This window comes from Nycticebus coucang, chromosome 11 (genome assembly GCF_027406575.1).
Source record: "Nycticebus coucang isolate mNycCou1 chromosome 11, mNycCou1.pri, whole genome shotgun sequence".
Taxonomy (NCBI): Eukaryota; Metazoa; Chordata; class Mammalia; order Primates; family Lorisidae; genus Nycticebus; species Nycticebus coucang.
The window spans coordinates 33,987,705-34,276,062 of record NC_069790.1 but is presented as its reverse complement, the minus strand read 5'-3'; the positions used below and the strand labels follow the sequence as shown (position 1 = coordinate 34,276,062).

The 288,358-nt window shown below is 39.0% G+C and overlaps 2 protein-coding genes and 1 non-coding gene across 9 annotated transcripts; 2 read left to right on the top strand and 1 right to left on the bottom strand.

Moving 5' to 3' along the window:
• Window positions 1–65,739: 65,739 nt before the first annotated feature.
• Window positions 65,740–210,847, top strand: PALS2 (protein associated with LIN7 2, MAGUK p55 family member). 5 transcript variants are annotated; one of them, XM_053608875.1, is made up of 13 exons: window positions 65,740–66,460; window positions 66,895–66,989; window positions 149,191–149,312; window positions 172,662–172,814; window positions 176,973–177,125; window positions 177,822–178,049; window positions 191,056–191,187; window positions 193,207–193,306; window positions 193,648–193,716; window positions 195,712–195,873; window positions 204,045–204,247; window positions 205,451–205,579; window positions 210,405–210,847. In XM_053608875.1, exons 3-13 carry the CDS (start codon window positions 149,196–149,198, stop codon window positions 210,579–210,581), a joined length of 1,623 nt encoding a protein of 540 aa, XP_053464850.1. In that variant the 5' UTR covers window positions 65,740–66,460; window positions 66,895–66,989; window positions 149,191–149,195; the 3' UTR covers window positions 210,582–210,847. The 5 variants fall into 5 exon arrangements, with proteins under 5 accessions (XP_053464850.1, XP_053464852.1, XP_053464849.1 ...); XM_053608877.1 differs by lacking the exon at window positions 66,895–66,989; XM_053608874.1 differs by lacking the exon at window positions 65,740–66,460 and having other exon boundaries at window positions 66,667–66,989.
• Window positions 202,611–202,717, top strand: LOC128560526 (U6 spliceosomal RNA). Its single transcript, XR_008373024.1, has one exon. It is a non-coding gene; the product is annotated as a U6 spliceosomal RNA (small nuclear RNA).
• A 9,089-nt stretch (window positions 210,848–219,936) lies between the features above and the next one.
• On the bottom strand, window positions 219,937–268,636 carry GSDME (gasdermin E). Of its 3 annotated transcripts, none has more exons than XM_053608878.1 (10): window positions 268,511–268,634; window positions 260,422–260,651; window positions 255,423–255,615; window positions 240,155–240,326; window positions 238,414–238,534; window positions 231,332–231,496; window positions 229,235–229,362; window positions 227,373–227,556; window positions 224,237–224,310; window positions 219,937–220,613 (listed from the first exon to the last, which is right to left on the bottom strand). In XM_053608878.1, exons 2-10 carry the CDS (start codon window positions 260,630–260,632, stop codon window positions 220,383–220,385), a joined length of 1,479 nt encoding a protein of 492 aa, XP_053464853.1. In that variant the 5' UTR covers window positions 260,633–260,651; window positions 268,511–268,634; the 3' UTR covers window positions 219,937–220,382. The 3 variants fall into 3 exon arrangements, with proteins under 3 accessions (XP_053464853.1, XP_053464854.1, XP_053464855.1); XM_053608879.1 differs by lacking the exon at window positions 268,511–268,634 and adding an exon at window positions 264,221–264,305; XM_053608880.1 differs by lacking the exon at window positions 231,332–231,496 and having other exon boundaries at window positions 268,511–268,636.
• Between the last annotated feature and the right edge of the window lie 19,722 nt (window positions 268,637–288,358).

Below are 288,358 nucleotides of genomic sequence, written 5' to 3'. Positions count from 1 at the left end.
AGGTCAGCCTGGAGCTAAAACAGAAGAAGCAGAAGGTGAGCGTGTAGCTGTGTCTTCAGCAGCAGCGTCCAGACTTGTTGTTGCAGCCCAATGGCTTAAATGAGTATATTCACCTCCCATAACTTGATGACACCAGCATTAATTTCCCCCTGCCTAGTAGACATTCAATAAACAGTTGTTTGTGGTGAATTGGATTAAATTGGATTCCATGCTCACCAAGCAATTTCTGATCACAATTGGCTTCCTGCAAATCTTCTCTATGAGCATAAAATGTGCTGATTAGCTGGCACACACTTTCTGGTCTGGCTTACGTGTCTATTTTTGCTATAAATGATTAAGTTGGCATTACGATTGACAAATCATCTCCTTTGTGTTTGGTCAGAATAGCTGCCGCTTGTGGTTGTTTATCTAGTATTCATCTCCCCTTTCTCCTTCCCATCAGGAAATCTTTTTTCCAATAAGTTATTGATCCCAGTCCTTGTGCTTCTGCACTAACTGACCCCACCTCCAGCCCCAGGTGGGCCCTGACTGTCTTATGCCAATCATCACATTTCACCACAGTGATTGGTTTAAAGTTTGGCACATAACTTAACCCAGTCTAATCTGAGTGAAATATAACAGTCTTAGAAAACTGGAACAAAGATGATTTATAGTCCTTATTATGAAGAAGGAAGAAAGTAGCTTCTGGACATCCGGAAGCCAGTGTGCTACTGTGATGGTCAATTTTATGTGTCAATTGCACCAGGCTATAGGGCTCCATTGTTGGGTCAAACACAATCTAGATGTGGCTGTGAAGGTTTTTTTTTTATGTTTGATTAACATTTAAATTAGTAGGCTTTGAGTAAAGTAGGTTACCCTCCATACTATGGGTGGGGCTTTAAAAGAGAAGAGTGAGGCCCTCTGAGGAAAAGGAATTCTGCCTGTAGACTGCTTCAAGACAAGACTGTAATATCAACAGTCTTTCCTTGGCTCTGCAGATTATGGACTGGCCAATCTTTATTATCACATAAGCCAAATGCTTAAATCCCTCCCCCACCCCACCCCACCCCCACCATTCTGTTTTTCTGAAGGACCCTGACTAACATGGCTACCATTAGGAAAGTCAGTCTGAGAACAAAGCAGACACACAGGAGAGAACAGAGCCAAGACAATGATCACGGAGGACACAAGCCAGAGCCCGAATCAAACCCAGTCTGAAACCCACGTGTAACAATGAGGATGATTTCTATAGCTTATAATGGAAAACCCAACTACCTTAAACAATGTATAAAGGTACTCCTTACAAAGTAGAAGTTCCATTGGTAGAACAGGCTTCTGATGTCCTCGTACTTACTGGCTGACATTGATAATATTGATAACAAGCAGTGCGATCCACTTCTTCCATCACATCCCATGGAAGAGATTATATTTCCATGGTTCTTTTCTCAAAAATGAGTATGATTCTTTTTTCATAGTATATTAATCCAGACTGACATAAGTTTACCCATCCCTGAACCAATAATCAGCAAGGGGACAGGAAGAAAGGGGATTATCATGATTGACTTAAAAGACCAACCCTCAAAGCCTGAGCAGTCCCTCAAAACCTGTACTGAGGCTTCACAATGAGGAGGGATGGAATGGATGTTAGGGGGACAAAAGTAACATCTACTGCAAAACCCTACTACTGCATTTTCAGATATATGAGTTAACAAATTGCCTGTTCAAACTATTTTTTTATTTTTTTAATTAAAAAATTTTTTTATTATTAAATCATAGTGTGTACATTAATGCAATGATGGGGCAGCATACACTGGTTTTATATACAATTTGAAATATTTTTATCACACACTGGTTAACATAGCCTTCTTGGCATTTTCTTAGTTACTGTGTTAAGAATTTATATTCTACATTTAGTAAGTTTCACATGTACCCTTGTAAGATGCACCATAGGTGTGATCCCACCAATTACCCTCCCTCCGCCCATTCACCCCCCCTCCCCTCCCCTCCCTTTCCCCTTTCTCCATATTCTTAGGTTATAATTGGGTTATAGCTTTCATATGAAAGCTGTAAATTTGCTTCATAGTAGGGCTCAGTACATTGGATACTTTTTCTTCCATTCTTGAGATACTTTACTAAGAAGAATATGTTCCAGCTCCATCCATGTAAACGTGAAAGAGGTAAAGTCTCCATCTTTCTTTAAGGCTGCATAATATTCCATGGTGTACATATACCACAATTTATTAATCCATTCGTGGATCAGTGGGCACTTGGGCTTTTGCCATGACTTGGCAATTATGAATTGGGCTGCAATAAACATTCTGGTACAAATATCTTTGTTATAATGTGATTTTTGCTCTTCTGGGTATATACCTAGTAGAGGAATTGTAGGATGGAACGGCAGGTCTATTTTTAGACCTCTAAGAGTTCTCCAAACATCTTTCCAAAAGAAATGTATTAATTTGCATTCCCACCAGCAGCATAGAAGTATTCCCTTTTCTCCACATCCACGCCAACATCTCTGGTCTTAGGATTTTGTGATACAAGCTAATCTTACTGGAATTAGATGATATCTCAAAGTAGGTTTGATTTGCATTTCTCTGATGATTAGGGATGATGAGCATTTTTTCATGTCTATAGGCCGTGCGCCTGTCTTCTTCAGAGAAGTTTCTCTTCAAGTCCTTTGCTTACCCTGATCATACTGGTTTTGATTTTCAAATATTCTCATTTTTAATTTTTGATTTTGTTCTGTACTATATGGACTTTATGGTCCAGGGTTAAAATGTAAAACATGGACTTGAAGAGACCCTGCTTGCAGAGGAGAGCTGCCTGCAGAGATCCAGGCAGATGGCGGACCACACACAGCACCAGCCGGGTGGCACTCAGAGCGAGTCCTATACCACAGGGGGCGTTCCTTTCTCTGCCGCATCCTCCCTGACCTGGTGCCGATGTGAGTATCTCCTCGGGTTACAGATACAGGATGTCATCCTTGCGTTTGTGCGTGTCCCATCCCTGAACAGGTCATTGTTTACAATGTGGCTGTGATAACTCATGTCCATCTGTCTCTGGAGCAGGTCCCTGGGTAAGGGACCTTGAGCGCAGATGGCCTCGTCACTTTTTTTTTTTTTTTTTATTGTTGGGGATTCATTGAGGGTACAATAAGCCAGGTTACACTGATTGCAATTGTCAGGTAAGTCCCTCTTGCAATCATGTCTTGCCCCTATAAAGTGTGACATACACTAAGGCCCCACCCCCTCCCTCTATCCCTCTTTCTGCTTCCCCCCCCATAACCATAATTGTCATTAATTGTCCTCATATAAAGATTGAGTACATAGGATTCATGCTTCTCCATTCTTGTGATGCTTTACAAAGAATAATGTCTTCCACGTCCATCCAGGTTAATACGAAGGATGTAAAGTCTCCATTCTTTTTAATGGCTGAATAGTATTCCATGGTATACATATACCACAGCTTGTTAATCCATTCCTGGGTTGGTGGGCATTTAGGCTGTTTCCACATTTTGGCAATTGTAAATTGAGCTGCAATAAATAGTCTAGTACAAATGTCCTTGTGATAAAAGGATTTTTTTCCTTCTGGGTAGATGCCCAGTAATGGGATTGTAGGATCAAATGGGAGGTCTACCTTGAGTGCTTTGAGGTTTCTCCATATTTCCTTCCAGAAAGGTTGTACTAGTTTGCAGTCCCACCAGCAGTGTAAAAGTGTTCCCTTCTCTCCACATCCACGCCAGCATCTGCAGTTTTGAGATTTTGTGATGTGGGCCATTCTCACTGGGGTTAGATGATATCTCAGGGTTGTTTTGATTTGCATTTCTCTAATATATAGAGATGATGAACATTTTTTCATGTGTTTGTTAGCCATTCATCTGTCGTCTTTACAGAAAGCTCTATTCATGTCTCTTGCCCATTGATATATAGGATTGTTGGCTTTTTTCATGTGGATTAATTTGAGTTCTCTATAGATCCTAGTTATCAAGCTTTTGTCTGATTGAAAATATGCAAATATCCTTTCCCATTGTGTAGGTTGTCTCTTTGCTTTGGTTATTGTCTCCTTAGCTGTACAGAAGCTTTTCAGTTTAATGAAGTCCCATTTGTTTATTTTTGTTGTTGTTGCAATTGCCATGGCAGTCTTCTTCATGAAGTCTTTCCCCAGGCCACTATCTTCCAGTGTTTTTCCTATGCTTTCTTGGAGGATTTTGATTGTTTCATGCCTTAAATTTAAGTCCTTTATCCATCTTGAATCAATTTTTGTGAGTGGGGAAAGGTGTGGGTCCAGTTTCAGTCTTTTACATGTAGACATCCAGTTCTCCCAACACCATTTATTGAATAGGGAGTCTTTCCCCCAAGGTAAGTTCTTGTTTGGTTTATCAAAGATTAGGTGGTTGTAAGATGTTAGTTTCATTTCTTGGTTTTCAATTCGATTCCAGGTGTCTATGTTTCTGTTTTTGTGCCAGTACCATGCTGTCTTGACCACTATGGCTTTGTAGTACAGACTAAAATCTGGTATGCTGATGCCCCCAGCTTTATTTTTATTACTAAGAACTGCTTTAGTTATACGGGGTTTTTTCCGGTTCCATATAAAACGCAGAATTATTTTTTCCAAATCTTGAAAGTACGATGTAGGTACTTTGATAGGAATGGCATTGAATAGGTGGATTGCTTTGGGAAGTATAGACATTTTAACAATGTTGATTCTTCCCATCCATGAGCATGGTATGTTCTTCCATTTGTTAATATCCTCTGCTATTTCCTTTCTGAGGATTTCATAGTTTTCTTTATAGAGGTCCTTCACCTCCTTCGTTAGGTATATTCCTAGGTATTTCATTTTCTTTGAGACTATGGTGAAGGGAGTTGTGTCCTTAATTAGCTTCTCATCTTGACTGTTATTGGTGTATACAAAGGCTACTGACTTGTGGACATTGATTTTATATCCTGAAACATTACTGTATTTTTTGATGACTTCTAGGAGTCTTGTGGTTGAGTCTTTGGGGTTCTCTAAGTATAAGATCATGTCGTCAGCAAAGAGGGAGAGTTTGACCTCCTCTGCTCCCATTTGGATTCCCTTGATTTCCTTGTCTTGCCTAATTGTATTGGCTAGAACTTGCAGCACTACGTTGAATAGTAAAGGTGACAGAGAACAACCTTGTCTGGTTCCAGTTCTAAGAGGAAAAGCTTTCAGTTTTACTCCATTCAGTAAAATATTAGCTGTGGGTTTGTCATAGACAGCTTCAATCAGTTTTAGAAATGTGCCACCTATGCCTATACTCTTCAGTGTTCTAATTAGAAAAGGATGCTGGATTTTATCAAATGCTTTTTCTGCATCTATTGAGAGGATCATGTGATCTTTATTTTTGCCTCTGTTAATATGGTGGGTAACGTTTATGGACTTGCGTATGTTAAACCAACCTTGCATCCCTGGGATGAAGCCTACTTGATCATGATGAATGACTTTTTTGATGATAAGCTGTAATCTATTGGCTAGGATTTTGTTGAGAATTTTTGCATCTATATTCATGAGTGAGATTGGTCTGAAACTCCTTTTTGTTTGGGTCTTTTCCTGGTTTTGGTATCAGGGTGATGTTTGCTTCATAGAATGTGCTGGGGAAGATTCCTTCTTCCTCAATTTTTTGGAATAATTTCGGCAGTACAGGAATAAGCTCTTCCTTGAAGGTTTGATAGAATTCTGGAGTGAAGCTATCTGGACCAGGCATTTTTTTAGTTGCAAGCTTTTTTATTGTTTCTTTGATCTCAGTGCTTGAAATTGGTCTGTTCAGGAGTTCTATTTCTTCCTGACTAAGTCTAGGGAGAGGGTGTGATTCCAAATATTGATCCATTTCCTTCACATTGTGAAATTTCTGGGCATAGAGTTTCTGGTAGTATTCAGAGATGATCTCTTATATCTCTGTGGGATCAGTTCTTATTTCCCCTTTATCGTTTCTGATTGAGGTTACTAGAGATTTTACTTTTCTATTTCTAGTTAGTCTGGCCAATGGTTTATCTATTTTATTTATTTTTTCAAAAAACCAACTCCTTGTTTCATTAATTTTCTGAATGATTCTTTTGTTTTCAATTTCATTGATCTCTGATTTGATTTTGGATATTTCTTTTCTTCTACTGAGTTTAGGCTTAGATTATTCTTCTTTTTCCAATTCCATAAGATCTCTTCTGAGATTGTTGATGTGCTCTCTTTCTGTTTTTCGAATGTAGGCATCTAAAGCAATGAATTTTCCTCTCAAAACTGCTTTTGCAGTATCCCACAGGTTTTGGTACCTTGTGTCTTCATTATTGTTATGCTCAAGGAAGTTAATGATTTCCTGTTTTATTTCTTTCTGCACCCATCTGTTAATCAACAGAAGATTGTTTAATTTCCATGCCTTTGGGTGGGGTTGAGCATTTTTGTTAGAGTTGAATTCCACCTTTAGTGCCTTATGGTCTGAAAAGATACAAGGTAAAATTTCAATTCTTTTGATTCTGTTGATATTTGTTTTGTGTCCCAAGATATGATCAATTTTGGAGAATATTCCATGGGGTGATGAGAAGTATGTATATTCTTTATCTTTGGGGTGGAGTGTTCTATATGCGTCTATGAAGCCTAGTTGTTCTAGGGTCTCATTTAAATCTCTTATATCCTTGTTTAATTTCTGTTTAGAGGATCTGTCCAGCTCTGTAAGAGGAGTGTTAAAGTCCCCTATTATGATGGTATTATCAGATATCATATTGCTCAGACTGAGTAAGGTCTGTTTCAAGAATCTGGGAGCATTTAAATTGGGTGCATAAATATTTAGAATTGAAATGTCTTCTTGTTGTATTTTTCCCTTGACCAATATAAAATGACCATCTTTGTCTTTTTTGACTTTAGTGGCTTTAAATCCACATGTATCTGAAAATAAGATTGCAACTCCTCTTTTCTTCTGAATTCCATTTGCCTGAAAAATTGTCTTCACCCTTGACTCGGAGCTTTAATTTGTCTTTTGAAGCCAGGTGTGTTTCTTGCAGACAGCAAATGGATGGCTTGTGTTTTTTAATCCAGTCAGCCAATGTATGTCTCTTCAGTGGGGAATTCAAGCCATCAACATTTATTGAGATAATTGATAAGTATGGTAGTATTCTATTCATCTTATTTGGTGAGAGTCCATTGCTTAGTTTTATCTTTTGCATCAGTGTGGAGGTTAGGTTCTGTCCTTTGATTTCTGAGTTCTTACTTTGCTGCTGATCCATTGTGGTGGTCAGTGTGCAGAACAGGTTGAAGTATTTCCTGTAGAGCTGGTCTTGTTGTGGCGAATTTCCTCAATGTTTGTATTTCCGTAAATGATTTGATTTCTCCGTCAATTTTGAAGCTTAGCTTAGCAGGGTACAGAATTCTGGGCTGGAAATTGTTCTGTTTAAGTAGATTAAAGGTAGATGACCATTGTCTTCTTGCTTGGAAAGTTTCATTAGAAAAGGCTGCGGTCACTCTGATGGATTAGCCCCTGTAGGTCAACTGGCGCTTACTCCTGGCAGCTTGCAGAATCTTTTCTTTTGTCTGGACTTTGGACAGGTTCATCACAATGTGTCTTGGAGAAGCTCGGTTAGAGTTGAGGCGACCTGGGATCCGATAGCCCTCTGAAAGCAGTGTGTCAGAATCTTTGGTAATGTTTGGGAAATTTTCTTTTATAATATTCTCTAGTATAGCTTCCATTCCTCTGGGGCATTCTTCTTCCCCTTCTGGAATTCCTATAACTCGTATGTTGGAACGCTTCATAAAGTCCCATAATTCTGACAGTGAACGTTCTGCTTTCTCTCTCTTCTTTTCTGCCTCTTTTACTGTCTGAGTTATCTCAAGAACTTTGTCTTCTACCTCTGAAATTCTTTCTTCTGCATGGACTAACCTGTTGCTGATACTTTCCTTTGCATCTTTAAGTTCCCTAATTGACTGTTTCAGTTCCTTCAGGTCTGCTATATCCTTTTTATATTCTTCATATCATTCATCTCTTATTTGATTCTATTTTTGGATTTCCTTTTGGTTATTGTCCACTTTATTAGCAATTTCCTTCATTGTTTCCATCATTTCTTTCATTGTTTTCAACATGTGTATTCTAAATTCCCTTTCTGTCATTCCTAACATTTCTTTACAGGTGGAATCATCTGCAGTAGCTACCTCATGGTCCCTTGGTGGGGTTGTTCTAGACTGGTTCTTCATGTTGCCTGGAGTTTTCTGCTGATTCTTCCTCATGAGTGATTTCTTTTATCTGTTTCCTTGCCCTAATTTTCCCTTCACTTCCTCTTGCTCTATAAGTTCTTGTGCCTGTGGACTAAGGGTTAGAGGACCAGAAGGGTGAGAAGGTGAAGAGCAAAAAGGGATGAAAGAAAGGAGGACTGAGTGATAAGAAAAAAAAGACAGAGAAAGGAGAGGGGGTGGGTATAAGGAATATTGACAAAAAGAAGAGAGGCACAGAAAGAGGGAGACAGGGCAATATAGGTGTACAGTAGGGTACTTTCACACAACCTTAAAAAACCCCACCTTCTGGGGGTGCCCAGTTGGGTGGTTGCCTTGAGGTCAGCAGCTCTTTGCTAACCTGATCAGACACAGTACCCCACCTCCACCAAGTAGAGAGGAAAGACAAAAATGCTACAAATCAAACCAAAACAAGCAGACAGAAAACTTTACGGGGATAAAATTGGGTGAAAAACCAAATGATAGCGGTAGAAACACTAGCAAAAATGAAGTTCTAGTTATTGAAAAAGGCAGCAATGGGAAATTATAATTAAACTAGAAAAATTGAGAAAGAAAAAGGGGTCTATATGGAAAAGATTGAAATTAAAAACAAAAGAACAGCAACGTCAAAATAAACAAACAAAAAAAACAACCAAACAAAAAAAAAGAAAAAAATACACAACCAAAAACAAAGCAGTTTGTATATGTTATTGAATATTGTCTGGGCAACACGTGGTCTTCTGGGGTATGAGATGTTAATTACAGTTCTGATACAACTGGAGGCTGCTGATTTCTCAAACCCCAGCAGGTAGACACCCTAAATCCCTCTTCAGCCCACTTAAAAGGCACTTTGAACTTGTAAACTTTCTGAGCAGAAGCTTTCCCAGCTTTCTCGCTGGAATCACTGCTGAAGTGGCTATCCACTTACCCAGTGTGCCAAAACCAGTCTCACTCTGCCTCTGAGGGTTAGGGCTGCAAGGCGGCTCAGACCCCACCCTTAGGCTACTTGGTTACTGGGTTACCAGCTCCCACCCATTTCTAGCTCTGCAACCCTGAGGGCGGAGCTTGCCGGGGCAGATCACTGACAATGGTTCCGTGTGACCCACCGCCAAACACTATTAGCTCTGTCTGGCTCAGCGGCTCAGACTGGGTCCCTAGACAACGGCCTACGTTCTCCGCACTCCCGCTCAGGCCCTCCCCAAGGCAGTTCAACTCAGTGCCAAGTCCAAGGACACCAAAACAGTTCATAGGTAAGGCCTTTCTGGTTTGCAGTCTCGCTGCTACTGAACTTACAGTTGTGGGCGGGTTTAGACGAATTGAACACACGCGACCACTTGCCGGTTTTCCACTGTTTTAGTCCTCCTCTTGGGGTCCAGAAGTCTCTCGCTGACTCCCTGTATCCTCATAGGAGTGATGATAGGCAGATCCCACCAGCCAGAGATGCCTGGAGTCCTATCTCCCCAGACTCACGGTGCCCAGATGCAAGGAAGCTTTTACTTGGCTGCCATCTTGCTCCGCCTCCGGCCTCGTCACCTGTTCAAACTATTTTAAATTGGATTTCTTGTGATTTACTACCAAAGCCACAAACTGCTGCAGCAGCTAGTGAACCCATCCTCAAGGTCTGATGGCCTCTATGTACCTTGACAAAATCAAGTTCCTGGGCCTTCAGGGTTGAAGATCAGACCCTAAATCATGATGAGTTCCTGGGCTACGTCATGCTAAAAGGTCTTATTTTCCTAGTCCACGTCCTGAATTACCTACATCCTTCTTTTGCCCATCTCTTTCCCCCAAACATCCAGCTCATCAGCACCTTCTGAGCACTAGACTCCATACTAACCACCATGGAGCATCCCCTTCCCCCCGACTGCTGACCTTGTGTCATACATAGTACCCTGTGTGTGGGTCACCAACCTAGGATTATACCGATCACAAGCTTCTCTTGCCACTATTACTGGGCTCCCAGAGGACAAAAACTAACAATTAACTGTTACCTTACTTATCACCAGGTAAGATGCTTTCTAATAATGACTTTAAGAAAAGTGTATCAGAATTATTAGCTCATAAATGAGGAAATTGGCCCCGTAAGGTTAAATAATTTGGTTAGGATCATGCTACTAGGAAGGGGGTTCATGGTGGTTGATCTCCCAATCTTGCACTCCTTCCGTTGCACCACGAAAAATTGGCCTAGTCCACAATAGTATTTTATGGCCCAGTTTCAATCTAAAGTTGCATTCACACTACACTATAATCAGTTAAGTTTGCAATAGCATTATGTCAAAAAAAAAAAAGTAGAGTTTTACTAAGCATATTATCCTGCAAATTTTCCTCACTTGACAAAAATGTCCTTTGATGATATACTGAATTTTTAATGATTATACAGTATTCTTTCTAATTCAATAGTCTCCTATAGATAATCACTTATTCTTCCCATTTTCCTCTGTGACAAATAATGTTTCAATGAGCATTTTTCAGACATTTTTGGTGGTATGCTGATAAATGTTTAGCAGTTAGTTATCTGAATTTTTAGAAAAAGACAGCCCTAATCTGTGACATTTGTTGATTTCCATGGTGTTAAGTATTCCCATTATTGGTGATTTCCGGCTACCTACCAATGTGATACCACAGAAGGCAGAGATAGGAAGACATGTGTACAAGCAGCTCGAGCTGGCCAGTCAGCTGCAGCACAGCACTGCAGATGTTATTGTGTATATCTCATTGAGTGTTTTACAACACAGGAAAGCATAATATTAAAAGGCAATTATGACTTGCCAGACAGGGGAAATATAACTAGCTTATTAGCTATAATAGAGTCGAACCATGAATTAAATGCATTCCTTTTGAATTCCAAAGAAGGTTCTCTATCTGTTCCCTTAAATAGGTTCTGTTTCAAAGCCAAGCATTTTTCAAAGCTTTTCTTTTCACTTTGCCACCTGAGAAAATTATTTAAGGAAAGCAGACTTGATGTATGACTAAAATATGTTTTAAAAATTCAATAGACTTGCTATATTAAATTCACGAATTAGTATGTTCAGACCCAAACACATACATGATGAGAAAATGCTGACCTTTGATTTTTGGGATACTCACACTACCAGGGCTGAATTACACACAGGTGCACAAAAGAACCTTGTCAAACTTGAGGGTGCATCAGCATCACCCCCAGGGCTCATTTTACCACTTTTTGCTGGGTCCCACCCGCACTTTCTTATTCCAAAGATCTGGGATGAAACAAAGAATTTCTGTTTCTCTCAAGTCCCTAAGTAATGCTGATAATGATAGGGATGCCACTTAGAGAACCACCACTCTATACAAACTCTGAACCCAAACCTCAGTGAACCTTTTTTCATACTCTGCTATTATGTGAATTTCTACCCCAGATCAATTTCTTTCAACTAGAGACCTTCTTCCTGTTAAAACACAGACAAATTTAGAAATATAGTAAATTAAGTTCTTACCTGCAAGCCCCTGGTGTTGGCTAGTGCCTGAGGCCCTCAGTTCTCCAGGCAGTCTCTCCCCAGAGATACCTGAGGGATTTGCATGGTGCTGTCTTCTCTCAGAGAAAGCAATCCAGGACACAGAAGCAGAAGCCAAAGTGCCTGAACTTTGGAAGTCACACGCTGGTTGCTGATTGTCCATGGAAAGGGATTCTACGGGCAGAAATACTAGGATATGAGGCTCACTGGAAGCCAGATTAGAGGCCGGCTAGCAGGCCACTGCAAGGTCTTTAGCTGGTGCTCTGAATGAGGATGGAAACAACTGGAGATTTGGAACAGAAGAGTGATATGATTTGCTTTATGTTGTAGGATTGTTCTGAGTTCTGTGTGGAGAAGACCATGGAGGGTTGCGTAGCAAGGGTGGAAGCAAGAAGGACAGCTATGAAGCAATCTCAGGAATACATGTGAGAGATTATGGTGGCTTGGACCTGATGGTAGGTGGTAAAGGTGGTAAGAAGTGGTCAGATTCTTCTGGATATAGTTTGAAGTTAGAATCAGTAGAATTTCTCAGGGATTAAATGTAGGCTGTGACAAAAAGAAGCATCAAACGTGACTCCAAGGTTCTTAGCCTAATGGAGTAATCATTGCCCTCTGCTATATCCTGGTACCAGGCCTATCCCTTGCCCTGGAAACTCATGGAATTAGGTGAGGCTGCCAGGATATTGACAGAATGCTACCCAAAGTCTTTCTAACTGACACTAATACAACACTCCAGCATTTTGCATGAAAGGATCCAAGTATCATTTCATATGAAATACAAAAATCAAAATTGTTGTACATTATTAGGAAATTTTAAGGCACAAATGTTCCCAAAACTATGGCTAAGCTAATTATAATTTCTCTGCCCCAATTCCCCTATCTAGAAGCTTTAGATGACAAAATATTGCTCTTCATTTTTTGTTTTAATTTTACATTAACAGAAAGATTCCTGGAATCTGTCAGCAATAAAACATGTTCAACTGCTACACAATTTTAAATAATCTTCTTTGCTTTGTAATAAAATCAATGTTTATTTAAAATGTTTAAATTTTCCAAGCATGAAAAAATTGCTCATTTGATCTCATGTCAGAAATTTTATGCTGACTATTTCAAATCATCAGAGAGATTAGTATTCTACAGAACAAAATGAGAGTTATGGATCAGACTTGCACCTTTATTACCTGGGAACTGATCTGTTTTCAATGAAGTTTGTCTTCTAGAGGCCCTGAGTTTTGAGGCCCTTGCAAACTGGCAAAACAATCTCAACCCAATGATCACTCTGGCTGTAGTGGAGAGCTTGGACTTGAGGGAATGAAGTGGAATCCAACCTTTCCTCCACTTCCTCATCCAATCACCATAGTTATGTGACGCTCATCTCTCTCTGATATCAGTGCTTCAGTCCTCCAAAGAGTCTCCAAGTCCATTCTCATGAGTCAACTAAAAGTGCAAATCATATCAGGTCATTCCTCTGTTGAAACAATGCTTTGCCATCCCATTTCCCTTACACAGCTGCCAAAAATCTTAATAGTATTCACAAGTCCTTGCTTAACCTGGTGCAAGGAGCCTATACAATTCCAATACTAGCTCTACTTCCTTAGCTCTTTCTATTCGCCTATGGTGAGTCTTCCTCCAGTTCCTCCAAGGAAGCAGCTCTCATTTCTACTCCCTTAGAGCTCCAGATGACCATTCTCTCTCTGCCTAGAACATGAGACTTACCTATCTGTGACTAATTTGTGCATTTTATTCAGGTTTCAACCTAACCTTCACCTTCTCAGGGCTGTGGTCCTTTCTCTCCAAGACTAAATGAAGCCCCCCTCCCCACTACACTCTGGACCCTCCCATTATACCTTGTGGCTCTCTTCTCCTTACACTTGATTGAATATGCTTGTGGAATACCAGTCTTTCCCTTTAGATTGAATTGTCCCTTCCCACCCGTCTTTCTGGTCACTCCCCAACACCTAGCACAATACTGCTCAGTGTATCACCCAATGGTTACATACTGAATAAAGAAATGAAAGCAAAGAGTTAAAAGTGTTGCCTAAACTGAAGGATTAGAGAGAAAGGGTAGATTTGAATTTTGAATAGTAGGAGTGACTAGATTTGAAAATCAACTGTAGATGGGGTAGGTAATTAGGGGAAAAGGTAAGCGCTTACGTGTCTGGTTCCCCGCTGTATTGCAAGAGCCCTGCATGTACTCTGGCACAATGTTAGAACCCTCCAATATGTGTGTCAAACGAATGAAGTTGGAGGTTAGGTGAGCAGAGGCCATTGCTCACATTTCTGGAATGGGCTAGTGAGCAGCTCCTCTCTGAGATAGGGAAAATGTGAGCAAAAGTGCTTGTACCGACAGTGCCTCAAAACTACTCAGCTATTTGTTTTCACAGGAGACAAGTATTCAAAACAACATTCTATCAATAGAAAGAAAAACAAAGCACAAGTGTGTATGTCAAGTATTACTGGGGAGCATTCAATATTTTGCATTTAGTATTTTAATACTTTATGTGTTAACCAGTTATTTTCAATAGAATAACTTTATCTAATTGAACTCATTTTCTGGTAAAAATAGACAAGACGTGATTTCAGTGGGCTGTTTCTGAAACTTGTGGCTGACAATTGCAAAAAATTACCTTCTTCTTCAAAAGGAAGAATGATAAAGATTCTTTAAAAACATCTCCACTGTGACCTGCTATGCATCTTTTAACTTCAAAAATGTAACACACAAGTTTTCCATTTGGAATAATGAAAAATTTCTGGAACCAGATAGTTCCAGATAGTGGTGGTGGTTGCACAACATTGTGAATGTATCAAATGCCCCCGGAATATATACTTCAATGTTGTTACATATTTTACCACGAAAAAAATTAACATGAAACATGTGTTCCCCAAAGTCAAAAGTTTGACCACCTTATGCAACTTCAGATGTTTTAGAAATGTGAGAAGCTTTGCTCTGCTTATGAAATGTTTTTGAAAAACATAGCAGCGTAATGCTGTGGAGATTTTTTCTGGCAACAAGATTTGGAGCCCAGCATCTCACAGAGGAATGAAATTCAGGTTGTGTGTGACATGACTTTGAAAGGAAGAAAAAGAGAGGCTAAATACTAACAGAAAACAATCGCTTCCAAGGTCTGTATAAGAAAAGGGCTGTCTTTGATTCTCTCTCCATTTAATTCTATTTGCTTCTAGAGAATTGTTTTTTTAGAGACAATTCTGTACTTAAGAAATCCATGGATATGGTCTATGGAGTAGTTTTCAGCTTTGTCACCAGTGAGAACACATGTATTTATTATTTTCCTTCAGAGATTGGATGTTTTTGAAAGGTAATATCCATTAAACAATATCAAATCACACTTATTAAATAAAAATAAATTCAATTTCCATTTTCTACTTATTATGTGTACTTTTATCAAAGATATGCCTACCCATCTCAGTCTCTGATCAGCGTGAGGCCACCAGTGTTACCACACTCAGTTGCTGTAACTCCAGGTAAAAGCAAAAAATTGACTTTCTCTTTTATCTGCCAGCTTTTATTTTTTCATCTACAAATGCCTTTAGACACATTAAAACACTGAAAGTTTGTTAGGTTTTTAGGAATACTGAAAATCTCCATTGCTATCTTCCAGGGCCTCTAAATAAGTTCACCAGTCTAATCATTAGCATTTATATCAGTTGATTTCAACAGAGAAGAGGCAACTACCTTGAAAGGGCTTATCAAAGTCACCTCAGGGACTTCTTCCAGCTGTAATGGATGTTTCCTTGAGCCCCTGCAGAGAAACTGATATGCCCTCTGAGTAGAGGGACGGGGTGGATATCACTTTCCTCTCCCCTCCTAAGGACTGTGTCCTAGGGAACCTCTCGCCCTGGTCACAGTGTCTTGTACCTCTCAAGTGGATTAGGGCCTAGAAAAGACTAAGAATCAAACACTGATTTATGTAACTGTTCATGTGAGGCTTTCACAGCAAAAAAAAAACTTCTAATGGCATGTCATTAGAAACAATATGTAAAGCTCTAACAAATTAATGAGAAAAAAATTAAATTTCCAGAGCGGGGTAACAGCTTCCTTTCATCTGGGCACCGTGAGTCTGGGGATATAGGACTCCAGGCATCTCTGGCTGGTGGGATCTGCCTATCATCACCCCTGAGAGGATACAGGGAGTCAGCGAGAGACTTCTGGACCCCAAGAGGAGGAATAAAACAGTGGAAAACCGGCAAGTGGTCGCGTGTGTTCAATCCATCTAAACCCGCCCGCAACTTCCACAGGCACGAGAACTTAAAGAGCAAGAGGAAGTGAAAGGAAAATTAGGGCAAGGAAACAGATAAAAGAAATCACCCATGAGGAAGAAACAGCAGAAAACTCCAGGCAACATGAAGAACCAGTCCAGAACAACCCCGCCAAGGGACCATGAGGTAGCTACTGCAGAGGATTCCACCTATACAGAAATGTTAGGAATGACAGAAAGGGAATTTAGAATACACATGTTGAAAACAATGAAAGAAATGATGGAAACAATGAAGGAAACTGCTAATAAAGTGGAAAATAACCAAAAGGAAATCCAAAAACAGAATCAAATAAGAGATGAATGATATGAAGAATATAAAAAGGATATAGCAGACCTGAAGGAAATGAAACAGTCAATCAGGGAACTTAAAGATGCAATGGAAAGTATCAACAACAGGTTAGACCATGCAGAAGAAAGAATTTCAGAGGTAGAAGACAAAGTTCTTGAGATAACTCAGATAGTAAAAGAGGCAGAAAAGAAGAGAGAGAAAGCAGAACGTTCACTGTCAGAATTATGGGACTTTATGAAGCGTTCCAACATACGAGTTATAGGAATTCCAGAAGGGGAAGAAGAATGCCCCAGAGGAATGGAAGCCATACTAGAGAATATTATAAAAGAAAATTTCCCAAATATCACCAAAGATTCTGACACACTGCTTTCAGAGGGCTATCGGACCGCAGGTCGCCTCAACTCTAACCAAGCTTCTCCAAGACACATTGTGATGAACCTGTCCAAAGTCCAGACAAAAGAAAAGATTCTGCAAGCTGCCAGGAGTAAGCGCCAGCTGACCTACAGGGGCAAATCTATCCAGAGTGACCGCAGACTTCTCTAATGAAACTTTCCAAGCAAGAAGACAATAGTCATCTACCTTTAATCTACTTAAACAGAACAATTTCCAGCCCAGAATTCTGTACCCTGCTAAGCTAAGCTTCAAAATTCACGGAGAAATCAAATCATTTACGGATATACAAACATTGAGGAAATTCGCCACAACAAGACCAGCTCTACAGGAAATACTTCAACCTGTTCTGCACACTGACCACCACAATGGATCAGCAGCAAAGTAAGAACTCAGAATTTAAAGGACAGAACCTAACCTCCGCACTGATGCAAAAGATAAACTAAGCAATAGACTCTCACAAAATAAGACGAATAGAATACTACCACAATTATCAATTATCTCAATAAATGTTGATGCCTTGAATACCCACTGAAGAGACATAGATTGGCTGACTGGATTAAAAAACACAAGCCATCCATTTGCTGTCTGCAAGAAACACACCTTGCTTCAAAAGACAAATTAAAGCTCCAAGTCAAGGGTTGGAAGACAATTTTTCAGGCAAATGGAATTCAGAAGAAAAGAGGAGTTGCAATCTTATTTTCAGATACATGTGGATTTAAAGCAACTAAAGTAAAAAAGACAAAGATGGCCACTTTATATTGGTCAAGGGAAAAATACAACAAGAAGATGTTTCAATTCTAAATATTTATGCACCCAATTTAAATGCTCCCAGATTCTTGAAACAGACCTTACTCAGTCTGAGCAATATGATATCTGATAATACCAGAATAACAGGGAACCTTAACACTCCTCTTACAGAGCTGGACAGATCCTCTAAACAGAAATTAAACAAGGATATAAGAGATTTAAATGAGACCCTAGAACAACTGTGCTTGATAGACACATATAGAACACTCCACCCCAAAGATAAAGAATATACATTCTTCTCATCACCCCATGGAACATTCTCCAAAATTGACCATATCCTGGGACACAAAACAAATATCAACAGAATCAAAAGAATTCAAATTTTACCTTGTATCTTCTCAGACAATAAGGCACTAAAGGTGGAACTCAACTCTAACAAAAATGCTCAACCCCACACAAAGGCATGGAAATTAAACAATTTTCTGTTGAATAACAGATGGGTGAAGGAAGAAATAAAACAGGAAATCATTAACTTCCTTGAGCATAACAACAATGAAGACACAAGCTACCAAAACCTGTGGGATACTGCAAAAGCAGTTTTGAGAGGAAAATTCATCACTTTAGATGCCTACATTTGAAAAACAGAAAGAGAGCGCATCAACAATCTCACAAAAGATCTTATGGAATTGGAAAAAGAAGAACAATCTAAGCCTAAACTCAGTAGAAGAAAAGAAATATCCAAAATCAAATCAGAGATCAATGAAATTGAAAACAAAAGAATCATTCAGAAAATTAATGAAACAAGGAGTTGGTTTTTTGAAAAAATAAATAAAATAGATAAACCATTGGCCAGACTAACGAGGAATAGAAAAGTAAAATCTCTGGTAACCTCAATCAGAAATGATACAGGGGAAATAACAACTGATCCCACAGAGATACAAGAGATCATCTCTGAATACTACCAGAAACTCTATGCCCAGAAATTTGACAATGTGAAAGAAATGGATCAATATTTGGAATCACACCCTCTCCCTAGATTCAGCCAGGAAGAAATAGAGCTCCTGAACAGACCAATTTCAAGCACTGAGATCAAAGAAACAATAAAAAATCTTCCAACTAAAAAAATGCCCTGGTCCAGATGGCTTCACTCCAGAATTCTATCAAACCTTCAAGGAAGAGCTTATTCCTGTACTGCAGAAATTATTCCAAAAAATTGAGGAAGAAGGAATCTTCCCCAACACATTCTATGAAGCAAACATCACCCTGATACCAAAACCAGGAAAAGACCCAAACAAAAAGGAGAGTTTCAGACCAATCTCACTCATGAATATAGATGCAAAAATTCTCAACAAAATCCTAGCCAATAGATTACAGCTTATCATCAAAAAAGTCATTCATCATGATCAAGTAGGCTTCATCCCAGGGATGCAAGGCTGGTTTAACATACGCAAGTCCATAAACGTTACCCACCATATTAACAGAGGCAAAAATAAAGATCACATGATCCTCTCAATAGATGCAGAAAAAGCATTTGATAAAATCCAGCATCCTTTTCTAATTAGAACACTGAAGAGTATAGGCATAGGTGGCACATTTCTAAAACTGATTGAAGCTATCTATGACAAACCCACAGCCAATATTTTACTGAATGGAGTAAAACTGAAAGCTTTTCCTCTTAGAACTGGAACCAGACAAGGTTGTCCACCTTTACTATTCAACGTAGTGCTGGAAGTTCTAGCCAATACAATTAGGCAAGACAAGGAAATAAAGGGAATCCAAATGGGAGCAGAGGAGGTCAAACTCTCCCTCTTTGCTGATGACATGATCTTATACTTAGAGAACCCCAAAGACTCAACCACAAGACTCCTAGAAGTCATCAAAAAATACAGTAATGGTTCAGGATATAAAATCAATGTCCACAAGTCAGTAGCCTTTGTGTACACCAGTAACAGTCAAGATGAGAAGCTAATTAAGGACACAACTCCCTTCACCATAGTCTCAAAGAAAATGAAATACCTAGGAATATACCTAACGAAGGAGATGAAGGACCTCTATAAAGAAAACTATGAAATCCTCAGAAAGGAAATAGCAGAGGATATTAACAAATGGAAGAACATACCATGCTCATGGATGGGAAGAATCAACATTGTTAAAATGTCTATACTTCCCAAAGCAATCTACCTATTCAATGCCATTCCTATCAAAATACCAACATAGTACTTTCAAGATTTGGAAAAAATGATTCTGTGTTTTGTATGAAACCGGAAAAAAACCCGTATAGGTAAGGCAGTTCTCTGTAACAAAAATAAAGCTGGGGGCATCAGCATACCAGATTTTAGTCTGTACTACAAAGCCATAGTGGTCAAGACAGCCTGGTACTGACACAAAAACAGAGACATAGACACCTGGAATCGAATTGAAAACCAAGAAATGAAAGTAACATTTTACAACCACCTAATCTTTGATAAACCAAAAAAGAACATACCTTGGGGGAAAGACTCCCTATTCAATAAATGGTGTTGGGAGAACTGGATGTCTACATGTAAAAGACTGAAACTGGACCCACACCTTTCCCCACTCACAAAAATTGATTCAAGATGGATAAAGGACTTAAACTTAAGGCATGAAACAATCAAAATCCTCCAAGAAAGCATAGGAAAAACACTGGAAGATATTGGCCTGGGGAAAGACTTCATGAAGAAGACTGCCATGGCAACTGCAACAACAACAAAAATAAACAAATGGGACTTCATTAAACTGAAAAGCTTCTGTACAGCTAAGGAGACAATAACCAAAGCAAAGAGACAACCTACACAATGGGAAAGGATGTTTGCATATTTTGAATCAGACAAAAGCTTGATAACTAGGACCTATAGAGAACTCTAATTAATCCACATGATAAAAGCCAACAATCCCATATATCAATGGACAAGAGACATGAATAGAACTTTCTCTAAAGATGACAGACAAATGGCTAACAAACACATGAAAAAATGTTCATCATCTCTATATATTAGAGAAATGCAAATCAAAACAACCCTGAGATGTCATCTAACCCCAGTGAGAATGGCCCACATCACAAAATCTCAAAACTGCAGATGCTGGTGTGGATGTGGAGAGAAGGGAACACTTTTACACTGCTGGTGGGACTGCAAATTAGTACAACCTTTCTGGAAGGAAATATGGAGAAATCTCAAAGCACTCAAGCTAGACCTCCAATTTGATCCTGCAATCCCATTACTGGGCATCTACCCAGAAGGAAAAAAAATCCTTTTATCATAAGGACACTTGTACTAGACTGTTTATTGCAGCTCAATTTACAATCGCCAAAATATGGAAACAGCCTAAATGCCCACCAACCCAGGAATGGATTAACAAGCTGTGGTATATGTATACCATGGAATACTATTCAGCCATTAAAAAAATGGAGACTTTACATCCTTCGTATTAACCTGGATGGACGTGGAAGACATTATTCTTAGTAAAGCATCACAAGAATGGAGAAGCATGGATCCTATGTACTCAATTTTGATATGAGGACAATTAATGACAATTATGGTTATGGGGGGGCAAGCAGAAAGAGGGAAGGAGGGAGGGGGGTGGGGCCTTGGTGTGTGTCACACTTTATGGGGGCAAGACATGATTGCAAGAGGGACTTTACCTAACAATTGCAATCAGTGTAACCTGGCTTATTGTACCCTCAATGAATCCCCAACAATAAAAAATAAAAAATACACATTACAAATATCAAAAAAAAAAGAAGAAAAAAAGAAAAACAATGGAAGACTGAGAAACTTCACTGACCAGAGACACTAATGAAACATGACAATGAAATATAATGTGGTATACTGAATTGGATTCTAGAACAGAAAAAAAGACATTCATGGAAAAACTGGTGGAATCTGAAATAAAGTTTGGAGTTTAGAACATAAAAAAAAAAAAGAATTTGGGGGATAGAATAATGAAAGGGAGAAAGCTGGACAGATTCAGAAATCTGTGCAGAGAGGTTCCCTGTCCAGTCTACAACCAAAGACTCATCAGTACATGTGCATCAGGAGGCCAGCAGAGACCAAGAGAAGAATATCCTCAAAGGACTGAGGTAAACGCTGCCTAGCGCTCACACAGGGCGTATCCCACCAGCCAGACTGAATCCGTGTGGCATCATGTGGTGTATTCAGAACAGACCTGCCCCCTGTAGTGGAAAATTAACATATTTTGCTATGTATGTATAATACACCCACATTTTGGTCCAAACTTTTTTATTTTAACTTTTTTTTTTGTAGAGACAGAGTTTCACTTTATTGCCCGTGGCATCACACAGCTCACAGCAACCTCCAACTCCTGGGCTTAGGCAATTCTCTTGCCTCGGCCTCCCAAGTAGCTGGGACTACAGGCGCCCATCATGACGCCCAGCTATTTTTTTGTTGCAGTTTGGCCAGGGCGGGTTTGAACCCACCAGCCACGGTATATGGGGCCGGCACCCTACTCACTGAGCCACAGGAGCCGCCCTATTTTAACTTCTTAATTCAAAATTTTATTTGTTTATATTTTGGTACTTGTTTTTTGTATCATAAAGGAATTTTGGCATTTATTTTTTAACATATTAGGGTACAAGAAATTTTATGTAACAATTACAAAACACAAAAATAAATGCAAGGTACAAGAAATTTTATGCACTGGCAACAAATTTATAATACTTATGCGTTGTAGAAGGCCAAGAGCTCTTCCTCAATGTAAGTATCAGAATTATCTTCTTCAATTTCTACATTACAAGTGTCTTCTGAAGATTCACTTTCCTCATCCTGGTAAATTTCATTGTCTTCAGTTCCATCCATAGCATGGCTTATGCCACATTTTTTAAATGATTTCACAACCTTTCCTTCTTGACAGCATTTCATAATCTTAGGATCCAGTCACAAACCTGGGCAATGGATGCATTCTTGATTCTGCCTGTAGGAGTTTAATCATTACCAGCTGACTGCATCCATGACATTCCCTCTTTCTTCATTCAGGCCTAAAAGGGCTTACTGACATGTATTACATGAACAATGTCTTGCAGTTGGCTGGTTAGCCCAAGTATCATAGAGAGTTGAGTTTTCAAGTTCATTGCAATTGGTTTCATATTTTGTGTAACATGGGCTTTCAAGTGATCAAAAACAAGCAAAGGGTTTTTTTTTTTTTTTTTTTTTTTTTGAGACAGAGCCTCAAGCTGTCACCCTGGGTAGAGTGCTGTGGCATCACAGTTCACAGCAACCTCCAACTCCTGAGCTCAATTCTTCTACCCAGGTTCTTCTGCCTCTGCCTCCCAAGTAGCTGGGACCACAGGCACCTGCCACAACGCCCGGCTATTTTTTGGTTGCAGCTGTCATTGTTGTTTGGCGGGACTGGGCTGGATGCGAACCCACCAGCTCAGGTGTATGTGGTTGGCGCCTTAGCCGCTTGAGCCACAGGCGCTGAGCAGAAAGCTATTTTTCAAGTGATCCTTGAGGTCTTCATGACCAGACTTTGTTAAAACAGATTTTCATACCTTCTTCATTCATCCGTCTTTTTTACTACGTGTGAACAATAACTCCACTTGGAATCTTTTCTTTTGGAAATGTGTTTTTTTTTTTTTTTCTTTTAATGATGAACATAGGTAGTAGCCTTGTCTGATCTGCACAATAGGCTAGAACAACAGTGAAATGTGTTTTCTCATGTCCACCAGTTTTAACAGCCATAGTCTTTGCTCCTTTGACGACCACCATTCTATTGGATGGCACATCAAATGTGAATGGGACCTCATCCATATTGGTGATTTGGGACAACTCCAAGTTGTAAGTCTTTCGAAGATTTTATAACATAAGAATGAAATTCCAAAACTTGACTCTCATAGGCTGCTGAGAGTTTGGGGCAAGTTTTGTTGCTGTCCTCGTGCTCAGACCTTCTCTCTTCATCATTTAGATGTCCCTGAGAATTTGCCAAGGTTTTTTCTTTTATCCTCTTCTTGTATCATCTTGGTCAAAACAGAGATCCCAGGATGATACTGCTCCAGAATCCAGGTCTTCACCTCCCATTCCACCTCTGGCCGCTGTGGAGGTTTCCCTCACAATGCCTTCTGTCTTGCCATCTGAAGAAGCTTTTCTTCCTGTTGCCTCCACAATTTGATGAAACTTTCTGTGGGAGGAGGTCCAAAGTGTCTCTCAGCAGCTCTGTTGCCATCCTCTCCAGAATATTTAATAACTGTTAGCTTAAATCTTGCAGTGTATGAAAACTGTCTTGACATTTTTCTAAGGGATTTTCCAATAATTTTTGTAAAAATATCAACTAGATTGTTAGCTCCCACCAAAACAGTACAAAAAGAAAAAGATATCACTTTTTACTGGCCAAAAATGCTTTTGCTGCAAATTCATTATAAGTTCAACAAAACCAATTACCATCTTCCAGGATATTATTTTGCATATGGATACCATTATTTTTTGCTAGAGTTACACTTTTAATGCATTAGCATAAATTAAAAAATTTAAAACATTTTTACAGATATGGAATTTGTACTACCCATGTATGATGCCCATCCTTATCTTTCCCTTAAAAATGTGGGCCAAAAAATGTGCATTACACATGGCAATGTAAAGTAGTCCTTACCTGAAACAGTGCTCTGGTCCCATCTAATAAACCTCAAAAGCAAGATCTAAAAGTATCAAATTGTTTCCAAGTAATTAAACTGCATCCTGAATATAAACCCAAGACCTATAGGTGAATACGAGAATATTCACTACTCAACAAGGTCAACTTCACAGTGTCTAGAATCCAACCAAAAATTAAACAGTTATGCAGCCAAGAAAGAAACTAAGACCTATGATGAGAGAAATTAATCACACAGGTAATTAATCTAATGCAGGTGTTGGAATTAGCAACTAAAGACAGTAAAACAATTATTACAACTATATTCTGTAGATTTAAGATGCTAATTAGAGACCTAGAAGATACTAAATAAAAGACTCAACATCAAACTTGTAGAGATAAACCCTGTAATGCGTGAGATGAAAAATACACTGGATGGGATTAACAGCAGAGTACACATTGCAAAAGAAAAATATTGGTGACCTTGAAGACACAGCAATAGAAACTATCCAAACTCTAAGTGAAAATAGAATCAGAAAAAGAAACAGAGAATCAGGGAGCTTTGGTACAACATCAAGCAGCTTAATACACATGAAATGGGAGTCACCTAAGTACACATGGAGAGGGGAGGAGAGAAGAAAATAAAGCACCAAATTTTTTCCAAATATGATGAAAACTATAAATCCACAGATCTAAGAATCTTAACTAAATCCAAGCACAAGAAATAGGAGGAAAATTCTAACAAGGCATATCATAACAGAATTATTTCAAAACCAGTGATGAAGAAAAAAATCTTAAAATTAGCCCGATAAAAAGGATATGCTATATACAGAAGGGGAAAAAAGTATGACAGCAGCAATGTCACTGGGAAAAAATTCACATGAGAAGAAAATAGAGCAGCCTCTTTAAAATACTGAAGGAAATACGCTGTTAACCTAGAATTCTACACCCAGAGAAAATATCTTTCAAAACTAAAAGCTAATTAAGGACTGTTTTAGACATGTAAAAGATCAAAAAGCTGAAATTTATTATCAGGTCCACACTACAAAAAATGTCAAGAAAGTTCTCAGACAGAAAGGAAATTACACAGATTGGAGAGATTAATAAATGAAATTATGGGGTAAATGTAATTTTTTTCATTTAAATCTCCTTAAAAGATAGAGGCTGTTTAAATTAAAATTGTAATAATGGAATATGAACTTCCTACCATTTGTACAAAACTCCCTAACCCTAACCCTAACAATAATTGCACAAAAGGTAGAAGTTATCCTCTATCTCAAGTAGTCAAATATCACTTTAACATAGACTCTCATAATTAAAAAAAAAAATCAGAAAGAATGTGGAAGATTTGAAGACCATGATTAACCAACCTGACCTCATTGATGTTTATAGACTACTGCAGGAAACAAATGCAGAATACACATTCTTCTCAAGTGCACACAGAGATATATTAACCAGGTCAGGCCATTTTCTGAACCAATAACACATATCTCAATAAACTCAAGGACTATGTTTGTGACCACAGCAGAATTAAATTAAAACTCATAAACATGCTTGGAAAATCTCCAAATATATAGGAACAAAACAATACACTTCTAAACAACTCATGAGTCAGAGAAAAAACTAAAATTAGAAAGTATTTTCAACTGAGTGAGAATGAAAATACAAAGTAACAGAATCTGTGGAATGCTGCTAAAGTAGTATTAGGAGGGTAATTTATAGCAATATTTAGGTGGAAGCTTATGCCTATATCAGAAAAGAAGAAATGTCTCAAATCAGTGACCTCAACCTTAACCAACAAGAAAAAGAATAGCAACTTAAGCCCAAAGTAAGTAAAAGAAAGGAAATAATAATATAGATCAGGGGATAAATTAATGAAACAAAAAATGATAAAAGAAAAGCAATAAAACCAAGAGCTAGTTGTTTGAGATCAGAAAATAGATTAACCTTTAACCAAACTCATCAGCAAAAAAAAAAGAAGTTACAAACTACCAATATCTGGAATGTAGAAGGTGACACTACTACAAATTCTACAAATACTAAAAGATAATGAGGGAATATTATAAATAATTGATGCCAATAAATTCAACAACTTAGATTAAATATACAAATTCCTCAATAGACACAAACAATTGAAGCTTATTCAGAAAAAAAACAGATAACCTGAGTTGCTTTACATCTCTTTAAAAAAACTGCAATTGAAGTTCAAAACACTCCCACAAAGAGAACTCCAGGCCCAGATGGCTTCCTTAGTGAAATCTATCAAACATGTGAGGAAGAAATAATACTAATTCTATATAAACGTTTTCAGAAAACATTACACTAATACCAAATCCAAGACATTACTAGAAAACTTTAGGCCAATATCCCTCATAAACACAGATGCAAAAGTTTAGCAAATCAAATTCAACAGTGTTTAAAAAAAAGAATAATACATCATGACCAAATGGATTTTATACCAGGTATGCAAGTTTGGTTTCATATTCAAAAATTTTTAGGTATAATTCACCTTATTAGCAAACTTTAAAAAAACAACCTTTGATCATCTTAAACGATACATTTCCAATACAAACTCTCAGCAAATTAGTAGTAGAAAGGAACTTCTTCAGTCCCACAAAAGCATCTACTAATACAAAAAAAAAAACCCTGTAGGTAAGTATCACATGTAACGGTAAATGAGTGACTTTCTCCCACTAAGGTCAGGAACAAGACAAAAGATGTCCAGTCTCACCACTTCTAAATAGCATTTTACTAGACCTTCTAGCCAGTACAATGAGGCAAGAGAAGGAACTAAAAGCCATCCAGACTTGAAAAGAAAAAGCAAAGCTATTTTTAAATCAGAGGACAAGATCTTCTATGAAGAAAATCTAATAGAAACTATAAAAAAGGGCGGCATCTGTGGCTCAAAGGGGTAGGGCGCCGGCCCCATATGCTAGAGGAGGCGGTTTCAAACCCAGCCCCGGCCAAAAAAAAAGGCTGCTAGAACTAAAACATGAATTTAGTAACCTTACAGGATTCTAGGTCAATATACAAAATAGAGTGTATTTCTATACACTAGCAACATATTATCAGAAACTGAAATTTTAAAAATGACCATTTAAGGTGCATCAAAAAGATGACAGATCATTCCAAGTACCAGCAAGGATGTGGAGAGACTAAAATTTTCACATACTGCTAGAAAGAATATAAAATGGCCCAAACACTTTAGAAAAATAGCTTGGTAATCTATCTATTTCTTTTCTTTCTTTCTCTCTCTTTCTCTCTCTCTCATGTCTCTTTCACCCAGGCTAGAATATAGTAGCATAATCATAGCTCTCTGCAGCCAACCTCAAACTGCCGGGCTAATCAATCCTCCTGCCTCAGCCTCCTGAGTAGCCGAGACTTTATGCACCCACCACCATGTCCAGCTATTTCTCTAAACCTTTTGCAGGGATGAGGGCTCCTTATAGTAATTTCTTAAAAAGTTAAACTCAGGTCAGGCGTGGTGCTCCTACCTGTAATCCCAGCACGTTGCGGATTAGCTGAGACCAGCCTAGGCAACACAGCAGGACCTCAACTGTACAAAAAATACAATGAAAATTAGCCAGGCAGGCACCTTTAGTCCCTACTACTCAGAAAGCTGAGGCAGAAGGATCAGTTGAGCCCAAGAGTTTGAGGATGCAGTGAGTTATGATCATGCCTCTGCACTCCAGCCTGAGTGACAGAATGGGACCCTGTCTCAAAAAAAAAAAAAAGTCAGCTTACACACTCCTAGGTATTTGGCCAAGAAAAATGAAAGCATATATGTGCAAATATTTATAGCAGCTTTATTTGTAATAATCAATATCGGAAAGCAACCCAAATTATATCCACACAATGGAATACTTACTCAGCAACAGAAGAGAAAGAACTATTGATATACACTATAGCATGAAGAACTCTCAATATTATGTTTAATGAAATAAGCTAGATCAAAAAGAGTGCATACTCTATGATTTATTTCAACTGTAAAACTTTTAGGAAATGCAAAGTAGTGTACAATGACAGAAGCAGATCCATTGGTGCCTGGGAATAGTGTAGGGGTACAAAGCAAGGACAGGCAGGCGGGAGAGAATACAAAGGAGCACCAGGAAACTTTTAGGGCTGATAGGTATGTTCATTGGTTCATTGGTTCATTGGTTGGGGTTTCATAGATAATTCATATCTCTAAACATATAAAATTACACCCTTTAAATTTGTACGGTTCATTGTACATAAATTATACCTCAATAAAGTGTCAAAAAAAATTATACTATGATATTTTTGTCAATGGAAATAGCAATTATTATTAAAATAATTACACTCAATGCAGGAAAGATTGCAATGAGAAGGGCACTCTTATATACCACTGTTATGAGCACAAATTGGTATAATTTTTCTGTGGGGAATTTGGGAAATATAAAAGATATTATAAATGAATTTGTATTCTGTAATTTAGTAATACCACTTTCTAGAATGAGTTCATATTGAAAACATGAAAATAGGGACAAAATATAAGTAAAAAGATGTTTCCATACTGTTATTTATAATAACAAGATGTTTTTATTTTTTATTTTTTTCATTTCTCTTTTTTTTTAATTGAATCATAGCTGTGTACATTAATGTGATCATGGGGCACCATACACTGGTTTTATAGACTGTTTTGACACATTTTCATCACACTGGTTAACATAGCTTTCCTGGCATTTTCTTAGTTATTGTGTTAAGACATTTATATTCTACATTTACTAAGTTTCACATATACCCTTGTAAGATGCACTGCAGGTGTAATCCCACCAATCACCCTCCCTCTGCCCATTCTCCCCCTCCCTCCCTTCCCTTTCCCCCTACCCCCTATTCTTAGGTTATAACTGGGTTATAGCTTTCATGTGAAAGCCATAAATTAGTTTCATAGTAGGGCTGAGTACATTGGATACATTTTCTTCCATTCTTGAGATACTTTACTAAGAAGAATATGTTCCAGATCCATCCATGTAAACATGAAAGAGGTAAAGTAAGGAAGTTGCAAATAAATGATCACAAAGCCACTCAAGGGAATATTATTCAAACATTCAAATTATGCTAAGAAAGAATTTTAATAATAGAGGAAACTAAAATATATTTCAAAAGATAGTGACTTTCTGAAAGGTGATTTGTTCCTTTATACATTTTCATACTTTCTATACCAAGCATGTATTACTTTTATAAATTAAAATAAATACTCTTCTTTACAAGAAGTAAGAAGGTAGCTCCAAAAATATTGGCAGAACAAGCATCTGGTACTCATCTTACTAGTATGTTTGCTGCTAACATGGCTATTGGTAGAATAAATGTTTCCCAAAAAGAAGAAAGTTTTAACTGCTCTAAAATGTTTTCACTTGTGTTTAAATAACCAGTCACTCATTTCTGACTGATATAGTCAAACAACTACTTTCCTTTTTCAAGCTCTCATTAAAACCTCATCTTTTAATTTCAGCACATCTTCTCCAAAGGAGAAGACAGATTGTAAAAATTTAAAGAATAAAATAAAAATGTTTGCAATAAATATGAAAAAAGTAATATATACACAATCTGCTATCACTAATTAATAAAAATACTGATCTTGCCAAAAAAGTAAGCAAGGAAATAAAATAGGTCTACAGAACTATAAATAATCAATTAATATGTTAAGGAAGTCTATCTGAATTAGCAATCAAACAAAAGCAAATTTAAACATTACTGTCATTTTCAATCTTTCAGTGAGTGTCATTTAAATCTTTTCAAAGTTTGAAAAATAATGACTCTTGAAATTGACAAAGATGCAGTGAAATCAAGCACGTCCCTGTACTATCTTTGTCCATCCATACTGCTATACCAGAATACCACAGACTGGATGCTTCTAAAAAACAGAAATTCATTTATTTGGGAAGTCCAAAATCAAGGAGCTAACAGTCTGGCAAGAGCCAAGTTTCTGGTTCATGGATGGTGCCTACTTGCTATGTCCTCTCATGGTAAAAAGAGTGAGGGAGTCTCTCTGGGCCCTGTTTTATTAATGTAAGGGCACTAATCCCACTCATGAGGGCTCCATTCCTTGACCTAATCATTTCCCAAAGACTCCACCTTCTTATACTACATCACCTTGGGAGTTAGGATTTTAACCTATGAATTTTAGGGGGACACAAACTTTCACACCATAGCAAATACCATTGTCAGGTGGGCTAAAATGGTACAAATTTTCTCAAAGACAATGACTCAAAGATTTGTGCAAGAAAACACGTTCATGAAAGCATTATCTATGGTACCAAAAAGATCAGAAATAACCTAACTGCCAACAATAAGGATGATTTAAAATAATTATGGTGAATATATGCAATAGAATATTCTGAGGCTGTTAAAAGTCAGGTTTTTAAAGAATATTTAGAAACAAAGAAAATGCTTATGATATAAAGCTGAATGAAAAAATGACTATATAAACACTCAATTGTGTTCAGTATGAGGGGGAAGCAATGGAGACAGAGAGAGAGAGTAAAAAAAAAAAGGAAATATCACATGTATTAACATCATGAGGAAGGAGGATAATATTATTAGCAATTTCTTTATATAGTGCTTTTCTATGTTTCTAATTTTTTTCTATCATTTATTATTAGAAAAGTTAACGTTACTGAACTTCAAGGAAAAAATATAAGAAATAGGAGAGTTAAAAAAAATAGAGAAGCTAAATGACTCTCAGATAGTCACAGATACTCAAATTAAAAGGTACACAATTAAGCTCATCATCTTTTCCCCCAATTTCCATTTTGTTTAACAATGTTACCTCTTTCACTAATTTCTCTATTTCAACAAATAATATATTGAGTGTGTACTATAAGGTAGGCACTGTGGTAAGCAACAGGGGTGCAACAACAAATAAGATGTGGACCCTGCCTCCTGCCTGCAAGAATCTTCTGGTACTGTGATGGAGATAGACAATCATGCTATATAATATCATACAGCATAAGTGTTATTTAATGAGAACTTGAACAAGTGCTACAAGGGTACAGATGAAAGAAAACTAACCTGGTCTTGGGTGGTCAGAAGAGTCTTTCTATAGCAGATAATATGTAAACTGAGTCCCAAAGAAAGAGAAGAGTCAGATGAAAAGGAACAGTTCATAGCATGTGTTTCATTCAGGACAAGAGACCTGTTGGTACAAAGGCCAACAGGCTCATTGTGGGAACTGCAAGCAAACACGTGAGAATGGACTTTTAGCATAAAAATCCTTGAAAACCCTTAAGGAATTGGGACTTTATTCTGCATCAATGAGAAACCACTAAAGGGTTTTCACTAGCACCAAGTAAGTACCCAACATATATGCAACTAAGATTCTGAGAAACAGAGCTCCTCTCCCACGCACATCCAAATATTTTTCAGAGTAGAGCCACATCATTCATACATGAGTGCAGGCATTGCTTGCTCTTACCACCATGTCTGGCCTCTGCCATTTTGAAGCTTCAACACACTTACTGTGAACTATGTCAAAGATCATTGTTGTTACCACCTGCTTTGGGGCACACATTCCTCTTGTTGATGACACTTGCCTCTGATGCATTTAACCCTTTGTAATACCTCTTCTGCTGGTCAATGTACTGTGAAATAAAGAAGAAAAGTTGTTCTCCTGCGGTTGTGCTTTGTTGGGAGGGGTTTGTGGGAGAGGAGATGATGTCCTGCAGCAGTGTGGCATGGGTAGAGATGTCACAGAGTTCAGTAACACTGCTCTATTGTTTCTAGGGAGCCCTTTTGTCCAGCCCTTTTGTTTCTAGGGAGTGCTCCCATCAGAGTAATTGGATCAGAGGTTTCAAGTAACAACTTTCATTATATCACCCAAGACTAGTTGCTGCCTTCCAGAGTTTAGAAACTACTGCGTAGTTTGGATATTTATGCTAGTTTCTTTCTTTCATTGTGTGTGGCTCACTCTCAGGAAATCTTCAGTCATTCATTCTGATTTGACTTGTTTTAGGTATCCCAGATATCTGCCACATGAGATATTATCTAAATGTATCCCAGATATCTGTCACATGAGCTAGATCTAAATGCCACTTGCAGAAACCCTTTGGATTCTTTTTCTAGCAGCTTCTGCAGCCCGCATTACATCAACAGACCTAAATGGATACCAGAAATTTCAGTGGAGTGGATCCACCTATTCATGTGTTCCTCAGTTATATCCCTACCAAGGCAAAAGTTGCTCCTTACACAGAGAAGGCTACAGACCAGATGGCAGTGGAATTTAGGGTAATTTTTTTTTCTAGTTTCTTATTTTCATTTTCTAACTTTTTTCTCAGAAGCCAGAATTACCTGTAAAAAAAAAATCATCATAAAAATACAAGTAAATCTTCTTTGAAGGCCATTAGGCAGTATCAGACAAAGCTTTGCCACACCATATACACACAGATATATTCCCTGAAAGCTACACAAATGGAAGAATAAGGATGTACAAGGTAGTGTAATTTGTAATAGCAAATATCCACAAATATCCTAAATGTTTATCAATAGGAAAGATTAAGTTCTGGTATATTCATCTCAGGTGCTAAAAATAATGAAATAGATTTCTCTCTCTCTGAGCCCATTTTCTAAAAGAATACATGAAACTAGGTAATTTAAAAAGAAAATAAATTTATTTCTTACAGTTATGGAGGCTGAGAAGTTCAAGGTTGAGGGGCTGCATCTGGTGAGCACCTTCTTGCTGGTGGGGACACTGCAGAGCTCTGAGGTGCCACAGGGCATCACATGGCAATGGGCACTATTAATAGCTTAGGTATTTCTTCCTCTTCTTGTAAAGCCATGCACCCCACTGCCTTGATAACCCATTAATCCACGCCTAGATTAATTCATTGATGACGAAAGAACACTCATCACCCAATCACCCTCTAACGGCCCCATCTCTCAATATTGCCAGGTTGGAGATTAAGTTGCAAATTGATTTTTGTAAGAAACAAACATTCAGAACATAATAATGTCTATCTAATGATTTATATTATATTTAAGTTGTATGAAAAAAACAGTTGCAAAATAGCTATCTGTAGTGTGATATCATTTGAGGAGAAATATGGGTGGATAAATTGATAGATAATAGATGGGCAGATAGAAGGACAGATAGGAATATGCATAGCAAATGTCTGGAAGAATTTGGTGGGATACTGTGATCTTTCACTTATCATATTGTGCTATGTGCACTGCAAGCTTCTTGGTACTCATCCCATGAGACCCATGCTCAGGCCAACATTCCCCAAGATACCAGGCTCTTTTATGAACCCTGACACTTGCTATTTTTTTCTTCCTTCTCACTCTCCTTTAATTTTACAAACTACTGTTTTTCCAGGAAAGATTCCAACTCAGTGTTATTCCCCCAGTGATGCTGGCTTCAGAGCTCTCTCTGTTTTCATTATCTGCTAGCACTTTCCACATTTTATTGTCATGTATGTGTCTTAACATGCCTCCTTCCCTCACTAAAAGGTAAGCTTCTTGACGTCTTCGTACTTCAAAATCTAAAGCCATGCCTGGCACCTAATGAATACCTGCTATATGTGTGCTATTGAAGAAAATAAGCGATCTTTCTAAATAAAAAAGCCTAACCTCCTAGAAATAGGGAATTAGCATCAACACCCTAATCTGTTAATAAATCCAGAATTTCTTTTAAAACAAATGCCTATTTTTTAAAAAAAATGTGAGATAAAAAGACATTGAGGCCTCATATTATTAAAATAAGGTTGTAAGCTAAATGGATGCTTTGAAACAAGTGAATATCTTGAGCAAATATTCAGTCTTAGTCATTACTTTAAGGAATTATTCTGCAAATCTTAAGAATCATTTTCCATTTCAACTAATTTCCCAACTTTTCTTTATACAAGGAAAAGATACAAATGACTGGTTTTTAATGGGGTTTGTCAGGTCTAATTATAGATCTTATTTTAAAAAGACTCAAACGATCATGGAGTTGGTTAAAGATCATATATTCCATGATGTTTTTATATTAAAACTTCTATTCTTGTCTGCTTCTGCTATAGCTCAGACATAAAAATGGGTAAGGAAAGGAGCAAAATTTGATTGACACCCAACACTAATGGTAACCAACCCTCTCCAAAGAGACTACAGCGGAATGTGAATAATGACATAAATCATAATAGAAAGTGAAAATCAGTTTGTTTCCACATAAGGCATGTGCTGCGCGATTTCATCAATGCAGGAAACATAAGGATGATTGATGGATAGCATGTTGCTTGGATCACAGTGTTGTGCCTCAGAGTCGCTTCTGCCTTTAGCGAATCATAATAGAGTGATTTGTCATTTTAATAATGGTGGAGGCAGGTGACTATTGTGATACAGAGAAATGACAATGCATTTTATTATAAAACTCTCATGGACAGATGTGGTTTCAAGTATTTTCTTCTATTGTCCCATGGATATATTGTTCATGCCATGTGCCCCAACTTTTATTTCTGAAACCATTGGCTATTAAAGTTATAGACTAATTTTATATAAGTAATATAGGAAGATTATGTGTTGTTGGGGGGGGAGATTAAATCAGTCCTGTTAAGTCTTCAAAATAAACTGTAGAACTGTTCTATAATAAAAAGTGACTTTCATGGAAAAAATGGACTACAGGTGACTATTGCTTCTCATTTATCTAACTACCTACCTACCTCATACAGAGAGAGAGATATGAGGAGAAAGAGAGACAGCAAGAGAGAGAGATCAATCTCAGTACCTGGTACCATTTCTTATGCAAAATAAAAGACTGAATAAGAAAAAAAAAGTCTTTAGGTCCCTCAGCAAAATTACATTTCTTTTTCTATTAGTAATCTAGTTTTGCATTTGCCTGAAGTTGGTGATTTTCAGGGGTGGTTTCACACACCCTCTAAGATTTAGAATTGAGGTCTTGCTCAACTTCTTTCAAAGTCAACAAAGAAGCTCTTGAATTTTCAACATACCAACACCCACAAACTCTGCCATCCACTGCCCACACTACCCTCTGGACCGCAAATCATTTCTTTGGTTCTTTGGTACTCCATTTGTTTGCTTTTGTGACATCTGTCCTGGAAATCAAAAAGTGCCTTTGTTCATGTTTTTATTGGATTTCGAACTCAAATGTTTGGAATGAGGAAAAATATAGCTGAAAAACAAACTTTCTATGTTTCATCCCTGAATAACCCAGATGAATGTGATGCTTTACTAATCATCTCTTATAAAGAAGTTTTAAGTTTCATCTGAATTGTGAAAAATTTGAAGTATAAACAATGTAATTGGATATCAGTATTGGATATCATATACTAGTTGTTTCCATATAAAAAAGTATGTATACTTTGATTAAGTAAAATATATATAGGGTACATATATATTTATTTAAGTATGTGCACTTACATAGTTAAAGTAATAGGTTTATCAAGATATGACTCATATACCGTACAATTCATCCATTTAAAGTATACTATTTAAAGGTTTTTTTTAATATATTAACAGGGTTGTGCACAATTTTAGAACATTTTCAGCACCCCATAAAAACTCCTGTGCAGACTAGTTGTCACTCCCCATTAACCTCCTATCCCCCAGCCCTAAAGCAACCATTAATTGACTTTCTGTCTCTATAGTTTTGCCTATTCTGGACATTTCCTATCATGGAATCATAAAATATGTGCTCTTTTGTGCCTGGTTTCTTTATTTTAGTATAATGTTTTAAGATTCACTCATTTGGTATTACCTATCAGCACACCATTCTTTTTCTAGCCAAATAATACCTCATTGTATGAATATGCTACATTATGTTTACCCATTCATCAGTTCACAGGTATTTGGATGGTTCTACACTTTGGCTATTATACATAATGCTGCTATGAACGTTCATGTACAACTTTTTTGTGTGGGTATATATTTTAACTATCTTTTAGATATTTACCTAGGATTGCTAGATGATATGGTAATTCTGGGCTTACATGTTTGAGCAACTACCACTGCCAAAATTTTCAATGCCTAATGGCTACACCATTTTACATTCCCATGACAAGTATATGAAGCTCCAATTTTTCAGGATTCTCACCAACACTTTTTTTTTTATAATGAGTTTTTCTTTGTCACTCCAGGAAGAGTGCAGTGCCATCATCATAGCTCACTGCAACCTCAAACTCTTGGGCTCAAGTGATCCTCCTGCGTCAGCCTCCCATGTAGCTGGGACTACAGGCATGCACCACCATGCCTGGCTAATTTTTTCTATTTTTAGTAGAGACAGGGTCTCATTCTTTCTTAGACTGGTATCAAATTCCTGGCCTCAAGCAATTATCCTACCATGGCTTCCCAGAGTTACAACTATCAGAGATTAATGACCAGTCCATCTGCCTTCTAATGTTGTGCATATTCTACAGGGATAATATTTCCTGGCTCAACCAGGATGATGCAGTATAAAATACCACACCTACCATCAACCTAGTTGTGTGGACAGACCCTAGGCTGGTAGGGTCTGTCCATAATTCCTACCTCCTGGTGTCTGCACCTCTGTAAATACTCACCACCTGAGAGGAGTAGGTGGGACCTGTCACTTGCTTCTGATTAACAGAATGCAGCAAAGGTAATGAAAATCACGCCTATAATTATGCTATATTATATGAGACTGAGTTCTAGTGGCCTGGTGCAAGCAAGACTCTCCTGCCAGCTTGAAGAGGCAAAGAGCCAAGTAGTGAACTAGTAGAGAGGACCACAAAGACCTCTGTAAATGGTCTGTGAAGGAGCAGCAAACTTAGAAAGACACATCAATCACAGGCATGGCAAATTCTCACTGCCAGATTCTAACTACACCGTTTATTGTTTCATCCTGGTACTGCGTCTCTCAATCTTGGCACTGTTGACATTTCAGATCAGATGAGGGTTTGCACGGGGCTGTCCAGTGCATTGTAATAGCTCTGGCTGCATCCTGGCCTCTTCCCACTAACTGCTCGCCACTCTCCCTGAATTGTGACAATCAAAAATATCTCCAGACATTGCCAAATGTACTCTGGAGTTAAAATGCCCTGCTTGAGAACCGCTAGGATAAGAGCTACTGCAGCACTAAGTTTTGTTGGCCAAAGGGAAATCTTAAAAAGGAGAAAAGATAAGCTTTGGGCACAGTTAATTTGCACACTAGAAAGTGGGTTTTCTAACTATACATCCCCAGCAAAGCTGGTGTTTTGCAGCCCGATGGTTTTTTTTTTTTTTTCACTTTTTAACAATATAGAAGCATTTGACTTGACCATTAAATAACACAGTGTAGATGTGTGTTCTATTCGAACAGTTTCCATTCTGTAGGAGAATCCATGAAAAGACAGATCTTGGGAGCCTCTTTATAAACAACTAAGTATAAAGAGGGTCTTCTGAAAATATTTGCTTAGAGTTCAAGAATCTGTTCCCATTATATGTTAGCATAAGCTGCTGCGTGGAATAAAGTATTATGGCCCACGTAATATTATGAGATATTAATGCCAATAAGATATCATGTAAGTGGCACCACTTAAGCACAGAATTATTTCAAAACAGATGCACTATACATAGTTTTACTAGCATAACAAGTCCTCCGGTAACAGAGCTATTTTTAAATGAAGTTGATCAGAATAAGAATAAATGGTACATTCTTGCCACCAGTGTTTATAGTGCTAGAGACACAATAAGTGAAGGGAAAGATTCAATGGCTCTAGTTACAGACACAACAGGCTCATTGTCTAATGGGAGAGACAGAAGACTAGATGAATAAATAGGTGAGGTAAATATAATGATATGGTGCACACAGGCACTGTGGAAGCTGATAGACAAGGCACCTAACTCGGCCTGGAAATCAGTGAAGCTCCCATGAGAAGTGAAGAAACTGGATACTTGTGCATCAAGCAGAAACACGGACAGAACTGCGACTCAGGTAAGAATGAAAGAGAGAACAGGTGTATCCCAGGAAATGAGGCGGGGTGGGCAGGAGGGGCCAGCAGATGAAGTTAATGGTGACTTTTATGACACGCTTGAAAATTCAGTGAAAGGAATCACTCCAGATTTCATGGTGGGCTGTGACATAATCACATTTACATTTCTGCAAGCACTGACCTCTGCCAGGGGCGTGGACTGGGAGGGGCGGATGACTCCTGAGGCAGGAAGACTTTAGAAGGGTGAGGTACAATAGTGCAGAAGATATTCATCAAAGCAGGAATGCGGAGAGAGGACCAAGGGTTTGCACACTTTCACCTCCTTCCTCAGGGCTGAGCCCAGAGAAGCAATAGAGAAAGAAGAAGTAGGCACCTTTATGAAGAGAACTTTCTTTTTCAGGAAAAGGACAGGCTGGAGTAATGGCTTAGCTCAGGGAGATAAACAGGACTCTGAGCCCCATAAAAGCAAGGATTTAGATAGGGACCAGCCACTGACAAAGACCTTCAGATCCTGTCTCTCTCAAAAAGGAAAGAAAGGGTGAAAGAACCTGCCCACTTGGGTTCTGCAGGAAGGAAATTAACCTTTCTAAATGTCTATATAATTACTTTTATGATATGGAGCATAAATTTACCACCCTCATAAGAGATGTTGTTTGGAACACATATTCATTAAAAGGAATTATCATACTTTAGAAAGTCAATCTGTCTGCTATTGTCAAATATTGCCCTTAGTACCTCTGAGGAAAATCACCAATGTAGATGTGCATGTAAACCACACTTCATTTTTCTCCCCTAAGCCTACCTTGTAGACATCACTCTGTTTGGCAAACAATAAGTAATCTATTTTATACATTTGTGCTGAATAAAAACTGCTGGATTCAATTATATTGCAAGTGGCAGAGCAATAACCCATAAACATGGAAAGTGGCAAGATGCTCAAACTACAGACTTAAACACTTTCCGGGCATATATTTATTGTGAATGTCAAGGTGCTCTTCTATAATAAAAATGTTCTTTAGGTGTGTCATGGTGACGACTTGGCACTAGCTTGCAAGTTTAAGCAAAGACTCATTTCTCATCCATTTCAGGCCCAACAAATGGGCTAATTTTTAGATGACAGGAAGCAGAGATAGAATGTGATAGCCTTGCTTATATAAATAGAGCCCTGAAAGACTCAAAAATTTAGAGTTTGTCCAGAAACTAGAACTATACTTATCATTGCCTACATCATTTAAAATAAAACACACTCTAGATTGAATGTGAACTGGCAGAACTGCTCTGATTATTTCTATTTTCAAGTTATCTAGGCTGATCTAAAGTTTAAATACATTTTTAAGGTTAATTAAATGAAACACTTAAATTATACAAGCATTTAATACTTAGTTGGAAATTGAAAAACAGATCCCATGAAATCCCTAGGTAAAAAGAAATATCAAGCAACATCTGCTAGTCCCATTTCTCTATCACATGGGATGGATGTGTTTATAAAGACCCGAATCTTTAAATAACCAAATGTCTCTGCAACAATTGAAAAAAAAACCTTTTTTCACAGTATTGCTGGTTGAAGAAAAGGCCTGGAGATCCCTACAGACCTATTGCCAAGAAATTCTCATTTCATGGAGACATCAAGATGGGACAGCACCCACCACAGTTGTTCCAATCTTCGCTTCTTAGAACTTAGAAACTCCTAGGAAGGTAGAAGGGAACCTAACTGCTGGTTGGGGCTGTGCCAAGAATGAAAGAGTGCTTCCTATTTTGTATGAGTTACATAGTGATATGTTTCTGGAGGTTTTTCTACCTGACATTCAGCAGTTCTGTTTTATAAGGATGAAAAGTGATTTTAATAAGTTATGGGAAAATTAGAGCAGTGTGCCTTACACAGACTCAACAAAAAGTGCTGAATGAATTAATAAATGGAAGCACTCTGCCTCACAAAATAAAGCATCAGAAACAGAATTTGAAAGCTGTAAGAAGCCTTAAAGATCATCTATTTTGGCATCTTGTGGCACCAAACACATTAACTTTTAGAGATGAGTAAGAAAAGACCAGGGAGGTTAAATAAGCTTTTTGCACAAGCTTTGGTGGTTAATTTAAAAGTGAGAATTACAAGCCAGGTGTGGTGGCTCACGCCTGTAATCCTAGAACTTTAGGAGGCTGAGGCAGGTGGATTGCTTGAGCTCAGGAGTTTAAGATCAGCCTGAACAAGAGTAAGACTCTGTCTCTAAAAATAGCCAGGCATTGTGGCAGGTGCCTGTAGTCCCAGCTACTTGAGAGGCCAAGGCAAGAGAACTGCTTGAGCCCAAGAGTTTGAGGTTGCTGTGAGCTATGATGTGACAGCACTCTACCAAAAGCAAAAAAAGAAAGAAAGAAATGAGAATTACAGATGCAACACAAATGAGAAGTTCTTATTTATCTGCTTACTCACTAGACAGTCTGCTGACTTATTTCTCTTTATATGTACTAGGACTTTCCTTTGGCATGTACATTATAGGTACTCAGGAAATATGCATGAAATTAATTTATTATTTATATTATTTATTTATGCATTCATTGACTCCTCTATATCTAAATACCTGTGTCAGGCATCAAGTATATCATCATTTAGATGATGCTATCCTTCCAAATAAAATATACTAGAATCAAATACATATGTTTGTTTCTTGCAGAAAAATTAATATTCCTACATAAAATCATGTCATTAGCCTGTCTAGCACTACATTCTGCCTCCAACACAATTCACTACCTAGGATTTCTGTGGGGAAATGTAATCTCCCATCTCAAAGCCCGTTTATCCCATTACTATGGGGTTCTCAAATGACTGACTACCTCAGGCTGTCAGTTTCATGAGATTTGTCCACCCTTGTTATAGTAGTTTACATAACCACGAATGTTCCCGAGTAACTGCAAAAGAATTCAGCTTATTCAAAATAGCTGTAACTGTCAACTCCATGAACAGCTCACTGAATTCCATGGTGAGCGTAATATAGAATGCTTCTGTTTACCTTCATATAGAATGCTTCTGTTTACCTTCATGTTATTTATGGCATGTGCCCTTCTACTGAATTACTTTTCTTTTATCCACTTTACCTTTTAACTTGATAAATTTTCAGCCCAGAAGTCCAGTTTCAGCCTTTCAAGTATCAGATTAGCCTAGTTTAGGACTTTATTTTAAACAACATTAAGTACTTTTTATTTGTCCTTGTAGTGTTCCCCACTGCATCCTTGTGAGATTACTATAAGCAAAGAGGGATCATACTTCATCCTGAATCACAGGCAGCCTACAGATTAATTTGTTGTATCAAATATAGTTTAAAATATTGTAAAAAGAATTCTAGATCTGTCAAGATGACAATCAATGCACTTTTATTTCCTGTTAGCCAGAAGTTCTCAAACTTAACTATGCATGAAAATTTCCTGGACAGCTTGTAAAAAGACATATTGTCAAGTGGAAGCAACTCCATAGATGACTGGATAAATAAAATGTGATGTATACATATAATGGAATATCATTCAGCCTTAAAAAGGAAAGAAATTCTGATCTATGCTACATAGATAACCCTTTTATGTTAAATGAAATAAGCCAGTCACGAGGCAAGTGTGTGATTTCATTTATATAAGGTACCTAGAGTAGTCAAATTCACAGAAACAGAAAAGAGAATGATAGTTGCCAGGGGTTGAGGGGAATAGAAACTGGGGAATTATTGTTAAGGGGCATAGAGTTGTAAACGATAAATATATACAATTTTGTCAGTTAAAAATGAATCTTAAAGGGCCAGGCACAGCAGCTCTGGCCTGGAATCCTAGAGCTCTGGGAGGCTGAGGTGGGTGGATCACCTAAGCTCTGGAATTCAAGACCAACCTGAGCAAAAGCAAATCCCTTCTCTATTAAAAATAGAAAAAGTAGCTGGGCACTGTGGCAGGCACCTGTAGTTCCACCTACGAGGGAGACTGAGGTAAGAGAATCACTTGAGGCCAAGAGTTTGAGGTTGCTGTGATTGAGGAGCTATGTGATGCCAAGGCACTCTATCCACCTCAGAAAAAGGGGGGAAGTCTTAAAAATGGTTAGATGGTAATTTTTCTGATATTCTGTATATTTTACCCAATTACACACATACACACAGAGAGAGATTGCCAGGTCCTATACCCAGAGTTATTGATATAGTATAGATCTGAGATGGGGCCTGAGAATTTGCATTTCCAATCAGTTCCTGGGTTTTTCTGATGCTGCTGATTCTAAACCTGTAGTCTGAGAACCACTGCGATGAACAAAGTTAGTGACAACTCCAAAAATTCTATATAAAAGAGTTTTTGGGTAACAGCCTAGTTAGGAGAAGGATGAGGGGATGTGACTTCAGTTAGCATAGCAAGCAGCTTGTCTTTAGATCGTATGTTTATTTAAAGAAGTTTTAATGGGAGCGCTGAAGAAACAATGACCAGCTGCACATACCTCCAAGCCACCTCTTTGTGACACAGCTGTACCTAACTAATCGTTCAGGGCATCTCATAAGTCCTCAGCATAAGTGGAGGGATATAAGAACTTGACATTTTTGTGCTTAGATGCATTCTCCTTTCTTTTATTCCACAATTTTTCTTTTAAATTGGAAGAAGAGTAAATAGGCATCCACAAAAAGAATACAGGAAAATATGAAACATAAATCAAGTGAAGAGCTGTGTATTGAATACTATAAACAGAACGGCTGTGTATTGCTTTCCGCAAATTAAGCATGAAGCAAAGTGATAACCTGTATCAAATTAAAATTCCTAATGCTCTCTGGGATGTGGTAGAATGGCACTCCCATCAGTTGCTTTTGAGAGTATATGTTACTACATGCACCCTGGAAGGATTCGAGATTATGTGAAATTCGAGATTATGTGAAATCTCCATAGCCTTTCACTCAGTAAATCCCACTTGTAGAGATACATCCTAAAGAAATAAAAGTGCAAACTATAGAAGTATTTATGATGATAAATCCTAGCAAAACCTGGAAACAACCTAAATGTGAGGGTGAACATCAGTGAGAGGCTAGATTATAATAGTTACAGTACATTCAGACAACAGAATTTGTAGCTGTCCCACAACCTTTTCTCAGCTTCTTTCATTCTCTTTATTTCTGATAGTACTGTCAATCAAAGAACCCCCACTTTTCAGGCACAGATGAGGTAGGTATTCATGATTCAGTCAGAGCCAGAGTCTTTTTATGAGGACAGATGTGGATAATTGACAAGAGAAGGCCTCTTACTTTGTGAAATTGCACACTGTAAAGGCAATGAAAAACTTCCACTAGGGGAAGCAGGGGTGATAGATGGAGAGAGAAGGATTCTTATCAATATTGGTCGAGTCCCTGGATCCTACCATACCTAAGGCCAGTAAGACTACCTTTGACCTCCCAGTCATAGGAATCAATGAATGCCTCACTTTTTTTCTTAAACTTACAACTAAGACGTTCTTTACTAATATGCTATCACTAAAAACCATATTTTACCTGAATATATAAGAATACAGGATATATGTATTCCTGGCTTGTAGCCAGAGTAGTTATTTCCCAGCCTGTCATAATGGCCACTGTAGCCTGACACCATTTCATGAGAAATAAGCTCTTCCTTTTTAAAAATATATGTTAAAAATACATATTATTAACTTAATTTAATATATACCCACCTAAGGAACATTAAAATGCCTTATGAGATTGTAGTGTTATAGATAATTGAATATTTTACTTTTGAAGGTTCTTCACTTAAAAAAAATTACCAGTATCTTAATTCCCTGGCTATTAAATATTCTAAGAGAAAAGGTTTATTAAATATAAGCACATGTTTCACAGGTCACTTTTTGGAATATGGTATAATTCCTATGAGGAGAAATATGGCAATATTTAATAAAATTACATATGCATTGTCTTTGAGCCAGCAATGCCAATTCTAAGGATCTATTCCAAAGATAAAGTGGCAAAATATGAAAACATTAATGCACAGCCTATTAATTGCAGTATATTTGTAATAGGAAAGTTTAGGAACAACCTAAATATCTGCTAATAGAAGACTGATGGAATAAACTAAGGCATATCTACACAATTGGATAGTATCACCTGTAAAAAGAAATGGGTAAGATGTTGATACAGTATACTACATAGAGATCTCCAGGATATATTTAGTGAAAAAAAAGCCGTGTGCAAAGCAGAAAACAGTACATACTGAGAGCATTATCATTTGTGAAATAAAAGGGCACATAAGTTCATTTTTAAAAAAATAACTAGTACAAATAATTAGTCAACATTGAAAAGCAAAATAAAAGCACAGTGAGATACCAGAATGGGTAAAATTAACATACCATAAATTATAAAGTACTGGCAAATATAAGGAACAAATGAAACACTTATACACTGTTGGAAGCATAAATTGGAACATCCACTTTTAGAAATTCTTAGGCAATATCTACTAAAGTTTGAACATACACATACCACATGACCCAGCAATTCTACTATTCTACTATTTATTAAAAAGTGTGTAGAAAACTGTATTAAGAAGCACTACTGGTTAAAGCCAAAAATGAGAAACTCATATCTCCATCAACAGCAAGATGGATCAATAAATTATGGTGGACTGTATATGCCATTCAATAGAACATGTTAACAGCAACCAAAAAAAAGTAAACACTTCTACTACACTCAATTTGGATGGATCTCATAAATACATTGTTGAGTGAAAGAAACCTAGCACCAAAGAACATATACTGTCTTATTCCACTTACAGTTGAACATCTGGAAAAACTAATAAATAGTGCTTTAGGAGGGCAGTTGAGACACTCTCTGGGGAGAAGGTGTAGGGTGTCTGGGGTGCTGATGATATTCTATTTTTATACATGGATAGGGGATATGTGGGTGTGTTCCATTTATGAGAATCCATCAAGCTATATATTTATGGTATGCTTACTTCACTATATATATATATTACACTTTTAAAATGTTTAAAAGCATAACTAGATCTGAAGGAAGGGAGGGAGGAGGGTAAGGGGAGGGGCTGGAAAGTAAGACTTCTGTAACTTTGGCTTGTTACATAATTTTGGCTTTGGAATCCAGTACATGATTTACACATTCAAAGAAATAAATTCAATCAAAAAAAGGAAAATATTTAGATGCATGTATTAAATGGAGGTAATTAAAACTATATCAGGCCAGGTGTTAGATTCTAAGAGAAGTATGTGTGTGTGTGTGTGTTTTAGAGTTTAACATAAGTCTGAAAATGGATGAGGTCAAGTCCTCTGACATGCTAGAATGATAATTCTAGATTTGGTCTATCAGCTTGAAAAAAAAATCATCAATGCTAAAAGCTCAAGCCCTAGGGAAGCAAAGAAAGAAGGTAGAAAAATGGACAGCTGGAAAAGCGCTTGTCATTATCCAAAACAAACAGATGTACTGTGGTTAGGCATGTACTAACCTAATGGCTTTTTGGAATTGACGAAAATGTGTTTGAGAAGTTATAATATCAAGCCAGGCGGCTCTGTGAGCTGAGCAGTAAACGCAGTGTCCACACAGAGCCCCTGCCCATTTGGCCTTGGGCTGAGTCAGTTATTCAGTTATGTTTAATACTAATGACCATAGAACTGAGCAAAATGGTGAGGGAAAAGATAGTCGAATGGTTCACAAATGCTTTTTTTTTTTTATCATGAACTACTTTGTAGTCAAGAGTTTCCCAATGGTGCTAACTAATGGAGGGTGGAGGATAATGGGAAGTATACTAGAAACTTCAGGATTGAGAGAGAGTCAGAATTTGAGAGAGTCAGGCAATGTGATTAATTATACAGGTGTGTATACTGGGCAATCCAAATCAAATCTGTAGACAATTCTGACCCACAGTGGATCCTCTACCACAAACAGGGTCAGAAATCTGAACTCTCTTCTAGTTGTGGGGGTTCAAATCTAGCTCTGCAACTTACTAATTTTGTTACTTTGGCTATGTTCCTTAAGCCCCTTAGGCCTTAGCTTTCATCATCTGTAAAATGATAAGACACCATCGGGTTGTTCTAAGATTAGATCAGAGAAGGCACATGAAGAACTTAGTACACAGTCTAAGTGTTTAAGACATATTAACATAATCCTGCTTTCACCCTATAGCTTATCTTTTTAACTAGAAAAAGAAGTGAATGGGATTGATAAACATTTATTCAGCACCTACTATGTGTTAGTGCTTCACTAACCATTTAAATGGTTATACAATTTTATTTATTTAATCTTTACAAAACTCTTCTGAGGTTACAAATAAAGGAATGGTATTTGAAGTTATATAGCAAATAAATAGCAGAACAAGGATTTCAGCCCAGAGTTCACTGGCTTCAAAAATTATTTTTCTGTTACTATAAGAAAGCAATTATCAAGATGAAAAAAGCATTCATCAGCCTCGTAAATTAGCTCCCGTACACATATCAAGAACTAAGCAAAAGGGCTTACTCTTACTCAGAATGGACAGAGACAGTGCTATCTGGAAGATGGAGGCAGCTGGAATGGATCAAGCGTGGGTGAGCTGGAGTTGGTGGCCTGGAGAACAGTGCCTAGCACCGTAAGTGTCTGTTGAGTGAATGAGGGCGTTTAACACAGGAAAAATGTTTCCTGTTACTATAAGTCCCGAGGTAAAGCTAAGGTAAGAATTTAGGGAACCAGGACAAACAAGAGGACTTAGGCCAAAGGAGCATATATTCCAACCAAAGCCAGGGATCATAGAACAAAAATATAAAAATGTCCAGAAAAATTTAGAAAAGACAAAGAGTTGTTATAGATACAGGCAAAAGGTGGGCTCCTATTTGATGTTCAGAGTTCAAGGTCAGCCAGGGATCACAGGTGGAGAAGAATATATGTGTAAGACCTGTATCAATGCAGTTCAGGCTGGTCAGCAGAAGAAGCAGGGAGAGAAGAAAATACAGACTAAGAGGCAAAAACAGCTTTCTTCTGTGGATCCAATGACAGCGGCACTTGCCCACTCTTCTGGTTTTAGATAATATAGTAATTAGGTAGTATTTCATGAAACTTTCAATGTGTGATCTGGTTCACATTGTAAATTTTATTTTTCTTACTGTGGGCATAACCAAAATACTTTTAAATCTTCTGCTTTAGGGACTAAAGGACATACTCGAAAAGTATACTGTTGTCAATGGCAGTTAGGGAAATGAACTACAGTTATGGATTAGGAAATAATCATGGTCCAGATATGCCCCAAGGGGCAATATTACCTTGATAGAGTCACCACATTTGAATGTTTATTTCACAGTACCATGGGTAAAGAAATTTGATTGTGTAACCCATGAATAGATGGTAAGTATTTTAGGACTCATTCATTTATTAATTTCGAAAGAGAAACATGAATGCACAAAACTATTTTGATCATTCTCTCCCTCTGGGGAAAAGCTGCCTGAGATGGCAAATGAGAATGTAGCTTGGTGTACACTGAATTGGAGTCACAGTAAATAGTTTGATAATGTAAGTGGTAGTCATATCTAGGCAGGAAACCTTTCTGTGGTAATAATAATTAATAACAGCTGGCCCAGTGCAGCTCACACCTGTAATCCTAGAACTCCAGGTAGCCAATGTGGGAGGATCACTTGAGCTCAAGAGTTCAGGAAAGAGTGAGACCCTATCTCTACTGAGAATAGAAAAAATTAGCCAGGCATTGTGGTGGGTACCTATAGTTCCAGCTACTCAGGAGGCAAAGGCAGGAGGATCACTTAGACCAAGAAGTTTGAGGTTGATGTGAACTAGGCTGATGCCATGGCACTCTAGCCTGGGCAACAGAATAATATTATTCTATTTCAAAATAATAATAATAATAATTAATAACAGCAAACATTTACTGAGAGCTTAGTGCATGGCAGGCACTGTACTCAATACATCTCATTTAATCCTCACCCTATGTGATTTTTCACTTTGGAGATACATTTGCCAAGTAGGTGACATGCTGATGTCAATTAGTCAAGCTGCCCTTCTTCTAAGACATGCTAACATTCTCTTTGACTCTATTTTTGGAGACTCTGCTAATCCTACTCACTAACACTGTGTTCCCATCCTTGCATAAGCATGCTCCTAAAAGTACATAAGGAGTGCCAGTGAGCACACAAGCCGCACAATAACATGCATTCAATCTTACTTGATGATAAACAATATCAAATATTTTCAATGAAATAAACTGGATATAAAGGGTGCCATAAAGTTCATGTGAAATTTTAAATTGCATATGAACTTTATGGTCACCCTGTATTATGAAACACAATGCAAAATTTGAGTGAAACATTGAAGATAAACCTCAAAGAAATTTCATGCACTTTGGGAGGCTGAGGCAGGAGTATCACTTGAGTTTGAGACCAACCTGAGCAACACATTGAGCCCTCATCTCTACAAAAAATAAAAATTATCTGGATATAGTGATGTATGCCTATAGTCCCAGCTACTTGGAGGCTAGGGCAGGAGGATTGTTTGAGGCAAGGAGTTTGAGGTTGCTGTGAGCTATGATGGCACCATTGCACTCCAGTCTTGGCAACAGAGACCCCGACTCAAAAACAAAACAAAACAAAATATAGTGCTGTCACACAAGGGCAACACAAAACAGCTGACTAGGCTTAAGTTTCTTGAATTACCATTACATATTTGTCAACCTCCCTGTAATGCTGCCCAGTTCACCTTGATTGAATTGGACGTTTTAAATCTCATGAGCCCCATATTGATAATTAGTTCTTAGGTTCTGTTTATAAATAGCTAATTTTATCCATTGAAATTAAAAAATTAGAAGGTATGCTCTTTCTCTGACTAAAAAAAAAAATACAAATTTATTATAGAAAGTTTAGAAAATCTAAAAGAATATAAAGAAAAAATGTTAAATGCCTTAAACTCAATCAGAAATTAGACTGTTAATTTACTATGTTCCCAATAACTATTCTCAACAATGGGATTACATTGTGAACTAAATAGCCAAAATCCTTGTCCTCAAAAATATGCTACTTCTTTATTCTTGCAGATATGGATATAGACATACACATAGATAAACTAATATATAAACACACGTTGTTATATGATTGGGATACTACTACATATATTCTTTTATTAGGTAACTTTATATGATAGGATGTCATAAACATTATTTCATTATTACATTTTCATCTACACCAGAGCTGTTAAAAGCTGCAAAGTAATTATTTTGGAGACATGACATATGTTATCTAACAAAACTCTTATTGTTGAAGGTTTAGTTTGTTTTCGATTTTGTATTCTTATGAATGTATTAAGATGAATTTTTATACACAAATTTTTATACATATCTATTTTTTACTTCCTTTGAATAATTTTTTTTTTTTAAGAGACAGAATCTCATTTTGTCACCCTTGTTAGAGTGGCATAGTGTCACAGCACACAGCAACCTTCAGTTCTTGGGCTTAGGTGATTCTCTTGCCTCAGCCTCCCAAGTAGCTGGGACTACAGGGGCCTGCTACAAAGCCCGGCTATTCTTTGTTGCAGTTTGGCCAGGCCTAAATTCAAACCTGCCACCCTCGGTATACGGGGCCAGTACCCTACTCACTGAGCCACAGGTGCCGCCCTTTTGGATAAATTTTATCTGAAGATCAGCATGATCCTCTTTCTGGGTTAAAGATTATGGATATTTTTAAAACTTTCTACACAATGCTGAATTGTATCCCAGATTTAGACCAGTTTATATGTCCAAAAGCAGTTTATGATATCTATTTCCCCATACTCACAACAACATTAGTTATTATCAAAATTTTTAAACCAATTTGTAGGTGAAGATTGGTTTCTTATTTTTTTTTCGATCTCTTGTGAGGGCAAGCATTCACTGGCTTCTTTGGTTTGTCTTTTGTGAATTGCCTTTTCTTGTCTATTCTGGCAACTTTTCTATAGGGTGGTTATCTTTTTTCTCTTATATTTGTAAGTTTTTAAAAGTTAAAATATGTAGTTATTTTTTGTCTGCCATAAATATACTGCTATATTTCACAATTTATAACTTGCTTTTTAAATTTATTTACTGTTTTTGACTTTGCATTTTTAAATTTCATGTGGTCACATTTATAGATAATTTTGTTTTATAACTTCTGCTCTGATTTGTAGCTTAGAAGGTCTTCTCACCTCAGCATCTATTACCTTTTGATTCTTCCTAACTCGAGTAACATCACAAAATGTGTTAGACACATTCTGAGTGTCTCCCAAGTTTAAGAGAAGCAATACGATTTTTCAGTTTTCAGAAGAAGTAATAGAGGGGTAGGGGAGGTGAAGTATAAGGATAGAAAGAGGCCAAGATAGAGATTAGGGATAGGCGATGCTTTAAGACATACATACCCCTGGCTTTTCTTCCTTTTTAAGGGACAAGACTCAATCCAATGGTTTTAGGTAGGGCCCAAGAATCTGCATTTCTAACAAGTTCCAAGTTGAGGCTTTAGGCTGCCCTATGCTATAACAATAAGTGAAAACAATGGAATCCTTTAACATAACAACCAATTTGAATTCATTTATTTCATCCTTTTCTAACCTAATGGTTTTCTGTAATCTAATATATTAAGATAAATTTATACTCTGAGCTAACATTGTCTGGCATGCCTGATCCTACTTAATAGTAAACACTCAGTGTCTAACCAAGTAAGGAAAATCTTGTGCAGACAGTAAGTTTCCAGAAGTTCTCCAGGACTTCCCAAACACCTAAGGTGCTCCTGAGCTTGGTGGCCAGATCTGGCTCTGACTGAGTACTGGTGGAGGGGCCGACCTATGCTGCTTCAGTAAATAACCTCTGTGGTGAATGTTGGCGCAAACTATCCTCCAAACTAAAAAGTGGTCTTTTTTTTTTTTTTTTTTTTGAGACATATTGTTGCTCTGTTGGCTGGGCTAGAGTGCAGTGATGTCATCATAGCTCAATGCAACCTTAAACTATTAGGCTCAAGTGATCCTCCTGCTTCAACCTCCTGAGTAGTGGAGACTAAAGATGTGCACCACCGCACCCAGATGGTTTTTCTATTTATTGTGGAGATGGTGTCTTGCTATGCTGCTCATGTTTATCTTCAACTCCTGGCCTCAAATAATCTGACCACCCCAGCCTCCCAAAGTGCTGGAATTACAGGCATGAGCCATCTCAGCCAGACTAAAAAGTGGTTCTTTTTAAGTATTGAACAAAATTCCTACTTCTAAGATTTATGTGTTTTAAGAAAATAAAGAATGATGGCAAGTCAGACCTGAGAGCCGGTTAATACCACCCTGCCCCTCACCCCACTTGCCTTGTCTAAACGCAAGCCTCTTGGCCTTAATCTTCAGTCTACACTGTGTGTCCTTCTCAAAGACTGCTTTGCTTTTTGTCCATGAGGCTTTTTGAAATCTCTAGTTCTACTCCAGTAAGCTCCTCTACGTTTTTCCATGTTTTTGCCCTATCTGGGTGTCATCCCAGACCATTTCCTCATCCACAACATCCAGACATCTAATCTGGGAGATACATCATCTCAGTATCTCTCAGACGACAAAGGCATCATTGTGATTGTCTTTGTGCTCTGTCCTCTGGAAAGGCAGCACAGTGCAGAAATAAATACACACACAATTAGGTATCAAATAGACCTCTGCTTGAGTCTCACAACCACTGTTTATTAACTTTCTGATGCTGGGCATGATAACTTGACATTTCTGAGGCTGCGTCCTCTTTAAAATGGGAGCCACATCCATCTCATGGGCCTGCTGTGAAGGTTAATAAGACAGCACAAGGGAAAGCATTCACATGTTGTCTCCACCAAGCGTGTCTCCAACAAATATGGGTTTCCTTCTCCCACCCATTTTGGGCTCTGCAGTTTTGATGAGTGTTTTCTAACAGGTCCTTTGACTTCCAAATGAACATCCACATTATCACCAGAGCAGCCTTTCTAAATCAGAGATCTGATTTTTTGGAAAAAGGTGATTAGATCTTACGATTGCTCACAGGACAAAGCCCTCCACAAGCATTCCATTCCTGGTCTTACCCTGTCTTTACATCCACCTTCTAGGTACTTCCTTCACTGCACACACCAAGCTGTTTCATGTTTGCCTGACTTCCCAGGTCTCTTCTCATCTCTATCGCAAATATCTTTCCCTTTCCCCAACTTTGTCCAACTAACAACTCCTTGCTAATCATTCCTAAGTCCCACTTCAAGAATTTCTAGCTCTCAATTTTGATATGAGGACAATTAATGACAATTAAGGTTATGGGGGAGGGAAGCAGAAAGAGGGACGGAGGGAGGGGCGTGGGGCCTTGGTGTATGTCACACTTTATGGGGGCAAGATATGATTGCAAGAGGGACTTTATCTAACAATTGCAATCAGTGTAACCTGGCTTATTGTACCCTCAATGAATCCCCAACAATAAAAAAAAAAAAAAAAAAAAGAATTTAAAAAAATAAATAAATAAAAAAAAGAATTTCTAGCTCTAAGAAATTTTCTCTGAATTATTTTTACATAATTCGTCTTAGATATAGAGACATCTTTTTGTCTCTATATACTTTGTATATAACATAATTACATTCTATAACACTTAGTATGATTATGATTTGTGTGTTCATTTCCCTACCAGACTCTGCATTGGTTGAGGATTAAGATTACAAACCTTACGTAGCCAGTAACTAACAAATAGACTGCATCATAGTTTCTACTGAATACTTTAAAGTGAATTCTCATTTCACAAGTAATATAATTTTTTTACTATATTTGGAAAGGATTTTACAATTTTGCTTTGAAAATAATTTAGCTACAAGTAACTGGTTTAATTTTCAAAGGGCTATGATGTCTAGACAATCATTAATCAGACAAAATTTTTTCTAAGGTAGGAAGCCTAACATAGAAATTATTTTTAAATATAATAAAATGCTAACTTAATAATATTTTGCAGATATTTAACCAATTACTTTTTATTTTAAATTTGCCATGTTTCCTCCCATTTTTTGACCAATAATAACTTTTCAAGTATCAAATATTTTCCCCCTTTTTTTGAATCAATAATAAACTTTTCAAGCTCCTGGGTCATAAGAACTGTTCCTATGTTATATTATTGACCATAACAATGGTTCTGCTGATAAATTTACACACTAAGTAAATAATAAATGTTTTGAACATTTCATAAATAGCTAGGTGGCTCTTTTGTATATTTAAATTTTTATATTTTTATATTTTATATTTTTATATTTTATATATTTAAATTTTTGCTACCAATTATTTAGCCTTTGGCAGCTGCCTGGTACTGTGCTAATTTATTTTTATATATTATTAATAACTTAATGCTCACTATTGTCTCCATTTTAACAGATGAAAAAACCTTATACTCAGGGATATTAAATAAATTGCTCATTCAGTTAATTGATGGCAGAGCCAAGATTCACCAGGCCAACTCTCAGGACATGTCTTAACCACTACACTATGTAATCTTTATAAGTCTGTTAAACAATCTGACTGATAGCTTCCTCATTCATAAACTGGAAATAATCATATTTTTCTCAAAATATACATACAGTATACATATATAAATATATAGGTACAGTATACGTGTATAAATACATGTACAATATATTGTATATTGAACAAGAAGTAAAAAGATGTTTAGTATAGTACAAGGACATAGCTGGGATTCAATAAATTCAATAATTTAAATAGTTTGTTATAGATTGAAAATAATTCCCCTAGGGTGAGATAATAACAGGTGAGCTTAGTACTCCTATTATGTGGTCCCAGAGCAGCCTAAACTTTCCCTATTGGAGCACCTGAATTGAATCTAATACTATGTACACTTTTTTGTTTCATTTTCTTCCCCATCTAGACTGCGAGCTCCATGAGGCCAAGGATTGTGTCTGTCTTAATCACCTTTGTACCCTTATTCTCAGCATACTATCTGTCACATATATTAGGTACTTGAAATAAATATGAGTTGGATTGGTTAATTTAGTAAAGTGTACTTAATATTCACTATAACCTTCATTAAGGAACTTGCAAATGAAAGAATAGAATCAAGTCTTGAATGAATCAAGTCTTTGGCCAGTAAGTAGCTTATGCTCTGGGTGGAATTTAAAAACCATGGGATGGTATTTACAAAGCGATATGCTGTTAAATCAGTTACACAATAACAACTATACACTTTTTCTATGTGTAGAATCTCACAAAGAACATAATATGAAAAAATTGCCATAATTCTGCAAATATTCTTTGGGCAAACTAAGATATGATTAAGATGTAAGAACGAAAAATATTAAACCCATAATGATATGCAAATGATACTGATCTAATCAGTCATGTTTGCTGTCATAAAGAAGTCCACATGATTACAAAATATTTCACATGTTGTGTGAACATTATTATAGTGTACATCATCATCATTAAACACCCATGTGTATAAAGCACCTGCTAGGTGCCATGAAAAAAAAACTTTAATTAAAACCAGTTCAATCCTTACACTTTGTGAATCAAGTTTACTCAAATAATCCTCTCAGCTCAAAAAAAGGTCCATTGGATTCAATCCTATTGACACTTCCGTAGCCTTCATAAATCACCAAGTGTAAAACTAAAGAACACTAATTCAACCAAGCTTGTATTTGTCATTTACTCAAACCACGTCTAGTTATTTATATTTATACTGACTTTTAGATATTCTTTACATCTGATGATGCTTAACACTTTGCCACAGCTTTCGATTTTATTTCTAAATTTATCATTTGATTTTCAACTGTTTATGGTGCCTTTTTTTCCAAAAAAAATTCATAGAGTCACAGTTTTTAGTCTTTTGAGGATAGTTTCTTCCTTGATGTAATGGTGTATTTTCACTTAGCTCTATCTTTTAGATTCATCTTCAGTTCACCTAGAATTTAGTTTTGGATGGCAATTTTTAAATGTTTTTCCAGTTATCTTCACAACATTTATTGGGTGAGACAAATTTTACCAATTGTAAATAATAACTTTTGCAGTCCTAAATTTCCATATATCTGTGGATCCATTTCATGACAATTTTGTTTCCCTTAATTTGTCTATGCTTTCACCAATACTGTATATTAAAATTACTTTGGCCTTACATTTCAATTTCTGATATGGCACATTTTTGTTGTAATTGTGAATGGGACATTTTCTTTTTCCATCTACTTTTCTATGTGGTTATTATGTATATGGAAAGTTAATTGCGCCTTATAAATTTTGCTCAGATCTCACTTTCAAAATTTTCTTTTTAGTTATATTCGGGGTTTTTTTGTTTGTTTGTTTGTTTTTGTTTTTGAGACAGAACCTCAAGCTGTTGCCCTGGGTAGAGTGCTGTGACATCACAGCTCACAGCAATCTCCAACTCCTGGGCTCAAACGATTCTCCTGCCTCTGCCTCCCAAGTAGCTGGGACTACAGGGGCCCACCATAATGCTTGGCTATTTTTAGGTTGTAGTTGTCCTTGTTGTTTGACAGGCCCAAGCTGGATGTGAACCCGCCAGCTCTGGTGTATGTGTCTAGCGCCTAACCTGCTTGAGCTACAGGCACCGAGACTAGAACTATTCACTTTTTTAGTTGATTATCTTGGATCACCAAGAGACACAATTTCATCATCATTAAATAGTAACAACTTTGTTTCTCCCTTCTAACATTAATACCATTATTGCTCTTATTTTTCTCTCTCTCTCTTTTTTTTTTTTTATGGCACTGGCTAAAACTTCCAGTTCAATGTTTAAGAATAGTACACAAAATGGAAACATTCTTTGGAAGGAAAGATAATTTAATTAAGAGCATTCTTAGGCTGGACACAGTGGCTCATGCCTGTAATCCTAGCACTTTGGGGGACCTAAGTAAGAGGATCACTTGAGGCCAGAAGTTCAAGACTAGCCTAGGTAACATAGTGAGACCCTATCTCTACAAAAAAAAAAAAAAAAAGTTAGCCAGGCAAGGTGTCTGTAGTCCCAGCTACTTGGGAGGCTGAGGTGGGAGAATCACTTGAGCCCTGATAGTGCCAGTGCACTCCATCCTGAGCAACACAGAGTCTTGTGGGTGGGGTATTCTTACATCATAATTATGTACTCTATAACTACAATATTGTGAAAATAATAATATACATAGTCAATAACTATACTCTGAGAAATCAACTATATCATGTATTAACAGGTTTAACAAAATATCCTTAAAGCACTCTGTAAGTCTTTTTTGGCTGGGGCTGGGTTTCAGCCTGACACCTCCAGTATATCCGGCTGGCGCCCTACTCCTTTGAGCCACAGACACCGCCCTACACACTCTGTAGGTCTTATTATGCCCATTTGCAGAAGAGGAAAGAAGGATTCTTGTATATTAAAAAACATATCTAAGATTACTCAGCTCATAAGTGAATCCAGAAATAGAGCCTAGAGCTCTCTAATTCTAAACTCTTCTTTAATACCTTATCACCTGCATTATACAAATACCATAAAGACTTAATTCTGGCATATATAAATGAATATCTCTGGGCAATTGGTATAGGGTTACAACAATATACTTACATCTTAAGTATTCAACTTATAGAATATATATTGACTTAGAATGAGATGAATAATGATCATTACTTCTTAATTTAAAAAATTAGAATGAATCAAATAAATATTAAGCACCTACAAAACATGACTTCATAATTATTTATCTAACTATATCATATAATTAATACAGATTAAGCATCCCTTATCTAAAAATCCAAAATTTGAAATGGCCCCAAATCTGAAACTTCTTGAGTGCTAACATGCCACAAGTAAAAAATTCCACACAGAAGTACTTAACGCAAACTTTGTTTTGTGCAAAATATACTTAAAATATTGTATAAAATTACCCACACTCTATGTATAAAAGGTGTATATGAAATATAAATGAATTTCATGTTTAGACCTGGATTGCATTCCCAAGATATCTCATTTTATATATATGCAAATATTCCAAAATCTGAAAAAATGTTACATCTGAAACTCTTTTCATCTCAAAGATTTGGATAAGAGACAGTCAATTTATATTGATTATATTGTGACTTACCATTTCATAAATGCATAAATTCATCCCCAAATATATTGTCCACAGTCAGAACTCTGTTGATGACAAGTGACAGAAACTCAATTCAGATTTGCTTAAATTAAAAACAATCTAATGAATTTATGTAACTAGGAAAGTCCAGAAGTAAGGCTGGCCTTGGGCATGATTAATCTTCCCTTTTTTGAATTTCTTCAAATGTTGCTTTAAGAAATCAAAAAAACAAATTAGCTTTCTTCCTGTGGTAGTATATAAAAATCCAAGATTTTCTTGATTTAGGTAACATGCTACTGGCTTGGGTCAACCCCTGTGGCGGAGGGAATGGGGTGCTCTGATTGGCCAGGACTGTGTCACATGTCCACTCCTGTGATTTAAAGGCATGAGAAGGGTATGGTGATTAGTTGCTCCATCAGAATCTAATGCAATGAATAGTGAAAGAGAGGTTCCCCCAAGGGAAGAGAGAGGCTTCAATTATCAGAAGACGGGGAAAGGAGAATTAGTTGGATAAACATAACAGACGCCCATCATAAATTGTAAGCTCTTTCCAGCAATCTATGTGTTTCCATCCCTACCTTCATAAGTTGAAACCTAACCACCAAAGTGATGGTATTAAGAAGTGGGGCCGGTGAATTTGGCTATCCTTACCTACTTTGTTCACCCAAAATTCAGCCACCTACTAGACCTCAGGGTGGGCATTCTTCTTTCTTTCTTGGACATGCCACACTGTTTTTTACTCCTTTTCTTTCCTTCTTTTACTATCTTCCCTTCTCTCATTCCTTCTAAAATATAAAATAAACTTATACTTTTATATCCTAAAAAAAAGAAAAAAGAAGTGGGGTCGGGGCCTCGCCTGTGGCTCAGCGGGTAGGGCACCGGCCCCATATGCTGAGGGTGTCGGGTTCAAGCCCCGCCCCGGCCAAACTGCAACAAAAAAATAGCCGGGGGTTGTGGTGGGTGCCTGTAGTCCCAGCTACTTGGGAGGCTGAATCGAGAGAATCTGCTAAGCCCAAGGATTTGGAGGTTGCTGTGAGCTGTGTGACGCCACAGCACTCTACCGAGGGCGATGAGGTGGGACTCTGTCTCTACAAAAAAAAAAAAGAAGTGGGGCCTTTGGGAGGTGACTAGGCTTCGTCAGCATGGAGCCCTGGTGAATGAGATTAGTACCCTTATAAAAAAGCCCTGAGGGAACTCTATTGCCCCATTCACCACGTGAGGACACAGCAATAAAGTGCCATTTAAGAAGCAGAGAGCCCTTATCAGACATGAAAACTGCTGGGGCCTTGATCTTGGACATCGCAGCCTACAGAGTTGTAAGAAAAAATTCTGTTGTTTATAAATGACCCAAAGATGCCTTTATAGTAGTCCGAGTGGACAAGAACACTCCTGTAAGTCAACAGAGTTTCTCTCAGGTAGCTGCATTCCTTATAGTGACCAGCAAAGTGATTATCCATGTGAATAGAAGACACCCAAACAATGTATAAATTCATACAACATATACATACAAAGAAATAGTTGGCTGGGAACCTCCTTTAAAACAATTGAACTATCACATAGGACTTGATTATGTTTTCTTTCTGAAGTAAAAAAATGTGATGTATGAATCAAAATGTGCCTCTTTTCTGTCATCTGGTGGGTTCTCTAAGAAGCAGACCCTGAGACAAACTTTAGTGTGCAGATTATTGGATCAAGAGCTAAAGAAGGAAGGGGATGGATGCAGGACTGGGCAGAAGGAGAAGTCAGTGTGTGACGAGGGCCTGAATTCCAGCCTCAGCAGACCACACAGGGAACTCTGGAGCTAAACTGACCTGTCAGGCTGGCTGCATTGGGCTGAAGTGGCTAAGCCTTTATAACCCACTTCCATGATTCACTTGATGGGGACCATCTGAGGACAGGGTTAGGACAGGTCTAGAAACATGGTGGACTCTCTGCAGCCCTAGAGACCCCAGATGGCTGAAGGCTCTCCTGCAGTGCAGTGGGCGAAAGAAAGCCTTGAAGACAGGTCTTGGCAGTGCATCTCTGCATCCAACACGTTCTCTAAGGGAGGTGAAGCAAATAGCACTGAGAGATAAAAAGCTAAAGTAATAGTTTTTGCATGCTGTAGATAATTTATATAACGTGCTTCCAAAGCATTTTGTTCAATCCCAAGGCTATTATTTCCTTGTGGAGAAGTGGATTTACACATGATGAGGCTGAAACAGTGCCCCTTCCTTTCTTACTTACTAGTTTGTGTACTGCAAAACCATTAAGCAATGATCGTGTCCTACTTGATGAGTAAAAGAAACGCTTGTCTTACTCTTTTTTAATGTATTCTTTGTTTATCAGTTTACTTATTACTCTTTTATTTCTTGTAATAGTTCAGAAAAAATTGTACTTTTCTATCACATACTTAGTTCTACTATAGCATCAACACAAATAGTCTTTCCACAGATTTTACATCATTAAAATATACACATACGGTAAGCTTGCAGATCCTGGTGAGGTTTCTGACTTAAATAACATGCTACAGAGAACCCTTAATTGTAGTGACTTGTACTATAATTCATTCTGGTTGAATTGCCCTGAACACACTGTGTAGGAAGTGTGAGAATGTGCAAGAGCTTGTAGATCCAACTGAAACACTTCCTACTACTGGAGCCTAGCAGGTTAACATGATCCCCCCATTCACTTGATCCCCGAGGGATGCTCTAAGGGAAGGAAATAGACTGGTGTCTGCTACATAGAAGTGAGTTGTTATTACCAAAGCAGGATTTTTAAAAGACCTGGTCTTTTATATCAATAAACAGTTGATTATTTGAAGGAAGAATTAAGTATCCTGTACTTCCTAGCATGAAGATGGTGTCACTTTAAAATGGGCCATTAACTTTTTGGAATTTCGCAACCAAAATAGCTTGCTCTGGTTGTCCCCTATAAATGCACATTTATTTCCATCTTTGTTTCTAGTTTCCTGATTATAACCATCTTTCATTAATTTATTTAGCAAAAATGTCTTAAGAACCTCCTATGCATCTTCATGATTTGATTTTACCCTCCCCTGGAGGTGCAACAGCTTCACAGTGTAACATGTTGCTCTTGTGTGTAATTATTTTATTTATTTATTTTTTTTTTGTAGAGACAGAGTCTCACTTTCTAGCCCTGGGCAGAGTGCCGTGGCATCACACAGCTCACAGCAACCTCCAACTCCTGGGCTTCAGCGATTCTCTTGCCTCAGCCTCCCGAGTAGCTGGGACTATAGGCGCCCGCCACAACGCCCGGCTATTTTTTTTTTTTGGTTGCAGTTCAGCCGGGGCCGGGTTTTGAACCCACCACCCTCGGTATATGGGGCCGGCGCCCTACCCACTGAGCCACAGGCGCCGCCCCTTGTGTGTAATTATTATTGGTACTCTTTTTGTCTGTCATGCCATAATACTCTTCAAAAAGGCCTCCTTTGCCCTCTTTGACTTCATGCCTCTCTTCCTCTCCAGTGAAATCAGGGCACTATACTGACACCATATATGTTGATAGTTTTTTTTAATTCCCACTTCCATACTCTTTGATACTTGAGTAGAATGGTTATTATTGTTTTCAGCTCATATGTTAAGAGAAGAGGTAGAACCTAGAAGTCAATTTTAAATGAGCATCTCAAAAAGGTTAAATAGATACAGATGCTGGCTGCTGGCGTGATAAAGTCAAACAGTCCAATTAAGGTCCCTGCCTGGAATCTGAGAGTCCTTGTAAGAGCTTCTCCTCTATAACATGCATATTCAAGAATGTGTGTTCAATTATTATTAGCAACATTTTCCACTTAATTTTCTGTAATTTTAGAAGTCCACCAACTAACAGCTTTATCCATCTCAATAAATGAGCTCCTACTATGTGCAGTAGTGTGTGCTGTAGGTGTTATGTTTTAGCACCCTGGGCTCTTCCCTACAGGCAAGGAGGAGATAAACAGGTGGTAATGAAAAGAATATGAAGATAAATATTTAAAAACATAAATGATGCTTTTATGAGGCAGCACAGGAAAGGGGTTCTAAGAGGTAATCAGAGTCTTACAGGAATTCAAAGGAGAGCAATTACAGTATTCCCCCTTATCTGAGGTGCACCCTCTCTAATACCCCCAGGGGTGCCTGAAACTTCGGATAGTAGGAAACCCTGTATATTCAGTACTATGATTTTTCCTAGACATACATACCTTGATGAAATTTAATTTATTAATCAGGCAAGTAAGTGATTAACAATAACAAAAAGGAACAATTATAACAACATACTGTAATAAAATTTATGTAAATATGGTCTCTGTCTCAAAATATCTTATTGTGCTGTGCTGTGCTGTGCTGTGAGAACCTGAAACTGCAGAAAACAAAGGACAACTGCATGTCTGTTGGGGTTGGGAGGGAAAAGGAGGGTGTGAGATGAGCATATGAACTTGGATTTTAAACAGCAGAGGTGGGGGGGGAAGGCATTTCTTCAAAAACAGGGATAGAAACATGATGGTGTAAGGTATGTCTGACTTTAATATCAAAGCAGGGGAGGCTTCACTGCTTTGTGGGTGACCTTGTAAATGCAGTGTAGTAGGCAGTGTGAGAAGACTGGGGTAAAAATGACTGACATCTGGCAGTCAGATGCAGATGAGATTAGGGCAAGGAGACTTGGAGGTAGGGGAATGAGTTAGGAGACTCTGTAAGTCTAAAAGAAATGGACAAGAGAATCTATTCCTAGGACTTTGAGAAGGAGGGCTGCAAGGGACCTGAATGCGTGTCTGTTTGGGAGAGAGTAAAAGGATGTGAAGGAAAAGAGATGCCAGGAAAACCAGCAGGAGGGGCTAGGTTAGAACAGCCCAAATCAATGAATCCAATTTTAGACAGGTTAATTGGACCTGTGAATGGCTTATCCAGATGGAGATATTCAACAGGGAATTGAAAACATGCCTCAAGGGAAAATAGATACAAATGTGGAAGGAAAAGCGCTGGAGTCCTAGGGATCCATGATCTTTGATATAAATAGTGCTATCTTCTCTTTCTACAATTTTCCCTCAAAACTCTTTTCTACTCTTAGTGGAACATTTTAATTCAGAAAGTAATAGGAAATAATGCCACAGAGTAAGGAATCAGAGGTAGAACAAAGAAGTAGGAGTTCCTAGGTTGTATAGTATCAGAGAAGGCAAAAGAAGGGATCAGTTTAAAAAGTAGGGGTGTGAGAGAGAAACCTCTCAAACACTGCAGAGAAAGTGAATTGCATGAACACTAAACACTCACCCCATAATTTTGTTGGGTCCTATTAAGACACTTCACGTTGCATTTACACAGCATATTTTAATAGCTTATTTTTCTTCACTATTAGATAGGGACTATTTGATATTATTAATTATTTTATTCCCAGCATTTAATACTACTAGTAAATGAATGAATGACATGAATAAAAATTTCAATTATGACATATAAAATAGTTTCAGTGGAGTAGAAACTACTCTACTAATCGCTTCCACATCTGCATGTTTTCTCCCTTGAGGTGCCAACAATAAAGGAACAATGGTAAGGAGAGTCAGAGAAATATACCAAGATACAGTTTTCTTTTGTAAGAAAAAGAAAATGTCCCCCAAAACTTAAGTTCTTAAAATTGTTGGCTTTAACAGGGGGGGTGGGGGAGAGGAAGGAAGCAAGGAAGGAAAGAAGGAAGGAAGGAAAAGAGAGGGAGAGAAAGGAGGAAAGGAAGGAAAGAAAGACAAGGACTGCTATTGTATCTGGGAATGTTCTTTTAGATAGCTAATGTAAAGGAGAAAGTTCGGCTAAGATATTTCTGTTTGACATTGTCTATGACCCAGTGGGACTTTGGAGTGATTTAGATTACAAGAAAAGCCTCTGACAGATATCTATGAAAGCAAGATTAAAACAATAATATACACAATCAACTGTGGTCCAAGGGTTTGTAAAACAGGGCCAGTCAGAATGCTCAGAGCTGAGAACAGTGAGCTTCAGGCAGCCAGGTGAGACTAATCTGGAGATGCTTTAGGAAGGAGATAAATTTTAAGCTGTTTTGAAAGGGAACTATTCTAGTCAATTGGCAAAGAGTCTTAAAGCACAGGATTAGGTATTTTAATTTGATTACTCCAGGTAATTTGGAGCTCTCCTAGTGTTTTGAGAAGACTTGATACAAATGCTGTTTGGAAGATGATTTATTTCCGTAGTTCTTAACCCTGGCACTTATTAGAATTAGATGGAGAATTTTGAAAAATCCAGTGCCCAGGCTGTGTTCCAGAACAATTAAATCTAAGAGTGGGACCCCAACTTAAGTGTTTCTTAAAAAAATTATCTGGGTAATTCCAATAAACAGTCAAAATTAAGAAGCACTGCTCTGAGTGTAGGATAAAATGCCAGCAAGCGAGAGAGAGAGAGAGAGAGAGAGAGAGAGAGAGAGAGAGAGAGAGAGAGAGAGACTAGAATTAGAAAGGTTAGCAAGGAGGCTGGAAATTTGGAGTCTGACCTAGCTTTGTGAACAGAGATAAAAGGGGTGAAGCTAAATAAAGTATTCTGAAGGCAAATTTAGTTGGGCTTTGTGATGTATGTGAGTTGCAATTTTTTATAAAACTATCTTCCAGGAGAATCACTGCTCTTATTATGATGGATTAGTTGTAAAACATGCTCATAGGATTTGCTTTTACTAAAATTTGGAGCTTTTACTATTAGCAAACTTCTCAATTTCTGTCATAGTAAAGCATGTCAGAAGAGAAAAGAAAATGCAGTTGCTTTAAAAGTGTATAAACTTTTGTTAACATTTGAAGGAAATAGAATTGAGTGATGGATACTCTGGAATTAAGAATCAAAATTCAGATTTTGAATTGAGTTACAGTTAGGAGATATAGGGTTATGTATGGTAAAATTATAATCTCTTGAGTAATCTTGAAGGAAATGAAAAGTCAGACCATTAAAAATGCTGAAGAGAAAGACTCACTATCATTTTCAATCATAACATTCTCCTTTCCTGGAATGAAGAATTTTTAACAGGTATGAGAAATGAATGGTGGTGTCTCAGAATGATGACCTCTCAGGAAGGCGAGCTGGCAAGCAATGATGAGAGTTCCAATGTTCAAATTAGATCACTTTCAATATATTCTAGCATGTCCCACCTTTGAAGTTTAGACAAAGGGCAGAATGTCATAAAGAGGCACTATTATTTATAAAAAGAAGTAGCATTTCATAACATAACCTGTATATGAGTATTTGATAAATTAAAGACACTGAGAGAGAAACTTCACCAACAAGAGCTTCCTGAACAGAAGCAAGTTTGAAGGTAGTTATTGGAGCTAATCACTTTTTTTGACTCTGAGGATGAAGCTAAATCCTGCAGTAGTGATAAGCGTCCATCTAAGCTGCTGTCATTATTTAGAGAGCAGACTTAGAACAGTAAATGAAAGATAATTGTTCTTGTATTGCTGCTCCTAAATCCTGGCTTACTGGTAAGTCTGCCTGTGAACCCTCCCTCTCCAAACTTCCTCAGTTAACTTCATTTTACTTTCAGGGTAGTTCAAACACATTCCTTTTAGTGAAGTATCACAAACATGGAAAAGCAAGTATCGAACATACTCAATACTAATATGAAGCCAGGAGAACTAATTCCACCCACACAAGAGAAAAACTCAATTCAATTCAAGTTGGGAAGAAGGGTGAGAAGGGGAGGAGGGAAGGGGATTGGTGTGCTCCCAAACCTAATGGCACAATGTAAGGGTATATGACATACCTCTTGGGTGCAGGACATACTACAACAAGGACTTTACCTAATAAATGCAAACATTGTAACCTAATCATTTGTATCCTCACAGTAGTCTGAAAAAAAATAGTTATCCTCGAGTAGTGACATAATTTGTTCTCTTAAGTTTTTCTTTCCCAGATTTTTTGCAGTGATCACATTAGTTTTATTTTTAAAAAATTAATTGCATGCTATAAACAAAAAGTTATGAGTTATAAAATAAAAATAATTTAATTGAAACTATATTTATTATTATTTTTTACTTGCAGAGCATAGGGGAAGAGTAGAAGATTAGGACATTGTTTCCAGAAGATCCTTGGGAAAATAAAAGGGTAGTATTAGGGATCCATAACCTATCCAGAAATGACATTCATCCTCCTCCTGCATCCTAAACACCAAAGGATCTGAGGGCAAATAACTAGCTGGGTACAGGGAGTGGTGAGGTAGGGGTCAGAAGGGAAAAGAGAAGAAAACTTCATAGTCCTGGAAGACCCTCTTAGTATCCTGTGGGAAGCAAGTGGGCCTGGAACAGCGAGAAAGCCCTAAAAGATTTGCTGATACCTTGAGAAGACAAACCTTATCCTTCCACTCTGTCTCTGCCCTGCCTTGCCTTGCTATAGAGCGCAGGGTCCACTCCACTTCATTTCATCCTGCTGGCCTGACTACACACATGTCCAAAGTTACCGTGCACCTTTGTTACATTCAAGTCTCCTTAAATGCTTCCAATTACCCTTCTTGGGTTTGTTGTTCCAGTAAAGAAGCTTCTAAATTAACACTTTACAAAGTTGGTTTGCAAAATTAATGATCCTAATGGAAAAGCAAATTAATCTTTGATACTTTATTGAGACTAAAGACAAAAATCACTTGCCCAAGATCTCATCCAGTTTCTCCTTCCCATGTCTGCCACATACACAAAAAGGGAAGACAACAGACATCATAACTCCATGTCTGAATCCAGAGGGCCGCGATGCAAACATTTACCAATGGCCTGGTTTGTGTAGGAGCCCTGCAGGGTGTCCAAGGAAAGACAGGGATGGCTGCACATTCACCACATGTGAAGTTTTACCTGCGCTTTCTACGTTCAAGGTTTGAAAAGACTGCAATAAACGTTTTGTAGAATTTAAATAACATTTATCAGTTTTTTCTTATTTTTTATTTTATTTATTTTATTTTATTTTTTGCAGTTTTTCGCCAGGGCTGCGTTTAAACCTGCCACCTCCAGCATATGGGGCTGGGTTTGAGCCCAGCACCTCCGGCACATGGGGCCAGTGCCCTACCCCTTTGAGCCACAGGTGCTGCCCCAGTTTTTTCAATTTTAGGAAGAACACTAGCTTTTCCGAAAGTTCTCATCACAGGTGTGAGGGATCACAGAGATCTTTTAGGGGGACCAGAAGTTCTCCTGCCTTGCTGTTTTTCTAGCAGAAGCCTCTGCTGTAGTGCATTGCTCGGTTCTCTTCAAGTGAAAAATTAAATCTGCATTCCTGTCAAAATGTGTCATGTGTACAACCAGACACTCAGCACAGTTCACTGTACTTTACCCAGAGTCCAGGCTTACACACCCTCCCGCCCCTTTCAAGGTCTCGGAAGGCCAGATGTTTGGGAGGAGCTGAATAACCGTGTCCAGGGACTGTCTGACAAAGCCGGCTCTTGGAGTTCCACCGGAGCCTTGGTGCTATGAAAAGAGCTAGTGCCGGTCCACCTCCCGGGTGTGAATCAAACTCCCCGGTTGGGCCTTAGGGAGAAAATTCATGAAGGACACAGTCAGCCCTGTAGAACTTGCGAAATACATATTAGAACCGGAGGTGTGCGTGTGAAGGGGGAAGCGGGATCTTTCCGGAGGCTTTCCTTTGAAGTCCTTTTTTCCTTTGTACCCCGAGACCGGGTTCTTTGAATGTAAACTCTCAGAAAGGGTGAGTGACAGCGTCGATCTCCGCCTGGAAAAGCCAGCAGGGACAGGGTCTGACAAACCCTCTCTGGGCCCCCGCAGCTGCTGAGGTGACCGCCAGGGCGCTGCAACAGGAGGAGCTTCACCTGGCTCGCGCCAGCGGGAGGGGCGGGGCCCGGCTTCCCGGAGGCGGTGGCGCCTCCTCGCGCCCGAGCGCGCGCACCCGGCGTCCGGCGCACGCGCGAGGCCGGGAGGGAGCGCGCCCTGGCGGCAGCAGCGGGAGGAGGAGGGCGGCCGAGCGGAGGCTGGCCGCGCGCGCGGAGGCGGCGGCGGCGGCAGCGGCGGGGGCGACCGGAGCCGGGGCGGAGTGGGGAGCGAGGGAGGAGGCGGAGGGAGAGGAACGCGCAGGGCAGTGAGAGACGCATTTCCAATTCTTAACTACGATCCCCGAGTTTGTAGATGGGGCTGCTCGGCGGCGCCTGTGGCTGAGGGAGAGCAGCGGCTGCGGGCGCAGGGGAGCGGCGGCGTCGCGAAAGCGGCCGAGGTGCGAGCCGGTGAGTTGTCGGGCCCCACGCGCCGCTCGGGTAACGGTCTCTCAGCGCGCCTGGCCGGCCGGGGGGCGCCCTGTTGCTCGTCGCTGCGCTGCACGCGAGGACCCGGGCCCGCCCCGCCCCTCGGCACCTGGGTTTCAGCGGGCCGGGGCCGCGCGGGCGGAGGCGGCGCGGGCTGGGGCTGCTGGCTGACCCCGGCCCGGCCGGCGCGAAGGGGTGCGCTCGGCTGGGCCCCTGGCCCCGGGTTTGCGGGCGGCGGGGCGGGCCGGAGCGCGGCAACGTGTCTGGCGCATGCTGCCGGCCGCCGCGCCCGGCGCTCCCCACGCGCTCCATGGCGCGGCCCCGGCCGGGGCTGGGGCTGCGGACGCGCGGGGCCCCCTCCCGGCGCGGGGCGCGGGCGCCGGCACCTCTGCGGCGTGAGTAGCTTTAAAGCATGAATGGGGAGCCGCGCCGGGGGCGGCGTTGCTGTGACTGACACCTTTGGGGTCAGTCCCGAGGGGGGCGATTCTGCCGGCGTCTGGCCCTCCGGAGCTCGGAGTTCTGGGGTAGGAGGCTTCTGCAACTACCTCTGCTGCTTCCGAGGCACGAGACACCAGTTTGGCCAAAGTGGGTGAGGGCCCAGCACACGCTGCTCTGGAGGCGTTCGCTGCCGAGATCGTGTCCTCTGGTCCTGGGTTGGTCTAACAAACCAGAAAGGTGTCGGGGCTCTTTTATTTATTTAAAATTTTTTGACTGGGTGAAGCCAGGAGGGGAGTCGATAGAGGGATCCGACAGTGTGATGACAGGATGTGGATTGGTTGGTGGAATTTTTTTTTTTTTTCAGAAGACTTTTTAACACTTTATTGGGAGTTTATTCTCAGTCCTGCCAGCCCCCGGGATTACAGCTCGAGGTTTTGTCCATTGAACTTCCATCATTTGAGGCGTGCAGTTGTGTAGGGGGAGAGGGTGAGGCGAGGGAGGGAATCGAAGACTGATGGGGAGGTTCAGAAATTCTCCGCATTACTTATAAGCAGCCGGCTAAGGTCTGGCTAGCCACGTTTTGTTCGTCTCTACGCCTTTGGAGATGGTTGGAATTTTACTTTATGCTTCCTGATTTGTCTTGTGGTATAGCTGAGAACATTTGGGGTGCGTTGAAATGTTCTTCAATTGGGTATGATTTAGCAGCCATTTCTTCCCGTGAAATCTTGCAAGTGATCATTTGGAAACTTATTGTTATTAACAGTTATATTAATGCGGTGATAGTTTCTATACATAGGACCGCAAGCAATATTGCTTATTTTAGGCATCTGGGCAATTATGGTAAAGTTCCAGGCCCAATTATAGTTATGTCTTCTGAGGCCTTATTACAGTAAACAAAGAACTTTTGTGGGTTGTGTCATTTTTGAGGTCATTTGTATCTTGCATCTATTATATATTTAAAATGTGTTTAAATGTATATTTGCACAATGTGTCACTCTTTAAATGCTTTTATTCTAGACTAGGGTTACATAATACACAAATGGCAACACTTTTAATTGCTCTCTTTTGTCCTATAGAGAGATTTCTGCACACCATCTTTATGAAAGGGTTGTGTGTGTGTCGTTTTCTTACTGATGCCGTTGAATCCTTTTTTCATCTGGAATATCAAAATGAATTATTTCACATTCTAAGTTAAATCAATAACTGGAAAAATTAAGGTGCTCAAGAAAATCTAGTAGCTCCATATAAGACAGAAATCTTTTTTTGTTTTTCTTAGGGCAACTGTTGGATTTTGTAAATTGAATCAGATTTTTAAACATTTGAGAGAGCAGTTTGCTTTATTCTGAGTCTCATTTCTGGCTGAAATTGTTCCAGAAGACTAAACATCCTGCTTTTCTCCCTTCCTTCCCTCTCCCCCCTTTTGGCTTGATATAGCCAAGAGTACATAATTTTTAAAAAGCTATTTTATAGTTGAAGTTGTTTGTTTGAATATTTACCATACCTTTATATATTTTACTATTTAATAATGGAAGGTTAGCAGAAAACAACAGATGTTTTAATTAAATGCCTTTCTTATTTTTGATATTTGAGCTTTAAGAGTAGCATCAGATTATTTCTGAGAGAGCTGCAAATAATACAGAGTTAGTGCTAGTCAAAGACTATATAATTGTAAATACACTAAGAAAATAAATATTAAAAAGGCAAGAAAACCTATTTGTACTTTTGACATCACTTACTGTAATGTAAACTAACTCGTTTTGAAAGGAGTTTTGAAAAAGAGTATTTTGTAACACTAGGTATATACGTAACTGGTGATGATTTTTCCTTACAAAGTGTTTTGTTGTATAAATGACTAAATTTGTATTACCAGTAATCCAGGTAAGTGGAGTTAAATTGCAGGGGGTGTGCTGATATTTATTTCAGGAAGAATGATCATCTGCCCATTTGATAATACAAATACTAAGTTGTGTGGAGAATTTTGTCAGTTTTTCCTCAAATTATATGAGAAAAGTTATGCTAGTTTTAATTGTAGGTTCTTTCAAAAGTAGTCTTCACATTTGTAAACACCATAGGAGTAGATAGACCCAAGAGATCTTTTTACTGATATGGTGCTAATTTTGAATTAAAGGTTTTATTTTTGTTGTTGTAAGGACCAGTTTTGCATAGATTATTTTTTTCAGTCTCTCAGAAGCTGCAATGATTTTTCCCACTTTCCTGTTATTTGTATGTGACCACTGGGGGGAGACTTTACAGTTTAGCTTGACCATAGTTCTTCTTCACAGACCTTGACTGCTAATTATCCTGGGCATTCTGCCAAATGGCTGCTAAGTGTGCTGAGGAGGATGCACTCAGATTCAAGTCTTGATCAAGGTGTTTAATGACTTTTCCTTTATTTAACTCACACCACATTCACAAAGTACCTCTCTTTACAGACTGTTATTAACAGGCTACTTTTTGGTCTATGGTTAAGGGGGCTAACTAAATGTCTTACCATAGTGAAAGATAAGGTTCATGACTACATTATAGCTTTCAAAGATCTGACTTTACTGGCATTAATCATAGAAGCAATGCAGGCTTAATTACTTGCTTAAATGTACACAGGTATTAGTTATCTGAAAGGATCTGGAAAGATCATCACTCTGATATATCAAAGCTCTTCATTAGATTGGTCTTTTTAAAAAGGATTCAGAGGGCTCTGCGGTTACAGAGCAAGCCACATACACCAAGGCTGGCGGGTTCGAACCCCACCCAGTCCAGCTAAAACAACAATGACAACTGCAACAAAAAATAGCTGGGCATTGTGGTGGGCACCTGTAGTCCCAGCTACTTGGGAGGCTGAGGCAAGAGAATTACTTAAGCTGAAGAGATGGAGGTTGCTGTGAGCTGTGATGCCATGGCACTCTACTGAGGGTGACATAATGAGACTCTGTCTCAAAATAAATAAATAAAAAGGATTCAGAGGAGGAGACATTGAAGTGTTCCTTGTACCTAATTTTAGCATTCATTTTGCCATAGAGAGGAAGTTCTTTCTTTATTGTAGTCATAAAGATAAGATGAAAGCCCACAACTTTATTGAGTTTTTTTTTTTTTTTAATGAGACAGAGTCTTACTCTGTCATCCTGGGTAGAGTGCAGTGACATCATCATAGCCCACTGCAAACTCAAACTCTTGGGTGTAAGTGATCCTCTTGCCTTAGAGCCTTCTGAGTAGCTGGGACTACAGGTAGGCACCGCAATACCTGGCTCATTTCTCTATTTTTACTATCAACAGGGTCTGACTCTTGCTCAGGCTGATCTTGAACTCCTCAAGCTGTCCTCCTGCTTTGGCCTCCCAGAGTGCTAGCATTATAGGCACGAACCACTGTGCATGGCCTTTGTTGACCGTTAAGATGTGGTTACTCTTACCAGGTGCGATAAGGTCAAAAGTCTAGGTCTGAGTTTTTGCCCAGGGTGGACTTCAGTGGTACAGTCATAGCTCATTGCTGTCCCTAACTCTTGGGCTTAAGCGATCCTTCCAAGTATCTGGGATTACAGGCATGTGCCACCATATCTGGCTTCTACTTTTTCTTTTTTGGCAGCATTTAACCTTGTTAATGTCCATTTCAATACTAGTGAACTCGATAAACAAAAGATGTTATGTTTACAGGAGTTTAGAAACTATCATTCCTTCTATCTTTTCTTTAAGATGGCTTTACTTTTGTTCTAAAGTTCTTTTTTCTTTCCTCCCTTCCTTTCTTACCTTCCTTTCTTCCTTCCTTAGAGATTTTCTACTCAGGAAAATATTAATTCTTGGCTAACTTCCAGATTGTATTAAGTACTTGAGCATGGTACTTTCTAAAGGCCTATCTGTTAAAGTTGTCACTGATTCAAGGCAAAATGAGAATTAAAGATAACATAATGAGTTTTTTGTAAACTTCAAGTTATTTTCAAATCCTTTCTGTGGCCTACTAGTTCCTATACATGATCTGATCCCTACTTTACCAACTTACATTTTGTCCTCTTAGATCTATCACTCCTTAGCCCTTCTTTGCCACCCTGCTTTTAGTCTATTCCATCCACACTCCCCTTCTTTTTCGTCCTCATTAATGCCATAGCTTTCTCCTAACTCAGGTCTTTTGCACTTCTTATTCACTTTGTGTAGACCTCTTTTCCTAAGTCACTACACAAATGGCTCCTTTTCATCATTTCATGTTTCAGTGCAAATAGCACCTTTTCAGGCAAGCAATACTATCTAACCACTCTTCCAGAGTGACATGTGCTGCATCATGTCTTAACCAGTATTTTTCAACCTTTTTTTATCTCACAGGATGCTTGAACCTATAGTTAAACTTCTGTGGCACACTTAAATTATGTTGATAAAAAAAAAAAAAAAGAATATACTTATTGTGCTTTGAACTTATTTCAAAAATAATTTCATTAGTGATCTTTAAGATTTTCACTGCACACCTAAGATCCTCTTATGTCATATCGGTTGAAAATCACTGCTCTCTACCATTGCCTTTTTTGTTGTTTAAATTCTTCTGCAAACCATTTGAAATTATGTTTTACATTTTGTGCATACTCTCACTAGAATGTTATCCTTATACTAGTGTTCTTGTTTCTTTTGTTAAACGTAGCAGTGTACGTTTCAAGGACTTAGACCTGTTCCTGGTACAGAGTTTTCATTAGATAAATCTTTAAAAAAAAAATAAAAACCCTGAGGTTGTGTCCTTCCTGAGGTTTTGGTGTTAAAATGCTTTCTTTTTAAAATGATGAAAGTAGGTGGTACTTGCCATAAGCAGGCCTCTTTTGGCCATAAGTAACAGTAATCCATTCTAACTGGTATATGTAAGAGGGGAGGTATATTGTTAAAATGCATCAAGTGTCTGTGGGATGTGAGGGCTGAGACTTCAGTGGCCCCGGGCACGCTGCATCTTTCTCTTTATTCATCACTACTGTGCCTTTGCTTCATTCCTTCTCTGGCTGCATGAACCACTTCCTAGTCCTCTTAGTGGAAAATATGCCCATTAGCAGCTTCTGAGTTTTCATCATACAAGCCCCAGACAACTGGAGACAAGTTCATCTAGTTCTTACCTATTCATTAAAGTATATTGCATTATTAGAACTTGGTTGTATTTGTTTAATGGGATCAGGCATACAATTCAAATAGATGTCCCAGTGGTAATTAATATTCTTACTTATTCACTCCCCAAAACACTCATCTCTCCCCCTTTGTGTTTGTTTTTCAAATCTGAAGATCCAAAAAGTACTCTCTTGGAGATATACAGAAGAAACAGCCTTTCTTTCTTTTTTGAGACAGAGTCTCACTGTGTCGTCCACAGTACAGTGCTGTGGCATCACAGCTCACAGCAACCTCAAACTCTTGGGCTTAAGCGATTCTCTTGCCTCGGCCTCCTAAGTATCTGGGCCCGCCACAATGCCTGGCTGTTTTTTGGTTTCATTTGTCATTGTTTTAGCAGGCCCGGGCCAGGCTCGAACCTGCCACCTTTGGTGTATGTGGCCGGCAACCTACTCAGTGAGCTACAGGCGCCAAGCCAAAACATCCTTTCTTTCATGGGAAGAATTTACAGTTTGGTTGAAGAAGATGAAAGAATATACATGAAATTAAAAATGGGATGATGATAATAGAGGCACTGGGAGAAATTTGCAATTTGTATTATAGACAAAAGACATGACTTTCTTGATATATAAATAGTACCTACAAATCAATAAGGAAAAAGACCAACCATCAAGTGGGCAAAATTCATGAACAGGTAATTTGCAAAAAAGAAAATTCACATGGTTCTTAAGCATATGTAGGGGTATTCAACCTCACACATAATACACATAAATTAAAACTGTGGGATCCAATATACTCAGCCCTACTATGACTAATTTATGGCTTTCATATGAAAGCTATAACCCAGTTATAACCTAAGCATATGAGAGAGAGGGAGGGGAGGGAGGGGGGAGGATGGGCAGAAGGAGGGTAATTGGTGGGATTATACCTACGGTGCTTCTTACAGGGGTACATGTGAAACTTAGTAAATGTAGAATATAAATGTCTTAACACAATAACTAAGAAAATGCCAGGAAGGCTATGTTAACCAGTGTGATGAAAATATGTCAAATGGTCTATAAAACCAGTGTATGGTGCCCCATGATCGCATTAATGTACACAGCTATGATTTAATTAAAAAAAAAAAAAAACTGTGGGATACCATTGTCACTTTTAGATAAATCAAAAAAGTTTGATAATACTTTTGAAGAGAATAGAGGTTGATAGAGGCTATTATATTATTGTTAAAAAAACAAATCAATAGAGGGTGGGCGGCACCTGTGGCTCAAAGAAGTAGGGTGCTGGCCCCATATGCCGAAGGTGGTGGGTTCAAACCCAGCCCCAGCCAAAAAAAAAAAAAAAAAAATACGTATATATTTATATATATGTATATATATTTATATATATAAATCAATAGAAATTGATGTTGAAATTACTGAAGAGCATTAAGAAAAATAGGAAAAACTGGAAATTGTGAGAGTATAAAGATCTAATAGACAACTTATCTGAACATTAACTTGTATTGCTTTGTTTTTGGCTTTCCTCATGAAACAAACTCAGCCAGCAGGCCTCCCCTTCCAAAAGAGATTCCTTTTAGGGTCAATTACCCTTCCCACCTTCCCTGATCTTGGCCTCTTCTACCTTAGTACTGGTGATAGTGATATTGTTTGTAAATCACTGAGATTTCCAGATAGTTTTTATCCTTCACAAAGCCTACCACTATGTTAGCTACTTAGTAGTACTGAGTAAAGATTGAATTGAAGGAGCTTAAATTATTACTTTTTTATAGATCCAGTTCCTAATTTTATGTTTTGGAAGCAATCTTTTTAAAAGGTGATTTAGAATTTCACTTGATAAATGTACTTAGAATATTTATTAGAATAAATGGACAGTAGAGCGGTTTTTACAATTTTTGGTTTGTAATGTAGTTGCTAATGGAACTTTATTTTTTCACATTTTTTATAGGCTATTGTTAGATCATAGTTGGTTAGGGTAAGGGGCAGCTCCTGTGGCTCAAGGAGTAGGGCGCTGGCCCCATATACCAGAGGCGGTGGGTTCAAACCCAGCCCCGGCCAGGAAAAAAAAAAAAAAAAAGGTGGGATAAGGAAACTGGAGATGTTTGGGACCTTCTTAGGAAAATTTGTAAGGAAGCTTGAGAAAAATGATTTTCTGAGCAGTTTAGGGGCCCATATGCTTAGGAAAGGAAAAGTGAAGGCTGAGAGATTAGTTCAGGGAAATTCTATGGTGGAAATCATAGGGGCTACATCTTGGGAGGAGTTTTAACTTAAAGACTAGGCTGATTTAGTTGAATGCATACTTCATTTGTTGTGTAAGTCATTTTACCATGAGGTGACTCTGGTAGGGGTTCTTTACCTAAGTGGGCATCAGAATCCTTTGGAGTTATACTACAACAGAAGATTCTAATTTAGTAGTTCTGGTATGGGGTAGCATGTTTACATTGTTAAAGTCCTCAAGAGCCATTTTTTGAGTATAAAATAACATGTCCTATGAAATATTCTGTTTAAATGACCAAATAATTTAACATAGCTTTTAGGGTCCTTTAGCATTTAGATAACTCTGACCCTAGAACTTGGGCTATTAATATTTCACCATGGTCTCTACTTTAGCCAAGTCAACACATGTACAGACATCTCATTGATTGCTATTGCTTTACTCACTTGCATATTTCTTAGCCTTCTGGTTTCTTCTCTACTAATAAATGGCTTCTACTAAGCCATCACTGGCTGACTTTATCCACAATTTTTCTTTGCAGTACAGGATGAATTACAACACAATATTTATATAGCTGATTGTATAAGTGGATGATTTATGTGTTTTCATTCATATGGACCTTGACCATATATGCCCAATTTTACTCTCTGAATGTCCTTATTTCTTTCCTCTTGCTACTAAGAAGCTAGAGCTTAGCCATAGTTGCATAATGTTAGTAGTGGTATCAGTAATATAAAATCTTCCTATATTTTAGGATAAATGTTCCCTATACATTATCACATTTGCTTATTGCTGATTTAAAATCAAATATTTTAAGTCAGAGTAAAATGTTTATATGATTATATTAGTTTCCTGTGACTGTTGTAACATATTACCACAAACTTAGTAGCTTATAAATAAAAATAAAAATTTATTCCCTCTCAATTCTGGAGAACAGAGGTCCGAAGTCATTGGGCCAAAGTCAAGGTGTCAGCAGGGTTGTTCTGTGAAGAATCCATTTATCACTTCTTCCATAGTTTCTGGTTACTTCTGGACCACATGGCTTATAGGTGCACCACTCCAATCTCTCAGCATTGATTTTTCTCATTGTGTTCCCCCTCCCCCGTATGTGAAAACTCCTTCTGCTAAGGACACTTGTAATGGTATTTAGGACCCTCCAGGGGTAATCTTCCCCATCACAAGATCCTTAATCACATCTACAAAACCCTTTTTCCCATATGAGGTAAATTCACAGGTTCCAGAGATTAAGACTGAGGTATCTTTGTTGGGGGACATTATTCAGCCTACCACAGTGATAATTCATAATGGTTCAGAAAAGGGGGAAGGAGCTAATAAAATTCTCTCCTGTGTAGCTGGGACTACTGGGTTACACCATAGTGCCTGGCTAATTTTAAGATTTTTTTGTAGCATTGGTATCTCTCTGTTTCCCAGGCTGGTCTCATACTTCTCCTGGCCTCAAGCAGTTCTTCCTTGTTGGCTTCCCAAAGTGCTGAGATTACAGGCGGGAGCCCAGAGGTTCTCAACCTGTGGCTTTCGACCCCTTTGTAACAATGGAAATACATCACGGCATTAGGAAGGTTGAGAACTACTGATCTAGCCTAGGGCAGTGCTTCTCAAGAGGGTGGAAAGGAGTTTTTGCTGGCCTCCTGCCCCAGAACGTTGGCTGTCACAAATAGAACAGGATTTAGCACATGCCGTGGAGAAAGAAGTCCTGCTTTGTCAGATCTTGTATCATGGGGTTTAATTTTGGTGAATGAATGATCCAAGCATGGACACAAGGATCCCTAAATTCCCGCAACAATAGACCAAGCTCTGGGGCATACTTAAATCTGGGTATTCACTGGGCTTTGTTTTGAAAAGACTTGACATATGTTTAGGAAGAAGAGTGCAAAAGCAAAAAAAAAAAAAAAGAACAGGATTTTTGCTACCATCCATGGGTTGGTGGTCAAGGATGCTGCCAGCAGTGCATAGAACAATCCCCAGCAAGAGGAATTATCCAGCTCCAAATGTCAGTAGGCCTGAGGTAGACATTGTTCTAAAGGGAAACATTGAGAAAAAAAAATTTTATGCCTATTATCAGCATATATCATGAGTAATACCCTGTAATGTGATTTGATCAGGACTAGTAGTTTTTGGCTGACTGAAAGCTGATTTAAGTGAAGAACCATACAAAATGATTCGCATATACTTTAAATTATGTATTATTACTTAAAAATATAGATTCATTTGCCAATCTTGTCTTTGAGTATTCATCTTTTGCCAGGAGCTCTTGGTCTTCATGCTTACGTAAACTAGTATATTATCACTGATTACCAGATTTTCTGTGAGAACTTAAAAGTTTATGAAGCATTCTGAATATGCTATCTAGACTTCTAGTGTTTTATTACTCAGTTGTTTATACTCTTCTTGTTTGCCCTTAATTATACAGTAGTTTATCTTTTTGTTTTCTTCTTTATCACTTGTTTCTTTGGGTCTTTCCAAAGCATTCAACTTGATTTTCATATAAAGAACAATATATATAAAAAAAAGAACAATATAACTCCCATAGCCTTGTATCAAAAAAATATATTTTGTACAAAATATAATGTTTCACTAAGGAATTGGAAGTTGCAGCTCATTAACACCTTCTAATCTGGTGATAATGTGAGGACTAATGTCATTTGTACAAATTCTTAAATGTTTCAGAAAATTTTGTTTTGGTACTATAAAGATAGTTTATAAATTATCAGTGGACTATAACTGTAAATACTTTTATATATTACCAGCTTAATTCTCAAATTACTTCTACTACTAAACACTGATTTTTTTTCATTAACTATAACAAATACTATTTGAAGTTTGAATAAATGTAGCAGTCTTCAGGTGGGTTTTTCTGCCTTTTAATTTTTCTAGAATATGCATATCTACACATAATTAAATGCTCCATAGAAAATTAAACTTAGTTACATAATTAAAATTTTTTGCTTTTGTTTGGCACCTGTAGCTCAGTGGCTAGGGCACCAGCCACATACACCAGAACTGGCAAGTTCAAATCCAGCCCGGGCCTGCCAAATAATAGTGACAACTACAACCAGAAAATAGCCAGGTGTTGTGGTGAGCACTTGTAGTCTCAGCTGGTTGGGAGGCTGAGGCAGGAGAATCACTTAGGCCCAAGAGTTTGAGGTGAGCTGTGATGCCAGGGCACTCTACCCAGGGCGACATGGTGAGACTCTGTCTCAAAAAAAAAAAAAAAAAAAACAACTTTTTTTTTTTTTTGCTTTTTTCATTCATCTTTTAGTATTCTTCTAGCTGGAACTTTGATGTAAGAAGCTTAGGTAACTGAGTAAAGAAGTTTAATTCATTAAAGTTACTTATTTTAGGAATAAAATGAGTATGTATATTTTTAAAGAAATGAATTTGAGTGTTTTTAATTTTATTTAATCTTTTTTTTAAAGGGGGATCAATTAAAAAAATGTCAAACCATAGTTAGGGATAGAGTTAGGGTTAGGGTTGGAGTATCTTGTGAGACAAAGTAGTAGTCATAGTGTGCCCTTACCAATCCTTGAAAACCCCTAAGTAAAGAAAATTTCCATGAAGGAAATCAAGATATTATTAGGTAAATACAGTTAAGGAGACTGAGATTGTGAATAAACCCCTAAAGATCCTTATAAAGTTTTAATGTTCACTCAATTAAAACATCAACATTTTATGCTATTCAGTCCAGTGTAAAAACACCAGATACTACATAATTAGTTTCTAGTTATCATTACTTTCTTGAAAGAAATGTCTCAGGACTTTCGATCTAGCCAAAAAAAAAAAAAAAAAAAAAGTGCTCATAAATCCTAGGAGGCATTTTTGAGGATATTTTATTCAGAGCTGTTTTTATTTTCACTTAAAAGTTATTGATTACAACTTCTGATTTCAAATACTGTCCTAGAGATAGCATAACTTGGATGCTTGAGATAAAAAATAAGCTTTTATAACCTTTATTTAACTCACTCAGTGTGCAACAGCCAGGTAGATATTTATAGTTTTTTTCCACCCATGATAATTTCATGTCAGTATTCATCAGAACATAACAATAGAACACTGACTTGGCTCTGTCTGTCCTCATTCTCATCTCTGTATCTCCAGTCTCTGCTTCCCAACAGACTCTGCAATCCCAAATTAAAGGGTGCAAATTTGTTTTATCTCTGGTGTTATCTTTTCTAAGAGTAGTGCCCTGCAAACATCTTCTACTCTGCTCTGCCATCTCTTTATTTCTCTTCTGTTTTATCATGCAAAGAGTTCTCTCTTTCCCAAAATATTAATATCTCCAAAAAGAACAACGTAAGAATTTGTTACTCTCGGGCGGCGCCTGTGGCGCAGTGAGTAGGGTGCCAGCCCCATATGCCGAGGGTGGCGGGTTCAAACCCAGCCCCTGCCAAACTGCAACAAAAAAATAGCCGGGCGTTGTGGCGGGCGCCTGTAGTCCCAGCTGCTCGGGAGGCTGAGGCAAGAGAATCGCTTAAGCCCAAAAGTTAGAGGTTGCTGTGAGCCGTGTGACGCCATGGCACTCTACCCGAGGGCGGTACAGTGAGACACTGTCTCTACCAAAAAAAAAAAAAGAATTTGTTACTCTCAAATAGAAACTTTCACTAAAAGAAAATCTGTGTATATTATGTATATAATGGAATTTTATACAATAGAAGTATTACTTTATATAAGTTTATTTGAGGGAGAAAACTATATCTGTATTTCCCCAGCCAAGCATTATCCTATGAACATAGACTGTGTGTTTGTTTTAAGTTATTGAACATGTTCAGAAATAATTTAACATATAGTGTTTTATCATGTGCAGCAGACTGTAAGTTCTGAAAGTTCACAAAATGAAATTCTCACTTGTTGGAGAGACTTGCTACTCATTTGAATTCGTTTTGAGATAGTTTGAGGACCCATTTTAGCTCTAGAACTTAGGCTCTGCAAAAGCAATGGGTAGGCTGTAAACTGGCAAAGTGTTGAATAAGAGAAAAAAGCCAACAGAAAAGCATTTCTTAAATGGGATTTATAGCATGAGTGATGGCGTTTCGGTGGTGATGAGAAATGTGTTTGTACACAGAGAAGTGAAAAGATCAATGTTGTTAAAACAGAGAGTTTATATTAAGAAATAGAGTAAATTAGGTTAAATAATGGAAAGCTAGATATTAAGATGAGAAATTTAAACATTCCCAGATGAAAAAAGAGTGTAAGTTTTTCTAATGCAGTCTGGCCATTCAGATGATATTTTAACATGATCTATGGGATAACCCTGTGCCTAATAGATTACCATGAAGAAGAGAATATTTGGCAGAGGTTTGTTGTGATATTTAAAGGTGAGTTAATGAGACTGTAAAAGTCAATGGTGGCAGAGAGAAGGAACAGTAAAATACTGTGTAGTATAAATACAAAGAGTCTGTAAATACACCATGGCAAATCAAATAACAGAGTTTTTCAAGGGATTCCTAGGCAAAGACAGTCCCTCGAATTTCAGAGTTTGGGGATTTCCCCACAATTCTATTCTTTTTCCCATGATAAGCCCCAGTCTTGGTTTAAAGGTTCTTTTAGGTTATTTTGATTTTTAATAAGTTGTTATAGTCCTTAGATTTTATCAGATTGTTCTCATCTATATTTGATGGTAAAGGATGGAAAAGTTCTTTTGAGACCACCTACCTGGGTACTAATTAGTAAATCAAATTTCATTTATCCTTCTCTTGATGTACTGTTAACTTTCAATGGAAGGACTTAAATTAACCGTAATAGTGATGGATGAGCTGTGTGTGTATTGTCATGTAGGGGAGAGGAAAGGGCAGAAGACCTATAAAAATTAGTGAAAAATATGAAACACAATTAAAGTACTGATAGTAGTAGTAAGGAATGTAAGAATATTAAAGTATGTTGAAGCAAATTTTCAAAGCATTTTACGTTTCAGACATAAATGCAGTATTAATACAATATTAGGTCTTGTGGGGAAATGCGAGAAGTATGTAGTTCGATTTTTATTATCAGAAACTTTAACTTTGACCATGGGCCTTTCTTTTGACATCTTTTTCTAAAATTTCATGAAAGAACAGTATAGCAAATACATTTTACAACTGTGGCCATACTATCCCTAGAACGCCAAATTATTATGAGACATGTAGTAGGTGAGCCAGAAGAGTGGAGTGATCCTGACCCTAGAAATATCAGATATTAGCTCAGTGCATCTTGCCTTAGTCTGTTTTCTGTTTGTTTTGCCATGGAATACCTGAGGCTGGGTAATTTATAAAGAAGAGAGTTATGTTGGAAGGATGGTGTCAGCATCTGCTGGTGAAGGCCTCCAGCTGCTTCCACTCATGTTGGAAGGCAAACAGGAGCTGACATTGTGCAGATCACGTGGTGAGAGAGGGAAGGTGCCATGCTCTTTTTAACAACCAGATCTTTTGAGAACTAATAGAGCAAGGAAGTCCTCATTACTGCCAGGACAGCACTGAACCTTCATGAGAGATCTGCACACCCTTCCCCCTTTGAGGGAAAAACATTCAAACTGTAGAATACCTATTTGTATTATTCAGAATATAACAGTGATTTTATAAAGGGGCATTTTTGCCCCCGATGTACATTTGGTAATATCTAAAGACATTTTGGTTGTCACATCTAGGGGCAAGGGATTCGTTCTACTGACAGTTAGTGAGTAGAGGCCAGGGATGTTACTAAGCAGTTCATAGGACAAACCCCTCATAACAAAAAGTTATCTGGCAACAAAGGTCAGTAGTGCCAAGGTTAAAAATCCCTGGAATATAGAGTAGGCAAATTCTTCCCTAGAAATTTTTGGAGACATAGTCAATTTCTTTTTTTTTTTTTTTTTATTGTTGGGGATTCATTGAGGGTACAATAAGCCAGGTTACACTGATTGCAATTGTTAGGTAAAGTCCCTGTTGCAATCATGTCTTGCCCCCATAAAGTGTGACACACACCAAGGTCCCACCCCCCTCCCTCCGTCCCTCTTTCTGCTTTTCCTCCCCCCCCATAACCTTAATTGTCATTAATTGTCCTCATATCAAAATTGAGTACATAGGATTCATGCTTCTCCATTCTTGTGATGCTTTACTAAGAATAATGTCTTCCACTTCCATCTGGGTTAATACGAAGGATGTAAAGTCTCCATTTTTTCTAATAGCTGAATAGTATTCCATGATGTACATATACCACAGCTTGTTAATCCATTCCTGGGTGGGCATTTAAGCTGTTTCCACAATTTGGCTATTGTAAATTGAGCTGCAATAAACAGTCTAGTACAAGTGTCCTTATGATAAAAGGATTTTTTTTCCTTCTGGGTAGATGCCTAGTAATGGGATTGCAGGATCAAATGGGAGGTCTAGCTTGAATGCTTTTTTAAAATTTTTATTAAGTCATAGCTGTGTACATTAATGTGATCATGGGGCACCATACACTTGGTTCACAGATCGTTTGACACATTTTCATCACACTAGTTAACATAGCTTTCATAGCATTTTCTTAGTTATTTTGCTAAGACCTTTACATTCCACATTTACTAGGATTCACATATACCCTCGTAAGATGCACCGCAGGTGTAATCCCATTAATCCCCATTCCTCCACCTACCTCCCCCCTCCCTCCCCTCCCTTTCCCGCTTCTCCCTATTCTTAGGTTGTAACTGGGTTATAGCTTTCATGTGAAGGTCCTACATTAGTTTCATAATAAGGGTGAGTACATTGGGTACTTTTTCTTCCATTCTTGAGACTCTTTACTAAGAAGAATATGTTCCAGCTCCATCCATGTAAACATGAAAGAGGTAAAGTCTCCATCTTTTTTTAAGGCTGCATAGTATTCCATGGTGTACATATACGACAATTTATTAATCCATTCGTGGATCCATGGGCATTTGGGTTTTTTCCATGACTTAGCAATTATGAATTGGGCTGCAGTAAACATTCTGGTACAAATATCTTTGTTATGGTGTGCTTTTTGGTCTTCTGGGTATATGCCCAGTAGAGTGATTACAGGATTGAATGGCAGATCTATTTTTAGATCTCTAAGTGTTCTCCATATCTCTTTCCAAAAGGAATGTATTAATTTGCATTCCCACCAGCAGTGCAAAAGTGTTCCCTTTTCTCCACATCCACGCCAACATCTCTGGTCTTGGGATTTTGTGATATAGGCTAGTCTCACTGGAGTTAGATGATATCTCAAAGTAGTTTTGATTTGCATTTCTCTGATGATTAAAGATGATGAGCATTTTTTCATATGTCTGAAGGCCGTGCGCCTGTCTTCTTCAGAGAAGTTTCTCTTCAAGTCCCTTGCCCAGCCTGCGATGGGATCCCTTGTTCTTTTCTTGCTAATGCGTTTGAGTTCTCTGTGGATTCTGGTTATTAAACCTTTGTCGGAGACATAACCTGCAAATATCTTCTCCCATTCTGTTGGCTGTTTGCTTGCTTTACTTACTGTGTTCTTGGCTGTGCAGAAGCTTTTTAGTTTGATCAAGTCCCAATAGTGTATTTTTGAAGCAGCTTCAATTGCCCAGGGGGTCCTTCTCATAAAAAACTCGCCCAACCCAATTTCGCCCAAGGGTTTTCCCTGCACTCTCTTCTAGTATTTTTATAGTTTCATGTCTTAGGTTTAAATCTTTAATCCAGTGAGAGTCTATCTTAGTTAATGGTGAGAGGTGTGGGTCCACTTTCAGTCTTCTACAGATTGCCAGCCAGTTCACCCAGCACCATTTGTTAAATAGGGAATCTTTTCCCCACTGAATGTTTTTAATTGGCTTGTCAAAGATTAAATAACAGTAATTAGCTGGATTCATCTCTTGGTTCTCTATTCTGTTCCAGACATCTACTTCTCTGTTTTTGTGCCAGTACCATGCTGTTTTGATCACTGTTGATTTGTAGTATAGTCTGAGGTCTGGTAGCATGATTCCTCCTGCTTTGTTTTTATTTTTGAGTAATGTCTTGGCTATTTGAGTTTTTTTCTGATTCCATATAAAACAAAGTATTGTTTTTTCAAGATCTTTAAAGTATAACAGTGGAGCTTTAATGGGGATTGCGTTGAAATTATATATTGCTTTGGGTAGTATGGACATTTTAACAATGTTGATTCTTCCCAACCATGAGCATGGTATATCTTTCCATTTGTTAACATTCTCAGCTATCTCTTTTCTCAGAGTTTCATAGTTCTCTTTATATAGATCTTTCACGTCCTTTGTTAGATAAACTCTCAAGTATTTCATCTTCTTTGGCACTACTGTGAAGGGGATAAAGTCCTTAATTGTTTTTCAACTTGACTATTTTTGGTATATATAAAGGCTACCGATTTATGAATGTTGATTTTGTAACCTGAGACACTGCTGTATTCCTTGATCACTTCTAAGAGTTTTGTAGTAGAGTCCCTAGTATTTTCCAGATGTACAATCATATCATCTGCGAAGAGCAAAAGTTTGATCTCTTCTGACCCTATGTGGATACCCTTGATCTACTTTTCTTCCCTAATTGAGGTGGCTAAAACTTCCATTGCAAAGTTAAAAAGCAATGGAGACAATGGGCAGCCTTGTCTGGTTCCTGATCTGAGTGGAAATGATTCCAGTTTAACTCCATTCAATATGATATTGGCTGTGGGTTTCCTGTAGATGGTCTCTATCAGTTTAAGAAATGTCCCTTCTATACCAATTTTCTTAAGTGTTCTGATCATGAAGGGATGTTGGATGTTATCAAAAGCTTTTTCTGCATCGATTGAGAGAATCACATGGTCTTTGTTTTTTAATTTGTTTATGTGCTGAATTACATTTATAGATTTACGTATATTGAACCAGCCCTGAGATCCTGGGATAAAACCGACTTGGTCATGATGTATGATTTGTTTGATATGTTGCTGGATTCTGTTTGTTAGAATCTTGTTGAATATTTTTGCATCTATATTCATTAGTGATATTGGTCTATAATTTTCTTTTCTTGTTGGGTCTTTTCCTGGTTTGGAGATCAGGGTGATGTTTGCTTCATAGAACGTGTTGGGTAGTCTTCCTTCTTTTTCTACCTTTTGGAACAGGTTGAGTAATATAGGTACTAATTCCTCTTTAAAGGTTTGGTAGAATTCTGACGTAAACCCATCTGGTCCCGGGCTTTTCTTTTTGGGGAGATTTTGTATGGTTGATGTTATTTCCGAACTTGATATGGGCCTGTTCAACATTTCCACTTGATTTTGGTTAAGTCTTGGAAGGTGACGTGCTTCCAAGTAGCGGTCAGTTTCCTTCAGATTTTTGTATTTCTGAGAGGAAAGTTTCTTGTAATATTCATTAAGGATTTTTTGGATTTCTGAGGAGTCTGTTGTTATTTCGTCTTTGTTATTTCTGATTGATGAGATTAGAGATTTTACTCTTTTTTTCCTGATTAGGTTGGCCAAAGGTTTATCTATTTTGTTGACCTTTTCAAAAAACCAGCTTTTTGATTTATTGATCTGTTGTATTAGTCTTTTGTTTCCAATTTCATTTAGTTCTGCTCTGATTTTGGTTATTTCTTTTCTTCTACTGGATTTGGGGTTGGAGTGTTGTTCCATTTCCAGTCTCTTGAGATGTCCCACTAAGTTGCTTACTTCCTCTCTTTCCGTTCTCCTGAGGAAGGCTTGCAGTGCTATAAATTTCCCTCTTAGAACTGCCTTTGCGGTGTCCCAGAGGTTCTGATAGTTCGTGTCTTCATTGTCGTTTTGTTCCAGAAATTTGGCAATTTCCTTCTTGATCTCATCTCTGACCCAGCTATCATTCAGCATGAGATTATTTAACTTCCATGTTTTTGTGTGAGTATGCAGACTCCTACTGTTACTCATCTCAAGTTTTATTCCATGATGGTCCGAGAAGATGCATGGAATAACTTCTATTCCTTTAAATTTACTGAGGTTAGACTTGTGACCTAAGATGTGATTGATTCTGGAGTAAGTTCCGTGGGCTGATGAGAAGTATGTGTATTCAGTTTTGTTGGGATGAATTATTCTGTAGATGTCTGCTAAATCTAAATGCTGGATGGTTAGATTTAAATCTAGAATTTCTTTACTCTGCTTTTTGTTGGAGGATCGATCCATCACTGCCAAAGGAGTGTTAAAATCTCCGACTATTATAGAGTTGGAGGAAATCAAGTTGCTCATGTCTGTTAGAGTTTCTCTTATAAATTGAGGTGCATTCTGGTTGGGTGCATAAATATTAATAATTAAAATCTCATCATGTTGAGTCTTACCCTTAACAAATATGAAGTGACCATTTTTGTCCTTCCTTACTTTTGTTGGTTTAAAGGCTATTGTATCAGCAAATAAAATTGCCACTCCTGCTTTTTTTCTGGTTACCATTTGCCTGAAATGTGGATGACCATCCTTTCACCCTGAGTCTATATTTGTCTTTTAAATTAAGATGTGACTCTTGTATGCAACAAATGTCTGGCCTGAGTTTTTGTATCCAGTCAGCTAACCTATGTCTCTTTAGAGGGCAGTTTAAGCCATTCACATTAATGGAGAGTATTGATAAGTTTGGTGAAATTTTGGGTATTGAGTTTTTTGAAAGTCCAGTGGGCATATTTAATCCTTTTGCCATTGTGGAAGTTGGCATTTGATCAGAAGTTTCTGAGTGAGTTTACTTTTGTACTAGAGGATTGGGTTGGTTATTATGGAGGATAGGTCTGAGAATATCCTAAAGAGCTGGTTTGGTTATGGCAAATTTCTTTAGCATATGTATGTCATTAAACTATTTAATTTCTCCATCATAAATGAAACTCAGTTTAGGTGGGTACAAGATCCGGGATTGAAAGTTATTTTGCTTGAGGAGATTAAACGTTGATGACCACCCTCTTCTGGCTTGAAAAGTTTCAGCAGAGAGATCTTTAGTCATTCTAATGTTCTTCCCTTTGAAGGTAATAGATATCTTTCGCCTGGCTGCTTTGAGAATTTTCTCCTTCACATTAACTTTAGTGAAGTTAATTATGATATGCCTGGGGTGTGTCTTATTGCGGTTCAGTTGTGCTGGGGTTCTGAAGCTATCTGCTATCTGAATTTCAGGTTCTCTAGGCATGTCTGGAAAATTCTCTTTCATAATTTCATGCAGAAGGGCCTCTGCGCCCAGTGAGGCCACTTCATGTGTTTCAGGAATTCCTATGAGATGGATATTTGCCTTCTTCGAGTTATCCCAGAGCTCTCTGAGTGAGTGATCCATTTTTGCTCTCCATTTCTCTTCCTCTTTGAGAGTTTGGGAGCGTTCAAAGGCTTTATCTTCGATGTTGGAGATCCTTTCTTCTGCTTGGTCCATTCTGTTGCTAAGGGATTCTACAGTATTTTTCATATCTTTGAGGGCTGCAAATTCTTGTTTCAGTGTGTCTAAGTCTTTGGTGGTTTTGTCTTTAAATTCGTTAAATTCTTGAGACAGCTTTTGAATTTCTCCACGAATTCCTAATTCCATTTTGTTAATCTTGGTTGCCATCCAAATTCTGAATTCAATTTCTGATATCTCAGCCAGTTGTTTGTGAATGGGATCTTCAATTACATCTGCCGTATCTTTCCTTGGGGGGGTTGATCTATTCTGGTTATTCATGTTACCAGCGTTTTTCTGCTGATTCCGTCCCATGATTGTTTTACTCCCTTTGATTTTCCTCTGGTGTTTTGTTGAGGACCCGTACAGTGTTGTGGCCTGAGAAACTGGGGCCCTGTTTGGTGTAGAGGGGCTAAGTGGTTCTGTCTTGTTTTCAGCTTGTTTCCATGTGACCCTAGTGAAACAGTTACTCTGGGTTGAAGTCTCAGCTGTGGAGAAATACCAGCAATTAAGTCATCCCACTCACCACAGGCAACAAATGGAAAAGGAAAATCAAACCTTCCTACAACCACACACCCAGGGCACCACCTGGATAGTCCCCAGGTGAGTGACTCAGTTCTAAAGGTCCAAGTCAGTTGTCTCAGTCAGCAGCTGTCTTGGGTGGGAGAGTTCAAGAGGTCCCTGGGAACTAGATCACAGGGGTCTGGTGACTGCTCTAAAATGGCTTGATCCAGTGCTGCGTGGAGTCAGGAAGAGCCACCAGTAAATAGATAAGTCTGGGAAGATTGATGCCTCCTTCCCCACCTTGCGGCTCTGTCACACCCAGTTGCTGCTAGCCCCACAGGGCTGTGACCCAGTCAGTTGTCTGCAGTAAGCAGATACTCCAGGGGTTTGCACCTGCCTAAGTCACAGGGTAGTCTGTGTCTGCTCGACTAGGCCGCTATTCTCTGTCTTTATGCAGCAGGGGGTGGTGTGGCCTGTCAACCTCGGGCACTTGATGGAGGCTGGAGGTGTTCACTCAGTTCCAGCCCCACCCTTAGTTTATGTTACTGGGTGAAGGGAATAACCCTGTGGGAGTTTGTTTCTGACCTTGCCAGATTCCTCTGCAGAGGAGAGGCTGATTTGAGTTTCCAGAACCTGTGCCTCAGTCCCCGTCTTTAGTCCTGTGGGTTTGTATTCGCAGGACAATCAGTTGTTGGCTGTAGCCTCTTGGACTCCTTTGTCTATAGGCTGGTGGTCCCCTAAAGGCGAGGTGCGTCTTTGGCTCAGTAGAGCAGTGGTCTGGATCAGCCCCACCCTGGGAATTTCCCAGCTCTGTGGGTGTGTTTTCTAGTCCCCGTGTTCCACCCAGGTCGGTACCGTCTCAGGAAAACCCTTTACTCACGGGGCCTGTGTTTCAGTCACAGGTCTGTTCCATGGTGGTTGCCATCTCAGAAGATGCTCGACCTCATCTGGTTGCCCAGGAAGACAGGAGGAAAGGCTATGGGTTATCTGGGGGTGGACCTTGTTATTGCTGAAGATGGCTGTTGCTCTGCACCTTAGGGCACCACCGCTCCAGTGTAATTCCCTCTCAGCCGACCGTCGTCTTCTCGCTCCTTTGCTACAGAGTCAGCACTGGCCACCTGCAGTCCAGGTCCTGTCTACACCTCTTGAGAGTTCACCCAAGAATATGGACTCTTGGGGGGGCAGGTCTCCAGATCACAGAGTGAGAGTGGAGGGGAGTGTTAGGAGCTCAGAGTTGCAGGTTGTAACACCAAGGTCATTGAAACCAAATGAACAAATAAACAGATAAAAAGGTTACCAGGCACATGGGCCCATAGATACAGAGACAGACGGAAACACATAGACGTACAGGCAACAGCCACAACAACAGCAATATCAGAACAACTGCAATAAAAATAGTGATAATCATAAAATAATTGAAAGAAAGGAAAAAAAAGAAAAAAGTGGTGTTAGGAGGAATGTTAAATGAGAAGAAAGAAGAAATTAAAATTAGAAGACATAGAAATAAAAGATATCTATATAAAAAGTAATAATAAAAACTTATTGAAATCTCCTCTAAGAAAATGGTGAGGAAAAAAACAGACAAAACCAAAACAAATAAAACAAAAAACCATGAAAACCAAAAATAAAACAAAACAAAACAAAAAAAAGGCACCAACTACAAAAATATTCTTGTGTGTAGAAATATACCTATAAATATCTATATGTCTGCTGTAGGGATCAACTTTCATAGGAATATATTCATAGTGCGATATACTTTCTGGACACCAGGTGGTGCTGTGAGTGGTTCCGAGACTTATACCTGATTTACAGTTTATACCGTTACCATGGTAACCACCTTCCATGGCCAATCGCCATTTTGGAGTTTCCATAAAAGATTGTCGCCTAAGAATTGTGCAACCTCGGCTGTTCTTTTCCAGACAGCACTTGCGACCGACTTTCCCACTCAGTGCAGGTGTCCATGCTTCCTAAGTCCCTCCACTCTGTTCCCAGTTTCCCCTGCAAACTGGCGACTGCAATCGACCATAAGGGGAGTGGTGCTGAGTTAGCACTTTAGTTGGCGGGCTCCTGGCTCTATCTCCTGTAGCTGTTTTCCGTGGTTTCAGCAGCCAAAGCCGGTCCGCGGCTTCAGTAGCTTCGCGGCTCCAGAAGCCAAACCCGGGTCCTGTGGTTGCAGCGCTCGGGGCACTTATTCTGAGTTTTATGGATCAGAGTTTCCCTTTTGGATGGGCGCCCGCCAGTTCGCAGTGCAGCCTGAACCGCCAACCCCCTCCAACGCCTGGGGGAAAGGTGCCCGCCCTTTTGGGTAGTTCAAAATGTCTGTTTCCCGGGCAGGATCCCTTCCCTTCAATTGTCCAATAGTTTGCCCACCTCCCCGTGGTTTTGAGTGGCTCTCCTTTCGGAAGCCTCCCTCAGTTCAGGATTAATTATCTGTCAATTGGATTTTGTCAGCATTTACAAGCTGCTGAACTCCATAGGGGATGGACCTGCTGGCCGACATGGCTGAGCAGGAAAGAATACAACAGAGTCTGTAATTTTAAATTACCCCTCATATATAGCAAATTCCAGTTCGCTGGGTGCCTCCAGCTGTCTGTCCACTCCAATAATCCACACACAGGGAAGGTCCAGACGGCCTTTCCTCTCACCAGGTGGCTTGGGAGAGGTGGGCTACACGTCCGACCTGTCCGCCATCATGCTCCGCCTCCTAGCTTTGAGGTTTCTCCATACTTCCTTCCAGAAAGGTTGTACTAGTTTGCAGTCCCACCAGCAGTGTAAAAGTGTTCCCTTCTCTCCACATCCACGCCAGCATCTGCAGTTTTGAGATTTTGTGATGTGGGCCATTCTCACTGGGGTTAGATGATATCTCAGAGTTGTTTTGATTTGCATTTCTCTAATATATAGAGATGATGAACATTTTTCATGTGTTAGTTAGCCATACCGTCTGTCATCTTTAGAGAAGATTCTATTCATGTCTCTTGCCCATTGATATATGGGATTGTTGGTTTTTTTCATGTGGATTAATTTGAGTTCTCTATAGATCCTAGTTATCAAGCTTTTGTCTGATTGAAAATATGCAAATATCCTTTCCCATTGTGTAGGTTGTCTCTTTGCTTTGGTTATTGTCTCCTTAGCTGTACAGAAGCTTTTCAGTTTAATGAAGTCCCATTTGTTTATTTTTGTTGTTGTTGCAATTGCCATGGCAGTCTTCTTCATGAAGTCTTTCCCCAGGCCAATATCTTCCAGTGTTTTTCCTATGCTTTCTTGGAGGATTTTTATTGTTTCATGCCTTAAATTTAAGTCCTTTATCTATCTTGAATCAATTCTTTTGAGTGGGGAAAGGTGTGGATCCAGTTTCAGTCTTTTACATGTAGACATCCAGTTCTTCCAACACCATTTATTGAATAGGGAGTCTTTCCCCCAAGGTATGTTCTTGTTTGGTTTATCAAAGATTAGGTGGTTGTAAAATGTTAGTTTCATTTCTTGGTTTTCAATTCGATTCCAGGTGTCTATGTTTCTGTTTTTGTGCCAAGTACCATGCTGTCTTGACCACTATGGCTTTGTAGTACAGACTAAAATCTGGTATGCTGATGCCCTCAGCTTTATTTTTATTACTAAGAACTGCCTTAGCTATATGGGGTTTTTTCTGGTTCCATACAAAACGCAGAATCATTTTCTCCAAATCTTGAAAGTACGATGTTGGTATTTTGATAGGAATGGCATTGAATAGGTAGATTGCTTGGGAAGTATAGACATTTTAACAATGTTGATTCTTCCCATCCATGAGCATGGTATGTTCTTCCATTTGTTAATATCCTCTGCTATTTCCTTTCTGAGGATTTCATAGTTTTCTTTATAGAGGTCCTTCACCTCCTTCGTTAGGTATATTCCTAGGTATTTCATTTTCTTTGAAACTATGGTGAAGGGAGTTGTGTCCTTAATTAGCTTCTCATCTTGACTGTTATTGGTGTACACAAAGGCTACTTACTTGTGGACATTGATTTTATATCCTGAAACATTACTGTATTTTTTGATGACTTCTAGGAGTCTTGTGGTTGAGTCTTTGGGGTTCTCTAAGTATAAGATCATGTCGTCAGCAAAGAGGGAGAGTTTGACCTCCTCTGCTCCCATTTGGATTCCCTTTATTTCCTTGTCATGCACAATTGTATTGGCTAGAACTTCCAGCACTATGTTGAATAGTAAAGGTGACAGAGGACAACCTTGTCTGGTTCCAGTTCTAAGAGGATAATCTTTCAGTTTTACTCCATTCAGTAAAATATTGGCTGTGGGTTTGTCATAGATAGCTTCAATCAGTTTTAGAAATGTGCCACCTATGCCTATACTCTTCAGTGTTCTAATTAGAAAAGGATGCTGGATTTTATCAAATGCTTTTTCTGCATCTATTGAGTGGATCATGTGATCTTTATTTTTGCCTCTGTTAATGTCGTGGATAACGTTTATGGACTTGTGTATGTTAAACCAACCTTGAATCCCTGGGATGAAGCCTACTTGATTATGATGAATGACTTTTTTGATCATAAGCTGTAATCTATTGGCTAGGATTTTGTTGAGAATTTTGGCGTCTATGTTCATGAGTGAGATTGGTCTGAAATTCTCCTTTTTGTTTGGGTCTTTTCCTGTTTTTGGTATCAGGGTGATGTTTGCTTCATACAATGTGTTGGGGAGGATTCTTTCTTCCTCAATTTTTTGGAATAATTTCTGCAGTACGGGAATAAGCTCTTCCTTGAAGGTTTGATAGAATTGTGGTGTGAAGCCACCTGGACCAGGGCATTTTTGGGTTGGAAGATTTTTTATTGTTTCTTTGATCTCAGTGCTTGAAAGTGGTCTGTTCAGGAGGTCTATTTCTTCCTGGCGAAGTCTAGGTAGAGGGTGTGATTCCAAATATTGATCCATTTCCTTCACATTGTCAAATTTCTGGGCATAGAGTTTCTGGTAGTATTCAGAGATGATCTTGTATCTCTGTGGGATCAGTTGTTATTTCCCCTTAATCATTTCTGATCGAGGTTACTAGAAATTTTACTTTTTTATTTCTCATTAGTCTGGGCAACGGTTTATGTATTTTATTTATTTTTTCAAAAAACCAACTCCTTGTTCCATTAATTTTCTGAATGAGTCTTATGTTTTCAATTTCATTGATCTCTGATTTGATTTTGGATATTTCTTTTCTTCTACTGAGTTTAGGCTTAGATTGTTCTTCTTTTTCCAGTTCCATATGATGGCTTGTGAGATTGTTGATGCGCTCTCTTTCAGTTTTTCGAATGTAGGCATCTAAAGCGATGAATTTTCCTCTCAAAACTGCTTTTGCAGTATCCCACAGGTTTTAGTACCTTGTGTCTTCATTGTTGTTCTGCTCAAGGAAGTTAATGATTTCCTGTTTTATTTCTTCCTGCACCCATCTGTTATTCAACAGAAGATTGTTTAATTTCCATGCCTTTGTGTGGGGTGGAGCGTTTTTGTTAGAGTTGAGTTCCATCTTTAGTGCCTTACGGTCTGAAATGATACAAGGTAAAATTTAAATTCTTTTGATTCTGTTGATACTTGTTTTGTGTCCCAGGATATGATAAATTTTGGAGAATGTTCCATGGGGTGATGAGAAGAATGTATATTCTTTATCTTTGGGATGGAGTGTTCTATATGCGTCTATCAAGCACAGTTGTTTTAGGGTCTCATTTAAATCTCTTATATCTTTGTTTAATGTCTGTTTAGAGGATCTGTCTAGCTCTGTAAGAGGAGTGTTAAAGTCCCCTGTTATGGTATTATCAGATATCATATTGCTCAGACTGAGTAAGGTCTGTTTCAAGAATCTGGGAGCATTTAAATTGGGTGCATAAATATTTAGAATTGCAACATCTTCTTGTTGTATTTTTCCCTTGACCAATGTGAAGTGACCATCTTTGTCTTTTTTTGACTTTAGTTGCTTTAAATCCACATGTATCTGAAAATAAGATTACAACTCCTCTTTTCTTCTGAATTCCATTTGCCTGAAAAATTGTCTTCGAACCCTTGACTCGGAGCTTTAATTTGTCTTTTGAAGCCAGGTGTGTTTCTTGCAGACAGCAAATGGGTGGCTTGTGTTTTTTAATCCAGTGAGCCAATCTATGTCTCTTCAGTGGGGAATTCAAGCCATTAACATTTATTGAGATAATTGATAAGTGTGGTAGTATTCTATTCGTCTTATTTTGTGAGATTCCATTGCTTAGTTTTATCTTTTGCATCCGTGTGGAGGTTAGGTTCTGTCCTTTAATTTCTGAGTTCTTACTTTGCTGCTGATCCATTGTGGTGGTCAGTGTGTAGAACAGGTTGAAGTATTTCCTGTAGAGCTGGTCTTGTTGTGGCGAATTTCCTCAATGTTTGTATATCCGTAAATGATTTGATTTCTCCATCAGTTTCGAAGCTCAGCTTAGCAGGGTACAGAATTCTGGGCTGGAAATTGTTCTGTTTAAGTAGATTAAAGGTAGATGACCATTGTCTTCTTGCTTGGAAAGTTTCATTAGAGAAGTCTGTGGTCACTCTGATGGATTTGCCCCTGTAGGTCATCTGGCGCTTACTCCTGGCAGCTTGCAGAATCTTTTCTTTTTTCTTGACTTCGGACAGTTTCATCACAATGTGTCTTGGAGAGGCTCGGGTAGAGTTGAGGCAACCTGGGGTCCGATATCCCTGTGAAAGCGGTGTGTCAGACTCTTTGGTGATATTTAAGAAATTTTCTTTTATAATATTCTCTAGTATGGCTTCCATTCCTCTGGGGCATTCTTCTTCCCCTTCTGTGATTCCTATAACTCATATATTGGAACGCTTCATAAAGTCCCATAATTCTGACAGTGAACGTTCTGCTTTCTCTCTCCTCTTTTCTGCCTCTTTTACTATCTGAGTTATCTCAAGAACTTTGTCTTCTACCTCTGAAATTCTTTCTTCTGCATGGTCTAACCTGTTGTTGATACTTTCCATTGCATCTTTAAGTTCCCTAATTGACTGTTTCAGTTCCTTCCGCTCTGCTATATCCTTTTTATATTCTTCATAGCTTTCTTCTGTTATTTGATTCTGTTTTTGGATTTCCTTTTGGTTATTTTCCACTTTATTAGCAGTTTCCTTCTTTGTTTCCATCATTTCTTTCATTGTTTTCATCATGTGTAGTGTAAATTCCCTTTCTGTCATTCCTAACATTTCTTTACAGGTGGAATCCTCTGCAGTAGCTACCTCATGGTCACTTGGCGGGGTTGTTCTGGAGTGGTACTTCATGTTGCCTGGAGTTTTCTGCTGATTCTTCCTCATGCGTGATTTCTTTTATCTGTTTCCTTGCCCTAATTTTCCTTTCACTTCCTCTTGCTCTTTAAGTTCTCGTGCCTGTGGACTAAGGGTTAGATGAGTCTTTTTTGTAGAGGACCAAAAGGGTGAGAAGGTTGAAGAGCAAGAAAGGGATGAATGAATGGAGGACCGAGAGAACAGAAAAAAAAAAAAAAGAGAGAAAGGAGAGGGGGTGGGTTAAAGGAATATTGACAAAAAGAAGAGAGGCACAGAAAGAGGGAGACAGAGCAATATAGGTGTAAAGTAGTGTACCTTGACACATCCTTTTAAAAAAAAACCACCTTCTGTGAGTGCCTGGTTTGGTGGGTCCCTTGAGGTCAGCAGCTCTTTGCTAACCTGTTCAGACACAGTACCCCACCTCCACGTAGTAGAGAGGAAAGACAAAAATGCTATAAATCAAACCAAAACAAGCAAACAGAAAACTTTACGAGATAAAATTGGGTGAAAAACCAAATAATAGTGGTAGAAACAGAAGCAAAAAGGAAGTTGTAGTTATTAAAAAAGGCAGCAATGGGAAATTATATTTAAACTAGAAAAATTGAGAAAGAAAAAAGATCTGTACGGAAAAGATTGAAATTAGAAAAGAAAACAACATCAACAACATCAAAATAAACAAAAAACCATACCAAAAAAAAAAAAAAACATAAAACACAAGACACAACCAAATACAAAGCAGTCTGTATATGTTGTTGAATATTGTCTGGGCAACACTGGTCTTCTGGGGTATGAGATGTTAATCACAGTTCTGATACGACTGGAGGCTGCCGATTTCTCACACCCAGCAGGTAGCTACCCTAAATCTCTCTTCAGCCCACTTAAAAGGTACTTTGAACTTGTAAACTTGCTGAGCAGAGTCTTTCCCAGGAACGTGCTTGTCACTGGAATCACTGCTGGGGTTGCTATCCACCTACCCAGTTTGTCAAAACTGGTCTCACTCTGCCCCTGAGGGTTAGGGCTGCAAGGCGGCTCAGACCCCACCCTTAGGCTACTGGGTTGCTGCGTTACCAGCTCCCACCCGATTCTAGCTCTGTGACCCTGAGGGCAGAGCTTGCTGGGTCAGATTGCTCACAGTGGCTCCCTGTGGCCCACAAACAAACACTATTAGCTCCGTCTGGCTCAGCGGCTCAGACTGGGGCCTTAGACAATGGCCAAAGTTCTCCATATTCCCGCTCAGGCTCTCCCCAAGGCAGTTCAACTGAGTGCCAAGTCCAAAGACACCAAAACAGTTTACAGGTAAGGCCTTTCTGGTTTGCAGTCTCCCTGCTACTGAACTTACAGTTGCGGGTGTGTTTAGACCGATTGAACACACGCGACCACTTGCCGGTTTTCCACTGTTTTAGTCCTCCTCTTGGGGTCCAGAAGTCTCTCTCCAACTCTGTATCCTCACAGGGGTGATGATAGGCAGATCCCACCAGCCAGAGATGCCTGGAGTCCTACTCCCCGGACTCTCTGTGCCCAGATGCAAGGAAGCTGTTACTCGGCCGCCATCTTGCTCTCCTCTCTGACATAAGTCAATTTCTAACTTCCTTTCATTTGTGTCTTGATGAGATAACTGCCTTCCAACAGCTTACAATGCAGTGGATTTTTTTTTTTTAGACAAAGTCTCACTTTGTTGTCCTCTGTAGGGTGCTGTGGCATCACATCTCACAGCAACCTCAAACTCTTGGGCTTAAGTGATTCTCTTGCCGCAGCCTCCCAAGTATAGCTGGGACTACTGGCATTTGCCACGACACCTGGCTATTTTTTTGTTGTAGTTGTCATTGTTGTTTAGCTGGCCCAGGCTGGGTTCAAACCCGCCAGCCTCAGTATATCTGGCTGGCGCCATAACCACTGTGGTATGAGTGCCAAGCCACAATGCAGTGGATTCTTACTGTTTTCTTTATTGTGTTCTTAATTTTAAGGGTGTATCTTAGACACTTTGATTACACAAATATTTCTGAATATTTTTAGCCATCTTCACTTTGGTTGATTTTTTTGTATTAAGTTCACTTACCTTGTGTTCACTTTTGCTAATTTAACTCCTCAGAGATTGCTCTGTTTTCATATCCTGAGTGCCTCCTGATGTGAATTCTTTAGATGCTCTCTTTACAACAGTGCTTTTCATGTGCTTAGAGATGCTTCACGTCTCAGGTCTGAGTTGAGCTAGTTTTTAAGTCTAGGATTTTTCCTTATAGTATTTGAACCTGTTCTAATTTTTTTACATACAAAAAGTTTAAACAGGAAACACTTAAAAGAACAACTGTATTCCCTCTTACCAGGGTAAGAAAGCAATAGATTGCTCTACATATAACAGGTACATCTGGAAAAGTTCTTTTTTTTTTTTTTTTAATATTTTATGATATGTGTATTTTCCCTAGGAAGGACCCTACTTTTTCTTCCTTTGTCCTTTTTTAAAAAAATTAAATCATAACTGTGTACATTAATGCATTTATGGGGTACAATGTGCTGATTTTATATTCAGTTTGGAATGCTTACATCAAACTGGTTAACATAGCCTTCACCTCACTTAATTTTTGTGTTAAGAAATTTATACTCTATTCTTAATAGATTTGACACATACCCTTGCAATAGTCACCATAGGTGGAGTCCCACTGATTACCCTTCCTTCACTTCTTCCCTCTATCATTCTGGGCTATAGTTGTGTTTTATCATTCATATGAAGGTGTGGGTGATTATATATTGGTTTCATAATAGTACTGAGTACATTGGATACCTTTTGTTCCCTTCTTGAGATACTTTACTGAGGAGAATATATTCCAGCTCCATCCATGTAAACATAAAAGAGGTAAAATCTCCATCTTTTTTTATGGCTGCATAATATATGGAAAGGTTTTATAATGGTTTATAAAACCTTATAGTGATAAATGGAAAAATATTGAAATTCTAGAATGAGATACAAGAGGTTTTTTTTTTTTTTTTTTTTTTTTTTTAATGAGGCAGAGTCTTATTATGTCATTCTCGGTAGAGTGCTGTGGCATCACAGTACATCTCAACGTCCAGCTCCTGGGCTTAAGCAATTCTCTTGCCTTAGCCTCCCAAATAGCTGGGACTACAGGCACCTGCCACAATGCCCGGCTATCTTTTTGTTGTTGTTGCAGTTGTCATTGCTGTTTAGTTGGCTTAGACTGGGTTCGAACCCGCCAGATTGGTGTATGTGACTGGTGTGCTACAGGCTCCAAGCCAGTACAAGAGTTTTTATTTGACTTTATTTTTGTTAAGCAGAACAAATATCATTGGTTTATCATTATAAATCAAAACAGTTCATTGTAATATAAAGATAAAAGTTGAATGAACGTACCCGTAATAGAGATGGGGGGATATTTTCAGAGAACCAGTTTGTTTTTTCTTTATTCTCCTTGCATTTGATTGATCTAAACATATTGGCCATTTAATATAAAATATAAGTGCAGTCTGCCTATGTATACTAACTATGCTGTATAGTAAAGAAATGAAGAGGGAAAGCAAAAGTATCTCTGCACTGTGGTAGTCAGGATGTGGTGAATCCAAGTATGTGTGTAGAATATTTCCTCTATGGGAGGCAAAGTTCTGAAGTAAGTACAGGTTTTCTTAGACAGTAAGTAAAAGAATAATATTGAGCATGTGGAGACTTCTCAAGGGATGCTTAGAGAAAGTCTACTTGGGAAGACATCTGAAGTCTTAGATTACAAGATTACTCATTATGCTTTCCTTTATTAGTATTATTAATTATTTTAATATTAAATATTATTTACTAATACATGTTAATGTTATTTAATTATTGAAAGTATTAATAGTTGTGTTTTCAGCTGCCTCTCCTTTTTTTTGAGTGTTTCATGATTGCGTGCTCCTGTTTGGCTGGGTTTTATTTAAGGCAATTGTGTGCAGTTTGGTTAGAGGACACATTCTTCAAGAGATTTGCTAAGGTTTTTGACCCCTGTGGAAGTTACCAACCTAGGATCACTTTGCATTTTCTCTGTGTGGGGTTCTCTGGTGCGTAATTTTGCACCTGAATCCTTGAGAATAGGTTGTACAAATTTTCAGGTGATATTTTTTCTCCAAGCTGAGACAGGCTCATTTCTTTGTTGTCTTCCTTGGCTAACAGGTTTTTACTAGATTACTCTTCTACAAGGTAGGGGGTTAGTCCCCTAAGGTCACAGCTTCAGTACTGGGGTCTAAGTTGCAGTTCTCCATCTTGAACAGGAGGTGCAAACTGCAGCCTCTGAGCTCCTAGTGCTGAGATGAGCACACACCCCAGGGCAGTCGTGACCTCAGTACCTGCTCACCTTTCCGTTTGTTTCCCCTTCATGTTGGCTCATGGAGATTTTCTTTGGAACTTGTAAATTTTTTTTATTTAAGAGGATGTTTTTGTATTTTATTTAGCATTTCAAGATGTGAGAAGACTATTTTCAGATCATCAAGCCTACCTTTTTGCCAGAGACACAAGCCTTATTCATCTGGTTGGGGTTTTTTTTTTTTTGAGAGAGTCTCACTCTGTTGCCCTGGATAGTAGAATGCCATAGCATCATCACAGCAACCTCAATCTCTTGGGTTCAAGTGACCCTCCTGCCTCAGCCTCCTAAGTAGCTGGGAATATAAGCACCCACCACAATGGATGCCTGGCAAGTTTTTTCTTTTCTATTTTTAATAGAAATGGGGGTCTGGGAGACTGGTCTCAAACTCCTGGGCTCAAGCAATCATTTGGCCTTGGCCTCCCAGAATGCTAGGATTACAGGAGTGATCCACCGTACCTTGGTACTCATCTGTTTTGTAACTTGTGACCATTTACTAAAACTTCTGGATTATTAATCTCTTTCATTTCTCTCTCACTTCACTTTCAGTATTGTTGCAGTTTTGTTCTTTTAAAAGTAAGTAACTGTGTTGTCATTTCAGTGGAAGCTCAGAGGGCAGGGATGTAGGCACATGTGTTCAGTCTTCCACTTTGAAAGTGTGTTTAATAGTTATTAGGTCTATGCCCATTAGGACTAATAGACCTGAGGAAAAGTAAATGCCTGTAAATCCCTTTCCATTTAACTGTGATTTTAAGTTTGAACTTAAATAACATAGTCTTTGGCTATAAAAGATGTGGGGGCAGGAATAGAGGATGGTGTTCAGCCATTAACTATCCAATTGAATAAGGCCTCGCTGAGGTAGAGGGGCAATGTGCAAAATGATGACCTGCATGGGTAGCTTACCATAACTGAATATATAGAGCAAATTGCATTACGGTGGTGAGAAATCAGAATTTTAAAATTTCATTCAGTAAGTATTTGTTAACTGCAATGTGTCTGGCATAGTACTGAGAATTAAGAGTACAAAATAACATGCCACGTCTATCCTCAATGAGCCAAATAATTTTGTGTTGTAGACCAGACATGTAAATTAAAATATAGTCAGTTTTCATTATTCACAGTAGTTATGGCCTATAAAGTCTCTGCAAACACTAAATTATAGAATATTAAAATTTTTTTTTCTAGGGGAAACACAAGGTTAGGTTCCTGCAAGCCTTTGCCACAGTCGTTTTATGAACTGATAATATATAATCTTGTTTTATGAGTGTTTTTGTTTAGACACCTTATATAATATATATTGATTCATCGACATTGTACTCATATCCAACCCCATGTAACTTATGCCTGAATGAAGCTTATTTAACATATTCATTTTCCTGTAAGACACTTCATGGCTTTTTTAGTTAGAAACACTAGGTAGCACTTCAGTAGTATGATTGGGGTCATTCTAGTCAGTGAAATAAAAACTAAAACCCACAAAAATGCAAAAGAAAAAAAAAGTGGCACCAAACAGACTCTGAAAGGACACTTTTTTTTTATTATGAGAATTGAAACAAGAAAATGAAGTGTTACCTTGTTCAGCCTCAGATAAGTATGCGAAATGTTGGGTGACTCAATTTTTTTCCAACTCTGTGCATGTCCACGGATGACCCCAAAAGCTCTGTAAGTGTTGATTATTGTATTACAAATAAATGTCAGCAAGTAAGCAAATTTGCAAATACAGAACCTGTGAATAATAAGGGTTGACTATACTATGTATGATATGTGTAACTGTTCTGTGTTCTAAATCTGCTGGGATGGGTCAGGGAAGCTTCACTTGAGACATTAAGATGAAGTTACAACTGTATAAAGCAGTGAATTTAGGGAATGGCAAATGGTCTAGTGTGGCTTGAACTAAAAGGACTTCTGTAAGGAGAGACAAGAGGAGATGTTTGGACTGACCAGTTAACAAGGGAGGATGTGAAGGAATTTGGATTTTATAGGTGATGGACAACTAGTAAATGATTTTAACCGGGGAAGAAACATGGTCATATTTATATTTCGTAAATTTCATTTTGCAGGTTGTATTAAGGATAGATGAAGTAAGGAAAATAAACACGGGCATACCTCAGAGATATAGGTTCTGTTCCAGACTACTGCAATAAAATGAATCTTGCAATAAAGCAAACCACACAATTTTTTTTTTTGGTTTTCCAGGGCATATAAAAGTATCGTTAGGCTGTACCATAGCTTATTAAGAGTGTAATAGCATTATGTCTAAAAAAGAAAAAAAAACCTTAATTTTAAAATACTTTGAAGCTAAAGAAAGGTACTGATCATCTGAGCTTTCAGTGAGTAATCTTTTTGCTGGTGAGACTCTAGCCTCGATGTTCATGGCTACTGACTCATCAAGGTGGTGAAGTGGTGGTTGCTGAAAATTGATGTCAATTTCTTGAAATGACATAGCAATGAAATTTGCCATATCATTTGACTCTTCCTTTTCGGAAAGATTTCTCTGTAGCATGTAATGGTATTTGGTAGTATTTTACCCACAGTAGAACTTTTTTCAAAACAGGAGTCAATCTTCTCAAACCCTGCCACTGCTTTATCAATGAGTTTATGTAATTTTCTACACCCTTTGTTATCATTCAGCAATGTTCATATCTTCACCAGAAGTAGATTTTATCTCAAGGAATCACTTTCTTTGTCTCATAAAAAGTAACCCCATTCTGTTGAAGTTTTAGAGATTGTAGCGGTTCAGGCGCATCTTCTAGCTCTACTTCTAGTTCTCTTGTTATTTCCATTACACTACAGTGACTTCTTCCACTGAAGTCTTGAACCCCTCAAAATCATCCATAAGGGTTGGAAGGAACTTCTTACAATCTCCTATAAATGTTGATATTTTGACCTCTTCTGTGAATCACAGAAACCCATTTATTTATTTATTTTAAGACAGATTATATTTTTTCACCCTGGGTAAGAGTGCTCTGGAATCATAGCTCACAGCAACCTCAAACTCTTTGGCTCAGGCCCTCCTGCTTCAGCCTCTCAAGTAGCTGGAACTATGGAACACAGTGCTGGGCTAGTTTTCTATTGTTAGTAGAGATGGGATCTGACTCTTGCTCAGGTTGGTCTTGAACTCCTGAGGTCATGCAATCCACTTGTCTCAGCCTCCCAGAGTGCTAGGATTACAGGCATGAGCCACCATGCCTGGCCAATCACAGATATTCTTGATGGCTTCTAGAATGGTGAATCTTTCCAGAAGGTTTTCAATTTACTTTGTGCAGATCCATCAGAGGAATCACTATCTATAATGACTATTACCTTAAAGAATGTATTTCTTAAGAAGACTTGAAAGTCAAAATGACTTCTTGAACCATGGACTACAGAATGGATGCTATGTTTGCAGGCATAAAACTTTAATTTCCTGTATATCTCCATCAGAGCTCTTGGGTGACTAGGTGCATTGTCATTGAACAGTAATATATTGAAAGGAATCTTTTTTTCTAACCAGTAGATCTCAACAGTGGGGTTAATGTATTCAGTAAACCATGATGTAAACAGATGTGCTGTCATCCAGGCTCTGTTCCTCCATTAGAGAACAGAGGCAGAGTAGAATTTAGCATAAGTCTGAGGGGCCCTAGGATTTTCAGAATGGTAAACAAACATTGGCTTCAATTTAAAGTCACCGGTTACATTAGTCCCTAACAAGAGTCTACCTGTTCTTTGAAGCTTAAAGCCAGGCATTGACTTCTCTGTAGCTATGAGCACTGCAGATGGCATGTTCTTCCAATAGAAGGCTATTTTATCTGGGTTGAAAATCTGTAGTTAACTCTGTAGTCACTTCCATCAGCCATTTTCTGGGTGATTAGATCAAGTTAATTAGCTAGATCTTCTGGATAACTTGCTGCAGCTATTCCATCAGCACTTGTTGCTTCATCTTGTACTTTCATGTTATAGAGACAGCTTTTTCTATAAACCTCATGATCCAGCATCTGCTAGCTTCAAGCTTTTCTTTTGCAGCTTCCTCAACTCTCTCAGCCCTCATAGAATTGAAGAGAGTTAGATCCTTGCTCTGAATGTTGTGAATTGTTTGATCTTCTATCTAGACTACTAAAATTTTCTTCATGTCCAGCAATAAGGCTATTTTGCTTTCTTATCATTTGTGTGTTCACTGGAGTGGCACTTTTAATTTCCCTCAAGAACTTTTCTTTTGCATTCACAACTTGGTAACTGTTTGGCACAAGGGATCTAGCTTTTAGCCTGTCTTGACTTTGAACATGCCTTCCTCGCCAAGCTCAGTCATTTCTAGTTTTTGTTTGAAATTGAGAGTTGTGTCACTCTTCTTTCACTTGAACACACTTAGGGCCAGTGTAGAGAGACTTATGGGTGGAGGGTATATGTGGGGATGGCTGGTGGATACAGCAGTCAGAATATATGTAATACTTATTTAAGTTCGCTGTTTTATATGGGTCTGGTTCCTGGCACCCCATAGGAATTACAATAGTAAATGTGAAAAATCACTGATCATAGATCAACCTAACAGATATAATAATAATAATAATAAGTTTGAAATATTGTGAAAATTATGAAACATGTCAGAGACACAAAGCACATGCTTTTGGAAGTCTGACGCCAATAGACTTATTCAGTGCAGAGTTGCCGCAGACCTTCAGAAATGCATTAAGTGCAAAATTCAGTAAAAAAAATGTTCACTTAAGCTCTAAAAGGTCTTGGATGTTAAGGTGAGAAATGATGAAAGTATGACAATTGAGAAATATGCAGTATATAAATGGGAAGGTTTTGCTGACAGAGGCCATGGGTGCTAGTAATTGAGATAGGGAACATAGGAGGAAGACCAGATTTAAGGAGTAACATGGTAAGTTTTATGGAGTAAAATGCTCAGTTTATGGTGCCTGTGGGACATTTTTATGGAGATGTAGGAAAGGAAATAGGTATCTTAGAAGATACCGCTTTGTGAGACATCAGGCACTGATAAATATCTGAAGGTTTACTGTGTATCTAGGCACTGTCCTACTGCTAGAAGAGCTTGAACAACGAATGGATTTCTAGTGAGGGGAGACAGATAACAAGCACACAAAGATAATTTCAGACAAGTACTACAATGAAAATGAAACTAATAGGATGGAGAGAGACTGACACTATGTAAGGGTGGGGAATTGGGTTAGGTTAGGTGTTTGAGGTGGTAAAATTTATACTGAGACATAATGAAGAGAGTAAGGTTACCCTGGTGGACCTCTGGGAAGCTCATTTCAAGTATGGAGAAGAGAAACTGGTAAAGATGGGAAATGAACTTTGTAAGTTTGAAGAACAGAAAGGAGCCCAGTGTGACTGGAGATGAGCGGATAAGGAGAGAGTTACGGAAGGTGAATGTGCAGGGTGCCAAATCACAAGGACTTGTGCAGACGGGTGAAGAGTGTGGCTCTTTTTCTAAGTACAGTGGGAAGCTTTTGGATAGCTTTAGCAGGAGAATAATAAAATCTGTTTTAAAAAGATGGCTCTAGGCACTCTGGGAGAATATTATTGAGAACTAGCGTGAAGAAGCAGGAACTAGTCAAGTGGGTACTGCAGCAGACAGAGGTGGTCACCATCACCTTAGACTAGGGTGATGGCAGTGGATGGCTGCAGGAGTCAAGTGGCTTCTCTTCATTCCCCTCCATTATGGCTGCATTTAAGAACCAGTTTATCACTGGATCTGTTATGAATACTAGGTTTTTGTGTGTGTGTGTGTGTATATAAAATGCCTGTGGCTCAGTGAGTAGGGCATGGGCCCCATATGCCAAGGGTGGCAGGTTCAAACCCAGCCCCGGCCAAACTGCAACAACAACAACAAAAAAATAGTGGGCGTTGTGGCGGACGCCTGTAGAACAGCTACTCAGGAGGCTGAGGCAAGAGAATCGCGGAAGCCCAAGAGTTAGAGGTTGCTGTGAGCCGTGTGACGCCACGGCACTCTACCCGAGGGCGGTACCGGGAGACTCTGTCTCTACAAAAAATAAAAAAGAAAAGAAAATAGAAACTGTCAGTGAAATTCATCATTCTAAAATTACAGACTGGACACAGTAGCTCACACCTATAAGTTCTAGCAATTTGGAAAGCTGAGGCCGGAGGATTGCTTGAAGCCAGGAGTTTGAGACCAGCCTGGGCAACATAGCAAAATCCCATCCTACAAAAACAAAGTGGTCAGGCTTTGTGGTGTGCACCTGTAGTCCTAGCTGCTCAGAAGGCTGAAGTAGGAAATTCGCTTGAGCCCTGGAGTTGAAGGTTACGGTGAGCTATTATTGTGCCTTGGTACTCTAGCCTGGGTGACAGAAGCAGACCTTGTCTTTAAAAAATAAAATAATACAGTTTTGAGATTTAAATTTGAATATTCAATAAAAGGTAACAGTGATCCTATAGTCATGTTTCATGTTTATTAGCATTTGATATGTGAAAACACTTTCAGACAATTCTGATTCAGTTATACTAGTACGTATTTTCTTGTAATAAAGTAATGAAACTTTTACCTTCTTTGTTAATTAATAGTTAAGTCAATAAAAATTTATTCAAACAGACTACTACATTGTGAGAGCAGTCAGGAGCAGCACTATTTATTTGAGTTCTGTTTGAAAAACAACAAGTCTCCATAGATCCAGCTTTTTGCTATCTGTGCACTATACTTTTAAGAAGGATGCTGGGGGTGGTGCCTGTGGCTCAGTGAGTAGGGCGCCGGCCCCATATGCTGAGGGTGGCGGGTTCAAACCCAGTCCTGGCCAAACTGCAACAAAAAAATAGCCGGGTGTTGTGGCAGGCGCCTATAGTCCCAGCTGCTTGGGAGGCTGAGGCAAGAGAATCGCGTAAGCCCAAGAGTTAGAGGTTGCTGTGAGCCGTGTGACTTCATGGCACTCTACCCGAGGATGGTACAGTGAGACTCTGTACAAAAAAAAAAAGAAGGATGCTGGGATTGTATGAAATATGTCCTATGGTGTGGACAGCCTGGGGATTAAGTAGACCAGTTAGGAGGCCTTTTAAATAGTCTAGGCAAGAGATGGTAAAAAAAAACTTTAAACCAGAGAGTGAAATTTAGTGAGTGAAATTGGGATGAGGAGACTTTTTATAAAACAGAGTGAAAGATTTGAGGACGAATTAGATGTCCGGAGGTTACGGAGAAGAAAAAAAATCAAATGATTCTGAGATTATAAGCTTTGAAGAAGGGGGGTAGATGGTGATGTCATAATACAAATGAGAGGTGGAATCTACAGTAGGAGGTAGGCTTGGTTATAGGAAGTGTGTAGCTTTGAAAATGGTAAATTAAAGGCACCATCTTTGGGACTCCTAGAAGTAAAGATGTTTAGAAGTTGGTTGGAGAAAAGTGAGTGCTATAACTAATATTTAGAAATCATATAAAAACTAGTTGAAACACCAGAAGTAAATGAGATCACTGAAGAAAAGTGTATGACAACCTGAGGATACCAACAGCAGTGCCAGTCTGTCCTCAAGCAGGCTGAATATTATGTGAGTGGGTTGTCGGTTAGATCATCCCTAATCTTTGTCACTGAGTTTGGGGAGAGCAGTGGCTGAGGTGGCAGGGGTGGAGAGCAGAAATGGAAGATGATGCATACTGCAGACCACTCTTGAGAGAAGCCCAGTGTGATGGGGAAAAGGAAGGAGTTAAGCTGTGATTGAAAAGGGAAGTGGAAAAAAAAAAAAAGGGAAGTGGAGTTCAAAATAGGGATTTAAAAAAAAATTAGGAATTTAAAAAATGTTTTTATTTAAGGATGAGGAAGATGTTAGCACATTTATAGAGGTAGAAGTTTAAAATGAAGAAAAAATGTTGCCGTTTTAGGAGAGAAATGACCCATGAATCATAGTTCCACAGTAGACAAAGGGACTTGCTTCATTGCGCAGGAAGTAGCTTTGTAGAGGAGGAAGTGCATATGTTTTTCTGAGATTTAAGGAAAAGAGATAGAAAGGTGACAATTATTAGATTCTAGAAGTGGAAGGGAATTTCCATAAATCATAAATATGATTTGTTTCCTTTTACTTCTGACAAAATCATCTGTTGACAATTTAGTGTGGTAAATATTTGAAATAGAGACTATGAAAGACCCCAAGAAGGGGCAAGTAATAGAATTGTGAAGCAGTGTTTGGGACCTTGCTTATTTCTGTAGGCTCGGGACAATTTGAGAATATTGGAAAAACTAAGGGATAAGAATAGGAAGGAAGGCTCTGAAATGGAGGAACTATCTGTGGAAATAAGAGGTGAGAGGAGACAATTACTTCATGATTTTGTGAGGAGCTCCCTGTATTGAAAAGTGTGCAGGCAAGCTAGAGACAGGCCGCTGGGCAAATCCTTCACTGCGTCTAAATGTGAAGTATATCATTAATGCTGTTTTATCAAACCAAAGTGCATAAAAGTTCTGTTAGAGCATAAAGTTATGATAGAAAAGGACTTGTGAAACATCCTACAAGGTTTGAAACAATGTTTTCATTTAACCTTTTAAGGATTTATTAAAGACACAAATTACTATTTTTCTAGTTCATTTTGTTACCGGTTATTTTCAAAACATGGTACCGAAGCCAATCTTTAACTACATGTACTAGAATTGCTGGAAAGGATATCCAGTTATCTGTAGTGTTTACACTCATCATAGTGAAATTTGCAATGAGCAAAAGATTAAAATAGTAACCATTGTCCAATTATAAAATTTCATCTGTTTAGTCTTCTTTCACCACTTTGAACAAATTACCATATTGCTTAAATTTCTTATAACCAGAAAGTTTTTCAGATAAGAAATATGGCATTAAAATCTAAATTGATATGTTCATTGAATTGGATATTATCTGCTGTTTTCACCAAGGTAGGATCTTTTTGACCTTTCTAAATTTCAAAAACTTTGTTAAATATGGCCATTATGTGTACAATTTTCATCAAGACACTCAGAATCAAAATTTTCTAATATTTGGACTGTATGTTAGCATTTCATGCAAGGATTTTCTGTGTAGTGTGCCTTTGTTCTACTATCTTGTTACCCTGAGCATTCATGCCCAGGGGGATGACTAAGTGGCATTATAGCTTTGGAGAAGAGATTTTGTTTCTCCCTTCTTTTTCATCCTCAAAAATATTTGCTGTACTTATTTTTAATGCAATATATTGTACTTTTATGTGATATTTTGCTTAGTACTTTAAAGGGTGGTATAAATAAATGTAAACACCCTGCATGTTAAATGAGGTAAGAATAAGATACAGTCATGCATCACTTAATGACAGGGACACATTCAGAGAAATGTGTCACTAGATAATTTTGGTCTGTTAACATCATGAAATATACTCACACAACCCTAGATGGAATACCCTAACTACACACCTATGTTATGTGGTACAGACTGTTGCTGCTAGGCTACAAACCTGTGCAGCATGTTACTATACTAAACACAACAGGCAACTGTAACACAGTGGTGTTTGTGTATCTGCACATATCTAAAAATAGAAAAGGTACAGTAAAAATGTGGTTACAGTATAAAAGATAAAAAAATGGTATACTTGTATAGGGCACCTAACCATGAATGGAACTTAACAGACTGAAAGTTGCTCTGGGTGAGTCAGTGAGTGACTGTGAAGGCCTAGGATGTAATAAACTAGACACACTAAATTTAAAAATTTCTCTTTTTTCACTAATAAATTAACCTTAGCTTACTGTGACTTTTTTACTTTATAAACTTTCTAAATTTTTTAAAAAACTTTTTGATACTTTTAAAACTATTTTAACACTTCAAAAACATATTGTATAAATGTGTACAATGTACATATTTGTACAAAGGTAAATTTTTAATATTCTCTATGCTTTGTTGTATTATTATTATGATTTTGCTTTTTAAATTTTTTTTGTTAAAAACAAAGACACAACAAATATTAGCCTACACCTACTCATGGTCAAGATCATCATTACTTTCTAAAATACCTCCTGGAGCTTATTGAGTTCTGCAAAAGTTTCCGCTAAACCCTTCACTATAAAATTTTTTTGAGAAAATTTTTAGCTCCATTATAATCTTTTGAGACTATCATTGTTTGTATGGTCCATCATTGAGTGAAACATTATTATGTGGTACATGACTACATTCTAAATTGATGAGCTAACTCTAGTAACTTATAAAATACTTTACATAGCAAGATTTATATCATTTTAGTATAGTATTATACTCTAATCTGAATTGTAAATGATTTTCGGGCCCTAGTTTTATATTAGGATGGATTTGGTCATGTACCAGTTAAAGAAAATGATTTAGAGTTGGACTAGATAAGCATTGCAGTAAGTGGAAGCAGTTTTGTGGTGAATTAAATAAAATATGGTTGACTGAAAAGTTTCCTTTTTATAAGTTACATCTTTACATTTATGAATGTGGAGAATAGCTGTTTCTTTTTAAAAATGAAAAATATTCTTTATAGCTTCTTAAATATTAATATTTACATTTTATTTATTTTTATTTTTTAAATCCCTTGCTAAACATCTTATATTCTGCTGAATGTTTTAACTGAAATTTATTTTATATCATAGTACATAAAAAGAATTTAATAAAGCAAAACGTCGAAGGATAACTTTATCTTCACCAGGTTCTTGTCGTCAAAGAAAAAGTCCTGCTTGTTTTTAACTATAGAAAAATGGTTACAACTGGCTGGGCACGGCGGCTCATTCCTGTAATCCTAGCACTGTGGGAGTCAGAGGCAGGTGGATTGCCTGAGCTCAGGAGTTCGAGACCAGCCTGAGCAAGAGCCAGACCCAGTCTCTAAAAATACCCTAGCATTGTGGCAGGCACCTGTAGTCCCAGATACTTGAGAGGCTGAGGCAGGAGAATCACTTGAGCCCCAGAGTTTGAGGTTGCTGTGAGCTATGATGTTACAGCACTCAACCCCAGGGCCACTGAGTGAGATTCTGTCTCAAAAATAATAATAACAATAATTTAAAAAAATCAGAAAAATGGTTATAATTCTATGATTTTTCTGCATGCAAGCTAGTTATTGCTTACACATAATAGATGTATTTTTTATGAAAATTAATGCACGTATAGATGTAAGACAAAAGTGCTTCCCGATTCTCTTTATTTCTACTTTTTCTTTTTTTTTTTTGAGACAGAGCCTCAAGCTGTCACCCTGGGTAGAGTGCTGTGACATCACAACTCACAGCAACCTCAAACTCTTGGGCTCAAGTGATTCTCCTGCCTCTACCTCCCAAGTAGCTGGGATTACAGGCACCCACCACAACATCCAGCTATTTTTTGTTGCAGCCATCATTGTTGTTTGGTGGGCCCAGGCTGGATTCGAACCCGCCAGCTCAGGTGTATGTGGCTGGCACCTTAGCTGCTTGAGCCACAGGCGTCGAGCCTATTTCTACTTTTTCAAAGGAAGCAACTCCTTTGAAATTTTTTAGCTAATTCTTTTATCATTTAGCTCTGTATCAGTAAATGGTATGTTTATGTTGCTGATTCTTGATTTTTCAGTTTTAATTATTAACAGAAAATGATGATTTAACTCCTTTTTCATTCTACCCCTACCATATAGACATATGCACATCATATACTCTTCCCATCCTTCAATTTTTTTATTGTAATTATATTAGTAATTTTTATTAGATCAGTTTTGTTAGGTGGTCCATTAGTAAACTATGGCTATTGTTCTCCATTCCTGTATTTTTATTTTCTTGAGGATAATAATTTATTTGCTTAGTTTTTTATATATACTAATTATCTATAAATCAGCCCCCAAATTTCTGCTTGTTTTCTAAATCAACTTTAAGTATTTTTATTTAAATTTATCAACTTCATTTTCTTGCAGACAGCACTTCTGGAGCCTTCTGAGCCGTCCAGGATGGACGCATTGTCTCTGTACCTGGTATACACTTGTCACTGTCTGCTGTGTTTTCCTACCTTTTTTCTTCCAAATTTATCTTCCATGATTTCCATTGAACGTTTATTTTCTAAGAGCTCTTTTGTTTCTCCTATAGCAAGTCTTCTAGTTTCAATATTCTCTTTTTTACTCTGAGGATTTTTATTATTTTTTTTTTTTGTGGGGGAGAGATAATCTCATTTGCTGCCCAGACTAGAGTGCCCTGGCATGAATTTAGCTCACAGCAGCCTCAAACTGCTAGGCTCAATCCTCCTGCCTTAGCCTCCCTAGTAGCTAGGACTACAGGCACTCACTACAATGCCTGGCTAATTTTTCTAATTTTAACAGATATGGGGTCTTGAATAACTGCTGAGCTTAATTTATCCTCCCGCCTTGGCCTCCCAGAGTGCTAATGTGCCTGGCTTCTTTGAGAATGTTAATGACTGTTTGCTTCACTCTGATTAGTTTTTACTTGTTTATTTTATGCTCTTTTATGTTATAGATTTTTCTTAGTCATCTTATATCCCCAGGTTATTAGCTGCTTGTTAAAAGTGGGAAACTAAAAGCCTGAAGCTCTGATTGTATGTTGGGCTTCACTATAGCTGTCTTGTTGGGGGGTTAACACCTGAGCTAATTTATGTCTGTGTCTTTCCTGTTGATTGGTCATATTCTCTAGAGAAGACTCTTCACATCTGCTTGAAAGGTAAAGACCAAATGGAAGGTGTCTGATAGACAAGAAGCAGGGGTCCTCAAACTTTAAACAGGGGGCCAGTTCACTGTCCCTTAGACCGTTGGAGGGCTGGACTATAGTTTAAAAAAAAAACTATGAACAAATTCCTATGCACACGGCACATATCTTATTTTGAAGTAAAAAAAACAAAACAGGAACAAATACAATCACACCGCACCATGTGGCCTGCGGGCCGTCATTTGAGGACCCCTGGACAAGAGCAAGAGTCAGGAGAGAGGGGTTCTGTCTCAGTATTTAATGATCCTGTTTTGTAGGTGATTTCATTATCCGTGGTCCACAGACACCTCTTATTTTACTGTCTGCAGAAACCAAATCTCTAGTTTTCAGTCTTGTGTACTGGAGGGTGAGGGACAGACGAGGAGCGTGCAAGTGGGAGCTAGCAATCTCACTTCATTTGAAGCAGTTTTTATTTATCTCTCCTATTGTAGTTCCCCTCATCACTAGTACCTTGGGCTATTAATTCCTGAGCCTTTGGAAGATTCTGATGTGTAAGTGAAGTGATTTTCTGGTTCCCTGTGGCTGGTTTAGTTTAACCTCTTTGGGTCTTCTGAATCGGTTACTCCTTTTTGTCTATATGTTTTATAGCTTCCAAAGTCAGTTTTTCTCTCATTATCTTCATCCCAAATTTATGTTTTATGAAATAAAATGGCACACGCATCTTTCCTAAAAACCCTATAGAATGTAATAAAGAACATAATTAGATGAGCTCAATTTGCAGTTATCTGGACATACTGATATTTGTCCTCTTGAATAAAAAAAACTCAGATTCCCTGTGTATTTCTATTTAGGTTTCTTTTAAGCCTGACACTTGATTTTTGTCAAATTCAAGCACAACAAAATTTTGGAGACTGTCAAGGGGAGGAGTTTCTGCTAGAAAACAATTCTTTTTTTTTTTTGGCTGGGGCTGGGTTTGAACCCACCACCTCCGGCATATGGGACCGGTGCCCTACTCCTTGAGGCACAGGCGCCGCCCGTTAGAAAACAATTCTTTTTTTTTTTTTTTTTTTATTAAATCATAACTGTATACATTGATATGATTATGGGGCATCATACACTCGCTTCATAAACCATTTGACACATTTTTATCACAGTGGTTAACATAGCCTTTCCGGCGTTATCTCAGTTACTGTGCCAAAACATTTACATTCTACATTTACCAAGTTTCGCAAATACCCCTGTAAGATGCACCACAGGTGTGATCCCACCGATCCCCCTCCCTCTACCCACCCCCCCCTTTCCCACTTCCCCCATTGTTAAGTTGTAGCTGGGTTATAGCTTTCATGTGAGAGTCCCAAATTCGTTTCATAGTAGGGCTGTGTACATTGGGTACTTTTTCTTCCATTCTTGGGATACTTTACTAAGAAGAATATGTTCCAACTCCATCCATGTAAACATGAAAGAGGTAAAGTCTCCATCTTTCTTTAAGGCTGCATAGTATTCCATGGTATACATATACCACAATTTATTAATCCATTCGTGGATCGATGGGCACTTGGGCTTTTTCCATGACTTAGCTATTATGAATTGGGCTGCAATAAACATTCTGGTACAAATATCTTCGTTATGTTGTGATTTTTGGTCTTCTGGGTATATGCCCAGCAGAGGAATTACAGGATTGAATGGCAGATCTATTTTTAGATCTCTGAGTGTTCTCCATATATCTTTCCTGTATTAATTTGCATTCCCACCAGCAGTGCAGAAGTGTTCCCTTTTCTCCGCATCCACGCCAACATCTCTGGTCTTGAGATTTTGTGATATAAGCTAGTCTCATTGGAGTTAGATGATATCTCAAAGTAGTTTTGATTTGCATTTCTCTGATGATTAAAGATGATGAGCATTTTTTCATATGTCTGAAGGCCGTGCGCCTGTCTTCTTCAGAGAAGTTTCTCTTCAAATCCCTTGCCCAGCCTGCGATGGGATCCCTTGTTTTTTTCTTGCTGACGCGTTTGAGTTCTCTGTGGATTCTGGTTATTAAACCTTTGTCAGAGATATACCCTGCAAATATCTTCTCCCATTCTGAGGGCTGTCTGCTTGCTCTGCTTACTGTGTTCTTAGCTGTGCAGAAGCTTTTTAGTTTGATCAAGTCCCAGTAGTGTATTTTTGAAGCTGCTTCAATTGCCCGGGGGGTTCTCCTCATGAAATACTCACCCAGACCAATTTCTTCAAGGGTTTTCCCTGCATTCTCCTCTAGTATTTTTATAGTTTCATGTCTTAAGTTTAAATCTTTAATCCAATGAGAGTCTATCTTAGTTAATGGTGAAAGGTGTGGGTCCAATTTCAGTCTTCTGCAGGTTGCCAGCCAGTTCACCCAGCACCATTTGTTAAATAGGGAATCTTTTCCCCACTGAATGTTTTTAATTGGCTTGTCAAAAATCAAATAGCGGTAAGTAGCTGGATTCATCTCTTGGTTCTCTATTCTGTTCCAGGTATCTACTTCTCTGTTTTTGTGCCAATACCATGCTGTTTTGATCACTATCGATTTGTAGTAAAGTCTGAGGTCTGGTAGTGTGATTCCTCCTGTTTTGTTTTTATTTCTGAGTAATGTCTTGGCTATTCGAGGTTTTTTCTGATTCCATATAAAATGAAGTAATGTTTTTTCAAGATCTTTAAAATATGACAGTGGAGCTTTAATAGGGAGTGCGTTGAAATTATATATTGCTTTGGGTAAGTATGGACATTTTGATAATGTTGATTCTTCCCAGCCATGAGCATGGTATGTTTTTCCATTTGTTAACATTTTCAGCTATTTCTTTTCTTAGAGTTTCATAGTTCTCTTTATAGAGATCTTTCACGTCTTTTGTTAGGTAAATTCCCAAATATTTCATCTTCTTTGGCACTACTGTGAATGGGATAGAGTCCTTAACTGCTTTTTCAATTTGACTGTTGTTGGTGTATATAAAGGCTACCGATTTATGAATGTTGATTTTGTAACCTGAGACGCTGCTGTATTCCTTGATCACTTCTAGGAGTTTTGTAGTAGAGTCCCTAGTGTTTTCCAGATACACAATCATATCATCTGCGAAGAGCGAGAGTTTGATCTCTTCTGACCCTATATGGATACCCTTGATCACCTTTTCTTCCCTAATTGCGGTGGCTAAAACTTCCATTACAATGTTGAAAAGCAATGGAGACAATGGGCAGCCTTGTCTGGTTCCTGATCTGAGTGGAAATGATTCCAATTTAACTCCATTCAATATGATATTGGCTGTGGGTTTGCTGTAGATAGCCTCTATCAGTTTAAGAAAAGTCCCTTCTAGACCAATTTTCTTGAGTGTTCTGATCATGAAGGGATGCTGGATATTATCAAAAGCTTTTTCTGCATCGATTGAGAGAATCATATGGTCTTTGTTTTTTAATTTGTTTATGTGCTGAATTACATTTATAGATTTACGTATATTGAACCAGCCTTGAGACCCTGGGATAAAACCAACTTGGTCATGATGTATAATTTGTTTGATGTGTTGCTGGATTCTGTTTGTTAGGATCTTGTTGAATATTTTTGCATCTATATTCATTAGTGATATTGGTCTATAATTTTCTTTTCTTGTTTGGTCTTTTCCTGGTTTGGGGATCAGGGTGATGTTTGCTTCATAGAACGTGTTGGGTAGTCTTCCTTCTTTTTCTACCTTTTGGAACAGGTTGAGTAATATAGGTACTAATTCCTCTTTAAAGGTTTGGTAGAATTCTGACGTGAAACCATCTGGTCCCGGGCTTTTCTTTTTAGGGAGGTTTTGTATAGTTGATGCTATTTCTGAACTTGATATGGGTCTGTTCAACATTTCCACTTGATTCTGGTTAAGTCTTGGAAGGTGGCGTGCTTCCAAGTATTGGTCAATTTCCTTCAGATTTTCATATTTCTGAGAATAAAGTTTCTTGTTATATTCATTAAGGATTTTTTGGATTTCTGATGAGTCTGTGGTTATTTCGTCTTTGTTGTTTCTGATTGATGATATTAGAGATTTTACTCTTTTTTTCCTGATTAGGTTGGCCAGAGGTTTATCTATTTTATTGACCTTTTCAAAAAACCAGCTTTTTGATTTATTGATCTGTTGTATTATTCTTTTGTTTTCAATTTCATTTAATTCTGCTCTAATTTTGGTTATTTCTTTTCTTCTACTGGGTTTGGGGTTGGAATGTTCTTCCTTTTCCAGTTGCGTGAGATGTCCCATTAAGTTGTTAACTTCCTCTCTTTCCGTTCTCTTGAGGAAGGCTTGCAGTGCTATAAATTTCCCTCTTAGAACTGCCTTTGCAGTGTCCCAGAGGTTCTGATAGTTTGTGTCTTCATTGTCGTTTTGTTCCAAAAAATTGGCGATTTCTTTCTTAATCTCATCTCTGACCCAGCTGTCATTCAGCATAAGGTTATTTAACTTCCATGTTTTTGTATGGGTATGCAGATTCCTGTTGTTACTCAATTCAAGTTTTATTCCATGATGGTCCGAGAAGATGCATGGAATAATTTCTATTCCTTTAAATTTACTGAGGTTAGACTTGTGACCTAAAATGTGGTCAATTTTGGAGTAAGTTCCGTGGGCTGATGAGAAGTATGTGTATTCAGTTTTGTTGGGATGAAATGTTCTGTAGATGTCTGCTAAATCTAAATATTGGATGGTTAGGTTTAAATCTAAGATTTCTTTGCTCAGCTTCTTTCTGGAGGATCAATCCAACACTGCCAAGGGAGTGTTGAAATCTCCGACGATTATGGAGCTGGAGGAAATCAAGTTACTCATGTCTGTTAGAGTTTCTCTTATAAATTGAGGTGCATTCTGGTTGGGTGCATAGATATTAATAATTGAGATCTCATCATGTTGAGTATTACCCTTAACAAATATGAAGTGACCATTCTTGTCCTTCCTTACTTTTGATGGTTTAAAGCCTACTGTATCTGCAAATAAAATTGCAACACCTGCTTTTTTCTGATTACCATTTGCCTGAAATATGGATGACCATCCTTTCACCCTGAGTCTGTATTTGTCTTTTAAGTTGAGATGTGACTCTTGTATGCAACAAATATCTGGCTTGAGTTTTTGTATCCAGTCAGCTAACCTATGCCTCTTTAGAGGACAGTTTAAGCCATTCACATTGATGGAGAGTATTGATAAGTCTGGTGGAATTTTGGGTATCGAGTTTTTCAAAGGTCCAGTGGACATTTTTGATCCTTTCGCCAGTGTGGAAGTTGGAGTTTGATCCGAAGTTTCTGAGTGAGTTTACTTTTGTGGTATAGGATTGGGTTGGTCATTGTGGAGGATAGGTCTGAGAACATCCTGAAGAGCTGGTTTACTTATGGCAAATTTTTTCAACATATGAATGTCATTGAAGTATTTAATTTCTCCATCATAGATGAAACTCAGTTTAGCTGGATACAAGATCGTGGGTTGAAAGTTTTTTTGCTTTAGGAGATTAAAAGTTGATGACCAGCCTCTTCTGGCTTGGAAAGTTTCAGCAGAGACATCTGCAGTTATTCTAATATTCTTACCTTTGTACGTTATAGTTTTCTTTCGCCGGGCTGCTTTGAGAATCTTCTCTTTCATGTTAACTTTAGTGAAACTAATTATGATATGTCTGGGAGATGGCTTATTGGGGTTGAATCGTGCTGGGGTTCTGAAGCTGTCTGCTATCTGAATTTCAGATTCTCTAGGCATGTCTGGAAATTTTTCTTTCATAATTTCATGTAGAAGGGCCTCTGTGCCCTTGGCAGCCACTTCATCGTTCTCCGAAATTCCTATAACCCTTACGTTGTTTTTTTTCGAATTATCTGAGAGTTCTCTGAGTGAGTGATCCGTTTTTGCTCTCCTTTTCTCTTCCTCTTTGAGAGATTGGGAGCGTTCGAAGACTTTATCTTCAATGTCAGAAATCCTTCTGCTTGCTCCATTCTGTTACTGAGGGATTCTACTGTATTTTTCATATCTTTGAGGGCTGTAAGTTCTTGCTTCAATGTGTCTAAGTCTTTGGTGGTTTTGTCTTTAAATTCGTTAAATTCTTGAGACAATTTTTGAATTTCTCCTCGAATTCCTAATTCCATTTTATTAATCTTGTCTGCAATCCAAATTCTGAATTCGATTTCTGACATCTCAGCCAGTTGTTTACGAATGGGATCTTCAATCACATCTGCCGTATCTTTTCTTGGGGGGGTTGATCTATTCTGGTTATTCATGTTACCAGAGTTTTTCTGCTGATTCCGCCCCATGGTTATTTTACTCCCTTTGGTTTTTCCCCTGGGGTTTTATCGAGGGCTCGTACAGTGTTGTGGCCTGAGAAACTGGGGCCCTGTCTGGTGTGGTGGAGCAAATTGGTTCTGTCTTGCTTTCAGCTGGTTTCTGTTCGATCCTATTGCAACTTCTACTCTGGCTTGAAGTGTCAGCTGTGTGGAAAAATCAGCAATTAAGTCACCCCGCCTGCCCACCTCTGGCCCCAGTTGGAAAAGGAGAATCAAACCTTCCTACAATCGCACACCCAGGGCACGGCCTGAAAAGTCCTCAGTCTATTAGCCCAGTTCAAAAGGTCCAAATCAACTGTCTCAATCGGCACTTGTCTTGGGTGGGAGAGTTCAAGAGGTCTCTGGGAACTGGATCACAGGGGCCTGGTGACTTCTCTGACACGGCTCACCCCAGTGCAGCGTGGAGTCAGGAGGAGCCACCCAGCAAACAGAGCAGTCTAGGAAGGTTGACGTCTCCTTCCCCACTTTGCCCTTCCGTCGGACCCAGTCACTGGTATCTCTGCAGATGGATAACCCACTTGCCTGCAGTGAACAGACACTCCAGGGGTTTGCACCTGCATGAATCACAAGGAAGTCTGCCAGGCTCCCGCAGACTGCCGCTATCTAGCAGGAGGAGATGGGGCCTGACATCTTTGGTGTTTGATGCAGGTGATGGGAAGGAGGTGTTCACTCAGGCTTAGCCCCATCCCTGATGGATGCTGCTAACAGAACAGAACAGAACAGACAACTTTGCAGGGTTCTGTCTCTGTTCCTGTCGAAATCGCCTACAGAAGACGGGCTGTTTTGAGTTCAAACGTCTTTGCTGCTGGAGATTTGCGTCCGAACACCTCTCTGGGTCGGCCCCGCCCTGGAAGCTTCCCGGGTTTGTGAGCCGTGTCAGGAAATCCCCTGCTCACCGGTGGCCTCCTCTGGTTGCCCAGGGAGACAGGGGGTGTGGCCTCAGAATATCCAGAAGTGAGCGTTCTGCCGTTAAAGAAAAAATGGCTGTTAATCTACCTCCAGGGAACTGCTGCTCTGGTGTGGGCACTCAGGCGACCCTTTTCTCTTCTGTCTCGTGCCCCAGAGTCAGCACTGAGTGGCCGCAGTTTGTGCTGGGTCCACACCCCTCAAGAGATCCCCCAAGAATCAGAACTCTTGGGGGATGGGCCCCCAGACCCCGATTGGGAGTGGGGGGGGAAGCTAGAGTTTCATTCAGTTTTACACAACAATACGGCCCGGGGAGGGCTCCTGCACTTCACCGCAGGGAAGTTCCGCCAAGGCTTGATTTCCCCTCAGCAGAGTGCCCTCTCCTCGCTCACGTGTCCCAGAGTCAGCGCTGACCTGTCGCAGCTCAGGCACTGTGCACTCCCCTCGAGAAATCACCCAAGGATCCGAACTCCTGGGGGATAGGCCCTCAGACCCCGAGTGAGAGTAGGGGCTCTCAGCTCTCTGTGGGGAAGCTAGAGTCTTATTCAGTCTTGTGCCCCGCAATGTTGCCCGGGGAGGGTTGCTGCACTGCACCGTAGGGAAGTGCCGCGAGGTGTGACTCCCCCTCAACCCGGTGCCCTCTCCTCACTCGCGGGCCTCAGAGTCAATCCTGACCAGTCGCAACTCGGGGACTGTCCACTCCCCTTGAGAAATCACCCAAGGATCCGAACTCCTGGGGGACAGGCCTCCAGACCTCAGTGGACGGGAGGGAAGCGCCGGGAGGGTTGCCGGCGAAGGATTCCCAAAGTTTTATTCAGTTTTATGCCTGGCAGGAGAACGCCTCGACACGCCAGTAGGGGAGGTAGGTCCAGGTAGGTCCCCAGTGGGGGAGGTAGGTCCAGTTTTTAGAAGGTCTCTCCTGTGGAGTGTAGTGGGAGGGCCTTTAATTTCTGCCCGCTTGTTTAATTGTGGGGCTCTTGAGCCGGTCTCATGGGGGAGGGGGACTCCCGTCCGCTTGGTGGTGGATTTTGTACCTTTTGTTTGCGTCCTTGTGATCACAACTTGCCTCAGCGGTGTTGATCTGCGTTCTTCAACCTTCTCCCTTGGTGAGGCTCAAGTCCACCAGGATACTTACTAAATTCCTGTCCCTTAACTCTCCTTCTGGACGGGAGCCTCTGTTGAAAGCTGGCTTCAGTCTGCCATCTTGTCTCCCTCCTAGAAAACAATTCTTAATTTTAGTTTTTAATTATGTCTTGTGTGAAAGGATCTGTGATAAAGAGCACCCTTCAGTTTTCCTATCCAGAAGAGTATTGTTTTCTCTAAGAGCCACTCCAACCATCTGTGCATTGCTTCACTTTGAGTTTTTAGCTCTCTTGAGTCTTAGCATTTAGAAATGAATTGGTGCCTTTGGAATACTGACACTATCACACACTCAAGGCAATCCCAAAGAGATTTTGTATTTTACTTTGCTGTGCGTAAGTGGTTGGTTATACTTCTGTCTCCAAATAGAGCAGAATGCTAGATAATAGAAAAAAGTAATTCAGAACATTAATAATCTTTCACACAGTTGTGCATTTACTAAGCATTTGTTGAGTGTCATATGAAGGGTACTATATTGGAAGCTATAGTAAGAGAGGAAGCTCTTATTCTTCGAGAGGCTATAGTAAAGAAATAGCACACATACACGAAATAAGTAATACATTCTAGAAAATTATCCTTTCCCCTTGTTTTAGCAGATATTTTTATTTTAGAACAGTTGGGGAAATGGAAAAAGACATTGTAAATACATGGATTAGCTTTAGATTTTGATTTAATTTATTAACCATAGTTATGGACTGAATCTGTCCCCCTCAAATTCATTTGTTGAAATCCTAACCCCCAATGTGATGGTATTAAGAGGTGGGACCTTTGGGGGTTAAGTCATGAGAGTGGAGCTCTCGTGAACATGATTAGTACCCTTGCAAAAGGAACCTCAAAGAGCTCTCCAGTTCTGTTTCTGCTATGTGAGAATAAAATGAGATGTAACCTGGAAAGCACCCCTTATTAAACAGACCATACCTTGATTTTTGGGCTTCCCATCCTGTAGAAGTGTGTGAAATAAATTTCATTTGTTTATGAGCCAACTCTATGGCTTATAAACATTATAGCAGCCCAAACTGACTAAGCCAATCATCATAATAGTGTTTTGTTTTTTTTTTGAACCACAAAATGTACAATGACATAATTACAATCTGTTTTCGCTCTTCACCATTTCTCACCATTCTTGTTAAATGATTTTTACCTTAAAAAGATTACTTTGAGCAAAGAATATAAGAGAAAAAAAGAAGATAGGTAAATTTAAAAAAAGGAGAATTGTCATATTAATATTTTCTTTTCTTTCAGAGTTCAGCAAATACAGGGTGTTTCAGAAGTTATCATACATACATACATAGGGAAAATGGGAAATTGTAGCTAAATGTATCTTTATTTACAAAATATTCATTGCAAAAGCTTACAAAATATTTCTGTACCTCTTGATATATAAATATAAGAAATGTTTAAAATATGTAATATAGAATATGAGGTTGTTACTTTTTCTATGTGTGGTGACCTTTGGGACACCTTGTATATTTGGTTCAATGGAAAAAAAACACTAGCTAATTATAATCGTCCATTTACCTTTCACAGTTCAGGGAGACAGAGATAAGGAAATAGCATCGTGAAAAGGTATATCTTAACCCACTGTTAATCTGTAGCAGCCAGGATCTTTGAACCCTCCTGACTGCAAATACAATGGCCATTTTTTGACCATTAATCTTGCTTGCATTTTAATCATCTATTCTTCTTACAAAGTATTTATTTTGTTTACCTGCTGCTCCTGAGCAAGTTACTACTCGCATTTCTTCCATCTTACTGATCCAACAGCTTCTAAGTTTCTCAAGGATATTTCTGATTGCTCCATTACTAAGTTTAAATAGCTGACAAGGCAGTAGGAGTGATGAGAGATAGTTGGTGCTGACCCACTGAAATGTGTGTCTTGACCTGCAAAAATTGCAGTGAAGTCATACTGTGTAGTGGCAAGTCTAGGACTACAAACTGTTTTCTTATGCCCAGTCCTGTCTCCACTCACCAAACTAGATTGTTACTTGACTTTTCTGCATACCTGCCATTTGTTGGATGCAGGCTCTCAGTAACAGAACCTAGCTCATCATAACCCCTCTTCTCTTCTCAGTCCCTTGAAAATGTCCTGATTATTCTTCCATCTTCTTGAGCATTTTCCTTCTTTCTGTTTAGGGAAGACATTGAGATTATTTTGTGGAGCAATCATATATGGAAAACATAGTCTATGATTTTAGCGCAAAAGGTGAGTGTATTTGTAGGCTAGTCAGTTAAAATGAATTCTTTTTTTTTTCTTCTCCTGTTGACCAACATCTGCCATGTCTCTCATCATTTTGGGGCCTCATTTTTCTCATCTATAAAATGAAGATAATACCTATCCCAGCCAGCTTATAGGGATTTTTCGAGACTAAAATGGGATAGAAAATTATACATGAGGTTGTTATTTGAACTCAAGTAGTGGCTTAAAGCAAGACTTAAGATTCACTGACTTAGGGAAAACCTCAAGGTGCATATTGAGGTAACTAGTGTGGGAGATAACAGACAACTGACCTAAAATTGAAATTCAAATAAGATACTCTGTGTACCTACAATAGCATGCAGGCATGATTCAGTGGTGGTGAAGTTGTAAAGAGTAAGGGATTGTGAAGACTTCTGTGACTGGTATTATTTGATGGGTTTGATTAAATAATCATGTGTAGATACGTGTTTATATTAGCAGAGAAATCTAAAAATACATAGAAAGGGGTTCCTTAGAGCAACAAAGGTAAGAAATTCTTCCTCAATCACTTAGTGTAAGTAGAAAAGTTTATTTTATCACTGTACAAGTATAAGGGAATAATATTGTGTTGTAGGAAAGTAAGAGAAGTCGCTAGCCTGATATTTACTGAGAATCAATGTAGAACTTCATTCTTAGTAATCTCAGAAAGGATACCCTAGGCTACATATGGGAACTAATAGTTTTCATTTTTTGTATGTGTTTGTGTATCTGAAAGTGGAAGATAACTTGTTTTCATTCATTGGCACAATTTCCTAAAGCCTGTGTTCTTTTTGAAATCTATGAAGGTTGTAATATGGGTAAAATATTTTTGGCACAAAATAACTGACTTGTAAGATGAAAATTTAAAGAATTGAGTGGTTGTTAATGTTTCATTCATGTAGTTCTTAACTGTGGGCATTGGAGAAATCATATGAGTTTAAAGTACATCTGCTAAAGTTATTAAAGATATTATTTAATGTAACATAGACTGAAAGAAATGCTTATTAGGAAAGAAATCCATAATAAAAGTATACACTCATACATAAGGCAAAGGATACTTAAGAGATGAAATATTTTTATATAAGGAGATTATCTTTGGAAAGACAAATTCATCAGTTGAGAAATGATGCCAAGCATTTTTGTCTACTAAAATCCTTTGTTTTTGTGGGGCTTTTTTGTTTTTTTTCTTTCTGTTAATATCTTTTACATAAGAGCCCTTAATTTTATTAGGTAAAGTTATTTTCTTTAATCCTTCTGAATCTATATAGAAACTTATAGGAACATTCATGATGCTGATTTTCCAAATATACCATTTATATCTTAGGCAATCCATTTGTTAAATTATTGTGTTGTTACATAGGTATACATAAATATATTTTGTAAAAAGTTTAAGGTATTACCAGATATAACCAACAGCCTTTCCCAGGGGTAATACCTGTTACAACTTTGTTTTATGTCTTTACAGACCTATTTCTGAATATTTATATATTTGCACCTGTATAAAATATAAAGCATTTTTATATGCTTCATTTCTATGAAATATGTTTTTGTATGCTTCATTTATATGAAATATGTAAAATATAATATCTTACTATATTATATTAATAATATCTTTCTATATTATATTAATGATATCTTACTGTATGTTACTTTTTTCCCCACAGAAAAATGTGTTTTGGGGAACTGTCAATGTTAGTACTTATGAAAACCTGTTATTCTTTTAGCTGTTGCAGATTATTCATAGGATGAATATAGTTTACTTACCTTGTGCAGGGGAACGTTGAGGTTGTCCCTGTTTTTCCCATATTTTCAAGAAGCGCCACAATGAACATCCTAATAAATTGCATCATTAGAAGCAATATTGCTTATATCATGATGATCTCTTTCACTTGATTAAATGAAGTTGTGACTATGAAAGTTTAGGAAAATGAAAGCTTTGAAAATATGTTATTAAAAACATTACTCGAATTCCAGTAATGTTGACATGAAGAGGATGGCAGTTCTCCACTGCAAAAAGCAAATATAAAACTAGGTATAATTGCCAAAACAGCCATTTAAGGGTACTTAAAATGGACCAAAGGCAGTTAAAAAATTTAGAAACGTTTATTCTTGCTGAGGCTGTTTAGGAATAGTGTAAGTCTATGGATGTCTTGTCTGGTGTTGGTCCTATATTCCTTCCTATACCAGCTCAGTTGGTGAGAACTAAAGCTTTATCAGTGCTATGGTTTGAATGTTTGTCCCCCTACGCTCTCATTCATACGTTGAAGGATGTGATGCTATTTGGAGGTGGGGCCTTTGGGAGGTGATTAGAGTTAGATTAGGTCATGAGGTTGAAGCTACCATGATGGCATTAATGCCCTTATAAAGAGATGAAGGGACCAGAGCTCATTCTTGCTGACCTGCAAGGAGACAGCAAAGAGGCCTCCCTCTGAAACCCAGGAAGAAAGCCTTCACAATGAACCGAATTGGCCAGCACCTTGATCTTGGACTTCCTGATCTCCAGAACTATGAGAAACCAATTTGTTATTTAAGCCACTCAGCCTATGGTATAATATTTTCGTTATAGCCATCAGTTTAGGATTAGCTGAGAAAACCAGCATCTTTGCTCCCCAAAAGCTGGGGAGTGACTTGATTCAGGCTAGGACAGAATGAGAAAGGACATAAAAACCTGTGACTTTTCTGTTAAAAAGTGATGGATTCGGTTGGAAACAGGGAACACACACTGCTTTGCTAGCTTGAGGTTGTGGACCTGATTGGGTGTTAACAGTAGACCAGCAGAAATTTATTTATTTATTTTATTTTTATTTTTTTAGAGACAGAGTCTCACTTTGTTGCCCTCGGGAGAGTGCCATGGCATCACAGTGCACAGCAATCTCCAGCTTTTGGGCTTAGGTGATTCTCTTGCCTCAGTCTCCCCAGTAGCTGGGACTACAGGCACCCTCCATAACACCTGGCTATTTTTTTGTTGCAGTTTGGCCAGGGCCAAGTTTGAACCCACCACCCTTGATATATGGGACTGGCGCCCTACTCACTGAGCCATAGGCGCCACCCAGCAGAAATTTAATAGGGAAGTCCTATAAGTGAGAGATCCATGGAAGGACTAAGATAAGATCTCCACATGGGGAGATCTTGGGAGAGCCTAGAAACAAGTGAAATCTGAGGGAGACTAGAGAAATGCCTCCAACTTGGAATGCATTTCTCAGTCCATCAGAGATCAACCAGCTGAAGGGGAAGTCTTGTAGGCTTGAGGTGTTTTGAGCATAGCCTTTGCTGTTTGAGCATAATATTGGCTGACCATTAGCTATACAGACTTTACAATCCCAACGGAACCAGACTAAAATATAAAAATTAAAATTAAAAAATTGAACAAAGATATCCTGACTACAAACCACAGAGGAAAATAATTCTGCAGTTTAAGCCCATACCAATTACTAAAAAAATCAATAACTCAATAAAGTGAATTCAGAGTTACTATAATTTGTTAAAGGTGGCGGCGCCTGTGGCTCAGTGAGTAGGGCACCGGCCCCATGTGCCAAGGGTGGCAGGTTCAAACCCAGCCCCGGCCAAACTGCAACAAAAAAATATCCGGGCGTTGTGGCAAGCGGCATTGTGGCAAGCGCCTGTAGTCCCAGCTGCTCGGGAGGCTGAGGCAAGAGAATCCCGTAAGCCCAAGAGTTAGAGGTTGTTGTGAGCCGTGTGACGTCATTGCACTCTATCCGAGGGCGGTGCAGTGAGACTCTGTCTCTACAAAAAAAAAAAAAAAAAGGTTCTGTATTCAACCAAAAACCACTGGACTTGCAGGAAAAAAAAAAAAAAAAGGAAAGAAATACTCGGAAAATGTGAGCCATAATCAGAAAAAACAGTCAGTAGAAACTGATTACCTGGGCTCAGTCTTGGATTTAGCAAAAACAGTTGGAGAAAACAACCAGAAATTTAAATGCCACTGAATTAGCAGTGAGTTTACCTTCTCTCCCACATCCCAGTTTTGTTAGGTCCTGATCTGAAGCTAGAATAGCTGAAAACCCAGGATAGACAAAGAGAACTCCAGAAACTCTCTAGTTCTGGCTTGAAGAGCAAGAAGGGGGTTTCCTGATACTTAGCCATAGTGGAGAAATCCACCCTCAACTCCTCTTCTGTGTTCTCTAAATATATTGAAAGAATTAAATATATAGCAGGGCATGTTATTGTATGTTTGCTACTCAGGAGGTGGATGAGTAGGATCATTTGTGAGCCCAGGTGTTTGAGGTACTGTGCTCATGCCTGGACACTCATGCCACTACACTTCAGCCTGGACAACATCATGAGACCCTATCTCTTAAAAAAAAAAAAAAATACTAACAAGATGCTAATGACACTCAACAAATAGAAAATCTCAGAGAAACAAACTAGAAAAGAAGAACCAAGTAGACCCTTTAAATTTGAAAAGCACAATATTTGAAATGAAACATTCATTGAGTAGGCCCAATAGCAGATTTGAGATGGCAGGAAAAATGTGAGGATCAATTAAAAAGTAGTTATTCCAAAGAAAAAAGAAGGAAGATTTGTAGGAATAGCAAACGGAGCTTTGGAGACCTATGGGGCAATGTCAAACATTTCAACATGCGTATAGTAAGAGTTTCAGACAGAAAGGAAGAAGAGAATACTTCTTCAAAAATATTTGAAGAAATAATGGTGTAATTCAACACATAAACTAAAAAATAAGGACCATATGATTCTTTCAATTGATGCAGAAAAAGCTTTTGATAATATCCAGCATCCCTTCATGATCAGAACACTTAAGAAAATTGGTATAGAAGGGACATTTCTTAAACTAATAGAGGCTATCTACAGCAAACCCACAGCCAATATCGTATTGAATGGAGTTAAATTGAAATCATTTCCACTTAGATCAGGAACCAGGCAAGGTTGCCCATTGTCTCCACTGCTCTTTAACATTGTAATGGAGGTTTTAGCCATTGCAATCAGGGAAGAAAAGGCAATCAAGGGTATCCACATAGGGTCAGAAGAGATCGAACTTTCACTCTTCGCAGATGATATGATCGTATATCTGGAAAACACTAGGGATTCTACTACAAAACTTTTAGAAGTGATCAAGGAATACAGCAATGTCTCAGGCTACAAAATCAACACCCATAAATCTGTAGCCTTTGTATATACCAACAATAAACAAGCTGAAAAAAGTCATAGACTCTATTCCTTTCACAGTAGTGCCAAAGAAGATGAAATATTTGGGAGTATACCTAACAAAGGATGTGAAAGATCTCTACAAAGAGAACTATGAAACTTTAAGAAAAGAAATAGCTGAAGATGTTAACAGATGGGAAAACATACCATGCTCATGGCTGGGAAGAATCAACATTGTTAAAATGTCCATACTGCCCAAAGCAATATATAATTTTAATGCAATTCCTATTAAAGCTCCATTGTCATATTTTAAAGATCTTGAAGAAACAATACTTCGTTTTATATGGAATCAGAAAAAACCTCAAATAGCCAAAACATTACTCAGCAATAAAAACAAAGCAGGAGGAATTACGCTACCAGACCTGAGACAGTACTATAAATCGATAGTGATCAAAACAGCACAGTACTGGCACAAAAGCAGAGAAGTAGATGTCTGGAACAGAATAGAGAACCAAGAGATGAATCCAGCTACTTACTGTTACTTGATCTTTGACAAGCCAATTAAAAACATTCAGTGGGGAAAAGATTCCCTATTTAACAAATGGTGCTGGGTAAACTGACTGGCAACCTGTAGAAGATTGAAACTGGACCCACACCTTTCACCATTAACTAAGATAGACTCTCACTGGATAAAAGATTTAAACTTAAGACATGAAACTATAAAAATACTTGAAGAAAGTGCAGGGAAAATTCTTGAAGGAATCGGCCTGGGTGAATATTTTATGAGGAGGACTCCTCAGGCCATTGAAGCAGTATTAAAAATACACTTCTGGGACCTTATCAAACTAAAAAGCTTCTGCACAGCCAAGAACATAGTAAGTAAAGCAAGCAGACAGCCCTCAGAATGGGAGAAAATATTTGCAGGTTATACCTCCGATAAAGGTCTAATAACCAGAATCCACAGAGAACTCAAACGTATTAGCAAGAAAAGAACACGTGATCCCATCTCAGTGTGGGAAAGGGACTTAAAGAGAAACTTCTCTAAAGAAGACAGACGCACAGTCTACAAACACATGAAAAAAAGCTCATTATCCTTAATCATCAGAGAAATGCAAATCAAAACTACTTTGAGATATCACCTAACCCCAGTAAGAGTAGCCCACATAACAAAATCCCCAAACCAGAGATGTTGGCGTGGATGTGGAGAAAAGGGCACACTTCTACACTGCTGGTGGGAATGCACACTAATACGTTCCTTTTGGAAGGATGTTTGGAGAATACTTAGAGACCTAAAAATAGACCTGCCATTCGATCCTATAATTCCTTTACTAGGTTTATACCCAGAAGACCAAAAATCACAATATAACAAAGACATCTGTACCAGAATGTTTATTGCAACCCAATTCATAATCGCTAAGTCATGGAAGAAGCCGAAGTATCCCTCGACCCACGAATGGACTAGCAAATTGTGGTACATGTATACCATGGAATGTTATGCACCCTTAAAGAAAGACGGAGACTTTACCTCTTTCATGTTTACATGGATGGAGCTGGAACATTTCTTCTTAGCAAAGTTTCTCAGGAGTGGAAAAAAAAGTATCCAATGTACTCAGCCCTACTATGAAGCTAAATTATAGCTTTCACATGAAGGGTATAACCCAACTATAGCACAAGACTATGGGGAAAGGGCCAAGGAAGGGGGAGGGAGGGGGGACGTTTTGGTGGAGGGAGGGTAGTGGGTGGGGTCACATCTACAGTACATCTTAGAATGGGTACAGGGGAAACTTACTAAATGCAGAATACAAATGCCTACATACAGTAACTAAGAAAATGCCATGAAGGCTACATTGAACAGTTTAATGAGAATATTTCAGATTGTATATGAAACCTGCACATTGTACCCCTTGATTGTGCTAATGTACACAGCTATGTCTTAACAATAAAAATAAATACATTAAAAAAAAAAGAAATAATGGTACCAAACCATTATAGACTTTTACCAAATTCTGGTAAAAAAAAATATAACTTAAAGAAGAGTTCCAGGAATATAATAATAAACACATTTACTGCAGCTATAAAAACAGGAAGGGAATACCTAGGATTGCTATTTGCAGACTACAAAATGTAAATAAGAGTAGACAGTTGGAGAAGACAACCAGAAATTTAAACACCACCTAATTAGCAGTGAGTTTACCTTCTCTCCCACACCCCCAGTTTTGTTACGTCCTGACCTGAAGCTAGCATGGCTCAAAACCCAGGATAGACAAAAGAGAATTCCAGAAACTCTCTAGTTCTGACTTGAAGAGCAGGAAAGGGGTTTCCTGATTCTTAGCAGGAGTGCAGAAATCCCTCCTCCCCCCCCAGACCCCAGGAAATCCCTTTGGAAGAAGCAGTGATGACATAGCTACAACAGCTGAGAAAAGTCTAGAACTCCAAGGAATGGAAGTTTCCTCTTTAGTTGAAGGAGTTGCCGTCTCAAGGGAGTGGATGTCTCAACACGATAACTAAGAAAATGCCAGGAAGGCTATGTTAACCAGTGTGATGAAAATATGTCATATGGTCTATAAAACCAGTGCATGGTGCCCCATGATTACATTAATGTACACAGCTATGATTTAATAATAAATAAAATAAAAATAATAAAATCCCTATGTTTTCTTGCTGATTGAACCTGCACATGGCAGAGTGACAGAAATTAAGCTCCGGATTCTGGCTTACAGGATTGGAAGAGGGCATCCCAGAGAACCAGAAGTACTAGACAAATTACAGAGAGAGAAGAGGTCTGGAAAGAGACCTCTCAGTGTTGTTTATGCACTCCAGGGCTCACCCTGGAACTGTGTATATGTGGATCTGACCCTAAAAAACATACATAGAGGTTCAGTACTAAAATATGGATAAGTCACTACCCAAATTCCAGTCTGGCAAGAGGGTGGCACATATGAAGTACAGATCTAAATAGCACTGTGAAAGCTTTAAAAAGTTGAATACTTTTTGAAGAAGTTAAGCATACATTTGAGAGGGCTGAGATGACCCAGCCCTCTCACTCCTAGGTATTTACCCAAGAAAAATGAAACTTTTAAGTTCATAAACTGAAATGACATTGGTACCTCAGAAGGCTGGTCAGAACATGAGGCCTGAATCATCTGAGTCAATTACTTGCTAAACAGAAGTATCAATATTCTCTGTAAGATTTCAATAAGACAGAATTTTGTAATATTAAAAATGTATAGCATACACTTCAAAATTACTTGGCATATGAAGAACCAGAAAAAAATCTCAATTTATGTGAGCAAAGGTAGTCAATAGACACCAACAGAGATAGGATTTGTCTAACAAAGATTTAAAGTAGTTGTTAAAAATATGCTGTAAGACGTAAGAGTGTGTTCTCCTTAAAGGAGTGGAAATGTAGAATATCTCACTCAGTAAAGAAGTAGAAAAAAAAAGAACCAAATGAAGAATTTGGACCTGGATTATGCAGTAGCAAATAAAACAAATCACTGGACAGGCATAATAGCAGAAGGGAGATAATATAGAAAAAAATCTATAAGATGTATTAGTAGAAATACATCCAAATTTAACAAAAGAAAAAAAAAGATTTAAAATAGTGGACAGAGCCTCAGGGACCTGTGGGATAATACTACAAGGTCTAAAATTTTGTTTCATGAGGCATACAGAAGAGAAGAATATGATGCAGAAAAAATATTTGAGGAAATAATGGTTGAAAATTCCTGAATTTGGAGAAAGACAAAAATCTGTGACCCTCAAGCAAGATAAACTCAAGTTCACTCCAAGGCACATTGTAATCAAACTACTGAAACCAAAATGCAAAACAATGAAAGCAAAAACAAAACACATTTTACTACTAATAGGGGAACTATTTGAATGAATATAGATTTCTCAACAGAGACCAAGACGTTAGAAGGAAGTAAAACAATGTTGTAAGCATATTGGGAGGAAAAAATAATCCAGAATTTTTTATCCAGTTGGAAATATTCTCCAGGAGTAAAAATAAAATGAAAACATTCTCTGATGAAGGAATAGTAAGAGTTTGTTGCCAGCATATGTATTATAAAAGAAATTGCTGGGCAGCGCCTGTGGCTCAAAGGAGTAGGGCTCCAGCCCCATATGCTGGAGGTGGTGGGTTCAAACCCAGCCTCGGCCAAAAACTGCAAAAAAAAAAAAAAAATTTGCTGAAGCGAGTTCTTTAAACAGAAAATGATATAAGAAGAAAACTTGGAACATTGAGAATGAAGGGAAGAACAACAAATTGAGGCAAATATAATAGACTTTTCTTCACTCGTTCTTTAAAATATCTGTACCAAAATATATGTTCTAAAATGGTTGGAAGCAAAACCCATAATACTTGGTGGAGTTTTCAGTGACTGGGGAAGTAATAATAAGACAGTCACAACACAAAGTGGGAAAAATAAAGAGAACTATGTAGTGTGATAAGGTTTTCATATTCTGCCTGAAGTGGTAAAATATTGATTCTATACTGTAGTCAGTGTAAAGTTAAGTATGTGTATTGTACAGCCACTTTGAAAAATGGTTTGGCAGTTTATTTTTCATTGAAATACATACTTCTGTGACTTAGCAATCTCCTACATATTTACCCAGGAGGAATAAAAACTTAAGTTCACAAAGATAAGAATGAGAATGGAAGACTAATGTATAAGTGTTTTATGTCGTGACCTTTTAGTAATAATGCAAGTAAAAAATGAGAGAAAAGAGGAAGAGGAAAATAGGAATAGCATGTTGCTGTGTAAACCATGTGAGGTATTAAAGGGTTTTTCTTAAAAGACCCTGATAAACCAGATGTTAAACAATAACATTAAAAAACAGGGGACTAAGGAGATTAGAAAAGATATATGTGCAAAGGTAGCCATTAGAACAAAAATACAAACTTAGTCCTAAGTAAAACAAAAAACTTTACTAAAAGAGCAAGAATACTATTCTAATAGAAATAAAGCTTAGCAAATACGACAAAATTTCCAAAACTATAAATCTTATTTCAATATTGAGACAGGTATCAGTAATAATAATAAATTTGAATGGGCTTAACTCAGTTTTTGAAAGAAAAATGTTTTCAGTTTGACCCATAAAACAAAATCCAGTTATATACTATATATAAGATGTGTTGTATACAATATAGAGACATCTGAAACAAATGATTCAGAAAGGCTAAAAATTAAAGGATGAATAAAAAGTGTTATCAGGCAAATAGAAACAAAGAAAGATGCTGAAAACAATAAAATTCAAGTCCGTGAGGATTAAAATTGAGAAAAAGACAATTATTTTCATACAAAATAGCATTTATGAATATCTTTGTACCAAATAATATAGCAACCAATTTTTTAAGCAAAAAGTATAGGAGATGCAAGAAACAGAAACACTAATAGGAGTCTTTACCACTCTTAATACAATACATACCAACTGAACAAAAATAAGGAGAAAGAAGACCTAAATAACAATCAGTAGGGTAGATCTTATTAGGTGTATATTGAACTTTATATCCCTGTAATAGAGAATACACATTTGTCTTGATTAACACAGTACATCAAAATTCTAAAAAATGCAAATTAGTCTATAGTGGCAGATCAGTTGTTGTTTAGGTACAGTGGAAGGAGAGAAGTAAGGGATTGGGGCAGGGAAGGGTCTGAGGAAGGACTAGAAGGGGTGCCAATAAATTCTGAGAGTGATAAACGTGTACACTATCTTGATTATGTTGATGGTTTTACAGTTGTATGCATATGGCAAGACCTGTACTTAAGTTTTAAAGAACTTTAAAAAAAAAGATTGTAGATGTATATTGTAAGTTGCTATAATTTTTGCAATGTATGAACCCTTCTAGAAATTCAACTTCTAGACATACTCATACAACTACATAACATTCATAACAACAACAAAAATAACTGGAAACAACGTGTTTCTTGGGGACAAGTTAAATTATATCTATATGCAGCTTGTTAATCCATTCCTGGGTTGGTGGGCATTTAGGCTGTTTCCACATTTTGGCAATGGTAGATTGAGCTGCAGTAAACTGTCCAGTGCAAGTGTCCTTATGATAAAAGGATTTTTTTCCTTCTGGATAGATGCCCAGTAATGGGATTACAGGAACAAATGGGAGGTCTAGCTTGAGTGCTTTGAGGGTTCTCCATACTTCCTTCCAAAAAGGTTGTATTAATTTGCAGTCCCACCAGCAGTGCAAAAATGTTCTTTTCTCTCCACATCCATGCCAGCATCTGCAGTTTTGAGATTTTGTGATGTGGGCCATTCTTACTGGGGTTAGATGGTATCTCAGGGTAGTTTTGATTTGCATTTCTCTAATAATTAGGGATAATGAGCATTTTTTCATATGTTTGGTAACCATTCGTCTGTCTTCTTTAGAGAAGGTTCTACTCATCTCTCTTGCCCATTGATATGTGGGATTGTTGGCTTTTTTCATGTGAATTAATTTGAATTCTCTGTAGATCCTAGTTATCAAGTTTTTTTTTTTTTTTTTTGAGACAGAGCCTCAAGCTGTTGCTCTGGATATAGTGCTGTGGCATCACAGCTCACAGCAACCTCGAAATTTTGGGCTTAAGCTATTCTCTTGCTTCAGCTTCCTAAGTAGCTGGGACTACAGGTGCCTGCCATAACCCCCAGCTATTTTTTTGGTTGTAATTGTCATTGTTGTTTGGCAGGTCCGGGCTGGATTCGAACCTGCCAGCTCTGGTGTATGTGGCTGGCGCTTTAGCCGCTTGAGCTATAGGCGCTGAGCCAGTTACCAAGCTTTTGTCTGATTCAAAATATGCAGGTACCCTTTCCCAATGTGTAGGTTGTCTATTTGCTTTGGTTGTTGTCTTCTTAGCTGTACAGAAGCTTTTCAGTTTAATTAAGTCCCATTTGTTTATTTTTGTTGTTGTTGCAATTGCCATGGAAGTCTTCATAAAGTCTTTCCCCAGGCCAATATCTTCCAGTGTTTTTCCTATGCTTTCTTTGAGGATTTTTATCATTTCATGCCTTAAATTTAAGTTTTTTATCCATCTTGAATCAATTTTTATGGGTGGGGAAAGGTGTGGGTCCAGTTTCAGTCTTTTACGTGCGGATATCCAGTTCTCCCAGCACCATTTATTGAAAAAGGATTCATTCCCCCAATGTATGTTCTTGTTTGGTTTATCAAAAATTAGGTGGCTTTAAGATGTTAGTTTCATTTCCTGGTTTTCTATTCAATTCCAAATGTCTATTGTCTTTATTTTTTGTGTCAGTACCATGCTGTTTTGACCACTATGGCTTTGTAGTACAGCCTAAAGTCTGGTAGGCTGATGCCCCCGGCTTTGTTTTTATTACTAAGAACTGCCTTAGCTATACAGGGTTTTTTCTGGTTCTGTATAAAATAAATAATTTTTTCCAAGTCTTAAAAGTACAATCTTGGTATTTTAATAGGGATGGCATTGAATCTGTAGATTGCTTTGGGAAATATAGACATTTTAACAATGTTGATTCCTCCCAACCATGAGCATGTTCTTCCATTTGTGAAGATCCTCTGCTATTTCTTTTCTTCGGTTTCATAATTTTTTTTATAGAGGTCATTCACCTCTTTTGTTAGGTATATTCCTAGGTATTTCATTTTCTTTAAAGCTATGGTAAAGGGAGTTGTGTCCTTAATTAGCCTCTCATCTTGGCTGTTATTTATGTATACAAAGGCTGCTGACTTGTGGACATTGATTTTATATCCTGAGACATTACTATATTTTTTGATAACTTCCAGGAATCTTGTGGTTGAGTCTTTGGGGTTCCTTAGGTATAAGATCATACCATCAGCGAAGAGGGAGAGTTTGACCTCCTCTGCTCCCATTTGGATGCCCTTAAATTTCCTTCTCTTGCCTGATTGTATTGGCTAGAACTTACAGCAATATGTTGAATGGTAATGGTGATAGAGGACAATCTTGTCTGGTTCCCGTTCTAAGTGGAAAAGCTTTCAGTTTTCCTCCATTCAGTAAAATATTAGCTGTGGGTTTGTCATAGATAGCTTCGATCAGTTTAAGAAATGTGCCACCTATGCCTATACTCTTCAGTGTTCTAATTAGAAAAGGATGCTGGATTTTATCCAATGCTTTTTTCAATCTGTTGAGAGGATCATATGGTCTTTGTTTTTGCTTCTATTAATATGGTAGATAACGTTTATGGACTTGGATATGTTAAACCAACCTTGCATCCCTGGGATGAAACCTACTTGATCATGATGTATGACTTGTTTGATGATAAGCTGTAATCTATTGGCTAGGATTTTGTTGAGAATTTTGTGTCTATATTCATTAGTGAAATTGGTCTGAAGTTCTCACTTTTTGTTGGGTCTTTTCCTGGTTTTGGTATCAGGGTGATGTTTGCTTCATAGAATGTGATGGGGAAGATTCCTTCCTCCTCAATTTTTTGGAATAATTTCTGCAGTATTGGAATAAGCTCTTCTTTGAAGGTTTGATAGAATTCTGGTGTAAAGCCATCTGGATCAGGGCATTTTTTTCTTGGGAGATTTTTTATTGTTTCTTTGATCTCAGTGCTTGAAATTGGTCTGTTCAGGAGCTCTATTTTTTCCTGGCTAAGTCTAGGGAGAGGGTGAGAGTGTGATTCCAAATATTGCTCCATTTCCTTCACATTGTCTGGTAGTATTCAGAGATGATCTCTTGTATCTCTGTGGCATCAGTTGTTATTTCCCCTTTATCATTTCTGATTGAGGTTACTGGAGATTTTACTTTTCTATTTCTAGTTAGTCTGGCCAAAGGTTATTTATTTTTTCAAAAAACCAACTCCTTGTTTCATTAATTTTCTGTATGATTCTTTTGTTTTCAATTTCATTGATCTCTGATTTAATTTTGGATATTTCTTTTCTTCTGGGTTTTGGCTTAGATTGTTCTTCTTTTTTCAATTTCATAAAGATGGCTTGTGACTTTCTTGATGGGTCTCTTTCTGTTTTTTGGATATAGACATCTAAAGCAATAAGTTTTCCTCTCAGGACTGCTTTTGCTGTATCCCACAGGTTTTGATAGTTTGTGTCTTCATTGTTGTTATGCTCAAGGAAGTTAATGATTTCCTCTTTTATTTCCTCCTGCACCCAACTGTCATTCAGCATAAGGTTTAATTTCCATGTCTTTCTGTGGGGTTGAATGTTTTTGTTGGAGTTGAGTTCCATCTTTAGTGCCTTGTGGTCTGAGAAGATGCATGGTAAAATTTCAATTCTTTTGATTCTCTTGAGGTTTGTTTTGTGGCCTATGATATGATCAATTTTGGAGAATGTTCCATGGGACGATGAGAAGAACGTATATTCTTTAGCTATGGGATGGGATGTTCTATATATGTCTATCAAACACAATTGTTCTAGGGTCTCATTTAAGTCCCTTATATCTTTGTTTAATTTATGTTTAGAGGATCTGTCCAACTCTGTAAGAGAAGTGTTAAAGTCCCCTGTTATTATGGTATTATAGGATATCATGTTGCTCAGACTGACTAAGGTCTGTTTCAAGAATCTGGGAGCATTTAAATTGGGTGCATAAATATTTAGAATTGAAATGTCTTCTTGTTGTATTTTTCCCTTGACCAATATAAAGTGACCATCTTTGTCTTTTTTGACTTTAGTTGCTTTAAATACATGTGTATCTGAAAATAAGATTACAACTCCTCTTTTCTTCTGATATCCATTTGCCTAAAAAATTGTCTTCCAATCCTTAATTCTGAGTTTAAATTTTTCTTTTGAGGCTAAGTGTGTTTCCTGCAGACAGCAGATAGATGGCTTGTGTTTTTTAATCCAGTCAGCCAGTGTATGCCTCTTCAGTGGGGAATTCAAGTAATTAACATTTATTGAGATAATTGATAAGTGCGGGAGTGTTCTATTCATCTTATTTTTGAAATTCCATTGCTTAGTTTTATCTTTTGCATCATTGTGGAGGCTAGATTCTTTCCTTTAATTTCTGGGTGCTTACTTTGCTGCTGATCCATTGTGATTGTCAGTGTGTAGAATAGGTTGAAGTATTTTCCTGTAGAGCTGGTCTTATTGTGGCAAATTTCCTCAATGTTTGCATATCAGTAAAAGATTTGATTTCTCTGTCAAATTTAAAGCTTAACTTAGCAGGATATAGAATTCTGGGCTAGAAATTATTCTGCTTAGGTAGATTAAAGGTAGATTACCATTATCTTCTGGCTTGAAAAGTTTCATTAGAGAAGTCTGCAGTCACTGATGGATTTGCCCCTGTAGGTCAATTGGCGCTTACTCCTGGCAGCTTGCAGAATCTTTTCGTTTGTGTTGATTTTGGGAATTATAAATGAAATACACTTCATCACAAGTGAGTCTTGGAGAAGCTCTATTAGAGTTGAGGTGACTTGGGGTCCGATATTCCTCTGAAAGGAGTGTGTCAGAATCTTTGGTGGTATTTGGGAAGTTTTCATTTATAATATTCTCTAGTGTGGCTTCCATTTTTCTGGGGCATTCTTCTTCCCCTTCTGGGATACCTATAACTCGTATGCTTGAATGCTTCATAAAGTCCCATAATTCTGTCTGTGAACATTCTGCTTTCTCTCTTCTTTTCTACCTCTTTAACTATCTGTGTTATCTGAAGAGCTTTGTCCTCTACCTCTGAGATTCTTTCTTCTGCATAGTCTAATGTGTTGTTGATACTTCCTCTTGCATCTTTAAGTTTCCTACTTTCTTCAATTCCTTCAGCTCTGCTATATCCTTTCTGTATTCTTCATATCATTCATCTCTTATTTGATTGTGTTTTTGGATTTCCTTTTGGTTATTTTCCACTTTCTCAGCAATTTCCTTCATTGTTTTTATCATCTCTATTTTCAATTTCCCTTCTGTCATTTCTAACATTTCTTTATAGGTGGAATCCTCTGCAGTCGCTACCTCACAGTCCCTTGGCAGGGTTGCTCTGGATTGGTTTTTCATGTTGCCAGGATTTTTCTGTTGATTCTTCTTCATGAGTGTTGTCTTATACCTGTTTCCTTGCCTAATTTTCCCTTCACTTCCTCTTGCTCTTTAAATTACCATGCCTCTGGCCTAAGATTTCAATGAGTCCTTTTGGTATAGGACCAAAAGGATGAAAAGATTGAAGAGCAAGAAGGGAAAAAAGAGTTTTAAAAAAGAGAAAGAGGGAGTGAGTAAAAGGGAATATTGACAAAAAGAAGAGAGGCACAGAAAGAGGGAGATAGGAGTAATAAAGGTGTTCAATGGGGGTACTTTAACCCAATCTTAAAAACACCCAACCTTTGGGGGTGCTGGGTTGGGTGGTTCCCTTGAGGTCAGCAGGTCTTTGTCAGCCTGAGTAGACATGGTACCCTACCTCCACCAAATAGAGAGGATAGACAAAAATGCTCTAAATCAAACAAAATAAACAGAAAATCTTATGGGATAAAATTGGGGGAAAAACAAAATAATAGGGGCAGAAACACTAGCAAAATGAAGTTCTTATTATTAAAGAGGGTAATCATGGAAAATTATATTTAAACTAAAAAAATGAAGAAAGAACAGGAAAAAAAAGAAAAATCTAGAGGGAAAATGTTGAAATTAAAAAAATAAACACACACAAAACCAAAGCAGTATATATATCTTGCTGAATATTACCTGGGCAACAGGTAATCTTTTGGGGTATGAAATATTAATCACAATGCTAATATAGCTTTATGAGATGGAGATTTGTAGGCCTCTGCTGATTTCTCCAACCCTGCAGTTTTGAAAAGCTAAATCTCTCCTCAGCCCTTTTAAATGACACTTTAAACCATTAACCTTGGCTAAGAAGAAGCTTTCTCAAGAAAGCACTTGTCGCTGGGATCTCTCCTGAAGTGACTGCCCACTTATCTAGTGCGCCAAAACTGGTCTCACTTTATGTCTGTGACAGCTGAGATTGCAAGGCAGCCCTCCGACTGCCAAACATTGAACACTCCGCTCTTCCCCAGCATCTCAGTCCTGGCCTTTGGCACTGCTCGGTCACTAGATCACTTGCCCAAGGTCTCCCAACCCGAGCCTCGCTCTTTGACCCTGAGGGCGGAGCCTGCAGGGGCAGTTCTCCCACCATGGCTGCAGTGCATGGACCACAGCCAACAATATTAGCTCCATTCTAGCTCAGCAGCTCAGTCCGGGGGCCCTAGACAACACTTAAAGTCATTCGCAGTCTTGCCCAAGTTCTCCCAAGGTAGTTCAACTGAGTGCCAAGTCCAAATAAAACAATCCACAGGGACGGCCTTCCCTGTTTGCAGTCTCACTGCTGTTATAGCAGCAGCCGTGTCCTCAGATCAAATGAACTCAACCACTTGCCACTTCTCCACTGCTTTTGTCCTCCTCCTGAGGTCCAGAAGTCTTCTCGCCATCTCCCTTCATCCCCAAAGGGATGTTTCTGGGCAGAACTCACAAGCTAGAGATGCCTGGAGTTCACTCCCCAATCTCACCGCACCCAGTTGCAAAGAAGCTGTTACTCAGTTGCCATCTTACTCCCTCCCCTCCTGAAAGTGTTTTTAATCCTCAACATGCAGAAGTTTCATTTAGATGTATTTAGATTTATATCTTTTTTTCAGTTAAGCTTTCACTTGGAAGGCCTTTCATTCATTTAAAGTCAGGGGCAGTTTCTTCTATTACTTCAACTATTTCCTCCCCACCCTTGTCTCTGACCTTAAGAACCCCAGTAGCCACTATGGATTTGTTTCTGTGTTTTAACTTTAATATTTTCCATCTTTTTTTCTTTGTTCTGCATTTCAAAGATTACCTTAACTTGATTTTATAGATTAGCAGTTTCAACCATATCATTCTATCATTTGAAGTCTGCTGTTAGATTTTAATTTGACAATAACATTTTTAATTGTCAGGAACTTTTAAGGGGGTGGGGGGATTACTTCATTGATTCCCTCCTCGTGGCCTGTTCTCTTATGAATGTGGTAGCCTCGCATATATCTCTGAGAATGCTAACAAAAATAAAATTTTAAAGTTCTCTTCTAATCTCAGCACCATCTGGTTTTCCCCTAGTTTAGTTTCTTCAGCTTTGCTCCCTATCAGTGAGGTTTTCTTCAAATGTCTGGAGTTCTATAATTGCTGGTTTATATTTATAAATGAAGGACTGGGGTAATGAATCCAGAATCTATATGTGGTGATGTGATGAGGGTTTCCTCTGCAGTTGTGTAGGCTGCCCTTCTCCCCCTCCTCCACCTCCAGCCTACCTGGAATGAGAGGCTGTGAGCAGGCTCTGAGTAAGTAAGGGGTGGGTTTGTCCTTGTGCAGGTTTCTCCTCCTTTGGATTTGTAGGCAGAGAGCAGGTGAGAACTCTTAAAATAACTAAATTAAGAAGGAAGAATTCTCTGGATATAGGATGTATTTGTGCAAGGCTTTAAGTTGGAAGAACAGAAGGGAGAATGAGGCACTACTCCTAGAAGTGTTAGGAAATATAGTAAGGAGAACTTTTGGTTGCTATAACCACTGTGGAATATAACAGGCATTGTGGTGGAGAACAGTCTTATGCTAAAAAGGAAATTGTGCTCCCTGAATGCCAACAGTTCCCTCTTTGAGAAACTGTGGGTTTTCTTCCCTCCTCCTTAGTGTCTTACAAAGAACTAGATTTACCCCAGCCTCTGTTCTCTCTCTTTCAGGCTCCAATGTCCTGGTTAGAAACCCTTCTCACACAGAATGAACACCTGGTTTTGGAAAGAAGTTAGGGGTACTGAGGTCAAAAAGTGGGCTCTTGCTTATGAGGTTTCTTAATTGCCCTGGAATGATCACCCCTCCACTGTGTCTACCCTTTTTGTTATTGACTCCAAGCTTAGATTTTCTCGAGGATTGTTTTGGGAAATTCAGCTCTATATTATATATAAATTCACTATTTTTAGTAGGATGAACTTAGTTTAATAATTTCTACTAGATGCTTGCAGTGGTATCTCCCCCATTTCCCATCATCTTAACATTCTGCCAACCCCATCAAATAATGAGTTAACATTTAACTTCTTTCTTGTGTTTCCATAATGTTAATAATGCACTAGAAGGTATTGTTCTAAGAGTTTTCCATGTATTATTTAGGAACAACAGCCCTGTGAGACAGTCTCCATTGTTGTTCCCCCACTTAACAGGTAAAAGAAACTGACTTTGGGAGGTTATCATTTTCCCAGGTTTTCAGGACTATGTAAGTGGTAGAGTCCGGGTTCTTAACCACTATGCTGTATCACCTTTCTGTGATTATTTCACAGTGTTCTTACCATCATGTTTTATACATGTGTTTATATGTTTTGGTTTACTAAGTAGAGTTATTTGAAAAAAGATAGTATGTCTGTGTATTTTCTCCAACATCTAGCCACATGGCATCAAGCTCTGAATAAATGCTGATTTGAATTAGCTGTGCACCTTCAAAATTCTGCTTTGCTTCTTTGGTTCACTATAATATTACTAAGCTAGAATTTCAAAATATTAATTCGAGAACTAAGGTTTTGACAGAATATAATTATTTTATCTGCATAGAAAATTGTCTTTTATTGATTTAATTCATATTTAAAATTTTAACTCAGCTGTCACTGGTCAAATCAGTATATGAAAATATTAATAGTTGGTATTAAAATTTAATATTGCAGAGGTATCCATCCTTTTTTCTTTTCTTACATACATTGAAAGAATAGGAATTGCCTGTGCCACACAGTAAATACACAAACACTAATGAAAACTGAGTAGCAAAAAAATGGTCCATGCATACATTGTGGGATACATAAAATCACCCTCACAATATCATGCAGCCCACAGCTGCAGATTGGACACCCCTGAAGGAAGCAAAATTTCAATAGGTTATTTTTTTGGTATCATTTCTTGGAAATGTATTTTAAAAAGTAATTTTGCTCCTTGTTTTACAATAGTGGATTTTTAGGTAATTCCTTTCAAATTATGTAAACTTTCCAAACACATAAAATGAAATTTTATTTTTCATTTCATGGATTCTGTAAGCTATGCACCATGAATCTGGTCAAATATTTATTTTATCTACAAAATATAAGAGCAGAAATAATTTTTAACATCTTATGAACACTTAATTTAACTGTCATATTTTCTTTCAATGGGGAATTCATTTTGTTGAATTAAATAGGTGTGAATATATCACCAATTGTGGTTACAAAAGGATTTTTAATATTAAAATAGGCACTAGTTCTAATTTATTAACAATAGCTAATTTCATTCTTTACGGTACTAAAACTGGGTAGAAATGCTTTTGTAAAACAGTTTGTATAGAAAGCTTTTGAAATAGCTCAGCACCTGTAGCTCCCTGGTTAGGGCTCTGGCCAAATACACCAAAGCTGGCAGGCTGTAACCCGGCCTGGGCCTGATAAACAAGACAACTGCAACAAAAAAAATAGCCGGGTGTTGTGGTGGGTGCCTGTAGTCCCAGCTACTCGGGAGGCTGAGGCAAAAGAATCATTTAAGCCCAAGAGTTTGAGGTTGCTGTGAGCTGTGATGTCACAGGCACTCTACAGAGGGTAACATAGTGAGACTCTGTCTCAAAAAAAAAAAAAAAAAAAGAAAGCTTTTGGAACATTATAGGTAGGTGCCTTTTATTTTATTAAATTTGCTTTTTATTATGAAATATAGAGAGCTAGAAGCATAGTTATGGTAGGAAATATCACTGTAAAAGCATTTTAGTAGTTAGCACTTAAAAATACTACTACTTTCTTTATGCCTTGTTGTAGAATTCATACCAAGTTGATAGCTGTAAAATTAGTACTTTATAAACTGTACCACATTTTGCTGCTTCTGAGTATTATATGTACAATTTTTATTCATAAATAACAATGTCTAACTTAAAATTTTTCTTGATTTTGGCCACAGAAAAATATTACATTTTTGTGACTAAAACCGTATTATAAAGAACTAATAATAATATCAGACTATGGCTTAGTGGTTGGGGATACAGATATGAGCAAGATATTTGTGATTTCTGTGCTTGTCAGACTTCGAGTTTAGAAAAGAAATTATATGCACTAAACAAATAACAATATTTGATTATGTAGATTTATCAAAATTACAGAGTACTTTGAAGATATATATTAGGACAGTTTATCCTAATTGAGGCAATCAGGGACACTGAAATTCTCTTCTTAAAGAATGAGTATGGTTTAGATACGCAAAGATGGTTGTACATCTGTGGTGGTAATTAGCAGGGAGAGTTTTGGGTCAGAGCTATGGGACGATTGTTAGAGCCAAAGCTACAGAAGTGGTACAGATTCAGTCTAGCAATGTATTAAAAAGCTTATAGGTCACAAAATTTATTTTAATTAATTCCTTCTAGAATGAAATTAATTGTGGTTGTTAATTTAGGCAAGATATAATGATAGCTAAGAACCTTATATAGGGTAATGGAAAGAAATTGATAGATTCCTGAAATATTTAGGTGGTGAACTCAACTGCTTCCCTTTCTGTAAGTTTGTTTTTACTCCTATCACTTTCAAGCTTTGAAATATTTTTTTTATTTTTTGTCTAGTGTTTCTTCTTTTGCTATTTTCTTTGCATATGTAGGTCTTTTTTAAAGAAAAAAAAACCTTTATTCTTTGCTGCAATTTTAATAGAGTCTGAAGAGAGAAAGGATCTAAACTCAATTATTCAATCTACCATATTTACTAAACCCTACCCCTAGGTGATTTGAAATGTCACCTTTATCATATACTGAATTTCATTTAGCTGCTCTGTTTCAAGATTCATCTGTTGCTATAGCAGTACTGCACTATTTTAAGTTATGGTGATTTTATAATTGATAACAGGCATCTTCTTTACATTTATGCTTTTTAAAAAACATATTGGCTAGTTTTACATATTTGCTCTTTCAGAATAACTTAAAGTTATTTAATTAACTTAATAACTTGATTCTAAAGTTATTTTAGAATATTCAGAAATCTTATTGAGATTTCTATTAGGATTTTTAAAAAAAGAATTTGGAGAGAATTGGCATTTTTATACAGTATTGAATCTTAATCATACAACATGATTTCTTTATTTAATCAATTTATTTCAAATGTTCTTTTGTATAAATTTTATAATTTTCTTCATACCTATCAGAACATTTTAATTTTAGCCTTAATGTGTTATTACTATTATTTAGGAAACTTTTGACTTTTCCATATTGCTTTTATGTCTAGACAGCCAAATTCTATAATTATTAATTTTTCAACAAATTACTTGAGAGTTTTCTAAGTAGATAGTTATACATCTGCATTTTTAAAAAATGTCATGTCTTACTACATTAGTTAAAATTTAAACTACAGGTTTGGAGAGAAGTAGTCTTAGTGGGCACTCTTTTCTAGTTCCTGACTTTTAATAGACATTTTTCCATTAAGTGTGATGCTTCCTATTAAATTTGTTATAAATCAACTCTAGTTTCCTTCTGTTTTTACTAAACTAAGATTTTTCCATCAGAATTGGCATTTGAATTTTATCTGACATATCTTAAGCATTGGTATATAAGTGTGTTTTTTCTTTATCATCATATATCTCTATGATGATAAATTATATTACACACTTAATGTTAAACCATCTTAACATTGCTAGGATAAACAGCAATGTTTAAATTTGGTATTTGGTTATTATCACAAATTTATTTTTATTTTTATTTATTTATTTTTTTTCAGACAGAGTATCATTTTGTCACTCTTGGTAGAGCACCATGGTTTCATAGCCAACAGCAATCTCAAACTCTTCGGCTCAAATGATCCTCTTACCTCAATCTCCCAAGTTAACTAAGTCTACAGTTGCCACAATACCCAGCTATTTTTAGAGATGGGTCTCACCCTTGCTCAGGTTGGTCTCGAACCCCTGAGTTCAGGCAGTCCTCCCGCCTTGGTCCCCCAGAATGTTAGGATTATAGACATGAGCCACCCCGCCTGGCCCTATTGATTCTTTTAAGATACTGTTACATTCAATTTACAAATGTGTTTAAGATGTTTGTACATATATTCATACGTGAGTTTAGTATACAATTTTCTATTGAATTTTGAAGTCCACAAAGAAATTGGAAAGCTTTTGATCTTTCCTGTTTTGTTTTAAAAACATAAATTATTTCTTTCTTGAAGATTTAATAGAATTATTCTTAAATCTATCCAGGTTTCATGCCTTTGTAAAAGAGTGGCTTTTTGGAAATCTTTCAGTTTCTTCTGTTGTGATCCATTACTGTTTTTTACCCCTTTCTCCTTAACTTTGATGATAGAATTAAAATAAATATAAAATTGTTTGTTGTGTTTTTAATTGCTGTACTTGCATTTATTTTCTCATAGCATTCTTTTTTTTTTTTTTTTTTATTTGTAGAGACAGTCTCACTGTACCACACTCGGTAGAGTGCCGTGGCATCACACGGCTCACAGAAACCTCTAACTCTTGGGCTTACGCAATTCTCTTGCCTCAGCCGCCCGAGTAGCTGGGACTACAGGCGCTCGACACAACGCCCGGCTATTTTTTGTTGTTGTTGTTGTTGCAGTTTGGCCAGGGCTGGGTTCGAACCCGCCACCCTCGGCATATGGGGCCGGCAACCTACTCAATGAGCCACAGGCACTGCCTTTTTTTTTTTTTTTTTAGGGAAAGTCCCTCTTACAATTGTGTCTTGCCCCCAAAGGATATAGCACACACCAAGGCCCCACCCCCACCTCCCTCCCTCCCTCCTTCCCTCCCTCCCTCCCTCCCTCCCTCCTTCCCTCCCTCCCTCCCTCCCTCCCTCCTTCCCTCCCTCCCTCCTTCCCTCTCTCCTTCCCTCTCTCCTTCCCTCTCTCTGCTCTTCCTTTTCCACCCTTCCCTCCTCCTTTCTCTGCTCTCCCCTTTCTCATAGCATTCTTTTTTTTTTTTGGTTTTTTTGGCTGGGGCTGGGTTTGAACCCGCCACCCCTGGCATATGAGACCTGCGCCCTACTCCTTGAGCCACAGGTGCCGCCCTTCTCATAGCATTCTTAATGCTGCTTGTGTCTTATTTCTTTTTTTTTTTAATTGACATATAATTGTACATATTTATAGGGTTTGTTTCAGTATGTTCTATGTGTAATGACAGATGAGAGTAGTTAGCTTATCTGTTATTTCAAGCATTTATCATGCCTTGTGTATATATTTGAAGTTTTTTATAATAAAAATTAAAAATAAAGATAAATGTAAAATGTCAGAGGAAAAAGAAATAAGTAATCATGAGAAGTAGAGCTAAGTACATTTAAAGCCACAGGGCAAAAGTACTTCTAAGAATTGGTTTTATTGTCAGATTGTATAAAATAAAAATCAGCACATTGTACCCCACATATACATGAAGGTATTCATGATCTATGTGTATTTGACGTAATAAAATAATTGATTTTATCATTGCCTACATAAAAAGGTAAACTTTGGACTTTAAGCAAATTTATGAAGTAAAAGTTGATTATATTCTTCATTTCCTAATGTCTTCTTTCTTCATCTTAGTCCAATGTTGGTTTTCCTTCTTGTTTAAGTGCATAATGCTTTTGTTCACCTCTTCCAAAATTGTCAGTCATTTATATTTAGTGAGTAGGAGACCCGTAGATGAATCTGCCCAAGTTAAAGCACAAGAGAAGGGTGTTTTGGGATAGAGATCAGAAATAAGGGTCAGTAAATAGATCTGATAGAGTACTAGAAAAATACTTTAGCATTTGGAAAAATACTGATAGAAACATGAAAACTTTGTCAGAACATTGGGAGAATATTCCACATGAAAAACATTATTAATTTTATAAAAAAATGAAGAATCTGAGAGAAGGTAAAAGCTTAAACATCTAGCATTCTAATGGAAAATAAGTAGACAATGTCTAAAATGAGGAGTCAGAAAGTAGCACTATTAACACATAATCCAGGAAATAAAGAAACTATTAACATAATAGATCGTATTAAAAGAAACAATAAATGCATAATAATTACTTTTGGGGAGTAAGGTGAATTGGGAGAAGGGTAGTCATGGAGGGGCAAAGAACTGCTGTGTTGCATCTTATGCTGTTTAGGAGGACCATCCTCCTAAATACAAATACTTAACAGTGTTTATATTTTATTTTAATAAAAATAAAATTTTTAAATTTAACAACAATTGCTGTATTAATAAATTCTAAAGAAACATTAAAATGACCCAAAACTAATAAGAGTGGTCCTAATAAAATTAAGACTATGATATTGAATGAGTGAGGGTCCTCGCCTTACTCTCTTATATGGGCATTATTCAGTTGTCTTAGCTGGAAAAAACTACTCTATTGAATTGTCTTGCCACTCTATCAAAAATCAATTGACCATAAATTTATGGGTTTATTTGTAGATTCTTGTTTAATTATTTGTATGCTAGGTCTACACAGTTTTGTTTACTGTAACTTTTTAATGAGTTTTGAAATTTAGAGTGTGAATTCCAACTTTGTTCTGGATGTCTTGTGTTTTTATATGAATTTTAGATAAGCTTGTCAATTTGTGCAAAGAAAAAAAACAACCTACATTAAACATGTAGATCAGTTTGGGGAATGTTCACATCTTAGCAACATGAGGTCTTTTCTTTCATGAATGTGGAGTGTATTTCCATTTATTTAGGTCTTCTGTTTTTTCAGTCATGTTTTATAGTTTTGGTGTACTAATTTTGCATTTCTTTCATTACATTAATTTTTCATTATTTTTGATGCTACTATAAAAGGACTGGTTTTCTTAATTTCATTTTGGATGGTTTGTTGCTACAGTATAAAAAATACAGCTGATTGTTGTGTTTTGATCTTGAAGCCTTGGTGAACTCATTTATTAATTCTAATAGTTTTTTTTTTTTTTAACATAAGGATTTTCTGTATCCAAGATCATACCATCTGCAAATAGAGATAGTTTTAGTTACTCCTTTCCAATCTTAATGTCTTTTATTTCTTTTTCTGGATGAACTTGTCCTGGCTAGAACCTCTGGTATGAAGTGAAATAGAAATAGCAATAGCAGACAACCCTGTCATATTTTTGATCTTAGGGGGAAAGCATCCATTCTTTAACCATCAAGTATGATGTTAGTCTGCAAATTTTTTATATATGCCTTTTATCAAGGATGAGGAATTTCCCTTCTATTTCTAGTTAGGTGAATGTTTTTATAATGAAGAGTTTAGGATTTTGCCAAATACTTTTTTGTTTGTCTGTTAAGACTTCATTTGGTTTTTATTCTTTGTTCTGTTTATATAGTACAGTACACTGCATACTGATCAGTTTTCATATGTTGAACCACTCTTTTATTCCTAGGATAAACCAAATTTGGTCATTGTATATAATCCTTTTTATATGTTGTTGGGTTCCATTGCTAGTATTTTATTGAAGATCTTTGTATTTATAAGATGTATTGGATCTTTGTATTTATAAGATGTATTGGCTGTATTTTCTTATTCTATCTTTGGATTTAGTATCAGGATAATAGGCTTCATAGAATAAGTTGGTAAGTGTTTCCTTGTCTGTTGTTTGGAAGAATTTGTGGAGTGTTGGTTTTAATTCCTCTTTAAATATTTGATGGAATTCACTCCTGACTGCTGGTTCTGGGCTTGTGGGAAGTTTTTTGATTAATGAATCTTTTTATTTTTTAAAAGTCTATTTAGATTTTGTATTTCTTCTTGAGTAATGTTTTTAAATTTGAAAAATACAAAGTAAGTGCAAGGATGTAAATATGTACAAGGTAATGTGATAAAGCCCAAATTACATATAAAAATCTATCCTGCTACTAATTCATGAGAAGTCAACTTGAAACTCGTATGTATAACAATTTGGTATTTTAAAATGTGATTTTTAAAAAAAGCATTCTTAATATATATTTGCATTTTTTATGTAATAATGTATAAATATTTTTCATTAAATCATAGCTGTGTACATTGATATATATATTTGCATTTTTTATAAGATTACTCCATAATGGCTTGAAATTTAAGGGTTTTTTTGTTTTTTATGTTGCTTTTATTTCAGGAGCAATGCAGCAAGTCTTGGAAAACCTTACAGAGCTGCCCTCATCTACAGGAGCAGAAGAAATAGACCTAATTTTCCTCAAAGGAATTATGGAGAATCCTATTGTAAAATCACTTGCTAAGGTATATTGGTTTATTCATAAGATTACTGAATTATTTTGAAAATTGTCTTTACAGTGGTCTTTTCAGATGTTACTATTTTAGAAGTTGGTTGATAAACATTTGGTTAATAACACTTCACACAATGAATTCTTTATGTAAAAATTATTCCACCTCTTTTTTTATTCTGACTTTAAACTTTAAATACAGGATGAAATGACTCTTAGTATTGGCCTATCACTTTTAAGGTTTATGGAAAGCATTCTTGTACACTCTGTGTTATAACAGAGTTTATGAAAAAGGTCCTGGTCTTATCTCTGTTTTCAATCACAGGAAGGTACTGATTTTCTTTTTACCTTGGACTGTATATCTGTTTTTTATCTAATACTTTTTTGAAATCTTGTTTTTCTTGCGTATTTTACATCCGGATATTTTAAGTCTGCTTCCATAATCAATTCTGGAGTAATCTCCTTACCTCATTCATAAATATGCTTTTTTGATACATTTATATTTCATTTGTGTTTATTATCTCCCCCCAAAGATTTTTTATTAACATCAGTAAAGCTTAGGGTATTACCTCCTTCACCACCCTGTTATCCTGAATTCCTTAGAGTTCCCCCAAATGATTCTTGCTTTGAAGAACCTGTACCACACACCTCTCTGACCTTTCCTCTATATAGCCATCTCGTCGTTCCTTTTACTTTTTGCTCTCTGAGAATGTTGATTTTACCCTCTCTTGTAATCTTTTTCTAGCCACAGTCCATTACTTGTTTTCTTCCAAGACTTCTGAAAAATATCTTTTACGAAGTTTGCCATTAGTAGGAGTGTGTTCATTGTGCACATAATTACTCATATGGTCACGTGGTGTAAAGGCTCCTAAAAAAGAAAGAAATCCACTTGTATGTTTATTTGATCATTTTGATTACAGTCTTTCCAAAGTTTATTAGGTATTTTTATATTTTAATAATAATATACAAACTTCTTGTCATAAACATTAAGGTAATGTAATAGCTCTAGGGTCTGTTGAAATTAGTAGTTGTTTTTGCCTATAGAAAATGGCTTACCTGGGTGGGGCCTTGGTGTGTGTCACACTTTATGGGGGCAAGACATGATTGCAAGAGGGACTTTACCTAACAATTGCAATCAGTGTAACCTGGCTTATTGTACCCTCAAGGAATCCCCAACAATAAAAAAAAAAAAAAGAAAATGGCTTACCCTAGGTTCTTCTTGGTTATTTTTTATTTATTTATTTTTTTTGTAGAGACAGAGTCTCACTTTATGGCCCTCTGTAGAGTGCCATGGCATCAAACAGCTCACAGCAACCTCCAACTCCCGGGCTTAAGCGATTCTCTTGCCTCAGCCTCCCGAATAGCTGGGACTACAGGCGCCTGCCACAACGCCCAGCCATTTTTTTGGTTGCAGTTCAGCCGGGGCCGGGTTTGAACCCGCCACCCTCGGTATATGGAGCCGGCGCCTTACCGACTGAGCCACAAGCGCCGCCCCTTCTTGGTTATTTTTAAAATAGTTTTTCACTCTTCTCCTGATGTCATACCGTTGGTAGATTGTCATTTTCTATTGTCCATGCATTGGTTACAACCCTGTCTCCATGTTGTTTAATTTATGACCTTTGATTTGTAAATTTATAAACTATGTAATAATATTAGGTGAGTTATTTACAAAATACTTATAGTTTGGAAGTCTTTAAAATACATATTATACTGTTTTGTCTTTGTGCCAACTCAATAAATTTACAATGTATTATGCCATTATATCCTTGCAACAGCTTTATCTATGAAAACTAAGATTGAAAGTAGATAACTCTTCCACCTAAGATCACTTTGCTAAGGTGTGATAAATGATAGAGATGAGGTTTTAGGCCATGTTTTCTGCCTTCAGGTTCTTCAGCATAGCATATTAGATGTCATATATGTGTTTTATTCTTAAGAAATTCTGTGAGTAAAATATTATTGGTTTTGTGCCACTAATTTGGCCTATCAGGATTATCTTGTTCATTATTTTTAACAGATGAAATGGTTGGATGGCCATTTCATGGGTGGGTAAGGTGCTATAATATTCTTGGTGATAAAAATGAAATAAAGATGAGACTCACCTGGTAATATTCCATATTCAGGCAGATTTTCAATAAATAAAAGCAACGATAGTTTGATACTCCTGCAATGTAGGTAAAGAAATTCCAGGAATAAGGGAGGATTTCTGCTTCTAAGACAGAGATAGTGAGTCATAGCAGCCTAACATGTTTAGTATAACTAGTAGGCGAAAAAAGAGAAGTATATGCTGCTACACACACAGAAAGTCAGGAACATGTGACCAGTAATCACTGGAGGAGAAAAGAAGCATTCCCTAGATGGTTCTTTTGTTAGAGTTTATAAACAAGGATTTTAAAATAATTTATTAATATATTTTTAACAGGAGAAAAGAGAAAAAAATGACAGGTACTATTGTTTTATTTTATTAGAAAACAATCAAAATAAAATATAATCAAGTGGACATCTTAGAATCCAATATCTGAAATTAGCTTATTTGATGAGTGATAGATGTTTGGCCCCTCTAAATCTCCTGTTGAAATTTTAAGATTTCCCATTCTTGAATGTGGGGCCTGGTCGGAGGTGTTTGAGTCATGGTGGCACAGCCCTCATGAATGACTTGGGGCCCTCTCTGATATGATGAATGAGTTCTTGCTTTATTAGCTCACACTTGAGAGCTAGTTGTTTAAGAGCCTGGCACCTCCTCCTCCTCCTTTTTGCTCCTTCTTTTGCCATTTGACACCCTTGCTTCCCCCTTCACCTTTTGCCTTGATTGGAAGTACCCTAAAGCCCTCACCAGAAGCAGATACTAAAAAGATGCTTTTTATATAGTCCATAGAACCATGAGCCAAATAAACTTTTTTTCTTATAAATTATCCAGCCTCAGGTATTTTCTTTTATTGCAATGCTAAATGGACTAATACGAAAGGTTTAATAGAAGACTAGACACAACAAATGAGGGAATTAGTGAAATTGAAGACAAGTCAATAGAAAATATTCAAACTGAAACTCATAAAAAAGAGAATAAAAGGTGGTGCCCGTGTCTCAAAGGAGTAGGGTGCTGGCCCCGTATACCAAGGGTGGTGGGTTCAAAACTGACCCTGACCAAAAACAACCAAAAAAAAAAGAGAGAGAGAGAGAGAATAAAAGAACAAAGGCTGAGAAACGCAAAAGATCTGATATATATGTAATTAGCATCAGAAAGAAAAGGAGGGGAAGAGGAAATATAGGCACTCCTCACTTTATTGCACTTTGTTGTGCTTTGCAGATAATTATATTTTTTATAAATCAAAAGTTTGTGGCAACTTGCCTTAAGCAAGTCTATCAGTGTCATTTTTTTGTTACAACATGTGTTTATTTTGTGTCTGTGTCACATTTATGTAATTCTTGTAATATTTCAAACTCTTTCTTGTATCTGTTAGGTGATCTGTGATCAGTGAGCTTTCATGTTACTATTATAATCTTTCTGGGATGCTACAAACTATGCCTGTATAAAACAGTGAACTTAAGTAATAAATGTTGTATGTGTGTGTTCTGACAGCTTCTCCCACTAGCCATTCCCCCCCTCCTTTCTCTTCTTAGAACTCCCTCCCTGAGATACAATATTGAAATTAGGCCAGTTAATAACCTTGCATTGGCCTCTGCGTGTTTAAGTGAAAGGAAAAGTAACACTTTAGTAACACTTTCACTTTAGTCAAAAGCTAGACATGATTAAGCTTAGTGAGGAAGGTGTATCAGAGCTAAAATAGGCTGAAAGCTAGGCCTCTTGTGCCAAACAGTTACCAAGTTGTGAACACAAAGGAAAAGTTCTTGAAATTAAAAGTGCTACTCCAGTAAACACACAAATGATAAGAAGGCAAAATGGCCTTATTGCCCATCTGCACAAAGTTTTAGTGGTCTGGATGGAAGATCAAACCAGTTACAACATTTCCTTAAGCCAAAACCTAATCCAGAGTAAAGTCCTAACTGTGCAATTCTGTGAAGGCTGAGAGAGGTGAGGAAAAATAAAAGCCTGAAGCTGGCAGAGGTTGGTTCATGAGGTTTATAGAAAGAAGCTGTCTCCATAACATAAAAGTACAAAACGAAGCACAAGTGCTGATGGAGAAGCTGTAGCAAGTGATCCAGGAGATCTAGCTAAAATGGTTGATGAAAGTGGCAAAGGTAAACAACAGATTTTCAGTATAGATGTCTTATAGTCTTACACTGGAAGACTTAACATTGCCATCTAGGACTTTCATAGCTACAGAAAAGTCAACACCTGGCTTCAAAGGACATTCCTTTGTTAGGGGCTAATGTAGCTGGTGACTTTAAGTTAAAGCTAATGTTCATTTACCATTCTGAAAATCCTAGGGCCCTTCAGAATTAGACTAAATCTACTGTGTTCTCTAAATGGAATAACAAAGCTTGAATGACAGCACATCTGTTTATATCATGGTTTGCTGAATATTTTAAGCCCACTGTGGAGACCTACTGCTGAAAAAACAAAGACTGTTCCTTGAAAATGTACCTGGTATCCCAAGAGTTCTGGAGAAGTAAAAAAGATTAATGTTGTTTTCATGCTTGCTAACACAGCATCCATTCTGCAACCTATGGTTCAAGGTGTCATTTTGAATTTCAAGTCTTATTATTTAAGAAATACATTTCCTAAGGCTATAATTTTTAAAGATAATGATTATTCCAATAGATCTAGGCAAAGTAAATTGAAAACTTTCTGGAAGGATTCACCATTCTAGATATCATTAAGACCATTTGTGAATTATGAGAAGGGATCAAAATATGAACATTCACTGGAGTTTGGAAGAAGTTACTAATAATTACAACCCTCATAGATGACTTTGAGGGGTTCAGGACTTCAGTGAAGGAAGTCACTACAGATGTGGTAGAAATTATGAGATAAGTAGAGCTTGAAGATGTGACTGAAATGTTACATCTGTAACATTTAAACATGTTAAAACTTTAAAGGATAAGGAGTTGCTTCTCAAGTGGTTTTTTGAGATGAAATCTACTGGTGAGAATTCTGTGGACATTGTTGACATGACAATAAAGGATTGAACATAATTGCATAAATTTGATAAAGCAGTGGCAGGATTTGAGAGATTTTGAAAGAAGTTCTACTGAGGGTAAAATGCTATCATTGTATGCTACAGAGAAGTCTTCCATAAAAGGAAGAGTCAAACAATGCAGCAAACTTTACTATTATCTCATTTAAAAAAATTACCACAGGCGCCACAACATTCAGCAACCACCACCCTAATCAGTCATTGTCATGGATACACAATTCTCCACTATCAAAAGGATTAAGAGTTGCTGAAAGTATAGGTGAACATTAACACATTTCAGCTTTAAAGTATTTTTAAATTAAGATAGGTACATTGTTTTTTAGACATAATACTATTGTACACTTAATAGTTCACAGTATAAACATAACCTTTGTATGCATAGAGAAACTAAAAAAATTGTGACTCACTTTATTGTTATATTTGCTTTATTTAGGTAATCTGGAACTGATCTTGCAACATCTGGCTGTGCTTTTATTGATAGAGGCATGTTTACGCCTCTAAGTATATTTGTGGATTAATCTTTTCTTTTTGTAGTTCTTCTTGGAGAATTAGCCCTTTTATCATTATATAATGCCCCTCTTTGTTCTAAATAATTTTCCTTGATCTGAAGTTTGCTATGTTTGAAATTCTATTTGAATAGATTAATGTTAGAAGGTGTATCTTTCTCCATACCTTAACATCTATACCTGTATCTTTATATTTAAAGTATTCATGTTTCTTAAAGACAACATGTACTTGGATCTTATTTTTTTTATCCACTCTAACAGTCTCTTTTAATTGGTATGCATTGATACTTACAGGTATTATTTATATAATTTGATTAATGTCCTCCATGAATTGCTACTGTTATTCTTTGCTTCTTTCTTTTCTTTTTCCTGCCCATTTGCCTTCCTGCCTGCCTTCTTTCCTTCTTTTATTTTTTTGTTTTTTGATTTCCTACTCATTTTCTGCCTTCTGTGCTTTATCTGAGCATTTTGTGATTTCATTTTTTTCTCCTTTCTTAGCATATAATTCTTTGTAAAAACTTTTTTAATGGTTTCCCTTTATTTTGCGGTATACATTTGCAAACTAAACTACATTCAAATAACACTACAGCACTTCATGTAGTATACCTGATAACAGAATACTTCCTATTTCTCTCTCTTATTCCTAACAAAATTGCTGTCATTCTTCTCATTTATCCTTAAGATATAATCACCAAATTCATCCTTGCTGTTATGATTGTCAATAAATGATCATCTAATAAGCAGTTAAGAATAGGGAAAATAAAAAAATTGGATCTTTATTTTTTCTCTAGTGCTTGTTTCCTTGGTTTTTGTTTTTGAGACAGCATTTTGAACTCCTGACATCAAACTCCTTCCGCCTTGGCTTCCCAAAATGCTATGGTTACAGGTACGAGCCACTCTGCCTGGCCTACTGCTCTTTTTTTTTTTTTTTTTTTTCTATTTGTATATGACATGATTTTATTTTGTATATAAAAATCCTTAAGAAATCCACTAAAAGCTATTAGAGCCAACAAACAAATTCATAAATGTTATGAAACATAACATAAATCTATAAAATTCAATTGTATTTCTATACTACTGCAGTTAATCTAAAAATGAAATCAATCTATGTACAAAAGACTTAATAAAAACAAAATTAAAAAAAGAAAGTAATTACATTTGTAATAGCATCTAAAAGAATAAAATTGTTTTCATGAATTTAATTTAAAAAGTGCAAAATTTGTATACTGAAAACTACAAAATATCCTAGAAAGACATCAAAGCAAATCTAAATAAATGAAAATTCATAAACGGATCCATGATATGAAGCACAAGACATATCTTCGTAAATATGGCAGTATTATTCAAATTGATCTACAGATTCAACACAATCCTTATCAAAATACCAGTTGGTATTTTTTGCAGGAATTGACAAACTGATTGCAAAGTTCATATGTAAATGCATATGAAAGAGACACCAAGCGATCTTCCTTTTTCCATCTTGAAAAGGAAAAAATAAAAGATGGAGGACTTACTGATTATTATTAATAATTGTATAATATTCATGATTTGAATGCACAATGAATTTAAAAACATTTTGAATTATTGAACATTTAGTATGTTTTCACTTTTTATATTTTTTGCAAAATATAATAATATTTTCATAAATTACTATGCACATCTTTAATACCGTAGAATAAATTTCTAGGATTTGAATTTCCAGGAGAAAAAGATATGAATTATTTGCAGACTTTGGTACATATTTTGAAATTAACTTTAAGTAAATTCTAAGAGTGCAATGACTTTACAATCATGCCTGCCCACTGTGCTGAATTTAAGAACATACTAGATATTACAATGTTGATTTCCTAAAAACTAGTTCATTGCCATCTGTTGTTTTCACTTGGGCTTATTGAGTTGAAAGTAATTTTTCATTATTTGTTAACTGTCTGTATTTATTTTTTAAAAAGTTTGGCCCTTTAACTCACCAATTTTGTATTAAGGAATTAATGACAGTTAACAAAATATTGTTGTCATTAAATTATTATAATTTACACCATAAAATTTATCATCTGGGAATTTTCAAATAGATTCAGTTTGGGGAGAAATAGACCATATTTCATAGTGTTAAAATGAGAAAAGTAGGTAAAACATTTACAGTGTTTAGTGAAGTGCCTAGCCTAGAGCATAGTAAGCCCTTAATTAATGTTAAGTACTACTATTCTCATTATCTATGATAATATTAATCATCTCCCTCAAATGAGAAAAAATATCTTCAAATGATGACTTTTTTTATTAGATGGGGGTGTGAATCACCAGTCTCTCTGACTATCTGGGTGCTTCTTTTTTTTTTTTTTTATTGTTGGGGATTCATTGAGGGTACAGTAAGTCAGGTTACACTGATTGCAATTGTTAGGTAAAGTCCCTCTTGCAATCATGTCTTGCCCCCATAAAGTGTGACACACACCAAGCCCCCACCCCAATCCCTCCGTCCCTCTTTCTGCTTTTCCTCCCCCCCAATAACCTTAATTGTCATTAATTGTCCTCATATCAAAATTGAGTACATAGGATTTATGCTTCTCCATGCTTGTGATGCTTTACTAAGAATAATGTCTTCCACTTCCATCCAGGTTAATAGGAAGGATGTAAAGTCTCCATTTTTTTTAATAGCTGAATAGTATTCCATGGTATACATATACCACAGCTTGTTAATCCATTCCTGGGTTGGTGGGCATTTAGGCTGTTTCCACATTTTGGCGATTATAAATTGAGCTGCAATAAACAGTCTAGTACAAGTGTCCTTATGACAAAAGGATTTTTTTCCTTCTGGGTAGATGCCCAGTAATGGGATTGCAGGATCAAATGGGAGGTCTAGCTTGAGTGCTTTGAGGTTTCTCCATACTTCCTTCCAGAAAGGTTGTACTAGTTTGCAGTCCCACCAGCAGTGTAAAAGTGTTCCCTTCTCTCCGCATCCACGCCAGCATCTGCAGTTTTGAGATTCTGTGATGTGGGCCATTCTCACTGGGGTTAGATGATATCTCAGGGTTGTTTTGATTTGCATTTCTCTAATATACAGAGATGATGAACATTTTTTCATGTGTTTGTTAGCCTTTATCTGTCATCTTTAGAGAAGGTTCTATTCATGTCTCTTACCCATTGATATATGGGATTGTTGGCTTTTTTCATGTGGATTAATTTGAGTTCTCTATAGATCCTAGTTATCAAGCTTTTGTCTGATTGAAAATATGCAAATATCCTTTCCCATTGTGTAGGTTGTCTCTTTGCTTTGGTGATTGTCTCCTTAGCTGTACAGAAGCTTTTCAGTTTAATGAAGTCCCATTTGTTTATTTTTGTTGTTGTTGTAATTGCCATGGCAGTCTTCTTCATGAAGTCTTTCCCCAGGCCAATATCCTCCAGTGTTTTTCCTATGCTTTCTTTGAGGATTTTGATTGTTTCATGCCTTAAATTTAAGTCCTTTATCCATCTTGAGTCAATTTTTTTGAGTGGGGAAAGGTGTGGGTCAAGTTTCAGTCTTTTACATGTAGACATCAAGTTCCTTCCCCAAAGGTATGTTCTTGTATGGTTTATCGAAGATTAGGTGGTTGTAAGATGTTAGTTTCATTTCTTGGTTTTCAATTCGATTCCAAGTGTCTACGTTTCTGTTTTTGTGCCAGTACCATGCTGTCTTGAGCACTATGGCTTTGTAGTACAGATGAAAGTCTGGTATGCTGATGCCCCCAGCTTTATTTTTATTACTAAAAACTGCCTTAGCTATACGGGGTTTTTTCCAGTTCCATACAAAATGCAGAATCATTTTCTCAAAATCTTGAAAGTACAATGTTGGTATTTTGATAGGAATGGCATTGAATAGGAGATTGCTTTGGGAAGTATAGACATTTTAACAATGTTGATTCTTCCCATCCATGAGCATGGTATGTTCTTCCATTTGTTAATATCCTCTGCTATTTCCTTTCTGAGGAGTTCATAGTTTTCTTTATAGAGGTCCTTCACCTCCTTCATTAGGTGTATTCCTAGGTATTTCATTTTCTTTGAAACTATGGTGAAGTGAGTTGTGTCCTTAATTAGCTTCTCATCTTGACTGTTATTGGTGTACACAAAGGCTACCTGACTTTTGGACATTGATTTTATATCCTGAAACATTACTGTATTTTTTAATGACTTCTAGGAGTCTTGTGGTTGAGTCTTTGGGGTTCTCTAACTATAAGATGTCGTCAGCAAAGAGAGAGAGTTTGACCTCCTCTGCTCCCATTTGGATTCCCTTTATTTCCTTGTCTTGCCTAATTGTATTGGCTAGAACTTCCAGCACTATGTTGAATAATAAAGGTAACAGAGGACAACCTTGTCTGGTTCCAGTTCTAAGAGGAAAAGCTTTCAGTTTTACTCCATTCAGTAAAATATTAGCTGTGGGTTTGTCATAGACAGCTTCAATCAGTTTTAGAAATGTGCCACCTATGCCTATACTCTTCAGTGTTCTAATTAGAAAAGGATGCTGGATTTTATCAAATGCTTTTTCTGCATCTATTGAGAGGATCATGTGATCTTTATTTTTGCCTCTGTTAATATGGTTGTTAACGTTTATGGACTTGCGTATGTGAAACCAGCCTTGCATCCCTGCGATGAAGCCTACTTGATCATGATGAATGACTTTTTTAATGATAAGCTGTAATCTATTGGCTAGGATTTTGTTGAGAATTTTTCCATCTATATTCATGATTGAGATTGGTCTGAAATTCTCCTTTTTGTTTGGGTCTTTTCCTGTTTTTGGTATCAGAGTGATGTTTGCTTCATAGAATGTGTTGGGGAGGATTCCTTCTTCCTCAATTTTTTCGAATAATTTTTGCAGTACGGGAATAAGCTCTTCCTTGAAGGTTTGATAGAATTCTGGTGTGAAGCCATCTGGACCAGGGCATTTTTTGGTTGGGAGATTTTTTATTGTTTCTTTGATCTCAGTGCTTGAAAGTGGTCTGTTCAGGAGGTCTATTTCTTCCTGGCTAAGTCTAGGGAGAGGGTGTGATTCCAAATATTGATCCATTTCCTTCACATTGTCAAATTTCTGGGCACAGAGTTTCTGGTAGTATTCAGAGATGATCTCTTGTATCTTTGTGGGATCAGTTGTTATTTCCCCTTTATCGTTTCTGATTGAGGTTACTAGAGATTTTACTTTTCTATTCCTCGTTAGTCTGGCCAATGTTTTATCTATTTTATTTATTTTATCAAGAAAACAACTCCTTGTTTCATTAATTTTCTGAATGTTTCTTTTGTTTTCAATTTCATTGATCTCTGATTTGATTTTGGAGATTTCTTTTGTTCTACTGACATTAGGCTTAGATTGTTCTTCTTTTTCCAACTCCATAAGATGGCATGTGAGATTGGTGATGCGCTCTCTTTCTGTTTTTCGAATGTAGGCATCTAAAGCGATGAATTTTCCTCTGTAAACTGCTTTTGCAGTATCCCACAGGTTTTGGTAGCTTGTGTCTTCATTGTTGTTATGCTCAAGGAAGTTAATAATTTCCTGTTTTAATTCTTCTGCACCCATCTGTCATTCAACAGAAGATTGTTTAATTTCCATGCCTTTGGGTGGGGTGGAGCGTTTTTGTTAGAGTTGAGTTCCACCTTTAGTGCCTTATGGTCTGAAAAGATACAAGGTAAAATTTCAATTCTTTTGATTCTGTTGATATTTGTTTTGTGTCCCAGGATATGATCAATTTGGGATGGAGTTTTCTATATGCGTCTATGAAACACAGTTGTCCTAGGGTCTCATTTAAATCTCTTATATCTTTGTTTAATTTCTGTTTAGAGGATCTGTCCAGCTCTGTAAGAGGAGTGTTAAAGTCCTCTGTTGTTATGGTATTATTAGATATCATATTGGTCAGACTGAGTAAGGTCTGTTTCAAGAATCTGGGAGCATTTAAATTGGGTGCATAAATATTTAGAATTGAAATGTTGTCTTTTTGTATTTTTCCCTTGACCAATATAAAGTGACCATCTTTGTCTTTTTTGACTTTAGTTGCTTTAAATCCACATGAATCTGAAAATAAGATTGCAACTCTTCTTTTCTTCTGAATGCCATTTTCCTGAAAAATTGTCTTCCGACCCTTGACTCGGAGCTTTAATTTGTCTTTTGAAGCCAGGTGTGTTTCTTGCAGACAGAAAATGGAAGGCTTGTGTTTTTTAATCCAGTCAGCCAATGTATGTCTGTTCAGTTGGGAATTCAAGCCATTAACATTTATTGAGATAATTGATAAGTGTGGTAGTATTCTATTCATCTTATTTGGTGAGAGTCCATTCCTTAGTTTATCTTTTGCATCAGTGTGGAGGTTAGGTTCTGTCCTTTAATTTCTAAGTTCTTACTTTGCTGCTGATCCATTGTGGTGGTCAGTGTGCAGAACCGGTTGTAGTATTTCCTGTAGAGCTGGTCTTGTTGTGGTGAATTTCCTCAATGTTTGTATATCCGTAAATGATTTGATTTCTCCGTCAATTTTGAAGCTTAGCTTAGCAGGGTACAGAATTCTGGGCTGGAAATTGTTCTGTTGAAGTAGATTAAAGGTAGATGACCATTGTCTTCTTGCTTGGAAAGTTTCATTAGAGATGTCTGCGGTCACTCTGATGGATTTGCCCCTGTTGGTCAACTGGCGCTTACTCCTGGCAGCTTGCAGAATCTTTTCTTTTGTCTTGACTTTGGACAGGTTCATCACAATGTGTCTTGGAGAAGCTCGGTTAGAGTTGAGGCGACCTGGGGTCTGATATCCCTCTGAAAGCAGTGTGTCAGAATCTTTGGTGATATTTGGGAAATTTTCTTTTATAATATTCTCTAGTATGGCTTCCATTCCTCTGGGGCATTCTTTTTCCCCTTCTGGGATTCCTATAACTCGTATGTTGGAACGCTTCATAAACTCTCATAATCCTGACAGTGAACGTTCTGCTTTCTCTCTCCTCTTTTCTGCCTCTTTTACTATCTGAGTTATCTCAAGAACTTTGTCTTCTACCTCTGAAATTCTTTCTTCTGCATGGTCTAACCTGTTTCTGATACTTTCCATTGCACCTTTAAGTTCCCTAATTGACTGTTTCAGTTCCTTCAACTCTGCTATATACTTTTTATATTCTTCATATCGTTCATCTCTTATTTGATTCTGTTTTTGGATTTCCTTTTGGTTATTTTCCACTTTATTAGCAGTTTCCTTCATTGTTTCCATCATTTCTTTCATTGTTTTCATCATGTGTATTCTAAATTCCCTTTCTGTCATTCCTAGTATTTCTTTATAGGTGGAATGCTCTGCAGTAGCTACCTCGTGGTCCCTTGGCGGAGTTGTTCTGGACTGGTTCTTCATGTTACCTGGAGTTTTCTGCTGATTCTTCCTCATGAGTGATTTCTTTTATCTGTTTCCTTGCCCTAATTTTCCTTGTATTTCCTCTTGCTCTTTAAGTTCTTGTGCCTGTGGACTAAGGGTTAGATGAGTCCTTTTGGTACAGGACCAGAAGGGTGGAGAAGGTTGAAGAGCAAGAAATGGATGCAAGAAAGGAGGACCGAGTGAAAAGAAAAAAATTTAAAAAATACAGAAAGGAGAGGGGGTGGGTAAAAGGAATATTGACAAAAAGAGGAGAGGCACAGAAAGAGGGAGACAGAGCAATATAGGTGTATAGTAGGGTACTTTGACACAACCTTAAAAAAAATCCGCCTTCTGGGGGTGCCCGGTTGGGTGGTTCCCTTGAGGTCAGCAGCTCTTTGCTAACCTCATCAGACACATTACCCCACCTCCACCAAGTAGAGAGGAAAGACAAAAATGCTATAAATCAAACCAAAACAAGCAAACAGAAAACTTTACGGGATAAAATTGGGTGAAAAACCAAATAATATCGGTAGAAACACTAGTTTTAGTTATTAAAAAAGGCAGCAATCGTCAATTATAATTAAACTAGAAAAATTGAGAAAGAGAAAAGATCTGTATGGTAAAGGTTGAAATTAAAAAAACAAGACAACATCAACAACATCAAAATAAACAAAAAAACAACCAAACCAAAATAAAAAAAGAAAAGAAATAAACAGAAAAAACAAAACACCACCGAAAACAAAGCAGTATGTATTTGTTGTTGAATATTGTCTGGACAACACGTGGTCTTCTGGGGTATGAGATGTTAATCACAGTTCTGATACTACTGGAGGCTGCTGATGTCTCAATCCCCAGCAGGTAGACACCCTAAATCTCTCTTCAGCCCACTTAAAAGGCCCTTTAAACTTGTAAACTTGCTGAGCAGAAGCTTTCCCAGGAAAGTGCTTGTTGCTGGAATCACTGCTGGAGTGGCTATCCACTTACCCAGTGTGCCAAAACCGGTCTCACTCTGCCCCTGAGTAGGGCTGTAAGGTGGCTCAGACCCCACCCTTAGGCTAGTCGGTCGCTGGATTATCAGCTCCCACCCGATTCTAGCTCTGCGACCCTGAGAGTGGAGCTTGCCGGAGTAGATCGCTCACAATGGCTCCCTGTGGCCCACAGCCAAACACTGTTAGCTCCGTCTGGCTCAGTGGCTCAGACTGGGGCCCTAGACAATAGCCAAAGTTCTCCGCATTCCTGCCTAGGCTCTCCCTAAGGCAGTTCAACTGAGTGCCGAGTCCAAAGACACCAAAACAGTTCACAGGTAAGGCCTTTCCGGTTTGCAGACTCGCTGCTACTGAACTTACAGTTGCGGGCGGGTTTAGACCGATTGAACACACGCGAACACTTGCGGTTTTCCACTGTTTTAGTCCTCCTCTTGGGGTCCAGAAGTCTCTCGCCGACTCTCTGTATCCTCACAGGGGTGATGATAGGCAGATGCCACCAGCCAGAGGTGCCTGGAGTCCTATCTCCCCGGACTCACGGTTCCCAGATGCAAGGAAGCTGTTACTCGGCTGCCATCTTGCTCTCCTCCCCTACTGCTATTTTTTATGTAAATCTGAGTTTTGGACTTACCATTTTTCTTTTTTCTCAGGAATTTTTTAATATTTCTTGCAGGGTAGTTGTACTAGTATGAAAGCCCTTCAATTTTTTGTTCATTTGAAACAGTATTTCTCCTTCATTTTTGAATAATAATTTCACTGGATAGATAATTTAGATCCGTGGATGTTTAAACATTTCACTTTACCTTCCTGTTTGTATGGTATCTTAAGAGAAGTCCAGTGTAATTCTTATGATTGCTCTTGCATATGTAAGATATTCCCCTCCCCCATGTTTTCAAGTTTTTTCTCTTTGTTTTTGATTTTCTGCAGTTTGAGTCTGATATGCTTAGCTAGAATTTTTGGTGTTAATCTTGCTCAATGCTTTGAGCTTCCTGAGTCTGTGGTTTGGTTTCTTTTACTAATTTTGGAAAATTATTTGCTACAAATATTTTTTTCTGTTCATTTTTGTTTATTTTTTTCTGTTTTCACTCTGTCTTCTGGTTTTCCCATTATACATGGTAAACCATTTGTAATCATCCCACAATTCTTAGATATTTTGTTCTGTTACTTTCATTCTCTTTTTCTCTTTGCATTTTATTTCTAGTATTTTCTATTAACGTGTCTTTAAGCTTACTGATTATTTTCATCAACTATTTCCAATATGGGCCTGTCCAGGCATTTTTTATTTATTACAGTGCTTATTTCTAGCAGTCCCTTTCTATTCTTCCTTAGCGTTTCCATTTCTCTGTTTATATTACCTCTCTGTTCTTTCAAATTATCCACTTTTTCCATTAGAAACCATTACATTTTAGTCATGGTGTTTTAAAATTACCAGCCTAATAGAATTATCATATAACATGTCTGTCATACCTGAGTCTGGTTCTAATCCTTTGATTCTTCAAATTGTGTTTTCATAATTTTTATTGAAAGATGGACATAATGTACTAGGTAAAAGGAACTGAAAGGTAAATATGGTTTTAGTGTGGGGTCTTGTTTATCGAGATAGAAGTCTGGGTGTCTTTACGGTTGATGTAGTTGTCTTCCAGAGGCCAAAATTTCCTCTGATGATCTTGTTTTTGTCTCTTCTGTTGTCTTTGGGTTTCTCTAGTGACTTCTTGTTAAATAAAGTCTAAAGGTGTACAATTTTTTTCACTTATATTTTTATATGGGAGCCCTGTACATGTGACTGTGAGTTATGCAGGGAAGGGGGAGAGTTCTGGATTCCCAGGATTAGGTCTGAATCTCTTACTGAGCCTATGCCCTAGGCTGTGTGCTTCTCAGTTTGTTTCTTAGGTGAAAATAGAAGGCTAGATGGGGCTGGAGTAGTTTTAATCTTGTCTTGTATTAAGTGTTGAAATCAGGAAGTAGATATACTCCTGCTTTGTTGTTTTTCAGGATTGTTTTGGCTATTACAGGTTTACTAAAAATTTTAGAATAAATTTGTCAGTTTCTACAGAGAAGTCAGCTAGGATTCTTGTAGTTGTTGCATTGAATCTGTAAATCATTCTGAGAAGTATTGCCATCTTAGCAATGTATGGAATTGAAATCTTTCATTTCATTCAATAATGTTTTGTAGTTTGTAGAGTATAAGTTTTGCACTTTTGTTAAATTTGCTCCTAAGTATTTTATTATTTTTGATGCTATTATGAATGTAATTTTCTTCTTAATCTCATTTTCAGATTTTTCCTTCTAGTGTATAGAAAAACAGTTGATTTTTATACATTGATCTTATATCTTACAACCTTGCTGAGCTTGTGTATTGGTACTGGTAGTCTTGTCATGGGCTCCTTAGCATTTTCTAAATACAAAGTTATATCATCTGAATGAAACAGGGTTCTCCCACTCAGGGCTGGACAGGGATACACACACTACCACCACCACCACCCCCAACACCCACCCCTACCATTCTCTAGGCCTGAATGAGCTCAGAAACCACACCCCTTCATCTCTAGGCAGAAACAGGCTGCCCTTTCCAGGCTACACCTCTGGGCTCTAGCAAGGTCATCAAATGACTCAAAGGTTCTGGGCAGTTAATTCCTTACCTAAGGCAAAAACTGCAAGGGCAAGCAGTCCTGTGCTAATTTTTAGGATTATTATGCCCACAGACCTCTAGCCAATTGTGACATAGTTCTCTAAGACCCCCTACATGCAGGATAAGAAAAGCAGCATTTAAAACTCCTAGACTGAAGACTCAGGGGACTTCCCACTGAGATCCCCCCACCTTTGCTGCCAGAGGTTCTGTTCCCCCTCTTCTATTTGCCTTCTTTTGCTTATCGTGCTTATCAATCTTTCTCCCTATTAAAAAACTGTATCCTGTCACTTATCCACATGGTCTGTGGTATCATTAGTCAACCCCTAAGACCAAGGATTTAGCTTAAGCTGAGAGAAACTACAGCAACATTAATAAAGATAGTTTTACTTCTTTCTTTCCAATACCATGTTTTTTTTTTTTTTCCCTCTTGCTTAATTGCCCTCAGTAGAACCTCCAGTATTAAACATTGAATGGAAGTAGTTTTGTTTCTGGTCTTAGAGAAAAAGCATCTAATCTTTCACTAGTAAATATATTGGAGGTTGTGGGTTTAATAATTGCCTGTTCTAAACTTGTATATTTTTTTGCTTAAAATTCCATATTGGTGTTAACCAGATGAAGAGGGTCTGGCCTCCTGTCACTGTCAGCCAACATGCAGAGATGGAGATGGATCCACCAAACTTTGTGAAGGCCAAGATTTTGGAGAACTGTGAACGTAGCCTGTCCAAGACTGTTCTTTTCTTCCATTTTCAAAATTATAGTTTTATACATTAAAGTTCAAAGTGAGGGTGGCACCTGTGGCTCAAAGGAGTGGGGTGCCGGCCCCATATACTGGAGGTAGCAGGTTCAAACCCAGCCCTGGCCAAAAACTGCAAAAAAAATATATATATATGTATAAAGTTCAAAGTGAAAACTGTGTTAACTCTTATCTTAAATAATAATTGGCATAACCCATGACCCAAAACAACATTTGAATTTAGAAGTTAATCTCTTAAATCATTTGCCCCGAACTCAACATGTACACTTTTGTGTTAGGGCTGAATTTACAAAACAACAAGGATGAGAGACATGAGGTGAAGGTCAGGAAGGAGCTAAACCAACCAGACCAGCTGCGTCATGTTGGCCTGAGCCTGACTGGCTCCATCTTATTCTCATCAGTACCTATAGAGCAACTTCATTCTTTGTAAAGGTGCCATAATATTCAGTTATACAGATACACTACAGGTTTTCTTTAAGTCAGACTTCTGGTAGATATTTAAATGGCCTTTTTTCTTATAAGTCATGCTATAATATATAACTTTGATATGTTATTTTCTACATCTATGTATATATGTTCAGAATGAATGTAAGAAGAGTCATTGTAATTTGGTAGATATGATCGATTGTTCACCAGTATGTGTTTCCACTAGAGAAAAAAACGTGTGAGTGCCTGTCTTCTCCCACATTGTCAGCAACATGGTATATTATCAGAATTTTTATTCTTGACAATTTGATAAGAAGGAAAAGGTGTTTCATTATAGTTTTAGTTTGCATTTCTCTGATGAGTGTGAAGTTGTGTATCTTTTTTATGTTTAAAATATATTTGATACACAGAGTGATTCACAAATAAAAACACATATTTCAAGGCAGCTAGAAGACAAAAGATAATCGTTTAAAGTGATGGAAATAGTAATTACCCAGATTTGATCATTATGCTGTGTATACATGCATTGAAACATCTCATTGTACTCATAAATTTGTACAGTTACTATGTGTGGATTATAAATAAAAATTAAATATAACAATATATTTCAATTTCCCTTTCTGTGAATTTTTTCGTTCTTATTCTTTTTTTTTTTTTTTAGAGACAGAGTCTCACTTTATCACTCTTGGTAGAGAGCCGTGGCATCACAGCTTTACAGGAACCTCCAACTCCTAGGACTAGGCAATTCTTTTGCCTCAACCTCCTGAGTAGCTGGGACCTCAGGTGCCCGCCACAATGCCCAGCTATTTTTTTTGTTGCAGTTTGGCTGGGGCTGGACTCGAACCCACCCTCGATATTTGGGGCCAGCACCCCACTCACTAAGCCATAAGTGCTGCCTTGTTCTTATTCTTTATCCATTTCTCTTAATGAGTTGCTGGTATTTTTCTCATTGGTTTATAGAAGTCCTTTACATGTAGGGAAATTAGACTTTTATATGATTTGTAAGTGTTTGGACCCTAGTTTCTCATTTGTATTTTGGTTTTGCTGATTTTTGATGAGAAATTTTAAATGTTCACTAATGAATTTTATTGGACCTTTTTGGGTATAATTTATAGCTTGCAAATTTTGTGTTATAGTTAGAAAGGTCATTCCCACTCAAAGATCATAAAAAGATTCTGTTAGATTTTTCTCTGATTGTTATTAGTGCCAAGCTTTTAAAATATTCTTTTCTCTTTTAAAAAAGTATAACATATTCCCCTTTTTAGTTTGTTGACATCTGTCTGATTCTCCTAATCCTACCAATATCTCTTAAGAGTGGCTCAGCATTGTTACTTAGATGCTCTGTGAGTACCTTTAAATACATAATAACTTACTGATGTAGGAACTTGAACTTTTTTTGGTTAAGTAGATGATTTTTGATAAGCTCTTTATTCATTAGATAGTTCCATTCTAGTTTACCTAGTTATTTCATCCATTTTTTCCCCAGAGCAAAACTCATACTTTTTGATATAAGGTATGCAGAAGCAAAACAGAAGTTGAATTCTCCATTTTCTCTGTCTCATTTCTACTTTCTGCTCAAATTCTTATTTATTTTTGAGTACTTATGAATTTATCTTGATCTTTTGTATTTTAGGTCTCAGAATAAGTGGATGACTTGGACTGCAGCCAAACTTAGTTCCCATTTACTTAGCTTTTTCAAGAAATACTTTATAAGTAACTGCTTTCTTAACCCTATTTTAAGAAGACAGAAACAAAATCCATAATATAGTCCCAGCTTTTAAGAGAGAAAGGTCAGATTACTGTACAAAATAATAATTCTATTAGAATTAGAAAATTGTATTTGTCATTATAGATATAGCCCCAGCTTTTATTTAAAAAGCTTTTTGTTTGCGAGCATGGTTGGACTGTGCTTGGGTGAAATACCCAGAAATTCTGAAAGAACTCTTTCTCTGTAATATATTTTTCTAGGGTACAGTGATGAATAGGATTCTCAGAACTGATAATGTAAGAGGGCTAGGCCATATTGTATCAGCTCCAAGTATGCTGTAATGCCTCTTAGGAAATGTTCATTCAACCACTTGTGGTGGGTAAAATATATTTTTATTGAATTATGCTGACTTTCTAATCATGCCTTTTCTTAAGGAAAACAAGACCCATTTATTCAAAGAGCATATAGCTCATCTGCTCCTGTGGTCATTTTTTAAATTTTAAATCAAACTAGGTTTGATTAGTTAAATTCAAATTGGTTCTTCTTAAAAGCTACTAAATAAATTCTAACTTTAAAGTGAATTTAAAGTCTTTAAACATGTTCTTTGACAATATCTCAGAACCTAAAAATGTACACATTAACTAATATGGACCTGTATTTGCTTTCTTGACAAAAGCAAAATTGAACCTAAATATATTATAGAAATCAGTTTTGTATGTTAATATAATTATAACTACAATTTCACTAACCCCTCCCCCCTGAGAATTTTCATTTTCTCGTGAGATTCTTTTCTCTCATGGAACCAATCATTGAGGTTGATGTGAAAAACTTTCATGTATATTTGGTGTTTTTGTAACACGGGTCTGCCCTTCCACTTGACTTCCCCCTTCTCTCTAGCCATTATTAGTATTTCCACATTCCCACTTTCTTTGCCCACTTTGGAGGCATTAGGCAGCTAACATCATAAAGAAGGGAGCTGTATTTTCAAGTCAGTGATCATTTCTGTTTTTGTCCTGAACTCCTGAATAAAACCAAAGGCTACCAATGTCTAAAGTACTATTATTCTTTGCTGACCATATAATATAGGATAATATGGAAAATATGTTGACATAGTACCCGAAAGTAGTAAGCCCATCATAATCTGTTTCCAGGGGGAACAGATCGTCTTTATAACTCTTACTTAGAAAAAAGGAGTGAACTTCAGGGGGATGAGATGGTATTCTGAGTGTAGGGGTATAAGATAATCACAGGAGTAGTCTTGGTGAAACAGAATTAACACATCTAGGCTGGAAGACCCATGCTAACAAGCATCAAGTATGCTAGCCAGTCAGTGAGATCACATGTCACACCTGTATTTTAGTGACTGTGAATAACGCATCGTATATTAGATTGAATAATTGCAATATGATGTTAGAGTAGTTCTCTGTATAGCAATTAAATCAAATAGGGTTTAATACATAAGAGGTCAAGTGTTGGTATTGGTCTATTGACCATTTACCAGTTGTGTGGACTCAAATCATTTCACCTTTTTTTGCATCAGTGTCTTCGTATATAGAGTGAATACCTACCTTTGCTAAACATACACACTACTAGAATATAGTACCTAACATACAGAAAGCCCTCAATAAATGTTACGGTTCTTTTTTTCCTTTTTTTAAATGAGTTTTCCTCTTGCTCTACTATTAGAGTATTGGATTATCTCAAGGTTAAAGATGCTAAATTAGGTAGGGCTTTTTAACCAGCAAATATTTGTATTTAAACAGTTGACAATTCTAGCCTATTTTTTAAGAGTTAAGTAATTATGTAGAGTATTTTAGTTTTTTCCAATGGCGATAATCATTTCATGATGAATGTTGAGTGTCTTCGTCTTCCCATCCTTATCTGGCTTGTCTTATACTTTCAGAAAATTGCAAATTTATTACCTATTTACATTCTTTGTGGCATTTTCTAGTCTTTCTAATTTTCCTTACCTAAATCTAATAGAAACTTCTTCCTCTATTTAAATTATATTTGGTCTTTTGATATTTTTGTTTAATATTTTTGCTCCTTTATCAATCTGTTTCACAAGACTTTTAAAATTTCTTCTTTTGGGATTGGTGCCCGTAGCACAGTGGTTATGGTGCCAGCCACATGCACTGAGGCTGGCAGGTTCGAGCCTGGCCCAGGCCAGCTAAACAACAATGACAACTGCAACAAAAAATAGCGGGTGTTGTGGTGGGCGCTTGTAGTCCCAGCTACTTGGGAGGCTGAGGCAAGAGAATTGCTTAAGCCCAAGAATTTGAGGTTGCTGTGAACTATGACGCCATGGCACTCTACCGAGGGCAACACAGTGATACTCTGTCTCAGATAAAAAACCAACAAGAAAATTTCTTCTTTTGAGGTCTTTCTTTAAAGTATTTCTTTTTTTTTTTTGGTTTTTGGCAGGGGCTAGGTTTGAACCTGCCACCTCTGGCATATGGGACCGGCGCCCCACTCCTTGAGCCACAATATATAATAGCCCTCTCTTCACTTAAGAACTTATTTCACTCTTGTCAATCACCTAGGAAAAATACATTTACATTTTTAAAAGTCTTTTTTAAATTGCAACATTTTATTTGGATTCTAAAAGACGCACTCTGTATATTAGCAGTAATATATATGACTGAGGTATTTGATAAAATTTATTTGATTCCGTTACCACTTGAAATTTAAATTTTTCTTTACTTACAGAACTAAATATTAAAATATAAGTGTAAGATTTGTCATCTTCTCTGGGGTATTTTTTTTTTCTTTTTTTTGAGACAGAGTCTTACTTTCTTGCCCTCAATACTGTGCTGTGGTTTCATAGCAATCTCAAATTCTTGGGCTCAAGCTATCCTCTTGGCTCAGCTTCCCAAGTAGCTGGGACTACAGACACCTGCCACAACGCCCAGCTATTTTTTTTTTTTTTTTAAAGACAGGGTCTTGCTCTTGCTTAGGCTGGTGTTGAACTCCTGTGGCGCAGGCAATCCACCTGCCTCAGCCTCCCAGAGGCCTTGGATTACAGGCGTGAGCCACCACCTTATGTATATTTTTAATAACTAATAATGTTAAACTTATGTGGTTTCATAAGTTTATCACTTATGTGATACATACTTAATACATACCTTAATAATTATGCTTTTCCTGTCTTCAAAATCATATAGCAACCATTAATAAAGAAAGCAAAGAGCACTTAAATGATGGATCTTATGTAGTATTCATTCTTGGTTTAAATTTAAAACTTTACTCCTACTGTTAAATTCAACTTTACTCCTACCATTAAACAACAATTAGAAGTACGCATTTTCTGTGAGAATGTGATTCATGATTCATTTTCTGTGGAAAAGATTGAGATTTGAAAAATAAAAACAGTTTAAGATATAAAGATAGGAGAGGATCATTCTGTTAATTAAACCATACAGTCTTTCAAAATTCAGTTCAAGGGTCATATACCCTAAATTCAGTTTTTTGCTGATTTTTAAAATTGGAAGATAGTAGCTTCAGGAATCTGGGGTTTACAAAATGATTTTGTCATCACTTTTTTAATGTTAACATATATAATTATTATATTGCTATTCTTTGTTTTTATGATCCTTAATCATTTATTTTAATAAAACATAAATAACAGCATCTTGAGTTTGAGCCTTGACTCTAGTCATTACAAAATTTTCTTGGAAGGTCGAAACTAATACCTTTTTAAAATAGTTATCTGGCCTTTTCAATTTTTTCATGGTTTAGTTATAGGAATGAGTTTTTCATGACATAGAATAGACATAGAGTCCACAATTTATAATTACATGATACACTTTCTATAAAACTTATATATTGCTTCTGATTGAAAGATTAGATTTATGAAAAAATAAGTCAAGACATAAGTCATGGTCTGAAGCGAAACAAACAAATGTTATTACTTAAATACACTGTTGTCTTTTCAGGCTCATGAGAAGCTAGAAGATTCAAAACTAGAAGCTGTCAGGGACAATAACTTGGAATTAGTCAATGAAATCCTTGAAGACATCACTCCTCTAATAAATGTGGATGAAAATGTGGCGGAGCTGGTTGGTATACTCAAAGAGCCTCACTTCCAGGTAACCTTTCCCTCTCACTCATCTCTCCAAGTTCCCTACATTCCTGAAGTATCCTCTTTTCTAATTAAGTTCCAAGTTCTGTGTAAGGTGTTTTTTTTTTTTTCCCTCCGGGATTATTTAGGAAATATTGGTATGTAAATTCCAACTTAGATATTTTAATATCTTTTTTTTTTTTTTTTTTTTTTAATTTGGCCGGGGCTGGGTTTGAACCCACCACCTCCGGCATATGGGACCGGCACCCTACCCGCTGAGCCACAGGCGCCGCCCGATATTTTAATATCTTGATATGCTAAGGGTATATAAGCATACATAGGTAACTTTATACACTACATAAATGTACACTGTCACAGAAATACATCCCAATAAATTTTCCTTTGTGCAATTAAAGAAAATGATAGCCTTGGCTTACCATCAGACCACATACTAGAGAAGTTTTCCTCCTGTGATAATGGATTTTTTTCTTCCTTATTACCATTCTGTTTCCCCTATCTTGGGCCCAGTTGATACATACTTTTAGTATTGCTTCTCAAGACTGGGGTGCAGTCCATGTCTATGGAACAAAAGAGAGCTGAGTTAGGATAGAAACTATTACATAACATACTCTCCACAGGAGGAGAAATAAGTGCAGTTTCAGCATCAGGCTGTACCAGTGAATCAATTTAACAAAGAATTTATTTCTGAAGAAAAAGGGTGGGAAATTTTTCTTATAAGCCTATAATAATTAAGACTGTGCAGTATTGGGGCCATGTTAGAAAAATAGACTAATTAAAGAGAATAGAAACCTCAGAAATACATCCAGCTGTATATAGCAACTTAATTTATGACAGGGACATTGCATTTTAGTACAGAAGGAGTGGTGCTGGGATAGAAGAATTGCAAATCTTAGCACAAAGTCAAATGATAATGTGCTTTTATTCTTTCTTAGCCAGAGACTTCGTGTAACTCTCAACAGTGTTACTACAAAATACTGTATTTATAGTGAGACGATTCCTAAGTAAATTAGTGTCTTAAGTACAAAAAAAGGGATACATATTAGAGATATCCTGTAAGGATCAGTTGGTTGAGCTCTTACCTTATGGACATACTAAGGTATTCTTATTTATCCAGGGAATGCTGAGAAACCTTGAGGTTAGGGTGATGGGCAGGGAAAGGTCAGATTTGTGAAGCAAGATAGTTAAGTACAAAGGCAAGAAATTGTGATGCTAGTACACCAGATTGTGAGGATTTTCAAGTCTTGAGCAGTAAAATCGGCAAGACTTGGTGATTGACTACATATGACAGTTGCAGAAGGAGATGTATTTAGAACACAGTTCCTGACAATTTATGGCCATTCACTGAGATAAGGAAAATTCTAGGAGAGACTGTATTTTTGTTTTTTTCAGATTAATTGAGGGTACAAACAATTAGGTTACAATGTTTGCATTTGTTAGGTGAAGTCCCTGTTGTAGTTGTGTGCTGTACTCCGCAGGTGCTCTAGATACCCTTACATTGTGTCCATTAAGTGGGAGCACACCAGTCCCCCTCCCTCCTCCTATTCCCCCTTTCTTTTCCCCTCTCCCCTATCTTGAATTGAGTTTGTATCTTGTTGGGACATGTATTAGTACATCTACTGGCTTCATATTAGTATTGAGTACATTGGCCACTTTCTTTTGGAAAGACTATTATAGACATACTTATTTTAAGGTAGCTGGCCATGTTAAGTTTGTGGTACCTCAGAAGCATCTAGGTGGAGCTTTCAAGCATGCTATATATTTTTAATATTTAAAATTTAATAAATATATAAGTTATATAAAGCTTAATAAATGTGTATAATTTTAAAATACCAGCAAGCAAAAATTATAAAAATTAAGACATCATCTTCTTACTATCCAGATCACTACTATACTATCTTAGTCCACATTCCTTCATATTTTTCTATGCAGAAATGTACCTATATAATTTTTTTCTTTTTATTAATTTGAGATAGTTTTGCAGAAGCTATTTTTAACTTACCCTTTTTCCAGTTACTAATTTCTATTTTTCCATTTTAGTGAACTTCCATCTCTCATAATACACATTCTGAATTCAGATTTCTCCATTTGACATGAAAATAGTATTTACTGATGGTTCAGACATACGAATTTCCAGACTAGATCCATATGTGGCATCTGGTTGAACTGTCTCTTTCCCCCTTTATTATAATGTTGATCTATTGAAGAGATCAGACTATTGTCCTGCAGCATGTCCCACTCCTTGTATTTGTCTAGTTGCCTCCCTGTCACATTGTTTAGTTATTCCTTCTGTTTCCTATATGTTTCCTATATATTTAGAGTTTCTAAAAGATTTATCATTCAAGTTAATTATTTAGAGTGAGAATACATCGTAGGTGTATTCAGAACCATCATGCATCAGATGTATAAGACCTGGTTGGCCCATAACCATTGATCCTGAGATTGGTCACTTGATTAGAGATGATGGCAGCCTAAACCTTTCTTGAAATCCTCTCCACTAGGAAATAATCTAGTGTGTTGTTATTTTGACATTATATAAATTGTTTCCTATCAGCCATTTACCTACTGATGAATGCAAATTAATAATCCTTGTGTAAGTCAATATTTTCTTTAGATGTTACAAAAACTACATTTTCCAGTTGTCTTGTGCTATATTTATTAGCTGGTGTTTTTATGTAATATAGAGCTTCTCGTTGTCTGGACTATTTACTGGTAATTGCCCTAAAATGTGTTTTTGTGCTGCAAAGGTAGGAATATGCTTAATACTTCCTTTTACCAATTTTCAAAGTAAAGAGTTGTTTGGAATAGCAGTTTCAAAGGGTAACATATGAATTTTCAGTCCTTCTGTTTTTTTAAATAGCATTTTGGGTCTATGGATTTTTCATTAATTTAATGTTTCAATCCTCTCCAATCCTTACTAATTTTAATTTTCAAATTGCCATGACTTTGGCCAGTTGTGGGCAGATTTTTAGTATATAAAACTGAAGCACATGAGAGTTGTGGACCGGAGATCAGAAGTTGGGAGTTCCCAATGTGTAAGCACTTGTTCAAATCTCAGGAGTAAATATGTCAGTTGTAACGTATGTAATATTACCTAAGCCAGGAAAGGATAGGATAGAAATCTAAGCAGCCCAGGTTAGAGCTTTGTGTAACTTCAGCATTTTAGAAAGAATTCTTTCATGTGGATTTGTGAATTGGTTTAAGAAAAAAACTCCAGTCTTAAAATAGTTTCATTTTTCTCTAGTCTTACAAACAGGTTCATGAAATCATCAGAAATTACCCATTAAGCCAATGTCCTGATTACTTCCATTCTGAATCCATTGATACTTGTTCCCTTCTTTCTATGTTGGTTTACTATTTTTGAACCCAAACCTAGCTTTATGTTAAGTATTCACAATTATAGTAAAAATTATTCCTTTATGATAGGAGTGAAAATTTTTTTAAATACACACAAAAAAATCAAGAAATTCCTGGAAAGCTAGATCAAAATCATCTGTGATGATAGCATATTCATGGTAAATAAAGGAGATAAAATATACATTACATTCAGAACCATTGTTGACTTGTTTTTTTCCTCAAAAAGTATTTTTCTTTTTGTAGACTAAAACCTTTATTGGTAATATGAATTTTTTGCCACTGCCATTTTGCCACAAAATGTTGACATTTTTCCATTTTCTATTGAACATCTCTGTAATGAACATCTTATACATGCAAAAAGTACATATTGTATTACTAATGTAGCAATGTTAGGGTGAAAATTAGGGTCCCTGTCATTTGGGTATTTATAATACCTTAATAAATAGAGACTAATGATAAACATTGAATGAGTATGATGATGGTGGTGGCAGTGAAATCTAGTGCCTTCATTGCACTAGTCTTAGAAACTTAGGTGCAGTTTCCAGTGAACATGCTGCTTTAAAAAACGACTCTTACCAGTCTCTTCACATATCAGACAAGGAATATGATATTGTTTGATGGTAAATAATAATTAAGTATAACTTTTTATATTAAGATTCTGTATATATTTAATTCAAATTATATTTGGGGATTTAATAATGTGTGCCTTGGAAATTTTTAGTATGCTAGTGGGATAATGAAATAACAAATTATTTTTTGTAACATATTCCATCAGTAGTTAATAATGACAGGTTGTTCTGACTCCTTATAGTCACTGTTAGAGGCCCATGATATTGTGGCATCAAAATGTTATGATTCACCTCCATCGAGCCCAGAAATGAATAATTCTTCTATCAATAATCAGTTACTACCAGTAGATGCCATTCGTATTCTTGGTATTCACAAAAGAGCTGGGGAGCCATTGGTGAGTAGATATGACATAATTTTGGTTCAATAACCGCTCTGTTATCTTTTTTCATTTTCCATAATGTATTGTTATGAAAACTGCATTCATGTTTGTTTTTATCAGTCTTTTTTGGCCTGTGTAAATACACAGCTGATGCTCTCGCAACTTGATTGCCTGCAAAATTAAACCAAAATGAAAAGTTAAACTGAAGTAGAAACTAGAAGTATGCCAATTGGTAGCAAAGATTTCAGAATCTTTTCCTGCCCTTCGAATAAATGAACTACTCTTTCAAGAAATACAATGACAGCATCAAAACTTTGAAGAAAGTTGTTACCATTTCCGGATATTATTATTTCTGGATCCTGACTGTACAAACAGTGAAGCAGGGAAAAAGCCAGAGATAAGTCGATTAGGATGCACAAATACCTTTTCTTGTTCCCTTAGCTTCCTTTATCCTGTGGAGTATATGGTAAATACTAGTCTATATCTCATTTTTAGGGTTAACCTTACTATTGAAGCCCTTTTTTAAGGAGTGGGATATATTGTCACAGTTGCACATAGTTTAATGGACTTAAAATAATTGAGAAAGGGAAATAAGAATGATTGAATTAACCCGTTTTAGAATTACTTTCTTATCTATGTTCATGAATATTCAAGTATTTATCCCTAATAAAATAAAATGTACGATAATTCTCTTAATTCTGTTTCCTATAGGGTGTAACATTTAGAGTTGAAAATAATGATCTAGTAATTGCCCGAATTCTTCATGGAGGAATGATAGATCGGCAAGGTCTGCTTCATGTTGGAGATATTATTAAAGAAGTTAATGGCCATGAGGTTGGAAACAATCCAAAGGAATTACAAGAATTATTGAAAAATATTAGTGGAAGCGTAACCCTAAAAATTTTACCAAGTTATAGAGATACCATTACTCCTCAACAGGTTGGTAATAAAATTTTTGGTAATATTAAGAATACTTCTACTTCATTAATCACACTTTAAATATAATCACCAGTTGTTGCTATTTTGCTAAAGAAAAGAGAAAACAATTGTGTGATTTAATGTTTCTGAACTGCCTTATTTTGTCCTTGGGTGAGCTTTTCAAGTTTTAAATATTTAACACTATCTTACTATTATAAAAGGAGTAGTAAGGAAATTTCTTTATGAACACCATGACCCCAGTATTAGATAATCTACAGTTGGGTATTAGAAGAGCCAATCTACCAAAAGTCCAATTCACATGATAATATTCAGGATGGAATCAGAAGAGCCAGTCTACCAAACATTTTTGGCAGTTCTTATGTCCTATGCATTGTTTTAGGTCCGGTAAGAGGATAAAAATGCAGTCCAGATCACTTCCAGCTTAGTGTTCACATGATAGGCTAAATGAAGAATGAAACCAGAAAGGAGGATTGATACAGATTGAAGAAAATCTTGGCCACCTGTTTTGCACACATTTGATCTGTATTTTATAACTAATTTTAGGTAAAATAGATAATGTAACAGGAGATTGTTTTAATGATAGAGATTATCTAACCTCATTATGTGGAGTGAATTTCAAAAAGAAGGGAGATGAGATTGTGTAACTAGGTAGCAGATTTCTGAAGGTATAAAGTGATTTGTGAACCTCAGCTTTAATGAATGGCGTAGATGATTGCTTGGTTCAAATACCAGCACTTAAACTTCATGCATATCAGCTTACCTTCTCTTTGCTTCATTTTTCTCATCTATATAGTTAGAGATAATATTTCTTTTCTCAAAAGATTAGGATTGTGAGGACTAGATGGGCTAGTTCACATAAAGTTTTGTAGCACACCTGGTACATAGTGGGTACTCAACAGCAGCTGCTATTGCTATTGTGATGCCGTGAGGCAGTGATGAAATGATGGAACTGTAAAGAAGGAGAAAGTAAGAAAGTAATTGCAAAGGAAGAATTGAAAATGTGGTAAAATATGGAACTGAAGGGTTTTTAGCCCTAGATAATAGATACCCCTAATATTCAGCTTTATTCCAGAAATTTGTTTGATGTATGAGTGAATTACAAGTTTTCTTACATAAGATATTACTAGTGTATTTTATTTTTATGTTGTTAATATGAGAGTTTAAATGCCTAGTTTTTATATACTGTTCTTTGAAATAACATTCACTGAATACCTGTTTTTAAACTTTTCCTTGAAAGATAGAATACGTTATTCCATCCTGAATATTATTGTGTAAATAAACAGACTTGTAGAAACTTTGGTTGAAATGAAGGTGTAGACCTGGTCTCCAGGAAAAGAATTGTAAAAAAAAAAAAAGTGGTATTAGAAGCTATACATTTCATATCACTAGTACCCCATGGGCCACCTTTATTCCTCATTTTGCACATTTCCATTTGTGACAACTTGAGACCTATCTCAGACTTGAGTAGACTGGAAGAGTAAAATCTAAGTTTTATTTATTATTTTTATTTATGTGTTTGTTATGAAAATTTTTTCTCCCTTCTGTGGTCTAAACTCTAGAATTCTTATAGCTCAACTTGGCTATATGACTTTTATAGACAAAATAAATTTTTGTAATATTAATAACTAGGGATTTGGCCCAAATTCCTTTGTAGATTTTGTACCTGGCAAAGTGAATACCATAAAAAGTAAGGATATTTAGGCTTTCTTTAGGCATAAGTTTTTCTCATTCCATACCCTCTCAATCTCTGGCTTTGATTTAGGATCGAGTGCTGAGGGAGGAGATTGAAATAAGAGAAGAGATCATATAAGCCTGAGTAAGTCTCAAGCCCATCCTCTGATGAGCAAGAAAAGAGACTCTAAGTTTAACAGGAAGCCTTCCAAAAAAGGGACATACCTAAATTGAGATGTTTTTTAAATAAAAAGGGGAGCTAGTACTTATTGCGCTAGAATAACAGGCATAAACCAAGAACTGTCCACAAACAGGGGACAGTTTGGGTATCCTAAGAGACACTATGGGGAAGCCAAAGGCATTTATCCTCTTCAGCTCTTTCACTAGAAGCTCCACCATGCAGTGCTACAGAGCCTGTCTCAGCTCTGGATTGCTGTGAGAACAGATGAAAATCTAGGGACTTTCCCTAGCAGGGCAGCGTTTTTCAAAGCATGCTCAGTAGATCATCTTTATCAGAATCATTTGAGGTGCTTGCTTAAAGTCCAAAATCTTTGATGGGACATAAATATATATATTTGTAAACTTGAAGACCAAGATAAGTGAGAAGTTGTAGCCAATTCTAAAGTCCTTCAACGTACATACAGGTTAGGATCCCAGAGGCTATTCATAATTCCATTTGTTTAGGTCAAACTGATGGGAATTCTCTCTAGCTCATATTTTGAGGCCAGCGTGAATGAGGGACACCAAAAATGTTAAAAGAAATCAGAGGTCTGTTTTACTTAAGGGTATACATGTAAAAGTTCTCAGCAAAATAGTAACCGATAAAATTTAATTGTGTATGTAAAAAAATAATGCATGTGTTCAACTGATTTATCCCAGGTATGCTAGGAGAGTTTCACATTAGAAAATCCATGCATATAATTAAACACATTAACAGTTTAAAAGAGAATAACTTCAGTAGATAATTTAATAAAATCTAATACCTATTCATGATTTTTTTTTTAAAGATTAGTAATTTAGGAACAAAAGGGAACCATCTTTATTTAAAAAAAAATAAACTAGAACAAACATTCTGAATGGTTGAATGTCAGAAACTTTTTGCTTTAAAATTAGAGACTGAACTCTTGGCTAGTCTGCCTGAGACCTCTTGAGTGCCAACCCCAGTATACCATGAAGCACCATTTTTTACCCCCAACAAAATGAAAAAACCCGTCATAAACCAAGAAAAACTTGCCAAGCTTCAGACACAGTTGTGTATTGCTCAAAAAGAACTGCCTTCAGATAATATAACAAATATTACCTGTTTCAACAGATAATAATCTTTAGTTCTCCTTAAATTATGAATAGACGGTATCTCTGATATTAATGAGGTAAGTATATTTGCAAACTAGGGAATAGTAATCCACTTTTATAGTCCTAATAATCAGACATCTCTTGCAGCAAATACTTTCACCATTATCACCATTATCAGCATACTATCACCATTATCACCCAGCATCTTAAAACAGTTTGATATCAAAACAATTTAAGGATTCTGGCAGAAGCTGGATGGAAAACTACCACTGATGATGTTCAGAATTTTGATGAGGCTTCTAGCAATGAGGCCCACTGAATTGATTTAACTTCTAAAAAATAATAAAATTTCAAGAATTTTGACTAGTGTTAAAATTTTTGTTTAGGATATAATAAAATGTAGATCTCAAATTCCAAGGCCTTTGGACACTGCTACTTTTTAACTTTTGCTTATATACAATTATTTGTTTGTAATTAATTAAGCCAAAGAAGCCAGGAAGTAAGGTTTAAAATAAAGCCTTCATGTAGTGAAAGAAAAAAAAAGAATAAGGAACTAGAGGAGGATGTTCACTAGCACCACTTCTATTCAGTATTTCCTTAAAGATTTCATAAGCACAGTACAATAACAAAAAAAATTATAGAAGGAAATAATTTATGGAAAGAAAATAAAACTTCTTATTTGCAAATCAGAGTTTTTACATGGAAAACTCCCAAACAACAAATTATTAGATATAATAGAGTTTAGCAAGGTACTTAAAAATAAGATCAGTATACAAAAGTCAATTTCATTTCTATATGTCATCAGCAAACATTTAGAAACATAACTAAGACATCATTTACAGCAAAGTCAGAGAAAGTCACATTTTGTTGAGGAATAAATCTCATAAAAAATTCAGGACCTCTACACAAAAGAATTATAAAGAAGATCTAAGCAAAGAGATATATCATGTTCATGGATAGGAAGAAAATATTGTAAAGATGTCAGTCTTCTTCAAATAGACATGTAGATTAATGATTTCAATCAAAATTTCAACAGGATTTTTTTTTATAGAATTTGATTTGTAGGGGCCACTTAGGGCCACATGTGACCTTCTGGATCGTTGAGTGTGAGCTTTTGATTGAATCCAAATTTCATGAAACAAATAGTTCCATAAGCACAATAAGGGGATTTATTTCATGAAATTTAGATTTGGTTGAGGGGCTAAACTTGGGGATTTGGAGGACCACATGTGGCCTTCTATGCCATGGGTTCCCTACTACAGATTGAGTGGTTATTATTAATATGTAGGAATTAAGATGTTACAGTTTTGGCCTGGGAATAAACAAAATGACCAATGGACTAGAAAGCTCAGAAAGAGAGCTACAAATATGTTACTTTGGTATATGATGATATGTGTCTTTCAATGAGAAAAGGAGAAGAGATTCAATGAATGGAGGGAAATTATTCGTGGGGATGTTTGAAATTGTGTTCTTATTTCATTTGACAGAGAAAAATCAAGTGAAAGGAGGCATAGGGTCAATAAACATATGAAGATATATTAAAAATCACTATGTGACATACCATAGTGTACCATTCACTTGGGAAAAATTCACATTGCTGATGGCAATGTAAATTGATATAAGCACACTGGGAGGAAAAGTTTAGTAATATCTTTCAGACTATGAATATTCACATATATCAAGATGCAGTAATTCTTACATACGTATAGCTGGAAACATGTTAACAAGCATGTATACCCCAAAAGATTACATGCAAATGCAGTTCATATGTCTGATACTATTAAGTAAGAATTACAGCCATGAATTTGCCACCCAGAATCAAAGCTAGATCCCTGCATGGTCCCCCTGTCCTCATTCCAGCCCATCACATTATCCTGCCTTTTTTAACCAAGGTACCTTTCATCAATCTTGTGTTTATAAATTCTTTGCTTTTCATTTTACATGAGGTTTTATTGCATTTATATGTAATCTTTAAAATTATGCATTTATATTTTAAACTTGCTCAGGCTGGTCTGGAACTCATGAGCTCAAGCGATCTGCCTGCCTCAGCCTCTGGAGTGTTTTTGTTTTGTTTTGTTTAATCTGCCTTCTTTCATTCAATGTAATTATTTGGGATTCATCTGTGTGGTTTTGTGTATTGATAGTTCATTCCTTTTTATTGACAAGTACTATTCCATTGCATGGCTATACCATAGTTTGTTTATCCATTAACTGGCAAATGAACATTTTTTTCATACCAGTTTGGGGCTTTTATATACAAAGCTACTATGGACATTTACATGTAAATGTCTTAGGTAAATACCTAGGAGTTGAGGGGTTGGTAGGTATATGCTGAACTTTTGAAGAAATGATCAAACTATTTTCAAAAGAGTGTATTGAGTTACACTCCCACCATCATCATATGAGAGTTCCAGTTATCCAGCATCTTTGCTGGCATTTGGTATTTTAGTCATTCTAACAGGTGTATAATGATAACTCATTGTGATTTTAATTTGCATTTTCCTAATGACTAGTAACATTGAACATCAGTTCATGTACTTATTTACCATACTTATGTCCACTTTGGTGAAGTGTTCTCAAATCTTTTGTCCATTTTCTATTGAGCTGTTTTCTTATTTATTTCTGAGCATTCTTTACATAAAATATTCTAAATACAAGTGATTCATCAGAATTGGGATTTGCCCAGACTCTTTCGCTCTCTGTCTTGTCTTTTCACCCGCTAATTATATCATATTTGTCATTTCTGGGTCTTTTTTTTGCAGTTTTTGGCCAGGGCTGGGCTTGAACCTGCCCCCTCCAGCATATGGGGCCAGTGACCTATCCCTTTGAGCCACAGGCACCGCCCAAATTATTATTTTTTTTTTTTCTGGGTCATTCTTAATTGCTTTTTCTCCTTGTTGTAGATTATATTTGGAGGAACTTACCTCTTTGCAACCTGGCCTTTTTTTTTTTTTAATTATTGGGGATTCATTGAGGGTACAATAAGCCAGGTTACACTGATTGCATTTGTTAGGTAAAGTCCTCTTGCAATCATGTCTTGCCCCCAGAAGGTGTGACACACACCCCGCCCCTCTCCCTCCTTCCCTCTGATTTTCCTTCCCCCCCCATAACCTTAATTGTCCTCATAGGTAAAGTCCCTCTTGCAATCATGTCTTGCCCCCAGAAGGTGTGACACACACCAAGGCCCCGCCCCTCTCCCTCCTTCCCTCTGATTTTCCTTCCCCCCCCATAACCTTAATTGTCCTCATAGGTAAAGTCCCTCTTGCAATCATGTCTTGCCCCCAGAAGGTGTGACACACACCAAGGCCCCGCCCCTCTCCCTCCTTCCCTCTGTCTGATTTTCCTTCCCCGCCCCATAACCTTAATTGTCATTGTCCTCATATCAAAATTGAGTACATAGGATTCATGCAACCTGGCCATTTTTGATTGGCTGCAAGGCACTGCAAATTTTACCTTGTTGGGTGATGGATATTTTTGTATTAGAAATATTTTTAAGCTCTATATTAGGGTATAGTTAAATTACTTGGGAGTAGTTTGGTTCTTAGTTTTGCTTTTTAAGTTTTATTAGGTGCAACCAGAGCAGGGTAGTTGCAGGCGTCCTCAAACTTTTTAAACAGGGGGCCAGTTTACTGTCCCTCAGACCATTGGAGGGCCAGACTATAGTTAAAAAAAAAAAAAAACTATGAACAAATTCCTATGCACACTGCACATATCTTATTTTGAAGTAAAAAACTAAAACGGGAACAAATACAATCACACCTCCTCATGTGGCCTGCGGGCCGCAGTGTGAGGACCCCTGGTGTACCCCTTCTGTGCACTCTATGCAAAGTCTCCTGAATTATGAGGGGTTTTCCACTCAACCTGTGAGAACAGAAACTATTGTTGAAGCTCTACAGCATCCTGGTATTATTCCCAATAATGCTTTCAATAATTCTTTGCCATCAGTGAAAAAAGAGCTGTAAAGAGAGAGGGCTCAGATGGCTTCCTCATACAAATGCACTGACTAGTTAGTACTCAGCTAAAGGCTGGAAGGAATCCCCCCAGTTCTCAGGTTCTGTCTCTGAACAGTCTTTCCTCAGACACTCTGTTCTATGCATTGTAGCCACCCTGATCTCCCTGATAGCCTGGCTCATCTATGAACTTGGAAACCATCAGGCTCCACCTGGACCCTCCCTTCCTAGGTTGCAACCTAGAAACTTTTCTATGTACTCAGCCGGGACAGTTGTGCAGCTCCTCTTGTTTGTGTCCATCTTTTAGGGAATCACTGTCTTCATTGCATGATTGCTGACATTTTTTTTTTTTTTGAGACAGAATCTCACTTTGTGGTCCTTGGTAGAGTGCTGTGGCACTGTAGCTCACAGCAACCTCCAACACTCGGGCTCAAGCTATGATCTTGCCTCAGCCTCCCAAGTATTGGGACTAGAGGCGCCTGCCACAAACCTGGGCTTTTTTTTTTTTTTTTTCTTTTAAGAGATGAGGTCTTGCTCTGGATCAGGCTGGCTCAAACTCCTGAGCTCAGGGCAATGCACCCACCTCGGCCTTCCAGAGTGCTAGGATTATAGGCATGAGCCACTGCACCCAGCCTCATCTTGAAAGAAATTTCAAATATTTTGTCCAGTTTTTTAGTTGTTTCAGATTAGAAGGTCCTTGTTAACTTAGTCTAAGTCAAAATAGGAGTTATTTCATTTATTACCTTAAAATTTTAATTTTTAAAGAGGTAAATCATTCCATGGTTCAAAAATCAAAAAATGTGAATATATATTCAGGTTAAGTCTCCCTCTGAATCCTTTTCACTACCAGCTTAGTCCTCATGCCCTCTCCCATAAGAAACCATGCTATTTATCTTTCTAGAGTTTATTCATTTATAAGCAAGAATGTAAAAATTACATATTCTCATTCCCTTTACACTCTTTTTTCATGAAATAATTTCGTGGTATATGTACTATTTTGAACTCGTTTTGCTTAACCATGTTTTTTGAGAATGTTTACTTACAGGTAAAGCTGCCTCTTAAAAAACACACACACATCCCCTTTTTTACCAGCTAGGAAGTGCTACGTTACGTAGACTTAGCATTTTTGCTTAACTAGTTCCTGACCGTTAAACAATTAGGTTACTTCTAATCTTTTACTGTTAGAAATAACTCAATAACTAGTAGTCTATGCATAAGTCATTTTGAATGTATCTCAGTAATATAGCTGTTTAATACATTTCCAGAAAGCTACCAAATCTTCCTCCCAAGGGGTTAACCCAGTCTTCCATAGGCCTGTTAGGGAAATGCCTATTAACCTGCAGTCCTATTTAGAGAATCTTATCAAATATTGGGATCTCTGCTAACCTGATAGGAAGAAAATGTTATCATAATAGCTTTAATTTGTATTTCTACTCTGAATGAGTTTGAATATCTTCTATGTTTAAAAGGCACTTTAGTTTCTTTTCTTTGTTCTGTCTGCTGTAGGTTGTTAGTCATTCTTTTCTTTTTTTTAATAATTAAGAATATGAAATGGGGCGGCACCTGTGGCTCAGTCGGTAAGGCGCCGGCCCCATATACCGAGGGTGACGGGTTCAAACCCGGCCCCGGCCAAACAGCAACCAAAAAATAGTCGGGTGTTGTGGCGGGCACCTGTAGTCCCAGCTACTCAGGAGGCTGAGGCAAGAGAATCGCTTAAGCCCAGGAGTTGGAGGTTGCTGTGAACTGTGGGAGGCCACGGCACTCTACCGAGGGCCATAAAGTGAGACTCTGTCTTTACAAAAAAAAAGAATATGAAATGGAGAGCAGCTGTAGTCCCAGCTAGGAGTTGGAGATTGCTGTGAGCTGTGTGAGGGCAAGGCACTCTACCAAGGGTGATAAAGTGAGACTCTATCTCTACAAAAAAAAAAAAAAAAGAAGTATATGAAATGGAACTATTTTAATAGTGTTGTTTAGTAAGTTCTTTTTTTTTTTTTTTTTTTTTTTTTTGTAGAGACAGAGTCTCACTCTATGGCCCTCGGTAGAGTGCCATGGCCTCACACAGCTCACAGCAACCTCCAACTCCTGGGCTTAAGCGATTCCCCTGCCCCAGCCTCCCGAGTAGCTGGGACCACAGGCGCCTGCCACAATGCCTGGCTATCTTTTTTTTCTTTTTTTGGTTGCAGTTTTGGCCGGGGCCGGGTTTGAACCCATCACCCTCGGTATATGGGGCCGGCGCCTTACCGACTGAGCCACAGGCGCCGCCCTGTTTAGTCAGTTCTTAATAGTGAATTAACAGTTAACGTCCATAGGCTGTGAAACACTTTAAAATGCATCTAATAAAATATAATTATACTAAATCTAGTCAAATCTTTAATGATTTTCAGATCTTTATAAAATGCTTAGATCAAAGGTGGGGTTAATTGATTTTGCAGACAAATTTTCAAAATTCAAAGTAAAACTGCGTTAATCTGAGTTTTTGAACATAAGAGTCATGTTCCAAAATTAGTTTGGTAAAAGAGAAAATAAGAATTATTTCTGACCGGGGCTTAGTGGCTCATGCCTGTAAGCACTCTGAGAGGCAGGTGGATTGCCTGAGCTTACAGGTTTGAGACCAACCTGAGCCAGAGTGAAACCTAATCTCTAAAAATAGCCAGGTGTTGTGGCGGATGCCTGTAGTCCCAGGTACTTGGGAGGCTGAGCAAGAGAACTGCTTGAGCCCAAGAGTTTGAGGTTGGTGGGAGCTATGATGCCATGGCACTCTACCGATGACAGTGACAAAGTGAGACTCCGAAAAAGAAAAGAGTTATTTCTTTTAGAAACCTTTTACCTTTGAGAGATGTGATTTATATACCACAAGTAATTGTATTTGCAGAATAATTTGATGGGTGCGGAGGAATAAATATTTGAAATTTAGACTATCTTATAAAGTCTAGCTTTGCATTTACAAAATGAATTCTATCACACACGTAAGAATGATAAATATATTTATAGTAGGGTGACAGGATTCTCTGACTCTTCTTCATTCAGTGTACCTTTTTTGAGAAGTAAGGATGGGAATGCAAATTAATAAATTCCTTTTGGAAAGATATATGGAGAACACTCAGAGATCTAAAAATAGATCTGCCATTCAATCCTGTTAATTCCTCTGCTGGGCATATACCCAGAAGACCAAAAATCACAACATAACAAAGATATTTGTACCAGAATGTTTATTGCAGCCCAATTCATAATAGCTAAGTCATGGAAAAAGCCCAAGTGCCCATCGATCCACGAATGGATTAATAAATTGTGGTATATGTATACCATGGAATACTATGCAGCCTTAAAGAAAGATGGAGACTTTACTTCTTTCATGTTTACATGGATGGAGCTGGAACATATTCTTCTTAGTAAAGTATCCCAAGAATGGAAGAAAAAATACCCAATGTACACAGCCCTACTATGAAACAAATTTGGGACTCTCACATGAAAGCTATAACCCAGCTACAACTTAACAATAGGGGGAAGTGGGAAAGGGGGGTGGTGGGTAGAGGGAGGGGAATCGGTGGGATCACACCTGTGGTGCATATTACAGGGGTATTTGCGAAACTTGGTAAATGTAGAATGTAAATGTTTTGGCACAGTAACTGAGATAACGCCGGAAAGGCTATGTTAACCAGTGTGATAAAAATGTGTCAAATGGTTTATGAAGTGAGTGTATGATGCCCCATAATCATATCATTGTATACAGTTATGATTTAATAAAAAAAAAAAAAAAGGAATAAAAAAAAAAAAAAAGAGAAGTAAGGAGTATGTAGGTATTTTATACCGGTCCTTTCTTCAGCCTCATCTCCAATATCTTTTAACTTTTTGTTTCTATCCTTTATAATTTACAGGTATTATACCCTGCAGATGATTAGGGAGATAGTTGTTTTATCAAATGAGTGAAGTAAGAAAATGGACCAGTAGTTTGTGTATATTTTGTTAATTTATTATAAATTAAAAATCTGGCTTTATTTATGCAATTAAAAATATTTTTTTAGAGTTGCATCAGTATGCAGAGGCATCCAGCACACATTCGTGAGGTGTATCATTCCAGAGCATTCTCTGGTACTCCGTTTTTCTGCCTTAGCTAACTAAGTTCACTTTGATTGAACTTAATTATTTTGGGTTTTTTCCATTGCCAAAAGATTGAGCTGCATGTCATTGTCAAGTTAGCTAGTTTTCACATTTTAACAATCTTAATATTGTTTGTATGGTTGCTTTTTGGATAGTTCTAAAATTGTTTATCAGGAAAAACATTTTTCCTGATAAAAAATGATTTTTTAAGCATTAATATTTATCTTTTCCAAAGTTATTGAAATGTTCTGAATGCTTTCTATCAAAATCATCTAATCATAAATAAGATTTTATCATTATGTTCTCAAATTTAGTTATTTTAAAATTATTTTAGTATGCATCAATTATATTACTTTTATCATACTAATAACATAATATATCTACATGGTATTATTTGAATGTTTTCTTTGGTTATAGGAGTATGGTAAATGGAGAAATGACAATACTATTTTGACTGATTATGTACATATTAAAGTTTGCATGCTGATTTATGCTGAGGCAATTTTCAGAAGATAAAATTTGAATTACTATAAATAGGTATAAAACAAGTTTGTCTTAAGGAAGGGATTATTCTGAATTTGCCAGCAAATACTAAAAATGTTTAACAATTAGAATTCAAGTTAAAGCAAGTAAGCAAAATATTCTAAATATTGTAGATCATAACTGACATTGGTGACTGACATACTTTTATTAATAAAACAAATTTAAAAGAAATGTGTATGTATAAATAAATTTAAGTTAGAAAATAATTTCAGGACTTTTTCAGTCCTGACAAATACTAATTTCAGTATTTGTCTTATTAATATGATCATTTAAATTTAAGATGAGCATATAAATCAGAGCAAGAAAATTCTGAAAAAGTATTTTCCACATCAGTTCTGACCAATGTAAATCTGTATGATTAAAAACATTACATATTACCAAGGATAAAAGTTAGTTTTAATTTATTTTAAGAGTTTAAATTTTTTCTAAGACCGGTATATTCAGGTCTGACTTCAGCATGAACTTTTATTGTTTAATTCTGGTCTCAGGGCCCTTTCCCAACATCAGTTCTAATACATCTGAAATATGCTCAGGACATTAATTAGAATGTAGCATTTACTTGCATTAAGAATTATGCTAGCTGCTCGGGAGGCTGAGGCAAGAGAACCGTGTAAGCCCAAGAGTTAGAGGTTGCTGTGAGCCGCGTGACGACACGGCACTCTACCCGAGGATGGTACAGTGAGACTCTGTCTCTACAAAAAAAAAAAGAATTATGCTGTGTTGGTTGGCAAATTGAGTGAAAAGATTAGAAGAAAGTGGAAGAAGGGTTGGCAAGAATGATTACCAGACTCGTTGGATTTCAGATTAGATGTTAAAATTTAGAAATGCAGGGCGGCACCTGTGGCTCAAAGGGGTAGGACGCTGGTCCCATATGCCGGAGGTGGTGGGTTCAAACCCAGCCCTGGCCAAAAAAAGAACTGCAAAAAAAAAAAAAAAAAAAAATTTGGAAATGCAATTTTAATGTAATTATTAATTTGTTTTATTTTTCTGATAGGAAATTATTAATATTGTGATAACTTAATTTTTATTTATGAGAGACAAGTTTTTTACCTGAAGTACTAAATACATTTTCAGTTATAGTTAAATCACAGTGGCTTGAAAAGGATTATAAAAATTCCATGGCAAATGGTACATCTAGAGTTTGTTTTTTTTTTTTTTTTGAGACAGAGCCTGAAGCTATCACCCTGGGTAGAGTGCTGTGGCATCACAGCTTACAGCAGTCTCAAACTCCTGGGCTTAAGTGATTCTCTTGCCTCAGCCTCCCAAGTAGCTGGGATTACAGGCACCTGCCACACAACGCCCAGCTATTTTTTGGTTGTAGTTGTCATTGTTGTTTGGCAGGCCCTGGCTGGATTCGAACCTGCCAGCTCTGGTGTATGTAGCTGGGGCCTTAGCCACTTGAGCTAGAGGCGCCACCAATCTAGAGTATTTTTATTTATGCTGTGTTTTAGGTATTTGTGAAGTGTCACTTTGATTATAATCCACACAATGATAACCTGATACCCTGCAAAGAAGCGGGACTGAAGTTTTCCAAAGGAGAAATTCTTCAGATTGTAAACAGAGAAGATCCAAATTGGTGGCAGGTTAGTATGCTTCTCAAAATTTCCTCAATTGCTTTTCTACTTTCATATTAGATCTGAGTATTCAGGAAGCATATTAGCATTTGTGTTAGTACTAGCATTTATTCCAATGATTTTCCTTGTATCAGAAGCTTCTGATTTTTTTTACAATTTGTGAACATAAAACCAAGTTGAGAGGGAATTTATGAGTAGCTAGCTGTTCCTAAGTGCATAATTGCCAGCCTGTGGTCCAGCCCCATTGGCTTAGGGATTAGACCAGTTGGTCCTTTCACCTGGGTGATTGCATGTATATGCTACTGGGCGAGAAGAACTCACTTGGTGTCATCCCTTTTCAGTGTTTGTTTTTTGTTTCACTAGAGGTCTGTCATTGTAGTACCCTGTTTCCCTGAAAATAAGACATCCTCCGAAAATAAGACCTACTTACAGGAAAGATAAGATGTCCCCTAAAAATAAGGCCTAGCACGTCTTTGGGAGCACACCTTAAAATAAGACACTGTCTTATTTGGGAGCACACCTTAAAATAAGACACTGTCTTATTTTCAGGGAAACAGGGTAGTTCTCTTGTCCTCCTCTCCCTCTTGCGTATGATCATGGCAAGTAAAGCATGATTTCTTAAGGTCGCAAATCTTTTTGATCATCTCGTCTCAGTTATTGAGAAATGAAGGTTTGCTCTATTGATTTTGTTTGGTTTTGGATAAAAATCTGTGTATATGGAAAGAGATACGTTTTATTACTGTATTTTTCCCTCCTTCCATTTTCCAGAAGATCTGTGTGATGGTGTTCTTTTTCTCTTGTAATACAGCTTTCAGAAACCTCTAGCAGTAGTAATAAGTCTGTTTATGTAATTGTTCTTATCATCTAACAACCATAGTATTCAGAACTGGAAAAAGTGACAAATCAATCATTAAGTTTGAAATCCTTAAACTATGAGAGCAAATGAAACTCAAAAAAAAAATAAATAAAATAGGGACAAGAGGAAAAGACCCAGGTCTTAGCACCAGACTCTAAAATTAACTGAGATATTGGTAATTCACATCAGGGCTAATAAATTATATTGACTTCCAAAGGAAAATGAATTGTAGAATGAGAATAATCTTACATGTCCTTAAATTTAAATTAAGACATTATTATGTACACACTATGTGGTGAAACAACTCAGACTACTGAATTTTTTAGAACCTTTATTTTTAAAATCTGCTTTTTGTGGCTGTTTCCGTTATTGAATTTTTCTAATTTTCTCTCCTTTTTCCTCTTTTCCATCACTTTTTTTTTTGCTAATCTCGTTACCATTACCTCAATCTCTTCCTGCATTTTGATAGTCTATTTAATTTCATTTTCAGGTTTTTAATAGCTAAAAATGATACTAGATTTTCTATGCTAGTTCTAAGAATAAAGACACTAACTTTACAAGATAGCTACTCGTAGCCAGTTTCCCAACTACTATTTAAAAATGTTTCTCTTAGAATTTTTTTTTTAAAGTTAGTTTTTTGTGTTTTTTTTTTTTTTTTAATTTTTATGTTAAGTAAAGTTTTAGCCTTTTTAAATTTACAACCCCTCAGGTTATTCAGATTCATGGTAGCATAAATTAAAACCTACCCTCTATATTTCCAAGATGGTTTCTATTTCATTGATTTGGCCTTAGGAAATATTAACATAGTAGGATTCACATTGATAGTAAAGGTCTTACTAAAAGGTGTTCAATGAAATGTCCTGTGAATATATCTCACTATAGAAGAGTATTTCTTTCTTTCCCTTTTTTGACTAAATTAGTATAATAAATAAAAAGTTTTAGTAATTTAAAGTACCTGTATACATCTGTATATGAATAATTATAGATGCCAATTGATTACCCATTGCTACAGTGTTTGAATATCTTAACTGATAATGCCATGGATTTAAATCTCAAGGTTGTTTTTAAGAGGAAATGTGACTGTTTTTTACTGACCACTGCTTGTCCTACTTACTAGAGTATGGTCTCAAATTTTGGTCACTGAGATATACAATTCATTAATTTGATTCTAGGCTAGCCACGTAAAAGAGGGAGGAAGCGCTGGTCTCATTCCAAGCCAGTTCCTGGAAGAGAAGAGAAAGGCATTTGTTAGAAGAGACTGGGACAATTCAGGTGATGAGCTCCACACAATAAGTAACAAGCAGTCCTTTGTGGGCACTTTTCATTGCTTCTTTTGTCTGAATAACAAATGAATTTATTTAAAATATGTATCTAGAGTTACTCCCTCCCATCTGTTCTATTACCTCTTTCAAAAATAATCTTTTTGATTCCTTTCTGCCACCTGCTGGTAGAGTTTCAAAATTCCATGGCTTAACTCACCCCCACCACTCCCTTTTGCTAGTCCTAGGATGCAACACTGGGAAGATAGTTCTCTCACCCCTATAGAGTACCACAGGGCAATTGTTCCATATTCTACATACTGTGTAAATTATATTTGTCTTATCATCCTTCAGGACCTTTTTGTGGAACTCTTAGTAGCAAAAAAAAGAAAAAAATGATGTATCTCACAACCAGAAATGCAGGTGGGTTTTAAATAATTTTTGAGAAGTCCAAGTGATGAAGTAGCTTGTTATTATTAGTGTGGTATAAATTCTAAATGTATAATTTAAAATGAACATAATTCAGATTAGTAACCAATTGCAGGGAGCTAGCATATGAACATGTGGTACAATATATAAATAAATTATTTAAATCTACCAGCATGCTTTATTTTGTGAATGTAGATTGCAACATAATAAATTGATTAGGATTTATGTTTGTATCAATCAAGGAGCAATGTTACCATTGAAACTATTTGTTCAGAGAATTTTGAAAGAGTAATTTATGTGTATCTCCTTTCTGGACATGTTAAAAGAGTTATGATTAATTGCAACTGTATTCTTCCCTAACATTATCCATGGTACATTTAGAAAAATAGCACTGGACCAAATAAATCTTAGTCTGATCTAGTAGGATTCTTTCTTAAATTTTTGAGTCTTAAAGAAAGATAAATATTTTTTAAAGTAAGATATGTGAGGTGATAGATTGTGGTGATCACAGTGTATACATATATCGAAAGATCAAGCTGTACACCTTAAACATATATGATTCATAGTTATCGATTATATTTCAGTAAAGCTGAAAAAGGTTTTTAAAAATTTTTAAATAAAACCTCAGGCCTGGATTGGGTACCCTTTCCCTATAAAAATAAATAAAAAGGAAAGGGAGAGAAGAAATGGAAAGTACTGTATTCTTCCTAATTATAGAGGGTGATAGGAGTAAAATGCAGCTGTTTGAATCCGAGGATCCTGAAGGCTTAATCAAAGGAATTCGTAGTTTTTTAAATACTTTTTTTGGTTTCAAAGCTACCTCTATACTGCTAATAAACTAATAAATAAATAGCACACTATAAAGGAAATAATACAGAAGGGAGAAGTGGGCTTTTTCTCTCTTAATATTAGTTTAATCTACCATGAAGAAATTGTGCAAAGAAGGAGTACCTGTGAAGATAATAACCTAAGAAAGAAATGTGGGGGTGACGCCTGTGGCTCAGTGAGTAGGTGTCAACCCCATATACCAAGGGTGGCGGGTTCAAACCTGGCCCTGGCTAAAGTGCAACAAAAAAATAGCCGGGTGTTGTGGCGGGCACCTGTAGTCCCAGCTACTTAGGAGGCTGAGGCAAGAGAATCACCTAAGCCCAAGAGCTGGAGGTTACCGTGAGCTGTGACTGCACAGCACTCTACTGAGGGCAACAAAGTGAGACTCTGTCTCTAAAAAAAAGAAAAAGAAAAAATGTGATTACTGCAGATTGAGAGTTATCAAAATTGTAGTAGTAATACAATATTTTGAATCTACTTTGGCCTTATTATCGTTAAATATATATCCTCAAGGCTTTTTGGCAAAATAGAAAATTTGTAATTTTTCCATTGACTAAAGAGTGCAATTTGGGCAGTTTCTACTGAAAATAGTTTGGATCCAACATTTTATTTTATATGTACATTTCAGAATCAATATTTAAGTGTGAGTATGTTGTCATATGCATTTTATTAATCAAACTGATATTGTAGATTTGCCACACAATATTTATTCATTTATATCATTGGACAGGCATACTCATTCTGTGGAACTTGTTTGAGCAGCCACTCGAGTTGTACACCTATTTCCACTTTTGACACATCCTTGTAATATAAAGTAATCTGTAATATTATTACTTATATTAAATTATCCTTACCAATAAACTCATAATAAAGAGGTTTTAATGAAACCTCTCTGATAAATAAGGATGAAACAAGGGAATTTTTTAAACTTGGTTAGACAAAGATTTTAATGGCAAATAAACAAGATGTTTAAATCAAGATATAAAATAATTTATTGTACTTTACCAAATTTGTAACAACAGACCTTTGCTAAGCATGTGCAATTAAAGTGATAGTTAACTATTAAGACAACTAAGCCATTACTGGACAGAATAGCAGAATTTTCTTCATGTATGTAAAAGATAACTGAATAAATGTTTTTCTATTTCCTTTTACATTTAGAATTTGATCGTCATGAGATCCAGATATATGAGGAGGTAGCCAAAATGCCTCCATTCCAAAGAAAAACGTTAGTACTGATAGGAGCTCAAGGTGTGGGCCGAAGAAGCTTGAAAAACAGGTTCATAGTATTGAATCCCACTAGATTTGGAACTACAGTGCCGTGTACGTTTTCTGTGTTTTCTTTGCTATTTAATTGGTAAGAAAATGTATTGGCATATGGAGGTGGAGGATAGTTGTTATTAATTATTGTTATTCTCAAATAAGGTTTGATTATGCCAGTGAAAATGAACGAGTAGAAAATATTGAAAAACTCAGCAATTCTATAACCATCTTGAAATAGTGTGTTAGCACTGTTGGCTTGCTGCCTGGTAGCAATTGCTTCTCAAAACTATTCACTCCAGAAGTGTTAGAGGTAAGAATTGTGACAAAATTGGCATTAATTTACTATTTTCTTTCCACGTCTAAGAAGTTGGATTTTTTACCCATTTCAGCATAAAGGACAAAGCTCACGCACATGCAGCATGGCAATATCTTTGTGAATTTATATGATCTGGTATATAGCTCTCAGGTCTTCAAGATTATAAGCCAGGTTTTTGTGTGTGACTGGGTTTTGCTCTTTTGTCTGGGATAGAGTGCAGTTGCATTTTCATAGCTCACTACAACCTCAAACTCCTGGGCTCAAGTGGTTCTCCTGACTTAGCCTCCCAAGTAGGTGAGACTACAGGTGCGCATCACTGCAGCTATTTTTTCTATTTTTAGTAGAGACAAGGTCTTGCTCTTGCTTGGGCTGGTCTTAAACTCCTGAGCTCAATTAATCCTTCTGCCTCTCAGCTTCCTGAGTTACTGAGACTATAGGTATGTGCCACGACACCCAGCTAATTTTTCTTTTTTTTTGGAGAGATAGATTTTCTCTGTGTATTCAGGCTGGTCTCAAACTACTGATCCCAAGCAATCCTCCCACCTCTGCCTCCCAAAGTGCTGGGATGGGATTCTAAGAATAAGTCACCTCACCCAGCCAAGCCTGATTTTTTATAACACATCAAGAGTTCATCTTCTATTGCAGGCAGCATTAGTTAAGGTCACAAAGTATGATATATAAAATAATGAGACTATATGACTATATATATATGACTATAATATATATTTTTCTTTGTTTTGGGGATGCATGAGCCTTTAATTGTGAGAATTTATATGCGATCTCCCCTGAACAAAGCAGGAGACAGCAATGTGCCTTTATACCTTCCTTTTCTGTGCTTCTATTTCTAACCAAGCCTCCCTATAACAGTATTCTCTGAGATATATTAATGCCTTTAAACTATTTAGAGTCAAATCTCAGTCTCAGGCTAGCCCATCTCTTTTATTTTTATTTTTTTATTAAATCATAGCTGTGTACATTAAGGCAGTCATGGGGTACAATGTGCTGGTTTTATATACAATTTGAAATATTTCATCAAACTGATTTTCGTCAAACATAGCCTTCATGGCATTTTCTCAGTTATTATGTTAAGACATTTACATTCTACATTTAGTAAGTTTCACATGTACCCTTATAAGATGCACCGTAGGTGTGGTCCCATCAATTACCCTTTTTCTACCCACCCTCTCCCCTCCCCTCCCCTCCCTTTCCCCTTTCCCCATATTCTTGGGCTATAATTGGGTTATATCTTTCATATGAAAGCTATAAATTAGTTTCATAGTAGGGCTGAATACATTGGATATGTTTTCTTCCATTCTTGAGATACGTTGCTAAGAAGAATATGTTCCAGCTCCATCCATGTAAACATGAAAGAGGTAAAGTCTCCATCTTTCTTTAAGGCTGCATAATAGTCCATGGTGTACATATACCACAATGTATTGATCCATTCGTGGGTTGATGGCACTTGGGCTTCTTCCATGACTTAGCAATTATGAATTGGGCTGCAGTAAACATTCTGGTACAAATATCTTTGGTATAGTGTGATTTTTCATCTTCTGGATATATATCAGACTAGCCTAGTAGAGGAATTATAAGATCGAATGGCAGGTCTATTTTTAGTTCTCTAAGTGTTCTCCAAACACTCTCTTTTAAATGAATTTTAGAGTTTCTGTAGTTTCATCCATTATGTTTTGAGGTTCAATTCTCAGTGAGTACTCTTATTGCTGAAATTCTTAGAGGTAAGGGGAGTAACCTAGTCATTGCTACTTATAATCCCTCAGGGTAAGGCTTTGAATTCAATCATTGTGGACACTGTAAATCACTAAATTCAGACAAATTCTAGTTAAGTGGTTAACAGATAAAAACCTCACTGTAATCAAAGTATTTTAAAGCTGCAGTTGTGAAATAAAAGGTTTATTTTTCATTTTTATCAAATTAAAATATACACAGTGTTTTAAGCAAGTAGTTCTTAAAGACATTATAATGGAAAAAAATCACTGAGAGGAAGCTCTTGTTTTTATTCAACTGCTGACTTTATGCATGCTCTTTCAGATCTTCTTTCCTCCTTTTTTTTCTTTTCCTCAGTCCCCTGGAAGACTCTGTAACTTTCTAATCACTTTTACTTACAAGAACTGTGTAATTTTGTCAAACATGACTCACTTTCAGGTATAATCATCCCTCCTACCTGTGGGATATTTGCTCTAGGACTTCTCATGGATACCAAAGTTCATAGGTGCTGAAGTCTCTGATATAAAAGGGTGTCATGTAGCATATAATCTGTGCACATCTTCCCATATTCTTCATTATCTCCTCATTACTTGTAATACCTAATATTAACACAATGTAAATGCTATGTAAATCATTATACTGTGTTGTTTAGGAAATAATGACAAGAAAAAAATGACAGGAAAGACATTATTTTTTCTCAAGTATTTTTAATCCACAGCTACTTGAACCACTGATATGGAACCTACAGATAAAGAAGGTTGGCTGTATTTTTTTTTTAGAAAGACTAGTCCCATTCCAAGCTTTAGTCTCACATTCAATTGACAGTTTTTCCCTTCCTCACAGCTCATTCTTGATGCGTAGTTCAGGGTCCTGCATTTTGAAGGATAGGGTATAGTTTACTACCTTCCCTTTACATTCTCCTCTGCTGTTTCTGGTTTCTCAAGGGCAGAAAGAAATAGGTATTAAAGGGAAAGAGATAAAGTGCTGCCATGTGAAATCTTGTCTGTTAGAGTCCTTTATGTCATGAATGTCCAGATACTATCTCTTCGATGAGACCTATTTGCAGGTTCTCTGGAGACTATATGGAAACTTCTATACTCCAAATTCCTTGACCAAGGGTATGACAATCTCTAACTGTTCCCTTGGGATCTCACCCCAAGCTCCTATCCCATACTTTATATTCTCCTTTTGCTTGATTCTCTCCCTCTCAGACTGTCTTTCTGTAAAGAATACCTTCAGAACAGTTCAAGTGGGTTATACACACACACGCAGACACACATACATTAGCCCACAGAAAACTCATTCTTGCTCTGCCAAACAGTGAGATTACAAGCTACCCCATTGTCAGGATGTGTTATCACAAGCCTTCATAATTCTCTAGGGAGAATCATTTTACCAGGGGCTAAGGAGAAGAAGAAAACAAAGCACTCCCCTCTGACCTATGATTCATTACCTCAGTGACTCCTTTTTAAATATATATAAGATAGGGAGATAGATGATTCTAAGATTAGATTGGCCCCCTTTTCTTAAACTCTGAAAGAAACTATAGATTCTTGGTGCTTGGCATCCACTTGGGACTATAATTAAACTCTCATTCACATTCTGTTTATAAGAATGAAAAAAACAATTTAAATAACTTTTAAAAAAATCTAATTATAGAATTTTTAATTGCATAATTACAGTTGTATTGTTCATATAAAATCTGCATACTTTTTTCCCCTGCTTAAGATACTAGTCTTTCTTTTCTTAAAATTCCTCAAAGTTGTTATTCATGTCTTTTTGTTTTTGTTAGTTCATCTGCCCGGAATACTCTGTCTGCCAGATTTTTACATGCTTGAATTTTACTTATTATTCAAGTCTTATTTTCTCAGAGGCCTTCATAGACCATTCAACTTAAAGTAGCTTCTGCATTGCTTGGTGGTTTTGTTTTAGCACTTAAATTCTTATTTGTTCTTTGATTACTCACTTATATGTTCTTTGATCACTCACTATGTTAAAGCATAACATGGAGATATCTCATGTTATCATGAGGACAGAGAACTTGGCTGTTTTTTTATACTTCCATTAACCCAGCACCTTCAGAACAAGATTCGATACATAGTACATACCATCAAAATATTTGATGAGTAAATGAACATCATGAGCTTTTTTCTCATAAGTCATTAAAACATCTTTGTAAAAAATTAATCTTACAACTCAACAATAAAAAAAATTCAAAAGTGGGGTGGTGCCTGTGGCTCAGTCGGTAAGGCACCGGCCCCATATACCGAGGGTGGCGGGTTCAAACCTGGCCCCTGCTGAATTGCAACCAAAAAAATAGCCGGGCGTTTTGGCAGGCGCCTGTAGTCCCAGCTGCTCGGGAGACTGAAACAAGAAAATCGCTTAAGCCCAGGAGTTGGAGGTTGCTGTGAGCTGTGTGATGCCACGGCACTCTACCCAGGGCCATAAAGTGAGACTCTGTCTCTACAAAAAAAAAAAAAATTCAAAAGTGGACAGACATTTTTCCAGAAAGATATAAAAATAGCCAATAAGCACATGAAAATATACTCAACATCATTAATCATTAGGGAAATGCAAATCAAAGCCACAACGATATACCACTTCATAACCATTAGCATGGCTATTTTATATTGTTTTAAAGTAACAAATGTTGGTGAATATATGGAAACATAAAGATCCTTAGGCATTACTGCTGGGAATGTAAAATGATGCATGCACTGTGGAAAATAGTATAATGTATCATTAAACAATTAAATATATCTAGCAGCTCAGCTCCTAGGTATATCATTAAAAGAATCGAAAGCTGGGATTCAAACAGATGTTTATACACTAGCATTTATAGCAGAATTATTTATAATAGTGAAAAGATAGAAACGACCCAATGTTCATCAATGACTGAATGAATAAACAGACTGTGATGTGTATTGGAATATTATTCAACCTTAACAAAGAATGAAATTCTGATGATACATATTACAACATTGATGAACCTTGAAAATGTGCTGAATGAAATAAACCAGATACAAAAGGAGAAACATCATATGATTCTACTTATATGAGGTACCTAGAATATATCAAATTTGTAGAGACTAAAGTAGAGTAGTGGTTACCAGGGGCTGGGGAAGGGCTTAATGGGAAGTCATTTAATGAATACAGAGTTTCAGTTGGGATGATGAAAAGGTCCTGAAGATGGATAGTGCTGCTGCTGGTTGTACAAAAATGTGAATGTACTCAAGGTCACTGAACTGTGCCCTTAAAAATGGCTAAAATGGTAGCTTTTATGTTATGTACATCTTCGCACAGTAAGAAACACTTAAATCTATTAATAGTTTCTTAATATTTCAGTATGCTACACTTAATTTAGCCATCACTGCTATTGTAGTTGGGAGGGGGATTATTTTTGTTGCAAATAAAGTGATGGTAAAGTATAAATACATACATCTCAGATGTAAAATTATTAGATCAAACGGTATATATAAAAGTTTCAATTTCTTGATTTCCCAGTACCAAACTAATTTCCAAAACCACTGACCTTTATTCCAATCGGAAGTGTTACTTTATTGTTTCCTTGTTACTTAAAGGGCTACTAATATTTAGAATTTTGCCTATCACAAAAATTCAATTCTAAGAAAATCACATTTTTTAGTTGCTTAGTATATAAGCCTAAGGAATCAGCTATATTCAAGGCATTCTAACTTCTCTATTCTATGAAAAGGAGTTTCAAATATGTTGCAATATAGATTTTTATTTTTTAATTTTTTGAGTATTTAGTAGAGAATGAGACCATAGTTAAAATTCATTTCACCAAGAATGAAGATTCCCTCAACATTTTGGGAAGTGGAGCTAGGGGTAATACGTATGCATATGCACATTTATTTTAAGCAGCACATCTCCATATATGGTTTCATTGTAGGGCTTCAGTAGAAAACAGTACTCTTTAAAATTATGTTCACAGATATTGAGAGCCAACTCTCAGTATGCATTCATTTGTGAGTTTAAAGTTGCCTTAGGAGTTTTATCGTATACCTTCGGGGAATAATTCGAAAACCTAAAAAAATCACACAGTTTTGCATATGAAAAGCCATCATAGCATCTTGAATCTTGAACTTACTTTACAAATATTCTTCAGGAAGGTTTGGGATGACCACCTTTAACGTTGAGGCAGAAAAGAATGGGAGAGTAAAGAGAGTCCTGCTGTGCATTGTGATCTCATTTGTGAATTAGACTCTTATTTTTTTTTTCTTCTTTATTTTGGGCTATTATTTTTGAGCTTGTGCTCATTTGTTCTTATATAAATTTTCTTGATATCTCGTGCTTATTCCAAATAGTCAAAACACTGTCAGCTTTTTCTTTGGATTATTTTCTCATTTTATGTACTTAATGACTTGGTCACATACTTTTTTTTTAGAGACAGAGTCTCACTTTGTGCCGTGGTGTGACAGCTCATAGCAACCTCCAGCTCTTGGGCTTAGGCATTTCTCTTGCCTCAGTCTTCCAAGTAGCTGGGACTATAAGGTGCCCGCTACAATGCCCAGCTATTTTTTTGTTGCAGTTTGGCTGGGGCGGGTTCGAACCCCCCCAACCCTCGGTATGTGGGGCCAGCGCCCTACCCACTGAGCCACAGGCACCGCCCGGTCACATACATTTTATAAGTACTTCGCCTAGTACTTAGAATAGGTACTTTTTCATATTCAATCTAACAAAGCTCAGATTAAGGCTAAGCTTGAAATAACACACACAAAAATTACTTTCTCTTGTGCTTGCTTAAGTAGCACATGTCCTAAAATTGAAATGATACAGAGATGATTAGCCTGGCCCCTGCCCAAGGATGATGAACAAATTCATGAGGCATTCCATATTTTTTAAAAAAAAATTCATTTCTCTTCTTCAAGGTTGTTAACAACATTGTCAGAAAGTATACTTCTGCAACAGTTTGGAAGATAAGAACAATCCATTCTTAACACAGACCAACTTGCAAAAGGAGTTGCATGGCTCTGAAAGTATTCAAAGCTCTATACCATCAGACTGGGCACTGTGGCTCAGGCCTATAATCCTAGCACGTTGGTAGGCTAAGGCAGGAGGATTGCTTGAGCTCAGGAGTTCATGACCAGAACTGTATCTCTACTAAAAAATAGAAAAATTGGGCGGCGCCTGTGGCTCAAGGAGTAGGGTGCCGGTCCCATATGCAGGAGGTGGCGGATTCAAACCTAGCCCCGGCCAAAATAAAAAAAAAAAAAAAATAGAAAAATTAACTGGGCATCATGACAGGCTCCTGTAGTTCCAGCTACTCAGGAGGCTGGGGTAAGAGGATCACTTGAACCCAGGAGTTTGAGGTTGCTGTGAGCCAGGCTAATGCCACAGCACTCCAGCCTGGGCAACAGAGTAAGACTCTGAAAAAAAAAAAAAAAAAAAAAACAGGAAAACAAAACTCTACAATACCAAACAAAAAGATTCCCTACGTCTAAATTTTGACTTGGGCTATTCACTCTCATTCTTCCAGAAAGAATATGTCAAGTCAGAGTAGAGGAGGTAAGTAGACTATAATAATGAGATGGCTGGCTCCACCACTGAAGTGTAAAATGGAACAGTTGACGTTTGGGAATATCAATAAACAGGAAACTAAAAGAAAGGTTTGGGGTTGAGACAAGACAAATGATAGAAAATTTGTGGATAGAATAACACTTCAGAAGGTTGATATTGCCAGCTAAGAATTAGGTGAACTTTGCTCACCTTTTGAGTACTCAATTAGGAAATACTAAAGTGGAAAGAAAGGATATATTTCCTTAAGTAAAAGGGGAGTGCTGGCCAATTGGAAAAGACGTTCCCTGACAACATGTCTAACACTTATTAAGACTCACCATAATTAAGAACTTAATTGAAGGCTCTGCTTCTGATAAATATATTTTGAATTACAAACGACTTTTTAAAAAGCACATTTTGAATACAAGTTTTATGTTGGGTCTGCCTCTTAAAATATTCCTCTAAATCAAAGTAATTCTATTCAAGGGCTACATAATAATTATTAATAATTTAGGCTTTACGGGCCAGTGTCTGTCACAACTTTGCTGGCCAGTGTCTGTCACAACTACTAATCACTAAGGGCAAAAATGTTAAGCTATCCAGTGTATTTTAGTCTAATTTTTATACTCTACAATTTCTTTGTACAAATTCTTGACATTATTTTATTTAGTTACTTCACGGAAACCAAGGGAAGATGAAAAAGATGGCCAGGCATATAAATTTGTGTCACGATCTGAAATGGAAGCAGATATTAAAGCTGGAAAGTATTTGGAACATGGAGAATATGAAGGAAATCTCTATGGAACCAAGATTGATTCTATTCTTGAAGTTGTCCAAACCGGACGAACTTGCATTTTGGATGTCAACCCACAAGTAAGCTGCATAGATTCCAGAGTTCCAAAGCTCTTTCTTTACATTTTATTTTCTGTGGAGTTTTGTTTGAAGAAGGAGGTGTGTATTTGTTTTGTCAGGGTGGGAAGGTAGCTCTTTCTATTACCTATGGTGACAAAGAACCTTGTTATGCATCCATAGCTAGAGTCCTTAAATAAATCTCTGATCAGTTAGCCTGTTAACAGAGGCTATCGAAACTGTGATTAGATCTGCAGTTGAAGTTTATTATGTATTGCCTGCTTAATGCAGGGGGTTAGAAATGTTAAATTTAAAACTCAAACCAGGCTGCCATATAAAGAATAAAAAATTGCATGGGCTCAGGAGCTCATGCCCATAATCCTAACATTGTTAGAGGCCCAGGTGGGAGGATCTCGTTGAGACCAGCAGTTCATCAGTAGCCTGGGCAACCTAGTAGGATGCTGTCTCTACAAAAAATAGAAAAATTAGTGAGTCTTAGTGGCATGGGCCTATCATCCCAGACACTCAGGAAGCTGAGGCAGAAGGATCACTTGAGCCCAAGAGTTTGAGGTTGCAGTGAGCTCTGATGATACCATTACGCTCTAGCCCAGGCAACAGAGCAAGACCTTGTCTCAAAAAAAAAAAATTGAAATCACTTCTCTCAGTTGATATATACACCATTCATTTTATTCTCATTCTACATGTCTCTTTCCCATCCCTTCCTACCGCTGTTCACTCAACCCAACCTTATTTCTCTACTCGAGAGAAATGTTGTTAATTGTTTGGTGAGTGTGTTTGTAGTCATTTTATATGCCTTAAGTACAAATATATAATTAGTGGGTTTTCTATTTTTCTTGTTTCCTTTTCCATAAATGGAAAAAAATCTATGTAAATTCTTTAAAGTTTTTTAATTAGACAATATTTCTTGAACATCTTTTCGTGGCAGTTACTTTAGAGGTTTTTTTGTTCTTTTTAGTTGCTGCATAGAACTTCAGAGTATAGGTGTATATTCATTTATTTACCACTCTTCAATTAATATTAAATTAAGATAAAGGGGCTACTATTTTAAGAAAGTATATGGAATCAGAAGAACAGAAAGGGGACAGGTGTTAAATTATGTCCCTAATCTTTAGGAAGAGGGCAGATACAGTTTGATTTATTCTAAAGGGTAGCATAATTTAAGTTATTACACTACATAAATTGGTTTATAATTATTCTTCTATGCAGGCACTGAAAGTGCTGAGGACATCTGAGTTTATGCCCTATGTGGTGTTTATTGCTGCTCCAGAGCTAGAGACATTACGTGCCATGCACAAGGCTGTGGTGGATGCAGGGATCACTACCAAGCTTTTAACGGTAAGATACCAATACTATTATTATTATTTTTTTTTTTTTTTTTTTTGAGACAGAGTTTCACTTTGTCACTCTGGGTAGAGTGCTGTGGCGTCATACCTCACAGCAAGCTCAAAATCTTGGGCTCAACTGATCCATTTGCTTCAGCCTCCCAAGTAGCTGGGACTACAGGCGCCCACCACAATGCCTGGCTATTTTTAGAGAAAAGGGTCTTGCTCTTGCTCAGGTTGGTCTCAAACTCCTGAGCTTTGGCAATCCATCCACCTCAGCCTCCCAGGGGCCAGGAATATAGGTGTGAGCCACAGTGCCTGGCCTCCCCAATATTCTTTTACTTCCAGAATTTTTTCTTTTCTTTTGCGCATGTTTAACTCTTATCTACTCATGCTTGTGAAATAAACGTGTATAAGGTGTCATAGAATAAAAACTCATTCACTAAATTTAGTTAGAATTTAGAACAGTATTACTTTTACTTGAAAATCATGTTTCACTTTTTTTTTAAAGGTTCCTCTTTGTAAAATGAAGTAGTAGACCAGTATGTAAATATATGTACTAATCCAACCCCCTCATTTCACTAATAACTAGATTCCAAGACCGTTAACAAGCATGTTCATCACATGGTTTATTACTGGTGTAGAGTTAGGTGCTCTAGTTTTAATTTCTGTTACATATGTTCTCTTTTTCACCCTCTCTCTTTTATATTATGGAAATTTTAAAATGTATACAAAAGAGGGACCTCCCCACTTCCTCCTTCATCTTGAATTATTTTGAAGCAAATCTTTGATATATCACCCATAAATAATTCAGTATTTCTCTATAAAAGATAAAGGTTTTTTAAATGTGATTATAGTATCATTAATATATAAAAAGTAAGCAATATCTTAGTGTCATCTATAGGCAAATTATATTGTAATTTCTCCAAGATTTATAATTGTTTTGCAGTTGATTTGTTTAAAATAGGACTCAATCAAATTCAAGATTACAGGGTTAACTTCTTTTGTATGTTTAATTCATTTCTCTTATGCTAAACATTCCAGTTTTTAAAATACTGGAAATGTTAAAATTAGAATATCATATAATTGCTCATTTGTTTTATTGCACAGAACAAAGACAACAGTTTATATATCAACAGTGTAAGTATATCAGCACAACCACCAATGTTATGATTACTGTGGACACATACCCCCACCCAGTTGGTTCTATCCTAAGAGTATATGCCATTAAGTATATGTGGTCAAATCACGGTGTTTTAAAGTCACTTGCAATATTTCCTCTCTGTGTACTCAGGTCATTTATTCTTTTTGATATTTAAATTGTCCCGTCTTCAGCTAGTAGGGGCCTTTTCTACTTGACTTCTGGTCTTTTTAACACAATTCCAGTAGTCTTTATGATTCATTGCTTTCTGATGTGATAAGCTATCCCAGGTTATCCTTTTATGTCTCATGGCCCAGACCTTGAATCGGCTATCCAAAAGTCTTGGTTTCTTTTAGTGGAAAATGTTAATATAGTCAGTAAGTGTATATCTTCAACTCCAGTGGACATTGTTTCTGGACCTTTTCAGTGACTGAAAGTGGGAAATACATTTTTCTTTGTTAGAAAACATAGATTATTAGGTCAGTTGATAATTCCAATTCAAATTTTACATTATTTTTACCTCCTTGACTTTATATTTGCCTCTTTTCCTCTTACTCTGATAATCTTGGTTCCTGATGGTATTAATATAATTGGTTCTTTTACATGTGTATAAACTAAGTACACACACACATATATACATTATATACATATATATGTATATATATAATATGTGAGGAACAATATGATTTTTGAAAAGTAAGTTTCAGGCTTTAACTGGTCTTAGGATACATACCAGTAGACATTAATTATTATTATTTTTTTTTTTTTTTTTTTTGAGACAGCGTCTCACTTTGTTGCTCTTGGTAGAGTGCCCTGGTGTCAGAGCTCACAGCAAACTCAGATTCTTGGGCTGAAACAATACTTTTGCCTCAGTCTTCTGAGTAGCTGGGACTGCAGGCACCTGCCACAATGCCCAGGTATTTTGAGAGATAGGAGTCTCGTTCTAGCTCAGGCTGGTCTCAAACCTGTGATTTCAGGCAGTCCACCCACCTAGGCCTCCCAGAGTGCTAGGTTCTTTTAAAATCATGAAAATAATTCCTTTCTGTGTGGTTAAACCACCAACTTATTTCATTTTGCTCTTTAGATTATAGGTATCTTTTTCCATTTGAATTTAATTTTGTTATATAATTCTATCCATTTTCATAGTTCTAACATAGATCTTAAAAACAAATCTAGCTTTTCTGTATCCTCTCTACTCTGTTCCTTCCCACCCACATAGGCAGCTGTTATTAGTAGCCATTTCTACGACAGGCAGTTCGTAAGTTACAAACATCTGATTTGTGTAAAACTCACACTTACAGAGGCTATTGCAGTAAGTTTCCAAGTTATAAACATCCAGCTGATGTATAATCACTTACAAATAGGGACTATTACAGGAATAGATAAATGTACCTGTTCCAACTTACATACAGATTCAAGTTACAGAAGCCATGTCATTGGTAATCCGGGACCGCCTGTCTTTTATTTTGTAATGTAAATGATAAGCAAGTTTGTATGTATCTCCTCCCTCCTACATTTCTTACATAAATGGTAGCTTATTACATGCGATAGTCTGCCTGCATTTTTCCCTTACTGATATATCCTGGAGTCTACTCTATAGCCATAGAGAGAGAGCCTTTATCCCTTTTCCATCTGTATGACACACTGTATTATTGTTACAGGATTTTTTTGGTGTTTTTTAAAAATAAATCATTGCTAATGACTGTAATAGGTAAGAATTGTTTTCAAGTTGAATTGTAGCCTATTTATGCATCTATGATCAAAGATACTTAAGTTGTTTCAAGCTTATTTAGCAATCTCAGTGAAAGTATTAATAAAATAGAACAATTAGAGTTCTTCAAGCCTAGTGGTGAATCCCCTTCTTTCCCTACACTATCCAGTGTTGTTATCAAAATCGTTTTACATACATACCATTGTTATTTTAATGATTTATATGAAGCTGTTTTAGACCTCAGAGCTCTAATCTCTGTAACCACTGGCTTGCTTTACATCGTATCTCCACTTGGATGCCTCATAGACATCTTAAACTTAGCATCTATGAAGTAGAACACTTTGTTTTCCCCCTAAAAATGTATGCTTTCCCCACTCCACCCAACTCTGCATCTTCTACAGCCACCCATTCACTCAATCTGAAGACCAAAGGCTACCCTCATTGGTTAATTTTCCCCTCTTTTCACATCCTGATGACGTAAAAAGCTAATTCTGATGATTTTGTCACCAAAGTAAATTTCTGGTCTGGTGTCATTTCTGTCTCCTTGGCCACCATCATAAACGAGGCTTTTCTCTAACTTGGATGATGCTGTCAGTCATCCTGCTTCCACACTCATGCTATGTCACGTTCTTATTCTGGACCCAGAGATGTCTTTCCATCGCATCTCGGTCCTCTGTGACCTACCCACCCTTAGCCCTCCATCCATTCTAATCATTTTTCAGCATCTCAGATGTACCAGGGTCATTTCCTTCATTCCCGGCATTGCTGTTTCCTCTGCCTAGAATGTTCTTCCTCCCACTATACACATGCCCATCTTCATATTTTCCTTTAGTTCTCAGCTTAAATGTAATTGATTCAGTGTCTTTCTAATCACTTTATTTAAAGAGGATCTCTTACCATTCTTTGTGCCTGGTTGGTTTCTTTCAAAGTACTTATTACAACTTGCGATATTTTAGGATAGTAAGCAATAGATAAACTATCTCCTCTACTAAAGGGTAGGAGCACTATTTGTCTTAGTCATTGTTACAACCTCTGATTCAGAAACATAATGGACACTTTTAATAGGAACTCCATAAATATTTATAGCGTATGTAGAAGTATAGTAAATTTCAACACTTGTGATTTTATTAAAAGCTTTCCTTGCTCACGCAGAGCCCATTATGTAGGTACTTTCCACATCATCTCAAAATGATTAGAACTACTTTATGAAATATAAAAAATATTAGGCGCCTGTAATCCTAGCACTCTGGGAGGCCGAGGCAAGTGGATCGCCTGAGCTCACAGGTTCTAGACCAGCTCTGAGCTAGAGTGAGCCCCCATCTCTAAAAATAGCTGGGACTTGTGGTGGGTGCCTGTTGTCCCCGCTACTCGGGAAGCTGAGGCAAGAGGATCTCTTCAGGCCAAGAGTTTGAGGTTTCTGTGAGCTGTGATGCCATGGCACTCTACTGGGAGTTACAAAGTGAGACTCTGTCTCAAAAAAAAAAATAATTAGGACAAAACAAAGTGAGTATGTGTTTTGGTGGGAGATGGGCAGGTAAATTTATTCTTCAAAATATACTTTTATAAGATTCTCTGACTTTCTTAGAAATAGGTAACAAATTTGGTTTTGAGCTTAACAGCCACTGCAAATTGAGTTCCATGATTTACAAAGGCCATAAGATACAACTCTTTCAAAAAAGATAGTATCATCAAGCTGGAAACCAGTCACCTCAGTCATTCTTCAGTGACCTTATATTCACTATAAGATTATTGTCAGCTATCTCTTAATTTGGAGTCTTATCCTAATATCGGTGAAACAGAAGATAGAATACTCATAAATGCAAACATTAGGGTAGCTGGAAAGGCTAGGATATGAACAGTAATATCTTGTGAGGATTAAATCAGAATTATAATAAATATATCTCACCTACTTATTACGTTCATTTTTAGTTGGTGTTAAAACAAGTAAATATAATATAAGTATTTTCTTTTAAAACTCTTCCACAGGACTCTGACTTGAAGAAAACAGTGGATGAAAGTGCACGGATTCAGAGAGCATATAATCATTATTTTGATTTGATCATCATAAATGACAATCTAGACAAAGCCTTTGAAAAACTACAAACTGCCATAGAAAAACTGAGAATGGAACCACAGTGGGTGCCAATCAGCTGGGTTTACTGATGATTCAGTAAGGTTAACAATTAAAGTTAGATTTTTTAAAAGTGACTGCAACAAATAAACCTTCTGCTGAGAAAATACATGCACAGATAGAAGAAATCTGCCAAGTCCAGGCATTTTTATTGTATAGATTAAAATAACAGTACACTATTCTGAATTTTTATATAAAATGTGGTTGGGAAGGTGTACTAATATATAATTTATCTTAATTTTTCTAACTTTTTATGGGTAATCTTTCTATTCATATCATAAAAAAATGCGTTGAAGCATTTTGTATATGTTTTGATTTAGTACCCTTGCCTTTTTCATCAAAGGAATTTTCAAATCATTTATTCTAACATTGGTCTCACATTTTCACTGTGATAATGAACACTACTTGAATAGTTTTGTAATGCTGTCATTTAATTCAGTATTTAACTAGTGAGGGGTCAGTTACTCTTAATAGAAGAAAAAAGTAATTATTGACCTTGATTGAATTTCTTACAGAAGCAGAATTTTAATGTCAGTGCTGCATCTAATCTTTTGCCATTTAAATCTGACATCAAAAGTCTGTTCAATTCACATAGTTTCATTACTTCAGAGATGTATGGCTATCCATTCTAATTTATACAAATACATTAATTTTGTCTATTTCTATCTTTAGGGAAAAATTGAAGAGCAATACTTTGCACTCTCTTATGAGGTTTCTTTTTATTTGTTGCAGTGACATGCTAATGCTAACTAATTTAACATGTACACAGTAAGTTCTGGGGCTAGAAGCAAGGTGATGCAGACTGAGAGAGAGTGCCTTATCCTGTTAAACCAGAGAGCAAAATGACACTTGAAGAAAGTTTATTTGTTTTCACCTGTAAAACTAAACAGTTTTTTTTCTTTTTAATTAGGATATGGTCAGCTATGTATCATGCCTTTGCAAATTTCTGTGGTGTTTTAGGATGCCTCTAAGTTTGCATTTGGAGGTTTTTGTGAATGATCATTGTGCTTTTCGAAATGTGATGTGATCCATAGGATATCTGTTCTGTTTGTTGCATTGAAAATCAAATCCATTCAACAATTTACAAAATTTGGAAATAATTGTCAACTGTTTTATATATATATGTATATACGTATATACAAACCACACACACATATTACATTATATAATATGTATATTATATATGTATTATATAATACATTAAATAATGTTTTATATACTTTTTACATTTCTGTTAAGAAATGTACTTTTTGTTTTATGATTGGGAAAAAAAGGTCTTTCAATGCATTGATAATTGATATACAAATTTCTGCATTTGCCTCAGTATCTTCCTTTAGGATTCTTGGGTGGTAGAAATTCTTCTTAAAACATAATCAGAGATACAGCTCATCATTAACATAAATTAACCAATATTTTATATTGCTGCTATTTTTTAATATAAACAGTGTGCGTACATCAAAGGGGTAGGTGCTTTAATATTGGTAGTCATCTTTGGTGACAGGTACCAAATACCTGGCTGCTGAATTTGTTGTTTCCTTCACCAAAGCTGTCACATGGAATGCCAGCTAGGAGGACTTTGAGGAAAGAGAAAATATATGACAATAAGTAATATTCATACATCATTTTAAATATTTTTCACAATGAAAAAAATAGTTGCTGTATTATTTAAATTGGAAATCACAGGTGGTTTGGGGTTTTTTTTTTTTTTTGAGACAAAGTCTCACTATGTCGCCCTAGGTAGAGTACTGTGGCATCACAGCTCACAGCAACCTCAAACTCCTGGGCTTATGCAATTCTCTTGCCTCAGCCTCCAAAGTAGCTGGGACTATAAGTGCCCATCCCAACACCCGGCTATTTTGTTGTTGTTGTTGCAGTTGTCATTGCTGTTTAGCTGGCCCAGGCAGAGTTCAAACCCACCAGCCTGAGTGTATGTGGCTGGTACCCTACCCACTGAGCTAAGGGGGCCACTGTTTTTTTTTTTTTTAAATTCTAGAATTTCATAGCCAGAACATAAATTCATGTTCCTTGTTCTAGGGCAGGAAACTGGTAACAAAATTGATCATACTTTTTAAATAATTTTGGAAACTTTTAAACCATGTATATTTACACCAAATTCATGGCTTCACAAAGGAATGTGAATCAAAGCACAAGATCAAGGTGATGTCCTATGATGTAATGTTTCAACACACTAAAAATTTTAACAGAAATCTCAGTTTCTCTCAGGAAACATGCTGTATTCTCCAGTGTACCTTAGTGCTGCTGCATGGAGCCTCTTTAAACAGCTTTGGGATAATTATAGCAGCTTAAGTTTATACGCAAAATATTTCAACCATTTTGGTACAATAGACATAACTTTTACAACATACATACTGTTAGCCTTATCATGTGTGATAAAAATGTGGAATATTTAGCAAATAGTCTGTACTTAAAGGAATTATTTCTATTATAAATGGTATTCGTGATTGACTACTTAGTGTACATTAGATTCCACCTAATATAAAATGAAATGATGCAGTTTAGTTCACTGCAGTCTAGATGCTAATGCTGAAGAGAATAAATTTAGAAAAGTTCACTGTATTTTAAGGAAGAGTTATCAAATTTGAAATCCCATCTTAGTCTGCAGGATCTGGCAGTGTCATGCAGGGGCAAGAAGTCCCCAAGGCCCCAGAATTCTTGTTAGGTAATGAGAGTATAGTTGTGATCAAGGAAATGTGAACTTCTCTTTGGGGAGCGTCTTAAGTTAATTAGCTACACTGAAGAGAAAATGGCTAAAGTGATGTTGAACCATTGTTGAATATTTGGTAATAGTTAAAATACACAAACATGCATATGCCTTTGGAAGGCATAATGTGCCAGTGCATTAATGTGCCTGAGGGTTCCTTGTGGATAGGTGAGTGTCCACATTCAGTATTCAGGGTATGACTGTATACAGCTAGAGATTATATATATTTTTTCATTTTCAAATCACCCAGAGAGGTGATGTCCTGGATAAGTCATTTAGCCGTAACTAGTGGAATACATGTGATTCCCTATGTGTACAATTTTCACCTTCCTTACAGCCATGCCTTTATTATGCAGTTTCCATTTCTGTGTGATATTTGAATAATATCATTTGTCAAATTCATCAGGACTTTATTTTAGCCAGCTCTGTTCAATTGCTGAACATAGCTTTCTAAAGTAGAAATCCTATCAGAAACCCAGTATGACTACAGCAATAGCAGCCTAAACCCCAAATTCTAGAACCTAATACATTTATTTATAATAGCTTGTAAGGACATGTTTCCTTTAGAACAGCAAATTGATTATTAAGACAGATTTAGACAATAATGCAAAATTAGCAATAACATACAATAGTGTGACCTTACAGATTATGGCCAGATACTAACTGCTTTGACCATAATATGTCAATGACAATAAAAGATGATTCTTGTTTTAAAAATTTTTAATGCTATTTATGTTTATATGTAACAAGTGTCATGATCCCAGTGATTTGAGTTGTCTTCAAAATGGATAGCCATAGGGTTAGGTAGAAAATTTTTTTTAATTATCAAATACTGAAGGTAAAAGTTTTAAAAATTGGTCAAATTAATAATGTACTTACATTTTACTTTTATGACTTCTGAAACAGCACTCTACTATCCAGAAATAACAGGCTAGAGAGCCAATAATTTTGTAGTAATGAATCTTTATATTAAATATGGAAAAGACAGTCCTCAAGTTTTATGTACATAGAAGTTCATTTTTTAAATGTTCGGATCACCATTCTATATATATAGAGAGAGAGAAAGAGAGAGAGAGAGAGAGAGAGAGAGAGCACGCTATGTGTATAAGCTGTAAGATTCTCCCAAGATACATAAATAGTAAAACTAAATATATTAACCCATGTAATTATAACTAGTATTCTAAAAATTAATTATTCCTGATTCTTAGACATTCTGAAACTGTTTTTTTAGATTGCTTTAAAAAGCTCTGGTTCTTGAACCAGACACTAATCTCTTTTCCGGAAAATAGGTGAGAAATTAAGCTCAGAAAATATTCATTCATTATTATGACTTAATTTTCTTTAGGTGGAAAGACAGAGTTCTGGATGGAGACCCCTTGAGAAATACTTAAACTTTTGAATGAATTTATGATATGATTTAGGCTTAGAAATTATAATACCTGCTCTCATCTTTTTCAAGAGATTTGCTATGAGAATTTCTGTAATAACGTTTGTAGTGTATTTGGAGTTCTTGGGAGAAATTGAATATTTTAAATTGGGATCATTGTATATAACACAAGTGGATATTCTCAAACTTTGACTAATAATTCAGTATCATATGAGTTATGTAAGTATATGTTGTATACCTGAAGAAGATGACAATTCCCTAATTTTTTAAGGTAAGGCTATATTTTAAATTGCATTTTTGTTCCAGCATTTTAAAAGTTATATTCATTTTTTAATATTTCCCATAATTCATCATGTTACTGTGTTCCTAGAATGATTTTTTTCAAAATGCACAGAATTGAATATGAGTCCTAATAAGAATATGAGTCCTAATATCTTTCACTTTTCATACCAAGAAGTGAAAGAATAACATCTCGTTTTCAAGGTAAGAAGCATGGTTTGCACCACTTTGTCAATACACTGCAGTACTTTATCAAAAATATTCTCCAGTGATGAAAGTGTACTTTTTATGTACACTCGTATGTGAATGGTATACTTCTACTTGCTAAGATTCTAATTCTGACTTCTGACCATGTGGTATATGATGAAATTTATGTCTCCCTTCACTTTTAGTATTTCACTTGTTAAATGGGATAAGGTTAGTATTTGTCTTCACCCTAAACTATAGGAAGTAATTGCTAACAATGGTGTGGTAAATGCTTAACTGGACTATCCTTGTTAGGCTACTTTATTATCTTTTAGTTCCTTTAACATGTACCTCTTTCTAAATGAAGTGAATGGTGAACACCGTTCAGGAACCCTACCTCCAGTTTTAAAACAGCCCCAAGGATGTAGTTTCAGCCTGGAAGAGGATCTGTTCTGCTTGTTTAGTGGTTCTAGTTATAAGGTTTGTTTTACTTTAGAATCCCATTCTAATTCTCAACCCTTAGCAAGACCATGTTGCCTATCAGAGAAGATTTGAATTAAGCAACCCAGTACTCTTACTTCAGAACAGACTGTGATCTGTGCTCTCTAAAGCTGTCCTGTTTTATCACTAAAATTTGTCACTGCGGCCCTGCTCTTTAATCCATAGCATTAAGTTTGAAAAGTATCTCTTTCTTTATAGGAAGAAATATTCACAGTTAGGTCCAGTTAGTCTCAAAATCCAGACATTAATCCATTTTAGTTATTGCTTTCTCTACTACTTCTCTGCCATTGGCTGATAACGCACTGGTGTGATAAATCTGACTGAACTCCACACAAGCAAAGGCCAATCAGAAGCAACAATTGTCTTCCCTTTTTTTTCCCCTAACAACTCTTGCCTTACTGTTTTCTAATCTCCAGCACAAACTAAGTGAATACATCTGTAGTTAAGGTATTTGTCGCTTACAACTTGGAGGATATAACTGATTTACTGCTTATAGAACAACTGTTTTTGAGTCACATGCAGTGTTGGTATTGTTATTACCAATGGAGGCCAAAAGATCTTATTTTAAACATTAGAAATAGATGTGTTTATTGCACTTCAGCCAACAAGAAGCCAGGAGTAGCAACATATATAAATATGACAGGCCATATCTGAAATTTGGCTTTCTGCCTCTCAAGGTTGCCTGGGAGCTTAGAGAAAGCCTAATGAACTAACTTAAAGAAGAAAAAAAAAAAACAAAACAGCATTAAAAACTCATTAGCTATAAATTACCAACATTAAACCAGAAGTTATTACCAGTTAAAATGGTGGTTTTCATCTTATTTTCTTAAGTAGGATGGGTGGACGGCAGTGTAAATAACCTAGCTTTGAACACTAGTTTAAAGCTTGTTCTGGCAAACATGGCCCAAATGAGAAATGGCTTCCTCTTTCCAGGTAGAGCCAGATTTCAGGCATAGCTCAGCTACATTGGTATTTGAAATACAAATAAGTATTTCTTTTGGCTGTGTATCCTCTTTTACCAAACACTACTGAGTGGCTTCTGTTCCTTCAGTAATGATTTTTTGAAGAAGTGCTATTTTGGATTCTGTTTTGGAAGAAATGAACACTGGAGTTCAGTAAAAAGTGCAATTTTCTACCTGCTATGCTGAGCTCTGTTAAAGCCCTTGATTGTATTTGATGTGAAAATTTTGCTATGTGGGAATTTTTATTCTTCTCTCCCCCCCCCCCCCCAGTTTGTTTTGATATACCTTTCCTTTGAACACAGATGCATGCTTTTTTGGTTAACCTCTAGTCTTTGAAAGTGATTGTAGAAGAGAATCTTTTTTTTTTTTTAATGGAGGGAAAAATGCTTGTTAGCAATCTAAAAAAGCAGAACAACCTGCTTAAGTAAGTTTCTAAAGTTTAAAAATAAAAATTAATTGCTACTGCTTTCCAGATGACTGTATTACTAATTCCTGAATAAAAGAAACATTTCTGTTGTTCTTGTATAAATAAAATCAATTAAGTATTGATTTTTCAGAAACTGTCCATATAAATCTTTTCTTTTCACATATTTCCATATGCTGTCCAAAACGAAAATTACTGAAATGTTCAATCTGTGAGATTAAATATTCCCGGTAAAATATTTTTGTATATATAAAGAAATAAATATTTACTATTGGAAAAATGTAGTGTTTCATTTTTAGGTATAACTAAAGTTTAGAGATGAAATAACAGAGGACATCAAATTAGCTTTGCTAACTTCTTTTAAGTGCTAACAGTCTTTGTGAAAAGCCCCAGTGTCATTCAGTTTTTGCCACCTAAATAAATCTTTCCCCTGCCTCTGTTCTTCAGCAAGGAAGCCCTAACCAGTGTTTCCTCTATCCCAGCCCAGGTAAGAATTTCAGAATTAGAGAAGGGTGAAATAGGGGATTAAAAAACAAGGTCTCTATGCTTAGACAGCCTGGTATGCTCTGACCATTTCCCAGCTATCCAGGAAGGAGAGAAACCCCATTGGGAAAGACAGTGAACCGACCTGCCGTGAGGCACAGCTCAAGCTTCTGTCCAGAAAGGGCCCTCTGCACCCTGGTCCTCAGCTGGTTTCCAGGATTCCGTACCTCACACTTAAGAAATTGCCAGCACAGTGTATTTATGATTGTCTTTGGAAGAATTAGGAATTGTTCATCCTTCCGTTTTATACTTTCTTGGTTTTCTGTCATGGAGATAACAAATATCCACAAATTTAGGAGCTTAAAAACACAAACTTATTATCTCAGTTTTGTAGGTCTGAAGTCTAAAGCTAAAATATCTGGAGGTCTGGGTGAGAATCTGTGTGCAGGCACAGGCAGATTGTTGACTAACTTCAGTTTTGTGCAGTTGCAGGACTGAGGACCTCATTTCCTTGCTGTCAGGAAGCTCGCTCTTCTGGCATGGGCCCCTGCAATCTTCAGAACCAGCAACAGTGCATAGATTCTTTCTCCTGGCCTCATTGTTCCCGTATTTTCTTGGGCCAAGTCTCTCTTTCACTACCTTTTCTACCTTCTTTCCCTTAAAGGCTCTCCCTGATAATCCAGGGTAATCTGCACATCTCACAGTATATAACCTTAAAAACATCTGCTAAGCTTCTTTTCTTCATGTAAGGTAACATTTTCACAGGTGCCAGGGATTAGGTCTTAGACATCATTGAGGGGCCATTAATGGACCAACCACACTAGGTAATGTCAGTGGTATTTCTTGCATACATTTATGGAAAAGAGATGGTCCTCTTTCATGAATGGAAATATCAGTTATGGTGGCTGTCCTGTTTTTCTAGGACATAATACTTTACTGTTTTCCATGGAACCTGAGCTACTGGGACTTGTTTCTAAATCTAATTATGGTTAAATATATATATATATATTTTTTTTTTTTTTATTGCAACCAATAAATAAGGATACATTTTTTTAAAAAGAGGAAACTGGATATAGTTTAGTTAAAGAAATCTTTAGAAACCCAGTTCCATCTCATGGCAAGCACACCCAGCACTCACCTCACCCACCATGTTGTTGCAGGTGTCTGCTGGGAAGCCCAGCAGTAACTGGAGCCTGGGAACTCTTGTAGCAGTCTAAAGCTGCCTCCTTTTCAATGGCCATTTCTTAAAACACAGTCCAGCATGGTTACTGGCTGGTTTTAGGGCAGTTGTGGAAATAGCCAAATTGCTATCCCAAACTTTTGTTACTGCTGGGATGGCTCTTTTCCATCTGGAGTTTAATTTTAGTCTTTTTTTAATTTAGAGAAAAATATATAAAAATTCTAACAGGAATAGAAGGGTAAAAAATCACACCCTAGCACTCTGGGAGGCTGAGGTGGGAGGATTGCTTGAAGCCAGAAGTTTGAGACTAGCCTGAGTAAGAGAAAGATCCCATCTCTATCATAAATAGAAAAATTAACCAGGTTATGTGGCAGACACCTATAGTCCTAGCTTCTTGGGAGGCTGAGGCAGGAGGATCCCTTGAACCCAGGAGTTTGAGGTTACTGTGAGCTATGATGATACCACTGCACTCTAGCCAGGTAACGGAGTCTCCCAAAAAAGGGTGAAAAATCCCCTTCTGCCTCTTGTCCCACACTGAACTCTTTAAACGAGGTTTTCCATACATAGCAATAGTGTACACATCTGTTTTTTACACAAATAGATTCATATTACACATTCTGTTTGCATTTTTCTTTATACTTATTTCAGAAAACCAGACAAGGCATCTACAGTGTTACTGTTTTAGCACTAGTGACTACTTTCAATTTTGCATGTTCCTTTATAGTTAGTAAATCAGATGCAGGTTCCCTACCCCCCGTATAACTATTTCCATAAAATTCTCATTTCTATAGAGGTGATGAGTTATTTTCTTTATTTCTTCTTGTTAATGTTCATTAAAATTTGAAAGGAAGAAGAAATTAGAAGGATGATGAGGTAAAAAGAGAACAGTTGCTGAGTGACATGTTTCTCTGTCAGTTATTACCACCCTTATCCAGTGGAGTAACCGATCCTGTCCATGGGAGGGGGGAGGCACCGGGGAGACCATCTAAGCTGTGTATAGTGGAAGGACATCAAAACAATAAAAAGAAAGAAGAAGGGGAACGGGGAGAGGGATGGGAGGGGAGGGGAGGAGCTCACCACAACCTCAAACTCTTGGGCTTAAGCGATCCTCTTGCTTCAGCCTCCCAAGTAGCTGGGACTGTAAGTGGCCAACCAGCTACTTTTTTAGAGACAGGGTCTCATTCTTGCTCAGGTTGGTCTCGAACTCCTGAGCTCAGGCAATCCACCGCCTTGGACTCCCAGAGTGGTAGGAGAATATTACAATTTTATTTTTTTTTTTCTTTCTTAAAAATGTGTGTACATTTGGCACCTTCTGTCTACACACTACTGGCATTTATAGTTCATTTTCGAAGCAAATTAACATATAGCACTTCCAAAACATAGCCTCTTCTGTGAAGAGAAATTAATTGCCTTCCCACAGCATTCACAATTTAGGTGGGCCCTGCAGAAAAACAGTTCTGAACATCTAAGGATTCTCAGGCCTCAGCTGTTAGGTGCTGGAAGCTAACCTGGGAGTGGCTCACCAGCACAGGACAGCCTCTGACATGAAAGAAGCTCCTTACAGTGCAGAAAGTCACTGCTGCTTTGTCAATTCATTTCAGTGGTCAGTTTTTAATGCACATCTAACTTAAACTCCAAAGCAGTATCTTAACAATTCTGAAAAATACTCTTGGCCAAAAACATGTACTTCTCATTCATGTGTGACATTACTAATGCCCTCTGCTTAGAGCACAGAGTCCATTCAGGGTTATATAAAGAATTAGTGGGAAGACGTCAGGATCCTTCAGGATGACAGCTTTCGCGGATGACTGGCATCTCTCCAGGCTAATGCCAGCTGAGGCAAACAGGCGCTGAACAATCCCAAACCTTTCTGTATCTTTCAGTGGAGCCAAACTTGGGTCTTCAAGATCAGATACTCCATCATCAGACAAAGCCTGAAGCTGAAATGACACATTTAAACAAATACACCTTAAAATGTTACAGAGAATCCACATTGTAAGAGTAATGCACTTTAGGTAATTCTGGGGGGGAGGGAGGGAGCTGTCTTTTAAATTCCCCAAATGGAATAGGAACTTTTGACTGCAAACAAGGCAATGCCTGTAGGCGTTGTTCATTTTGCAAACAAAAACTTGAAGACATGTTACTGTTATATTACCTGACATAAGTCTGTAAGCATCAAATGCTTTGTTCTCAATGTTTTTCACTGTTGTGCCTGAAATAACTGAAACCAACTTGGGTGAATTATTTTGATTAGTAAGAAACCAAAGACCATCTAGCAGCACACCCTGTATTGTAATGGTCGTTGTGATCACTGCATGTCTCAGTTGGCACTTTTCGTTTCTAAGCGCTCCATAGTCGAAGGGTTAAGCATATAGCAAGATATATTTGAGTCAGGCCAGGACCTGGGGCCTGGTTTTATCCAATTTGCCTCTAGTCCTCTGAATCCCACTCTCTGAACTCTATTAGCTAGAGCTTTTTTTGTTTGTTTTTTTTTTTTTTTGGCCAGGGCTGGGTTTGAACCTACCACCTCTGGCATATGCCACAGGCGCTGCCCTACTAGCTAGAGCTTTTAACTCCAGGATATTGGAAAGATCAGAATGCATCTTTTCCTTACATAGTATGTCTGTTTACTTTAACAGAGTCCTTAGACTTTCTTGTATGTTTACATCAACCAACCCCTAGTTCATGTAAATATATGAGAGGCACCATAGTTTGTTTAATTATGCTTCCTGCTGTAAGAACTTTTGTCCTTACTATTCCTTCTACCTGGGATATTCTTCCTCCACATTTCATGCTGGGTGTCCAACCTTTTTTTCCTGCCAAACATTGGAAGAAGAGTTGTCTTGGGTCACACTTTAAATATAAAAACACCAATGAAAGCTGGTGATCAATAAAAAGGATCTATATATACTTGTTGTGATATCCTTTGCCAAACAGAAGCAACATAGTCCTCCAATAATCTGCACATAGTCAGTGGGCCACAGGTTGGACACCCCTGAATAGACTGTCCTTTCTCATTCTATCAGTTGAAATGCTGCATGAGAAGACCTTTCCTAATCCCCTCTGTCACTCCACATCCCAGCCACTGTTACATTATTATATTGCCCTCACCAACTCACTGTATCTGAAATACTTGCTGGTTGCTCACTGTTAACGCTGCTCAGGAGAGCTGTCCTGTTCACTGTTTACTCTGCCTTGAACACAGGTCCTCAACATTTTGAAGGGACATTGGTTCTTTACACAGGTAATTTTGGATGCTGCTCTGACTGCTCAAAACTTTTGAAATAACTTGATTTGCTTTTAGGGCTTTGGTCTATGCCTACAGTACTTTTTTTTTTTTTTAATATCTTCAGCAATTACAAATTTCCAGTAGATTTAATTTTGAAACAAGCGTTCAAAATCAAATTAATAATGAATGTAAAGAGTAAAACTTTAAATATAAAATGAAGTAAGCCTATAAAGTATGTGTGAGTTTTATCTGAATCTGGAGTGAATCCAAAAGAAGAATTCAGAAACGCTGGGAGCGATGGTGACATTACTGAAAGTAACGTATGGTTTGTGCAGTAACCATAGGCTTAATGTTACCATTTGGCTTAGACTGCATACTATTGAGTGTGCTTTAGAGAGTGGATTAGGCCTGCTCTTTAAGCATAAGCACTACATCCCACTGATTTAAGAGTGAGCTCTGCTGGTGTAGGCTGGAGATGGCAACAGCACAGCAGGCTCCACATCCTCACAGCCTGGTGGACAGTGCTGAGCAGTATCCAGCTTCCTTCTCTAACATCTGCCAACCCCTTTCCCATAGGCACTTCTAATAAGTATAAAGTAAAAGGGCTAACAGCAACCCAAAGGACTGTGAAGTTAGCATTCTCTATTGATGATTCTCCCCCTTTTACCAGTTCTTGGCAAATGTGTTAGCATCTCTGACACTGTTCTCCGGAACAGGCGGCTCTCAAAGTTACTCTGGCCACCAGACAAGACAGAGCAAGATACAAAATTGTTACCCTGAGTAAATCCCTTTACGAAACACAAGATGCTCAAATCCCTTCTGGAGGCAAGGAGCCTTGAGGTCTTAAAAAGAGTTGTTGCAAATCTAAGGGGAGGTTAAGTGAAGAAACAACCAGGAAGGCCTTTTAAAGAAAAAAGGAGTTCTTTGACTATGTGGAGCAGCTGCCAAAAGGGAAAACCCTGTGGGTGGAGTTTTGTGCAGAAGCAGACTACCGTCCATCCTGGAACTTGGGGTGTTCTAGTGGCCGCTCTAGGATACCGACAGAGCAGAACTTGGGGGCCACACAAAGACCCGGTCCTACAGCTCATCTGCAAGGAAGATGACAACTTCCAGTCTGTGAGGGGAGGATTTTCTCTTTTATCTACTTCCTGAGTGCAGTTGATGAATAAATACTTCGGTAGGGCTAAATGCTGAGCAATCAATTGCTCCAGTAGAAGCTGGGTTCTGAAAGCAGAGCTGTTGTCTGCTCATCTCTGCATATGATTAGAACAATGATATGTATTGTCCCCATAACCAAACTGTGCCACCGAGCTTTACCCCTGGCTGGCCCAGGGCTCATACACTGGCACATGTTCAAGTAGTTCAGTTTTTGCAGTCAATGTACAAGAACACAAGTTCCTCTGGGCCTGTAGAATCTACTTTCAGTTGTGAATTACACGAAAACTGCTCCTTGGAAGGATGCCGTGCTGTGTAGTCTTCTGATGTCTGCTACACAAAGACAAAGGAGCCAACCACTTAGTGTTCACAGAGTAGATGTGTAACAAATGTCAGAGTCCTGTCTGGGCAGTCCACCCCAATACCTGCTCCCCACACCTGAGAGCAGAGCCAACACGGCAGGCTGGCCTTGGCTCTTAGTAATCAGATCTTGAGCATCGATGCTGGGCGCCTCTGCCCCAGGCTGACCAATATCTACAAAAGCTATGTTAGAGAAGCAGCACCCTCTGGGTGGTTTCAGGGCAGCCCCAATGGTGGTTCCTTCTGCTAATGGCCCAATTTGTAATTCAAAAAGGAAAAGCTGAACATCGACTCTAGGGAGTCAGCTCATGCTCCTCTCATAAGGACATTTCCTGAGGGCACCAGGCTAATAATATTCCTAAAAGACATGAAAGAAGCTTTGTCTCCATGAGACAAATCAGTCCTGAATACCCTTCTGGTGATTCTGATGCATAGCTGAATCAAACCAGTCTAGACAGAATTGCTATTGCCAGTAATATGGTGTCAGGCCCCTTTTTTTGCAATGTAGCAGCAAGCCCTGGTCTAAATTCTCTCCAAAGAACGAGAAAATCATAAGATTTGGAGTGTAAAGACAAAGTTGGAGTCATGGTCCTCCTAACAAATTCTCTGAACAAATCCATTCCCTGTGGACCTTAGTCTTCCCCTGGGTGTGGTATGTACAGTGTATACAGAAGGAGGTTTGGTAGCACCTGTGTACCTATCTTGAAAAGCTACTGTGGATGAGAAGGCCTAGAGGTGTCTTACCAGCTGTTAGGTGTCTATCCCTCGACATTTCCCCATTCCTACCCTTCCCAAGCTCCTATCTAGGAGGTTCCTTACCAAGTGGCACAGCGTAGGAATAATCTGGAGTTTACAGCAAGTGCCCAGCACAGCCACTGCGTTATCTGGCATTTCTGCAGGAGACAAAAATCACCGTCACAGTTCAAAATAAATAGAAGCCCATGGGAGTAGAGCCAGCCCCTGGATGGTATCTAATTTCTATTCTAGCACCTTCCCGCCAGCCAGGCAGAGGAGACGCTCAGCAGTTGTCGAATAAGTGAATGAATGGTGCTAAGCGGGCGGCAAGGACCTTTTGGAGAACAGACGCAGGAACCTGGTCACCAGCTCTGTGTTTCACCAGGGAACATTCCTTGACATTCAATTTACTGGTCAGGAAGACTGCACAGACTCTGGGGAAAGGGAATTGGCATGGAAAAGTAGGAAGACAGGGGACAGAAGAACTGCACAGGAGCCCCTCCCAAACTTGGGCTGTGACTAAGGGCAGAGCTCTCTGAGCCTCAGTTTCCTCCTTTTACCATATTTTTATTTTTGCATTTGTTAGATCACTATGGAAACTATAAGAACCTCTACCTGTGTCACCAATTTGGGAGGAAAAATGCAGTGTGGCCTGATCCAGAGTGGCACCACAGAACTCCAGAGGCCAGGAGCACCGATGGCAAAAGGGTAGGGCACAGCTGTGCCAGGAGGGGAATGCCCCAGAAAGGCTTTGCCTAACTCCAGGGATGGGAAATCTGGGTCAGCAGATATTCAAAATAATCTGGGTCAGCATTATTCAAAATAGATATTAAACCCTTCTTAGGATAAAACAGATATAGTCCCTAAAAGGACCCCAATCCCCAAGGGATGCAACCTCTGAGCTGTAAAGAAAAAAAATAAAAAAGAGTCTCCTGCTGAATCATCTAGCTGAGGGATTGTGCATGAACTGAGTCGATGGCCTCTGAGTATCAGCAGCCGTATTTGTAGCATGCTGCTACAGCGGTGACCCAAAGTGCAAAAGGACATGGCTGGTTCCCAAGTGAGGGTGAAGGTGGCCAGGGGTGGGGCAGCCACATGGACATGATCCTGCTGGACAACTCTAAACATTGCATTCAAATGTTGTGCATGCATTTGCCTGCAGAGAAGGTCCATAGCTGTCAACAAATTCTCAAGTTGACCCTAACCCCAAAACCAGAAGACACAGAAACCATACCTGGCCTGTGTACCCAGGCTGAGCCACTGCACATGCCATCTCCCCACCCTTGATGCCCTTCCCTCACTTTCGGGGGCAGCTCCTGAGCCCCATGGAACCAACATCCTCATCCCTTACTCTGAGCACTAGCCTAGTTCCATGTTGCTCATTTAGCAGCTCGGTTCTAGAGGCACAGGACTGGAAGAACAGCACCACCATTTCAGAGCTTCCTGGCTAATTTTACTACCGATCCCTGGGGTCCAGGTCTTAATACTTTCTCCTACCTCAGCACCCAGCAGTGCCGAGAATAGTATTAAGCTTGTTAAATGTTTCTTGAACTGAAATGGATTATTTTTATTGCTCTTCCACATACCAATTCCATCTTACAAATGAAATCCAGGGTGTTCAGAGCTTGTGACTTGCATAAGGTTACAAAGTGGTGGAGGAAACTGTCCAGGAGACAGGTCAGATGCAGTGCTGCAAACAGCTAAAAGCATCATAAAGCCAAAACTGGCATGAGGTCCTAAGAAGAGTCCATATTCTATTCTGGCACTTTCTTCAGATCCTAAAGAGGAAAGGCTATAGTGACCTAGGAAGAAAAAGCCAACTCAGAAGGATTGAGGACTAATAAGAGCAGAAGAGCTTGACACCAACCCAGCCTCTGCTGTGATGGACACGTCATGAGAGGGCAGTTGAGAGAGCTGAGAGAGGGCCACACTGGCTCGGAAGTTAGAGGCAGCCAGCCACACCTAAGGCTTCACTACCTGGAAGCTCAGAAACGGCACACAGTTTCTATGTCGACTCTGAGCCACCACCTGTGTGAAGGATTGCAGAAAATTTGAAGCTGTGTTCAGGCCCAGGAGAAGGAGACTGTGGCCATCCACAGCACTAGCCCTGTGCTGTGCACTTGACATCACTGATCTAGCCTATTGATAAAAAGGCTTCAATAAGTAATGGGGGACATGAAGAAAAGGCCTCTCACAAGTTAGAGAAGGCTGGCCTAGGGATCACGCTGACAGAAAGCCTCTACTCAGAGACCCTCACTAACACCCTGACATTGACATTGGGAGAAAGTCTCCACTGGAGTCCACTGGGCTCTGTCTTCGGTCCTATCCCAGTTAACCAGCCAAAACTTTTATCCATGACTCAGAACAAGACACAAAGCATATAGTCATCAGCATGTAGAGTTGGGAGAGGCATTCCCTCTGATTAATTCTTTAAAAACTGAAGATTAATATTCTCTGTTTCTGTATGGTGCTGGGGAGAAACTCCAAATGTGTCAGAAACTCAGTGCCCTGATATCACCTTGGAGAGAAGTTGTGGGAACTAGGATGCCAGGAAGGCCCAGCTCCTTCATGGAGGATGATCACCTCTTGATACCTCAGGCCCTACTGCACAGTAGGTTCTGGGAGTAGGAGGGAGGGGGCAGGGACTGTTCCGAAGGTGACTGGGAAGCCATTTCAGGACCAGTGAGGGAAGCTGTGGAGCTGCTGGGCCCAGCCATAGTTCTACTGCCCAGCCGGGTACACTGGATCGCTAGCTGCTCACAGCATCCAGACAGCAACTGCGCTGCAGTGTGAGGAACAACAAGTTTTTGAGAGGAATGGGAGGATCGGAAGGGCACAATCCCTGGGGGAGAACAGTTGCCAAATGAAAGCCGCCGCCACTCAGCTCTGCCGGGGCTCACTTGTGAATTGCATTCTAGAAGATTCTTTGCTTGTGTGTGTCGGTGGGGGGGCTAATGGGGTCATGCCCATAGGTGACCCTCCCTCTAAGAGGAAGGACAGAGTAGGGGACACTCTCAGCAACGGAAAGGGCTCCTTCAAGCTTAAGGCTATGGTTTTCCACAGCCCTCCTTCCCCCTCTTACTTTCCCTGTACCAGGAGGGAAGGACCTGTACGTACCAAATCTTCCACTATTGTCATTTCTTTGTCCCCAGAGGAACGTATTGTATAGGCAAAGCAATTTCAAAGCGACAGCAGCCATTTCTTTTCTTTCTTTCCATACCTGCCAGAGCGCTGACCAGGAAGTAGGCCGTTGCAAAGAGCCTCTGGTTGCTGACTGCATCCTCAGGCCCCTCCACACTGCACCCCACCAGCCTCAGGAAGGCCGTGAGTTCCTGCTTTTGAGAGGGCTTCAGCTCTCCCAGCACTGCCAGGGGGGACGAGAGACCTCTGACCACATCCTCACACTGCGGGCAGGGGAGAAAAGAGGCAGTCGGAATGGATCTGGAGACCTAGCGGGGCCATGCCAGGCCTCTGTCCCAGGGCACACATGCCGCCCGGCCTTTCACCTTCTCCCAGGTGAAGCAAGATGTCAAACTCTTTTCCGTTTTGAAATTACTAATCCACAGGGTTAAATTTCCTCCCAAGGAGAGCTTTGGCCAAGTACTATGCTTTCACAGGGCAGAGGGGGTATGGGGAACTGGTGGGTAGAACCTTCCAGACCAGGATATGGTCAGGTTGTACCATGGACCGGAAATAGGTGGTCACATGCAGAACTGAGAGGGGACGTTGAAAGCATCATCCCGTGGTGGTTCCAAAGCCTTAAGCTGGGCTCTCCAGCCCCCAGCTACTTCTGGGCAGTTCCATCCACCATCCGGGGCCTGCTATGGGGTGCGTGGCCCTGCTAGGCAAGCCAGTTCTGCTCCATCTGTAGTCTCTGGATCCAGGTCCACTCACGTGAAAGTCTGCCCCCACCCACAGCTTGCTTCTCTGGCTTGCAACCAGGAGCTGAGGCTCTCTCCACAGGGTGCTGGCCTGACATTTTCCTCTTGGAAAAAGTTATTTTAGGAAGTAAAAGTCAACAAGCTTTTTGAAACATTTGTATTCTCCCTGGGGCTAAGCTCTGCATCTTCAAACTGCAAAGGTGTCCTGGACTGTTGGGACAATTTCAACAATTTCAGTTTCCATCACTGCTAACTGTGCTCTTTTGCCACAATATAATTTTTAGAGGAAACATAATGAATTCTTCCCTAGAGACCACAGAACATTAAATCAGAGTTATTCAAATTCCCTTTATAACAGAAAGATAAGAAAGTAAAACGCAAAACTATAATAAAATTTGGGCTTATAAAGCCTCTGCCTTCTGAAGTGAAGAAGAACATGGGAGCTGGGATGATAGCGGGTCCACAGCTGGTGTGTCCCTCACCATTTGCGTGACTAAGAGTTAAAGAATTTAGTCTCTCCAAGGAATCTTTCTCCTGTTAAGCAGAAAAATGCAAAGGCCTGTTTCTGTCCCTGGTCTAAATGGGACAGATGACTTCTTGGTCTCTGACAAGCAACCCCAGAAGAGTGGGCCCCCCAAAATATATGTCCACTTGGGAGCTCAGAATGTGACCTTTGTCTTTGCAGAATAAAAATCCCGAGGTGAGATTATCCTGGATTGGGGATGGGCCCTATTCCAGTGACAGTGTCCTTTTAAGAGGCAGTAAAAGGACGACAAAGTGAAGACAGCAGACGGGAGTGAGGCTGCCACATGCCAAGGGCCACCAGGAGGCAGCCAGGCAGGACTTGCCCCAGAGCCTCGGAGGCAGCCTGGCCCTGCCAGCACCCTGAGTTCACACTGCTGCCTCCAGGACGGTGAGGGAAGACATTTCTGTTGTTTCAAGCCCCAGGTTTGTGGTAATTTGTTGAGGCAGACCTAGGAAACTACTATTATCCCTCTACTCCTCCTGCTGACTTTCTGCCCGCAGTTAGAAAACTAAGGACCTGAGAGAAAGAAAGAGAAGAGACAAGTTTCAGGTGTAAAAGTGGGGGGAGAACCTTGAACACAATTCTCTTCTGACTCAAAGCCCAAGAGGTCCAACCTGTGGACATTTCCAGAAAACTCAGGTAAAAACAACCGCTGCCTTAAGTTTCTGGCCTTACCACTTGTTCCAGGACCATGAGTGATTCATCATCAAACAGGACTGCCTGGAGGGCGTTGCTCAGAGCCATCTGCTGCAACTCTGGCAGTTCCACAAAGGGGCGAAAATTCCTCTCCAAGAGCAGGGTCGCTGTGAAAACACAGCACACGTGTGTCACTACCGCTGTGCCTGTCTCACGGCATGGGACAGCAGCCCATTTTTTATAGCTCACTGTTGAATCCTACATGGACATTTCCAGCTGCAGAGGCAGTCATGGAACTCGACATCAAGTTAAACACACTCTGCATATTTTTTCAATAACCTCCAGAAGGAAAGGAGGGAGGGAAGAGAGAGAGAGAGAGAAGGAAGGAAGCCGGGTTTTGTATTCCAGGCTTCAGGCTTCTGTGATGACTCACTAAACATTAATTAAGGCTAATCAGTTATTTTCTGGAAAAGTCATTTAGATTCCTCTTTAGCATGATTTCTGTAGAAGTAAATTCTCAAGGCTGAATTACTAAACAGAAGTCAGTACTTTTATAGTGCTTTGGAGCCAAACAAATTCTAAAATGTGTTATTTTTCATGTCCTTTCTTGTAATACAATGCAGATTTTGTATCTTTTTATGTGTAATGCAATGCACATTTTTCAAAGGAGCTGGCACCTTATTTGGGGGGCAAACATAAGCGCTCTCCTTTTCTATCCATTCCCTTCTTCACAAGCTGAGCACCGAGGTCCATTAGGCTGTGTTACTCTCATCCTCTGCAGGAGGCTCAGAAGCCTTCCCCTTGTAATGCTTTTTTCTTTCTTTTTTAAGATAGATTAAAGATGTGATGAAGCAATGCTTTCCTCTTTTCATCTGCAAGGATGCACATCAATACATACATGTACCACCTGTGTTGATGGAAAATTCCAGCAAACACTTGTAGAAAGCCCCGTAGAGGGGAACACGTAGCATCAGTAAGCAACATATTCAAAATTCCCCTGTAAACACAGCTGGCTTTTTGCGAGCCCGAGCCTCAAGAGAAGAGCTGTGTTGGTTGGTATGAGCTCCCAGGGCACAGAAGGTAGGCCCCTATCCTACCGCTACCTGGCACATGTGGCTCCCTGCCAGCAAGGCCAACTCGAAGGGCATGGCTGTGGGAAAGGGCACAATCAGAGAGCTGGAGCCCTCACCACCTTTCCACTTCCCTGTGGGTAGCTGCTAGGGGGCCACTGTGCTGTGGTTCTAACACGCAATGACATCCTTTAAGTGGCACCTGAAAATCAGACCCAATTATCTATCTCAAGGAGGCAGAATGGGAAAGCCTTAACTTAAGACTGGGCCTTGCTGTCATTGCTTTCCAACACTGACATTTTTGCTACAGGAGCAAAAGCATCCTCTGGTTAGAGACTCATCAAAGCTCGGGAAGTCTTCTTTTTTCACCCTCCAAGGCAGAGCATACTCCGGGCTCTTCTTGGTTCTTACTAAACTTTTACCCTAATTATTTGTTCCTCCTCTTCCTTGCCTATCTCTTCCTTCTCCTATACTCTGCATCCCCACACCCCAACAAAAAGAAGCCATCTTTTTAAAACACAGCATGCTGTAGGGAACAAAGGAATTGCTGCAGGCACATCACAGTCCCTGCCCCTCTTCCTCCTTGGCACCCTCAGCCCATGCCTGCGGATAAAGAGACTCCAAGAGAGCATTTTGCAAGGCTGACAAAGCGTTGCTTGTCTTGGCAATGAAGCCTGGAACATAATGAAACAGATGCAAAACTTGGGTTCTCCATCCTTGCTGCTGACTAGCTATTCTTAGTAGTTGGCAAGGCCTCTGTGGTTACGAGGAAAGAAAAATGCCGGGACCCTGGTAGCTTCCCTCCTCGGGCTTCTAGCTCTGCCCCACATAGGGTCCTCCTGCCCACCCTTCCTCAAAACATGGCACCCAAGACTCAGGGGTTCCTGAGATCCAACCACAGTCAATCTGGCTGAGGGGACCAGGACTTGGTAGCTCCATCCTCTCTCTTTTCAAATATTTCTTGTGAGTCATTAAGGAGTCACTGATCCTGAAAGCCACATCACTTTTTGGGATACAAGGCTCAACTAGCCCTCCAATGCCCACACCCTTGCCCTACAGGCAATACCTTGTTTTAAAATGTTTAACAGCCCATCCTGGGAAGACATTCCATGCCCAGCATCTGGCATGTCCACGAATGCAAACTCTTGGAAAACATGGGGATCCAGGTAGACAGAATCAATTCTCCTTTCATGCTCAAAGCCACCATTCTTCCCTCGGAGGAGGCAAAATTCTGCAGTGCAGGAAAAAAGGACAAGCCAAGCACAGGGTCAGCCTGACCTTGTAGGCACATCTTACCTAACTCGGCTAAATACAGAAGATAATTCCACCCTCTTCCCCATAAAACCTAATTCCTACACACATTATGCCAAAAACCACCCATCTGCTTTCTACAAACACAGAAGAAGTGGTTGTTCTTAACATAAATGTCTCCAGTATACTCTCTGAACGGGCAATCTTTAAGACATTGGAAATATGATCTAACCCTGGATTTGAACAAACCAACTCTAAAATAAATGAAATCTGCCATCTGTAAAACAACTGAGAAAATGTGCACATGGATAAATATTAAAAAATTATCACTATCTATAGGTGCACAAGTAGTTATATGGTTTTGTTTTTAAGGAGTCTTGACTTTATTAATAAATAGAAAATATACAGCAAAATAGAAAGAGTCTTGACTTTATTAATAAATAGAAAAATATACAGCACGCTAGGAGACCAAGGCAGGTGGATTGCTTGAGCTCAGGAGTGCAAGACCAGTCTGAGGAAAAGCAAGACCTCTTCTGTACTAAAAAATAGAAAGAAAAAAAAAAAAAAACTAGCCAGGCATCAGGGCAGCTGCCTGTAATCCCAGCTACTTGGGAGGTTGATGCAGAAGAATTGCTACCTCTTGAGCCCAGGAGTTTGAGGTTGCTGTGAGCTATCATGTCACGGCTGTCTACCCAGGGTGACAGAGTAAGACTGTCTCAGAAAAAAAAGAACTACTGAGTTCTGCAATTGTATGAATGAACGTCGCAAACACGATGTTAAATGAAAAAAGCCAAACACAAAAGAATACATTCCATACAAATCTACTGATATGAGGGCAAAACTAGTCTTTAAAGAGCCTTGTCATTTAAAGGTATTGAAATTATCTATAGGTGAAACAATATAATACCTAAGATTTGCTTTAAAATAATCCAGGAGGAGGCGGAGGAGCAGGCGAAGCGATAGATGAGACAGGAATTGCCCTGTCGGTGAAGCTGGTTGTTCACTACATGGGGCTTCACTGTATTCTTCTCTCTACTTTCGAACATGCATGAAAATTTCCATAATGAAAAGTTTTTAAACAACAAAAACACATTTCCTCAAACATTTCCATATTTGAGAACCCAGCTAAGGTACCTAAGTGGGTAAATATGTAACAATTACTATGTCCTTGCTAAGCAGAAACAGTACATGAATGCAAGAATTAGAGTTCTCTATCCTTCTACTTAATAATTGGCATAATTAAGCAAAAGCTACAGAATAAAAAGGTAGTGGGCCTGTATTTGCATGAAATGTGGGAGACATGGGTATTAGTACGTATTTTCATTTGCTTGTGGGCACTAATGATGCTCATAAAGGTGGAATGCTTATCTAAAGGTAAGTGAAACAATCCCTGGTTCACTCCACTGACCCACGCTCACAGGGTAGCCAGGGCACTCCAGATCCTCCACCCTTTGCATTTATCCACTATAGCAGCTAAATGCAAACCAGCACCTGGGTAGCAACTTTGCTACCTGAAGACAGAGGCCAAGACCATTCACACAGCCTTGCATCCTGCCAGAAACCCTATCAGGCCCCCAAAATAATGTGGAGCCAATTGGCATCATAGGAGTCCACAGCCTGAACACTGTTACCTTTACCTATACACAGCCCCCCCCCACGCTCCCCCCGCCCCGCATAGGTGCTGCCAATTCCTCTTTCCTTTGTTATTTATCCATCCCTTTCATCCAGCAAACACATCCGGGACCCTGTTCTATGCCAGGCCCTGCACTGGCAACCATACATACAGAAGGATGCTCACTACATGGGACTTACCCTGGATGGTAAGGGTGGTAAGTGAGAGTGGGGGAGGGAAGAAAGCTCTCCTACCCATCCCAGGTTCACGGTCAACACCCTCCTAACAAAGGCAGGGTACCAAGAGAAATGCACACACATTTACTTGATATTGGTTTTATGTGACATAGCAGCCTTCATAAGGAAATTAAGACCTGAAGAAACAGTTAAAGCTGAGAATTAGCCTAGATTTGATGGACAGCAGTAGAGAAATATGAAGGGCCAGAGAATATGATAGGGTGGTGGTCACCCCTGCCTGTTTGTGCAGGTTCCTCTGTGTCCCTGTGTCTTTGAGGTAAGGCTGCTCCCTTCCTGCTCGTACAGGGAGGGCACCTTCCATATGAGGCTCTCAGGGGAGAGGGCCCCTGAGGGGAAGGTCACAGTGACTTTCTACTTCAGCAGTTTGCTCAAATTCCTTCACTTAAAAATATTGCGGGGTCACCCAGGAATGGATTAACAAGCTGTGGTATATGTATACCATGGAATATTATTCAGCCATTAAAAAGATGGAGACTTTACATCTTTTGTGTTAACCTGGATGGACGTGGAAGACATTATTCTTAGTAAAGCGGCACAAGAATGGAGAAGCAAGAATCCCATGTACTCAATTCTGATATGAGGACAATTAATGACCTAGTACATGGTGGGGGGTGAGGGAAGGGAAGAGCAGAGAGAGGGAAGAAGGGTGGTGGGGAATTCATGGTGTGTGACACACCTTTTGGGGACAGGACACAATTATAAGAAGGATTTTACCTAACAAATGCAATCATTCTAAACTGGTTCTTTGTATCCCAGTGAATACAACAATAAATCCCAGTGAATCCCAACAATAAAAAAAAAAAGAGAAAGAAATGTGAGATAAGAAAAAACGATATTGTGGGGTCACGTGTCCTGAACCCCATCACAGAGAAAAAGAACCAGAAGAGAATTCTTGCAGAAATCAGCATCTTAGCAGCCTCCTACTGGATTGGTGGGGCCAGGCAAAGAGGCAGAGCATGCACGTGTTGGAGACAGCAGCAGGCACGGGCTGGGGGAGAGAGCAGAGCACCACAGAGTGGTCTGAGATGTCCCAGGGCTGCTCCACATGCCCTTGAAGTACAGACTTTATCCTTGGGACAAAAGGAGCCACAAGAAGGTGTTCAAGCAAGCAAGTGAAACGATCTGGTTTTTATTTTAAAATAATATTAGCTGCACTGCTAGTATGGAACAGACAGGAAAAAATTCAGAGAACTAGGAATGCCAGTTAAGAATCCGGGGCAAAGCCAAGCACAGTGGCATGACCTTGTAGTCCCAGCTACTTGGGAAGCTGAGGCAGGAGGATTGCTTGAGTTCAGCCCGGACAATATAGCAAGACCCCATCTCTAAGGGAAGCCAGGGAGGAGATAATGTCAGGGCTGTGGGCCTGGGGAGAAGTGCACAGATTCCAGCACAGGGTGGGAAACTCGGGTTCTCACCCACAGGGTACCCAATTGAAAGTTTAGTATGAATGAACAATGGAAATGGCTAGTTGGACAAAAGTGCAAGGCTAAAGTTCAAGCTCACAAAAGGATGTTTCTGCTTGGCCATAAGCATCTCCAGAGAAGGGGGCTCTCAGCAAAGGAAGGGGTCACACTGTAGCTGGTGTGTCTAGAGCACCCTGACAGTGACATGGTGCTGGATGTCTCAGAAGACAACCTGGATCCCTTTCAAATGCCACCCCACCCAGGAGGCGGGAGGAGAGAGCAGGCAGTCGCTCAAGGGCCCTCCAGCCCCTGCAGGTTTACGTTCATGAACCCATATCAGAACATTCTGTGGCAAGAGGGACAGAAAACAGATGAGTAAAAAAAAAAGAAGAAGAAAAAGCAGGACTGGTATAAAATCAGGCAGCCAGTCACCCGGAACAGAGTTGCAGCTAGCAAGCCACACAGCTGCCTCCCCAGCCAGGGAGCGGCAATGAGCAAAAGAGGAATTCAAGACCTCCGGAGAGCACCTCTTCTCAGCAGCATAAAGAAAGGTTCATTTTCAAATAGGGAAGAAGCAGCAAAGATAAAAGGCTTGAAATTGAAATGCAAACGAGGGAGCTATGCCACGTGAGGCTGTGTGTCTTTCAAACCCCCATTTGAGAAAAAAAAGAAGGCCCTATGGGAGCAACAGGCCACCCCAACAGGGCTGGAGTGGGGGCAGGGTCCAGTCACCTGCTGGGACAAACTGCATGGACTGACAGCCCAGGACTAGGACCCCCAACACTGAAGGGTCCTCAGAGTTCTCATGGCATTCTGGGGTGCATGCCAAGATTTCAGAAGGCCTTTCAAAGTAACACTACTCACAACAGCTAAGATACAGAAATAATGTAAACTAGATAAAGAAAATGTGACATGTATGCACAACAGAATGCGCCCAGCCATTGAGAAAAGTCCTGCCATTGGTGACAGCATGGGTGAATGTGCAGGACACGGTGCCAAGTGGAATAAGCCAGACACAGAGGGGCAAGTACTGTAGGATGTCACCTACACGTAGAGTCTAAAAAGTCACACTCAGAGTAACATAGAATACTAGTGGTTACATTAGGGTGCAGGGGAGGTGTGGAGACCACGAGAAGATGTTGGTCAAAGGGTAAAAACTTTGTTACAATAGGCCCAGCCACATGGCTCACGCCTGTAATCCCAGCACTCTAGGAGGCCCAGGCAGATGGATTGCCTGCGCTCACAGGTTCGAGACGAGTCTGAGCCAGAGAGAGACCTCATCTCTAAAAGTAGCCAGGCGTTGTGGCCGGCGCCTGTAGTCCCTGCCGCTTGAAAGGCTGAGGCCAGAGAATCGCTTTAGCCCAAGAGTTGGAGGTTGCTGTGAGCTATAATGCCACGGCACTCTACCGAGGACAACAAAGTGAAACTCTATCTCAAAAACAAAAACAAAAATGTTGCTATAAGATGTAGGGTCCTAGCCCTGGGCTGTCACTCCATGCAGTATGTCCCAGTTCTAGGGATCTGATGTACAGCATAGTTACAATACTTAATAATACTGTACGTATACTTGAGTTGTTTTTCAGAGCCCGTGTCTTACTCTGTTGCCCAGGCTATAGTGCAGTAGTGTCATCACAGCTCAATGCAACCTCACACTCCTGGGCTGACATGATCCTCAGCATCCCAAGAAGCTGGGACTACAGGTGTGTGCCACCATACCCAGCTAATTAAAAAAAATGTATAGAGATGAGGTCTTGCTGTGTTGCTCAAACTGGCCCCAAACGACTGGCCCCAAGCAATCCTCTTGCCTTATCCTCCTACAGTGCTAGGATTACAGGTGTGAACCACCACGCTGAGCCTGTATACTTGGGATTTGCTAAGAACATGGAGCTTAAGTATCCTCACACCACATGCAAGCACACAAACATTAACTACATGAGGTGAAGGAAGTGTCAATTAGCTTGATTGTGGCCATCACTTCACAATGCAGCTATCAAATCATCAGGCTGTAACCATGAACACAGACAATTTGCATATGTCAATTGTATCTCAAAATAGCTGGTTGAAAAAAGTGACACATTTACCACTGACGACCAGTTAAGGCTGGACAGGACAAGTGAGGCATGAATATCAGGAATCACATAAGTGCAGATATCCTGGTAACAGAAACTAGAGGGTCATCTTCATATCTTTCAAAGAAAAAGAATAAAATAATAACAACCAAAGGGGCCAGGATGACACAAATGGAAAACTAAAGGACGTAGGTCTCCATTCCTGGTATTCTTGGTATTTCTTAGTCACTGGCCTACCATCTCCAGACCAATCTCTTAAAACTGACACATTCTCTTTATGTCACATCAAATAAGTCAGTTCACCTCCTGGAAACACTAAGTGGCTTCATCCACAAAATGAGAGTGAGAGGCTGGGTGTCCTGCTGTTCCTCCTAAAGATCCTCTAACACTCTAGCTCTTGAGGAGTGTCACCTGAGCATCCTGTTTGGCACAGTTGTCAGTGAACAGCGCGCTAAGTCGTGTGGGCTTGGTGAGTGTAAAAGCTTTTCTGGGGAAGACGTCCTCCTCTTTTCCAAGTGGGGGAAGAGAAGAGGCAGCAGGAGACAGGCGCATGGTCTAGCATGGCACACTTTAGAAAACTTTGTCATGGGAAATGTCAAACTGCACAAGAACAGAGAAAGTAACATGGTGATCCTTCACATCCCACTGACCAGCTTCAACCGCTGTCACTCTCGGCCACTCCTCTCCACCTCTGTCCCCACCCTGAGCATACAGCACTTGTCCTCATCCACTCACGTTCTTCTGGATCAAACCACAGGCATCTTACCATTTCACAGTCAATGTTTCCACATGAATCTCTACAAGATGACTCCTTTTTGCAAATATAACCGTAACACCACTATAGGTTAACAACAACTTATTCTGTTACATTTTCCATGCATGTCCTCAAGAAGCAGTCACCCAGTTTTCTAGACCCAACACCCCCTCTTCTCTCTGGGAACATGAGGGAAGTGGTTGTAAACATCTACAGTGAGGAGACACTAGCTAAAGTAGAACCCTTATTTCTTCAGACAATGACAACGGACCACCTGGATCTCTGCACTTTAACACACTTTGCTAAACAGAGAAAGGTCGAGTTCAGCATTTTTGGCTTCGCATCAGGGGAGGGAAGGTGGGTTGATGATAATGATGATAATATTAATTGCTGCGGAGGAGTAGTTAGTGAAGGACTGCTGTGCTGTGCCAGGCACTCCACAGGCCTCATCTCATTTAATCCTCACCATGGCCCGGTAAGGAAATGTTCTTCTTCCCGACACAGGGAAGCTAAGACCAGCGAGACTCGCCAACTTGCCCGAGTATCACAGGGTGAGGGGCTGCAGCCCAGCCATCTGCCTACAGAGATGTGTCCTTATCCCTCTGCTGCGCCCCACACTGAGTCTGGGGGAGAGGCTGACGCTGCCCCCAGGAAGCCCTCACCAAAGCCTCCCCAGTGCAGCCCACTGTCCTGGCAACTCTGGCCTCGGTGACAGACCCCAAAGCCATAGGGGATCCTCTATAAAACTGTACTTCCAGGGAACATGAGGGATCCCTCGGCACCCTCAGAAGATGGCACTCACCAAACTGGCCATCCAATTTCACATATAACTCGATGACACCATAGGCGATGGTGGTGGCAGCCGGGATCTCCAACACCACGTTGGTGTCCTTGATGACGTTGCCATCCTCTGTGGCTGACACCTGCGGGGGAAAGCACACACCACCTTGATGCACTCAGGGTCTCTCCGGCTTCTCTTTGCCTCCCAGGAGTCGGGCCTCATGCCTTAGAGGCAAGAGAGGCTGAGAAAGTGCCCCCGGACCCAAGTGGGAAAGGAGCCATCTGGCAGGGACAGAGCCAAGCCTCATGCGAACTCCCAGGTAACTGGCTAACTTGGGGACACCAGACCAAGACTCCAGAGCATGGGGCCGGGTGATGTGCAGTCTGCAGTGCTACGGGCAGGTCTGTGAGATCACTCCCTACTTCCCTTCATTACCGTTATGGAAACAATTTTGAAACGCTACTGAAAATCCTAACGGTAACAAATCATTATGAGAGACCCTGGCTGATACACCACCCCCCACCAACACACACATCATTCTAGACTCCTGTGGACAGTGCTGTGCTGACACATAAAACCAGGAAGAAAGAAAGAGGGGAGGAGAGGCTGGCGGGTGGAGAAGCGAGCACTCCAGGGATCAGACCCGGTTATCTCCTTCAAATGCACTTACGGAAAACACCTCTTCCCACAATGCCCTGGGGAGAAGATGACACGCTTTCCCTTGGCCAAACTGCTAGAGATCAGAGACATTTTTTAGGAACTTGATCCTGGTCTGAGTGGGTTGCTTTGTGTCAGGAAATGGCAGTCAGCCTCCTAACTCGCAGAGACCCAGGGCTTCAGTGGGTGGTGACCTGCAGAAGGGTCGGCAGGGCCAGCCTAAGTAAGCCGCCTCCCATGGGGGCACTTCCCTAACCACTGCCACCCACTCTGCCCACCTCAGTGAGGGTGCCAGCTCCAGACATCAGACCTTCTTCCAAATACAACTCTACCTGGGTCCTCCAGAAAAATCTAGGAGTTACCCCCCAAAAGTAAATCTCCAAGAAAACATCAGCCACCCTGGCAAGTTGGAGGGAAAACATTTTGGGGTAACAACAGCCTATTCTGCTAAAGTTTAGTTCTGGCTCAGGGGTCAGCTTGGTAAGACTGTCTGAAACACAACCTAAAGAATCTACTTCAGTTCACAGAGCCAGATCTTTACCTGCCCTAACACAACCACAGAGGGCTTGAGGCATTCAATCCCAAGGGAATCATTTTGAGAGCCCTGGCTCTGAGGGGCTTTGCACTCTCTCGTATTTAGCTGACTGGCGAACATTTATCCACTTTTCTTTGGGAAGCATCTCCACGACATAGGAAGGGACCTGGCATAGGCCTGCCTGGCCATCAAGTGCCCTATGGCCCTGCTCTGCTTTATAAATGCAGCGACTCAGGGCTGGTGTGGTGAGACCCAGTCCTGAGGCCCTCTGGCCCTTGGTGTTGCAGCAAAGCAGGTGAAAGCCCGGAGCTGTGGGCACCAAAGGAGAGCACCCCCTGGGAGAGAGCCCACCAGGGACGGCAGCTCACAGCATCCTCAAGTTCCAGATCCAGTGACGGAAGCTCAATTCCCCCAAATGTTTCAGCTACACAAGCCAAAAAATTCCTGCTCACTTCAGCCAGTCTGAGTTGGATTTCTGTTAACCCACCAGAAAGACAACCCCTCTGTGTGGGGTGATCATGGTCCCCATGGTCGGGGGGCCGCCGTGGGCCAGAGCCCCTGGGCCTGCACCTTCACAGTCTTGGTGTGAATCCCCACCATGCCGCCACACTTCTCCTCAATCTGCACATGCTCAGAGATGACACACTTCTGCGTCGTCACGATCTTCTGTGTCAGGATGCACAGGACCTCACCCCTCCTCTCCAGCACCTGCTGCAGAATGGGGTTTTTCAGATCGATTGTTCTGAAAGAGAAAAACATCCATGAGTGGTGCTATGCCTCAGGGGATGTTGATGCAGAGCAAATTTTCTCCTCTTGCCCAGGCAGAGGCTGGGGAGCAAACAGGTGACAACGGTTTAGCTAACATCCTGGTGGTGAAAGAAGGGGTGGGTCACCTGGAAAGGAGTAAACCACACTCTCCCAAGGCCTCCTCCATCAGAGCTGCCAGCCTCTGGGGGACAGGCAGAGGGAAGGGGACTCTCAGTGAAACAGCAGCATGAGTTGTCAAGGAAGAAGAAAAGAAAACCAACCAGTGCAGATGGGGACTGCACACCATCTCTGATGGACCTGGCGATTCCTTTCAGACACCACAGCTATGGGCCAGGGAATATAAGATCACTATGGGGGGACGGTGGCCACATATGTCACACAGAGGGGAGAGGGACAGGCTTAAAGCACAAGTAGCAGGGAGGAAATTAAATTTGAACTAAAATGCAACTTCTTAACCTTCAATCTCTGAGAAGGGAATTTACATCCCTTTATATACAGAGAAACTGAGACCAGGGAGGCACGGCCTGAGCGGGGTCACCCAGAGACCCCACCCTTCCCCTTTAAATTCTGCAGAATTTCAACAACAGACTAAATTTCTATCTACAGGAACGAAAGAAGGAAATGATGAATGAAACACCCTCTCTGGAGATCTCATTCAATACTAGGATTCTATGAAAAGGACAGGAAAAGGGCCAAATTAGAGTTGGCATTGGCACAAGAATTATAGTGCCCCCCGCACCCCCTGTCTTCTAAAGCAACCTAAGATTAGTTACCTGGAAAAGCTCAGCTCGCCCCCACAACCACACACACAGGGCTAGTCACCCATTTTAGGCAGCAGCCTCAGATTCTCTTGTACTTCAGAAATAGCCCCAGCACTGGAGTGAGGAGCTGGCAAAGCTCCTATCATCTCAGTGTGATAACCTGCCCAGGGTGGAAACACTCGCATGCCCATCAGTGCATGAATGGAGAAACCAAATAGGGTACATGTATTTTCATATGATGAGACATTACATTCCCTGGAAGGAATGAATTTATGATGCATGCTATGACGTGGATTATGCTAAGCGATATACGCCAGGCCAAATACAGGAGAACCTCCATGGCTAACCACCTCCCTATATTGACCACCTCAAGTTGACCTCATTTTCACAGACAGGACTCACATCCACTACAGGTACTCAATGAATGTTCCTTATGTTGACACCTCCATATGTTGACCTGTTTGTTACAGACCCTTGGGTAGTCAGCTTACTGTGTGTGACTCCACTTATGTAAGTATGTAGAATGGGCAAATTTCAGTGACAGCAAGTAGACAGGAGGTTACGGGGGGGGGGAGGGAGTTGAGGGGAGGGAACAAGTGCTTGATGGCTTCCGAGTTCTCATTTGGGGTCATGAAGAAATTCTAGAAATGGAGAGTAGTGACAGCTGCACCACAGTGTGAATGTACTTAGTGTCACTAAATGATACACTCAAAAATTGTTACGATAGTGAATGCTATATATATTTTACCACAATAAAAAAAAGGAAAATATGAAAAAAAAGATTCAATCTTAGTACTTATTAAGGAAATGCAAATTATAAAAATGTTTCCACATGTAAAAAAAATGTATCAATAAGAACCTGGACTCCCATTTCAAGAAGTAATAAAAAAACAGAACTTGGAGCCTATCCACCTGGGGTTCACATCCCAGCTCTGCCCTGCCTGCTCGGTGACCTCAAGTGAAGGGCTTTCCCTCTGCACCTGGCTACTTGGGAGGCTGAGGCAAGAGAATCGCTTACGCCCAAGAGTTGGAGATTGCTGTGAGCTGTGACATCATGGGATTCTACCCAGGGCGACAGCTTGAGACTCTGTCTTAAAAAAAAAAAAATTATATATATACTTTTTTTTTTAATAGCCTTCCATACAGACTGTAAGCTCATGGAGGACAGGGTGCCTTGCTCATTTTACTGGTGCCTAGCCTTATGCCTTTTTTTCTTTTAATCTCACAGCACACTTGAACCTAGAGTTAAACTTCCATAGCACACATAAATTATGTTGATCAAAAAAAAAGAGTTAAATAAAACATGCTTAATGTGCTTTGAAGTTCTTTCGAAAATAATTTAATGAATGATTTTTTTAAATTTTCACAGCACACCTAAGATCCTCTCATGGGGACACTGGTTGAAAATCAGTGCCCTATGCTATGCGCACACTTGGGGATAAGGGAATAAGTGATCACACATGGCCTGAAGGGCGGGGTTGAAATGAGCGCCTCTCCCCCCCTCGCAGTCCTGCCACACTGTCCTCCCCACAGCACTTCTGCCGCTCCCAGCAGCTCCTGCCTGGTCCTTCTTCTAGCAACTCCTATCCTGAGTCCATGTAGCTGTGGGGCCAGCACTCCATTCAAACATGCTGGAGAAATAGGGCAGAAGCTCCCTCAGTAGAAAACAAGCAACCCGGGCTTCTTTATCCTCTCCATACACATATCCTTTATTTTCCTTTTTTTTTTTGGAGACAGAGTCTCACTCTGGTATGATAGATCACAACAAGCTCCAACTCTTGTACTTGAGCGATCCTCTTACCTCAGCCTTCCCATAGCTGGGACTACAGGTGCCTGCCACTATGCCCAGCTAGTTTTTTCTACTTTTAATAGAGACAGGAGTCTCACTCTTGCTCAGGCTGGTCTTAAACTCCTGAGCTCAAGTGATCCACCCACCTCAGCCTCCTAGAGTGCTAGGATTATAGGTGTGAGCCACCGTGCCTGGCCATACATACCCATTCTTAGGGCAGCCTGCCACAGCAGAAATGCCTCTCTCTTCCTGGGGGGGAAAAAGAGGCCACTGCATCATGAACTGTAAAGAGCCAGACACAAAGGAGCAGGTGTGGAGGTAAATGAAGGGGGGTGCACTCCACCAGGAGAAGAAGCCCTTCCCTCCCTCCCCGGCCTGCTGACCACCCACTTCTGTGAGCTGGTCCTTCTGCCCCTGTACCTGGCAGATCAGCACCCAGAGCTGGCTCCCAGATCAATCTCCTACAAGGTGGGTCACTACCTCCAGTCCCGGAGGCTCAGTTTCCACATCTGTAACAATGAGACCTTGCCATGAGGATTACAGTTAATAAGGTCCACATAACGCGACCTGAGCTCCACCCAGCATGCAGCAGGTGCTCTGTTAATGTCTCTTTCCTTCCACTGTTTTTGCAGGGAAGCCAAGTCAGGATCTGTCAGGCTGGTCACAGACATGGCCACAGTCTCCAGGATGCTCCACGAGGGGAGCCCTCGGCCAGGGGGTGGACACTGAGAGCAGTGAAGAGAACAGCTACATGGACTCAGGATAGGAGTTGCTAGAAGAAGGACCAGGCAGGAGCTGCTGGGAGTGGCAGAAGTGCTGGAGGGAGGACAGTGTGGCAGGACTACGAGGACCAGTCCATGGGCCAGAACAGCTCAGCAGGGAGGGATCTCTGGCTTCCTAAAACACATCCATCAACTCCCCAGGCCCAGCCCTAAAGAAGTTGCCTCCTCCTCCAGGCTAAAGCGTTAGTTTCCATTTTCTCTGCTTCTAAGTTTCAAAACCCGAACTGCAAACTCACAGAAAAGAAATTCAGACAAGACTTTGAAAACTCTGACAGCATCCAAAAGGAGGGGGCAGCTTTGTTTTCTAGAGCACAAGGGCAGCAGAGGCAGGGAGGGCGAGCTTCTCATGCTGACCCCTCAGCTGGGCTCTTCTCCATTCATCTACACACGCTGACTCTCGTGATGGCCCCACCCTGGGCCAGATGCCAGCTCCTCAGGGAGCAAGACCAGGCAGCCCCTGTCAGCACGATCCCCTTATGTAACCACCCTTGACAATGACACATCCCTAAGGAAAAGTTTCCAGTGGATTTCCGATAAGGCTCTCCAAAAACTAAAGAACCATGACAGTGCAGGAGCGACTGTTGAGTCTACTTTTTCTAAAACACTAGAAAAGACCCAGGGGCTTCTTCACTCTGAGGTGGGAAACCAGCTTCACCTCAAGGACCACCTCTGCTCACCCTGTCAGTGACTGCTGCCTAGCTGATGGGAAAAGGATTCTAAGACTGAGTCTGAGCTGAGGGCAGGAAACAGAAAGATAGCTGGGATTAACTGTTCATGTCTGCATGGGCACAGAGGGGCTGGCCTGGATCGTGGGGATTTAATCCAACGTCTCTGCTCATTAATGAAGAACACCCTGAGAGATTCCAGATGCACCTGAACCCCCCCCCCCACACACACACACCCCGGCATATCAGTCAGTGGCAGAGCGGAAGTCAGGACCTGGACCTTCTGACTCCCGGGCCGGTTCTTTCTCTACTACACTGTTCTAAAAGCCAGTGACAAAAGGCAGAGGTACAAACGCATTCTGAAGAAACAGGGCAGTACTGTCAGAGTTTCAATATCTCCCTGGGAACAGAGATGGGGACATTAAAAGGAGCCATAAGAAGGTGAACAGCCTGCCATTGCAAGAATACTAAGCAAGAATTACTTAGTATTCTTTTTTCTTTTAGACAGTCTCAAGCTGTCACTCTGGGTAGAGTGCCGTGGCATCATAGCTCAGAGCAACCTCCAACTCCCGGACCCATGCGATCCTCTTGCCTCAGTTTTTCTATTTTTAGTAGAGATGGGGTCTCACTTTTGCTCAGGCTGGTCTCGAACTCATGAGCTGAAGCTATCCACCCGCCTTGGCCTCCCAGAGTACTAGGATTACAGGTAAGAGCCACCATGCCCAGCCTACTTAGTATTCTTAAGTAACCCAAAGAAAGAAACGTATATTGACGATTAAGACTGTAGTAATTCAGGTAGTTTTCCCCAGGAGTTTTGATATGTCAGCTAAAGCTGCAGTCCAAAGAGAAGTGCATGTGTGTTCGCAGACCAGCTATGCAGCAGAATCAGGTCCACAGAGGCTCCTGCAAACTTGAGGGCTTGCCCCTCCAACACTCGATTAAGCAAGAAAGTCTGCTCCTCTTGTGATAAACAACCTCCTCCAGTCTACAAGGTGGCAAAGCAACACACCAAGCCTCGGATTAGAGTTTAATTTTGGTAACTGCCCCTAAAATCCTGGAAGAGAGATGCCACTGCTTCTTTCATTCCCCCTCCAAAGGACCTCTCCATTCCCCCCTATAAGCTCCTCCTGAGGAAGGGGAGACAGCAGCACTTGGGCCACATCTGTGCTGCTGCCACCAGCACTGCCCTACACACCCGCACCCAGAGGCTCTGACACCTCCACACTGGGAACAGGGGCTCTTCTCACTGCTATCCCCAATTTGGTTAAAGAGCTGGGGCCAGGGGGAGAGGGTGCCCTGCCAGCAAGTCTTGTTTTGTCTCTCAGCCAATCTTGGCCACTCCACGATTCTTGTTGGGTATTGAGGGGCCAATTCTAGCCATTGAGACCTGAGGAAAAATCTCTTGAAAAGATGCACAAAGAAGGCTGAGGGTGGTGGCTCATGCCTGAGCAAACTGAGACCCTGTCTCTACTAACAAAAAAAGTAGCTGGGCATTGTGGCGGGTGCCTGTAGTCCCAGCTACTGAGGAGGCTGAGAAAGAGGATTGCTTGAGCCCAGCCCAGGAGTTTATGGCTGCTATGAGCTATGACACCATAGTACTCTACCCAGGGCAACAGAGTGAGACTCTGCCTTAAAAAAAAAAAGGCACCAAAAAAATGCTTTTCTGTCTGTGGACCTTGTTGCCTGCAATGCAGCCTCCACTTAAGTGTGGAGAGAGCCTGGGTTGCCAGGGCAAGCAACAGGTGGAGGCTGCCAGGGGTGTCCACAGAGCCACTGACACTAGTTCATTTGGTTAACTGAAACTTACCCTGCTTTCAGCTGTTTTCTTATGAGACATAATAACAAATGTTCTTTGCAACAGGACACATAACTGGTAAGTGAAGTTAACTGTCACCCTATTTCACAGGAAGACAACAAGCACAGAGAACTCATAGCCAAGTACCCAAAGGCACACTTCTGTCTCCCTCCTCCTCCCGGGCTCTACATACAAAAGGAACTTAACACGCACTTGGTTGTCAATGAACAAGCAGCCTTTCTGCTCAATCCCATGGGAGCTTCCCAGAGTGAAGCAGAGGATCCCCTTGGAAACCAAAGCCAGCATTCCTGGGTTCTCAGTGCCAACCAGCAGTCCCCATGATGGATGAAAGAAGCAGTGGCGTCTCTCCTCCAGGATTTTAGGGGCAGTTACCAAAACTAAACTCTAATCCCAGGCTTGGGGGTTGCTTTGCCATCTTGTAGACTGGAAGAGGAGCAGACGTTCCTGCTTAATCAAGTGACAGAGGAGCAACAGAAACCTCCCCCACACCAGAGATTCTCAGGGAGGTGGGGGGAGCAGGAAATCTCCAGAAACTTCAACTACTGTGTACTGTGCCCTGGGGCCTCTGCTCCCAAATAGAGAGAAAATCCCTAGTCACATCCTCTCTCTTGGCTGTGACAAAGACTTCAGGATTGAAAATTACTGGAAAAATCAAAAGTGGGGCATAACACTAACTGCACATTAATACCAGAGCAACCAGGCCACCCGCACACTGTAACTGCTCTATCTCCACCCACATTATTGTCCCTAACACCTCATCTACTCACAGATGACACCGCAGAAGAGAAAAAGGGGGAAAGGGCTGAGCAGGTACAGCCATTCAGCCTTTTAGATGTGTAGTTAATGAACTGTAACAGGTGGGTGGGACGCAGCAAGGCTGCAAGATGATACACCAAACAAGCTGATGCGAGAGGTGAATTCAGGCAGGAGCCCTTGAACATTTTTCTCTTTCTCAGCTCTGAGCACAGAAGTTGGACTGGAAAAATTGTCATGTTTTGTGGATCCAGACTTTGATCCAGAGTCCAGGCAAACTAATTAATTTCTGCCATTTCAGGATCCTCATTCATAAAATGAAGATAAAACCAATTATCCTTTCAACCAAATAGCACTCAGTCTGCGGTAGGCACAGTGCCAGCCCCATGGTGAGAGAGGCTCATTCCAAGAGGGACACAGACACAGACTCAGGCAGTTTTACAACATACTTTACCCTATGACATGATTAGTATCCCAAGTGGGGAAGCGTGCGGTGACATGGCTCCTGAAGGAAGTGGGGTCTACTCTGAGACATGAAGAATAATTAAGGACTGGCCGGACATAGCAGTGTCTGTGCAGCCAGGAGGAGCCTGTAGACCAGGTGTGGAAGTGAGAAAGGATTTGGAATGCTAATCCCAGGAACCCAGGTATGTTCAGGCCTAGAGAGGGAACGGGGAAAGCACAGAAAGGCGTGGGCCAAATGGGATCCGACGGGCTGTGCAGTGGAGAATCTCCTGGAAGGGGCAGGGCTGGTACAGGTAAGAGAGGACTGGCGCAGGTGAGGATGTGGCAATGGAAACAGGTAAGATTGACATTTAAGAGGCAGAATCGACTGTGAGAGGCTAGCTGTAGCAGGGAAGGTGAGGAAGGAGCCACGTCTGATATCCAGACTCCTGGCTGAGGCGACTAGACCCATGTCTCACCCACCAGCCCCTCAGAGGTGTGGACAGAGGAGATGAGAAGCTCAGTGGCAGGCTGATCCCTGCATCCGACACCATGTGAACAGCCTGAGTGCAATAAACGTCTGCTCACCTGATTCCACCTCCTAACTCAGCCAGCCAACCCAATTGTGGACACCAGAGCTCAGCAATTCTGAGACACCCACTTTTCTTTTTTCATGTTTTATTATCTCTGAATCAGGCTGTTTTAAAATTGATGGGTGGCGTGGTTTCATTGGCAGTGTTCTTTCTTAGCTGTACATAAAATAATGGTGCATCTTACAATGGATGACATCTTGGATTTGATGAAGTACAAAAATGTCTATCAATCTTGGAAAAAATAATGCTTTAAGTTATTAGAACTTAAATCCTACTAGTTCCAAAAAGATCTAAGGTAGACAGTGGCTCACACCTGTAACTCAGCATTTTGGGAGGCCAAGGCAAGAGGGTCACTAAAGGCCAGGAGTTCAAGAACACCCTGGGCAACATAGTGAAAGGCTGTCTCTACCAAAAAATAAAAAATTTTAAAAATCTGAAGCAAATGTTAAAAGTAAAGCTCATAGGACAAGACAATTTCTATAAAAAGAAAAAACCTCTCACAGGAACAAGTATTACAAAGTATATGGGGCAAGGGATTACCAGTGGGCCATGTTTACACTGTGGAAGGAAATGACAGAGGGTCTGACAAGGTCAGACAAGCTCCCAGGGGATCACTAAAACCAAGACCAGGAGGCAGAATAATTTAGGAAAGAATGACAATAAATTAACCAAATTTCAGATAGGATAGAGATGGTGTGGCCAGGAGGTCTCAGGAAAGAGTAGATTTGGAGGGGCCTACTGTGAGCAGAACATGGCCCTGAAGAGCTTACTGATGTTGCTCAAGGGCTCCATACAGCTTAAGAATCACACAAGCATCTCCCACTACAAACAAAACAAGTACCAAGAGCAGCCTGTGCTGTGTGCATTCCAGACTTTGGGGATGGTACAGGTCTAGGTCAGCACTCATCCTGGAGGAACACAACTGCTGCCCATCAGCTCTCAGTGGAGCTCACCGCAGAGATTGTGCAGCCGCCTGTCTCCAACACGGAGGAGACCAGCATCAGAAACACCCCTGTGGGAAACCAGAGGAGAGCTTCACCTCACTTCTGAAGCTCAGTCTCCCTACCCTGCTCACAGCATGCCAAATCACCCTTTCCTCCCCAGAGCCCCAGGCTGGCTATCCAGACAAGATGCTGGGCTGGGAATGACAGCAGTGCTTAACCCTCACAGCTACAGTTAATGACAACGTGCCACCAGCCAAGCGCTGGTCTCCATGCTCCATTTATACTCCGTTGCTTAATTCCCACAACACTAATCCTATATGGGGAAGAAAATGCCAGGCAGTGAAGGCAGGAAAAGACAGCTCTTGTGTCTTGGTTCAAGGAAAAACTTTTGTTAAGGTGAGTGGGAGGTGGTATATTAACATTTATTATGTTGTTCCTAAAACTTTCTATATATTTCCACACCAATATTTTTTTTTTAATGAGCCTGAAGTTTACACCCCTGTAATCAGCCTAAAATGGCTGCCTCCCACTCCCAGACCTCAGGGCACCCGCACCCGCCGCATTCTGACAACACGCAGGCTACCCCTGCAGGAAACAAACACGGCATAAAAGAGAATCCGTGGCAGATCTGGACTTGGGAAACTCTTGTTCTCCAAGTACATGTAGACAGTCTTCAAACTGTTAGACACAAACTCTGTTTATTAAAAACAATGACGTCAGTGCTGAGTAAAGCACGGAGACGCCTGGGATGACTCTCAGTCCTGCTCCTGGCCAGGGGAAATTGATTACTCCAGTGGGAAAGAAGCCCAGCTCAAACTTTGTGTTTTTTTTTCCTTTTTTCCCCAAGAAAAACTAGAACCCTCAAATCCTTCGCTTCCAAAAAACTCCTAAATAAAATAAAGAGTTAATAGCACATTGAAGCAGTCTCAGGAGAACCACTGCAACAGCTTTAAAGAGGACAAACAAGGTCATAATAAAGAATAGCATTTTTTAAAAAAGGCCTTGTACATAAAACTTACAGGATTTGTAAGTATTTTGATATGATAAAACGTTCAGTGTAATTTTAAACTATTTTAAATGTGAAAGTTTATCACTGCCATGCCAGTGCTTTAATGATATGCTATTTTCATATAATTTAATTTGAAATTCTTAATGAAAAACCAATCTTCTCATTACCATGGATACATAGAAAAATATCATCTGCTTTACCAAAATTCACTTCACAATAGAACAAAGAATGAAAGTGGGATGTGCCTTTATGGTAACCCCTACCTCAATCCCCAAGGAACAAACAAAATGGAAAATAGCTGGGACCGGAGGCCCAGCACTCAAGGGGAAAGAGCTGGTGCGTGCTCTCTGGAGGACATGTACTTCCAGACTTTTAGCCAGGAGAAAACCTTAAAGATCATCTATTCCCAGCCAGCATGGTGGCTCATGCCTATAATCCTAGCACTCTGGGAGGCCAAGGCAGGTGGATTGCTTGAACCCAGGAGTTTGAGGTTGCAGTGAGCTATGATGACACCACTGCACTCTGGCTGGGGTGACAGAGAGAGACTCTGTCTCAAAAATAAAGATCATCTATTCCAGCAGTCTCATCTACAGCTGTGAAAATGAGGTCAAGGGCAGAAGTGACTCAACAAGTCCACATAAGTTATTGACCAGGAATAAAATTCCCAGATCCTAGGAGATTAGAAGCAATAAACTGGTGACAGAGGTGGGGTGGGGTGAGGTGTGGCTTCCACATTTAAGACAGTACAAATGACAGATGACACTGGAAGATAAGGCAGAAAAACTAAAGAGCTTATTGGGGAATAATACAGAATGTTAAGGCTAAGCTCCAGGTGTCTGGAAGGTCAAATCCTGTGGATGCCTGTGCCCAACAAATGCTTGTTTTTTCAAGGATACATGAAGTTTATTTGCGAGATCATACACATTTCCCAGACAATAAAGCTAATGCTCTAATAATTCTTGAGGGCTACTAACTTGTATACAGATGACAGCTTATCTAAATGACCTGAAATAAAAATGACTGACTGTAAGTAAGCACTGAAGAACATACAGTACTTACTTAAGTATCACTAATCACCACCACTCCCAAGGCCACACATATATCTACAGAGCCTTATCAATTGAGACGATATTATGGGAGTCCAAGGACAAGCAGAATAAGACTTTGTTACTCCAGCATGAAATAATAGGAATGTCAGCTTTACTGATTTCTGTCCCAGGCTCAGGAGAGTCTTCCCTCCCCTCCCCTGTAGTTCACCTGTTCCTCTTAGCAATATAACAAGGGAGAGGTGATTCCGCGATAAGATACCTCTTTGTGTTCTAGGCCTTGTATTTACTCTGGTGTCATCCCTCCCTGGGCCGTTCCTTCCTCACAATTAATAGGATTCCTGAAGAGTCTCCTCTGGTGGCCTCACCCCAGGGTCCAGGCACCTGCAGGTGAGTGGGCCTGGCTAGTCCATGGGCCTGATCAGGAGAGTGCGTTTTCCACTATTCACCCATCAGGGATCCCCCCTAGCACCATGCCTGCCCCTCATGCCTCTGCTTTCCATTCTGTGATATCATTCTAACTACATTTCCATGATTTAGAGGACAGAACACGAGCTTTGGAGCCAGACAATCCTGAGTTGAATCTTAGCTCCAATGCCCAAATTGAGCTCTGTGCCTGAGAACAAGTCATTTCTCCTTCCCGAGCCTCAGTGCTCTTGAGTATAATGGAAGACATCAGCGTGGCATGTATGAGAAGATGTGTGAAAAGTGCCCGGCACAAAGCAGGTGCTCCATGGATGCACCTTTCCTCCCGTTCCTCCAGTTGTAACTGTTGGCTCTGGCTTCTTTATCTCTGGAATGGTTTCTCCCAGCTCTGCTCCATGACCCCTTCCCATATGTTTTCTATTGGCAAGAGCTTCTACACCTGAATCATGAAGAGTCTTTAAAAAACCCATCTTGAAAAATGTGATTATACAGTATTGCCAAACTGTGGTTCTTGAAATAGAAATAACAAGATTGCAAAATATGGCCATGCTTTAGATGGATGCTTCTCTACTAAGAGGTAGAGAAGAGGGCCTGGGCTCCCCTAGCCTCACTGTTTGCCCTCATAGGAGAAAGTAGCAGCCAACTGAACAAATGAAAAAGTAGAATGCCCAGTTAAATTTTAATTTCAGATAGATAATAGCAAGGGAAATGCTTGTCTAGCAAAGAAAAGTAGCAGAGAAGGGAAAATAATGATCATGATTTCCAGGGGACAAGGCAGCTGACCCTTGCACCTGGCACCATCAGAGCTTCAGGTTCTTTGGCCAAAAGGGAATTCCTGGTGGAGTCAGAGCTCCGCGTGGCCATAAGGCCCCAGAGAAAACCAGGAGATGGCAAATACATAGTTATGACACTGCAACTCCACCACGTTGCTGGAGGGTATATGGGTTTCAAAGATCACAGTTGCCCAGGCATGCTCCACGTCTGCACAAAATCCACCCATCAAATGCTAACTTGTGAGTTTTATTGTATTTTTATTCATTAATGTTTTATCCATAATTTCATTTACTTGTGAAATATTTATATATAATCTCCTTTAATATTTAATAGTCCATATTAAATATTCCTAAAAATGTTGGAAAAGAGGAGATAAGCCACTCATACTTAAACTTAAGTGCATTCTCTCTTAATTATTTGGATTTTAATTTTCTGTTTTAACAAAAAAGGTGATAAAACTCACAGGAAAATGCACATATGTTACTGTACAGAGTATTATTCCCATGGGATTATTGCGGTAACTTCTTAAATAGACTCCCTCCTTCTGCCCAGCCAGTCTCTTCTCCACCCAGAAGCCAAAATGATCCTTCTAAAAAACAAGTTAGATCACATTGCTTCCCTGCTCAGCATCCTCCAGCGGCTTCCTACCTCATTCCATGTGAGGGGAACTCTTTCCAACAGCCTTCAAGGTCCTGAGGGACTTGGCTCCCCCTTCCTCCTTCCCCTATGATGCCTTCTCAGCACCAGCCCCAGTGGCACTGCCCACCAGGCCTTGCCCAGAACATCCTTGTGCTCCACCACACTCCTCTGGCAGGTCTGTGCTCCAACGCCAGCTTCTCCAAACACCTCTCTGGCCATGCTTTCTAAATTCACATTCCCAGCCCATCCTATCCCCTCCCTGCCATTAGTCCCCATCAACCTACTGCACATTTAACTTTGGCTGTATATTTTGTGTCTCTCTCCACTAGCTTGCAGGGCAAGAGTTTGGCACTTTGTTCCCTAGGATGCCCAGCATGCACAGGGCACATGGTAAACGTGTGCTCAGGAAAGTTATTTACTAAATGCTGCAGAAATACAAGATAAAGATAATGATGACAGTCTTTTTGGAAAGAAGTATGAAGAATCCTCAAATACCATGGAATACTATTCAGCCATTAAAAAGAAGGAGCCTCAAAGTTGCAAATGCTGATATGGATATGGAGAGAAGGGAACACTTTTACACTGCTGGTGGGACTGCAAACTAATACAACCTTTTTGGAAGGACGTACGGAGAATCCTCAAAGAACTCCATCTAGACCTCTCATTTGATCCTGCAATCCCATTACTGGGCATCTACCCAGAAGAAAAAAAATCATTTTATCATAAGGACATCTATACTAGACTGCTTATTGCAGCTCAATTTATAATTGCCAAATAGTGGAAACAACCTAAATGCCCACCAATCTAGGACTGGATTAACAAACTGTAGTATATATACACCATGGAATACTATACAGCCACCAAAAAAGGATGGTGACTTTACATCTTTTGTATGAACCTGGATGGAGTTGAAACACATACTTCTTAATAAATCATCACAAGAATGGAGAAGCAAGAATCCAGTGTACTCAATTCTGATAGGAGGACAATTGATACTAGTACATGATGGGGGGAGGGGAAATGGGGGAGGGGAGAGAGGAAAGAAACAGAGGGGTGGGAGTTTATGGTGTGTGACACACCTCCGGGGGGTAGGACACAATTATTAGAGGGACTTTACCTAACAAAAGCAAGGTATCCTGGTTCTTTGTACCCTTAATGATTCCTTTACAATAAAAAAAGAAAGAGATGGAGACTTTACATCTTTTGTATTAACCTGGATGGAGGTGAAACACATTCTTTTTTTTTTTTGGAGACAAGTGTCTCATTTTGTTGCCTTTGGTAGAGTGCAGTGGCATCATAGCTCACAGCAACCTCAAACTCTTGGGCTCAAGCAATTTTCTTGCCTCAGCCTCCCAAGTAACTGGGACTACAGGTGCCTGCCACAACACTCAGCTATTTTTTAGAGATGGGGGTCTCACTCTTGCTCAGGCTGGTCTTGAACCCTTGGGTTCAGGCAATCCACCCACTTTGGCCTTCCAGAGTGCTGGGATTACAGGCATGAGTCACTGCACATGGCCTGAAACACATTCTTCTTAGTAATATATCAGAAGAATAAAGATGCAAGTATCCTACTCCCTCAATACTAATGTGAAGGCTCGGTGCCCATAGCACAGTGGTTATGGTGCCAGCCATATACAGCGAGGCTGGCGGGTTCGAATCCAGTGCAGACAGCTAAACAACAATAGCAATGACAACAAAAAAATAGCCAGGCATTGTCGCAGGCACCTGTAGTCTGAGCTATTTGGGAGGCTGAGGCAAGAGAATTGCTTAAGCCCAGGAGTTGGAGTTGCTGTGAGCTGTGATGCCATGGCACTCTATCAACGGTGACCTAGTGAGACTCTGCCTCAAAAAAAAAAAAGAAATACTAATATGAAGCCAGTAGACAAACTAATACATGCCTACACAAGAGAAAAACTGAATTCAAGTTGAGGGGAGGAGGAGGAGGAAGGAAGATTGTTCCCACCACATGGACACACTGTAAGGGTGTATGGCACACCTCCTGGGTGAGGACACAACTACAACAGGGGCCTTAGCTAGCACATGCTTGCAAACATTGAAACCTAATCATTTGTACCCTTGCATTAATCTGAAAGTAAAAAACAAGAAAGAAAGAAAAACAAACTTAGAAAGTATTTAATGATGAGATAACTAGAGTAAAATATATTACCTGAAAGGCAAACAACAAATAGATGTCAGGTTTTCTTCAAGACATCAAGGGTGAAAACCCTTCAGCCCTGCCCCTGAAGCCCCTCACTTGCTTTCTTCCTTTCCTCATCAGATAACGACAAAGAGCCAGGATTTTCCTATTTCAGATATTTAATATTCAAAAATGCAGGACAGAGCAATTTTATCATTGGAATTTTATAAATCACATGGTTGAAGAAAGTACATATTTGCCTGAAGTAACATCCTTTCAAAGAGCATCCCAAGTCTCTCCCCACAGGCTAAGAATAGTCATGCAATTCCAGACTAAAGGACGTGCTTCTCAAGGAGTTTCTGCACAACAGGCATTCAACAAAAGCTGCTGATTGACAAAGATCACATCTGTCACCCTTTTAATAGAGGTTTGGCTGAATGGCCTTTAAATGTGAGGCCTGCCAAAACCAACGTGCTAACCAGAATGCCATACCTCTCAGCCGAGTCTCCGATGAGCTGCTGCAAGTCCACCTCCTGCTTCCTCAGGGTTCCAAAGGAAGACTGGCTCTCCACGAGGCCACTGCCCCCGATGTTCAGCTTCACCTTGCCCAGCGCTGTCTCGATGGCCCCACTCACATGGTTTTCAAACTTGCCCTCGTATTTCACAAAGTCTGACTCCACAACCACTGAGATGAATGAGACAAGCAGAGGAATCTAATGAGGAGGAGGCCAGCTGTGTCTCAGGTCACCTAACTCTCCAAGGGACCCCGGGACGCAGAGGCCTGGCATTCAGACAGAGAGCTGGCAGCCACATCACGTGTATGGGCAAGAAAATGGGCTCAGCCTGCCTGTGCGCATGCTGAGGGCACACTGTGACCCGAGGGCCAAGGCTCCCCTGGTGCTTTTTTATTCTCCCATTTTTCAATTCCAGTAGGTAGAGAATGGTGCGTGAAAAACATCTGTATAGTTTAATGAACAATTTTGAAATGAACACCTATCGTCCTCGTGTAGAAACAGAACATTTTAAATGTCTGATTTTCCAGTGTGAAGACAGAAGAGGGACTAGAATGAAACAGATTTAAAACAGAACATTTTAAAGGTCTGCTTTTCTGGGTGAATATGGAAGAGGGACAGTGTTGTTTAAGTGGCAAAGGCTTCCCAGGTGTGGAGTGAGAGGACCACCGTCCTCCACATCTGGCCCGTCAGCCACCTGCACCTGCTGTGGGCGTCTTTCCTTCCCACCCACCAGCCTTGGAGCCTTGGTTGTTGGCCCTCACCACCCTCTCCAATCAAATAACACCTTCCCACATTCAGGATTTTATATCTGACTCCTACCCAGTCACTCAATCCCTTATCTCACAACTCTTTATCTCTGACTTCCTGATAAAGTCAGAGGACAGGCCCTTCTTATCTGAACCCTAATGATAATGTCTGAAGATCTCATTTCTGGATGGCCAGCCTTGTCATTGCTCCATGTTTCTGCTGTTCTCATTTTTAATCCAACCAAAACCACCATAAAAATAGTCTCTATCATCACCCTTTGGCAGATACATTGAAAGTGTACTAGGTCCCAAGCATGATGGCTCCCTGCTGTAATCCTAGTAGTTTGAGAAGCAGAGGTAGAAGTATCACTTGAACCCAGGAGTTTGTGGCTTCTGTGAGCTCTGATGACACCACTGCACTCTAGCCCAGGCAACAGAGTAAGACCCTGTCTTAACACATTGTTGACAGGTCACAAGTCAACTCATGTTTGTACTTGGCATTAGCTATTGCAATTTTTAAAACCCAGGGAAATGTGGGATATTGTAAAATCTTTCTTAACCATGTCACTGTGACATGGGCGTAAAATGGTCAGTCAACAAGGTGTTTTAAAAAGAAAAAGTCTGGTAGGAACTTCAAACTTGGTCTTTTCCATTTGCCTGAGTCGAGGCTCTCCTGGGTTCAGGTTGTACTTCACAAGTGATTCAAACTCACCTAGAGTCGGAAAGGCTTCTTCCCATCCACTCCCTGCCTCACCACCTACATCTCGCCTATATTTCTTTCATTCCAATGAAGAAGTCTTTAATCAGGTTAATGAGAATCAACCACCATCCATTGTCTTTGCAAAATGACGAATCATCTCTACCACCACCAGAAATAAGAAGGCTGTCAAAAAGCCCTCAATTCAAAGCTTTTCCTGTTACTATTTTGTGGGAAACAAACACTTAGAGAAATGCTTTGGTAAAGAGGATACAGCAGATATGAAGAGCTTCCAGTTATATCCCTATTCTAGTATAACTAACTGGGAGACTTGGATAAAATTCATCTTCCTGAAAAAGAAAATTTAGAGATCATTAATGGAACGTACCTGATGGATTTTGTTGTGAGCTGGTATATGTAAGGCATGAAAAACAGAGCCTGGCACACAGCAGGGCTCAATCTATCCACTGGCTTGAAGACAGAGCAACATCATTTTCTGATAAACAGGATAGTGCTATGTTTTACAAAGTGCAAAAAGATAAATATTCTATCTGCAGGACACAGTTCTGGTCTCAGCCAGCTTAATACCACTTAATACCACTCCTGGCAACTCTCTCCAAGACTGGACTCCACAGCAGGTAGGGACACTCAAGAGTTTGTCTATGTAATCCCAAAAGCCACCCTAGACACACTCTAGAAGAGATGTCATTTGTGCACACTTCTGGATTGTCATCAACTGCTTCTGGTGGAAGGGAAGAAATGAGGGAACCAACAGGCCACAGCTTAGACTGCCAGCAACCAATCCACCACCCTTCTGCCTGCACGCCCCAGACAACACACAGGCCAATGTTATTGTAAGTAGCAAAAAAAGACAAAGGTCAAGAATCCTGAGCCTGTTCAGCAGACAAAGTAGAGGACACTTCTCATCACAGCACCAGCACCAACAGCTCACAGAATCCAGGCTGAGCTCTGACCTCAGAAGATCAGCACATCTGGGGAGTCTCCACACTCTTTACACTAAGTAAGAGGTATTTTAACATCTAAGCTTAACACTAATCTAAGCTTAACACTAGCTTTAACACTAATCTAAGTGACTGGTGAAATTCCAATCACTCTGGGGTCTCTTGTCTATTTTATAAATTTTCCTTTCTTTTGTTCCTCTTCCTATTTAGTTCTTTTACCACTCAATAGAAAGTGCACAAATTCTGGTAGGGATGGAAATGGAATGCCATAAAATTAATGTCAACGCATTCACCATTGCTCCTATAAGCCAGTAGAAGGCAGCACTGGCTGGAATGCTTATCTGGAAGAAAGTCTGGAGAATTTTTGTAAACTCAAATTATATCCTCTCTTTTCTCCTTTAATAAAGATGTGATCACAAAATTAGGGAACTTCAGAACTGAAAGGAGACTCAAACATCATTTTGTCCAATAGTTAAGACTTAATAGCCAGGTGTGGTAGTTCATGTCTATAATCCTACCACTTTCGGAAGCTGAGGCAGGAGAATGGCTTGAAGTCAGGAGTTTGAGACCAGCCTAGACAATAGAGTGAGACCCTATCTGTACAAAAAATAGAAAAATGAGCTGGGCACAGTAGCTTACACCTGTAGCCCTAGCTAGTCGGGAAGCTGAAATGGGAAGATCACTTAAGCCCAGGAGTTTGAGGTTGCAGTGAGCTGTGATGATGCCACTGTACTCTAGCCTGGGGGACAAAGACCCCACCTCAAAAACAAACAAACAGCAATAAAAAAAAAAAAACATAAAAAAACAAGAGTTGATATTTTCATATATTCCCATGCCCCAAAAAGTAATATAGCAAAGAGCATACAAGTCTTCAAAAAGTTCCCAATATCTGGTCTCATAATTCTATCTTTAAGAATCTATGCTAAAGCAAAGCTAAAAACAAAAAAGAACAAAAATGTTCATGGTAGCCTTATTTATTAAGTGCTAAATTGGAACAGTTAATCAAATTAGGGTGTGCACAATGGAATACAACGTGCTCACTAAAAATAGTATTTAAAATATTTAAATCTATGGAGAAAAACTTAGATATGGTTAAATAAAAAATAAATAAGGAATATATATATATTGGATGTAGTATGTTTCCAATTTTGTGATTTAAAATTGGATGCAGTCCAGGCACGATAGCTCATGCCTGTAATCCAAGGTGGGAGGATTGCTTAAGGTCAGGAGTTTGAGACCAGCCTAGGCAAGGGTGAGACCCTATTTCTACTAAAAATAGAAAAATTATCCAGGCACAGTGGTGGGCACCTGAAGTCCGAGCTACTCAGGAGGCTGAGGCAGGAGGATCACTTGAGCCCAGAGTTTGAGGCTGCAGTGAGCTATGAGGACACCATTATATCCTACCCCACCCCCCCACCACACCCCCCCATGAGAAAGCAAGACTCTGTCTCAAAAAAAAAAAAAAAAAGAAAGAAAGAAAAACGGATGCAAAGAATAATAAATTGCAGTCCAAGAGTTACTTGGAATGAATATATGATGGTGGGTTTTTTGTTCATTTTTAAATCTTCATCCTTTTCCACATTTTATACTCTGTTAATGCACATGACTGCATTTTTGATGCCTGACTATTGTTGGCTTTCAAGCCCTAATCCTCCTTCTCTCTCTGTTGCATATCTGGGCAAGCTGATAAGACAGCCCAGGTGCTCTATGCATGGGTGCCAGTGAAAGGTCAAACTACATATGCCTCAGCTCTTTTGCAGGGACCTTGCCCATCTCCACTCACTAATCATAAGAAAAACTGAGTCTGTCTCCTTATCCCCCTCTCTCAAGCCCCTTTGGGACCAGCTTTAGAGCCTCTGCCCTGCTCTACCCAGAAGGCATCATTATGTGAGTAATAAAATTTTCTCATCCACTTGATGCCTATAAGGCATCATCAACCTCAAAACCAAACCAAATTTTAGGTGGGGGAGTCACCCCACTTATTCTGAGTGGCCACAACTTTTACAAATGGCATGTCTTACTTTTGTACCAAAACTGGAATTTATTTACAGATGAGATTGGGCGCATTCAGGGTGTTATAGCACTAGACTGAAAAATTATCTTTCACCCAGCTATCATTCAGCATAAGGTTATTTAACTTCCATGTTTTTGTATGAGTATGCAGATTCCTGTTGTTACTCAGCTCAAGTTTTATTCCATGGTGGTCCGAGAAGATGCATGGAATAATTTCTATTCCTTTAAATTTACTGAAGTTAGACTTGTGACCTAAGATGTGATTGATTTTGGAGTAAGTTCTGTGGGCTGATGAGAAGTATGTGTATTCAGTTTTGCTGGGATGAAATGGTACACAGCTATGATTTAATTAAAAAAAATTATCTTCAAAAGATTAAGCTATAAATTTTCATGTTGGGCCTGAAAAGAAGAATTTTGTTCTTTTTAAGAAAAGATATGTTATAAAAGCAGGAATGCAAAGAAACAAGAGAATTCATCATAAGGTGTGTAGACAACTTGAGTTTAAAGAAATCATCTTTGCTTCTGGGACTAATTGTGGAATATACCCAGGGAACATACCTGGACTCAGAAATGGGTCTTTTGTAAGTACATCTCCAAGAGAGATAGATAAAAACTGGTACTTGGGTCGTTGCCAGCACCAGAATCTCTTCTTTTTGGTCACAAGACTTAGAAGTTGTAATTTATCAGAGTCATTCAAATTTGATACTGCAATCAGGTTGCCGCCAGCATCAACTTCTCTAAGGAAATTCCTTGTTGCTTTGGCAAACATTTTGAAATCTCCAGATTACCTGAAAAAATAAAGTTAGCACCAAATCAAACAAGAAGTTATTATTATTTTTTCCCTAAAATTACCTTATTTCTCCCTAGCCTCAGCAGTATACACAAAAGACTACCTTCTCCCTAGGAGACAAGACACTCCTGTTGTGAGTTCAGCTGACAAAGAAGTCAAATTGAGGTATCGAAAGAGCATATGTGTTCCGGTCAGGATAGGTTAGTTACACTTGAGAGTCAACAACCCTACAATCTTAGTGGCTTGTAACTAAAAAGGTCTAACTGTTGCACACACTACATGTCCAATACAGAGGGACAGGAGAGCTTTATTAGAGTTTTTCAGGGATGCAGACTGAATGGGAAGCTACCATCTTGAACACTACCGGGTCCTTATGGAACAGAAAAGAGAGTTCTGGAAGCTTTTGCACCAGCATTAAATGCGCTGGCCCAGAAGACACTTGTTGGAACTGGGCCATGGCCTCAGCCAACCATGAGGACCAGGAATACAATCCTACCAAAAATCTGGTAGGAAGAACAACATGCTGACTACAATAGGTAGCTCACTTATGACTATTTCCTAAAGAGTCAAAAGTGCTTTATCTCTACTCTGCAGCATCTCTCCTTTGCAGAAATGAAAACTACCTATGACTTTTTAACCCAGAAATGAAGGCATGGTCATACTTTAGCTAGAGGGAAAAAGAAGAAAGAGACACATTAGAAGATAGAGAAGTACTATGTTCAGTGCAAGATGTATAGAATTTTTAATAAATGGTGTTGGAATAATGGATTAAACATCTGGAAAAAAAATAAGTCTGATTCCTCTTTCATGCCATACACAAGGACAAATTGTCAATGGATCACAAGTTTCTTTAAGGAAAAATCAAACTCTAAAAGTACTAGAAAAAAAGCAGACATTTACACAATTGTAGAATGAGAAGGGCCTTCAGAAAGACAAAGGGCAAACTGAGAAAAATACTCTTAATACTCATGACAAAGAACAAGAATACTTAGTACATTAAAAAAAAACTTGTACAGGCTTGGCGCCCATAACTCAGTGGTTAGGGTGCTGGCCACATACACCAGGGCTGGCGGGTTCAAACCCAGCCCAGGCCTGCTAAACAACAATGAGAAATGCAATAAAAAAATATATAGCCAGGTGGGCGGTGTCTGTGGCTCCAAGGAGTAAGGCCCCTGCCCCATATGCCGGAGGTGGAGGGTTCAAACCCAGCCCCAGCCAAAAACTGCAAAAAAAAAAATATATATATATCTGGGCAATGTGGCAGGTGCTTGTAGTCCCAGCTACTTGAGAGGCTGAGGCAGGAGAATCACTTAAGCACAAGAGCTTGAGGTTGCTGTGAGCTGTGACATCACAGCACTCTACAGAGGGAGACATAGTGAGACTCTGTCTCAAAAAAAGAAAAAATTACACAAATCAACTTATAATATACTATACTCCAGTAGAAACATGGACAAACATTATAAACAATTCACAACATACAAACTGCACATAGCCAAAAACACACATATATATGTGTGTTTCATGTATGTATGTATATAGATATAGATATAGATTTTAAAAATTTATTACATGCTGGGCATTATACCTCACGCATATAATCCCAGCACTCTGAGAGGCCGAAGCAGATAGATTGCTTAAGCTTAGGTCTTCTAGTCCACCCTGAGCAAGACTGAGACGCTGTCTATACTAAAAAAATTTAAAAACTAGCCAGACATCATAGAAAAAAAAAAGAAAAAACTAGCTGGGTATTTTTGGCTGATACCTATAGTCCCAGCTACTTCAGAGGCTGAGGCAGAGGATTGGTTGAGCCCAAGAGTTTGAGGTTGTTGTGAGCTATGACCCCACGACACTCTACCCAGGGCATGGAGTGAGACCCTATCTCAAAAAAAAAAAAAATTTATTACATACAAAAACACAAACTGTAATAACATTGTTTTAAAACTATCCAAGGTCAAAAGTTGAAAGGTCAAATGGACAGAAACTGTGTTTTCTATGTATTCAAACCCCGGCTCTTGGCACACTCACATAATTACACTGCTCTCTTAGAATTTAAGAACTGAGGCCTGGGCAACATAGCAAGACCCTAACTCCACAAAAAATTTTTTTAATTGGCCAGGCATGTTGATATGCACCTGTGGTCCGAGGTACTTGAAAGACTGAGGGAATAGCATCCCTGATCACACTACCACATTCCAGCCACCTTACACCTTTAAAAAAAAAAAAATAGCCACCTTACATTATACCTTACATGACCTTCCTCGTTCAATCTACTTTCTTTATGAATATCTCCTCTAGGGCACTGGAAATCATTTGCCTTACTTATCACTAGCTCTTCTCAAAAGTACTTTTTCTTAGCTTATTTTATAAAGCTGTAGATACCTTATATATTCTTATTTCTTACTAGGTAAGAGATTCTAAATATGCAAGGAAGAAGGATAACTAAATATGCTCAGGCCGTCATGTCTAATTAATCTCTCACTATCCAGAGCATAAGGACCTTGCGTTCAATGGAACACTCTTACTCATTTACCAAGTCATTAGCTGAACCATCCTTTAATTATTTTTGAGTATCTACTACGCCAAGCACTGTCTTTAAGCACTTAGGATACAGAAAAAAAAATAATCTCTCTCCTCGATGAGCTACTAGTCTTGTGGCCAGACAGAGAAATAAACAGCTAAGTTTTATGCTAGCTATTGGCCTAGATTGCTTCGGAGAAAGAACCAAGAAGAACGCGTCTAAATCCCACTGGCCAGTGACACAGGGTCACAGAAGCAGAGGGTATCCAAGCTGCACTTGTAGGGTACATAGAAGCTGGGCGAAGAACACGGTAAGGATGCTGTGCCCAGGAAGCAGCCATCACAAAAGCACAGTATTTGCAGCAGTTGGTGGAGAGGTAAAGAAGACAGAGTAAGGCAAGATGTGTCACCAGCAAGCTCGTGAGGGCCCAGGGGCCACTGTGTTGTGTTGCAGGGTCCATCCACCACTTCCTCAACGACACTTCCTTGTGGCTTGTCAAGATCTGGGACTGCCTCATACACTGGAGCTCAGGGTTCCAGAGTGGGGAAGCACCAGAGACCAGGCTGAGGAGGCTGCCCTGGTCCAGGTTCCAGGTTCAGAAGGTCTAAGCCTCCTCTGCAAGGGAGCCAGGGCAGTAGGAGCCACTGGAGGGTGTGTCTAGGGAGCAGCGTTATCAGCATTGTCTTAAGGGAGATTTTCTGGAAGCAAATTAGGAAGTGAACTAGAGAGTGACAAGAATGATGACTCTGAACTATGTCAGTGGCATAAGGATAGAAAAGATACTAGCTTGGTGGTTTTACCAGACTCTGGTTAGATGAGGGCCCCTGATGAAAGAAAGAAGACCCCCTGGCTGTCATCCAGGTGTCCCAGGGGTGGGCTGAGTGATGAGATGGAGAAGCCAGTGGCTAAGAGCAGGAATTACCAGGGAAGCAGAGTGATGGGACCTGGTAAGGCAGTAAGGCACGAGAATGACTCTCGGGTAGGGCATGAGATTTATTTTCTCAAACACAGGGAAAGAACATTTAACAAAATAGGGTCTCCCCAGGCACCTGTGGGAACTCCTCCTGCTGATCCAAGAGAAAAGCCAGCAGGATCTGCCTCAATTTACTGCTAGTGTCAGGATCTTTATTTTCACAGTTTCTATTCTTTTCTGGGACAAGCTGAAAGAGAGTTCAGATCAATAGGCTTCTATAGAAACCACATCGGGTTTGCTGTTAGAAACAAAATAAAACCCCTCTGTTGTGAGGTGCATAGCTTTAGTAATGATATCAATCCTCCCAAGAGGGATTACAGGGTAATAAAAGGAAATTCCAAAATTAATTTTTAATTTTTGTTTTTCATCTAATATCAAACACAGACTATTTGCTTTCTTGACGAAGCAGGCTGCTTCAGGGAGAGTGACCAGAGGTGGCTATTGCTTTGTAGGTTTTTATTAGAATCAGGCTTATTCAATTATAGGACTCTTTGAAAATATTCTTGTGAAGTTAAAGTTAGAGGTTTCTTTTTTATTATTATGTCTAAATATATGAAACATTTACATGGCTCAAAAATCTAAACTATGTGCTGGGCGCGGTGGCTCATGCTTGTAATCACAGCACTTTGGGAGGCATAGGTGGGTGGACTGCTTGAGCTCAGGAGTTTGAGACCAGCCGGAGCAACACTAACACCCTGTCCCTAAAAATACCGTCCTTACATCAGGTGCCTGTACTCCTAGCTCCTTGGGAAGCTGAGGCAAGAGGATCACTTGAGCCAAGAGTTTGAGGTTGCTGTGAGCTACCATGTCTTGGCACTCTGCTGAGAGTGATAAAGTGAGACTCTGTCTCAAAAAAAAAAAGGAAAAAAGAATCAGTCTTAGCAACAGTGTGTCATCAAACGTTTGGATTTTTGTCAATCTGATAGGTAAGAAATGGTAGGTTATATTATATTAATATAATTTTATTAATTATTTATTTAGGTTATGTTATTTTAATACAATTAAAATCAAGCACCTTTTTATTTTGTTTAAAGGCTTTTGAATTTCTTTCTTTAAACCTTTGCATCCTTGGCCATTTTCTTTTGTTTATGTTTACGCTTTCTTTCTAGGAACTTTTGATATAACAGAAACATCAGTCAAAATATAGACTAAATATTTAATATAATAGAGTTTATCATGTGGTATTAGGAGATAATACACTTCCAAATACCATTGTTAAACAACTAAAGTTAACTGGTCTACTCAAGAAAGAATAAAAAATATGCCCAAGTCCAAACAAACAAATGACCTAGAATCCAAGCTGCCTGACACAGACAAGCATAGTAATGTCTTGATTAGCCAGAAGTCAGACTTTGGACTCAAATTTCCACTATACTGCAACTTAGACATAGAAGAAAATGGCCTCAGGAAAGATATAGCTCAAATACCTCACAGCCTAAAAGCCACTGCACTTCACATCTGATCCTGGACTCTCACCCAGAGCCTCAAGAATTATACAGTAGAACCTCCTCCATAGTTGACCAACTCCTTACATTGACCACCGTCTTAAGTTGACCTAATTTTCATAGAAGGACATGCACCACATGCACATTATCAGTGTAGTAGGCCTAGTTCTTTATGTTGACCATCTCCGTATATTGGCCAGTTTGTTACAGTCCCTTAGGTGGTCAACTTACAGAGGTTCTACTGTATTAGCAAATGATCCTTATTCGCTTATCTGGTCTCTGCTCTAACCAAATTAGAACTTAAACAGCCAAGCTTGAGTCAGACTCCTGGACAGGATACCTGGAAGGAAGAGACCAAGAACACAAGACAGTGACACCAAGTTAGCAAAGCCAACTGGGCCACTGGGAACAAAGAATTTTAAAAATAGCTGCCAAGGTAATGATTTCGGGAGAATACGCTATACTCACTAGCACCTATTAAGACTGATTCAAAGTCACAGAATTATCTAGCCTTTGCACTGGAAGGGATCCAGTTCTTTCTAACACTCCATTCAGGATTCTTCTTTACAGTAGCTGTGGTTAACACTGGCCCTCAACATCAAAATACTCTAGATAAAGAGGAGGGCAACTGTTTGTTAAGTATCTGCTATGTGCCAGGCATTGGATTTAATATTTTATACACATTTCCTTATTTAATCTTCCTACAAAGTATGTATTAACCACATTTTACAGATGTGTAACTGAAGTGCAAAGATGTTAAGTAACTTTGCCCATGATCATGAGAAAGAGAGAGGGAGCCCTCACAGCAGGGAGCTGGCCTGGTACTATTAGAGAGGCCTGGCATTGCTAACGGTGAACAATTCACAGAACATCAGCATCAGGAAAGGCCACTCTGTGATCATGATGGATCAAGACTAAAACAAGACTAGTCTGGGATTATGTCTGAACACAGACTAAGCACAAACATGTTTAAAACACAAAACAACCAAATACCACCCTCCTTTCAATCCTGGCCAATAAGTGGCTGCTGCTTCTTGATCAATCACAGCTTTAGCCTTGCTCTGGCCGTCTTTCCTTTTAGGTAAGATTTATGAGAATACGCAATCGTAGAACTTTCTCCACTTCCTGACAGCATCCAAGCCAGAGGAAAGCCTGCTTCCTTAAATCCTCCACCACCCCCAGATTTCCCACAAGCCCAATTCCTCTAAGTCCTTTCTAAGGCCCCTTAATGAGACATGTCAGGGTTCCCTGTGATTTCCCTCACTGCAAGGAGCAACCAGCTCAACTTACTCCACTCTAGGTCTGTTCCTGGTCGTCTATAGAGGGCACTGAATGTCACGCAGGGAATTAGTGCTGAGCCAGACGACATCCAAGGCCTACTTGACACCAAAGCCTGTGCCCTCCACCACTGTGCGCTGCTCTCCCTGTTCAGCTTTTTTCTCTTTGAATTTGGGCTACGTATGATTCATCTTGTAAAGTAAGAAAATGTGCTTGAAAGGGTAAATTTCAGTTATTATGGAAACAAAAACCATTGCTCTGGAACACATGTTGTTTCCTCACTGTCTGGGGAAATGCGACTTTGCTGAAGTCTACTTGTCTCATTGCTAACAAATTCGGCACATCGTAATTATTTTTCGTTTTCCAGGTAACAAAGTTAAATCGATTCTATTAAACTAAAACAGATGTGTCATCCTTTTATATCTTTTGATGCTTGCAGTATCAAGCAAGTTCATATCTGAACTTTCTTTCAATGAAAATAAAAATACAGTAGAACCTCTGTAAGTTGACCACCTAAGGGACTGTAACAAACTGGCCAATATATGGAGATGGTCAACATAAAGAACTCTATCATTTCTTTCTAAAATAAAAATCGGTATGTGAAATACACAAATGATGGTCACAAGACAGGCATGAGCTTTTTCAAAAGGGCCAGGGTGAAGACCAAAAGCTTTTTAGGAGGTGCAGTGGGTAACAGCAGGGTTAGGATCAGGGAAGACCACTTGCTCTGAGCCTTGAGCGCCTGGAGGGGCAAAAAGAACAAATACAAAGCCTGCTCTTAAGGCCGGGGCTGCGGGGGTCTGAGCCCCCTCTCAGATCTGCGGCCTCAGCCTCTCCTGGCTTTCCTTTAGAAGAGCCTGTCCGTGGTGAGTTTAGAAGATGCTTCATTTTTACTCTTTAGCTTCTTCTCCAACCCCACAGCACTTCTTTCCACCTGGACTCAGCCGTCCGTCTGTCCGCCTAGCCACCTGCCTGCCTGCCTCTTGGGGACCGCGATCCCCATACGTCTATCCCTTTCACCACCCATTCATTGTTTTGGACACAGTGGACTCTTGAGGAGCGGCTGGAAGGCGTGTTTACCACCAGCGCTGTTCTGAGAGCTGCCCTCTAGCCCTTCCCTGTCAGGTACAGACCGCAGCGGCTCCCGAAGGTTAGGGCGTCCTCCTGTGGGGGCCAGAGGAAGCCGCTGTCGAGTCACTGCCCTGCACACCGGGGTCCTGGCCTCCTCCCCAAGCTTGGGCCCACCGTATCTCTGACCGCGGCGGTCCAGGCAAACGCTGACCACCCCGCCCGCTCCGGCCTTCTCCCGCACACACTCCCCCAAGCCGACAGAGCCTCGGCTGCGGGTAGCGGAGAAACCGGGAGACAAAGGCTGAACGCCTGGGGAGGCGGTGATGGGGACAGAGAAAGTACCGGCGGCGCCCGCAGCAGCCAGGGAAGGACGCGGCAGCGGAGACGGGCCCGGATGGGGAGGGCGAGGGGAGTGACGGGGCGGCCCATCGCCTCGTCTCCCTACGAAAGGGAGGGTGGAGTGTCCCCGAGAGAAAGCGTCGTTCGGCCTCGGCTCCCCTCGGCTCGGGACACCTGGACGGAAAAAGAGGAGCCGGAGCGGAGCCCGGAGCTCGCGGCTGCCACGCACTTACCCGCGCGCCCGCCGCTCGGTCCCGGCAGCCACGCGCGGGGCAGGTCGGAGGAGCCGGGCGGGCGCTCCGGCGGAGGGAGGGACAAGGGCGGGCCGCTGGGACCTTTGTCTGTTCCCGCCCCCGGAGCCACCCGGGAGGCGGCGGAAGGGGCGCGCCCGAGACCACGCCGAAGGCCCGGAGCGGGGGCTCCCTGCTGTGGTGCAACTCCCTGGAGCCTCGCCGCTTGCGGCCGAGGCTAAAGTCCTCGCACACTTCTCAGGATCCAAAGCCTGGGGCGCACGGCCTCCCCTCCCGCCGCTCGGGACCGGGATTTTAAGGGCAGCGCCTTGTCTCCCACCGCTGGCCACCGACAGCGGGGCGTGCACTGGCTCCGTGTCATCACGGTTCATCTAGGAAAGTCCCAGGCCTCTCCAGCTGTAGTATCCTGCAGGCGCACTGCCCACACTTGGCCCCAACAGTAATGATCCACGGGAACTGTACTCTAAGCTCCTGTAGAACTGAGCATCGCTCATACACTGGGTGTGCTCAGTAAATACCGAACGACGGAATCTGAGCATAGCTGGTGCTCAAAATTGCTTGCTTATGGAAAAATTGAACATTCGATCCTTCCAGTCAGGATCTGTAGATCATTCTGTGCAATTCTCTCAGCTGGGCTGAGAGCAATGAACGAGAGAAAATGAGATGCCTGCCCTCCGAGAACTTACACTCAGAGATTAGGGAGCTTTGTGGCGCCTGGTAACTGGGGTGGGGAGGCAGATAGAGGCCTGGCAGGGATTTCCCTTGGGCCTCCATAGGCTTTGCTCATATCTCCAGGTCGCAGTTACCCGCCTCTTTATACAGCCTTCCCTGACCGTCAGAAGCGTAAGTGCCCACCCGCCCTAGTTCTCTCTCCTTAATTTTCTCCTTTGCTCTGGGTGGTAGACGATGTGCAGGATGCTTAGTTCGTGTGCTATCTTTCTCTTCCCTAAAATGGCAGCTCATTATACCCAGCACCTAAGGGCTTAGTACTTGATGGATGGTACACATTCAGTAAATAATTGTTGACTGAGAGAATGAAACCTCTTGTTTCTCCAACTAGGTTGAGGGAAGGGAGTCTTAGGCATCTTTGCAGCACCTGACACAAGGTAGGTGCATAATTAACTGTTGTTGAATGAATGAGTTGAATAGAAAGGGTCCAGAGTATTGTGCCCTTTGGTGATCCTGACTTACCAGTGGGGTTAGGGGTTGGAAGAAAGAAAGAATTACCGTCCCAGCCCTGTCAAGAGACTTCATCTATGCCATTGGTTCTCTGACTTCATAAAATCATAAGCTGATGACTCTAGCTTGTTATCAGAGATTACGGCCTCTTGACTTAGGGCATTAACCTCAAGAACATCCAGATCAACTCATGAAGTTCCCACCCCAGAAGTCCCCAGGCCTCTATCTAGATAGGTTATCAGCTGTAATTCAGAACGGGTAAGTTTTTTGTTTTGTTTTGTTTTGTTTTGTTTTGCAGTTTTTGGCTGGGGCTGGGTTTGAACCCACCAACTCCAGTATATGGGTCTGGCACCCTACTCCTTTGAGCCACAGGCACTGCCCAGAGTGGGTAAGATTTTTAATGCAGTGGTTAGTAGCTTCATATTCTTTCACTCTTTTTTGTCTGGTTCGGGGCCTTTTAATTAAATTCCTGGGGAAGATAGTAACAAAAATCAGCTGCTAATATTTATGTAGCCTTTTCTGTCTTCTGTCCCCAAGCATGGCTCTGAGTGCATTACATACAATCATTGACTCATTTAATCCTCACAACCAGTTGGGAGTTCAAGTTACAGGGGAGGGCATTGAGGGACAAACTGGAATGCTCACCCAGCTGGGAAGAGACAGAGCCACTATTTTAACCCAAGTCATCTGGCACTATCTGAGTTTTAACTCATCAGAGGATACAGACTCTCCAGAATAGAAAACAGGAAGCACAGTGGGGATCACCCCACCAAGTAGTGTTTGAACACCACCTATGTGTTGAAAAGGAGGGAGAACTTGTGTTCAAGTAAATCTTTCCCCACCCACCCCCCCACATTCCCTGTCCGGTATCTGGGGAGGTGGGGGGATAGAGGATTCTGGCACAGCGAGTTATTTTATGGTTGTGCTCATCGTCATTATTATTATTAATTAGAGTATTTGTTTTGTTTGTTTGTTTGTTTGTTTGTTTGCAGTTTTGGCCAGGGCTGGGCTCGAACCTGCCACCCCGGTATATGGGGCCGGTCACAGGTGCCGCCCTAATTAGAATATTTAAAGATAGAGCAATACGTTACAGAAAATTTTGGCCCAGCAAGAAAACAAAGTGAATAAAAAGAAAACATCAAACACCAATCTTCTCACTCTATTATAGGTATCTTTCCCTTGGAAAAAAAATGGGTCTAATGTGGAAACAATTTCATAGGAGATAAATTGAGGCTGTCATAATGATGTCAAGTATTTGCTTTTGAAGAGATTCATTATATGAACTATGTTTCAAATTACAGAACTTCCGAAACCCTCTTTGTGGTTTTGTGTATTTCCTACTCCATCCTCAGGTTCTTACTGTGGAAACAATATGTAAAGGGCAGCAACATTGATAAACCTCATTAAGGGGGTATAGTTCATAAATGAACACATTCATAAACCAGCTCTAAGTGGCAGCTATTACCACTTCCTAGTTATTAGGGAGCCCCTTTCGGAGATGTGGAATTTTTCAGATGAATCAGATTTGGGTTGGATCCAGCTACCACTTACTAGCTAAAAGACCTTAGGCAAATTGTATAACTTCCCATTTAAAAATTACTTATAGTGTTGTCATAAGATTATGTAAAGTACGTAGCTAATAGTAATACTCAATAAAAGTTAGTTTCCTCTCCCTATTAATTAATTTTCAAAGTTGCCTTTAAGACTAAAATTTTTCATGTATGCATAATTTTGTCTTTTATGGTATTGACTGCTTCCCAGAGGAACATATAGCTACTAACATAAATTAAAATAAAATTTGGCATACATTGATATATATTTTAAAACGGATTTAATTTACCTCCCTAAATCCCAAAAGTGTTTTTAAAACTTAAGACTGCATTGCCAATGCATACTATCAATTATTGCTTTAAAATAAAAAGCTTTGGCCTGGCACAGCGGCTCAGGCCTGAAATCATAGCAATTTTGGAGTTCAATGCGGGAGGATGGCTTGAGCTCAGGAGTTTAAGACCACCCTAAGCAAGAGTGAGATCCCATGTCTACTAAAAATCAAAAAATTAGCCATCCATTGTGATGGGGGCCTGTAGTCCCAGTCACTCCAGAGGCTGAGGCAGGAAGATAGCTTGAGCCCAGGAGTTTGATGTTGCTCTGAGCTAAGCTGATGCCACAGCACCCTAGTGGGCAACAGAGTGAGACTCTATCTCAAAAATAAATAAATAAATAAATAAATATTTTTTAATTTTTAAAAATAAAATAAAGACCTTTATGGAGGGTTAAATATGGTCCAGAATTGTCTGCTTCTTTTAGTGACCCAACTATTTCTTATTCAATTTCAAGGTACAAATATAGATAGGAGAATTGAAATTTACTTAGTGGCCAGCAAATGATCAACCAAACTTGTCCAAATTGAAAGTCTCAATGCACATTTTATGAGAAAATAAGGAAATATGAAGTAATTTGCTGTTCTAATTATCAATTGCTGCATAACAAACTACCCAAAGCTTAGTAGCTTGAAATAATAACCATTTTATTATATCTCACAATTTTGTAGGTTAGGATGTTGTGCAAGGCTCAGCTGAACAATTTTTTCTGTTCCTGGTGGCATTGATTTGGATCGCTCAGGGGAATTTAATTGTTGAAGATGAATGGTTTAATCTGGAGTGTTTACAAATGACTTCACCCATGTCTTTATCTGTTTGGGCTGCAATAATAGAATACCATTGAATGGATGCCTTATAACCAACAGACATTTCTTCCTCATAGTTCTAGAGGCTGAGAAGTACAAGATCAAGGCATCAGCAGATTCAATGTATGGTGAGAGCCTGTTTCCTGGTTCATAGATGGTACCTTCTCAATTGTCCTTACTTGGTGAAAGAAAGGAACAAACAAGTTCCCTCCTTTATAAGGATGTAATTCCATTCATGAGGGCTTTCCATCATGACCTAATGACCTCCCAAAGCCCCCTTCCCCAATGCCATCACATTGGTGATTAAGTTCCAATATGTATGAGCTGTGGCACCAGGGCACTCTACTGAGGGCAACACAGTGGAACTCTGTCTCAAAAAAAAAAAAAAAAAAAAGTTCCAATATGTAAATTTGAAGGAGCATCCCATGTCTGGTGACTTGGCAGGGATAAGATGAGGGTGGGGCTCAAAGTGGAAATTATCCACCAGAGTCCCTACATATGGACTCTTCATCATGGTGGGTTTTGGGAAGTCAGATTTCTTATATGGAAGTTCAGAGCTCCAGAAGCAAGTGTTCCAAGAAACAAAGCAGAAGCCACAAGTCTTATGCCTTAGGCTCAAAGACCCAGAATATAATTTTCAAAGCATTCTACTATTGAAACAAACCCAGATTCAAAGATGGGTTATACTCTATTCTCAACAGGAGAAACAGCAAAGAATTTGCAGACATCTTCAATCTACCACACTTGTTTTAATGAAAGAGAATGACATTACATAAACAAAGTTAGTAAAAAACTCTTTCATGTTATGTCCATTGTTCATGAGTAGAAATATACATCTTGGCTAGGTGCCCATAGCTCAGTGGTTAGGGCACTGGCCACATACACCCGGGCTGGTGGGTTCGAACCTGGCCCAGGCCACTAAACCACAATGACAACAACAACAAAAACATAGCTGGGAGTTGTGGTGGGCACTTGTAGTCTCAGCTACTTGGGAGGCTAAGGCAAGAGAATTGCTTAAGCCCAAGAGTTTGAGGTTGCTATGAGCTGTGATGCCACGGCACTCTACCAAGGGCAACATAGTAAAACTCTGTCTCAAAAAAAAAAAAAAAAGAAAAGAAAAGAAACATACATCTTGTCAGCATTAAAGAAGTTTGTATGGAAGACCAGTAGTCATACAGCAGATGTCCAATTTACAGAAATATCTAGAATAATACATTTCAAAACTATGCAATCTTTTCTTATCTTATTATCATTATTCTTAAATATTATCCAGCATCCAAATGTGCCATACCCAACATAGAGAAAGGCAAAATCGAAGCATCCAAAGTTGTTTTAATTCAACAAATATTTATTAGGGCCCTCCCGTGTGCCAGGCACTATCTATATTAAGTACTGAGAATATAAGGGTGAGTGACGGAAATGTGCTTCATGCCCTCCATGTCCACAGGGCTTGGTCTACCAGAGAAGGCAGAGAGATAAACAATAAGAATGAAGGGGGAGAAGTACAATAACCAGGTGTCAGAGGAATGCTTGGCTGGAGCACACAACATAGTGACAGGGGAAAGAAGTTGGGTCAAAGAAACTGAATTAGTTAGGGTAAGCTAACTGCTAAAACAAGAACTCCCCAAACTGTAACAACTCAACTACAATAGTAGCTCGTGTCTTACTCAGTAATCAATTTGAAGTAGTACTAGGTTACTTATTAAGTCAAGAATGCTCACTTTTTTACTCAAAGGAAGCACTTTATGGCTTCTCTTTGGCATGTCTGTATTGTCAACATCACTAGTCATGTGCTTAGAGACATTACTAAGTAAAATCAGGGTTACTGAACATAAGCATTGCAATACTGAGGGTAGGAGACTGTGCACCAGGCTTATAGAAGTGACCGCCGGTTCTTGAGGAGGCCCCGGGAGCTGGACAATCTCCTAGCTAGCATAGAGATGTTTTGCAGCCTGGAGACAAGCCCTCAAGCAACTGCATGCATTAATGAGTTAAGATCAGTTACTCATTAGCAAGCAGGTATTATACTTTGAACATTCATGGTGCAGCAGGGTGGGAGTCAAACCCATGGAGAAAAAGCACGAAGCAATTGTTAAGCACGTAGCTCCAGTACGTGGGCCCCCTACACCTGTTGTATAATGCTTCAATAAAAGGCCACAACAGAGGTTACTTGGAACTCTCCCTGCACCTATAGGAGCCCACTTCTTGCAGGCATGTACCTTCAATGCATGTCCCACTGTTTTTATTCATGCAGTGAGGGGTGCCACAGTGGGCACTGACAGCTGAGTCTGATAACTGAGCAAGCTAAGTGGCTAACATGTGGGAGCATATATGATGTGCATATGCTGGACAAAGGGATGTCTCATGTCCTGGGTAAGGATGGAGTGGGATAATTCCAAGTAGTGTGCTGCAATTTAAAATGCATGAATTATTTCTGAAAATTTCCATTTAACATTTTTGGACCAAGATTAACTGAGGGTAATTAAAACTACAGGAAGCAAAACCTTGGATGAGGGAGACTACTGTACCTTCCTTTGGCTGGAAATCAGTCACAGTCTCTCTCCTAGCTGCAAGGGAGGTGGGAAAATGTAGTCTCTGTGCCTGGAGAAAAGAGGAGCTAGGTTTTGAGAACTCAGCTACAAAATGCTTGTCCAGGGCAAATAGGTATTAGCCAAGCTCAGAGCTTTTATAAAGAATCCTAATTAAGATAACCCAGATAGATGAAGTGATTTAGTTTAAATAATATAGTTTAGGGTTTTATAACATATTCTATTAAAAAATTGAAGCTTTCTTAATTCTACCCTTGGTTCAAAGAATAAAAATACATGAGAAACTGTTGATAGAGTTGGTGAGTTTGGTGTTTTCATCTATAACAATTTATTACAGATAAAACATCTTAGCCGAGTTTTAATTGGAGGGGGAGTATGGGAATTGTATACACATTTGTTGTTTGGTAAGGTCCTTCAAAAGGCTAATTGCAATGGAAAAAGCAATTTGGCAAGGAAAAATTATCCTGGCATCTGACTCAATCTTCACTGACTGCTAAAAGTCCCAGTGCAATAAATCTGTTAGTGTGAATGATGGAAAAGTAAACAGCTCTGGAAGTGGAGCACCTGTCACCTGAGGCAACTTCAACACCATGAAAGGTTTTATTTTGTTTCAAACTGTTGGTAAAGATGGAATTTTTTTCTTATATTTTGAAATATCCAAGCTTGTTTTTTTTTCTTGCCAGAGAACTGTGCATGTCATTTCACTGTGAGGCTTGTCTCTCTGAGGAATTTAGACCACCAGAAAGAGATGGGCACACAGGGACTTCCGAATTCAAGCAGGCCTGCTTTCTGTGAGTAAATCTATCTCCTTTTGCTAACTTTTTCTTGCTAAAAAAACAATAAAAAATCAACATCACCCCAAAACAAGCAAATCTCAGTGTCAGTGTGGGCAGCCAATTAAGATTTGACTATTTCATGATTCTGGAGTTTGGCACAAGTGCTAAGTTTGACTTCCGTCTCTGCTGCGTGCTGCCTGATACCATTATTCTAAGCCTCAATTCCCTCATCTGTAAAGTGAAGATAATAATACCTAACTCACAGGGTTACTATGAGTAGATGTAAGGCAGCAGAGGATGTTAGTAGATACTTAATAAACAGTAAGTATGAGTATTAGTTTCTGATTCCCTGGAATTTCATTCCATTTTACAAACATTGCTGAGTGCTAATTGCGTATGTGAATAAATCTAAGTTCCTGCTCTTAAGCCTTCTAGAGGGGTAACCTGCTGAAAAACCTTAAAAAGAATCCAGTAACTCTGACCCAGGAGGGTAAGTTTTGGGGAAATATGTCCTAGAAGGTCCAGCCTTCGATCAGGACCTTGAAGAGAAATACCCAGATAAACCAGGAGAGTATGCTTCAAAGCACCCGAGGTTCCATTTCTCAACTCTCCTTCTCATCAAAAAAGCTTTGCCCCACAAGAGTAATGCCAGGCATTCCCTCTCAGAATGATTAGCCTTATGTTCCAGAATTAGAAATAAGCCTAAACAGTAAATATTCCCTAGGGAAGTCAGTCGTGTTGTAACAATCACATTAAAGTATGAGTGTCGATACACAACATCCTTTCTGAAGAGCAAGGTTTGATCAGGAAGTTGAAAATTCATGAAAGGTTGACAAAAAAGAAATCATTTAATAAGAAATCTATTCTACAACTTTTTTTTTTTGCTACTTTTAACTTAGAACTATAGGCACTATTAGATTAGCCTAAAATTGCCTCCTTATATATTTTAAATTCAGTCTAGTGATTGCTCCATACATTGTGAACTATAAACTAACTGGATATATAAACAGACTGTAACCTACTTGTGTGTGTGTGTTTCTTTCTTTAGAGACCGAGTCTTGCACTGTTGCCCAGGCTAGAGTGCAGTGGCACTATCATAGCTCACAGCAGCCTCAAACTCTTGGGCTCAAGCATTCTTCCTGCTTCAGCCTGCCGAGTAGCTGGGAATACACACTCATGCCACCATGACCACATAACTCTAAAAAAAAATTATTTGTGTGTAGAGAGGGACTCTCATTAGGTTACCCAGGTTGAACTCCCGAGCTCAAGCAAGCTCCCACCTTGGCCTCCCAAAATGCAGGGATTACGGCCTGGCCTATCCCTATTTTATAGATGGAAAAAAACTGAATCCTAGAGAAGCAGCCTACAAATCTGGCACACTTGGTAATAGCATTTGAATTCAGGTCAGAGTCCATGCCCTAAGTTTTGACTACTGCCTGAAGGATGAATTTTTTTTTTTTTTATAGAAAACAGATTTCACAATTTTATTTGATTAAATCATCCCCCTTGTGGTAATTGATCTTTTTTTTTTTTTTTTTTATTGTTGGGGATTCATTGAGGGTACAATAAGCCAGTTACACTGATTACAATTGTTAGGTAAAGTCCCTCTTGCAATCATGTCTTGCCCCCATAAAGTGTGACACACACTAAGGCCTCACCCCCCTCCCTCCATCCCTCTTTCTGCTTCCCCCCCATGACCATAATTGTCATTAATTGTCCTCATATCAAGATTGAGTACATAGGATTCATGCTTCTCCATTCTTGTGATGCTTTACTAAGAATAATGTCTTCCGCTTCCATCCAGGTTAATACGAAGGATGTAAAGTCTCCATTTTTTTTAATGGCTGAATAGTATTCCATGGTATACATATACCACAGCTTGTTAATCCATTCCTGAAGGATGAATTTTGGGAGGAAGCCAAAGGTTTAAAATTAAACCTGCAGCTGGGTGGGTGGGGTGGTTCTCACCTGTAGTCAGGTACTCAGGTAGCTGAGGTGGGAGGATTACTTGAGGACAGGATTTTGAGGCCAGCCTGGGTGATGTAACAAAATGCCCCCTACACTCCATTTCCAAAAACAAACTAACGACCCAAAAAGAAACATAAACCTAAAAGTGTGACCAGCTCTTTGAACAAATTTCAATGACCCCCATAATTTTCTTAATAATCCTCTTTTAACTATTTGCTTGAAGTTTTTGAGTTGTTTCCCAGCAATTAAGGGATTTCTGCAACAGAAAGGAGTTGAGATTCCTAACAACAGCAGGGTGGCCTTCCTGACACCAAGACTGACCATCTGGCAGTAACCCGCCCCATGCAGGTGGACCCTAGTGAAATTAATCACTCTTGTTAATTTCAACACAACCTGCCCCAAAATGCAAGCAGTCCCCCCCTTAATTTCCCTTCTTTAAAAAGTACAGACTCTCCCTATTTTGGAAAGAAGGCTTTGAGGCCAAGGTCTCCCTTTCTCCTGACAAGAGTTCTTTTATACTGAAATGTCCTTTCTTCCTTGTCACTTCTCTTTGTCTCAATAATTTGGCTATCTCTGCAGCAAGTAACCAGACCTAGGCTGAAACCCCCTTGTGGTTTCTAATAACAAAAGTCCAAATTTTTACCTCCAGGTAAATTAATATTCATCCACTCAAAATAGGTTTTTTCTTCTGTTCTTAGAAGGTCTCTGGGTAAGTGACTCCTAAAACAACCTTCACAGTCCAGTCCAAGGATTTCTATTGATCTGATGTCAAAATGTACTATTTTTACAACTTCGAGAGGCTTCTTTTTCTAGAAAAGTGGGAAGAAATAGGTAGCATAGCTTTGGCTGGATTTTCAAGGGAGGAGGAAAATCCTTTTTTGTTTGTTTGTTTGTTTGTTTCTACTACAGCTTGCATAATTTCTTATAAAATGGCTATGAACCACAGTTATTGTGGGGCTAAGACATCTGGAATACCATTAAATTTGAAATGTTTTATTATCCAAAATACCTACAAGGACCTTCAACATTTTCTTAGGTCACAATTTAGAGGCAAGTTTCCCTTTTAGACCATATCTGATAACTCTCCACTATTACGAAGACCAGAAAAAATGCATTTGATTGCTCTCAGGCATATTTGTATAATACTTTATTAAACACCATCTGCTTTTGTTGTATTAATGTTTTATTAAGGACCATCTGGTTGTTGCTGTAGATCATACAGAGTCTCCAATGAATCAGTTCTTGCCCATCAATAAATTATCAAGCTTCACCATTAGCAAAAGAATATTAAACTGGGTAATGGAAAGAGCAGAAGACAGGGATACCCACACCCCAAGGCTGCCCGCAGCTGGTTTTGTGGTCAACACAGTCTGCACCACCTCCCTTATGTTTCATTTGAAAATTAAAGGTTGAATCCAGCCTCTGAGGTTACTCAAACTTTAAAAAAATTCTGAGTCAGAAACTCAAATGCAACACAGTGGACCCAGCAAAGGAGGGTTATCTGGCAAGGCAGGCTGGGAAACACAGGCTGGGCTGTACCTGGGACCAAATAGATAAAATGCTGGTAAGACTGAGCAGGGGAGCCCAGAAGGCACTGTGTATGGTTTGGGGCAGGGAGGGACTGAGACTGGCTGAGGCCAGATTAGAGAGGGCTCTGCATGACAAAGGCAAGTGTCATTTAGATCTTTTCTCTGCAGTATTATTTTGTTGTTGTTTGTTTTGTTTTTTGATCAGAGTTTCAGTCCATCACCCTGGGTAGAATGTGGTGGCATCATCACAGCAACCTCAGACTCTTGGGCTACCGTGATCCTCTTGCCTCAGCCTGTTGAGTAGCTGTGACTACAGGCACCCACCACAACACCTGGCTAGTTTTTCTGTTTTTAGTAGAGACAGGGGTCTAGCTCTTGCACAGGCTGGTCTCGAACTCCTGAGCTCAAGCAATCCACCTGCCTTGGCCTCCCAGAGTGCCAGGATTACAGGCCTGAGCCACCTTACCCAGCCTCTGTGCCAGAACCATTCAAACAGGCCTAGCTAAATAGATTGGTCTCTTCAGTAAGTTAAACATTACCATGAAAGCAGTTTCCCAAACTCTAATCACACAGGTAACAAGTAGGCCTAGAAATTGAGGCCTTCAGCCCTTGAGACATGAGCCTCTGGCTGATTCTATATGAATACTTTCATTTTCCTATAATGACAAAAATTGGGAGCACTGCCTTAGAGCATCTGGTCCGCCAAATTGATTTGTTTCCAATGACTTTCATCAGCAGTTCAAGCGTTCACAGCATTTATATTAAATTGTATTATATTGAGTTGTGTTACATCATATCACTGTATGGTAGTTAAATAAATGAATGAAGATAAAGAGAGCAAATCACCAGGGCTTCCCATTGGCTTCCCCTCCTAGGCTGGCAGAGGTTCTGTTCCCCCTCTATTGTTCACCCTCTTTTGCTTATCATGCTTATCAGTTTTTCTCCCTGACAATAAACTCTATGCTGTCTGCTTTACAAAAAAAGAAAAGAAAAAGAAAAAGTGGGGCACAGTGGCTCACACCTATAATCCTAGAATTGAGGAGGCTAAAGCAGGCACATTGCTTGAGCTCAGGAATTCAAGACCAGCCTGAGCAAGATCGAGACCCCATCTCTACTAAAAATAGAAAAACTAGCCAAGTGTGGCACTACATGCCTGTAGTCCCAGCTACTCAGGAAGCTGAGGCAAGAGGATTGCTCAAGCCAAAAGTTTGACACCAAGAGTGTGAGCTGTGAAACCTGGCACTCTACCCAGGGTGACAGAGTAAGACTCTGTTTCAAGAAAAAGAAAGAAAGAAAGAAAGAAAAGGCTGGTCAAGGTGGCTCACGCCTGTAATCCGAACACTCTGAGAGGCCGAGGTGGGTAGAATGCCTGAGCTCACGGGTTTGAGACCAGCCTAAACCATAGTGAGACCTCGTCTCTAAAAATACCTGGGCATTGTGGTAGGCACCTGTAGTCCCAGCTACTTGGGAGGCTGAGGCAAAAGAATGCTTAAGCCCAAGAGTCTGAGGTTGCTGTGAGCACTCAACCAAGAGCGTAAAAAAAAGAAAGAAAAAAAGAAAATCACTCAATATATTCATTGCGCCCCAAAGCATGTGCCAGGTACCTTCCTAGGCACTGGAGATACACTGCAAACAATAGACAAAAGCAGACTTAAATGATGTCCTTGCAGAGTTCATATTCTAATGGCTGAAATGACAGTAAGCAGGATGAAGAACTTACTCTTCCAGTTTCTGGTCTGGCCTTAAAGGAGCTTGGAAATCTTCAGTGTGTCCGAACAAGAGAAAAAGCTGAACAAATTCAAAATCAACATCTCTTCTTAGAACTGTTAGAGAAATGAGACCAGAGGACAAACCACAATCCTAGAGAGTCACAATTCACCAGAGCAGACACCATGGGGCCGGGGTCTGGGTAGGAACTCCTGGCCTGCTAGAGCCCAGAGTGCGCGAGTCTAAGAGTCGGAAACTCTTGGCACTTGTGTGAGTTTTGCAGGTTCTCACAGTGACTCTTAGAGAAAACAAAAATCCCCTTGTGCTTGCTTTGAAGTGTGCCTGAACATTAGTTCTTGTTAACAAGGCCTGTCTTCAAGAAAAGATATTTCACCAAAGACTCAACTATTGGGCTTTCATCAGAGCCCAGCTCATCTCCAGTCCCCTCTGGCCATTCTGCCCCACATGAGGGCTGGAGGGGACTCAGATGAGCCTGTGGGTTTCACAGAGCACAGGCTCACATCCCCTTCCCCACATGTCACCACAACATCATTAAAGACCTATTTACCATAGTTCCTGTCATCCAGTGCATCATGTTGAGCTTTCAACAAAAAATTACAGGGCAAACTAAGAGGTAAAAAGCACAGTTTGACAAGACAGAGCAAGCATCAGCACCAGACACAGATATGGCAGGATATGTTGGCATTATCAGACCAGGAATTTACAACTATGATTAATGTGGAAAATGTAGACAGCGTGCAAGAACAGATGAGTAATTGTGGTATAATAAACAACATTTGGTCTATGTCCCTGTTCCTGGTACAGAACTCTAAACTCTTGGAACTCCCGAGGAATAAGATTGTCTCTGGTATGCTGATAGAATGGTTCTTGGCTGGATGACTTCAGAGGGGGGAATTTAGCCAGAAAGACCAAACTGTGATCATAGAGTTGGAACTTTCAGCCCCACCCGCAACCCCCAGGAAGGGAATAAAGGGCTACAGATTGAGTTCAGTTATCAATGGCTGCTTATTTAATCCATCATGCCTACAGAATGGAGGCTCCATAAAAACTCTACACAACGAGGTTCACAGAGCTTCCAGGGTGGTGAGTACACTGAGGTTCTGTGGGCACCCAGAGGGGTCTGAAAGCTTGATGTCCCTCCTCTCGTATCTTGCCTTATGTGTGCCTTCCATTTGGCTGTTCCTGAGTTGTATCCTTCATAATAAATGGTTAATCATAAGTAAAGCACCTTCCTCAATTCTGTGAATTGTTCTAGAGAATTAATAAACCTGAGGAAAAAGTTATAAGAACATCCACGTTTGTAGGCAAGTCAGATGAAAGTGCACGTTACTTGGGGACCTGATACTTGCAACTGGCATCTGTAGTGGGGACAGTTTTGTGGGCCTGAGTCCTTAATCTGTGGAGTCTGTGCTAACTCTGGGAGTTGGTGTCAGAATTGAACTGAATTGAATTGTTAGACATCCAGTTGGCTTCAGATAATTGGAGAATCAGAGAATTGGCTGATGCCAGAAAACACCCCAGAAAGAATCTGAGAGTAGTGAAAGGATAGAGGTGAGAATTCTAAGATAGAACTGAAAAGAAGTGCTAAAGATTAAAACCATTGTAACAGAATTTAAAAATGCCTTTGGTGGGCTCATTAGTAGACTGGACACAGCTGAGAAAATAAGAAATCCTCCAAGGTTGAGGTCATGTCAAATAAAACTTCCAAAATAAAACAACCAAGAGAAAAAAGACTGAAGAAAACCACAATGGAATATCCAAATCTGCAGGACAGTTACAAAAGATGTAACTTTAGTGTAACAGAAGTACAAGAAAGAAAGAGAAAGGACCAGAATAAATATTTAGAGGGATAATAACTGAGAATTTCCTCAAATTACTCCACACCACAGATCCAAGAATCTTAGAACAACAAGCAAGATAAATGCAAAAACCCTACACCTAGACATAGCATATTCAGACTGCGTAAACCAAGGATAAGATCTCAAAAAAAAAGAGAGAGAGAGAATATATAAGGCATGTTAGAAAATGGTATATGCTAAGGAGAAAAAATAAAGATGAGGCTAAAAGTTTATCTGGGGGAGGTTTAGAACTTTGATAGCGTAGCCAAGGAAAGCCTCCCTGGAAGGGACACTTTTTAACCAAACTATTGTGAGCTTTTGAATTCATAGTGGACACTTAATGATGCTTTTGTTTATATGGAGTCTGTAATAGGCCCCTTGGTGCAACAGAAGGATCATAACTAGGTTTGTGTCTTGCTTTTGCAACTTACCAGCTCTGTGATATTGGGCAAATTACCTGACCATCCCTTTCCATAGCTCGTTCCCCTAGACGGTATTTACAAGCTACAGGAAGGTACCTCCAGAGAGCTTGCAAATGAGTGCAAAGACTGTTCTGGGAGAGCTTACTTGGGAGTTCCACACTCACTTGATGTATAAAAGTCTCAGATAGTTGCAAAACTGCTCCTGGACCTACCTGGCTGCATGGACATCTCAAAAGAAAGGAAAAGCCAAGAGGAAGGGACAAGGGACTCCCAGGAAGCATCATGGGGCCGCTTCCAGTCAATCCCATTCCAGCTCCATGGAGAGGGTCCAAGAACATCCCTGTCATCAAGATGTGAACGGAGGTAGTGGCCTGACTCTCCTTGTCCCATGTGCAATACTTCCTCTGACATGGTCCCCTTGTCTTGAGTTTACACCCAGCAGCTTCTTAGTTATGCGGGTTGTGACAGAGATGGTGATTCTCCCATTGTTCCTAGGTATGGAACCCCAATGATCCCTGCCTCACCTGGTGGCTCCTGGCATCTCTCTTCACTCGGGGAGGAAGCCGCTCACTGCAAGTGCTGAGTCCGGCCCCAGGATTGGAGCAGCAGTGGCAGCTGTGTTCCCAGCTCTTCACATGAGGGATCTTCACATGGCAGCTTTGACTTCACTTTCTCTAGCCACCATTCCCTGACCTACATCTTTATGTCTCTTTTACTTGTTCTCACAGCTTTCTTCATAGTATTTTGCTTAATTGTAATTAATTGGCTGATTGTGCGTGTGTTTACCGTCAGGCCTGCCTTTGCTCACTGCTGTGTCCCCAGCACTTCACACAGTGTCTAGTACAGAGTCCGTGCTCTACAAATATTTGTTGAATTCGTAAATGAATAAATGAACAGTCAGCTGTGTCTGCGGATTAGAGATAATTCTAGGTTTCCTCGTTGGCACAATGCCTGACATATTTGGTGCCTAATGAATAAATGATAGCTGTAGATTTCATGGACACATTCATCATCAGATTCTGGTATCTTCCATGACTGACTTGGTTTTACGTCTTTGCAACAGCTGTTGGTATTATAGGAATGGATTTCCGCACAGTTCAGTAATTTTTCTGAAACCCAACTTGCTAGAGTTTAGAAAGGTATTTTTTGTCTGACTAGTTGCCTCTCCTTCTATTTGCTAACACATCTTTTATTTATAAAAGTTGGCTATGAGATGAGATTTGATTGTAAAAGATGAAGAATCTAATTGCTAGAAATTTGATTTATTACAATCAACAAAACACCCAATAGTATTTGAGGACCTCTGTGGATGGAGTGAGGTGGACACAGGAGGCACTGGTTACAAAAGATGGCAATTGTATTGTTATGAAGCTTTTAAACCCTACGCTGCCTTCCTGGTCTGGAAGGTCCTAGGCCCACAGGGGTGTATAAGCCAGAACTCAATGACAGAATAAACTCGTTCTTTTTTTCCCACCTTCACCCCTGGAAAGTCTGTCTTTTAGCTCCTAGAAACTCACTAGTGATAATAAAAACATTTTTCGTCTTATTTTCTTTATAAACTCAATTCTGTTCAGGTACTTATAGACCCTTGTATACAAATAAATTTGATGTTTAGTCTTACATTGCTGTTTAAATCATTTGGGCTATAATCTTGCTTTATGATTTGGGCATCTCAAATTATATAGCCGGCATCTCAAATTGAAGTTTGATAGCTTAAGATAAAGTGTTACTATTATTCCTTTACATTTTAGTGCAAACCATATATCCACATATCCATAGACTTCATATTAACATGGTTTATGACTAAATCATTGTCATTGTATTTATGGCAGTTCATAATGTTCTCCCATTTACTGATTTGTAAACAGTTCTTATTTTTGTGTGTTTCATGGAGATTCTTGGCTTCAGATACATTATGTAGATCTAAAGTTTTTTTTTTCTTTTATTTGAGACAGAGTCTCACTCTGTCACCTAGGCTAGAATGCCCTGGAATCATAGCTCACAGCAACCTCAAACTCTTGGACTCAAGTGATTCCCCAAGTAGCTGGGACTACAGGTGTGGGCTACTGTGTGCAGCTGATTTTTCCATTTTTAGTAGAGATGGGGGTCTCTCTTTTGCTTAGACTGGCCTCAAACTCTTGACATTAAAAAATCCACCTGCTTTGGCCTCCCAGAGTGGTAGGAGTACAGGCATGAGCCACCATGCCCCTCCAGATCTAAAGAATTTTTAAGGCTAATTAACAGTCACAGTCATGTTGGAACTGGTCAGTATAGCTTTCCTTTCTCCATCTTAGCTAAGAGCCGGTCTGTGTCTTCTAAAATAATGATGGCCCTTTAGATGCAGGAGCATCCACGTACATATGGGAACACATTTCCTGGAAGACCTCCTCCTTCTGAGTTAGCAGCAGTCCCTTTGTTAGATGTAACTCCTACTTCCTGTGGTTTCCAGAAGGCTCTAATGCCATCACTACATCTTTCCTTATTCTCAGAACAGCAATCTTTTTGCGTTTTCTTCTTGGTTTCTGTTCTCTTTTTTATCTTTACTTCCCCTGTGCTTACACAGAGGTGTGTCTCATAGACACACAAATAAATCTCTTTTGAAAGTATATGAGGTCTAAGTTGCATACAAACTGTCCTGCTTTCTGTAAGAGGAAAAAATTCTTTCTGAGAGACTCTAGTATCAGGATGGATCTGGGCTCTGAAGAACTTCCTGTCCCTGCCCACCCTCCATCTCCTCTCCAACTCCATGGAGGCTACTCCAACATGATCTCTTTTTAGGGCATTTTCTGTCAGCATCACTCATTTGCCTTTTAACCCAAACAGTATCATACTCACTTGCTTGGAGTTTTCTTTCTTTTTTCACAATCTATCCTTCATCTTAATAAATCCTCAACCCAGAACCAGGACCTCCCAAAAGATTTCTTGTGTTCACAGAACTTCAATTGGTGCCAAATTCTGGCTTTTGGACACTTGGTGGGCAAACTCACTCATGCTTCCTTCCTCTCTTTGGAGTTGATCCAGATATGGAATTCAGCTCCTGCCTTTCATTCACACAAATCCACCCACACAAGGCATGTGTGTGGAAGGTGCTAATAAATGCTGAGGGAAAATAGACGGAGTTTACAGGAAAGCAAAACAAGCAACTAATATTGCACAATAGGTGGCCCTGGGATGATGCCATCCCTCTAATTTTTTTGTCAACTGCTAATCTACACTTTTGGGGTATCATATTTCATTCCCAGTGTTTTATCAAATCATTTTTCCCAACAAAAACAGTTCCTTTCCTGAAAGGAATTCCAATACCAGGTTTTATGGTATTTTTTTCTCATCATTTTACAAAATATTATGTGGACATACTATCTTCTGAACTCTATCACAAATCTAGAAAGGCAAAGATCTTCTTTCATATTTCTTAGCAACTCAGGAGAAGGAAAGGAGACAAATTTTGATTATATGTTATACATTCAAAACAGTGGTAGATAATGTATGCTATTAATTTCTATATTATGAAATTGGGGTGATTTTCTCTATTTAACTAATTTGGAGACTGAGGCTCAGAAAGATTAAGCAATTAGCCTAAAAATCCTACACAATTTTGTGAAATGACTACAATTCAATAACATCTCAAGCTTGCAAAGGGCTGCTGCCCTCCCTCCCATCTGCCTTCTCAACCAGCCTCAAGATCTTTACTAAGAATAAGTTGTGATAAGGAAGGGCTTCTGAGCACTAGCCAAGGTGAACAAGATGGTGTTATTTCTGAGAAAAGAGAAGTCTCAATCTGGGCACTGTAGCTCTGTTGTTAGGACACCAGTCCTGCATGCCAGGGGTGGTAGGTTTGAATCATGCCTGGGCCTGATTAACAAAAAAAAAAAAAAGAGAGAGAGAGAGAGAGGTCTCAGAGACAGGAAAGCAGAGAGGCCTGAGTCAGATTGTTTACCATAAACTAGTTCGTTAATTTAATTGTCACTTATTTTAACTTTTTATCATGCAAAATGTCAAACATAAACCAAAGAAGACAGAATACTATAATGTACTCCCCTGTACCCATCATCTTGGTTCAATAATTATGACCACATAAGGAATCTTGTTTCATCTGCATCCTCCCCACCAGCACCATCTTATTTTGAAGGGAATCCTAGGTTTCATTTTACAACAAGGTCTCCAACACCTTATGAGGATTTAGTTTTATGTCATTTAAAAATTCTAGTAAAATAGGAGTGATAGCAAGATGGCGGCCGAGTAACAGCTTCCCTGCAACTGGGCATTGTGAGTCCAGGGATATAAGACTCCAGGCATCACTAGCTGGTGGGATCTGCCTATAATCATCCCTTTAAGGATACAGGGAGTCAGCAAGACACTTCTGGACCACAAGACGAGGACAAAAACAGTGGAAAACTGGCGAGTGGTTGCGTGTGTTCGATTGGTCTAATCCCGCCGGCAGCTGTTAAGTACAGCAGCAGTGAGACTGCAAACCTGAAAAGCTTTACCTGTGAACTGTTTTGGTGTTTTTGGACTTGGCACTCAGTTGAACTGCCTTGGGGAGCACTTGAGCAGGAGTACGGAGAACTTTGGGTGTCGTCTAGGGCCCCAGACTGAGCCACTGAGCCAGACAGAGCTAATAGTGTTCGGCTCTGGGGCGCAGGAAGCCATTGTGAGAGAACTGTCCTGGCAAGCTCTGCCCTCAGGGTCACAGAGCAAGGATCAGGCAGAAGCTAGTAACCTAGTGACTGAGCAGCCTAAAGGTGGGGACTGAGCTGCCTTACAGCCTTAACCGTCAGGGACAGAGTGAGACCAGTTTTGGCCCAATGGGTAAGTGGATAGCCACTTCAGCAGTGATCCCAGCGACAAGCACTTTCCTAGGAAATCTTCTGCTTAGCCATGTTTAAAAGTTTAAAGTGCCTTTTAAGAGGGCTAAAGAGAGATTTAGGGTCTCCACACTGTGGGGTTTGAGAAATCAGCAGAGGCCTCCAGTCGTATCAACATTGTGATTAACATCTCATACCCCGGGCAGCGCCTGTGGCTCAGTCGGTAGGGCGCCGGCCCCATATACCAAAGGTGACGGGTTCAGGCCCAGCCCCGGCTAAACTGCAACCAAAAAATAGCCGGGCGCTGTGGCGGGCACCTATGGTCCCAGCCACTTGGGAGGCTGAGGCAA

Bases quoted from the DNA above. Each gene is read 5' to 3' on its own strand.
- PALS2 (XM_053608877.1), top strand. From the start codon at position 149,196: ATGCAGCAAGTCTTGGAAAACCTTACAGAGCTGCCCTCATCTACAGGA. The intron at 149,313-172,661 runs GTATATTGGTTT...TTGTCTTTTCAG, and splicing joins TTGTAAAATCACTTGCTAAG to GCTCATGAGAAGCTAGAAGA. The intron at 204,248-205,450 runs GTAAGCTGCATA...TCTTCTATGCAG, and splicing joins TTTTGGATGTCAACCCACAA to GCACTGAAAGTGCTGAGGAC.
- GSDME (XM_053608878.1), bottom strand. From the start codon at position 260,632: ATGTTTGCCAAAGCAACAAGGAATTTCCTTAGAGAAGTTGATGCTGGC. The intron at 238,535-240,154 runs GTGCAGGCCCAG...TTTCCCCCGCAG, and splicing joins TTCACACCAAGACTGTGAAG to GTGTCAGCCACAGAGGATGG. The intron at 220,614-224,236 runs GTAAGGAACCTC...GTGTCATTTCAG, and splicing joins TTCCTACGCTGTGCCACTTG to CTTCAGGCTTTGTCTGATGA.